Raw genomic sequence first — 288,358 nt, forward strand, 5'->3', positions numbered from 1 at the left:
CCTTCAGCTTTCTCAGAGTGAGGTTGCGACGCTATAGAGTCTTCATCGTTCCAGTTTAATCGCTCGCGTCTTCATCAGGAGAGACAGTAGAGTGTGGCCCGAGGCGCCGCTCACTGCCGATGAAGTACGCGCCCGTAGCAACGCAGCGAAGCAATGTTCACCCTTCAAACCCCCCTACAACAACTCATCGACACACTCAGCGACAAGCAGTGCTCTCGCATTTTTAACATCAGAAGAATTGCTTAGGTGCCCCCATAACTTTTTATTTAGTGCAGAAAGCTTTAACTTTTTATTTTCTACGTGCTAATTTTCTTTTTTTCGGAGGATGATATAACGTCCTTGTTCGGTCAGAAGTGAAGTAGAATTTCTTTTGTATTTTTTTAGACCCATAAGCTGATGTGGCAGTAATAAACACACAAATGACATATCTTTATAGCGAGAACTCAAGACATATCATGAGATATATATGATAGCATATCATGACATATATATCAGACATATCATATCTTATACATATGATATATATAATCACATATATCAGACATGTCATGACATATCATGAGACAAATCATGAGATAACTCATGACAACACACAAATGACATATCTTTGCAGAGAGAACTCATACAGTCGTAACACAATGTTCAAAAAATATATAAGTTAACTGTTCGCTTCATAAGAGAAAACATAAGTGGCAGCTGGTTCTAGCACTTGGTTGTCATGATTCAGTCGCATTATGCGCTGAACGAGATAACCACGCATCATATATTCTGTGTGCTAACGACAGTGATGTAACTGCCGCTTAACCATCGCGGAAGTGAAAACATTGCACTTTCCTGTCGTTTATTCATATTTTCGTACTAGCGGCTTCTTTTTATCGCACCGAAAGTTGTTTGTGGCAGCCATGCAATTGAAAAACCTATTTGACAATGTGAAGGCCCAAAGGTGTTTATAAGTCTGAGCACATAGCGCTATACAATAGTTTACAGACTTAACTAGGACATGGAACCTCTCGCTTTGCAGCGGCGTGTTTGATTTCTTCCATCAATGCCTCAAAACTCACAACCACAGTACCGAATTCGAAAGATATAGTGTCTCACTACGTTCCTGTTTCCAACAGTTCTTCAATTTCCTGCTATGGTCTACCGTCTCTGGTACTGCGTAGCCACGTAGTTGTGACATGCATGCCAGATAAACCGACCTTTTTCTGTTAAACCCGAATTTCAAAAATGGGATTCCGCGTACTTTTATCGGCGCTTTTTGGTTTAAATTGAACAAAGCCACGACAATAATGATAACCTTATATTTGGTTTAACGTATCGAAACTAAGCGTTGCCCATGAAAGACGCTCTAGGGGAGAGCTCTGGATCATTTGATCCGCTGTTGGGGTTCTGTTACTTTCACTGACATCCCACGGCCCATTAATGCGGAGATGGGCCACTCCTTATGGTATAAATACGGAATAAGCCAAAATATTTGAAACAAGGCTTGAAAGCATTGAAGATAAGCTTTCCTTGGTTTTAATGACGGTTGGCCTCCTTAATATGTTAAATGTTAACGAGCCCCCATTTTCCTACTTTTGTGTGTTTATCATCCTAATTAAGGTCTCTGTTCTGCCAGGCTTGATGCAATCTTCATATAAGTGTTCTCGTACAGCTGGCGCCCACGCCGCTGGATCACGTTTCATGGGACGCTCGCGGCAATACAGCACGTTTTACGGCCGCTGTTGCAAACAGTGGAGGGGAAGAAGGTTGTCGGTTAACGCTCCCAAAGTTTGGCTACGCGAAAAACAAGTACATCTGAAAGTAAAACATTGTATAGCCGCCGTAGCTCAGTTCATTTGGACCCTACATGGCCCATGTGGACGTCTAGGGATCATATCCTGCGTACAACGGGCTTATCTTTTCTTCCATTTCGTGTTTATCTTGAGAAGTGCTTCCCTAATTTCACGAAGAAATGAACTGCTTCCTAAATAAATTGTTAACACGAATTATTTTCGTCGTTTAAATTGCTCATGTCTTCTTCCGCATGGCCCATGGGCATTTTCTGTTTTTCATTTTTTTTGCGCATTGAAATGCGGCGCAGCGACCCACCAAAAAGAACGCTGTCAATTTAGCGAGAGTTCACTGAATTTCCGCACACTCTGAATGCGTATTTTACACATTCGACTTGCTGCTTAGCGAACAGGTAAGTAATGTTGGTAGTGGTGGTAAAACTTTATTCAGCAAAGAACTTTGCGCACCCGGAGTGCGTGAGGTGCTTAGTCCAGTGCTCCTACAACCTTGGCTGTCTACTGCGCCGTCTGAACCAGCTATTGCTGACATTTACTACCACACTAAACCCTTTCGGTAAAATCATACCCAACAATTCTGGACAAAATAATTTTGGAACGGTAAACAGTTTATGAACGCAATTTTTTCATACAATTGAGGATTTCGCTATAACAATCAATATTTCCGCAGATGAATCGACGGCAGTCTCGTATTTTGTCTCTATTGACGTTTTTGCGATCATCAAATGCGTTCCTCTTTGGTTTTCTATCGCAGACTTAAATCTTCGATGTCACACACGGAGACACTTCAGAAGAAAAATTTTGCTACATATCTGAAGAATGAATCATTCCCTTCAATATTTTCGTAAGAGCATATTACAATTTTTTAATTTAAAAAATTTTTGACTGACGTCACTGACGTCCTGCCATTCGAGGCAGTTTAGCAGCCTAAGAGCGACAGATATTTCCCGATACAGTAACTGTGAATTCTTTAATTTCTCGAGTGTTCGCAACCAATCAATCAATCAATCACTGAAATAGGCTTGTTAGGTCGTAACTTCACCGCGAAAGCAGGAGCAATGGTTGCGTCAGCGCGTATCGCATTTTAATTGGAGAAAAACTGGTTTGTGACAAACGCGTCTCAATGTGTCATAAGAGAATTCGGTTTTGCTTGAAATTTGTTGACGTGAAAGCGGCTGGTACCTCTTCGCCTGCCCAAATGTGACAAAAATTTTTTTTAATTTTCGTTACCTAGGTGTGTGGTTCTGAGCTATCCTCATTCCCATTTGCAACCGTTACTTTTTGTCTCGCAGAATGATAGGAGGAAAACGGCTAGAATTTATAGTGTCGGAGGAAGAGTTACATCAAATCTTGATGGCTGACAACAACGATGATGGCATCATGTTACAACTTGGAGGTGAAGAATTGTGCTTGCACTTGCCGGAGAAAGACGTGAATAACGTTGGGGCGGAGGTTGGCATTGATTGTACAGAAAAACAGGGGCCTTCATATCCCTCGTGTAAGCGCATCAGGAGATTCAGAGAGCTTTTTTATTTTATTGTTACATGTACACTGGGAAGAAGATCGACGACCGGAAGTAATTTCGGCAGGCTGTGGTGAGCTCCGTCATCGGCAGTTCTTCTAGTCAACACCCAGCTATTGCAGGTCTTGCGCAGACGTAGAGACGTGCCGCTACGCTGACGCGGCCTGTAGGCCCCGCACACCAAATGGCGAAAGGTGCCTGATGGTGCATTGGGTCCGGGATCGCTCGATTCTTGGTCTGCCAGGCAGAGAGTCGTGAAACTCGCCCTGTTGTTCTCTGACGCCAGACTTGAAGGAGGTCCACTGCTGTGCTGCTTCTAACGGTCGGTTCCCGATGTTGACGCGAGTCGGCCCAGCCTCGAGCAAACAGACACCGTGCACCACAAATACCGTGCTCCTTTACTTCTGCTTCCTTTCTAAATCTCCCCCTTCTACTTCCCCTTCTCCCCGCCGGCAATAGTGTCCAATCCACATCTCACATTGACCCTCTCAAGCGGTACGCTAATTGGGCGATGTGGTCGTAAAAATGTTGAAACTCGGGCGTTCAAAATTGCGCAGCTTTTGGAGTGGACTTCTGGTTTAAAGCAGCAGGGAACTCTTTTTCCGTGATTTCATAGCGCAAAAAAATGGCGGCCATGGCTGTAAATATTGTGCTCCCTTAGGTTACATAGGAACACTTGTGTCCCTACCCACAACTTTTCTCTCTTAATACCAAAAGCCTTATTCACTTTTTCCTCTTGTCTTGGAGGCCACCATAAACGAAACCTCCGTTGTTTTGATTTCGCGGTCATTCATTTTCTTGTTTGCTTAATCCAGCTTGAAGTTTGGTAATTCTTCGGTAGCAACAAGAAGTACAGGAGTAACAGTCACTGCTAAACAAAAATGCGATCGCATAAACATTAAATCAAATACGTGCGGAATTTAGCAGCAAGAAAAGAAGATGGGGTGAAGTGGTAGGGCGCGTGGGCCACGTCTCTTTCAGAGCGAGCAGCTTTATTGAGAACATCAAAATGCCAATTTTTGTTCTGCCAATTCAGTTCAAGAAATCAATAACGCTAACCCCTCTAAGATTTGGTCATAAATTCAATCCTGGCTATAATATAGTTTAAATATTAACTCATAACCAACAGTGTGAAGTGTGCTCTGCATCACTTGCGCAGGCGGCATAGGAGTCGAGGCACATCGTGGGCTTCATTCATGATTCGATTACTTTTCATCTTTCATGCGAGTTTGTGAAATCGGCGCCCAATATATTTATCGCTAACAAGATTCTTACAGCTCGTGAGTGATGCTTCTGTGTCATAAATTTGCTCAGGGCATAATTTTGATCAAGGCAGATGCTTGACCAATTTGGTACAACCCAAGGCAACAAGGGGACAAGAAAACAACACATGAAACAACGTGCTGTTAAGGCAGACACTTGTGCAAGTTGCTACACATTTCCTAAAATGTTTAGCAAATAAGCACAAACCTGGTCAAGTATCTGTCTTAACAGCACGTTGCTTCGTCTGTTCTCTTCTTGTCCCGTGTGTTGCGCTGTCGCTTCTTTCGTAACTATTTTGGTCCTTCCAGCAAGTTATATCTTAAGTCTCTAGATCCGTTACAGAGACGATTGGCGCCAGAAATATACTTATAAATATGCTTATAAGGGGCGATGTCATAGCTGTATTAAAGAAGGCATCACGTACTGACTGATACCTCAGATCACAAATGTTGAAATGTATTGCATACTTGTTCATTGATGCACTGGTAGTATTCTAATTGATGCAGTATATGGGCAATCAAGTGCTGACCTCTCTGTACTAAAATCACTGCACAATTTGATTTTAGGGCACTGCAAGCGTTACACTCATATCATCCTGTGTGGAGATTTTAATGGTCTCAAAGTCAACTGGAGCACGCTGCGAGTGTCGTCGTCCTGTCGCCATTAGGAATTAAAGCTATACATTGCATTCCCTCTTTATTTAAAGCAAGTTGTACAAACACCCACACGCATGGCCCTCAACACCAGTTCACTAAATGATCTTGTCTTAATTTCTGGAAAAATGTTGACAAACAAGGCTTCTCAATAGATACCATTGCTGGAATATCGGATGACAAAACCGTTTTTGTTTTCACTAGTCACTTGACGCACTCCCCGATCCTAAAAACCACAAAAACATTCCTAAACTTTAATAACACCGATGATGAGCATTTAGATTTTTTGGAACAGAAGTTTGACCATTTTTTGCGCAACCAAGCAGCTGGCACAACTAGTGTTATTGAATAGTGGCTACTTTTGGAGAGTATCAAACACGAGTGCATTGGCAGATGCGTACCAAAAAGCACATCAAACAGACAAGGCAAAACCCAAGGCAACAACCCATTTACTGCGCCGCGTTAACGTTCTCATGCAGTGAAAATGGTAAGAGCAATAAAACTAAGCAACTCTTGCGCAGTGAAAGGCGCTCAAAGGTTAAATTGCCTAAATATTCATTTTTTAACGTTCGCAAGAGCAATTTTCCTAAAACTGACCCAAGAAAATTTTGGAAGTACTCAGAAATAGAATCGTGTAAAAAAATTAAAAATTAACGGCTCGATTGAAACTGACAATTACTGTACATCTACAACTTTCAGTGACTACTTTTCTGCCGTATATCTTCCTTCTAGTCACCTAGTCACTCTACTTTAACAGACGAGATTTAAAATACCAAATCTCACTATCAGTGAGGAAGGCGTATTTTTGGCCCTTCCGAACGTAACACTAAGAAGGTTGCCGGTTCCAATGGCGCACCAAACATGTTCCGCTATATATGCGCAGAATAGTGCGCGAAGTATCTTTGTGTTATATATAATGAAAGTTTGCGAAAATCAGGAATTCTCACAGATTGGAAAACAGCTAGAGTAGTACCTATTCATAAATCAGGCAACAAACTTAGTGTAACAAACTATAGACCGGTACCCCTGTTGTGCTCTTGAAGCAAAGTCATGAAACATGTTTTAAGCACTCTTCTTCGTTTCTCGAAGCCAATGACTTCTTTTCGTGTGGCTCAACATAACAGTAACTCAAATTAGTCCCACGGTAAACGAATTGATAGAACTTCTATATAAAGTTAAGCAAATTGACGTGATTTTTCTTAACCTCGAAAAAGCTTTTGACATTGTATCTCAGAGTAACATATCAAAATTCGTGGTATTTGAAGGAATAAGCAACTTACAAACTGAATTGATGCATATCTTTTACAAAGCCGCCAATACGCGCAAATAGGTTACATCCCTTAGCATGTAGCATCAGTTATTTCTGGGGTTCCTCAACTTTCGGTATTCTGCCGGCTTCTCTTTCTTATTTAACTCAATGACTTGTAGTTCAATTCAACAGTCCGCTGTCGTTTTTTCGCCGATGACTACATAGCATACATGAAGATTCGAACACCCGCAGACCAACTCTGCCTGAATGATTTCTTGGCATCAGTTAATAATTGGTGTGCTTCGTGGCACATGAAACCAAATATCTCTAAATGCACCCACATGTCTGTAACGTGTAAAAAGAATCCGCTAGTCTGCCCTTAAAAAATAAACAATCTATGACTTAAAACTCTCACTAAGTTTAAATAATACCTTGGAATACATATCACTTCAACACTAAACTGGAGTATTCACGTAAACCACATTGTCTCGGCTGCTTCGCAGAAGCTCTGGCTCTTGAAACGTCGCTTAAAGTACTGCAAGCCTGAGACAAAGTCCACGGCATACGCATTACTAATAGGACCTTTACTGGAATATGCCAGTGTCGTCTGAGACCCTCACACTATATTTCACATTAACGGAATCGAAAATGTTCAGAGAAGAGCGATAAGGTTTACCTAAAACGTGTATGGCAGGCACATATTGGTTACTAATCTCAGAGAAAGGAACGGCATGCATAGAACGAAAGGTGCATAGACTGTAAATGCTCTAGAATATAATCAACAACAAAAAAGAAGAATTTATTTACAGCCTACATGCAGTTCAACAGAACGAGACAGACCAGATGGAGAAACCATAAAAGAATTGTGATGCCTCAGACTAGGACTAATGCAAAACGCTTTTCCTTCTTTCCCCGAACCATAGCTGAATGGAACGAACTACCGCCAGAGGGCGTGAACCTGTCATCGGTCGACTCCTTCTTGACTGCTGCGAACGGTCACGCGGCATAAGACTTGTAAACACTGCTCTATTACTTGTGCGGAGCGAGGCATTTTTTTCACATTCTTTTGAATGGCTGTTTCCATACGCACGTTTGCTTTTCCTAACAATTGTTAATCATTTCTGCTGTCCTCAGAAATTAACGAGCTTGCGCAGCTTGGCTCGATTTGATGTTTCTATTTTTTCTTCGTTTATTCCGGTTTTATGAAAGACTTCATTTTGTACCCCTATGTGAACGGCACTAGTGTGCTTCTTTTTTGTTGTTGCACCCGCTCATTGGCCGCTAAAGGTCAGCCAGCAGTATTTCATAAATACAAGAGAAATTATTTTTGGTTAAGCATGTTCAAAAAAAAGTACCCGCAATGCCGAATTCGCCTAAAAATTAGTGAATTTCATTCATTCACTTACACGTACTGTCATTTCCAGACTATAGTCCGCGGACTATACATGTTTAAAAGCTGGATTTTTGCGTCATGCGGACTATATATGGTTTTATTTTTACAGATGGTTTGTCAAAGCCAGAGAAGCCTACCGGTGCCTATGAAAAAAAAAAAAAACGTGCCTCGAGTGGGCGCCTACGACATGTTACCATGCTAAATAACATGGCGAAGTTAGCTTCGATATACAATCAACATAACTTCGATACGCAAGCAAAGGCTTTTGGGATAGCGAAGAGTGGCTGCTTTCCACTGCTTGTATTCGTGAGCACATGGGCAAGATATCATAAAAATTATTAAATAATAAATACACAGATGCATAAATTTAAATGTAACGCCGGAGCTGGTACATTCAGAACGGTTACGATGGCTCCGAACAGACCATGAGCGTTCTTTTTATTTAAAAAAATTATTTTCAGTCGAAATTTGTCCCTGCGGGCTATACATCAGGTGCGGACCATCTAAGGAAGAAAATTTTATTTTTAGCTGGAATTCGCCTCTGCGGACTATGCATCGGGTAACATATGGTAATTCTAAACTACAACGAGTTCGATCATATGCGCTAGGATACATCGGCGCACATTTCTCAAAATATTCTTTTTTCATTTTCTTGCAGTCATTCATGAGCAGTTTGACTTCACAAGCGTAAATAACTTTGCTATTATAAGCTTTAGCAACGTTGCTAAAGATTAAAATTTTAGTTATATCTATCACTTTCTATGTTGTTGAATATCACTCCCTGAAAAGCTAGAGTTTTAGCAGATTCTAGCTGCGTATGCTTATTACTTTTTGTCAAGATAGCTAGCTCTGGTCCCTAGACTGCAAATGACTATTATTGCAGATGTTTTCTTTATTATCTTCTAGTGAGCAACCCACTGCTTTGGACGATTCATTTCTCTAATGCCACACTTCTACTTTTGTAACCACGTACTTCACATTTTTGCACGACTTAAAGGAGCATAATAATAAAAATGTATACTTTATCAGGAACAAGATTATCTTCATTTTTGTAGAAAATGTAAGGGGCGTTAATTCACTGGTGGTGGTCGATGTCATTCGCAACGAACACTGTCACACAACTCCACCAGCCATTTTGTTCATTCCGTTTCCTATACCCGCAAGTGCTTGGCATGCAGGTAACAATAAGCACTTTCCGAAGCCGCCTTTCCTGAAGAGCTGCAGCGCTTTGGCATGTATGTTCATCGAAGCAACCATAGCAGCATCGGCAGATTGCGATTCACAACTGCCCAATAATTAAGATGGGCGGGCAAATTAACAGCACTCATCTATACCAGAAAAACCTGTATAATTTTTTTTTACATTTTCATATATACCATTTTCAATATACCTGTAACTTATTCTTCCGACTTTTCTAGCTAATGAAAGTTTTGTTTTCAGTGAAAGTAGCAGAGTGTTTGCTAGAATGCGATAGTACATCGAAGCAGGTTGACATTAATGTGTCCTCTCTGTTCCTTTAGGAGTAACAAGCCAACCAGAAACTTCCAATTCATGGCCTGGAACCTTGCGGCCTTGTAAACTGGCCCCATACCTCTCGCATTGCATGTGGAAATCTTTACACTGAAATATTTTAAAGGCACCGTGCAAAATATTTACGCCCCCCTGGAATTGCCACTACTAGCGCCGCACCTAAAATTCTGGTTTATATTTGCGCCTACATATTTTCTAAGCATTTATTCCTCTAAATATGCAGGAAGCATGGTGGAAACGTCATCACGAGTAGCAAGAAATGCCCAGGACGTACTCACCCGCAAGTACCATCACCATCTCGACAGAAAGCAACTGCCACAGGAAGCTGGCCATTGTGCCTTGTTCAACAAAACACCTGCCTATGCTCTGCTTCAGTTTTGGCGTGTACGTTGGTATTTAATGAATACGGGCCCAAAAATTACTTCGCAGGTTGTTACGCGTTCAACCTGCTCTTTCAATCTCTGTCATACAACGAAAAAAATCAACTTGCATTCCAAGCATGCGATAAGGTTCAAGAATGCAGTCAGGAAATGGCATTGACATTTTAAACAAATCTCGCTTGATATTTCTACAAGTGCCCTTCGCAAGTTGAGAATTCTTAATGGTAACGCATGCCAATTTTTCGTATATTAAACTCCTGCTGTAAAGCGGCCAACTGAATGTCGCCTTTTTGCAGAGAACAAAAACTAAGCCCAATTAGTTCCGGGAATCGAGCAGAACCTTTATTATAAATCGCGAGCAACAGTAGTCATCGACCAAGTCTAAGAGATGGAACGGTGGTTCAACATTTTGTAAACCCCACAGGTTTATTTCTAAAGAGGAGGAAAAGGGTCCGTCTCTTAGTTTAATAAGCGAAATATGGAGCATTTATTGGGAGCACACTCCTAGCAGCTTCTAAACAGCCACAATTTGGTAGTTATTAGGATTAAATTACGAGCTTATGAAATGTAACACTGGGCGGTAAAAAGAGAAAACGTGAGCGCCTAGTTGTTAGGCATAATAATCAGAGGATGTGAAGTAAAGTGCGAATAAGAGGGGGTAGGGGTTAAGTGTTTGACAGAGGGAATTTTAGAATGAGAAATTTTCTCTGTGAGCGCCCGATTGGCTGCAATTTCGTTCACCACGAATGTTTGCTTTGCAGGCAGCATCACTCCTCTCAGCCACACCTTACGAAAGCTTCCCTAAATAATCCGTCACCATACAGCAGACTAACTGTCGCCGCAAAGCACTGTACTGTTTGTTGACACTCAAATCCGCAGACATTGGGCTCATCACTTTTTTTTTTCTTGTGACGCGATACGCGACCGGGTTTATCTCGAATAATCGCAGACACGCTGCCACGCTCAGTTGCTTCTACGTTGGTCGAGATTCTCGTAGTTTCTTTTGCAGTCTTATCTCGAAATCTCCTTGTCAGCTCTAAATTGAGCGCCACCAAAAACAGTCGTGATTTTCTTCTCGACAACCACGAAGATGGTTCTTTACCCAGCAATTCTGTACAAAGGCATTCTCCAACGGGAAACCATTTATGACCGAATTTTTTTCATATAATGTAAAATTTTGTTATAACAATCAATATATCTGCACAATACCCGATGGCAGTCTTCAATTTATGTTGTATTAACGTTTTTGCCGTCGTGAAAAGCGTTCCCCATTGGTTTTCTATCGGAGTCTTAGGTCTTTGATGCGATCGATGGAAACACTTTAAAAGAAACATTTTGCTACATATCAGAAGAATGAAACATTACCTTCAATCTTACTGTAAATGTCTCTAACAATTGTAAAGTCGTCAAAATTTTTGTCCCTAATTGCTGGACATTGTTGCTATCACCATTGCCGGCTTTTCAGTTTTTTGAGGACGCAAGTCAACTGAAGAACGAATTTCTTTCGGAGCCTTTCACTGTCTTCCAGACTGCTGAGCTGCTGTCACCATTACGTGAGAGTATTCATTTCCAGCTACATTATAGCTGAGGATTAATTAGAAAAAAAAACGTCTCCAGCAAGTTTTATCGAAAGGCTGGTTCATTCGTACACCACTGGCATTTTATTAAGTCAAAGAATGCACTGTAAAAACGGTGGATTTGTCACTTTTGTCCGTTTCAAAAACAACTGCTGTGACGTTTGAAACGATTCACTTTAAAGAATCCACTAGTGATAAAGCGTGACGAAACCAAATTAATTTCATAGGTAACCTGATGTGGACGATGCAATATGGCTGTGTGCAAGAGAAGAGTTTTTGTTTTCAATTGGCACATATTACGTTTTTTTTTTTTACCAGCCGCTCTATCCTTTGCACAGTAGAAGCAGTGTGTGTCCCTTGTTGACTTCATGTCCAAGATTCTCAGACCAAAAATTTCGAATATCAGAAAACCGTAAGGTACTGTTATGGAAATAATCACGGTAATGGTCCATTCTCCCTATGTGTAGCAAAATCTTTCTTTTAAAGTTTTTTCATCACTCGCATCGAGCAGTTAACACTATCATAAAAAGGCAAGAGGGAATGCGCTTGACGATAGCAAAAACATTAACAGGAAAGAAATGCAAGTCTGCCGAAGGGAGAGCTCCGGATATATTGACTGCTATAGTGAAATCTTGCAATGTATGAAAAAATGCGTTCATAAATTCTTTCCCCTTCAAAAATAATTTTGTCCAAAATTATGGGGTATGGTCAGCCTCTTTAACGCACTTGGAAGAAATGTCCTTCCGAAAACAAAAACAGCTATGCATTATTCAAACTCTGCGACCACTTATTTAGATACTGCAAGGCCATGAACGCAAGTGCACGTGGAAGACGGCAAGGACATAGGAGTGTGACGACATGAGAAGCACTCATCCGAGTAAAATCAGAACTTTGTCTCAATCTATAATTCACTCAGTGTCAACTACGGCAGATAAAGTTTTAATTTCATTTCATTTATTTTACCCTCCGAGCTTTCTCATAACAGAGGGGGTGGGGCAGTGAAAAAACAATACCTAGATCAAAAACAGTGCTATATATACGAACAATATCGAAAAATGCTAAAGGCAGAAGACCAAAAGATTGTTTATATCTATGACAAAAACCAAGGTATTATAATTATTATAGTATGGGGAAGTGGGTTCATAAAATCACTTCAAATCATCATCAGTTATTGCAGCTGCGCCTCAACAATGACAAAGATTTCGTTACTACATGATCAGCAAAGTTGTTGCATTCAGTAATGGTTCTAAAAAATAGGAATTATTGTTGCAGTTCTTGTCAAAAGTTCTTGTCACCTAATGAGAATGTCGCATGCGTATGACATAACAACTTGAGCAACTATTTATTAGCAACGCGTCAGTGTTGTAATGACTGTTGATCAGTTGGATAAAAAATAATCTCAAACTACAAACAGCAGTTTTATTAGTAGCACTCTGAAAGCCACTTTCTACAAGAATTTCAGTAATGGAGGGCGGCCATATGAATTACAGATGAATCTGACTGCTCTTTTCTGACCACCTTCTAATTTTAAAATATTGGTCTTGGTTTCGGGGCCCCTGATTTTTGAAGAATATTCTAAGATTGCTCAGACAGTATCGTTACAAGCAAGGAAAAATATTTCAGATGTAGCGAACCCTAATGCCCGCCTTGAGAGGAATAGTTTACTAAGAACATTAGCCAACGCGGCATCATTATGTTTTCGCCAGGAAAGATTATTGTAAATCCAGGGGCCGGGATGTCTGTACTATGTTAACTATGAAAGCACACTATTGGTATTAGCGTACTGGGAGAGCAGATGTTTCTTTGCTGAGAGGATGAGAGACATGGTGTTCTTTGCGGGGTGAATGCTCTCATATCCCCTTCTGCGGACGGCGGCCTCCACATCAGCAGAGCTCTACGGCTTAAAACAATTTGTCATATGCATCCGGCATTGAACAGCTGGACGATGGCTTACAGTCACGAACTGAAAAGCAGCCCCACAAGACCTCTCGAGAATGCTTAGTAAAATCAGTCATCACACTGTGGCATTTGGGGCAATTAAAATGCAGACGAGTGATCCGCAGATGTATCCAAATCCGAAGCTTCAGGAAATTTTTTCACTAAACATGATGCGTCTCCAATGAAGAAAACATACGCTTGCGAAGGCAGGGGTCGGTTCTAGAACTTAGCCATCTGCGCATGGCAACACGTAGAAGAAACCAACAACTAATAACAATGTGATTAGGTGCCAAAATCAAAACTAGAGCAAAAATATATAAAAACATGGAGGGAGTGCCGGGAAAATATGCCAGCCCATAAAACGCAATGAGGACCAAGGAAATCATTCAGAAGAGAGAAATAGTTTTTTTAATTAAGAAGTTGAAAACCAATAGAAAGAATTTTCGTACCTCTGTGTGAAAATCTTCGATAACAAATCGTTGCCATTTGTCTTTCCTCTTTGCAAGGAATTCCCTTTGTTCAAAGTTAAACCGCATACATTTCAATGCGTTACTAGGATAACACCTTAGTTATTTATTTCCATTCAGCATTTCTTCGGGTTTGTTTTTCTAACCTTTGCGCGCCTGGTGAAGGTACAGGTTGTCTCTATTCCGAACGAGACCAGTCGGGCAAGCTGGCAGCGGGTCTCTACGGCTCCACGCTAACACACGCGACCCGCAAGTCGCGTGTGGTAGCAGGAGTGCCGGCACTGTCAACTAACTCCTTGGTCGAAAATCGCAGCCTTTCTCATGCCCTCCGCGACTTGCCTCCTGATATCTACCAAGACGAGAAAGGCTTCCTTCTGGCCTCTTTATTGCGTTATTACTTTCAAAGGTGATGACGTATTTTATCGGCGCGAAGTCATCTGTGCCAAAGAGCGCCATGGCACAAAAGTTGTTCTCGTCTACCGGTGGTATCCAGTGTTTTTATTACTGATGGTAACCGCCAGCACTAGGGGTCGAACCCCGCTCCTTCTGCAGATGTCACTTTCAAGCAGGGATTAAGGAGCAAGAAGTGAAGACAGGGTCCTTTCAGGTGTCCGCCGATATCTGAGAAAGATACTGCGCCATCCCGAGTTCCCAGGTTCGAACCCGACCGCGGCGGCTGCGTTTTTATGGAGGAAAAACGCTAAGGCGCCCGTGTGCTGTGCGATGTCAGTGCACGTTAAAGATCCCCAGGTGGTCGAAATTATTCCGGAGCCCTCCACTACGGCACTTATTCTTCCTTTCTTTCACTCCCTCCTTTATCCCTTCCCTTGCGGCGTGGTTCAGGTGTCCAAAGATATATGAAACAGATACTGCGCCATTTCCTTTCCCCAAAAACCAATTATTATTATTATTTCCTTTCCCCCAAAACCAATTTTCATTTTCAAGGAGAAGATCTTGTAGCATGTTGTTGTTGTTGTTGCCTGAAAACATGATGGCACATGCTGAGAGATTATCGCATATTTCTTTTACATCTCTTTTTGGTTTGCATAGCAATATTGAGGGACAGCAGGCAAAATGTGTATCCACACCTGACGAAGGCCTACCCATCCTGTAAAGAGACTGTTTACAGAATAAACGCAAAAAGCACCGCATGAGGACAGACATAATACAATTTGCAATACAATATACAAAACACAACCTGAAACATGCGCAAAAGTTACATTGAAAAACATCCTATGTATAATGCATATCTCTGGGAAGTCAAATGTACAGGGAACGAAAAGTAATACTATGAGAAAAATAAAATGCACAGAAAGGATACTTATATGCATACAGGGCATGAAAGGGACAAACGTCTGGACACAATAGTCTTGAGAAGGAAATATGAAACTGAGAAAGTGCAGCTGAAGGGTTGGGCTTAGGTTTCTAGAAGTTAGCTCACAATGCGCTTTTCAAATTGCGAATCGCTACAGTTTTCGACGGTTAAATCCAAGGTTTATGGAGAGGCGTGTAACAAGCTAGGTATGAGGTACTTAGTCTCTCAAAGCCGTAGTTGGTTTGGGCATTCGAATGTTGTGTTTCGTGTGACGTAGACTACATCTAGGGTGTGCTAAAAAAGTGTCTTCAAAATTTTGTCTGTTTGCTTTAATGAGCATTTGTTCATGATTTAGATATTCATGATTTCCGCAATTTCACAATTTTCATGATTTCCAAAGAGTATTTCCGTTTCAGGAAATACTCTTTCAAGCTTTTTTAATGGGTATGATTGCTAGAGCGCTTATAGCTCTCTTTTTTTGCGGTGGAAATATTTTTGTTTTCTTCTTTTGTGTTGTGGTTTCCCATACCAGTAATTCATAATGAATGTATAAGTAAACAAGTGAATAGTAAATTTGCATTTTGAATTTCACTGGTAGCAGCGTTCAAAACTTTTTATAGCACAGATAGACTTGAATATCTTACTGCTTAAACAATCTGCCTGATCGGGGCATAGCAAGTGTTCCTCAGAAAACACGTAGACGTAAAATTTTATCTATCTTTCAATATTCAGAATATTGTCCTCGAACTTAAACCGGTAGCTGCCTGATAGAGATTTGTTTTTATCTCTGAACGGTACATAATTGGTTTCCTTGACATTTACTTCAAGTCTGTTGGACTCACACCATTATGAGAGTTCTGCGAGCCAAAGATTAGCTCCTATTTGCGCATAAAGTAAGTTTTGTCCTAAAAAAGGCATTTGTGGTATCAGCGTACATGATCGCGTCCTTTGTGTAAGGAATGTTAGTTATGTCATTGATGTATATCAAAAATAAAACAAGACCTAGAACTGAGCCTTGACGAACTCCAGTCGAAACTCTCCCCATGTTCGATTGATAGCCATTTATCACTGAATACTGCAAGCTGTTATCAAGGTAACTGCTCATCATATCTAAGGGAATACCTCTTATGTCATGGTACTAAAATTTTTTACTCAGTGTATCGCGTTTTTTAGTATCTAAAGCTATAAGCAAATCTAAAAATCGTCCTATCGTAATGATTTTTTTCTATGCTTTCTATTAACTCTTTTATTTGCAATAAAGAAGTTTCTGTAGATCTATTTCTTCATCACCGATGGTTCAACCACAGGAGGGATTGTCCTTTGAATATGAACCATCGGTGATGAATTAGGATTTTGGCCTGGGCTAACTGGTTCATTGTTTAGTTGATTCATTGTGGACTGGCAGCGCCGGCCCTGTGTTGTGTGTTTTCTTTGTGTCTCAGTCGTGTAACTCTGGTTCAACATTTCTAAACAATGAGCCAACAAACTCAGACCACAATCCTCACTCATCACCGATGGTTCATATTCTAAGGACATTTCCTCCCGTGGTTTCTATCTGCCCTCTATCGCGCAAATTCCTCTAGCGGATGTTGACCTCCATTTCGGCAGAAGTGTGCGGTATCAAAGAAGCTCTCCCATAGAGCTTGCACCGAAGAGCTGGGCGATGGGTGATTTTCACAGACTCAGAAGCCTACCTGCGAAACATTTCAAACATAATGCGATACAGCGCGAATAAAGACGGGGACGAAGCGAGACTAGACACCACAGCGCTGACTTCAACTGAATTTTTATTGCGGAAAGGGGATATTTATACAGGAAATGGAAGGGAACGCATGATGCCGCTACTGCTGGAATTGATACGCGGGATAAGATATTTAAAGGCGAAAAGAAGAGGCTGCAACAGCGCACAAGGATTACTGCAAATAACAAACAACAACGCAGTGCAAGTCAATGATGAACGATAAGACAAGGCACCGGCATTTTGCAACAAAAACACAAAAACAAGAGCCAAAGGGCCTTAAACCGCAGTACAAGGCGAGGAATGAAACTAGGGAGCAAAAAGCAGGGCACTAACAATTTGCTAGGGGAAAATAAAGCCAAAAAAACGGGTAAAAAAGATCTAAAACCGTGCGAGAGAGACTAAAATTGCAGGGCCAAAAGGGGCAAATAAGAGGCTGCTCATGACATGGCGGCAAACACACCTGAAAACTACTAAGAGCCAAAAGGTTCTAAAATCGCTGAAAATCAAAACCGAATGAAGAAATCACCTAGATGACATCTGGCTCAAATAATCTACTTCTCGTTTCGTCAGGGCGATCGAGGGAGAGCTGACACAGTCTTCTCCTAGTTTCAAGATGTGCAATGCCTCCATGATTTCGCGAGTGCTTTGATGGGCATTTTTATCTAGAACAGTGCAATCTTGAAACAACGGCTTGCAAGGGCGAGACGGACACTTCAAGCAATGCACTCCCAGGTTCCTCTTTGCTGTGTTGCTGACGTCATTAGAGTGCTCCATCAGTCGCTCATTAAGGCACCGACCAGTTTGGCCTATGTAAGCCCTGCCACAACTCAAAGGAATTTTATACACGACACCGACTTTGCAGGATACAAACGGTGAACGGTGTTTGACCGGGCAGGCTGGTTTACGCTCTGCAGGGGCGTTTACTCTGTGGCAGAGCTTGGAGAGCTTGTCGGGAGCCGAAAACACCACTCTAACATCAGCCCGCTGGCCTATTCTCTTCAACCGGTGAGACACCGCGTGCAGGTAAGGAATCACAACAACCTTGTTGTGCTTGTCTGGAACCGCCACTTCGCGTATTCCTCCCTTAAGCTTCTTCAGGAGGCCTTCTGCTGCCGAGATGAGAAGTGTCTTAGGGTAGCCTGCTCTTTCCAGCCTAGAAGACTGTCTGTTAAAGCTGTCACCCATAGAGTGCAGACAAGATTTCTTTTGAGCATTAGTAAAACACAGGTTCGCGATGCCGCGCTTAACAATCTTAGAGTGGGCAGAACTATAAGGAAGCAGGGACTTGCCCCCTCTCGGCTCATACCGCCAGCATAAGTGTCTTTCTGCTAGAGAAAGCCTTAAATCAAGGAAGCGTAGTGACCCACTCTCAGGTGTCTCATGTGTCAACATGAGAGGTGACAGGCACTGCTCAAAGGAGGAGAGAACACGAGAAACAGTACATGGAAAGGAGCAAACATTGTCAGCAAGTAATACTAAGTAATCGTCTACAAATCTAAAAACTTTTGTGACAACTGAAGGGAGTATATTTCTAGTTCCTCGGGCCCTTTCATGTGTTTCTCTGCTGAACCTTCCTGCCTCATTGCCCTCTTCGCTACTGCTGTCTGTCGCGCCCGCTCTCTCGCCTTTTGCATCCGTGTCAAGCTGCTTCCTGGCGCGATTAAGACCCTCCTGGGAGGTTTCCAGCCCTCGCTCCATCATGGTATAAGAATCATGAAGATCCTACGGTCAGAGTGGCAGCGCCAAGCACGCTTCTTCCGAGAAGCGCTGTACCTTCATCGCCTGCAGCTTCATCGCCTCGACAGGTTCCCAAGGGCCAGGATGAAGTGGCGTGAGCTTTCCGCGCTTGCTGACAGAACGGCTGAAGCCTTATGGCAACATGAGCTTTGCTACCTTCGTGCCATCTCTCCGAAACAGCGCTCAAGTCACAGCCTTCGAGTGCACACCCTTGGAGATGTGGTGCTCCCGGACAAAGTGGCTCGTGTTCTCAGCCTAGGTCCGAAATTCGCCGTGGAACCCAAGAAGTCGCCACCGGATCTACTGGGCTTGGTCAGGCAAGTGGCTCATCGTGCTCAGGACTCTGATTTCGATAGCTGCCTGTCTGAAGGAGTTGACGTGTTGTCTCGCCACAAATTGAAGGACAAAACTAGGCCATTCAATCATGTCGTCTCTTACTTAAGAAGCCATGATCTTTTGTTATTAGCAGCTGACAAAGAAGATGGTTTCCTGGTCCTGCCCAAAGACATGTTTGGCACAAAAGCTGTTGATGCTTTGGAATCAGTCTTCGAGCGGCGTGAAAGGGTATCTTTGTCAAGGATAAAATCAAAAGCTAAGCAAATCTGCAGCCGCCTAAATCTAGAAAAACTTGTTACAAGCATAAATGCTGCTGGCAAGGCCAGTCTGGACATATTCTTCACAGCGAAGGCGCATAAAGCAGACTGCCCATTGAGGGTAATTGTCACTGAGAATGGCACTTGGCAGAAAGCTTTGGGGCAATTCCTTCAGTCTAGGCTCAAGGTTCTGGCGCTTGACGATCCCTTCCTTCTGAAGGACTCGAATAAAGTTCTTGACTTCCTGAAATCTAACCGCAGAGCTCTCATGCCATTCTCGGTTGACATTAAAGATCTTTATTATTCTTTGCCACATGACAAGCTTTTGTCTTGCGTTGAAAGTAGCATGGATGCGTTCGGCTCGGTTGCATTTCAAAATTCTTCCGGTATGTCGGTAGGTGGCTTCTTAGAATTGTTGACGGTCTATCTTAATTCCACTTTTGTTAAATGGGGCGAGAGCAGTTACATTCAGAAAAGCGGTGTGTGCATTGGCTCATGTATTGCTCCCATCCTCAGTGACATCTACCTTGCCCATCATGACCGGCTGCTCGCTGAACGACTCCCTTCAGTTGTCACAAAAGTTTTTAGATTTGTAGACGATTACTTAGTATTACTTGCTGACAATGTTTGCTCCTTTCCATGTACTGTTTCTCGTGTTCTCTCCTCCTTTGAGCAGGGCCTGTCACCTCTCATGTTGACACATGAGACACCTGAGAGTGGGTCACTACGCTTCCTTGATTTAAGGCTTTCTCTAGCATAAAGACACTTATGCTGGCGGTATGAGCCGAGAGGGGGCAAGTCCCTGCTTCCTTATAGTTCTGCCCACTCTAAGATTGTTAAGCGCGGCATCGCGAACCTGTGTTTTACTAATGCTCTAAAGAAATCTTGTCTGCACTCTATGGGTGACAGCTTTAACAAACAGTCTTCTAGGCTGGAAAGAGCAGGCTACCCTAAGACACTTCTCATCTCGGCAGCAGAAGGCCTCCTGAAGAAGCTTAAGGGAGGAATACGCGAAGTGGCGGTTCCAGACAAGCACAACAAGGTTGTTGTGATTCCTTACCTGCACGCGGTGTCTCACCGGTTGAAGAGAATAGGCCAGCGGGCTGATGTTAGAGTGGTGTTTTCGGCTCCCGACAAGCTCTCCAAGCTCTGCCACAGAGTAAACGCCCCTGCAGAGCGTAAACCAGCCTGCCCGGTCAAACACCGTTCACCATTTGTATCCTGCAAAGTCGGTGTCGTGTATAAAATTCCTTTTAGTTGTGGCAGGGCTTACATAGGCCAAACTGGTCGGTGCCTTAATGAGCGACTGATGGAGCACTCTAATGACGTCAGCAACACAGCAAAGAGGAACCTGGGAGTGCATTGCTTGAAGTGTCCGTCTCGCCCTTGCAAGCCGTTGTTTCAAGATTGCACTGTTCTAGATAAAAATGCCCATCAAAGCACTCGCGAAATCATGGAGGCATTGCACATCTTGAAACTAGGAGAAGACTGTGTCAGCTCTCCCTCGATCGCCCTGACGAAACGAGAAGTAGATTATTTGAGCCAGATGTCATCTAGGTGATTTCTTCATTCGGTTTTGATTTTCAGCGATTTTAGAACCTTTTGGCTCTTAGTAGTTTTCAGGTGTGTTTTCCGCCATGTCATGAGCAGCCTCTTATTTGCCCCTTTTGGCCCTGCAATTTTAGTCTCTCTCGCACGGTTTTAGATCTTTTTTACCCTTTTTTTGGCTTTATTTTCCCCTAGCAAATTGTTAGTGCCCTGCTTTTTGCTCCCTAGTTTCATTCCTCGCCTTGTACTGCGGTTTAAGGCCCTTTGGTTCTTGTTTTTGTGTTTTGTTGCAAAATGCCGGTGCCTTGTCTTATCGTTCATCATTGACTTGCACTGCGTTGTTGTTTGTTATTAGCAGTCATCCTTGTACGCTGTTGCAGCCTCTTCTTTTCGCCTTTAAATATCTTATCCCGCGTATCAATTCCAGCAGTAGCGGCATCATGCGTTCCCTTCCATTTCCTGTATAAATATCCCCTTTCCGCAATAAAAATTCAGTTGAAGTCAGCGCTGTGGTGTCTTGTCTCGCTTCGTCCCCGTCTTTATTCGCGCTGTATCGCATTATGGAAAATTACCAACTAGCCCGATCTGCCACTCTTGCATTTCAAACATGCTTAGGAAAATGACTTGCCAGCCAGTCTTCGGCGACATTCGGTGCCTACATCGCTTAGACCAGTGTAGCATGCAAATGTATACGATTCGAAAGGATAACAACACGCTGGCATTTTCGGAAACAAAAAGGCACGAGACAGGCGCAGGAAATAGAAGGCGCGAATATCAGTATCCGTGACAACCAGAAGCAGCAGGCAACGGTCATAATGTAACGACAGTGAGCAAGTAAATTCACGACACCAAAGGCTAAAGAAGTGTGTGGATAAGGAATGCGACCACTGGGTAGAAAGGACAGGAAAGGAAAAAGAGGAGAAGGACTACGCTACGACTACAGCTGCACCTCATTCCGAACGAAGTCAGAGCTCTTCTTCAGCAAAGGATGGAATCTAACTCTAGGCCATGACGTCCTGGCGAAAGCATGGAATTCCGCTCGGTGAAATGTCGGAACAACGGTCAACGTTCAAAGCTCTCCCACCGAACTAGAGTTTCAGATCTAGAGGTCACGGCTCGTCTCAGGGCGAATGTCCATCTTTTTTTTTTTTTTGCACGGTTACCTTTCTTTACAACGACTTATTTTTTTTCTCATTTTTCGCTGAAGATAATACTGAGAATGTCGGTATGTGACATGTATAACAAAGAACTCATCAGGAGAAATAAAGAAAGTTTAGTTTTACATTTCTGCGCATTACTATTTTTCTCAAGAATGAAGGCAAAGTCAATAACCGAACCAGACTCTATGTATCAATTGTGCGCACGTAGTGCAGCCTTGTAAAGTTTAATGTATGTGAAGCAGCGTTAAATTCAACCCAAGTTAACCCTAGAACACCTCAGGAATTTGCTTTGGCTAGAATTTTTTGACGGTCTTGTCTCGGTAGCGAAAACGAGTAAAAAAGGTCGCTCAACTATTAATCTTTTTTTATTGTTCCTGCGCTAACTCAGCACGAAATACCATAGCTAGCTGAGAGGCTAAAACATTCTTCTAAAAGACCCCGAGAGAACAAGACAGACACAGCTCGTTAAACGAGCTACAACCGAATACGGCCGATGGTAGGTGAATGCGTTTCTCTTTTTTGCCTGTTTTACTTCTTTACCACCACTTCTGACAATAAAGAAGTTTTCAAGCGTTCCCTCTGCTGACATGTACGCTTCCGCGTTATCGAACACAAGAGACATGACAGCTATATTTATTTATTTTATTATTTTTATTTATTGACAAGTATTGCGGTCTCAAGGGGACCAAGCAGGTGGGCATGTCGTACAACATTTTCTTCCCATTAATATAAATTGATACATATGCTCTTGTGTTTGACATATGAAGCAGGAAAGGAATGTGTCACCTGTCCTTTAAAAAATTGGACAAGTGCTCCAAATTTTAACCTTGCAATTACTGAAAGACGCTGTCATCAGGCCTACAACTAGTGGAAGTCTATGAAGAAATTTGGGCCAATCAAACTAGTTATATAAACAGTAGATGTAAAAAGGCATTATTATTCATTTTTAGCGTACTGCTCATGTAATATCTGAGGAAACTAAGACACATTAAAGCTAACAAAGTTGAACTAGTCATGCACATTAAGGTAAAGTTCAACTATGCGGTACAACTGCATAGAGTAATCATTACAAATGCGGAAGGAATCGGCGCCCGAATACATGGTGCGCATTTTGTACCATACGCGCAAGAAAAATGCATCTGTTTGCAGGAAGAGAAGCCACTTCATTACGACGCCGTAATAAGTTTCCGGAACATTGATAGCTTCACGCACTAAAGCGCAAGAAAGTCATGCAGTAATGAGACACCTGTTAAAAGATAACACGTTCGTGGCTTAACTGTAATGGTCGAGAACAGTCCTAGGTGAGCGTCTTGGCTGCTGAAATGTTTAAATCCGTATCTTTGCACACTGTATGCAGACAACCCCGAGTCAGCAACAGCCTCTTACATAAGCCTAGCATAGTGCAATAAATAAACAAGTAAAAAGTCGATTAGTATCATATACTTGTCGTTAAAAGACACGGCTGAAGACCTACAGATGCCATATTTGGCTAGTCGTGGCCCTTTTACAGGAGTAAAAGCGGGACAAAGCCTTTAGAGAACAGCTAACTATAGCATTCATACATACACTATAACAGATAATGAATTTTTGCTGCTGTTATTAGAGCCGCTATTGTTAAGAACGGTAATAAATTACTGAACTCCTAACTGTGGTGACAATAAGAGAAGTTACAATGAAAAAAATGCCAATTATTCTGGGCGCGTTTATTTTGCATTCTCGAAACGAAAATACACGAGTAAAAAACAAATCATAATCTAGTAAAAAAAAGAACAAAGTCTTCATTTCGGTCCTTTCGGTCGTCATTTCGGTCCAGCCCAGATATTAGGGCCGGGTTTTTAATTTCTTGCTGTGCGCAGCTTGAATTGCATAAAACACCGAAACGAAGTTTACGCTGTGTGAAAACTACACGAAGTCTAAACATTCCAGAGAAATAAAAGAAAAACTACGACCATCTTGTGACTGTCCTGCGAGAGCGAATTTCCAAACTATACTGTTTTCACTTAATCACTCAAAAACCAATATGAGAGAACGTTTTCTTACTCTCGGCTTGTAATTGTGATGCGCTCGCGTTGGAATCAAACTCACACGTATTCTTGAAAGCGGTAAGCTTGTCTAATGAGAGCTCTACGATTCCGTTAAAGCAGGCTCTTCGATATCAAGCCACATTGACTTTTAAGTCTGGCTACATTTACATGTGGCCATATCGAACCACATCAGGCGTGTTTCATTTCGCTTTCAATTAAATGTGTACGCCACAGCCGGGATTCAATCCCGGTACCTTCAGCCACATTGGCACCTCTGCGACCGACACAAAGTCACGTGACCTTGTGGCACAAGCACGGCACCGCGAAATTCAAATGTCACCGCACACAGAAAGTTTGACAAAATTTTCGATCTCTGCATCTCATACTCAGTGAACAGAGTTTTATTCAATGTTTCAAGTGAACATAGCCGAGACGTGCGCTAGGAATTTCATTATGAAGTTTACTTATGTTTCCTTATGAAAACAGCGCGCACTAGGTCATTTTCATTGATGCGAAACTTTGAGCATCGCTCGATATATCTGCATGCTGTTCTGGTCTTAAATTCATGCAATTACTGAAAGCTCAGAGAAACCGGAGTTAATTTTTTGGCTGTAATTACTGCACGAGAAATCTAATCTCTATGCAAATGAGCTCCTGTTTTCATGGCTGACGTTTTCACGCATTTACTTCGCCAATATGCGTCTAGCGTATTCAAGTCTAGTTTAAACGCTAACAACTTTAAGTCTTTCGTTTGGGGGGATCTGCAGACATTCACAGCATAACAGAATAGTTGTCACATATTTCTATTCAATCCCTGATCATACTTAAACGGCAGATTTTTGCACTACGGCATATATAACAGTAATGTTACCGCATAACGCGGTTATAAATGACAGCAATAAATTATGCAGCACGCATATGCTGGTGCGCTGCTCGCGAGTCGCATTCCAATTCTTGCCTTTTATTTTCTGCTGCTTTTTGACTATCATGATAAATACCGCTTATAGATTCGAGAACTACGAGAACACAAACTGGGGGGCACAGAACGTAAATTGACGATAATAAAGGCAAACGTTCACGACAGCAAAAGGTAAAAAGAGCCGAGAACCCTCTCAGGCGAAAGGGCATAAGGGGAGGAAGGGGCGAGGACTGCACACTACAGCAACAGTTCTCACTTACTTGCTTTGAAGAAAGCGAAAAGTCTCTGCAGATTTCTGATATCTCAACGCGATCAGTTATTCAATACTCAAATATTTTTTTTGAAATCACGCAGAAAAAAGAATAAACACAAGGAGGGGGGGGGGGGGGGGGGCGGTGCCCTACAGCAACAGTTCTCACTTACTTCTGAGGTGAGATGCTTGGTTAAAGGGCCTTGACCACAGTTGCCTTGGCGGATCAGAGATAAGTTTCGCCGTCAAGCAACCCTAAATCCGCCTAGTGCGGTAGAAGACCATTTGTGGCCCCCTTTTTTTTCTCACTAAGTCGGACAGCCGGAAAAACCGGACTTGCCCAGGACCACAGTGATACTCAAGTTGACGCTTCTTGTTGAAAGAGCGTACGAGCTTTGAGTCGAACTCTTCACTTTGCAGTCGAACACGAACCACCTTTGCAGGTTGAGTTGTTCGAAACTGGGTTTGCCGCCGAAGGGGCGCAGCGGGGTTTGCGGAGCCTCCTCCAAGCACACACCCCTGAAGAAGCCGGGCGCAGGGCCGGGGGTGGCTTGTACCCATTTTTACCCGTGGGTGTCCGGCGGTGGGTTTTGAACCAACGATACACCTCCCGCAGCCGAAACGGACGCCCAGACCACTAGCTCAAATGTCGATTCTACTTCAGTTGATTTTTGATAGCTCAACGCGATCAGTAATTCAATACTCGAATATTTTTGGAAATGACGCAAAAAGAAGTCATACATATTTTCACCTGCTTTCACTATACCATATCAACAGAAAATCTAATGGCTGCGTTAGCAAAACGTCTTTAGTCTTGTCAGCGAAGGAAATGTCATTGCTGCATAAAGGGTAGATTGCAAGGCAGTTACATCACGTGTGTATGGTGGCATTTTGGTGAGTGTGTATCTGATCTTCTCTGGATGACCTGGCGCGTGTGCGCCCGTGCTTGTATGTATAAATTGACTTCCTGCTTCAAATAAATCAGTTGCAAGTTCTGCGCCGTGTTTGTCTCCTCCTCTTTCTGGTCCTGTTGTCTAGCACTGTTTGAAATTGTATTGTTACCATGAAACACCAACTCGCCCAGTCTGCTACGCTTCTATACCATGGTATGGTATATGGTATGGTATATGGCATGGTATATGGTATGGTATATGGTATGGTATATCGCATTATACCCACACGCACCTTTGGGATGCTAGAACCCACACATCATACCGTACCGTACTATACCGTACGGTAGGTACATTTGGGCCCACGAGGGGCATCATGCATAGTCAAGAGCTGTGGTTTAATTTCGACCAATTGAGGTTCTTAATGCACGGAGATCACAACAGCACACGAGGGTGTTGCACATATTCCTTGCACATGGGGGTGCAGTGGTTTTTGTCCTAGACCCTTTTCCCCAAGCATTTCACCCAGAGAAAACCGTGCACTAGGCCGGGGGAAATCTTGCACCCATTAGAAAACACGTTAGCAAAAACGCGGTCAAAGCTACTTTATCGGGCGGGTGGAAAGGAGAGATTAAGTAATGTAGCCTTGAGGCACAAGCATGGTTTCACAAAGTTCAAATTTCGCCGCACACATCCAAGTTTAGCATAAAAGTTTGATTTTTGCATCTCAGTGTTCAGCATTTTATTCAATGTTTCAAGTGTATATAGCCCCGACGCTCGCGGGAGATTTCATTACGATGACATGAAGAGTGCGCATCGAGCGTATTTCTTTAGTACGAAGCATTGAACACCTGCTCAGCATATCAACGTGCTGCTCTGCTCTTCAATTCATGCAATATTTAAACGAACGGAGAAAAGCCGGACTATGCTTTGCTGCAATTGATGCCAAAAAATTCGTTATCATACAAATGGCCTCCAGTTCTTATGAAAGGCGTTTTCAGGAATTTACTTCACTGACATGATTTTAATATATTCAAGTCTAGTTAAAACGCTAACCGCTTCAAGTCCTTGGTATGAGGGCATCTGCAGATATTCGCAGCATAACGGGGTAGTTATTGCATATTTCTATTCAATCCTTTATTATGCTTTAAGAGTGGAAGTTCGTGTTGCAGCATACTATATATCAGCAATGACATCACTAACAGCGCTTGTAAATAATAGCAATAAATTATGTAGTGTGCAAATGCTGGTCCGCTGTCCGTGTTTGACCTTTCAATTCTTGCGCCTTTTTCTTGTGCTTATCTTTAAAGGGCATGATTAATACTGGTTATAGATAGCGCAAGTTGCAACACAAACTCGAGGGCAGAGGACGTAATGTAACGATAATAAAGGCAAACGTTCACGACAGAAAAGGCAAAAATGGCCGAGAACCCTCTCATGAGAAAGGGCATCAGTAGGGGTAGAGGAAGACCTTCGCACTAAGGCAACAGTCCTCACTTGCTTGACCCAAAGAAAGCGAAAGCTCTCTGAAGATTTGTGATAATTCAATGCGATCAGTAATTCAATACTGCGAGAGCTCCACGTCACACGGCTCGCCTGAAATTTCGTTCCATTAAATGTCGGAAGCTTTAGTAAAGGTCACCGATGCTTCAGAAGACTACGCTTGACTCTGGAAACAATTATTATTTTGCCATGCCCAAACACAATCCAAACTGTCTATCTCTTCTTTACCTGGACCCGATGTTACCTGGACCCGATGGAACCCTCATGTCCTACAATCATTTCGTGTAATACCTTTGTACGGGCACTGTTAAATGTTACAAAATGTTATCCGTCACATGCGGTTCTCAGATTCCACAAGAAATATTGACGTAGCAAAGATCTCCCAACAAGCAGGTGCAAGGATATCCTGTACCTCATGTGGTGCTAAGCCAACTATATATCACTCGACGTTGGAATACCCACATTCACAAGTGTACCTCCCTACCTCAAGCCCAACTCCCCTTCCTGGGAGGCTTCGCTATCCAGACGCGAACTACTGAGCAACAATGTTGTCCTCTGTTGGAGTGGCGCATATGGTTGGCCCAAAAGGCCAGCGAGATCTCAAAAACCCATGAATTCCTATACCAACGTCCCCAGCTAAGAATACAGGAAAATAACCCAAACAAATATTAGTCCTCCTGTGTCTCACCCTCATAACGGAAAAAGAAAACCTGCCTCCGCACCATTCTCTTATTTTGTTGAGAAATTCTGCTGTTGGTAGCAAGATCTCCGGGGTACCGCAAGGATGCTATTACAATTTTAGTACTTTTCAACTTCCATCATTAACAACCACCTCCTCGACGCCGCTTTTAGTGTGAAAGCACTACGTCGCTAGCATCCCTGAAGAAGCTGATGTCTGTCTACAGCATGGTACAGGGAAAAGCATCCGTAGGGGCGTAATCGGTTTTCCTCTGCACTTCAAGAATTATTCAATTGATGTGTTCCGTGCTAATGTCGGTTCTACTGTCAGTAACAATAGTAAAGCCCTATGATTTCACGTCGACGACAAAATGTGCCTATCAAGGCCCCCTCTCATCCTCCATCCCTACCCTTCTATGAACGCTAGCCTGCATGTTTGCTTGGCGGCTGTGAGGGAGAGAGCAGTTTTATTTGCGCCCTACGACGGAACATGAACTCACCAAGCAACCTCAAGCTGCCTTGGAGATCGGTACAAGCGTCTGCTCGTAGCAATCATGCATGAAGAGCTTTGGAGATTTAGGAGGGGGATGTGTGGGGGGCGTCTCTAGTCCAGGACTGCAGTGGATGCCACTGCTACTGCCGTGATCATGCTACGAGGGCCTTTTGGGCCTTTAATCCAGAATTCGACAGGGCAGCCTCTCACCCCTCAATAGCTGACATTCATCATCAACATCATCATCATCAGCCTGACTGCACCCACTGCAGGGCAAAGGCATCTCCCATTTCTCTCTAATTAACCTGGTTCTTTGCCAGCTGCGCCCCCTCCCTATGCCTGCGAACTTCTAAATCTCATCCGCCCACCTAACCTTCTGCCACCCCTGCTACGCTTGCCTTCTCTTGAAATCCACTCCGTTACCCTTAAGGACCAGCGGTTGTCTTGCCTTCGCATCACATGCCTTGCCCAAGCCCATTTCTTCTTGATTTCGACTAGGATGCCATTAACACGCGTTTGTTCCCTCAACCACTCTGCCCGCTTCCGTTCTCTTAACGTTACACCTACCATTTTTATCTCCATGGCTCGCTGCGTTGTCCTTAACGTAAGCTGAACCCTTTTCGTTAGCCTCCACGTTTCTGCCTCGTAGGTGAGTAGCGACAAGATACAGCTGTTGTACACTTTTCTCTTGAGGGATATTGGTAAACTGCTGTTCATGATTTGAGAGAACCTGACATATGCGCTCTACCCCATTCTTATCCTTCTAGTTATTTCCCTCTCATGATCCGTATCAGCTGTCAATTCCTTTACCACTTCCAGGCCCTTGCTGCCGATTGTGAACTGCTGTTCCCTTGCTCAGCTGTAGAACATTACTTTGGTTTTCTGCATTTTAATCTTTAGTCCCACCATTCTGTTCTGCCTGTCTAAATCATTGATCATGCTTTGCATGATCTGGCATTGCATTTGGGTCATAATATGAATTGTCTGGCCAGGTCCGCATCATATGATGCAGGCCCACCTTCTCCCAGCACAATTTGCATTTGGGGTCGTATGACCACGTGTCATTTCAAATGACTTGCGCTGCGTCACGGCAACTAAATGAATTAGGGTGTTCAGAGGGCTCCCATTGCGAAGCGAGCGATGTGGCTTGCAATGAAAAAAATGGAGGCGGCACTATTTGTTCAATGAGGTTTGAAGGGAATTAAGGTTCGGGTATTACCGATAGCCTTGATAGCTATTGCGAATGGTGTAGCATTCCAGTAAATAAATAAGAACATATCTTGCAATTAAACTTCTTTTGCACCAAAACGATGCTGTACTACTCAGCACAGGTGAAGGAATGTGCACATTTATCTTCGTAATTGTCAAGTCTCAACTTAATATGCTGAGCAATCACGGTGTCCAGGCATTAGAAGATATATGCGCATTAAATTTTCTGGGCTCCTTGACGTAATTAGAAAATTGACATTTTATACTAGCAGAGATTTCAGTAGCAGTGCAGTCACTGCACAAATACTCGCAGTGGCGACTAAAAAGGGGTTAAACATTGTGATGGAGTCGCTGGCAGAGGAATTGCTGCGAAGTTAACACCCTTAAGGGCGTGCAGGAACACGTTTCACCGTAATGCACAGAAAGTGTCGTTGCTGTGCCGATTGAGTGGGACGCTCGTATATCCAGCCGAATGCATGACCTACCCGGCCGCATATCCAAGCATGTCAAATTTTCGTCCACGCCTTTTTCATTTTGGGCAAGAGGCATAAAACAGCCTTCCGTACATGGTTGTGTATCAAGCGCATATCAGCGCCTTCTACTAGTTAACGCTAGCATGCGTTTGTAGCTTTCTAAGCATCCAAGAACATTTTTTGGTGGCATTATTTATCCATTCCTGAAAAAATACAAGAATTGTACAGGCAGCGATTTACGGACAGCAAAACCATGTCATCCTGAATCAGAACAGCCTCGTGTGCACGTGCGGTTAGGCTCCAATTTTGGCGCAATATTTTAGCTGGTAATCATGTGACGCGCTTCTGAAAGATGCCCAAAACTGGATCACCTTCTGATATCTCCGTCGACCATATAATTTCCTGAATAAGCAAGTTGCTCCGTGTACAACCATAATGGCAGTGTCAATGTCTTAATTAACGTATATTTTTATGGAATGTGACTTACTATGCAATAAACTGCACTAATATCATTGACCAAATAGGCAACCTCATCTACAAGAGCCGACAGTGTGTAGAAAGTTTCACTAGTGGGTGACGCATAAGCAGAGTCAAAAGGGTTTGCACGTCTCTTGCACCAGCTTGTAGGACTCGTTGCGGCATTCGAACGCCGCCACGAACTCCGGCATGCTGATGAGCGGCCAGGAGCAACGCTCTTGGGGTCTCAGCGGGTCCTGGCGCTCTGTTCCGCAGGACAGCAGGCAGAAACGCTTGAAGAACTGCCTCTGTGCCCGGGGCCAGTACTTGTCGCGCGTAAACCTGTTGCCACTGTCGTAGTGGGCGGCCTTCATGGCGTCGTGAGCTACCCTGGCTGCACGAACCCACCCAAAGGCGCTGCTCTTAAACGCCTCCGACGTCCTCGGGTGGACAGCCCGCTCCGGGTGGCGGAGCACGTCTTCGTCGGCGCGAGTGCGCAGGCAGCCCAGCCGCAGCTGGGCGTCGAACATTTTGCTGCTGGACCACCAAGTATTGTGGGAGGGGTGTGGTGTGGTAGCGTTCCACCTGAAGAAGCAAAAAAGCCTAAGTGGAAAAGCTTCGCCACATTCCACCCTCTCTCGACAGCTGCGTTGTACCCTTCGCTATCTCCCTGGCTTTCTCTATTAGTACGCAGGCTCCCAGCAGTCCCCGATTACACGACCGCATATCGGAGAGACTCTGGCGCACCCAGTCCTTCCCGCGCTTGGTCCTACGCATGTGGCTCAAAGCGACAAAGAAAACTGCCGAGTGCTTAGGTTCTGCTGCGTAATGCCATATAAATTAAGTGAAAGCCTTCACTGTGCTGCTGTCCGCCTTTTGATTATGACTAATTCCTAAGCAAAGTTTAGGACCTAGAGATACTGTGCTAACCTGAGCTGCCACATCGATTGAAACAATCGCGCGGTCAGGTCACTGGCACTGACCATGTGATAACATGGTTACAAACTGAGCTCGGGGACGCTCTGGATTTATTCTGTTTCAGATTACATCTCAGTGGCAATTGTGGACACTTGAAACCATAGGCATGCTCGTATATTGACCAGGTACGCTCAGGAAATTTTGTGTTTAACGTAGGATTGAAGAGAAACAGCATGTACTCGCAGATAATCCTGCAGCCCTGTAGACGGCTTATCAGGAAAGGGAAGATGCCTTTCCCCATCCGTCACTACACCAACAAGTCCAGCCTGTAAACGATCGTTCTATTCTTTTTGTTGCGTTCTTTTTTCGTCAGCTCGTTGCCGGTTTTAAGTTAACGTCCGAGGAGGAAAAGCCATGCGGGGTTTACTTGGAAGCTCAGAAGGTGAATCTCTCGGAAAGGCGTGGATATGGCGTGTAAGCTGCTTTCTGGTTACAATAGGCGGCCTGAGCGAGGCCGGAACCCTTTGCGACGCTCTAGGAAACTAGCCTTTGTTTGTGCGCGGGAGAGAGATGCAAAGAAAAAATAAGGGTGATAATAACACTACTCTTAGCTGGTAACATCTTGGTAACCACGTGAAGAATATGTCAAAAAGTAGCTTATAAGTTTTATTGGCCTTCAGAGCTGAAACAAAGTTGCAAAAATAAATGCTCTTCAGGACCGTACTCCGCCACGCAGTCACGCTGCCGGTTCGGTCCTATTGCTTTGGTCCCAGTGCAACAGAAAATTGTCGTCGAATAGTGTGGTTCACATTCTAGAAAAACAATTCTCAAAAAAAAATAATCTTTCTAATATGTAAGAGAAACCTTAAGGTTTCTCTTACATATTAGAAAGATTATTGCTCGCTGTGAAGAGAAATAAAAAATTTTGAAACTTAAAAGTTACGTGAGTAGACCGTGAACCTCAAAAGGACGCTTCAAGCCATTCTTGAAGAACCGAAACTGACCGCACAGTAGGTAAGCATACTAACCTTGCGTATGGACCGATTGCGTCGGACAAGGCCTTGGCCAGCGCCGCTCCAACTGTGCCGTACAGAAAAGGCGGCGCTCTGCGGTCATCGTAGAGCAGTGGGCTCGCAAGAAAGACTGGCGGAAGGAAAACTTTGTCGTACAGGACGTCGTAAACGGGCCCCTTATGAGCCCACAGGGAAATCATGCGGGCGGTCACCGCGTGCGGAGGCTCCCGCAGCATGGCCTCCTGGTGTGACGCCACGCGCAGTGCGATGTAACTTCCGGTAAAATTGCGGTCTGATCCCGCCATAGCCGCTGAAGCGCGCTGAAGGTACATCGTGTTGACGTCCCCGCTGACTGCGCTCCTTGACGGTGCCAAAGTTTCTAAAGATGTCTGGTCAATCTTCTGGTGCGCTTGCAGCGCTGTGTCGTTGTCAAGCCAATCGGGTACGGTGATCTTATGGATGTGGTAGAACATAGAGTTCAGTTCGCTGATGCCGTCATCCAGGTTTCCAACGGCCAGCTCACGCAATACGATGTGCCAGTGCAGCTGGAGGGCGCGGCTGACGGCGTCGAAACAAAGGTACGACGTCTCACGGTAGTGGGCGGACCGGAAGCGCCTGGTGAAGTCGTAGCGGAGAGCCTGTACAGTAAGTGTGCGATGGGCATCGAGGTTATGACATCCTAGAATGTCAAAGGTGGCATCGCTTACTCCATTAAAATGTCCTCATACAGATATCGCCCTAAACAGTTATCCAGCATGCAGCAGAACGGTAGATTTGCCGTCCTCTACATGACTCTCGTACTCTTGAGCCAGAAAGGCTAAAATACTGCTGGGTTATTCCTTTGGAAGCTAACCGCACTGCCACAGCCGTTAGCACTTCAAAGGACAGCCACTGCCTCCTTAATTGTGAAGCGCAAGAAGACATCAGCCTTAGCTTTTCTCCATAGACTGACCGTTCGTTAAGGGGCAAAGTTTTGCAGTCTGTTCATTTTGTGTACTTTCGCTTACAATGCAGAAGAAGCTTTTGAACCATGCTTCAACAAAGAGCACGTTCTGAAAAACAAGGACCGAAAACAATTTGCCAATTAAGTCGCCAAAATCGTCGTAAGGACTTAACATATCTAAGCAGAGTAGGCGTGCAAAAGCAAGATTTCTTTCTTCAATTTGAGGGGACACTTAAGCTCTGCCTTAAGAGTATGGTGCGACAGCTTTAATAGATTAATGTCCATATATGCAGAATTAGTTATAGTCTCCTTACCGTTTATATATCGCGGACAGTCATCATACCACTGCCAGCGCAGTGGCGCAACGGTTAAGCGACGCGCCACTGCATGTTGCTGTTCCCGAGCAACCTCTCGCGTCTAAGTTATAATTTTGCTGCCACTTGTTTGGGCAGGTTGTGATGACGCCACAATGTTACGTGACCTAGGCGGTGCGACACCCTCCTCCCATTAACCACAGCTGGCGCGATGCTCCTCCGAACTTATCCGAGCAACTCGGGTTTAGCTCGGGTTAGTTCGGAGCACAAACAAGAGGTACAAGGCAAGACAACATGACAAGATTCTTGCACGGGGTTGGCATACATCTGAACAAGTGCTTTCGCTCTAAAAAGGTAGCAAATCTATAAATCCCCGCGTCGCATTAAAATTCACACTGCCGCTCACCTGTGCAAGAAGGGTCACAGTGAGGTACCACACCGTCGTCCGAACGGGAGCAGAGGTGAGATTCTGAAAGACCCTCCGTGTTGGCTCATAGCCGGTGAAGAGGAGGACATCACTGTCTGCCGCGGTAAGACCGGCTTCGCCGAAAAGCTGGAACACACTGCTCCAGACGCCCTTCGGAAATTTGGCATCCTCCTTGATCTCGCCATACGTGAGCCACTGGTGCCGCATGTCCAGTTCAGCGAAAGATTCGACCTCGCTGTCTGCGTCCAACACGTCTCGGGCGATGGTCGCGGCGTCGCTGGTTGCTGACACGTGCCGGACGACGTCTTCGACGTATGTTTCGACGTACTTGTCCGTCGGTTCCGCTCGCAGTTCTTGGCGTATCGACGGGGCATTGAGGAGGTGGAGGTATGCGCCTCGGTCGCGCTTCCTGCGAGCTATGACGATCGCGCTGTGGAATCCGGTGGTGAATGAGATGGCCATGGCGCGCACAAAGGCAGTGCTGGATGATTCACTCGCCAGGAGAGATGACACATTCAGCACATCTAGTAGGGAGGAGATGTCTCGTTGAAGAACTGGGTTCGTCGCGTTCATGTATTCGAAGCAGTCTTCTAAGAGGCGCTTCCCAATTTGAACGACTGCGCAAAGGAAGAAAGATTGCACTCAATTCAGACACAGAACCGTATGTGCTGTACGATACGACTGCAGGCGTCAATATGCTGCAGCGCTTATTAACGTCCGCAAAGACCGAGTGCCGAAGCAAACCTTCACATCTCCTATCCTTCGGACATTTCTTCTTACTTCTACCGATAAGCAGTTAATGCACAAAAATCAAACATAAACAACAGCCGCACAATTATCAAATAAAAGTCAGTTTAGTGTAAGAAGTGAATACAGACAGCAAACGCGGCTTGAAGCTTGCCACAAAAATCTGGTAATCTGCATAGCAGCGGAGTTTTTGATACAAAATATTATTCTTTTCCAAAATTGTAACTGAAGTCTTATTCCTGTCCGCTCGAGCTCTATCAGAGTAGGAGGTAAAGAAACAAGCAAAAAAAAACTGCTCGTCCAGGCATTTAATGACTTCTCACGCATTAAAAGTCATGCATTGAAGGCTAAAAAACGTTTATTGAGATACTCAGGTGCAGATATTTTTATTTCTTGATGCCACATAATTTGTAGAAGACGCGTGAATGTTGGTCTAAATTGCGCAGGTTTTGCAAAATCAAGAGGTAAGCCTGCGTATCAGTGGTGCCTCTCTTCACACGGCGCGTTAAAATGGCTGAAATGAATCGTGCTGCAAGAATGCTATTTGCGCGGCAGTTGTTGATGGCATACTGCAAACGGGCCAGCCTCATAGTCGCGGTACACCTGTTTGGAAGCCAGTACGAGGCTGCTCGCGTAACTCCATATCCTGGAATTCTTTTCAAAAGAGGAAAGGACAATCTACGTGATAAGTTTTACAGCATACTCAAGGACACCTGTGAGAACCTTTGCAATCAAGTCAGAAGCTTCTTTAAAACGTACAGTTCAAAAAACAAAACAGAGAGAAGCGATGTCATTAGGAAAACCTCACGAAAAAAAAAAGCCGAAATGGATAGCCAACCGAATGGCATGCCAGGGAAGATACAAAGCCCGAAAAGAAGTTGGAAGGGTTCTCGTATGTTCTGAAAATTTTCAGCTCTTTGTGTAAGGGAGATGTATGCAACCCCCCTTGACCTTGATCTGTCCCCAGGCGGCGACATACTGCACGAGTAGCTGTTAAGCCTAACGCGTTCTCTTCAATATGTTTCCAGAACGCATTCGTGCCTTGGCTAGCATCATTCCGATCTCGATGGAGCGACAGAGGGTCATGCGACCTCGCTTTGCGATGATATCATTCCATGCGACCGACGACAATGAGATCGCGAGGCAGGGAGCAGAGGTGTTTGTACAAAAGGTGGCACTCATAAATTTGAGACAGGAATGGCTACTTGTGGATTTCGATGCGCTCAAAGTATAGACCTCTAAACTGTTCATAAGTGACGGAGGCCACCTGCCTGGAGTCATCCTCTCGCCCAAGGCAGCGTCATCCGCCTGGAGCAGCCTGTTCCGAAAGCGACGGAGGAACAGGCCGAACGCATCCTGCACGAAGCCGACTCCCTGTCGCCGAATGGTCCACATTCCGCACACGTGCTGGTGGATGTCCACGCAAGGGTGCAGGTCTTGCTCGACGATCGCGTTCAGATAGCGTGTCGCGCTCGCGCACTGCTCGGAGCTGCAGCTGAGGACGTCATCCGACTGCCTGGCCCGCTGGCTGATCGCCAGCGCCGCTATGGTGACCATCACGAAGCCGATGACGCTCACGCTGCAGCACAGGGTCGCGTTGGCCACCTTGCGCTGGTAGGGCGTCATCTCGTCATGGTCGGCGGGCGCTGCGACCGGATGGCGCAAGTGTCACCAAGCTGTCCGAAGGAAATCTAATTCGGCGCTCAGTGAAAGATAACGGTGGAGAGGTTCTCGTTCGATAACGGAAGAGAGATTCTCGTTCGATTCTCCCTTACATCCGTCTGTCTCGACATGTGTGCTTATTTTGACAAGATTTACAGCTAAAAAATAAAATAGTGAAAATCAATTGTAACTTATATGTGCGTTGCAACTATTCTACACAATTAGAGCAATTTTCAGCAAGTAGCAGCGCCTAAACTAGGATACAACTTCAAAAGCAGTATTAACACTGGGCCGCAGTCCACGGCGTCTTGTGTTATTCTGCTGGCCAATCACAACAGTAGACGAGAACAGCTTTTTAATGTTTGACTTAATTAAACGAGCCATTTATCATGATTTTAGAGCTTATACTTTTTGTCGTTGTGATTGGTTTCTTGTTTAGGCGACAATAACAGTTTCAACAAAGGACTATTCTTTTCGTCGTGTAGGAATTCTGTGCGGCGGCCCTAAATGTGGACGGAGCTTCACTGCAGACTTAAGGTGTAGCCGGCTATATATGCTTCTTGTTATACAATATCAAGTTGCAGAACACTGCCGATGGGCATCAGAGGGTGTCTGCCTCAAGTACAATTTGCAAGTACAGTGTCGGGTAACTCATAGGAACAGCCGCTTTTTAGGTCCCAGATGGATGAACCAAGGGTATACACTGGGCTAAACTTGCACAGTGAAAATGTAGATATGATGCATTCATTTCATATTAAACACGATGACAGTCATTCGCGTCAAGCTCTAACCTTTCCTTGCTTCCATGGCTGTGGCCGTTTACAAATGAAGTATTTTTATGCATTCTAGGACGCCGCTAATTAAATCCGCGACCGCTGTGTCAAGGAACCCATCAAGATAAAATTGCATGACGTGACTGCAGTCAAGTTGAATCATGTGCGGCCAAAAATGGCCCCAAAGGGATTAAATTAAGGTGAAGAAAAATACAAACAGAAGAACGACGAGCTCACCGATCGGAGAAGATGGGGATAGTTGGTCGGAAAAGCCTGCGGCCCGGTCATCTTTGGTGGTGACATCACGCCCGGGCTGCTTGATGTCCACTTGGTCTTCTGTGGTCAGCCGGGCTAAGCAGAGATGAGTGATTATCGTATTTCATGGCCACATACGGCACGGAAAGGGCGCTAGTGAGTCAAAGCACGCAATACTATGTCGACGAAGCTCAATTCGGAAAGTATAAGTACGCGGTATTACTTTCAACTTTCTTTTCGAAGCATTCCATTGTTTCCATGGCCGCACGCTAAAAAACAAAACTACGTATAGTACTGACGCTAGTCAGCAATGCTTGTTTTTTTTTTTTTGCTGTTTACGCCTAATCTATTAGTTCCCATTTTTTTAGGCCTTCAACGTTAAGATTTCAGATTTTTTTTAGCAGAGCGATTTGCTTCCCTGCTTGAATAGCTACGGTATTAGTGGAGCACAAGTTGCTTGCCAAGTACGAATAGTTGTCGATAAAAAGCTTTCTGTCTGCCGAGCAAGAAACCATCAGGCTGAAGCGATATGTGTGGAAAGACTCGCGAAGCTTTTGCGCTGTGACGTTTGTGATTTAACGGGATCATTGTAGTTTTTCTAAGAAAACTAGACTTTAAACTGCCGCCACCAGCTAGAGCTATTAAAAGCTGAGGTCAACCACGTGTTGTGTTAGAACCTCTGAGAACCCCTCCTCTCCCGCGTGATCTGGTTGCCGACCATCTCTTTTCTCGAACAACGCCAACCTTTCGTCCTTTTTTAAAGCGCAACCACATCACTTTTTCAGAATTCCGCTGTATTTAAGGATACAGACCTACATAGGATATAGGTAAACAATGCCATTTTTTCTGTTATTTGATATCATGATGTAACTACGAATAAATTTTAGCCTTCTACTCACAGCACAATGATAGTGCGGAGAAGCCCAGTGTTACGTTAGGGCTTTAAAGATTTCAAATTTCCACTGCAGTCAAACCCTGCCGTGCGCCTTTGAAGGCTACCAAACAACACTCAGTAGTCTTTGCTTTCCGTGATTTTGGTTTCTTCCTTCAAAGCCAGCGTTTATGCGTTTAAAATTTACTGACACAATAGATGACGTCATCATGCGCTCCCCACCAAGGCTCTGCGCTTTGCGCTGCGAAGGAGTTAGAATACCGTCACGATTTGAATTTGCGATCGCGTCATTTGAAATAATAGCCCGAAAGGACTTCGCATGCGTTATTTGCTAGATTCAAGTAATCTACCCTGTTATACTGGTCACAATTTAAAACCTCTGCTTTAACTTTTTGATGTTAATAAACGCCAGCGTTTAGAGTAAGGTTGAAGTATGATTCAAAGAAATGACCAGAGGCGGCGCGAAATTAAGAATGATCACTGCAAGACTCAGCCACCCAGAAAATTCTCTAAATGATTTGTCTAATATGCCACCAAGCAAGGGTCACGTGGTTGGAACAAGTGGGAAAAAACGCTTAATTGGAGGAGTAGAAGGACCACTCACTGCTAGCGTCCGGAGGCGTCCTATCCCTCTCCTCAGGCTGGGTCGCATCCTCAGGCGCATTGGTTGATGCCGTAGGCACCTCGGTCTCTTGCGTCACCTCTGAGAGAGCAACGTTTGCGTTACTATTCAGCTGCCCAAGCCCTCACCGGAGATAGGGCAGCTCCTGTACACGACATCCTTGGTTTTTAAGTACATACCATGGTCAGATGCAGAAGCGGCAGGGAGCTCTGATGGAGCGGCCATTGCGTAACTGCTTCTTCACTGCACGTTCTCACGCTTCAGACTGCTATTCCTCGTCGTCTTCTTTTCCAATGCTTCGTTGCAATGGTAACTGTCTATGCCACATTAAATGCATTGATGGTAGCTTTGTATTAGCGCGTGGTCGATCAGGAAGAATAGACAGCTAGGATGGGCTGGAGAATTTGTGCGCGCTGTAAAATTGTGGCAACTTGATAAATGCATATTTTTTACATAAATATAGCACGGGGAGGAGAAGGTAAAATATGTATTCCTAAAATCGCCATCATCAGTAGGAGCAGGCAATCATGCCATTCACGGCAGGTTGAGGTATATCTATCAAGGGTCCGATGCCGGATCCCACCCTTAAATTTTTATTGGCACAGGTGTGGGCTGGCGCTTAATCGCGTCTGTGTATTCTGGGGTGAGCACGAAACCATAGACCATTTTTTGTTGTTTTGTCGCCAATACACCATGATGAGAAGACGGCTTTTACTTTTAGAGAAACCACTACAACAGCTTGGCCTTTGTTTGAGCAGCCCATTCATATTGTCGTTTGGAGCCACCATACATGGGTACAGCCACAAGTCTGTTTTTACCGCCGTCCAAATTTTTTTTAATGGAATCAAGTCGGCTACCTTGTTAATTTTTTTTTTAATTTTTCAATATTATTTTTATCATTATCATTTAACTACTCGGCTATAAACATCAGTCTCGATCTCCTGTGTGCGTTATGCATTTCCCGTTTCATTTCGTTGTTCCTTTTTGTTTACTTCTTCCTTCCTTGCCATTCATTTTATTTTCGTCCAGGAAATATTTACCTGAAAAACTCTCAGTGCCCGCCAATTCTTGTCCAATCCCCCTATGTGGGCATAATAATAATAATAATAATAATAATAATAATAATAATAATAATAATAATAATAATAATTGGTTTTTTGGGGAAAGGAAATGGCGCAGTATCTGTCTCATATATCTTTGGACACCTGAACCGCGCCGTAAGGGAAGGGATAAAAGAAGGAGTGAAAGAAGAAAGGAAGAATAGGTGCCGTAGTGGAGGGCTCCGGAATAATTTCGACCACCTGGGGATCTTTAACGTGCACTGACATCGCACAGCACACGGGCGCCTTAGCGTTTTTCCTCCATAAAAACGCAGCCGCCGCGGTCGGGTTCGAACCCGGGAACTCCGGATCAGTAGTCGAGCGCCCTAACCACTGAGCCACCGCGGCGGAGCCCCCTATGTGGGCATGTGCCATAGTATGAGGATAACAACAACAGCAGCAGCAGCAGCCTAACTGAACCCACTGCAGGAGACAACGCAGGCCCCGAGCGCCAGAAATGGCTCGTAAACAGGGCCGCCGCCGCAGCTTCGACCAATGGAAGCCTGAAATACGGGCTCCAACCACGGTGTTCATAAATTATGGTCGATAAACATTTTCAACAAGAACAAAGGCCTCTCCTGTATCCGTCAAATTAAACCTGTCCTGTGTGTTGTCCGCCGAGGACAGGAGTTGTGCGGCAACGATTGTTCGTTATATCCGAAACCCAGTGCCATTGCCCTAATACATGTTTTGATGGCAGCACCGCCCTCGTTCGTAATAAGCGAGCGTTCGTTATAACTGCATGTGCTAGCTTAGTAACTTATACTAAATACTGCTCTCCTAAAGGTGGAAATAAACAATCCAAAATAGAAACACAAAATTCAGACCAGGAATGTCAGAATCTATACATGAAACATAGATGCTGGCATGGTTTAGGGTGGCTTAACTTCCCAAAGCGACTCAGGCTATGGGGGACGCCGTAGCGAAGGGGTCCTGAAATTTCAACCACCTGGGGTTCTTTTTAACGTGCACTGGCATTGCACAGTACACGTGCCTCTAGAATTTCGCCTCTCTCGAAATTCGACCGGCGCGGCCGGGATCGAACCCGCGTCTTTCGGGCCAGCAGCCAAGCGCCATAACCACCCAGCCACCTCGGCGGCATCAATGCTCACATGAGACAAATAATGCAAGAAATGCAAAGTCTCGCGGGTGGTCAGCCCGTTGGCGGCCTGAGCTCTACAACTGTCGGCATATTAACAGTACTGATTGTTGATTCCTTGGGACAGTGACAGCTGAAGTATCGCGCTCTGCACGTCACAACGGCGATGAGGCTTGCGCGAGCTGCACATTACTCCGAAGGGAATGAGAACACATAAAAGCACAACGTAGAACTGAAGGTTAACAGTGTAGACTGGGAGGCCTCGGAAGCAGACGAACTAAAGCATGCTAGTGATTGGCCCCTTAGTCTCAGCTTGTAGAAAAACCGAGGGCAGGACAGACTTGCAACTGAATGAAATAAAAAAAGACCCATCAGTGCGCAACAAATCGCGCATACGCAAACGTTAAAAGATTTCAGAAACAACCATGAATATGAAATCTGAAGCGCTGTCTTCCGGATACTCAGAAGAAAAGAGCTACTGCCTATGAAAGCATTATTAGTTGCAACTCCATACGACGGCTACAAGGCTTCGCGATAGAGCTTTGAGTACTTTTTTCACACTTTCTCAATTTTTTTTTTGCGGACATCATTGAGCATGTCTGTGTTGAGAAAGGTATACTGGCGGTCATATAGCGATATGAACAATGCTATTAAAAGCATCAACTACTTCTGCAAGCTACGAGAGCGCGGAGATACATGGACTGAGACTTGAAGGCACCGGAAAAAAGTAATTAGATGCCGCGCTGCAATGAGACATCAACGCTTTCCCGAGCTGTGCCAGTTACTGCTTTCATTTGCCCAGGTTTGTTCATTATATACAACCACCTCAGATTGTTGAAACTGTAAAATTTAGCCGGTGTGAATAAAAACCAGTTCCCTCCTTGCCATGATAAGATTGATGAGGCAGCGCCTTCAGATTCCCCATTTTGTTTTTTTTAAGCACGGGCATCAGGGTAGGGCGTGGTATTGACGGCAGCAGTTTCAGCAGCTCACGTCATACCTCAGTTTGTAACAAAACGTACGGACAACTTTCAACACTCGCCGCGAGAATGCGTTCAACTTAAAGACGAATACTACTATTACTTTCAATGCGCTCAGATAAGTCGGAGCTGGAAAAGAAAAATCAAGATCGTGATACCAGATGGCGCAATACTATAGGTGGAAGTGGAATGCTGGGAAAGGCGTTTGTAACTGGCGAGACGTATCTGTTATCTCAGACGCAAGACCTAACAGCCGCTCGAGTAGAGTCACTGCTGGAAATATATAAGGCGTGTCTCAAAACGAAGCAAGCCAAAAGAAAAACGCTAGATGGTATTAAGGCGGTCGAAATTATTCCGGAGCCCTCCACTATGGCACCTCTTTCTTCCTTTCTTCTTTCACTCCCTCCTTTATTCCTTCCCTTACGGCGCGGTTCAGGTGTCCGCCGATATGAGAGACAGATACTGCGCCATTTCCTTTCCCCATAAACCAACAAACCAATATAAGAAGCGATTTCTCATTTCAATACCAATTCATTTGACTTGTACTTAAGACAGTTCATTAGCATCTATAGTTAGTACAGACACTTGCACCATAACCCTAGAAATGCGATCCACAAAATCCGTACATGGATTTGTGTGTCTTCACCGGCGTGGCACACGAAAGCGTCCGTTGTTGTGCAAGCATAAATGCTGCTGAAATACCACAGACTGTTGGTGTTCCTTCCCACACCTCTACCCTGCACAAAAAAAAATTGTTCGGTCGATCATCAGTTCGCACTGTAAAGAGAAAACCTTAAGCATTCGGGATTCTAATCTATACTGGTAGACTCTTCACATGAAGACATACTGCCGGGGTCTTTTGATCAGTTTGGGGGATCTTTTGATCGGTTTGGGGGAGTATCAAGGGACCTTGCTGCTATTCAGCCATACTCCTCCCCAAACGACGACATGGAGGACGGTGAGGACGATGCTCTGAGCGCCTGCGCCTCTGCATCCGCTTTGAGGGACGAGGTGGCAGTCACGGGTTTCTTGATGTATTTCTTCGACAGCAGCGCCACCAGGGTCCCAGCGAGCACGACCATAGCCAAGACAACGACCGCGGCGCAGATGTAGAAGACTCGTGAAGTTCCCCCGCTGGAAACGGCGATGGCGCTCTGGCCGCTTCCGGGCGCTACCGAACTGTGCATGGCCGTGTGGGGGGCGGACATCTCGCCGGTCTTGTCGCGGACGCCGCCCTCCGCGCCCGACCGTCTGCGTTGCGCGTCGTCTGCGGCCGCCTTCTTGCCGTCCATCGCTCCGCCACCTTTGACAGCGGTGGCGGACGTAGGTCCCGGGGAAGCGTGAACAGCCAGCTTGGAAGCATTTTGTGATTGCTTGTCGATCTCAGCGGCGGCGTGTTTTTTGGGTTTGGCAGGCGCTTTCTTGGCCTGGAAAGTAGAGCACGCAAAAGGGCGGGAAAACATCATAAGCCCACCATCGTCGAGAGGGTCAAGTCCAAATTGGAATAGCACTGTTCCTACTTTGTTATTGATCAGTTCGCTCTCGCCCTACCATATGCTAATCGTCCCGGTTAGCTCAGTCTGTAGAGCGACTGCTCCGGTAAAGAGGTGGCCCCGGGTTTCAACCCCGGACCAGGAGAAATTTTTCTTTAACTATGAAGTTCACGTGGAAGCTGTATAGCTTTTCTTTGTAGCCAGCCGTATGACTGCGCTTGGGTGGATGCCAATTAGTAATTACTCCCTTATCTATCTACCTATGTGTCCATCTATTCATCTATCGATCCGTCCCTCCGTCTGTCTGTTGTCCGTACTTCTCTCTCTCTCTCTCTCTTATATATATATATATATATATATATATATATATATATATATATATATATATATATATATATATATATATATATATATATATATATATATATATATATATATATTCTTCTATGCACCTTGGTTGTGCGACATTCCGTGTGTGCTACGAGGATCCACGTTCGACGGCGCGGCGTAGACGGAGACCCGTGACAGCGGCATCATCAATTACCCAGCCATGCTCTTTGAGTGACGACCAGAAAAACCGGACCCGCCGCCGCCCCGGGGAAACAGGCTTTATCCTCCCCAATTTCCGGTTACATTCCAGGACAAGGGAGCTGTCAGCGGGCCAGAGCGCGCCGTACCACAGCCGACGCTATGCGATACCGCGAAGACGACATTCTTTCCCTCCCCCCCCCCCCCCTTTGTCGTGGGCTATCGCCGGGAAGGCACCCACAGCTTCCCAGAAGGGCCGCGACGGACACCTGTCATGGCGGACAGGCAGTACTCGCCAAGAATGTGGAAAGACAGGCGCTAGTGAATTAGCTCCGAAGAGAGAGCCTGTGTATACTCTCACTTGAGAGAGAGTGGTGGCGTTTTTGTTGTTTATTTAGTTTGTATTGTTAACAGACTCTGGGTTCGAGGCTAAGCCCAACCCAAAGGGGTGGTCCCCATCTCGCATGTTATTTTGGATTGGAGAATTGATGCTTTGGGCGGGCCACTGGAAATGACCGCCCTTAGTCCTTTGTTAATCAAGTGCTTAAAAGCACATGTAAACGGATGCAGTCCAGTCTGAGCTGGGGCTCCATGCTTAGCATGTAATGTGATGCTACTTAGGCACTAACCTGCCCGGTCGATGAGTAAAGAAGTGCAAAGTTTGTTCTGTTGTAAAATTATGCTCTGCTGTCATCATCTACAAGCTCGCCTCCTGTTCATCTTCCAAGCCGAACGACACTAGAGGAAGGGTTTGTGAACCATCCTCGAAGAAACGGACGACTATTGAAATTCTACTGCAAGCACGCTCAGGACGACATCGTTTGCCAAGAGGGCCTTCAGCGCCGAAGCCCGTCAGCGTGCAGCTTCTGCCAGCAACCGCTCGAGCCCAACTCCGGAGCCACTCCATCGCCCCCATGAAGTCGTCGGCACGTAAGCTCGGACGCCCCAGCCTCTGATGTATAATCTTAATCATGTGTAATTATTGAATATACCTGTTTGTTTAAACTGAGCCATACGGTGTCTCTTTGCCTCTCCGTCCCGTGTGGACCTGCGCATTATGGGGGTCATCACACTGGTGTCAGAAGTGGGGTCTCAAAAGCAAATGTCCTCTGAATGCTGTGACATTCATGACTTCAAAATTGTAATCAAAAGGGAATCACGGGACTGATTGTGGGACTTTTACCCCCATTTGAGAGGCTTGAGGCACTGGAGGGCTTAAAAAAAATGACTATCTGAGGGAGCTCCCACTCCACAGCCGTCGCTCGGAGCAAGCATGCTGGCATTAGGAAGCGTCATTCCGACGTTTACGGGAGATAAGACAGGGGTTCCAATCTGCGATTTCTTTTCCATGCTAGAAGAGATTGGGAAAATGGGGGGATGGTCCGATGCTCAAATGCTGGGAATGGCGAGGTGTAAGATGGCAGGAGCTGCTCATGATTTTGCATGGCGAGACGAAAAAGTAAAATCCACAAAATCATTTGCGGAATTTAAGAAGCTCGCGTTTGAGCATTTTGACACTAAACCACGTCACGTGCGAGTACAGAGGTTCCGTGACGCCGGACCGATGGTAGGGGAGGACGTGCGAACGTTTGCGTCGCGGCTTCAGCGCTTAGCGCGCGATACGTTAAGCAGGGAGGAGGAAGGAGACCAGCTTAAGAAGAAATACGCGGAGGATATACTTAAAGAGGAAATGACCGCTTTGTTCGTGGCTGGTCTGCAAGACCCCGTGCGCCGGTTCGTGCTCTCGCGCAAGCCGAGCAATTTCGACCAAGCCGTGGAGGCCGCATTGGATGAGGAACAAAATGAGGCGTTAACGACAGCCGCAGCGAGAGTACGCGTCATAGAGAGAGCGGTGCTCAACCCTGAGGTTGCTCTCTTGACAGAGCGGTTAGATCGCTTAGAACAGCTGCTATCTCAGCAGGTAGAATGCCAGGTTGAAGCGCGCGCTCAACAGCGCCCATTCGCTGGAAACCGGAGACCGCCACAAAGCTACAGGCACGGTATGCGAGATTTTGAAGAAATCGTATGCTTCGCTTGCCAGGGTCGCGGACACATCGCCAGGTTCTGCCAAAACGTGCGCCGTGGGGAGCCACAAAGAGAAGCAGGCGAGACACGCCCTAAGCAAGCCTACAGCGGGGCTCCAGATACCGAGTCAAAAAACTAGTTAGTCCTCCCCAGCCTGAGGAGCGTGGGGAGGGAGCAGTAGATGATGAGGTGGTGGTAGTCTGTGTGGCCGACGAGGCATGCCCTGTTGTGCGTTGCAAGTTAAATGGTTGTTGTATGGAATTGTTGATAGATACGGGGTCAAAGGTGACATTGCTTAAGGAGAGCAGTTTTAACACGCTTCGAAGGAAGGGGGACCGCGAGGTGTTGGAAGCGTCTGGTGGTATGGCAACCAAATTTGTAGGCATAACGGGGGATCCTCTTGGCATAAGTGGACTCTACCGGTTACACTTCTCTCTCGGCGGAATTGCATTGGAGCACCCCTGCTACGTATGCCCGGACACGGTGTCTCTGCCAAACGGAGTGTCAGGTATATTAGGGCAGGATTTTTTGAGAAAAGGGAAGGTAGTAGTCTCATTCTCTGAGGAAGAGGTTAATGCGGGCGGCTCAAAAGTTCCGTTTTTGAACAGGGGAGGGGCTGAGATTCGCATTACCGATATTGACACCCGTCAAACAGTGGGATCATTGGAGAAGGTATATTCGCGGGTTGCCGTCCGGCTGGTCGAGGAGGCGGTCGTCCTTCCTTGGTCGGAGCACATTTTGTACGCGTTTGTGCCTTCAGATGTAGAGAGCGGCGCCGTGGGAGTGCTTGAGCCGGTCGACTCTCTCAGCAATGGCCTGAAGGCAGCCGCGTGCCTCGTGACAGTTAATGACGCCCACAGAGTGCCCCTACGGGTGGTTAACTGTAGCCAGCAGCCACTGAGCCTTCCCAAGAACAAAACATTGGCTTTCTTCACCTCTGCGATAGAGCAACGTGAGCCCACCGATACGGTACTCGCAACTGTAGAGCATGCTAGTCCTTCGGCTGCTCCAAAGGTGTCGTTCGATCTTTCTCACGTAAAATCCAGGGAGAGGGAGGCTCTGGCTGGTTTGCTGAACGACTACTCGGAGGTATTCGCCGCGTCCAACCTGGATTTGGGCTGCTGTGGCGTTATAAAGCACAGGATAGAAACCGGCACTTCATCGCCCGTTTACCAGCGTGCGTACAGGATTCCTTACTCCCAACGTGAGGAGATGGAGCGGCAGGTGCAGGACCTGATTGATCGCGGCATTGTCGAACACTCAAAGTCACCCTGGGGAGCACCAGCACTATTGGTGGAAAAGCCAGATGGCTCGTATCGATTGGTAGTGGACTACCGCAAACTAAATGCCGTAACTCGCATCGATCCATACCCCATCCCCAATATACAGGAGACGCTTTCTCAGCTGGGCTCTGCCAGGTACTTCACGGTAGTGGACATGGCGGCGGGATTCTGGCAGATAGCAATGGATCCGGCAGATGCCGAGAAAACGGCATTCAACACGCCCTCAGGGCACTATGAATGGAAAAGAATGCCGATGGGTCTGGCCAACAGCCCTGCTGTTCACAATTTCACCAGCGCTGCGACTAGGAACAAGAACAGAGAAGGAAGACAAGGACAAGCGCTTCCTTCTCTGTTCTTGTTCCTAGTCGCAGCGCTGGTGAAATTGTGAACATGTACCAACTAGCTCAAACCACCATTTTGCTACAGCCCTGCTGTCTGGCAGAGAACCGCTGATGTTATCCTGGCAGGTCTTCTGGGGAGGCTGTGCTTCGTGTATATGGATGACATTATCATATACAGTGGCAGTTTTGATAACCATTTGCGCGATATTGAGCAGGTTTTGGTGCGACTAAGAGCAGCGGGTCTCAAACTGAAGCCCTCTAAGTGCCAATTCCTCAAAAACGAGGTGAAATACCTCGGGCACGTTGTTTCAGCTGACGGCGTGCGACCGGACCCTGAGAAACTAAGGTGTGTCTCGGATTTTCCATCCCCGACTAGCGTCCGCCAGGTCCGGCAGTTTCTCGGCCTGATCGGTTACTACCGAAGGCACATAGAGGAGTTCGCCAAGCTCGCTAAGCCGCTCACCGCCTTAACAGCCAAAAATGTCGCCTTTCGTTGGGACGAAAACGCGGAGAATGCTTTTGGGGCCCTGAAAAGGAAGCTAATGAGTGCACCGCTGTTACGCCACCCGGATTTTAGTTTGCCCTTCGTTATGGCCACAGATGCGTCAAAGTTCGCAGTTGGTGCCGTGCTATCTCAGGTTATCGAGGGCAAAGAACATCCCGTTGCTTTTGCTAGCCGACAGTTGAGCCCCACAGAGCAAAAGTACGGAGCTACGGAAAGGGAGTGCCTCGCCGTTGTCTGGGCAGTAAAGCACTTCAGATGCTACCTTTACGGCCGCAAATTCAAGCTAGTCACAGACTGCCATCCTCTGAAATGGGTGATGAGTGTCAGGGACCCTAGCTCGCGACTCGCTAGATGGAATCTACACCTGCAGGAATACTGCTTTGAAGTTGAGCACAAGTCAGGAAAGACACATCTGAATGCTGATGCACTCAGCCGCACAGCTGCCGTGGCAGCTATAGAAGAGTTTGTCCCCGTAGTCGACCCCGCCGAATTACGCACAGAGCAGTGCAAAGATCCTGACCTGAAGCGAATAATCGAAAGCTTAGAGGGCGCACCGTCTCATCCCGAACAGCTAGGTTATTTCATTGACAAAGACGGCACCCTGTGTCGACGCACGAGGCCAACCAGGAAAGGGAGACCAGAGAAAACCGCTTGGGAGAGAGTCGTCATACCTCGGTCGTGGACAGAAAGGGTTCTTCGCGCGTTTCACGATGCGCCATGCGCCGGTCATTTTGGCGTAGCGAAGACACGCAGGCGTGTAGAGCGTTTGTACTTTTGGAGTGGCATGCGACAGGATGTTAGAGACTACTGTGCGAAGTGTCATTCCTGTCTCGAAAGAAAAACACCCAAGGGACGAAGACCAGCTCCAATTCAGCCGTTCCCTGAGGTTTCGGCTCCCTTCGAGCGGACAGGTATGGACATAATGGGCCCATTGCCCACGACCACTTCCGGAAACAAGTACATTTTAGTATTTGTCGACCACCTTTCAAAATACGCGGAAGCGGTAGCACTCCCAGATCAGAAGGCAGACACGGTTGCAAGAGCATTTGTCGAACAGATCGTGCTCCGACATGGACCCCCGAGGCAACTCTTGACAGATCGGGGAACGAACTTCGTGTCGCAGCTAATGAGGAGAGTTTGCGAGCTGCTTAAGATCGCTAAGAAGCAGACAACACCGTACCATCCGGCTTGCAACGGCGCGGTGGAGCGACTGAACCAAACCGTGGCCGGGTTCCTGTCGCATTTTGTTTCGCGCGACCAGCGGGACTGGGACTTGTGGCTCCCGTATGCAATGTTTGCCTACAATTCCGCAGCACACGAGAGCACGGGCGAATCGCCATTCTTTCTTCTCTACGGCCGAGACCCGGACCAGCCTAGTGAAGTGCCAGAGGGCCCCCGTCGTGTCCCATACGCTTCACTGGACGACTATAAGGTTGAGCTAGAATCGCGCTTGCAAGTGGCGAGGGACATCGCAAAGGAGTCCTTAAAGAAAGCGGCGAAGCGCAGGAAGGAGGTGCACGATCGCAGTGCTAGAGACGCGCCGTTTGATGTGGGGGACAGCGTGTACATTGAAAACTGCCAAAGGCAGATTGGGCTAGCTCGTAAGTTCCAGACGAAGTGGAGAGGACCGTGCGAGGTTGTCGAGAAGCTTTCTCCGGTAAACTTCAGAGTGCGAGACGTGAACCGGCGTTTGATAAGGATACACGCAAATCGCCTCAAGTCGGCACCGGTTCAGTATTCACGAAATGAGGAAAGGGAAAGCGCGGATTTTGATGGGGACAGAAGTGAAGCGGAGCGCGCAGATAGTTCGCAAGAAACGCCCTCTCCTGCATTTGTTCGGCAGGCGCCCGAGGTGACGGCCGGAATGCCACCGGATTTACTTCATGCATTGCTAGAAGAAGAAGCGCGCGAGGTTGCCGCGCAGATAACGCCAGGAGAGGCTCCTGCCACGAGCCCTCGCGAGTCCCAAAGCAGACAAAGGGGCACAGACTTACTTAGTATGACTCATGAAGGCCGATATCCGCTGCGAAATCGGAAACCTAAGTCGGACTAATGGCGTAAACAGAGCGGAGTTGTGAACTGGTTAGAATTGTGTAATGCCGCAGCTCATAACATTGCTATGTGCTTATGTGTTAAGTTATCGGAGTTGGTAGTTAAACCTTTCTGTCATTAAGTAACACCTGCACAGGAGAGCATGCGGAGCGCATGCAGAACCTGCCCTACTTCCTTTCGTTATCTATATTTTTGTCTGTGCCGTGATCGTGCTAGAAGTGGGAGCTCCTTTATAACTGTGGTAAATTTATTTCGTCCAGTTTGGACTAGAAAAGAGAGGCTTGGGTGCTGAGTTTCATGTTTATCTGTAAAAGAAGATCAGTGCTGCCCCTGGAGACGCCAGTATTGACAGCGGAGGCATATGGTGTTGTGCAGTGGTGTTGAGTGCAGCGAAAAGTGTTTTGTCGGACGCACTGTGCGAGGCGATTCAGAAAGACAAGGGGAGCTGCGTGGACTCAAATGTTCGGAGAACATTCTTCTGGAGGGTGAGCGAGTGCGACATTCCGTGTGTGCTACGAGGATCCACGTTCGACGGCGCGGCGTAGACGGAGACCCGTGACAGCGGCATCATCAATTACCCAGCCATGCTCTTTGAGTGACGACCAGAAAAACCGGACCCGCCGCCGCCCCGGGGAAACAGGCTTTATCCTCCCCAATTTCCGGTTACATTCCAGGACAAGGGAGCTGTCAGCGGGCCAGAGCGCGCCGTACCACAGCCGACGCTATGCGATACCGCGAAGACGACATTCTTTCCCTCCCCCCCCCCCCTTTGTCGTGGGCTATCGCCGGGAAGGCACCCACAGCTTCCCAGAAGGGCCGCGACGGACACCTGTCATGGCGGACAGGCAGTACTCGCCAAGAATGTGGAAAGACAGGCGCTAGTGAATTAGCTCCGAAGAGAGAGCCTGTGTATACTCTCACTTGAGAGAGAGTGGTGGCGTTTTTGTTGTTTATTTAGTTTGTATTGTTAACAGACTCTGGGTTCGAGGCTAAGCCCAACCCAAAGGGGTGGTCCCCATCTCGCATGTTATTTTGGATTGGAGAATTGATGCTTTGGGCGGGCCACTGGAAATGACCGCCCTTAGTCCTTTGTTAATCAAGTGCTTAAAAGCACATGTAAACGGATGCAGTCCAGTCTGAGCTGGGGCTCCATGCTTAGCATGTAATGTGATGCTACTTAGGCACTAACCTGCCCGGTCGATGAGTAAAGAAGTGCAAAGTTTGTTCTGTTGTAAAATTATGCTCTGCTGTCATCATCTACAAGCTCGCCTCCTGTTCATCTTCCAAGCCGAACGACACTAGAGGAAGGGTTTGTGAACCATCCTCGAAGAAACGGACGACTATTGAAATTCTACTGCAAGCACGCTCAGGACGACATCGTTTGCCAAGAGGGCCTTCAGCGCCGAAGCCCGTCAGCGTGCAGCTTCTGCCAGCAACCGCTCGAGCCCAACTCCGGAGCCACTCCATCGCCCCCATGAAGTCGTCGGCACGTAAGCTCGGACGCCCCAGCCTCTGATGTATAATCTTAATCATGTGTAATTATTGAATATACCTGTTTGTTTAAACTGAGCCATACGGTGTCTCTTTGCCTCTCCGTCCCGTGTGGACCTGCGCATTATGGGGGTCATCACAGTTGGCTTCCTTTATATGTTTGTCAAACGAGCCCCTCATTTCATTTGCCTTGTCTGCTAATAGCTTAACGAAGGTCGCGGTTCTGGCAGTCTTCATGTCATAGGTAGCATAGGAGGGTTCTCGCACAGTTCCCGCCCTCGCCGTTAGATGACGTTCCGCGTCACACTCGCGGTATTACAGGATGTGCTACGTCCGCCGCTACGTAAGAGGGTGGCGCTGGTGAACACTCTCAAAATTCGCTTACACGCAAAACATAATAACCCACGAAAGCAGCAGATTGGACAGCCATCACCGTAGCTCAGTTGGTAAGAGCACCGGACGCGATATTCGGAGGTCGAGGGTTCGGACGAGCGCTAACTTCCAGAACCTAATGAACAAGGCTCCAGGGGGAGCAACAAGACTTGTCGGGCTAGTTGGTTGATCATAATGCAAAAAAGACGAACTGCGCAACAAGAACACGGACGAAAGGGAGGCAGACACACACTGCGTTAGTGTGTGTCTGCCTCCCTTTCGTCCGTGTTCTTGTTGCGCAGTTCGTCTTTTTTTTCTCCAGGGGGAGCCTCAGTCAGCTAGCCAAAGGAGGCTCTACAACCAGTGGCGTCCACCGATTATCATGACGTCGCCGTTAATCCCATATCACAGAGACACTTGCCAGTCACCTTTCACGCAATACTCGCGGACAATTTTCTTATGGCACTGCAGCCGAGGCTAGGCAGGAAAGGAAAAAGACAGCCCTAGTTCGAACAACGAACCACTCCCCATGGTACGGAAGCAAGGGATGGTTTCCTTCCCTTTCCTGTCCAGCCTGTGTTGCATTGAAACTCTGACGTCATAAGAACCGGTCGATGTCAGTTGGCTGGAGGGCCTCCTTTGAGAAGCATTCGCTGCTTCCCGAGTTCTTGAACTGTATCCAACTATAGAAGAAGACAAGTCCCTTTGTCCAAGCGTTGGCTACTGGACTGAGGCTAACAGTGAACCTCGTTTTGTTTTGTTTTGTTTTGTGTTGCCCCCTCACGCGCAAAGACTTCACACACTGTTTTTTTTAATTCTCGCGGAAGTAAACTTGTTCAAGTCGCACTTGACCGCAAATCCCGCATAATTGCAGAGGATTTCTTGCTGCTGACCTGTAGTTGCAGATACCCTCCACTGATGCCTTGTGTGATGACCACGTTTTATATTTATGATGTTTCATTACTTCATTATTTTTAATCACAGGCTTGCCATTAAAATTTATTCGGCTTTAGTTTTGCGTAAACTAGTTGTTTCTGCTGGTTCACTTCTGTTCTTCAAAGAGCCAGTATCCCTCGTCCTGAACAAGTGATGTGTTGTAATCATGTGTGGAAACTTACCCGGCATTCTCTTTACCGGTTTCAACGACTGGGTTCTGTCACAGCGGTGCTGATTATACCACATTTTTGTTTCTTTACCGATGTACACTATATATATATATATATATATATATATATATATATATATATATATATATATATATATAAAGGCCCCTTAAATTTTGTCAGAAATTCTAAATTTTAGCCCAGCTGGTACCTCAAAGCGGGCAGGCAGAGCAGCTATAATTTTACAGGAAACAACAAACCAGGGGTCACACAGAACAGAACGCTCGCAAAATATATATCAGGCTTGTATACAGCGTAAAATTTCAGCTCACCACGTTTGTCGTGTAGTTCCCTGCGCATACTAGCTTTATTGTTTCTTTGCTGTAAAAATACGTTTCAGTTTCTGTAAGGCCTCGCTTCACCAACGCGTACATTTTTTTTATTCCCTTAGCTTGCGGTCACTGCGGGCCTCTGGTCTACGTGGAAAGCTCTCAGTGAAGCTCCCCCCTACCCACGTGCACCCCCCCCCCCCCCCCCCCCATGCAGTGGCAAAGGCGCAGGAGGCACTGGCTGCTTGACAGCACCGCTGTGACGGCTTTGTTAAGCGCGCCGAGAAAGCATGCGAGGCGCACACAACGAGCATGTGGTGCCGCTTGGTCTTAGGCAGCATTCCCACTGCGGCAGTATGCGGACCACCTCGCATTCCGCGATGGGCCCCTTTTTTCTTCTTTTTTTGGCATTCTCGATGGCACCAAAGTGTCGCGGTTATCCACCGCCTGACATTCCTGCGGCGAGCCAGTGGATCAGTGGTCCCGCCAATTAGCTAAAAAAAACGCTTCATCCTTTGAGAGGCGACGCGCGGGTGCGGCAGAGAAAGGGAAAGCATCAAGCACTAAGGCCGAGAACTCCCCACGGGGAGAGGGTTTTCGGAATGTTTTTGTACGTGCTTTTTTCTTTTTAGCCAAGCCCTGGGCTCTAAGTTGGGCCCAACCTTCAGGTACTGTGGCTACCTCCACTGATTATCGAAGCTTAGGGCGGGCCTCGAAGTATGACCGCCCTAACTTCTTTGTTTGCAAAAGCTTTAAAATTGCATGTAAAATCATTGGAGGGTAGTCTTGTCTAGTTGAGCTAGAGGCTCCGTGCAGTGGCACGTAAATCTACGTACCTAGACCCTAACCTCGGGTCGACGAGTAAGGTCTTTTCGAGTTTCTGTGTGAAATCTTTTCTTTTAAGTTGCAGTTTGACTGTGTGTGACTCAAATTGTAACGCAGTTTGCCCTTGTACATCCTGTAAATATATTCTCTCTTTGTCTCCATCATCCGGCATCAATCATCGTCTGCTCCTTCAACATCGTCGAATTCACGTTTGGAGAGGTCCTGTTCCCCTCCGAAGAAACGTAAAGAACCATCTTTGAACTTACTGGTTCCTTTATGAGATATGAGCATTCATCTTACGACGTAGTTGCACGCGGTATACGCATGCGCTGTTTCATGCTCTCTGAGCAGCGGACAGTGGTGCGCTATTTCGACAAGTGATTCAGAGCCGCACTTCAATGAGCAGCTGTACTGTCTTCACAAGAGGCTCACCTTTTTCCTGACATCGAGTATGGAAGGTCGATGTTTCGTCAGCACCGCCGTCGTGGCTCCACCGTCGAAGAGGTTCTTAGGCTTCGGTGCATCGTGGTCTTCGCCTAAGAGCCCTTCGACGTCTGCTGTGATCTGCAAAACCCAAGAGCATGAAATGTTTCGTCCCTAAGCTGTTCCTGGACAGCCGAGACACCGCTAGCGGAGGACTCCGAAGGGCTGTCAACCGCCTTGAATTCTTTAAAGAGAGGACGACGATGACTCGAACCAATGTTTGTTCTCAATGAAGGTAGATTCCACGGCTCTCATTCGCTATGTTGCTGTTGGTCTCCATACTTCACAAAACAAATTGGAGGGGACACTTAGGCTCCGCCTTAAGGTCATGACGCGGTATCTTAATGGGTTAGTGCCCATATATATTGAATTGGTGACTCTCTATTTTACATTCACAGACCACTGAAAGTCCTCATACCACTCCTGGTGCAGTGATGCAGCGGTTAAGCTATTCGTCACTGCCCTGCGATGTAGGTGATGGATGTAGGTGATGCAACCGGTGCGCCTTGTGCGATCAGGTGACAATTCCCGAGCGACCGATCAGTAATTTAACTGCCATCTGTCACAGTGGGCAGTTTGCTCACAATCCGATGGGTAGTTTGAGTTGACGCAAGAAGGTCGCGTGACCTAGGTGGCCCGCCTGCCGACTATAGGTTGCATCTCTAGGGATTTCTCGTGAATTTTTTGCTCAAAGTAAACGATGCCGGCGCTGAGTTTACTGCAGCGGGAGCTCCTTAACGCTATCTCGTGAATATTTCAGCGACTCAAAACAAAGTGCGCAAACTAAGCAGGTATAGGGCATTGACTCAGGAAAACCTCGACTGCACGGGCATAGCCACTGCGCCGAACTAAGATGTAGAGGGGGGAAGCAGCTGAGTAGTTTCATACAGTCACAGCGATATCTGAGTGAGGGGCCTACCCGCAGTTATAATCTGTTAGCGCGATACGTGGTCAACCAACTGCGCGGTCAAGTCATATAATGTCGTCTCATATAACTCCCCACCCGCTGCTGAAACAGATTCTTCCGCCAGTAGGCCTCCGCCATAAAAGAACAAGGTCCGGATGGTGAGAAAATCTTAATGATCTGTCACCAATGTTTTTGAACCTCTGGACTCGAAGAGCTATGGCGTTACTGCGGCCGATGCAGGGCCAAAGGGCACAGCTATGAGTTTACAAACGTCTTAGGAGCTCTCCAGAAGTGAGGTTGCTTAGCCGGATTTCTTCAGTCACTACGCCAAGCCCGTTATGTCATTGGCGATATCGGCAGGGCTCATTTTTTCTTCAAAATCCAAAGAATGAGTCCACATGAAAAGGTTCTGTTTTTATGCTACAAAGTAGAAGAATCATTAACATCGCACTACGGTTTAAGATGGGACTATTGTGCCGGCAGCCGGCAAAATAGCGCGCAAGGAACTTTGCGGGCAGTTTGATCCCATTGGCTGATTGCGGTCGCATCATGGCACGCAGCCAATGAAACGCGCTGCCGGAATTCCTTTTCCATCTGCTTTGCTGAAAGAATACCCTGCAGATTTTCTGTCGGCTGCCGTTAGGGCAACCCCTCCCTTGCTTAACGGCTATAGCTACTAATGTGCGGTGGTTTGAAAACTCTGGACCTTTGGCGCTCTTGGCTACGAAACTTATCGAGGTTCACTCAGAAAAAAAAATGACCAAGACATTCATGCAATACTCAGCACAGAGCTTTCCGTGGCGCTATATATGTCCCATTCCATAACTCTCTTGGTGTATACCTTACAGGCATTTTACGAAGCCATTAAAGTTGTGCATCTCAAAATTATTATCGTTAGTAAAGCGCACAAAACGTACTGAGTCACAAAGGACATTCACTGTCAACGCTCTTATCTTTCTTAAGACAGTGCAGAAATCTGCCTATTCAAACACCCTGGAAAGGTATTCTGCCTATCCTCAAAAATTGAAAGATAAGAGATAACACACGACCCACTTGCTTGAAGCCTGGCTTCTTCTTATCGCCACCTCTGTTGGCTTCCCTCGCCGGCTTGCTCTTCTTCATTTTGCCCGGCGGTCTTCACTTGTGCCGTCTGGAAGGCCCAGTCTTCCACTGACCCTGGCGGTAGCGTGGTCGGTAGAGCCGGCGGATATACAGACGGTGCCCAGCGGTTGCCTGCCCGGCTTATGGATCCCGTATGCAGTGCGGACCGAGTGCAGAAAGGCGGCCAGAAGGCGTCCCGGGGATCTCAAACCGTGGAGTGGATGGCTAGAGCTTCTTCGCAGCGCCAGCACCTCTTCTTCTTCCTCTCACGCTCGTGTGCTTAGGTTAAGAGAAGGAAGGAAGGAAGGCCTCAGACGTTGCTGGCACATACCCACTATGGGGGAGTGGCAAAGACACAGGCGGTTAATTGAAGGAAGGAAGGAAGGAAGGAAGGAAGGAAGGAAGGAAGGAAGGAAGGAAGGAAGGAAGGAAGGAAGGAAGGAAGGAAGGAAGGAAGGAAGGAAGGAAGGAAGGAAGGAAGGAAGGAAGGAAGGAAGGAAGGAAGGAAGGAAGGAAGGAAGGAAGGAAGGAAGGCCTCAGACGTTGCTGGCACATACCCACTACGGGGGAGTGGCCAAGACACATGCGGTTAATTACTGGATACAGGAAAGTTTTGACGGGAAAAGGAGTGGTAATAGTATGTAGTCTGAGAGATTGGAAGAGGGAAGGAAAGGGGTCCAGTTAACTTGGAGATCAAAGACGGGACAATTGCTTAATGTGCATAATAGTACACAATGCCTGTAATGTTGCAATGTCGTACTGATTGAGGGCGGGAAAAAGAAATTAGAATGGGAGTCGCTGCGTTTCTTGAAGAAAATTTTGCACAGCCGAGCGCACACTCCTGTCGCTTCGTCCAAGCAAAGAAGCGCCAATGGAAAGAACAACCGCGGAAGACAGAGGCAAGCCCAGTTGATGAAATGCTAATTGCTGGATACCGGAAAGAGCCTCCTCTTCTTGGTAAACATCTTCTTCGTGAGCCAGTCTAAGCCCGCTGACAGACAAAGAATATTCAGTCGGACACCAGCAGCAGTCACTTATTTACTCGTTTACCCCAGATAAAAACTATCCTGTAGCTTCAGGGCATAATTCAGGTGGCGTATAAGTTTGTCGCTTATGTCTTCAAGCAATATTCACCGCATAGAAAAATTCATCCAGGTAAAATTTACCTCGCCTGATGACGATGATGATGAAGCGTCAACTCTGCCTGCGCACCATCCATATGCGAACCGAGGATTGCAGATGGTTTTCCCTCTATATCTTGTAGAGAGAAATGGGGCTGACGACTGTCGTCTTGCAGATTCGATATTGCTCAATCACGCTGCTCGAGCACACTTCTGGAGAGGTTAACTTTTTATTAACAATTAATAAAACAAAGAAAGATACATGTAAGGAGAAATGTTACTTACATTTGACTGCCTCGTAGTGTTAACTGAAGAAACCAGCTCTCGGTCCCGCCAAGACAGCTAGTTTTAAACCCTATGCCTCCGCCCTCAGCGGGTGAAATAACCAATTAAGTAAATTCACCAACATTCACCCAATAAATTGTTGCGGAAAGAAAAACACAACCAATCAACTATCGGGGAAAGAACAGTCATCTCGACCAACACTGTACAAGTACGTGCACTCTTCACCATCGACGCTTCAGAGTATCCCCCTTTCCACCCGCGAGCTTCGCGAACACTCTCGCTTTCCCAAGAGTGCAGGTTGTTCCAACCTCTGGTAAACAGTTTCGAAGAAAGGCAATCTTCAAGGCCCATCTCTACGGCGCGGTCCCTCACAAAATGTTTTCATGCACAGTGGACAGACGGACACAAACTCTCATACAAAGCGCGTCTCTCGTGTGCCCCTCTCTGTGTATGTGAGCTAGCGTAGCAACGTCTTGTTTCCGCTTTAGGCCATCCACGAGCGCCGCCATAGGTACCCTACGCTTGGAGCAGCGGCGCCGCAGACATGGGAAAAAAGCCACGCGTCGCGACGCGAATTATGTTGTCTCGCCGCTGCCCGCATGCGCCCCCCTCGCCGCAAGAACGTGCACAATGGGATGCGACCCGACGTACACGCTCCTGGAGGGGCTTGGCCTTCCCCGTATTTTCGAAACCCTTCGCTGTCCGGCTCCCCCGATCCCCGCTCGGTAGACTCACCTCCTTCCCAGCCTTTGTGCGGAGGGCGGAAAGAAAACTCAAAGGGCATTCTTTTTTCGCGAACTCAGACGTGGGAAACACGTGTAGCGTCGGAAACTTCACTACTGCCCTTGTAGTTTTGCATTTTTTTTTCTTAATCCGTATATGTTAACCGGTTGCCAGTTAGCACTCTAAAGCACACGATGTGCGTCAAATCCACTACACTACGTCTGGCAAGGGTCATCTGCGTGCGTAGCCGTGGTGCGACAGAAGAAGAAGAAGGCACTGCGCTTGCCCGTGCGGAGCTCCCGCCTCCGAGGTCCTCTCGGTTTCAAGCCAACATCACAACGTACTGCTTCCGTCCCGAAGTCAGCCCTTGGTAGCGAGCGGCAAGAAGTTTCACGGACCATCATCATGGCTGAGGCGAGTGAAATGGTAAGGGATTCAACACACTGTTGCGTCCGTCCCATTGTGTAAGAGACATAGGTGGAGACGCAATGATTGCCCGTTTCCGTGGAAGGATGAAGTCCTCTAGTTCTAGTAGGTGCCCCGAGATGACTCTTCTCTAAGCGGCCTATTTTCACACGTTATTTGAACCTGGAGCACGAGTAAGCTAGTGCCGGAGCCTTTTTGACAAAACAGTAACTCAAGCCTGCAGCGTCCTCTTGATATTTCTTTTGTTCACCTTATCGTTGGCTCACTCGTTTGCCACCGCCCATTGCGTTCGTCACTGCATTTCCAATCTAGTGTCCGCCTTAAAGAAAATGGTAGAGATTTAACGTAGCTAAACCGAGTCGTCATCATAAACAACCTGACTACACCAACTGCAGGGAAAAGGACTTGTCTCTCCAATTCACCCTGTCTTGTGCCGGCTGCAGCCACCCTATCCTTGCAAACTTCTTAATCTCATCCGCCCACCTAACCTTCTGCCGCCCCCTGCTACGCTTGCCTTCTCTGAGAATCCAGTCCGTCACGGTTATCTTGCCCAGGTCCCCCCCCCCCCCCGCCCCATTTTTCAGAGAGTAGGGTGCCTCGATGCCTCTACAGCGGCGATGGCATCGAGACACCCTACCAGAGAAGGCAGCGCCCCCCCCCCCCCCCCCCCCACTCTCCAATTGCTTGCACTTGGATCAGATTTCTGACAATTGAAACACTTCAGTCCTAGGACTCTTTGAATGCAAAGCACAGTGGGGCTGAGCTGCTTGGCTTCGTAGCCAGTTGTGAAGCATTTCGTATATGAGTAACCTAAACCGGTCATGTCTCAACAGAAGTCGATTGTGTAACCCGTGTACATGATCATGATAAGCAGAATTTAAACAAACTATGCAAAAACTTTTTTAATGCAACTGATGACTCCTCGTGCGTACATCTATAAAGCTGCTCATTTCAATTCGTTTTATATTACCGTGAATCTTTGCGCCTTTTGTTCCTTTGCACTCAAAACCGCCGGCACGCGGCTTTATCATCTTGTTTTGTAATGCGACATGTGACTGCACTTATCTCCATTCATCGTGGCCACGTGCAAATGCTTCCACAATCTTCCAAATTGTTGCAGTTGCTTTTGGTTTTTTATATAGAAGGTTCATTGCCAGCCGTAAATTGAGCACTGCCAAGAACCGCAGGCATTCAGTTCGATGACCACCGAGCACGCTTGTGGCTATCGCCGCCACCGAGTCATTCAGTTCCTAGTGGGCGCGAGTCAGCCCCCTTAAACAGTTTGTTTTGGAAGCCTTTTCTTTGTCTTCCTAAATGCTGGAGTGTCGTCACCACAACGTGACAGTCTGCATCAATATTTGAGGATTGAAAAAATAAAATATAAAGTTTATTATGTAAATGAGCATTAAATAAATAAATAACAAAATAAGCTCGAAGTCTTGACACTCCGCCCCGCCCCCCCCTCCCCTCAAAAATAAAGTTCCGGAGTACCTGATCTTGCCTGCTCATTACATGCTCTACGCAAGCCCATTTCTTCATCTTGATTTCGACAAGCAGTAGGACGTGCGCAAGCTTTTGCGCACAGGTGGAAGTTGATGGAGACGACGACGTTTCTTCGCGCCGCCGCGGGGTCGAAACACAGTCACGGCAATGTTTATTTCTGCAGGTTGGCCAGGTCAACCTGAAGGTCATACAAACCACAATATTATTGGTTGGGTTTGACAGTGTCCATTAGAGCTTTCGCACTAAAATACACTTGCCGCATGAGTATGGCGTGGTTGCGCTGAACGGAGGCCGGCTGGGCAAACGCCAACTAACAAGTACCACAAGATAGCATTCGGTTTCTATGCTAACGAGATAGTTAATGTACTTTTTTAATGTACTCCACGGATAGCAGATGCTGCGACCAAAGGCTCAATTTGGAGATGTGTGAGTGGTACTTTAACTGGCCGCTGGCGTCCGGTGAGTTTCGCGTGCCGTGCCCCTGCATTTATTACACCGTAGTCCACGCGCGGTGAACAGGACAAGCTGTAGCACAAGCCAAGTCCCTGAGGCGATGTTAACCATTGTTCCAATAACGATGGAAAAATAGATTGCTGAACATGACTTCTAAATCGTTGACGCCAGGCGTATATCTAGATTCTTCCATCAAGTATACCCAATAATTCTGAACAAAAGCAGTTTTGAAAGCGGGAAAGAGTTTATGAAAGCAATTTTTCATATGTTGTAAGATTTCACTATAACAATCAATATATCCGCAGACTTCCCCTCAGCTGGCTTGTATCATTTGTTTGCTATTACCGTTTTTGCTATCGTCAGAACCGTTTCTATTGGTTTTCTATGGCCGTTTTAACTTCTCGATGCGAGTGATAGAAACACTCTAAAAGAAAGATTTTGCTGCACATCGGAAGCATGGACCATTACGTTCAATAGTTCCATAACAGTACCTTACAATTTTCAAATATTCAAATTTTTTTTCAAAGAATGTTGGACGTGTGCACTGTATTTGCAAGACAACCCGCGTCGTGAGCACAACCGAGAGGTACGACCTCCGCAAGATGCGACTGCGATCTGCCTCCGTTCATGGAAGCTAAGTTCCTAGTGCAGTATAGTCTTGCCACAAGAGACGCGATCAGACCGATCCAAAATGAACGCGATCGAGCGCTGTAGATTCTACGTGATCCAGCATCATTCACGGCTTTGCATGCGCTTCATCTCGTAAGTTCCCAGTCATCTTTAAATTAAGTGACCGGCCGCCGCGGTGGCTCAGTGGTTATGGCGCTCGGCTGCTAACCTGAAAGACGCGGTTTCGATCCCGGCCGGAGCGGTTGAATTTCAATGGAGGTAAAATTCTAGAGGCCCGTGTACTGTGCGATGTCAGTGCGCGTTAAAGAACCCCAGGTGGTCGAAACTTTAGGAGATCTTAACTACGGCGTCCCTCATAGACTGAGTCGCTTTGGCACGTTAAGCCCCTATAAACCAAACCAAATTGAGTGACTGGTCTTCCGATTCCGCCATCCGCCGAGAGCACTTAATGCTATCGCCGCCACCGAGTAGTTTCCTTCATCAGAGCGAGTTCACTCCAATAAACAGTCCCTTTAACTCGAGTTGTAGCCGGGATGGTTAGTGATCGTCTGTTCTATGTGTCAAGCTTCCCTTGAGTGTAGCGTTTTTTAGCGTAATTTTCCATGGCTTCTACAGTTCCTCTAAATTCTGCGCCAGCCTGCCCTGCGGTCATGCCTGTTGGCATAGCATCGTGACGCTGTTAACTGACACCCATTGTTAAGTGACAGCCTCTACTCGAGATACGGGCCTGTTGTTTTTTTTAATTTTTTCCAGTTGATGTTGACGCAATCTCTGTGGTCCACATCACTTCTCTTTACCCCATCGCTTCCTTTATCGCCCAGCCCACGTGTATGCCAGCCAACTGAGCGTTACACTGTTCATTCAAGGCCAGTTTTCTACTGAAAGAGAAAGGAAACGGAAAGGAAAGCGTCGACACTGTTTTCCTCACACCTCGTCCTCACACCGTCCACACGCAAAGGAGAAATCTTGCGCGAAAAAACCGCATCCGCTCGATTTTCTGACGAAAAAAGGTCAAAGAACGCAATGTCCGAATGACGCCGCCCACTCCCAGAGCTGTCCATAAATACGCCCCTGCATCATGGCTATTGTTGTGAGCTCAACGATAAAAAAAACCTTTCCTCGGCAACGCGCAGGCATCGTCGATGGCGTCCACGACCACCGGCGGCGGCGGCGGCGACCGCATGGCCACGCGCCAGAACAAGCAGATGATCATCAGGGTTGGCACCGTCACCCTAATACTGCTCCTCATCATCGACTGCGTCCTCCTCTACATGTGGCTGTCGTACGGGACCAGGACCATCACCAAGACGGTCACCAAAAAGACCATCGGCCGCCGGCTCGTGCCGCACCACTACCGCCGCGAAGACGAGGACTCGTACCTGCTCCTGGTGATGATAACACTTACTGTGATCATAGTGGTGGTGCAAAATCAGATATAGATTAAGTAGAGAGCAGGCAAGTGCGTCCTATGACCCACTTATCCGCTGTTGTGGCTTCGAGAAAAAAAAATTGAGGTAGTGATATTAACGCTGAATTCAAGGGGACAAAGTGGTTTTGAACAGCGAAGAACAGGCAACCGGTGGTGCCTCAGGGTCACAGAGTAGTTTTCAAGGAAATGGCAAACTTAAAACGTGTCGACGATGTCAGGTGAGCAGATTACATCAGGAAGTTTGCAGCAATACAGTGGCCTAGGAGTGGGTTCCAAGAGAAGATAAGCGTAGCAGGGAGCGGCAGATGGTTAGGTGGGCGGATGCATGAGATTAAGAAGTTCGCATGCACAGGGTGGTCGCAGCTGGCAAAGGACCGGGTTAATTAGAGAGACATGGGAGACGCCTTTGCCCTGCAGTGGGTGTAGTCAGGCTGATGATGATGATGATGAGTGGCCAAGGAGATCGATGGAAGAGGCCTAGCTTTCTCCAGTAGTGGAGGCAAGTAGGCTGATAACAATGACGTGCGCTCTGAGCGTAGTACGCTGCAACTTAAAATTCACTCACGTCACCACTGCCAGCTAAATGTGATTTAGACCACTTCTCTGCCCATGTGAATTGTAAGCCGCTCAGAATTTGGCATTATGTGGTCGTGCATGTTGTCAAGGTGTGCCTATACATATGAGCAGGGGTGCTGGAAGCGGGATCTTTCCGTTATGATAACATGACTACACTGGCGGTTATGCCGTTGCACCTAAGAGGTAACAGACGTCATTTTTACTTTATTTCGCTTTCTGAGTGTCTGCGTCCTTCGACGTTAATGCAACGCAGGAAGAGATCTCACCCATCGGCCTGGGCCACAGGGATCGGCGTATTCCGCAGCACATGTGCAACACCTCGGGTTGTCTCTGGCTTAAGGGCTACCTCCGCCAAGGGGGCGATGTCTCAAGCCGCATTTACGGCCAGAGCCAGCGGGCAAGCCGATCGACTCCCTGTGACGACTTCTACGATCATGTCTGCGGCGACCGGCAGCGCTCCATCTACGAGGACGCTGCTGTCCGCCTAATGAGCGCTGTGACGCCCCGACTCTTGGGGAAACGCGGCGGCACCTCCGACAGAACGAGGGACGTCCAGGAAATACTCGGCAACGAGGAACCAGAGGTGGACGATGATGGAGTCATGGAGCGATGCTTGAGGGGTGACGCCGTACTCAGCAAAGGCGACATCGTGCGGTATGTTCCGGAAAAGTTTGTCATGGTGGGCAAGGGCTAATGGCCATCAAGCCACGATGCAGGAGCAACTAGCTAAACAGAAAGGAGTAAAAAGGGAGTGAACTGTTCTCTAGCGCACTTGGTTTCATGGTGTGCGCTAGAGAACCGTTTACTCCTTTTTTATTCCCATATAGGCATACTCGTGTTTAAGAGTGACATAAGATGACTTCATGACTTGTCTGCGCCTCGCAAATAGTATCGATGGCTGAGGTAATCTGCCGGTGCAATGGCGAATGTTTTGCTTCGTACATCCAACATTCTTCGCAGCCACGTGATATTCCGTTCAATCAATTACATCGATGAATTGAGATGAATTTAACAAGCAGCCGCTGTGTCCAAAGCAAGCAGGATATTCAACACAGCCATGAAAACTCGCTGGGAAAATTATTAAACTTGACCGAACATTTCCTAATCAAAGCAGGACGCATTCCCAGTCGTCGTTGAAGGAACTCACGCGAAGATGGCAGGTTTAAACCTTTACAAATGCTATCAGGATCTTATCAAGGCAGGAATAGCCGATGCGTTTGGAGAAAAGTGCCAGCACCATGCGGTACCGACTGACGTACCATGCCTAGTATCTCCTCCACGACGCGGCTGTATCATGTTTATGATTACAGGTGCCTTGAGCCTTATGGCCGACATTTCTGGCCAGCAGTGTGCGCACTTAATGCATGCGCACAAAAATGCTTGACAATAGCAAGTTCTTCTAGGGCATGCCGAGACGACCACAGCGAGGAAGCCTGTCCAATCTGGGTACCGGACGGGCCTCTTCGCACTTCTGAGGACTACTTCAGGGACAACCCCGATACCAGCATCGAGGACTTCGCAGCGTTCGTGCAGAGGTAACCTTTACTGCACTCTATTTGCCACCAGATACCGCAAGACCACCACCATTATCGGTTACCGCCCGGTCACTGGGGGCCACAGCCAGGTCGCTGCTGTTGAAGGTCGAGGCTTGTGTAAGGCATCGGAGGCTAGGGACTAAAAGGCTGCCAGAGAATGGCGTTCACTGCCAGGTACTACAGTCGTATACAACTCAAGAACAAAAGCGGCGGACACCCCTTTAAAAGAGACCCTCCAGCCAATGACGTCGAGCGATTGCCATGACATCGCAGTTAATTCCATTTCGGCAATCCACTGCCAGCCACCTGCGATTTCACGCTAGGCGATTAACCACGGCGTCACGACTGTCGACACCATTGGCTTGATGGGCCTCTCTTGAGGGGTGTTTGCCACTGCGTTATTGAGCTGTATCCGACTATAGCTACCCAGCATTTAGAATCAACTCTTGTCCAGGGCTCGTTGACATTTGAATGGTTCTTCCGACACCCTTCGCCATACGCTATAGTGACAAATTTTGGCGGTTATGTTGCATTCGATATAGCCCCACTGACAAATATCAGCTAGTTTTAGCAACGAACTGGCAGACAATGTCCTGGGTGCGCCAGCAGAGCCCTGCCGTGACCTCACGTCTTGCATTATTCCAGTGACGACCACCATTGTGTGGTATTGGCGCTCGGCTGCTGACCCGAAAGACGCGGTTTCGATTCCTGCCGTGGCGGTCGGTTTTCAATGGAGGCGATATTCTAGAGGTCCGTGTACTGTGCTATGTCAGTGCACGTTAAAGGACCCCAGGCGGCGGAAATTTCGGGAGCCCTTCACTACGGCGTCTCTCATAGCCTCAGTCGCTTTGGGGCGTTAAACCCCCATAAACTAAACCGCCGTTACGACCGCATACAGGTGTAAAATTATCATGCTAAAGCTTTAGCTGAACCGCGGTAATGGCTTTAGCTGAACTCTCCAGCGGTGACAAGGAAATAATTTCCGCATCGTAGAGACAGGTATATACGGCAATTATTTTCCTTCTGTTCACTATTTCCGGCTGGCGCGGCTACAGGCAACTGTCGGCAATGGTGGTTTCGTTGCTTGCCTTGATCCAGTTGCAAAAAAGCCCTGAAAGAATTAATAAAGATGGAATAGAACTGGCATAGGGTCGTTATGTTACCGCTAGCCTTTGATTTGAAGTCAGGACAAGAGTGCTTCGGAAATTTCTTGGAAGAAAGACGTGTGCCGAACTAAACATAGAGATGTTCCTACAGCCTGGCGCCCAGCCTGAACCGAAAGCGCCACGCACGGCAGCAGAAGGCGGACTCGACGCGGCCGTTCTCCAAGCACTGGATCACCCGCGTCTGCCGCTGGGTGGCGCTCTCTGCACGCTGCCATCTGGAGCGCATTCGTCCGCAGACCAGAAGTCCGCAAAAGTTGGCGCTGTACCAGCGGACCTGGGAGGTGATCTACTTCGCGCCCTTCATGGGGGGAAAGGTAAATGCTGCGGAATGAACTCAGTGCTAATTCATTGATCAGAAAGAAACCGTTTTCTTAAGCAACTACAGTTGAGTCTCGTTATAACGAATTTGAAAGGGACCGACGACTGCTTCGTTACAGCCACAGCTTCGTTATAGCCCGTGTTGGCCGAGCTTCCAAGGGAAATCGTATTTACTTCGTTATATCCATTATTTCGTTATAAACCGTTTCGTTATAACGAGGTTCGATTGTAACTTCTTCCGCCCCGGAGTTGGGGGACTCTGCCGGCTTGCCGATACAAAGACTGCATATCATATGCAGCCTTTCGACTCTTTGCAAAGCTTTGACTTGAAGGCGTAGAGACAGCAAAATTTTCAGAATATATTTTTGCTTTGGAATGTTGTGTACGAGATCGGTAAGCATGAATCACCGCGTGAAATTCGCCTCTGCTCAGTACCTAATTACGTACACCGCATTCACTCTTTCATGCAGTTTCGGTTTCTCTTTCAGCACTCGAGAGGCGGTTGTGACGTCACAATTGAGCACGAGATCACCTGAGGCATACAAAAACATCAAAATAATGGCTTTCTGTTCACTTGCTGCCATTCTGGCTTGTGAAGCAGTTAGCGTAAGAGCCTGGGTGAATAAAACAAGGATAAGCGGTTTCCTTTCAGCTTTTGCATGCTGCACGTGATCTGACACTCGCTTGTGAAATTGCAACCATCGTCTGGCAACTGAAACCGAAACTATGGACAATTAATTACAAATTCTTTATTGAGCACTGACGAATTCCACGTGGTGATCCATGCATATTGTAATGTCGTACGCATCATTGCAGAGCAAAAACAGACTGCAAAAAAATTTTGTGTCCCCACTCCTGCATTGGGAATAGAATCCGAAATATTGAAATACAAGAGAACCTGAAGTGAGCTGCACTGGCAACTTGAAATGAATTTGAAATAAACTGTGACCTTACTACCCGCGCACGCAGGCCCGCCCGCTGGTACAGAACGCCTACCGGACACCCACGGAGGCGTGCCTACGCATCGCCGAGGATCTGTCCCGCCGCAGGACAGCGCAGGCCGCTCGGGAGGTGATCTCCGAAGCTATGCAGCAAGGTCTGGACGACATGCTAGCCCATTTCGCGTGGGAAGCTGGACAGGCGAGTCTGACTTATACCTGATTTTTAACGAGACAGCGTTAGAGCGGGCGTTCGGAGGAAAAGCCGCGCGCGTTGTCACACTAACTCAGGAATGGTCAAGAGGGCTGTGACGTCACACTGATCTGTGGAATGAAAATGATTAAAACTCTATTTAAGTTGTTACTGAGGTCGTAGCATTTCATTGAAATGTCGTTCTGGCATACAAGGATGTAAAGCAAGTTAATTACGCTGAAAAGAAAAGTGCGGTAATCAGTTGAGAATCAAACCCATGACCCTTGGGTTGCGAGTAAGACGCGTGGCCCGTATAGGCCACTGAGGCGCATTCGTTCGACCATGTGTCTTGTGGTGTATCACGTGGTCTAGTGTGAGTGTGCGTAATTATAAAGAGGTTCTAATTCAGACCAAAATTACCAAATAACCATTAACGCAGCCGCGTCATACCCTTAAGTCGGAGCTAAAGTGTACCCCTAATATTGTATAGAAGCATCAATGTCTTTCGCGCCCCGTGAACAAGACCATGTGCATCGCATCACAAAGTCAAAGTTGAACCTGATTAGAAGCACTCAGAGGGTCACAGCACTTTCCTGAAGTCTGGTGTAATCTAGATAGGATAAGTTATCATCCAGGTTAACCTTTGCAGTCATTTGCAACGCTGTGAATGTGAAGGCTGCGGCGATCTGAGCCAATCAGATCGGCAAAGCGTGTTCCTCGACGCTATCTACCCGCGGCTGGTGGCGCCATCACTTGTAAGAAAATAGCACCAGAGTCCAGCTGCTCAGTGCAGCAGCTGGACACTGGTGCTGGATTCCTGGAGACTGCCGACATCATGTTTGCGATTGGCACAGCACCACTTTACTGCAGGCCTCCAGTGCTGTGATCGCGTGGACTTTCTCTGCCAATTTAGCCAGTGAATGAAATGCTCGCTGTACTTTCAAAACACCATCCTGAACTCTTCTCAATTACTGCAATAACTTTGAAAAAGTCGCAACAATGGAAGATGAAAATGGTGACGCGGCAGACTTCTGTCAGGGGTACCCATTTCAGCTCGAAAAGCTCTTTTCCAGCTCAATTTCCATCTGGAAGTGGAAGAAATTTAGTAAAAGGTTATAGCGCAAACGCAGGCAACCAGAGGGAGACGGCACACATACGCATGCGCTGCGTGCCGTCTCCCTGTGGTTGTATGCGTTCGCGCTATAACTTTTTACTAAATCACTACGCACCAACTCGCCCATAAAAAAGTTATAATGAAGTGGAAGATCAGCTGCAATAGCTACAGCTGCGAATTTTCGAGCTGGAGCAAACTAGAAGTGTAAATTTTCCAGCCGGAAGCAAGAACGTTCCAACACAATTTGCGGTTCAGTAATCCAGCTGGAAATACATGTCATTCCAGTTGGTATGAAAGGACTCCAGCTGAAAAAGTGTGGGTACCGGTTCAATAATCCAGCTGGAAATGTGTTTTTTTTTCAACTTGAGGGACTAGTATTGTTCTCTTCCTTGGCCTTGAATGGAGGAGAGATCTCAACATTCCACAGCCCTGCAGATGACTTGTGAGATGACGTGTAGAAATAGAGAACGAAAGTCCTTCGTGCGAGTCTTGAAACTTCACGATGCGAGCTCCGTTCAGCTACGTCCTTCAAGTGGTATATGTGAGGTTTAATGCCCCGATGCTGCACGTAGGCTATGCGGGACGCCCTAATGGAGGGCTCCGGATTTATTGCGACCAGCAGGGGCTCTTTAGTGCGCGGTAGCATCGCACAGCACACGGGCACATTCGCACCCATCGGCACGCGGCCGCCGTAGCCGAAACTCGGTCCCTTGGCTTGGGGGCGCAGCAGCCGAAAGTCATAGCCAATGACCCACTCTACCGGGTGACGCCTTACAGGTCATGCGCATGCTCGTTCCGAAGTGGTTGGCCCCCCAGACCAGCAACGCTACCAGCGGCGACGAGGACGACTCTGCGGAGAGGCTCGACGACCGCGAGGCCGCTTCCCAGCGGCTTGGCGCCATTGAGGTCCACCTCATGGACCCCAGCATGGCGAAGGACAATGTCAGCGTCTACTCCTGGAAGGCAAGCACACCACCTTTTTTGCTTTACTGCAGGAGTTTCTGGGGTACTACTTTTGGGGACTATACGCCTCATACGAGAACTTATAGTTGGTAGTTCTTGCTGGCATGTAACCAGCGCGCAAGCAAAATTGACAAAGGAACACGTAGACTGCACTGGCTGTGTCTAGTACGTGTTCTTTTGTTGCTCGATGCTTTCTTGATGGCCACCGAGGGCAGCCCGTCAGAGTGCATGCTGCACCCTGCAGTGGATGCAAGCCGGATGATTATGATAATTATGATTAAGCTGCGCGTACTGAGATGTCGTTTTTGTTGGGCCTTCAGGCGCGATACTCGGAAGACCGCAAGACCGTCCTGGTGCCACCGGGCTTGTTTGCAATCCTGCTCAACGCCTCGACCATCATCGAGCCTGTCCTGGTGCCCATGCTAGGAAGGGAACTTCTGCGTGCTTTGATGCCGACCAGCCAAGGGCCCTACGCCTGGCGGCCGCGCAACCAGCGACGCCTCGAAGCGCTCGTCGACTGCGTCGCTTCAGGCCTCGATGTGGTCAGCGTTGAAAAAGGTACAGCTAGGCAGTTCAGACCTAAGCTTGTTTCTATAGCATACAGTACAAAATACAAAGACGCAACTTCAGGGACCAAAAAAAAATTTTGACGGGGCTCTCTATAAAGGTGCGGTATTCCTGGGATGTTACACGACGCCGCTTCCAGAATGTCCTCCAGCAAGAAGTTTTTAAATATGTTTTGTAGAAGCTGACTTACCTGTAGTCAAAAATTGGATGTCAGCGTCTTCGCGCCTTTCCCTCTTCACTCGTCTCTTTTTGTACTCTCAAAGGTCGGCGCTCCTCCGCCAGCCCCACCGCTGACGCGCAGGGGGGGGGGGGGTGGGGGGGGGGGGGGAGCTTCCTGACTCGCTGGAGCGACGCTGCTGCATGGAGGAAAGAAAACTAGGAGGGAGCGTGAGGTCATAATCTTGAAGCCGTAATAAATAATATATTTGAAAGCATCATGTGAAATAGGCCCTCACGTGACAGGGCAGCGGTAGCTTTTAGCCAGATTTCGGTTTCGCTGTCTTGTGTCAAACTAAAAAGCACCACAATCCAAGCTCTGGTTGGCAGTCTGGCAACAATGGAGGACCTATTTCCCAAGAGTCAGTGCGCAAAAGGGCCCTCGGCAGCGGCGTCAGAGGATGGCTTGCCGAGGCTGAGCGCGTGACGTCGTGCTTCCTCCTAGTTTTTTCTTCCTCCATCTGCTCAGTGGCCGCGGTCATGGTAGCTACGTGACGCCCGAAAGAATCTAACCAATAGCCATCTCTGAATAGAAATACGCAGGAGCGTGCGATGAAGGAAGGCGCGAGCACGGAAAGTCGCCCGAAAGGACTCGCCAACTTCCGCGCGCGACTGTAGGTTCTCTGTTGTGTGTAGAAATGCATTATTTCGCTCACGTGTTACTGACGACAGAACGTAGTAATTGAGCGAGTCTATAAACTCTTCTCGGAAGGTGTTTCAAAGCCCCTTTAAAGGAGTATAGACACCTAAATTTTGGGTGCGTGTTTTCTTGTTTGTAATGATGCATAAGGCATAATTATACCTGCTTTTCTCCTATGACCTATAAGTAATTTATAATCGATTTTCTTTCTCGTGCTGTTTCGGTTTCAAGAGCAGAACAATGGCTGTGAGGTCAGAGTGGTTTTATGTCACGTGTATCATGGAAAAACTGCAATATAATCGCTGCTTCCAGATTCGTCGTCATTCTGGCTCTTTAGAAAGGCTGCCTTCAACACTGTAGTGAATTAAAACGATGAAGAAGCGACTATATCGCAGTTTTTCCACGCCTTACGTGACCTAAAACCAGTCTTTTACGTCACAGCCATCGTTAAGCGTTGAAACCTAAACAGCATGACAAGAAAAGTACGATTATAAGTTATTTAGCGGTTGTACGTGAATACTACGTGGCGATTCATATGTAGTAATGTTTTCTGCATCATAGTAGAGAAGAAAAAAATACCGCCAAAATTAGGCGTCTGTAGTACTTTGAGAGTCCCAACCAATGTAAACTAGGCTTCCACTCAGCTTACTCTGCAGTTGCGCTGAATCCGAGCAGTGCCCGGTAATGTAGTACACTGCCACCGCAGGAGCCCGTGAGCTCGCTACGGAGACCGCCTTGGAGATTGGCGTGCTTGAGCCGCTCATGGTGCTCTACAAGCGACGCCTGCTCGAAGAACTGGGCCGAGGCGTTCGCCTGCACCGCGACTACAGCAACGCCGAACTGTTCTTCGTACTGTGGACCCTCGGACACTGCGGCGGACGCGACGCCGAGTACCTGGTGAACGGGGCGCTGAGGAACACTCCGCTCTTCGCCAGATCCTTCCAGTGCTCTGTGAACCAGGCCATGTGGAGCGCCCACAGGTGCCCCTTCTGGCACTAGAGCCTCTCGATTTGTTTTTCTCACCCCTATACTCTGTCCCTTATATTCCTCGATTTTCTTATTCCGAGTCCTTAATTCCCCCTCCACCTGTAGATAGATCCATCCCTTACAATTCCCTATTTTCCTTCGTAGAATATGGCGTAAGATATCTTGAAACTGTTGGAGAATTTTCCAACCATTTATATGTACAGAACGAAGACACACTGAAAACAATGTGTTTTCAAAGTAAATATTACTTTTGTGAATCCTGCGTACTGTTTTTGCGAAACATCACATGAAAGTGCACTAAACTGCTTTTTCAGTTGGAGTGTAGTTGTTTCTTGCTGCCTTGTGTTAGACATGTGGCCTTCGTTCTTAAAAACGCACTTGGCCTTCGGCAAATGGGCACAAATTTGCTGGGCATATTCTGCTATCAGAGCACAATGTAACCTTAAACTAAACCCTGCTCCATTTTTTACAGTAGCTTCTACATATGCTTTATGGTGTTATAGTCGCCCAGGTGACATCCCACCCACAGGCGATGACATATGAGCAGGGTTGCCAATGGGTGAGGACAGCTGACACTATACAGCACAGGGCACACGGAGCGCTGCTTTCAAAACCACAAGTCAAACAGAAAATGAAGGATGGAATCTCGAGTTTAGGTGAACAGCTAAAGTCGGAAGCTGCACATCTCAAATCAACTGCTCGTGTTGCAAATTTAAGCAAAAACTTTGCTTCGATGACATCACTTGTAAGGTGTCTTTACTGCCACAGGGCGTTTTTCATACAAGCAAATTTAAGCAAGGGCAGGGCGACGCCAGGCTAAGCGCATACAGTTCGAGCTCAAGCCACTCCAGCGATCAGAGATGAAAGTGCAGCTTTAATGATGCTTCGTCTTCTAATAAATCATCTTAAATTAGTGACAATGGACACCTGCAATTTCATTTTGCACCTGACCTACAGTCCAAGAGCTCAGAAAAAAAAAACTCTGCAGGCAGTACTATGGCCAATGACAGCTGGAAATGAGCCCTGCAAAACTAATGTCTATCCTTACTTTGCCGTATCCTCATCTAGCCGTGCCCATTGCAAGTGGCATGCTATCTTGCTGCGCCAAAACCCAGCAAAGCATAGTTAGAAATTGCGACTAGTACACGTATTGCCTTGCAGGATGAACGGCTTTTTTTTAATATAAAATTGCCTTCAAACAAAATTAATGCAGCATTCTTTTCCAAGTGCGCAGCCCTACATTCGTACCAATAGAAGACTTTCAATGTGTTCCATAGCACTTTAACACAACGTGCTCCCTGAAATCTACTCCCTCTAGATTCTATGCACTAACCTAACAAGATACCGAATACAGAAACTTCACCAAAATCAGGATCTTATTACGAGAACAATGTACATGCCTGGTGACCATAGAACCGCTGAATATATACTTTTCGACACTTGATTTCAAACATTTCTACAAAACATTCAAAGATTTCTGCAAAACAGTAACAAGGGTGAAGCCCAGTCCCTGTGCCCGTAACCGCAGATTGTTACCCTTTTGGTTGGCGGCACGGTAACCCCAAGCGGGGTGGTGGGCATTGAAATCTCCTACAATGAGGAGACCTGAATGGCGCGCGAACAGGACAACAAGTGCGCAATAACGAAGTGTTTTCGAGTGCCATTTTTTGGAGGGTAATATTCGAAAAATAGCACAATACACGTAACTACCTAGTTCTTTCAACAACACGGCCTCATGGCCCTGACCCAGTCATAGCCTACTTGCGTCTGACATCTCAAGTTCTTCAAGAGTATCATAAAAGGCAAACTTGCATCAACAGCCAACTCGTCGGCTAAAACACACGAAAAATGTATTTATAATGTGGTAGAAAGAAAGATTTCTTCTAAACATAAAAAGAAAACGCTTGGTATTCAAGTTTAACAGCTATTTAGAAGCTTTTCCTCCAACGTTAAGAAATCAACTAATGATAATGTCATGATATACCATCTCAGAATAAAAAAATTAATCGCATTTCATCACAAATGTTACCCCAGCAAAAAATAATAGTGCAAGCAGCAGGCAATGCTCAGGCAGTAATGAACTAAGATTATCAGAGGCTACAGGTCAAAGTGCAAACACACTACCAATGACAAGGCAATTTATTGTCTGACAAAGTAATAATTTGACCTAACCACAATGCCCATCTTCGATATTTGTGGCAGGTGCTCGTAATTACATTGAATCTGAAGATCTAGCATGTTCATGGTGCAGGACATGAAGAACAACGTGCATTATTAGCGCAGTAAAAAACCCATGTACAACAAAATAAACGCAGATGACAGTCAAAAAATCCTTTAACAGTGCTCCACAAATACACTGGGAAACACAGCCATATCGTTGCTTAGCAAGCGGAAACCTCATCAGCCATTAATCAAGTCCGACGCTTTGTTGAGCACTGGTCAAACCCACAACATATGTCAAATCTTGCTCACCACAAAAAAAACTTGACCAAATGGCCCAGCCATGACCAACCTTACAGCACAGCAACATCATCACATACCATACAACTTGTAAGACTGTATGCTCTCATCACAATTTTGAACCATGTAATTGCACAGTATTTATGGCCCTTTGTAAACAATAAACCTACCTCATTTCTTTCCTCATTAATGTTGTACAAGCACGTGAGCACTATGAAAAAGCTTCATCAAGCATCAGCGCATGGGAACTGCACAACATGTGCACTAAATAGATATATATAAATATGCAGCACTAATAAAATTCAAAAATACAACGTTTCTGCACTCTGAATACCACTGAGAGGACCCTACACCACCTGTAAACATATACCGCACTTGTGAGAGTGATCCTCTCTAACATGACTGGAAAACCAAGGGTCACAGATCCTAAGGTGCCGCAAATAGAATCCTCATGACTTATGCCAAGGAGAATGCAGGAGGGGCTCAAATAATCGGAAGAATGAACTGGTAGGTGTAGCACTGAGCCTCTCTGAGCAGAAATTCAGCCTCTCACCAAGCCCTCGAAGTGATCTGATACCTGCGTCACACAGGCACTTTGAAAGGCTACTGAGCCGAGAGCCTGCGAGATTCTCAATCAGTGTTGACCTCGGACGGGTTGTGTTGCTGCTATATGGTAAACGAAATAGTTAGAGATTCCATCATCTCGCACCAAGGTGTGGCACCACCATCGCCAATAATTTTGCAAGGATCGAAGCAATTAGCCTTAAGGTTAAACTGAGAAGGTTAAAATGAAATTTTTTATTTATTACAGAAATACTGAGTACCCTTGAAATCAAGTAAGCTGCCCTAGACAAACTGTACAGCATTCAAGCTCTTTTCAGTAAACTAGTGCTGGTCAGTTTGAAAGCTTTCAAGATGCCTGTGTGACATGAATATTTTCATTTTAGCAGCAGACATACAGGATCCAAGCACAAGAACGTTAATTTATCAATGCACAACTGTGTTGCCAACATATACAATGTCATACATGCCTCACCACGTATGCTCATGACGCACATATATGATGCGTCTTTCAACTGTAATAGCTACGTCGTCCATTTTACGTTGTACTCTGCTCACATTATTTGCTATTCAGGGACCATAAAATGGCTCAATGGCAAGCACTACACAATAAAATGTGCCTTAACTGTATGACTCATACATTAAAATATAACGCAGAAAATAATTCAATGTTGTGGTGACCACCGAGAGAGAATGTAAATCGATTTCATCTCGCATGACCCAGAAACATCCCTAAATTCCCTAAAGCAGATTCTGCCACAAGAACTTCAAGGCATTCAATCAAGCCTCCCTATGTGCGCAAGATAAAACACGGCTGATTAACATGGATAGATTAGACTTGGATATACCCTACAATGCAATCAAAATGTACTATGGACAAGACTAAATAATGTAAACCTGGCTCAACACATTTATCCCAAGGAAACACCACCACAACAAACAGTCCTCAGCAAACAATACCTCAAAGCACAAAAATTTTTTACAGGCGATTCTGCTACAGGAACACAGTGTTAACGCTGTCATCCTTATGAATGGCAGCAGCCCACAGATAAAACAAACAAATGCAAAAGCTACAAGCAGCACATAATACGCTACATGTAAATAAACGCAATACTATAGTAGGTGCAGGCACTGTCCCAAGAAGGCAACCTTGCATTAAATCAGTGTACAAAACTCTTCTAGCAGCGCAAGCTCTCCACTGGACATTTTTTAGCAAAACTGCAGTCCTAACACAGCAAGTCGTGAACAGTGGCTGCTATTATGTGGCAGTTCATAAATGTGCAAGAAAAAAAACGAGAGTATAATCCCATGGGTGCCAACATTCAGTGCAGTTTCATAAGTTGCTGTAGTGCCAAAGCACCCTGTAAACTATAAATGCTCAGCACAAGGCCTTGCTGTGACGCAGACCAGAAACATGACAGCCAGTGTCTTACTGCTGCACCTGCACCGAGTGAGACAATTAGAAGCAGATTAGAATGGCAGGGACCAGTAGATGACTTCAACACTGACATTTAATCACCTTGCCCGCTTCAGCGGAGCAACCGCCTTGTTCCAAAACTCTTTCTGCGTCTCGTCCACCAGCGGGAATTCTGCAGCACAGGTTGTGCACTGGCACCACTCTAGGGTCACCCAGGGCATGTAGTTCTGAAAGAAGAGCCGCAAGTCGTAGCTGTCCGTGGCAGCATACTGTAGTGCTGGTAGTGCCTTCACGAGGTACCGCACATCGTCGCCGGTCAGCACCAGTGCTGGAAGCGGCTGCTTGGTGCCCAGTGTCAGCCGCTCCAGACGCGGCAGCGAGCCTAGTGAGCACCGAACTACAAACGATGTGCACAGCAGGTCCCCGTCAAGTCGAAGCGTCACCAACCGCCGTGTCGCACCCAGCAGCATCTCAGTGGTGGGGATTGAGATGTCTGAGCCCACGCGGAGCTTGACCAGGCCTGCGAACGATCCTGGTGCAATCTCTTCGAAGTCGTCGTCTACGGAGCACTCGGCAAGCGACAGGCTCTGTAGATGTGGCCAGTTCTGTGCGATTGCAAGGAGGCTGATGCCCTTGATGAATTTGAGTGACAGGTGCTTGAGCTGCAGCCGCTTTAGCGTGTCCTCCACTAAGCCCCGGAATGGACACAATGTGCCCTGGGCTATGAACATCAGTGAAACCTCGGTGAGCTGCTCAAAGATGCCAATTGCAGCAATGGTTTGGTTGTAGGTTGTAGTCACCTGGGTTGAAGAAAAAGATGTTATGACGTTCAGGCCTCAGTAGATTGAAGCACTTTGATATGCTGGCTTTGCAGAAAAAAAAATAAAAGGAGAGAAACTGTAGAGTTCAGGCCTTTCGCAAACTGATGGACAAGCATTCTACAGTGACCACTATCATAGAATACAGGAATGGCCCAAACGTATACAGTAAAAGCTCGGCAATTCGAACTTCACGGGACCGGGAAAAAAGTTTGCATTATCCGATGTTCGAATTATTGAATGGCCTCGAAAAAACTGACAAGAACCATTTGCATTACGGTATATGTACCGTATTTACTCGCGTAACGAACCCACTCGCATAATGAACCCACCCACCCCTGATTTTTGCCTAAGAATTTGCAAAAAAGAAACCGTTAATGCTTCCCTTTGTTTCGCACCGTCACGGTCCACAACGCATTTCTTGGCAGTGCGCCAAGATGCTGCGCAGTGATAACATAACGGTGTGTTTACCTTTTGACGTTAGCTCTAGCAAGGGGGGAAGCGAACTTAGCAGAGTGCCAGCGCTTGTCCAGTTGTGCAAGATTTTTTTAGTGGCGCAGCGGAACGCCGACGCACCGCAGCAGTGCAGCACCACAAGCGGCGGAAAACGGGCAGCTGCCGCCAGACCGCTGCCGCCAGGATTTAGAAACGGCATGATTCCATATGCTTAGTAAAATGCTGAAAATAACAGCTGTGCAATTACAATTAAGTTTTTATTTATGTGATGACGACAAAGAGAACGAATTATTCTTCGTGGCCCCTTTCTGAACCAAAATAGTTAACCTGTTTGAACCTCCTGCGCTTCTTGATGTCAACCGACACGTAGTGGCTAGGCCTAGCAGCCTTGAAATTCTAAAAGCATTCTGAAAATATGGCGCATTTCATCGCTAAAACTTTGTACCTAAAGCTTCGTGCGACTTTTGCTTGCCGTGGACATGAGGCACAGTATAGCGGCAACGACAAGTTCGTGGTGAAGCGAGAGGCCGCTTCGGCAGGCGCGGCCATGTTTTAGAAGCGGGCGGAAGTCAGATGCGGTCGCGCCCTGATTGGTCCGTGCTGATAGCCCATGTTGGCTGCTTCCACGGTTTTATCTGGTTCCATCTTCTGTCCCCATTTAGGACGTGCGCAACCTCTAACTTTGCAGAGGTGCTTTTTTTCTTTTTAGGCCACGTGTTGTGTGCCAGGCCGCCCAGACGCGGCGGCGCGTAGCTCGAATTATCCGTAGTGGAATCAACTCGCTTTCCAATTGACGGGCTTTTTCATACACGGATCTCTATGGAGCTTGGCCGGACCAAGTAGTGTAGCTCGAATTATCCGAAAATTCGAATTACCGAGGTTCGAATTAACGAGCTTTCAGTTTACTAGTTGCAGCTTGTTAATATGCCAAAAAGTGCAAAGTGCATGATGAGCTTTTCAGTAAAGTGCAGTACTGTATTGCAATAAAGTTTCATGCTGTGGAGCTAATAGTGCACTGAAGAAAGATTTGGTCCATTAGTTTGAGACTACTTCTAGTTAACGGTGCACTAAAGAGAAATCTGAACTCGTCTCTTTACCGCGGGAACTCGATCTACATGTTCCGAGCATTCTTAAAAACTTCGAATTATTGTTCTATGCGGCTGATTTCCCTAATTTAAAACAGATTAAACGTCCCGGCTCCCGCCATTTTTTAAATTTAACGCTGAAGGTCGGAGGAGGCAACCAACGCGTGGTGTGCCTTTCAGCCAGTCCTTTGGTGGCTTCGCTTTGGTTTTATTTTGTTTTTCAGGTTTCAGTCGCAGACAACACAGCCGCAAATTAGCCCCATGGAAATAAAAACGCACTTGGACTCTTTGATTTACATATCACTCTGCCGATGGCACAGCGGCAAGCTGCCACGGGACTGGCTGAAAGGCACTCCATGTGTTGGTTGACTCCCACCTTTAGCGTTTAATTAAATAAAAGGCGGGAGCCGGGACGTTTAATCCGATTTAAATTAGGGAAATCAGCCGCACAGGACAATAATGTGAAGTTTCTAAGAATGCTCATAACATGCAGATTGAGTTCCCAACGTAAAAAGAAAAGCTCAGATTCCTCTTCAGTGCACCTTTAAGGTATTTTGGTGCATAAGCAGCCAGAGCATTCATGCACCAAACACAGGGTGCGAAAAGCTTTTCATGGTCAAGAAGCTGAAGGCTCTAAAATGTTACAAACATGTAACTACTCAACATAATAGCATGAACACTATCTCTTGCATTCAATAAACCTGAATTTCACTTTAGCTAGCTCAGGTTTATACAACTGAAATGAGAAGGCAAAACATTATGAACTTCTAAATTTATAATTGTGCCTGCAGATATGACAACCAAGATTTGTGACACATCTGGCTGAAGCACAATCTTTAACTAAAGGGCTAGGCATGCCTGTTTGAGGCCAGCTGCAAAGGGGATAAAGAAGTTTGATGCCTTTATTTTGTAATGAGGTGGGCTGCTGGGCAAGCCAGTTAAATACCAACAGCGATGACTAATTACAATGGAGGTGCAATGTAATAACACTACTGCGCCAGTATTTCAGTGCATATTAAAGAGAACCCCAAGTGGTGGTTACACAGATTTTTTCAGAAGCCGTGTACACAAATGTGAACATTGTGATAACTTCAGCTCCATGTATTCATATTGTTTTTTTTTTTTTTATGTCACCTACCAAACAGGGCACAACAGTGCCCCAAACAACAGTGAACCTGACAGCATATGCTTAAATATATTTGCACAGCCTGATTTTATCATTATTTGCTTTGGGTTTCTCACTTATTAGTTTACAGGGGCTTAACGTCCCAAAGAGACTCAGGCTATGAGAGACACCGTAGTGAAGGGCTCCGGGAATTTCGACCACCTGGGGTTCTTTAACGTACACTGACATCGCATAGCACACGGGCCTCTAGAATTTCACCTCCATAGAAATTCGGCTGCTGTGGCCGGAATCGAACCCGCGTCTTTCGGGTCAGCAGCTGAGCGCCATAACCACTCAGTCACCGTGGCAGCTAGTTTCTCACTTATCTGCAGCTTTAAAAAAGTAAGTGATTGCATCCGTGGAACTTTCTACACAACTGTGTACGTACCAATTAAAATCAACAGTGAATGCTTCATGACTGAAAACAAAATGATTGGTTTCCTTCATCCCAGCACAGGCTAGTTGGGTAGAAAATCTTTGACCCAATGCAGATAATGAGTGGGTTATGAAAGTCTTACTATAGAGTGGACCACTACTGTATGCCTTATGGCAACTCCCTTGTCTTCGGCACTTGAAAATTTATTGAAGGACCAATAGATTGCCGCATCCCAATGAAAAATACACTGCTTTCACTGCAAAACAGAGGTTTCATATGCTATAAAAGACCACAAAATGAACAACAAGCGCCTTGTTTACTTGCTTAATGAACCTATCCCCCATATTTGTCATTGAGAATATTTAACCTCTCGTAAAAAACGCGCACCGAACCTTCAGGGCCGGTGTCTAGCATGTTCGCTGTATTTCACTCAGATTCGCTACGCTTGCGGCTATCACAAAATTATCAGGTTGCGCCATGATAACAGCAAACACCTTTCAAAACAAACTGCGATAAACATCAGCAACATGAATGTGGGTGACGCAAGGACATAACCTATCGAACACACACTTTTGTTGTTGATGATGATGATGGACAGACGGGCAGACAGATATAAACTTCCAACTCTTACAAAAAAATCTGTCGAGACTTTTCTTCCTCTCACGTAATGAACCCCCCCATTGATGTCCACTTTTCAGTAAGAACACTGCAAGAAAAGTGGCCTCATTACGTGAGTAAATGTGGCATCTCCAGCACCAGACATTGTCACAAAATTCGGCGCATATTCGAAAAAAAAACCGGCCCTGCAGGTAAGCAATCGCGCCATCGTGCTGTAAAATAAAACAAAAAAACAGCAGGGAAGGAACCCCGGAGAGCGCGTATTTTGTGTGTGCTGCTGCCCTTTCCACTCAGCTTGCCGACACGGCGCCAAAGTAAACATAGCCACGCGCGGCGTCAATTTCTCTAGAATGTCCGAGTAGTTCCTACTCATTGTCGACGGAGAGGGCGCGACCTTGACCGCACTAAAGTGATACCCTCTCCCCTTCGCTCTCGCGCCGGCGTCTTCGCATGCGAGAACGACCCAGAAAATTCTCGAAGGCTATCTCCGCACTCGACCAATGGGGTTGCGCCCGACGCGAGAAGGAGAAGGAGCTTGTGCAGTTGATACTGCGTGTATGTGCATGCCTGCCTTGGCGCGAAGAACAAATAGACGCAGACTGCGCCTATAAATGAGGGGCTTCAACCGCTGTCTGTTAGCCCGAGCCGCCGTTTAAGCTTCCGAGAAGCACAGCCGCTCGACTCCTGGGAGAACACCATCGCCCAGCCACGGACTAGCGAGGTAACGAGCGCCAGTCTGCGGATCGGCCCCGTTGTGCTCCTCAGGTCGTCGGACTGTCGCAGTGCCCGGTGAACAAATTGTGTTTTGTTTGTTTGTCTCTCTCTGTGTTAGTGCACTTTAGGTGCAAAGATTTTGTTGAATTGTAATCTCTCGATTGTTACTTAGCACGAATTGCATTGTATTTGTAAATCACTGTTTGTGCTCGTACGAGTGATTGTGAAATCCTCTGTACCGTCTCTTAGCTGTATAGACTGTTTTGTTTGGTGAACCTTTGGCTCTGACCCATTCTCTGGCTTACGACTGGCAAAAGCTGGGCACCAAACGATCAACCCCCTTCTCACTCGGTAGCTGGTCTCCGGCTGAGCTTGCCACGCTGAGTCGAGACCCCTACCCCCACACGCTCTAAGGGTGTCTGGGAGCGCAAGCAAAAGAGCGCAAAGTGGTGACAGACATTTCTGGAAGCAATCCGCAGTGCTTGAAAATGTCTTTTGCACAGATCCCTGAGGCTAGGCTCTATCGCTATTTGCTTTCCAACAGTGATCGCAGAGTCCTTTTCACTTTTGACATCACGAGTTTGAACCAAGTGGCAGGAAAACTTCACAGCGTTAGTTCTTAGTTCACTCTTAAGTTTCCCGCCGTCGTCCCCAGTGCCAGCGCCCACTAATGCCGTCCCAGCCCACAATGTAATGAAAATGATGAAGACAAAGCAGCAGCCGCAATTATCATTGCTGCTCACCCACGCATGAGCCTCCTGCTTGAGCTGTCCACCAGCATTAGTGGTTCCTGCCCAACCATCCTTAGCTGCTCCATATGCTCATGGTCTCTTCATCATCACCGAATCATTTCTCCAAATAAAATTACGTTTTCAATGCCTTAGCTCCTCAGTTGTAGCGCTGTTGGCATCGGCACCGCCTGCAGCAAAGATCTTAGCATCCCGCTAAAATGGCACCTTGCAAGAACTACACTGTTGTTTACATTGTGACAGGAGCACCGGCAGCGGTGGCTCGATCGGCGAACTTTGCAGCACACTGGAATGCTGCCGCTGTCAGCTGTGCTAGCTAAGTATGATAAGAAAGCCGGCGAGACTACGCTGACAGGGCATGGTGCAGAAGGCAATGCGTGTTGCATCACATGCACTCAAGCATGAGAGGAAAGCCTAGCAGCTTAGGACAGAACACTACAAAAATTCTTTCTAGCAAGGATTTTTAAGTAATTTTCGCAGCAATATGTGCGTTTTTTCCTGCCAATCTTTCCAGCAAAGCCAAAATGAGCAACAGAATCAAGTTGTAATCAGAATTGCTCTGATCATATTACGCAACAGTGGGTGAGCGCACCTCCAGCCGCCTGAGACTACGGAAGAACATGTTCGCCTGCACCATGTGGCCCGGCGTGATGTCCCAGACAACGCCCGTGGTGCCGTCAAGGCGCTCAACATCCGCGCCCAGCACGAGGTTCCAGGTGGTCAGGAGCGAGGGCCGTGCTGCGAGCAGCACGCTCACGAGCGGATTGGATGGGCTCAGGATCTCATGCATAGATGTCTGCAGTTCGCACAGCTGCGAGGCAAAAAAGGAGTGTGAGAAGCTAGATCGTTACGTCAAGTCTAATTAATGGTCCACCTATCGTCTATCATCTACCAAGCATCTACGCATATATCTATAGCATCTATCATTTATCACCAACTAATGACTAATTGTTTATAATTTATCCATTATCAATCAATCTATTTATTTATTTATAAACACTGAATGCCCAGGCAGGCATTTAGCAGGGTGGGAAAACTTGGCACATATAACAATGCTAACCTGACAAACAAAAGAAAAGTGTTAAGCATGTAAAATGCTACGCACCGCAAGGAATGAAACAATTTTCCAGCATGAAAAAAAAAGAACAGGACATAAAACACGTACAAAAGACATTACAGATCAAGGCTCAGTGGTTAGGCGTTTGGCTACCAAGCCAGAGGATGCAAATTCAATCTCAGCTGAGGAGGATGTGTTTCAATTAAGGTAAAACATAAAAGGCATAAACATGAAAATGAGGGTAAGGTGTTGGTTGGGACTTCATACATACTACAACAGATTACATTTATAGAGATTGAAAGGTTCTGCAAGGTCGCCTCAATAATACATGCAGCAAACTTTGTCCATTTCATTTGTAGTTTTGCAACTCTTGAAATCATTGAACATCACTCCATTGGTTCACTGTTAACTTTGCAAGAGACACTTCAGTGTTATTACAGTCAAGCCTCAATGAACATGGAATATGCGAAGTTTGACTATCCTTCGGCTTATTTACTAAAGCACTCTGGCTTTAGTACTAGTGCTAGCTACACTGACCCACATACTCCTATAACAAAGCAGGTCCCAAACTTAATGCTAGGTTGGTAAGTAGGGTGACACATGGGCTATGAGAGATGGCGAAGAGGATGGCTCTAGATTAATTGAGACCATCTGGGGTTCTTTAACATGCGGTGACATTGCACAGCACGCAGGCATTTTTGCATTTCGCCTCCATCGAAATGCAGCCGACACGGCCAAGATTCGATCCCACAACCTTGGGATCTGCTTCCACAGCCAAAGCCACACAGCCACCATAGTAGGTAAATCTTAATGGATTCTTTTCAGAACTGTTCAGCCGGCTTCATCTCAATCCTGCATGCCTGAACTGCAGAACAGCAAATTTTCTAAAACAAAACACACAGCCATTTTGTGTGTTTTATGAAGCGGATTATGTGAATATGGTTTTTAGAACGGCACAATGTGTACCTGTGAAATAGCAGCATGTGTGTTCAGCACTTATCCTCATTTTGCTAGTGGTCACTGATACCCTTATGAGAGCAACCTGCAGCATGGAGGAAGCCAATTTAACAAAATAAGAAAGGGGTTCATACATACTACGTCAGTAACACAAACAGACAAAGGAGGAGCATGCTCCAAGCACAGCAAAACTCACATAGGGGCAATCGCCGAGCAACCCACAGATAGTGGCCGCACTCAGGAACAAGTTATGCGTTCCAAGCGCCGGCGCACTGCCGATGAGCCTCTTCAGCTGCGGCGCGGCGCCCCCAATGTCACCCCACTCTTCCTCGGGCATCTGCAACTTCATGTCATGGTGGAGAACAAGAACCTCGACCGAACGAAACCAGTCAACCAGGTCCCTGACGTAGTCCCTGTTGTGAACAATCACGAGTGTCCGGGCATCGAGCAGCACTTCGCGAGCAGCGGCACCAAGTAGCTTATACGAGTCAAATGACGCGCAGCCGGCAAAGAGGGCAGCAATCACCCGCCGTTTGGCGAGAAGGCCCACATTCTCCACGAAGGCGTCAGCAGTGGTGGTGATACGAAGGCCATCGGTATCGAGAGACAGGCCCTTCGGGAGTTTATCTGCGGACGTCGAAGATGGCTCCCACGGTTTGTCGAGCTTGAGGACAACGTGGTCCTCACACCCGCAGACTTTGTCGGGGTCGCCGAGGTCCCGGATGATGTTTGTCGCGTTCATCGTAAAACCTGCAGTGAAGTACAATGACGTTAACTGTCGCTGCCTATAAACAAGTTTAAGGTGATGCCCATCGTACAATGTGGGTCAAAGTGAAATGAGATCAGGCAGGCTAGAACAACATCACTGCTGGAGCCTGTGATGCAGCACAAGTTCAGAGAGGGTTAAACACATGTCCATGCTTAGTGATGTGAATAAACTAAATTGACATGCACGTCTTGGCCCAACAGTCCTTCAAGAAATGTTTTCAGTAGTGCTCAACAAAAAGCATGCACTAAAAATAGGAATGCAGAGTTTTTTTTTCAGAACCTGACAGGTTCAAGATGTAACAATCTCAGTGCAATGACCTTAATAGCTTCCACGATACATGCTGCAGTGTTACAAAACATAATGCATTATGGCTGATGAATCAGTTAACTGGAGCAGATTCCTAGCAATAGCAATATGCCTACAACAGGCTTCTACGTCACGAAGGGCCTAATCCCTCTAGCAGTGCAATTACAATTTCAACTTCACCTTGACAACATCAAACAAGCTTTGAACAGCCATCTCATACTAATGTAATTTTTTTCTTCACTCTACCGAGCACTATGGAACACACTGTTGGAATGGTGCACATAAGAGAAGGAGGAATTTCTGAGAGCCCCGCAGTTCCATTTAGTGGACCATTGAAGCCGTACTATTCACTTGTAGAAAGGCAGCATTGTTGCCAGCAGCATATAAAGCACCGCAAGCCAATCACAATAAAACAAGCAACACTGTGGGGACTCTACAGGGCCAGAGAGGTATGCTGTTTGACTGCTCAAAAGTAAACTCAAAAGCAAATTCTTTTCCGGAGTCCTTGCAAAACACACTCGGCATATGTGTGATGGCAAACTTCAGTGCACATCAGGTTCATCACCCTACAGGTCTTCGCACTATTGACTTTTGCCACCACAGCCTATTACTTTACAATGAATATTGCACTGCTGAAGCATAACTGACTAGGTTCGAGGTCTGTGCTCACAAGCCTCCTGACCAGTTCACTGACAGGGAGCGTCGGTGCAATCACAAGATGAGCCGGCTTGCTGAACTTCAAGCAGCAATCCTACAAGCCCTATCAAGACAGGCATTCAAAAATAGTGAGAAATAACGCTGAACTATACCAGTTTCCATAGATTAGACACTAAAGCTTCACATTTTTCTCAGCCTCTGTAGAGCAAAAACTAGGGCTGCATGCCTTTTATGTTTACACTGCTGTGGGATTCATGCAGCGCGAGTTCCTCTTAGAATCACATTAGCCTCCGGATATCCACGCCTCCTGGCTGGTCATGGCTGGAATGCATTGGCATGCCGTAAAAAAAAAACTTTTTCACTTGTACCTGCTTAACACAAAGCAGACATAAAAACACCAGCACAGACAAAGATGTCTACAATGCAATATAATTGCACCATGGAGGACATACATTGCACTAAAAGCTTTGCATAGGGAAATTCACAGGGGTGATAATAAGCTTTTCGTGTGACAATAAATAGTTACACCATGCATTTTAGATGAAAAACTCAGCCATGCATTTTCTGTTTCCCAGCATGCCCGCAATGCTGAAAACGGCGGAGAGCTCCCTTAGCCTGCCCCATAATTAGTCATTCTTCACCAATGCATTCGTGGTATATATTTATGCACCCCAGGTCACTGAAATTAATGTGGAGTTTTTAGCTACAGAATGTCTCGTAGAATACAGCAGAGCCTTAGTATGTAAAAACATAATCAACCAACTGATCGATCAATCTGATTAAACCTCAACATCATCAACAGCCTGACTGCGCCCACTGCACGGGAAAGGCCTCTCCCATGCCTCTCCAATTAAAACAGAAACCAGCACGCACGGACAAAGGACAGCGCTTGTAGTGTCTACCCTTCTCCTTTGTCCTTCGTCCATGCACGCTAGTTTCTGTTTTCAAGATGAACTACATCCAACTAACTCAAATCACCCTTCTCCAATTAACCCTGATTTTTGCCAGCTGCGGCCACCGTATCCCCACAAATTTCTTAACCTCATCTGCCCACCTAACTTTCTGCTGCTCCCTGCTGCGCTTGCCTATTCTTGGAATCCACTCCGTTACCCTTAAGGACCAGCAGTTATCTTGCTTCACATTACACACCCTGCTCAAGCTCATTCCTTCCTCTTGATTTAGAATAGGATGTCATTAACCCGAGCTTGTTCCTTCACCCACTCTGCACGTTTTGGGACTTTTAATGTCACACGTTAATGTTACCTATTTTTCTTTCCATAGCTCGCTGCATTGTCCATAAGTTGAACCTTTTTCATTAGCCTCCACGTTTCTGCCCCATAGGTGAGTACCGGTAAGATACAGCTGTTGTATACTTTTCACTTGAGGGATATTGGTAAATTGCCATTCATGATCAGAGAGAACCTGCCACATGCGCTCCACCCTATTCTTATTCTTCTAGTTATTTCCCTCTCATAATCCAGATAAGCCGCAACTACCTGTCCTAAGTAGACGTATTCCCTTACCCCTTCCATCACCTAGCTACCAATTGTGCGCTGCTGTTCCCTTGCGAGACTGTTGAACATTGCTTTGGTTTTCTGCATGTTAATTTTTAGACCCGGCGTTCTGCTCTGCCTAACTCATTGATCACGCTTTGCAGTTCATCTCCTGAGTGACCTAGCAAGGTAATATCGTCAGCAAATCGCAGATTACTTAGGTATTCTCCATTAACTCTAATCCCCAACTGTTCCCAAACCAGGCCTCTCTGCCTCACTGAATTGCTGTCTAAGCACAAGGTTCACAGTCTCAATCGTTGGAGAATCATCCCCATTGCGGCGTATTTTAAGACAAAGCTGTGCCTGAACACAACGAACTTATGCTGGATTCAATGCAAGTACGGCTAATCTGCTATGCCAAATCATCAAACAATCAGTAAGGATTATTTGCTTAGCCGCGCTGGCAACCAGAAACCAAGAAAAAGCAAACGATACAGCAACGAAGTAGAAGGCGCGTGCTGATTCGCAAAACAAGCACTGCAATAAACACGGGCTAGTCGCAAGAAAAACGCAGGGTGCACCAGACGGAGTAAAATGCGAGTTGGCCTTGTACAAGCAGTTTGAAATTCACCTTCTTCAAAGCGTGAGTGTGTACACTGTCAGTTAAACAGTGGCCGCCCATCTCGCTTAACTTAAAGATAAATTTGCTTTACTTCTTTTTTCATATACATGTAAGTACGCGCGCATTTGAACTACCCGGTGCGCTCCGTGGCGGTTGCCGTTAATGCCACGCGCACAAGTAGGCAATTCCACGGCTTCACCGCATATGAAATGCAAGCAGCAGTCAAGCATACAAAAAGCTGTACGCTTGCAAAGTCAATTTGACAAACAGCTCGCTGCTCCGGTGAGGAGGTAACTTACAATTCCGTCCACGGGACAACAGCTCATTCGGGCGCCTTGAAGAACGGGCTACGGCACTGACACGAAAGTCCTATCCTCGTGCTTTTTAACAGCAGGACGGCTTATTCGTGTTATAAAACGCGAGCTTAAGCAGCGTTACTTTGTTACAAATGTCAAAGCAGACCCCTTGTTCCAACGCAAAACTCGAGCCGCATGAGCTGCCTGGGCCACAACGCCGGCCGCACAATCGTCCGCGCGATGGTCCGTGCAAAACACGCGGAAACAGCGCTCCTGCTACGGATTGGATGTGGCTCGTGCATAGGAAGCCAGATAAGTGCCTGCATTTAGCCTATTTCTCTTTCGTTCTAGCAGTTCTGCTTTTTTTCAGTCAAATAAATAAATAAATGTTCACTTCTGCTGTTCACAATGCCTGCAGGACAGGCTGCAAGTTGTTTATATAACACCATGCTCTCGGTACAGCTCCTACAAGCTAGTACTGGCCCACTAGCAGTGAGCTGTGAGCGCGAAATTCAGATGGTATTTCGAGACCCATTTCAGCTCTCGTATTAATATGACTGTATTCGACGGTATTTATGCACTTACAGCTTATGGACACTCCACAGGCGAAGATTAATAAGCGATCACCATTTTTTTTTCATTTATTCGGCATGTCACGACAGACGCTGGTTAGCACACAGACAGAAATAACAGTTTATGGTATTGATATCAGTTGAATTGAGAAGGGGTTTTTAAGTTTTCTTCTTTATTTTTCAGTCTGCTGCATTATCCGGCTTGTTTCCACACAGCAATCTCCTCCTGCAAACACACTACTTGCTTAACGGTAGCTAACTACTTCAAAGGGCCGTGATCTTATTTTTAAAGTCAACATGCCGCACTATAAACATGTTTACACGCATTCTACAATCAGACCTAAGTAACGATTGGAATTACCTGCCTTCGCCTTGTATGCACACCAAAGATGAAATATATTTCAAAAAGGCGATAACTAACTTATTTACCTCCCGCCGCTTTGCGTTTATGAGTTTTTTGAAGTTATTGCCTGGCGTCGCTCCTTTATATAGTATGAATTTTTTGTGTCACTCATTTGCGAAAAAGTTGGCATCATGAGATAGCTCATAATGAGATGGCTCATAATTATATAGATCATCATGAGACAGCTCAGCATTAGATGAGCAACAACGGAGACAGCCAATCATATGCCAATCTATGCCAATCATATTTGCTCTTCACTCGCATTACAGTAAATTTTGCCCCTGCCCTCTAAAATGTGTATGTACAGTACTCACGGATTGAAATAGGACATTCGGAGCGCGTGGCCGTCGCTTCATGGAGCGCCGCCCGTAGACGCTCATGGAACCAAGGTGGTGCATTGTGGTATGGCGTGAGAGGGAGAACATCTACAAAGCAGAATTGTTCCTTCCAGTAGCCAATCAGCCGGCCTGTGGTTTACCACATGCCTGCGTGGCACTGCAAGGCTAGCGCTCCGAATGTCCTATTTCAATCCGTGAGTACTGTACATATACCATGAGGGTGAAATAAATTATGTAATTACTGTGTTGCTTCATTACAAGGCGAAGTCCACTGTGTACGTGAAAGAACTTCCAATAATATTGCGTCATGCGCAGGCTTGCACAATGCGTGTGTTAACGCACTATTCCGTTACTTATTCCATGCACATCTGATAACTTGAAAGCAGGAAAAGCATGAGCATTCAATAAAAATTCCTGCAAAACTTAATGCTAGCACTTTCATTTCCACGGAGGTAAGACCGTAGAAATTCGCATCTAAGGTGTACTGGCATATCTATGGCATGCGTCTTGTATTCAGTTAGCTATTTATGCAAATCGGGAACAATCGCAGATAGTGCAAGAATAAAATGGTTTATGCCAAACGGCACTATTTACAAAGAAGAAACAAGCGATTCACAAGAAACAGAAAGTGTTCAGTAACAAAGACTCCATCATCATTACAGCCTTTAACGAGATGTGTTCACCTTAAACAGCGAGGCTGTACTATTTCACCTGTTTCAGGGCTACACGACTCTTGATTGGCAAGCTTGGATGCAACTAGAAGGTCGGACATAGTTCTGAGAGTGAAGCTGTAGACCTGCAAGCGTAGACTCATTTGAGATAAAATAAGCATCATGAAACGGCGTGCCACAGCAACGGAGAAAGTCAGGTCCCAGCCAGTTAATGCTCGCTGCAACGTCAATCACAGGATCCTGGGCATCCACGGATGTTCACATTGCACCATACTTAAGAGACACATTTTCCTCAGTTCCAGGCCGGATCGGTGGGATGAACTTAACGGCAAGTCGACGGAAGACACGGCGGAACGTCCAATGACAGTGCTTGCACTTCAGTGAAGAGTCTGTCTTCTCCAGCAGATCAAGGAGTCGAGGATGGCGCTCAAAACGACGTGGCAGAGGCGATCATGGAACGCTGTTCTTCGGGCACCTTGCTCACCCAGCTCTGGTCCTTCCACGCAGCCGTTGGAGGAAGTCGTTTGACCGGTCGAAGATGAGAAGCACTGTGACGAGGCTGATAGCCCAGACGAGGATGCCAATCACGACGCCGTAGATGATGAGGCGAGTCTTCATCGTGGCAGAGCTGCTCCTGATGATGATGAGGATGATCTCGGCGAGCCCAAGGCATGCTGCACGAGCCTTCTTCGAGTGAGATCACGCTTCGTTTTCTTCTTTCCCAGTTCGCGCTGTGGACACATTATTATTATTATTCATCGTACTCGCAGCGGAGCCGAACTACATACTACAGTTGCACTTGCAGCTGGACGGAGTCGGTAAACGCGCGTGAATTGTCTGTTGAGGCGAGGGACAGTGCATTTTATACGCGTAAAACCACTGTTTTTCTGTTGGGGCTTTCCAAATTTTCTTTTCGCTTCTATCTGGCGCTGCTCAGTTTTATATATATATATATATATATATATATATATATATATATATATATATATATATATATATATATATATATATTCATATGGACATAAAAGGGGATAGATGTTGGTGCCTGATTTTGGCTCCGGCTACTCCTTTGCACAAAGGAAAAGGAACACTTGAACTGGCGACATAACGCTCAACAAAGCAGAGCTACAACACACACAATCCACAAGACAAATAATCAATGGACAAGCCAGAAATGCTAACATAAAATTTAAAAATAAACTGTAGGTAATGACATTACCTAGTCACATAAAATGATGATATAATATAGGCAATAGTATCTACTAATCACAGTAAATGGTATAAAAACCGCAAATTCAAGGAACTGAAAGGGAACAATGAGTTTCAGCAATAACGATCACACACATCAGATACATGACATAAACACATATAAATTATTGCCAGGACATTAGAAAGCATCCACAATAACGGTATTACATACATCACATTAGTAATAAAAACATATGATTGCCAGGACATTATACAGCAGCTCATTGCTTTTTTTTTATACCGGTTGTTTAAGCGAAAGTTATCGAGATTTTTTGTATATAGGCGTTTTGAGATATTTTGAAGGCTTCTGCGAAGCTATAATACCGGTCTTTGCGGACATCGGGACACATGATCATTTTCACGAGTAAGAGCGGCTTCACTGCAATTAGATATTAATAGCCGGCCGTTAATAAAAGCGATATAACTTTTTAGGATTTCGAAAGTGCGATTTCCCTCGGCGCTGTACCTCAACCAGATTCCGGCCACCGAGAGCCTTTTTCGAAAAGCGCGCGTCTTCGGCGACTGCGAAGCGTCGCTGAGGAGCGCAAGCGCCACGTTACCTTCTGTGTCCCATCCACTCTACAGTTTTGCGTAGTGGGTTGTTGCTATGAAGGGGGGGGGGATACTGGTCCCGACGTATGTTTTGCGTAGTTTTGCGGTGCTCGCCGCTCGTCTCTGCTTCAGCCCACAGGGGAGAGAAGGTCACGTGACAAGTGCTTCGCGCTCGCCGAAGACGCGCGTTTTTCAAAATAGGGATGCGACGACAAAAATCTGTTGCGCCATAGCGCCAAAGGCAATTGCATTTTCGAAATTATTAAGTGGTATGGCGATCACCAACGGCCGTCTACAAATTTCCAGTCACAGCTAAGCGCATAAACTGCATTAGTTAAATAGTTTACTATTGAAAATTAGTTCAGAATTTTTCTGATTCTCGCCAAGGCGGATAAACAACGCCGCAGAAAACCTCTCGAAATCTCAAAAAGCCTATTTTTAACAATTTCATGAGCTCCGTGATTGAAACCGCCCCAATGATGAACGCTCCAGCATAACGCACATGTAATAGTAGTATAATCATTAGTACTGTTCTCGTTTACAATATTAGTGGGTCACGGCAAACACGAAGTATCACAAAAACAAAAAACACATTGCAACAAAGAAAAGCCGAAAGAGCCCACAAAACACACTGTATATTAGTATCGGAGTACAACGTTGTGATACAGGCGCCGAAGCATTTTCCTGTTACTTGAAAATAAAAATAGCTAAAATTAGGAACTGCAAAAGTGAATTCGCCCAGAAGGTGGAATCGAACCACTCTGACGTCAATCAGCTACGGGTTTGAAGCCCGCACCCCGGACCACCGAGGCTCGTCTGGGCAGTGCGAGCACCGCCGTTGGGGTATATATACTCAAATCCCCAGGAGTACACCAGGAGCCGGTGGCATGCCCAAGCTGATGTCACTTCTTAACTACGCTGACAAATATAACTTAAAATTCTATAAGCTCTAAGGTGTAATGACACACGAAACATTTGGCTGTATATTAAAAAGCAAGAAACACTGCATGTTTACTAGTTGAAAAACAAAAGTTTTGGCCCGCAAAGAGTTTCTTCAGGGTTCAGAGCGCCCCCTCGTGTTTGATGTTGGATTTGGGCGGCGGTTACGGTGTTAGAACAAGTGCGGAACGCTTTCACTACCATCTGATCCGTGCTCCACGCACACGCCCTCAATTTTTTTTTCAAGCGATGTTTATTGCCTCAGGGCGTAAACGTTATGAAATGAGAGGTGAGGAGGATGCTTATATAAATGAAAAAAGGTGGGCTGATCTAATGAAATCAAGTAGTGAATGATGATATGGACCCTGAAATGGCGCCCTCCATTCAGTGACGCACTGGGAGCGGTCTTTGTAAAGGTGTACATAGAAATATTTGTTCGGTTAAGTTTTTATAAAGGGTGTAAAAAGCCCACCTTGACAACAAAAGAGCAGTAGAAAGAAGAAAAAAACATCATGGATTTTAAAAACAATTGCGGTCTCCAGTGCTGAAGCGGTACAAGATAAGCTTACAAGTTTAGATAAGATATATATGTGCAATAAGCCCTCAAGACCGTATCAAGGGAGAGATATGGACAGTTTACTGCGTTTGTCTGGCGGTCGTCCAGTGTACATGGGCCCGTTTGCGCGGGCGCGTTTGAAGTGTTGCCCGAAACATGGACTGCGCGTGCAAAGACAGGCATAGGGGGAAAAAGAGAGCCCCGAAACCCGTCACCAACCAAACGCTTTCTACAAGGTGGAACCGTGTACTGTAGGCCGCAGTTGTTTTGAATAAGCAATTTAGTAAAATCAGTTAGGGCGTAAAAGATTGAAAATCAACTGGCCCCTTTGCATTTCGCCTCCAGCGAAACATGGCCGCCACGGCCGGGTTCTAACCTGAGAACTCTGGCTGAGTAGCCGAGCGCTCTAACCAATGAGCCACCGCCAGTTCATTCTTTCTTTTTTTTAGAGCGAAAGCTCCACTTCACGATCAAAGCTGCAAAAGCCGGGCCATCGCTGAAGCCTTGACCTTGACCTTGAATGTATAAAATAAATATATATATTTCCGCGACTGAGATTCGAAGGTGGAACGAACAGATCAGCTTCGCTGGCCACTGCACGAGGGCACTATGCTCTCGGCGCTTTTTTTCTTCTTTATTGCCGATTTTGACACGCAAACAAAATTACAAAAAGGGTAAGAACACCTCAGCCCAATTCGGCCGATACACGTGGGTTTAAAATCTTTTCAATACAGCCAAGTCATCTAGTACAGAGAGCCATTAAGGCTGTTCGGCTGGTGCCCGGTACACTCCGCTCAGGCACACGACACTCGCAATGAAGTTTTCTCGCACAGAATGCACGTTTGCATCGGCATGCCGCACCTGCATTCTGGTTTTCCACAAGCTGTTGAGGCTTAGCAGCATGATTAAGTCATAGGGCACTCCTGTTTCATTTTGAATTGGCAAAAATCTAATACCGCAGGGGTCCAGGGGAAGATCTTTTTTAATAGTTCTTTGGAGGACGTCCCAGTGAAAGATGGGGTCCCAACACTCCAGCAATATGTGCTCTATCGTCTCGGACTTCTTGCATAGTATACAGTTAGTTGTCCAGGGGACGAAAATCCCCTTTTCGTTCAGCCATGTTTTAACAGGGAGCGTATTTGGATGTAGTTTGTAGAAAAAACGTTTTCATAGATGGATTAACTGGCATTCTTTTGACTCGTTTTAAAACATCCTGCCCTAGACCCCCACGACGGTGCAGGTTTCGGTAAAGAGGAATTGGCATCATTACATCCACTAAGGCCGTATACAACTTTTTCTTTGAAACTTTACACAAGTAGTCAAGAGAAAACCGCACTTGGAGAAGCCTGAACGAGGGCAACCTCTCTATGTATACCCACGACGATTTTTTTGGATATTGAGAATGCTTCTGCGGAGTTGTAATACCAGTGTTGGCGGACATCAGGAAACATAAAAATCATGATCACTATTAATTTGATTAATTAAATTCTCATTGTTAACTTCTTAACTATTACAGTTAAGCGCTTGATTGGGATTTGAGCTCTGTAGCCGGCCGCTAGTAATTGTGACGTTGCTTTTCAGAATTTCGAAAACACGAGTTCCCTCAGCACTTAGGCTTAATTTCGGCCGCCGAGAGCCCTTTTCGGAAAGCGTGCGTCTTCGCCGCCACATAGCAACAAGGAAATCGCCAAAGAAAATATCTACGATAATTCTTGGGGAAGCTCTGCTCGAGGCTAGCTCGGGAGTATTGAGGACATACCGAGTAAATTACTACGATATAGACACGTCAGGCACGCTATGCAGTGCGTGTTATGCAGTGCGTGTTATAACTATATCGCAGTTTTTTTTTGTGCCTCACGGGACATAAAACCACTCTTGACGTCACAATCCACATTCGACTGTTGAAGCCCAAACCGACACAACACAAAAAAGAAATTCGATTATTAGTTATTAAGCGGTCATAGGAGAATGCCAGGTATAAATCCGTGTATAATAATGCCTTACGCATTTTTACAAACAAGAAAAGGAGCATCCAAAAGTTAGGTGCCTATGCTCCTTTAAAGCAGTATAGACACCTAATATTGGAGCATTTTTTTTTCTCTATAATGATGCGGACGACACTGCTACGCATGAATCACCATGTGATATTCGCCTACGACCGCTAAACAATTTATTATCGAATTTTTTCTGTCATGCTTTTTCGGTTTCGGTTCCAACAGCCGAAAGATGGCTGTGACGTCAGAGTGTGCTTTTATGTCACGTGAGGCATGAAAAAAACGTTCATAAAATAGCTGCTCCATCATTTTAATTTACTGCAGTGCTGAAGCCAGCCTCACTTAACAGCCGGAATCATAGTCAATGAGGAAGCAGATATTATATTGCAGTTTATTTTGTGTCTCACGTGACCTTTAAGTACACTTGACGTCTCAGTCTTCATTCGGCTGTTGAAACCGTAACCGAAACAGCACAAAAAAAGAAATGCGATTTACCAGTCGTAGGAGAATACCATTTGGTAATCCATGTATAATAATGTCTTAGGCATTATTACAAACAAGAAAACACGCAGCCAAAGTTTAGGTGTCTATAGTCTTTTAAGAAACTCTGAGGTGGAAGAACTTTTCTTTCCTCCATGACTACGCAGCGACCTATTGTCATAAACACCCCTTCACGCGCACCTAACACGCGCTCTTTTCAAAACGGTGGCGCGATGACAAAAATTTGTTGCGCCATAGCGGCAAGAGTAATCGCATTTCCAGAATTCTTGAATCATAGGGCCAATACAAACGGTCGGCTAAAAATTTCCAATTACAACCAAGCGCCCATTGCTGCAGCAATAAAAACGTATTGTATTTAAAATTACTTTACAAGCCTACTAGTCAACACAACTAGCATATGTTTATTGATGTACGCCAACACAGGTATTACAACGCCGCAGAAACCCTATCCAAACCTTAAAAACCCCATTTTTAAAAATTCTGCTTCACCTGAAGTACCTTCGCGTGCACCCGAGCACAATACAACTGCCACCTATGAATGACGTGTCAACCGGCCATTTCTGATCTACATCGCTGGAGACTCATATAGGCCTACATGATAAGAGCTCTGGTAACAATAGAAAACAAAGAACAGATGGACTGGTTAGGGTGGATGTTCACTTGGGTCCCATGATCAGAACAGCACCAATCATAGAGCACTTCAGTATAACGCGGTATGATCATTACGGCATATTGGTACCGTTGTGTCACGTTTGAACATCACCCCCGGAGCAAACTTTAAAATAGCAAACTTTCCATGAGCCCTGATCCATTTATTAAACTCAGCACAACGCGACTAACAAGAAATCATCACCTGGACTCACTAACCTCACCAAATCCTGCTCTGGTGAGAGCAGGATTTGGCCACCCTGGTGTAGTACTTGGCCACAACCTTCTATGATCAAACCAATGAACCCTCGGCCCTCAGTCCCCAGCGGCTGCAGAGCAACTGACCACGGCGGCGGTCAGACCTGTGACGCAGCGGAGGGTGCTAGGAATCTCTGGCTCCGGACAGGCCGCCATTGGAATCTCAACCTGGCAACGTTTAACGCTAGAACTTTAGCTAGTGAGGCTAGCCTAGCAGTGCTGTTCGAGGAACTAGCGGGAATTAAATGGGATGTGATAGGGCTTAGCGAGGTTAGGAGGACAGGTGAGGCGTATACAGTACTAAAGGACGGACACATACTGTGCTATCGCGGGTTAGAGAATAGGCGAGAACTAGGTGTGGGTTTACTCATTAATAAGGATATAGCTGGCAACGTAGAGGAGTTCTACAGTATTAACGAGAGGGTAGCAGCTATAGTAATTAGGCTGAATAGGAGGTATAAGCTGAAAGTGGTGCAGGCCTACGCACCCACATCCAGCCATGATGACCAGACCGTTGAAAGCTTCTATGAGGACGTAGAATCAGCAATGAATAGAGTAAAATCGCAGTACACTGTACTGATGGGCGACTTCAATGCGAAGGTGGGCAAGAAGCAGGCTGACGACCACGTGGTAGGTGACTATGGGATAGGCTCTAGAAATAGCAGGAGAGAGTTATTAGTCGAATTCGCGGATAGAAATAATTTACGGATCATGAATACCTTCTTCCGCAAACGAGAAAACAGGAAGTGGACCTGGAAGAGCCCCAATGGTGAGATTAAAAATGAAATCGACTTCATACTATGCGCTAAACCTGGCATCATTCAGGATGTGGCCGTCCTCGGAAAGGTGCGTTGTAGCACCCACAGAATGGCAAGGTCTCGAATTAGCTTAGACTCGAAGAGGGAACGGAAGACTCTAGTGAAGAGGAAGTCCATTAACGAGTTAGCCGTAAGAGAGAAAGCACAGGAGTTTAGGATAGCGCTGCAAAACAGATATTTGGCTTTAACTGAGGAAGACGATCCTGATGTTCATTCAATGCACGATAATCTGACAACAATAATTACGGAGTAAGCAGTAGAAGTAGGCGGTAGGACAGTTCCACAAAATGCCGGAAAGCTATCTCAGGTGACAAAAGGTCTGATTAATAAGCGCCAAAGCATGAAGGCGTTTAACCCTACCGACAGAATTGAACTGACAGAGCCTTCGAAGTTAATAAATAAGCGCAAGGTAGCCGAGATAAGGAAGTTTAATATTGAGAGAATCGAGCATTCTATAAAGAACGGAGGTAGCCTAAAAACAGTGAAGAGGAAACTAGGCATAGGTAAAAACCAGATGTATGCATTAAGAGACAAGCAGGGCAATGTCATTAGCAATATGGATAAGATAGTTAACGTAGCCGAAGAGTTCTACACAGACCTGTACGGTAGCCAATGTAATCAGAGCGCTAATGAGAAAGACAGCAGTGCACAGCAATGCGTCATCCCGCCAGTAACGAAAGATGAAGTAAAGAAAGCCTTAGAAGCAATGAAAAGGGGAAAAGCAGCTGGGGAGGATCAGGTAACAGCAGATCTGTTGAAGGACGGAGGGGACATCGTGCTAGAAAAACTAGCCACCCTGTATACGCAATGCTTTATGACCTCGACTTTACCAGAAGCTTGGAAGAATGCAAACATTATCTTAATTCATAAGAAGGGAGGCGCCAAGGACTTGAAAAATTACAGGCCGATCAGCTTACTATCCGTTGCCTACAAAGTATTTACTAAGGTAATCGCTAATAGAGTCAGGGCAACGTTAGACTTTGATCAACCAAATGATCAGGCAGGCTTTCGTAAAGGATATTCCACAATAGATGATATTCACACTATCAATCAGGTGATAGAGAAATGCGCAGAATATAACCAACCTCTATATATAGCTTTCATTGATTACGAGAAAGCATTCGACTCAGTGGAAACCTCAGCAGTCATACAGGCATTGCGTAATCAGGGGGTAGAAGAACCTTATGTCAAAATACTGGAAGATATATATAGCAACTGCACAGCTACTATAGTCCTCCATAAAGTCAGCAATAAAATTCCAATAAGGAAGGGTGTCAGGCAAGGAGACACGATCTCGCCAATGCTGTTCACCGCATGTTTGCAGGAGGTATTTCGAGGCCTGAATTGGGAACAGTTGGGAATAAGAATAAATGGAGAATACCTAAATAATCTGAGATTTGCTGATGACATTGCCTTGCTGAGTCACTCAGGAGGTGAACTGCAAATCATGATCAACAAGTTAGACAGGCAGAGCAGATCGATGGGTCTAAAAAAATTAACATGCAGAAAACCAAGGTAATGTTCAACAGCCTAGCAAGGGAACAACAGTTCACAATTGGCAGCGAGAGCCTAGAAATTGTGCCGGAATACGTCTACTTAGGGCAGGTAGTGACAGCTGATCCGGATCATGAGAGGGAGATAACTAGAAGGATAAGAATGGGGTGGAGCGCATATGGCAAATTCTCGCAGATCATGAGTGGCAGTTTACCAATTTCCCTCAAGAGGAAAGTGTACAACAGCATAATCTTACCGGTACTCACCTACGGGGCAGAAACGTGGAGGCTAACGAAAAGAGTTCAGCTTAAGTTAAGGACAACGCAGCGAGCCATGGAAAGAAAAATGATAGGTGTAACGTTAAGAGATCGGAAGCGGGCAGAGTGGGTGAGGGAACAAACACGGGTTAATGACATCCTAGTCGAAATCAAGAGAAAGAAATGGGCTTGGGCAGGGCATGTAACGCGAAGGCAAGATAACCCCTTAAGGGTAACGGAGTGGATTCCAAGAGAAAGTAAGCGTAGCAGGGGGCGGCAGAAGGTTATGTGGGGGGATGAGATTAAGAAGTTTGCAGGCAAAGGGTGGATGCAGCTGGCAAAGGATAGGGTTAATTGGAGAGACATGGGAGAGGCCTTTGCCCTGCAGTGGGTGTAGTAAGGCTGATGATGATGATGAATCACTAACACTGTACAAAGCTAGGGTCGATGTCTTTAAATACTCATTCCTTCCGCGCACAAAAACACAATGGAATGAACTCTTGCGCCTGATCTACTAAACAACATCAATGCCTTTGACTAAATTGCTTGTTGACAGTGTCTGAGTGCTTGTTTCTTGTTCTGTGCCATTATTTTCGTGCTGTATTTCTTTCACACCTTTTTGCCCCTCCTGCCAGGACCCATTTAGGGTCTGCAGTATACTGCAAAGAATACAGATAAATGTTAACTCATAAAACGATGGAAACGCCGCCCAGAAGGTGGAATCGAACCACTCTGACGTCAATCAGCTACGGGTTTGAAGCCCGCACCCCGGACCACCGAGGCTCGTCTGGGCAGTGCGCGCACTGCCTTTGGGGTATATATACTCAAATCCCTAGGAGTACACTAGAAGCCGGTGGCATGCCCAAGCTGATATAACTTCTTAACTATGCTTACGAATCTAACATGAAGCTTTATAATCCCAAAAGTGCAGTGCCACATGGAGCATTTCGCTGTATATTCAAAAGCAGGAAATGTAGCGTTTTTACTAGGTTAAAAATAAAAGCTATGGGCCACAGAGAGTTTTTTTAGTGTTCAGAGCGCCCCCTCATGTCTGAAGTTGGAGTTTGGCGGCGGATTTGGTGATAAAACAAGTGCGGAACGCTTTCACTACCATCTGTTCGTGCTCCCCGCACGCGCCCACAATCCAGCGACTCGCTGGGAGTGGTCGTTGTAAAGGTGCATGCAAAATCTTCCGTTGCGTTTTCATTACGAGTTTAAAAGCCCACAACAACAAAGGAGTAGTAGGAAGAAAAAACGCAACTGCACTGATTTTAAAAAGCAATTGCAGTCTCGATTGCTGAGCGGCACGAGTGCAGGATAACCTTACGCAATGTTTAGATAAGATATATATGAGCAATCATTCCCCAGGACAGTATCAAGGGGTGAAATACGGCCACTTTACTGCGCTTATCTGGCAGTCGTACGGTGTAGGTGGGCCCATTCACACGGGCGCATTTTAAGCCTTCCTTAAAATAGTCTGCACGTGGCAGGCTTACGAGGGAAAAGAAAGAATTGCATTGAATTGAGAGAGAGAGAGAGAAACTTTATTGGCGCCAAAAATTAGTCGATTCAGCGGGACCCAGGTGTCTTCATGTTGAAGTTCCGAGTCTTCCAGGGGTGGTGCCCTTATTCCAGGGCCCCACTGAGTCATGTACCTAATACGCATATGCTGGACCAGTCCTTTTTGGACTGCCAGCACGCTGCTGGTGAGCAGGCTCTCCCGCACTGTTCCGCATTGGGCTCTTTTAGTTTATGGAATGAATAATTGTTTTTACACTCCCATGTAATATGGTATAAAGTGGGGGTGGCTCCACACCACTTGTGTCTGCGTACTGGTTCGGAAACATTTTGTGAAGCATGTGTAAGCTATGAAAGCTTCCTGTTTGCAGTATACGCCAACCGACTGCCACATATTGTGTTAATAGCTGGTGTAATGGAGGGTATGCTATATCCTCTGTAGTGATTGAGGATTTCCGCGTACGATTGTCCCACCGTTGTTGGAGAAAGGAAATGGCGCAGTGTCTGTCTCGTATATCAGCGGCCACCTGAACCGCGATGTAAGGTAAGGGTAAAGGAGGGACTGAGAGAAGAAAGAGGTGCAGTAGTGAAGGGCTCCGGAAAAATTTCGACCACCTGGGGATCTTAACGTGCATTGACATCGCACAGCACACGGGCGCCTTAGCGTCTTGCCTCCATAAAAAACGCAGCCGCCGCGGTCGGGTTCGAACCAGGGAACACCGGATCAGTAGCCGACCGCAACCATTTCCTTTCCCCGATAACCAATTCTCTCCTCTTCCACGGGCCCTACTGCCAGCTCCTTCTGAGGAACGCTAGGACGAACTCCTCGCCCAGCCAGACAAGACCACTCAACTCCCGCTCATTTCGTGGGCCCAGTAGTGAAGGGCTCCGGAATAATTTCGACCACGTGGGGATCTTTAACAAGCACTGACATCGCACAGCACAAGGGCGCCTCAGCGTTTCACTTCCATGGAAACGCAGCCGCCGCGGTCGGGTTCGAACCCGGGAGCTCCGGATCAGTAGCCGAGCGCTCTAACCACTGTGCTACCGCGGCGGGTGACACCTGGTATTCTAATCACATTTCTTTCTCGTGCTGTTTGAGTTTTAACGGCCGAATGAGGACTGCGACATCAACTCATGCTTACAGGTACGTGAGACATAAAAAAACTGCAATATAATCGTTGCTCCCACCATTCAGTCTTTCCTCTCATATGATTTTTAACTCTCCTGTGTGCACGTGGCAGCGACTGCGGCTCAGCTTGAGCCAATGGGCAGGCCCGTGTACTTCTCGTCATTCTTCTTTCAGTCACAACATTCGTTGTCATTCCGGCACTTGAGCAAGGCTGGCTTTAGCACTGCAGTAAATTAAAACGATGAAGCAACGGTTATGCAGAGGTTTTTCCATCCCTCACGGGACACGAAAACTGCCGCGGTGGCCTAGTGGTTACAACGCTCAGCTACTAATCCGGAGTGCCCGGATTCCAACCCGACCGCGTTTCGATGGAGGCGAAGCGCAAAAGGCGCCCGTGTGCTGCGCGATGTCAGTGCAGGTTAAAGATCCCCAGGTGGTCGAAATTATTCCGGAGCCCTCCACTACGGCACCTCATTCTTCTTTCACTCCCTCCTTTATCCCTTCCCTTACGACGCGGTTCAGGTGTCCAACGATATATGAGACAGATACTGCGCCATTTCCTTTCCCCCAAAAACCAATTATTTTTTTTCACAGCCATCGTTCGGCTGTTGAAACCGAAACAGCATGACAGAAAAAGTTAGACTAAATTATTTAGGGGTCGTAGGCGAAGATAATATGGTGATTCATGAGTGGTAGCGTCTTCCGCATCATTGTAGAGAAGAAAGCATGCCACCAAAATTAGGTGTCTATACTCCTTTAAGGCGCTAGTCTACCGAGCCGGAGTACCCGGGTTTGAACCCGACCGCGGCGGCCGCGTTTCTACGAAGGCGAAGTGTAAAAGGCGCCCATGTGCTGTGCGATGTCCGTGCACGTTAAAGATCCCCAGGTGGTCTAAATTTCCGGAGGCCTCCACTACATGTCATCTGAAATGAATAGTATAGGGAGGACCACTACATGTTGTCATTTGAAATGAATAGTATATGGGAGCAAGAATTCTAAATTTTCATGCGGGCAATAGTTTGACATTGGCTTCATTGACAAAATGCAAGCCTATCATTGAGATCACGAAAATCGCAATCTACCATGTAGGGTCTTAAAAGAAGTCAGGCAAATAAATTGACGATCTGCAATTTATTGAACAAAATAACCCATAACACATCTCTCACTGGATGCTTTGAACACAATAGAGCCCATACAATTCATGGCTGAAGATCACAATATCCAAATCTCCTGCAAGTCTGTGTAAAGCCAATGCCGTTTGCATCCTTGAAACAACGACGCATGTATTTTATAACTGTTACCTCTTTGCCAAAGAAGTATTCGGTGCTCGAAAATATCTGTTGCACCAATCTCGGTCACAGCATGCGAACCTGACTGACTGCACGTGACCAAAGTAAATGCAAAAATACTTTTTTCTATGCATTTCAACCCGAGGCAACAATAGAAAAAGGTCACCAGTGAATGTCCACATCCATGTCGCAGCACATGACAAAAATTGTCTGCAGGGTGTCTGAAAAGAGACTGCAAATTTTCAGTTTCCTGACAATCTAAATAGTACGAGACGACGATCCTTACTGTAGTATAATATTTGAATTGTTTTACATCTGTATTTTGTTCGCCTGGCTGCATCTCCAGATATATATGTGCTCCCATTATAATGTGCATTATGTTGACATTGGAAAACCATGAGCACATTAACGAACATCCAAAGCACGGGAAATGGTATGCGTGGCAAGTGGATCTACTCGGTTCAACCAATTGCTAAACCTTGAACGGGATTGCTACACGAGGGCGGTGGTTCGGGCTAGCTGGCGCAAGTACGTCATTCCGGAAGTACGGACACCAAGAGACAAGGACAAGTGCTGGTCGTTGTCTGTCCCTGTGCCGGTGACAGATTTAGCAGTTCCGAAATGACGGATCAGCACACAAGGAGCACGTGTGATGGTGGATTGTCATGAGGATGATGAACACAGACAGGAGGGACTGTTAAAAAGTTGCCAGGATGAGCAAAGCCATAGATATTCATTTGTCGCCCACAGGATGCATATGTCAACTGGCTGCTAAAACCTCCGCCCACACATAGTAGCCACTTTGGAACAAGGTTTGACAGGTGGTATGAATAGAGAGTTGCTGTAGTGTGCGTGCTCGTGTTTTGAATCTAGATCCGTTACAAGAGTTTGCAAGTTTGAGAGGCCTGTACAGGAAAGTTCGAGCTCAAAAGATACCGTTGAAATGTTTGTTGTAAGCAAAGGGAATGGCAGTGCTCCAAATGCTTTTCCCCAAATCACATCTCATTCCAAGAAGCTGGAAGTTGACTGCATTGAGCAGCTGCTGTTCCCTAAAGGGACGCTGAAATGATTTCGACGGGCATTATCTTGTGCAACAGATTTGTAGTGGTGGTCTTTGTGGGCATTTGAGTCAAATTTGAAAGCTCTGCATGGGCCCTATAATTAAGAATCATTTTTAAAACATTTGGGGGGGGGGGACACTGAAGCTCTGCCTTGAGGGTATGATGAGATGGCGTAATGGTTTAATTCCCATATATACAGAAGGTCATTCTCTGCATTCATAAATCCCTACATTTGATTCCCTACCTAGACCAACTTGCTACTATTTTTTTATTTATTAATCCTTCCGGGATTTTTCGCTCACGGCTAACACCTTCGACGCCGCGTGAACCTGATGCTGCTGTTGCTACGCACGATGAAAGAGACGCGCAGAGCGGCAAACCACGTAGAAGCGCTGCCAGGCGCCTTGACGAAACGCGCTGGACTCAAGCTGAAGTCATATTCCGTCGGCACATCGTTCTCGACAAACCCGATGCCACAAACACCAGCATAGCTTCCGCGCTGAACGAACGGGCAGCAAGCCGCAAGCTTCGTGGTGAACGGGCCTTAGATGTGTGCTGCGTTGTTCGCCGCTCACTGCGTGATTCCTGCATCCCCGCACGGCCCCACTGCGCCTGAACGAGATGAGCAGGAGGTGCTGCCATCGCACGCTTTCTGTTGGGGCAGTGGCGTAAATTGCGAGGAGGAGGAGGGAGTGGTTTTAGTGGGCATCGCCTGATGGCGCTATGTGTGTGCCAAGCGAAGAGGAAAAGTAGCGGAAAAAGTTTGCTACTCGCTTAACCGTGACTTCTGAAATCTTCATGCTCATAATTACTAATGTACACCACAGTACATGTCTTTAAAGCACCCTTCTAAGACAACACCAAATACACTGGACACACCTTTGTTCATTCCCAACCATCAAGCTGGCGTGGCAAAGTGGTTAGCGCGTTCGTCTCACACTCTGGACGCCCTGGTTCGATTCCCACCCTCGACCAATTTCCTACTCAGGTTTATTTATTAAAGCTTCTGGAATTTTTCGCTCACGGCCAACGCTGCCGACGACACTGGCTTTTCTGTGACATGGGGCGCTTAACGCTATCGCGTTAAAATTGCTGCTCACAGTAGCTCGCAACAGACTGGGGTGACACACCTCACTGCATGGCCCCTGCCCCGATACCGTCAGTGGGCAGAGAAGGCGAGCTACTGCAAGCAGCTAGTTTTAAAAATTATTTCTAAATTATAGGGTCCCATGTAGAGCTTTCAAATCTGACTCGAATGCCCAGAAAGACCACATCTACAGATCCATTGCACTACAATATGCCCATCGAAATCATTTCAGGGTCCCTTTTATGCACAGCGGTTTTCCAATGCAGTCACGTCAGCACACAGAGAATAAACCTTTTACTGTTACAGCACACGTTTAGTCATTTCAACGCACACAGTAACTCCAGATGAGCACTAGACAATTTCAAACTGTCGTTACCAGCCACATGTGAGACTGGATAATCGACAACTAGACCCTTATTCTAACTTCAGTACCTCGATGGACTCAAAGCGCTCATCAACTCACAGAAGTAGTGAGAGCAGATTTTGTACTCAGTATCATGCAAAGCATTGTTGGACTGGCCTTGAAGATAGTGAGGTGTGCATTGCTGTTGAAACATGCAGGTAAGATGGCATTATCAGAAGCACTGAAAGTAGCAGTTTTTGAACAACTGCTTGTGGCATCAAAGCAACTTGCAGTCCCTGCTGTTGACCAAAGCAGTGACCAAAACATTGCGTCTTTATAGAAGTAACCCAAATACTTTCAGAAGCATGTTACCAACATGTTGTGAATTTTAATAGTGTGCATAACTGTTTTTAAGCGTGTTGCGATTTTAGTTTGAAAAGCAATTTATGCAGCTGCAGTGGGCTTCAGGTTCTCTACATCGCGAGTCCAGATGACACGACTGCACAGCTCTAATTTTTGTAGCAACACACAGCCACAGCAGCTTTGACTGCTTAAGCCAATTGGTCACAGCATCTAGTTTCACAAGGGTTCAAAGTTAGAACATGGGTCCTAGTGACAGCCACCAGTGCCAGTGTTCGAATGCCTTGGCCCTTGACTTCCTTGATGCTGTCCGCAGGGCACGGCTTCTGCACCCATCAGCGATTGTCCGCATTGACTGCAAAAAAGCAACCTTACAGATGCCGTTGAAAAGTGCAGGCCACACTAGCCAAGCAGGCGTGACACCGCTCAGATTTCGAATTAGAGAGATAGAGAGAGAGAGAACGTCAACCATCAGCTCTCTTCCTTGCCGCTTCCATATACTATGCGCCAGATCTCGTCCTGCGTCGCATCAACTTTCGGGAACTCCGCGGCACATGTCGTGCACGACGTCCATGCCAGCGTCACGTGTGGGAAGTAGTTCTGCGCGCACAACCTGATGTCGTAACTGTCGGTACTGAGCCGCTTAAGTTCGGGCATGGCTGCTATGGCTGACCGCACCTCCTCTGGCACTATGTAGAGCTTCTGCAGAGGCAACTCCGTGGCGAGCGTGAGCCGCTGCATCGCGCGGTGCAGCGGCCGCGGGGAGCGGACTGGACCACCCAGGTAGGCCGAGACTACCCATTCTCCGTCGAGGTACAGCTCAGTGAGACCAGCGACCGTTTCGAGGAAGGTGAAGAAGGTGTCGTCCGACACCGAGTCGCCCAGGCAGAGGGAGGTCAGCTTTGGGAACATGCCAGCGCTGACTTTTTCCTCGGAGACGTTGCAGCCGGACAGGGAGAGGCTCTCGAGGTTCGGACACGTCTCGGTGATGAGGGAGAGGCGCACGCCCTCGAAGTACTTCAGAGACAGGTGCGTCAGTGAGAGGGTGCGCAGAGCCCGGCTGATGTGCGGGTCAAAGGGGCACAGCTGGCCCTGGGCAGCGTACATCAGGGACAGGCGCGTCAGGTGCGAGAACTGGGGAATGCGCGCCAACACCTTCTTGAACGTCGTCGTCACCTGCAGGAAGAGGGAGTGAGAATTTTGCAAACTCAGCACCATTCGTGAAGTGTTGCATGCAGCGAGGCCTTCTCACAGCGCAGTTGTTAAAGGGATGCCGAGGACCAAATTAAGTTGGCTTGCACTGATAGATTACCACATTTTAATGCCAAGGAGGCTACTTAAACTGAAAATAGGGCTCTTGGAGTCGCCACTACTGGCCACTTCTGCAAGCAAACTGAGGGTGTCAAGACAGTTCTGACACGAAAGCATTGTGTGGCTCGCCGGCAATGAAACTCGGCGGCGTTGACCAGCAGCCCCCGTCCGAAGACGCCCCAGTGATATCACCATTGTTTCACATGACGTCAGCAGTTGGCTATAAAATAGAGTCGTGTACAGCAAAGAAAAATAAATATTTGAACCAACAACGTCCAGATTGCGAGGAGAGTACCCAACCCATGGGCCACAAAACCTTTTTTTTGTCTTTATTGCCTGTTTCGACAGTTTACAACAGATCAAAAGCACGTCCTGCATTACATTCTCAAACATCAAGAGCGGACATGCGTTTCACTTACGTTAGAAATTCAAAACTATTTCAAAGAATACAACTCTCCCATCAACTCGATAACTTCATCTCCAAAACAACATAGCTCCTTGTACACTTCACGCACCTTAAAAATGTTTTCTTTGAAGTTATCTTAGACAGACCGCGCATCTTCATCGCAGTGTCGTACAGTCATCCTGCTTCGCCAAATGCTGTGCAGGCCAAGAAGGAAAATTACATCGTATTTATAAAGATCCGGCTCAACGCCCAGGAATCGTATCCCATACGGCGTCAAGGGTAAGACTTTCTTTATTGTACGCTGGAGCACATCCCAAAAGAGCAGCGCATCCCAGCAATCAATAAAGATGTGTTCTATTGACTCTGGTTTGTGACATAAAAAGCAGTCAGCACCCAATGGTAGAAACAATCCCTTCTCCTCCATCCATGTTTTAACCGGCAACATACCAGTGTGCAACTTGAAGAAAAACATCTAACATCTTCATACCCGCTGGCACCACTATTTTCCTCACTCTATTTTAAAACATTTCCTCCTTGGTCTCCAATATACAGAGATCAATATATTGGCTCAGGGAAGAAACAGTCAAGCAAATCTTTTAGCAATTCCTTACGCATGACATTTGAAAGGTATTCCAAACTGAACCGATCATTTAGAAACCGGAAAGCAAAGACCGCTTCTTTAAAAAATCTACTTGCACTGTATCGTATCCCGTCTACAGTGTAAATAACATTGTTTGGCCAAGCCGAAGAAAGCTTCACTTGAATGCAAGTCCTCAGGAAAGTGTCGCGTTGATCTCGAAGAAACATCAATCTTAACACCACTTGCCTAAGGTACAAGTGTGGCACCCCGTTTCTCAAACGCAGAAATAAATTATTACGTTTAGTCCTCTCCGATGAGGACTGCCAAACAAAAACAGCGAAGGGACAATCAAACTTTTGAATGTTAAGGCAAGAGCATGAAAGGACCTGCAACAAACAGCAATGTTTTGCCACCAGGTACCGTATTTACTCGAATGTAACGTGAGCTTTCTACAGAAAGTAGAAAGGAAATGTCACCTCCCGCGTTACAATCGAATACTAGGTTTAAAAACGCTATGAAGAACACCAAACACACTATTAAAATCATTTCATGTGTCAAACGTGTGCATTGATCGTACTGGTCATTCGAAATCAAGCACTCCAACTCGCCGGTCAACCAGTACGCGAACCACAGGTCACAACTAGGACAAAGCGGCAACCTAATCGCAAATGCAAAAAAAAACAAAAAACAACGAGAACAAGCCAACAAGAGTCGACGCCAGCTAGAGTCACTGGCGCTATGAGAGGGCGCCACCTCTTGACGAATGCTCGCAACCTGTAACAAGGTTGTGTGGCCTCTGTGACCGCAAAATGAAACAGCCATGTTGGAGGCACTGAGCGCTCGCAATCGCCGCCAAGACGCCAGCAAAGGAGCGAGCAATCCCGCTGCCATCTGTCTGTTAATCCTTGCAACTGATGCAAAAATGTGGCCATGTGACTAGCAGGCAGCAGGGCATGGAGCAGCGCGTTTTGTTCGCTCTTTCTCGTGTTAGGTGCCAGTGCGTGTAGTTGTGCATTCTGTGCTTCGAGCCTTAGGCCTATCCCCATCAAACGGTCGAGTTGTCTTCGAACGGAATGGCGTGCTCACGCGCTCAGTATACAGCTGGCTTCAAGCGCAACGCTAATCTGCTTGCTGAGAAAGTGGGAAATTCAGCGGCTGCAAGACGTCTGGACGTCAACAAATCGACGATCAGGGGATGGAAGAAACATCGCGAGGAATCGTTTAACTGCAACAGCCTGCGAAAAGGCTTTCGGGGGCCCAAGAAAGGCCGCTTCCCGGAGTTGGAGCGTCGCCTTGTAGAGTCCATTAGCGAGCAACGTTCCCGACTACTTGGAGTAAGCATTGAAATGCTTCAGTGCGAAGCACAGGAGCTTGCGCGGGACACCGTTTTGACCCAAAACCAGTTTAATGCATCACGAGGCTGGGGGCAGAAGTTTATGCGAAGGGCCGAGTTCTCCCTTCGATGCACAACTTCTATTTGCCAGAAGCTGCCCGGGGACTTCTAATCAAAACTTCGAGAGTTCCAGCGCTACGTCATCGATCTTCGTCGCTCTACCAACATGCCACTTGGGCATATCGGCAATGCCGACCAGACCCCCGTGTATCTGGACATGCCTATGTCCAGAACAGTGCACAAGTCTGGTAAGCATGAAGTTCGCCTTACAAGCACAAGCAACGAAAAAAATCAGATTGCCGTTATGCTGGCATGTTTGGCTGAAGGCCGCAAGCTCCCTCCATTCATCATTTTTCGCCGGAAGACGATCCCGAAGGAAACTTTCCCGAAAGACGTTATCGTGCGCTGTCACGAAAAAGGTTGGATTGACTCGAATCTTGTCATAGATTAGATTCAAAGCGTGTGGGACCGAAGGCCGGGCGCATTGCTGCATCCGGAAGCAATATTGGTTCTGGACTCTTTCCGAGGTCACCCGACACCTGGCGTCAAACAAAAGCTACAGTGTGACCGAACACATCTCGTTATACCGGGTGGCATGACCTCCATTCTGCAGCCTCTGGACGTTTGCATGAACAAGCCCTTCAAGGATCGATTGCAACAATTATACTGGGAGTGGATTGAAAGCGGATCAACAACAACAGCTGCAGGTAGGCTGAAATGCCCAAGCGCGTCTACCATTGCTCATTGGGTTTCAGCAGCCTGGTACAGGCTACCTCATGATTTGGGCTACCGCGCATTTAAGAAACGCTCAATTTCAAATGCTCTAGACGGAAGCGAGGACAACCTGCTGTGGGAGGCAGCCAGTGACAAAGAAGAGTCAAGCTGTGATGATGACAGTGACGGCGACAACTGCCGTGAGGATGAGGGTGTATAGGAATGCCTGTTTGGCCTGTATTTCAATAAAGTTGTCTTTGACCCTCAGAACTGTGCGATCTCGGTTTCTCACGTCACATTCGGGTTCTTTCGGTTTTTCTGTCGCATGCCCGAAGTCTACCCTCGCGTTACAAACGTAGTTTTTTTTCCCCCCTTTTCACATCCGAAAAGTCGACCCTTACGTTACAATCGGGGTCGCGTTACATTCGAGTAAATACGGTATGTATGCGCTTCTATGGGGTGACTGACGGTGCCTTATCGAGGTGCGAAATATCCTAAAAGTCCGAATTACAGTAGAACCCCGCTGTTACGTTCCTCACTGCTGCGTTTTCCCGGCTGTTACGTCGTTTTCGTCCGGTCCCGGCATAGCTCCCATAGGATCCAATGTATTGGGTACCCCGCTGTTACGCTGTAGCTGTGAAAACGTTCCCGCATGGTACGTCGCAACCTGGCACCCCGAACCCGGCCGGGCAACACGTGCCAACCGCCATTTTGACGAGCCTTGGCCAGGCTTGGCTACGGAATTAGCTATAAGACCATGGCCTCCGAGATCACCCCCTTGCACTCGTGTGGGTAATCTCGGAGGCCATAAAAAGCTGCACGCGAGTTGGAGAGATTGCCACTAGATGGCCACTGCCTCGTCAGCCGAAGCGAGTAAAACCCGCGGGCCCGCAGCAATCCAGTCTTTCTTGTTTGTGCGGTTCAACCCATCCGAGTCGTCCGTGTCCTCCCGTCAACACCTACGCTGCCTACGCCTCGTCGGGCCTCGCTAACACCGCGAGCGATTTGTCGTCCTTTGATGGCGCCGCGCAAGTGCAAGGCGCTTTCCCTCGAGGAAAAGCTGGATGTTCTCAACGCAGTCGACAGGCAGCCAGCGTGGAAAAGAGTCGACATCGCCAAGGATCTTGGTCTGCCACCCTCGAAGCTTAACAGCATCATCTCGAAGCGTGCCGAGATACAAGGGAATGCCGCGCTCTTCGGCCCGAAAGCTAAGCAGGCTCGTGGCGCCAAGTATGGAAACCTCGACGAGTCGCTTCTTACTTGGTTTAAACAAGCCCGCGCTGCCGGTGTTAACTTTGACGGCAGCATTTTGCGCGAGAAGGCGATGGAAATAGCCGACCGACTGGGCATCAGTGACTTTGCGGCGTCAAATGGCTGGATCGACCGTTTCCGGAAGAGGCACGGCATCACGTATAAGACGGTATCCGGGGAAGCAGCAAGTGTAAACTTGGAAACAGTCGACGATAGGAAGGCCACACTATCTGCCATAATTGAGGGGTATGAGCCTCGTGACATTTGCAATGTCGACGAAACGGGTCTTTTCTTTCGGGTGCAGCCATCCAAGTCGTTAAGCCTGAAGGGCGAAGCATGCCACGGAGGCAAATGCAGCAAAGAACGATAGACGGTGCTCCTTTGCTGCAACATGGATGGCTCGGACAAGCTGAAGCCATGGGTAATCGGAAAATACCGAAACCCAGGGTGCTTAAAGAACATTCGCCTGCTGCCATGTCACTATAGAAGCAACAGTCGTGCATGGATGACGGGTTCTTTGTTCGAAGAATTTCTTCGTTACTTCGACAACAAGATGGGCTCCCAGTGCAGGAGTGTTGTCCTTTTTCTGGACAATTGTGCTGCCCACCTGAGAGACCCGTCGTTTCTTTGGAACGTTAAGCTTGTTTTTTTTCCTGCAAACACTACAAGCCACTTGCAGCCGATGGATGCCGGCGTCATAAAGAACTTAAAGCACTCGTACAGGAAGTCCATCGTAAAGCGCAGTCTGGCGCATATTGATTGCGGACAGCAGCCTACGATCGTTTCAATACTGGACGCTATGCACTACGTCGCTTCAGCGTGGACTGCAGTAAGCGCGTCAACTGCACAGCACTGCTTCGCGCGGTCTGCCTTTCGCATGGACGGCGGAGAGGAAACTGCCACGGAAGTTGAAGAGACAGAAGCAGCCTCTCATGACCAAGAGCTGAGTGAAGCTTTGAATGCGCTGGGTGCCACGGGAGTCACGTATGACGACTACGTCGCCGTGGATGCTGCTGTCGTGACATCCGAGTGTCAGAGTATCGCCGAGATCGTTGCAGACTCGGTCGCAAGTGAAGCCTCAGACTGTGATGACGACGAGAAGCACGAGCCGCATGATTCCCGAGCTTTGGAGAAGCCGCCGCGGCTCTGGACCTCCTCCGCAGGTACGTCGCACCTCAAAGCGACGCTGAGAGCAATGCGGCTTTCCAGGCCATCGAGAAACGCGTGGTGTTTTCCAGCGAGCGGAAAAAACGGCAATCGACCATTCTCGATTTTTTTAAGACCTAAGCTCACTTGATGTCGAAATAAATTGTTTCAAGGCAAAGCTGCACTGTTTTGATTAATTTTCGGACCTTTCCTCACTGTTGCGTTTTCCCGGCTGTTACGTTTTTTTTTGCGGTCCGGTGAAAAACATATGAACGGGGTTCCACTGTATTGGGTCTGAATTACCTGTCGGCTACTGTACAAGGATTACTATGTGGTATCTTCCTATGACCGCTAAATAATTTATAATTGAATTTCTTTTTTGTGCTGCTTCGGCTTCAACAGCCGAATGATGACTGTGGCTTCAAAGCAAGGTTGGCGGTCACGTGAGGCATAAAAAACTGACAAAACTGTTGTTTTGTTGTTTTAACTCACTACAATGCTAAAGCCAGCCTGGCTCAAGAGCCAGAATGACAATGAATATAGAAGCAGCAATTATATTGCCATTTTTTCGTGCCTCACACGACCTATAAGCACACTTTGATATCACCGTCATCGTTCGGTTGTTCAAACCAAACAGAAACAGCATGGTGGCAGAAAAATTCAGTTATAAATTATTTTGCATCTGTAGGTGAATACCACATGGTGATACATGCGTAGTAGTAGTGTCTTCCGAATCACTGTAGAGAAGAAAACACGAAACCAAAATTAGGTGTTATATTTCTTAAACGCTACATCTATAATTTTCTTTTCCATAGCCTACTGTGCCTGTACACCTCCTGAATCCAACAAGGTCATGTGACTGTATCTCGATCTTAGAAATGCATTCCGTCCACTTCTAATTCTGCTTGCCAAACTGCCGTTTAGGGTGACGGACTGACCTGCAGTTGCTCGAGGTCTGGATATTGCTCGAGGGCCTTTTCCATGCAGGCGAGGTTGACGTTGCCAATCATGGTGGCATTGCCATTTCGCCGCCGCACGTTGCAGCCGAGCGTTAGCTCCCGGCAGTTGCCGAGCAAGGGTGGGGGCACGGGTGACTGCTGCCGGAACTGCTCTGCCAACGTTACTATCTCATCCATCGGAGCCTGAACTGCCGACAGCTGTGGGGAGAAAAGGGAAGTGGAAAAGAGGGGATCACAAGAACAGCACGGTGGAATGGCATCAATACAAAGGCATCACATTTGAATTTATGGTGATTGAAAAGTTTACTGGGGCAAAGCCATCTAGGACCACAGAGCACCGGAAAATGACCTGAAAAAGAGTTCAGGATGACGAGAAGTTTGTGGTAAGTGATGAAGACTATATGACCATAAGTGAGAGCAATAAAAACTAAGAGCAAATGAATAAATTGTTACAAAACAGACATAAAAGAACTGCTTATGGGGAAAATATAAAAATACTGGACTTGTTTCAAATGTTCACTTGACTCCTTCGTTACCACGTCACTGGGCCGGTGATTGAAAAATTCAAACTGCTACGACAGCGTGACCGCGGCCACTACAGACTTGCTGAGCCACCTGGTTTGTTGTTCACACACTGAACTTTCATTTCCTGCATAACTTGTATTTTTGCCGCAAGGTGGTAATTTTTTAAATGCGCTTGAAGTTGCGGCGTCGAATGCTCAAAGCAAGGCGTCAACATCGGGAACTGTGCGCGCTCGAAACAACCCAGTTGCATGCAATTCTGCTGAGCACATATTTTTGATGCATTGAGCCTTTGACAACGATGTTGCATCATCAGATTTTGTTTCTGAAGCTCAAACTGAGGAAACAGAGCTTGGAACGTTGGCCTGTTAGTTTCGGTTTCGGTTTCCGGTGCGGTTGTGCAAGTCGAGCGTTGCTATAAGTCTCTATGATGATGCGATGCCATCTGGTTTGTTGTTCAGAAACTTCAGCTTCATTAAGCTACATAAGCCTTCATCGCAGAAGAAAGCTTTGAAGGCACTTTTCAAGTTCTTAAAGGACTCAGGACTGAGTGCAAGGTTGTGATCTATCAGTGTGTGCCCTGTGTACCGAGCAAGTACTGGCCAACGAACATGTGCATAAGTGATCTCCCTTTACAGTCTCCCCTTTCTATCTCTCCCTCCGTTCCCCTTCCCATGTGTAGGGTAGCACCGGGAGTCACCTAGTTAAGGGAGGACACTGGTCTTTGGGACCAAAAAATGACCCAAAAATCAATTTGTTAAAAATTGCATTTTTGAAGCCTATAACTATTATTCTTAAACTCTACCAGTTTTCCCCTCCAGGAAATCGGTATTTTGACCATAATATTAAATTTAGAGCACTGTGTGGGCTCAATTAGTGTAGGAGCAGGCAATTTAACACCATGAAAATTTTGGACACCCATCTGTCTTAGTACGTCAATATCTTAACGTCTAGGACAGACAGATATGTCATATTGTTTACTAAGGGAAGCTGAAGGCACAATGTATGCAATAACTGAAGCACAATTGTTCAATCACGCTTCAAAATTTATAATTTTGAAAAGTTTATCTATGCATGATATTCACACTTTGAATGCTGCTATTCTAAGTGCTGTAAAATTACTAATGAGGCTAAAATGAAAAAAAAAAATGCTTTGATTATTGCACTCTTCACTCACCATGCTATGTAGCCACGTGTTAGAAATTGTTTTTATTGAGCCATTTTTTTTGTGCCGAGGTACTAATAAATGACTAATTAAATTATTTATCTTAGGAACGAACAAATTAATCTAAAAAGCAATTTCATATTTGAAATCAGTATAAAAGAACTGAGCAAGTTGATACAGTTTCATTAGGATTGGACTAAAAGTAAAAAAAATAGGTCTAAGACCAGTGTTCCCCCTTAACCTCCCTGCCTTTCCGTTCGTCTTTCTCTCTCTCTCAGCTTCATTTTTTTGTGTACATCGGAATTTCATCACACCACCGACGCGACGTGAATTTTTGCAATGCCCTTGAAGCGGAGGTTACGGCATAGGCCGCTCCAAGCATGGCATCGAGCGTGGGAACGGAGCGCACTCGAAAAAACCAAAGCCAAGTCATGCTTCTTCTAAACATTTACTTATCTAGATCAACAATCTTTCACTGACGATGAAGCATATGCACGTGCCATGTAAGGGACTAAGAATTTTCACTGCTAACAGCAGCTGGTGATGTGCTTGCCCAGCACCTGTGTGCTGTGCTGTTCAAGGCAAGCGCTCCTCTAGACTTGGGAATGACTTGCAGCAGAGGCTATGCAAGATAGGGAAGGAGACAGGCCTTTATCCCTTTGCCACAGGGAATGGGGTCCTGAGTCCTACAACCCTTCACCGTCTTTGCAACCCCGCACCACCTTTCCAACTCCCCCTTTCACTGCTCCACACACCTGGCCCAGACAATGAAAAACCAAACCCTTATGGCATAGGAGACAAAGGCCCGTCTCTCACCCTTTCCTGCCTAGCCTCTGCTGAACTGCCAAAAAAAGTTGTCCCCAAGTATAGTCTGTTTTTGTTCCTGTGAGGTGAGTGGACCTATTCAGTTTTTCACTTCACTCGTTCCTTTGTTTCTTTGGTCACAGCTTTACTGCGTGCAGTGCGTACAGTGCGATACCATTTTTTATTTAATGTGCAGCACGTAAACTACTGCTTCCATGTTTTACTGGCCACGATCCATTCGTCCTTTAAATAAACAAATTCTTGATTTTTCCAGTGAAATTGGTGTCCATTCTTTTTCGCCATTTTTCAACAAATGTCGATGACTGTCCGTTTCCGTGCTCTTAGATAGTGGCTTGACCACTCATTTGTTATTATGCTGTATTTTAAACTCATTCTTATGGCCTTTATTATTAATAGCACAACATAACTGCATTTACTACCTCATGTTTAATGCATTATGGCAACAGCTGTTACTATGCCATTAAACACCAGTAACGGCAACAACTGCTGTTGCTGCAGCAATGAACTCATTATGCATCTGATAGAGACCTCTGAAAAATCGTTTCCTTGCTCGTAGTCAGGTTGAAAAAGGAAAAATATTTTTGCCCAGGTTTATCAACGCCCAACATCCAAATGAAACTGAGTAAAACATGCAAGTGAAAAGCTACAGCGGTGCTTTCTTCCCCACACCAAGCTAACTTTGCTCAGGTCCATTTCCAGCAATGAGAAATCTTGACAATTTTGTACCCCAGAAAAAAACAAAAAAAACTAAAAAACTCAGCGAAGCAAGATTCTCTCACCCCGGGGCAATTGGCCAGAAGCGTTGTGAGCGTCAACGGGCACAGGAACAACTCGTCGGCACCCACGCCCGGTGTGGTGCCACAGAGCTTCTGGAGGTGCGAGATCTGTGCCATCTCCTGTAAACGTGCCGCGTCCTCTGTCTGCAGCTTCAGGTCATGGAAGAGCACCAGCGTGGTCACGTAGGGAAACCAGGCTGCCAGGTCTGCTACTCGGTCCCTGCGAGGTGTTTTGGTCAGTGTCGTGCACTTGTGTGGTGGAAGTCGTGGTGACCATTAACTACCCAATCCAAATGCACCTCATGAAGAGGGCATATTATGTAAAGGCAAGATAAAATGATTTTTCCGTTTCCTTATATATGATTGCATGACGGTGCTCCTTGCTGTCTTACTAAATGCTTATTTACAACTAACAGGAGGTCCCAATAAAGTCACCGACTTTCCTCCTCCTTCTTAATATTGATTTTTGTAATGACCGGTACTTCGTCATCATGAATCCTAACGGTGACAAAGTTGATTCTCAAAAAAGAAGGGTAAATGCTACGATAAGTGGCAGAGTCAGGAGGGTGGGGGGCCCACAAGATTCGGAAGTTTGTGGGGATAAGGCGGCACAGAACAGAAAAGATTGGAGGTAAATGGGAGAGGCATTTAAATGCTCTACAATGGATGTAACTGGGCTGATGACCACCCCGATGATTAATATGCCCTGGATTCTAACAAGCATCTGGTTGTTATGTTCACAAGAACAATAATGCAAGGTTTGTGCAGAACCTTGAAGTAACATTCTTTTCCATTTTCGTGAAAGTCATTCTCACTCGTGCAGAATTCTTATTAGCTGTCTACACATGGCAGCATCTTGTTCACCACGTCGTTAGAGGTACAATAAGGCTGAAGGCTCACAAAGACCAACTGCGTTTCTGACCTTTTAGCTTTTGCCACAATGCTGACATCTTCAATACCATGGACTTTCGTACAAACAATGTTGAAAAATTTAATCAAAAGGAGGGTGTGCTTTTTTGTTCAACAACAGAAAACAAGACACGATGTGTAAATGGGTTTCTGCTATCAGTTTCACAATGAAAAGGAGGCTTTTACAGCAGTGGCTAACTGGAACTCACATTTTTATAAAATAACGGTTTCATCCATTTCAAACGCTGCGGAGTGGAAAACGGGCAGTAACCACAGTTTCTATGTCCTTCTCCACCCATTTGCCAATAGAATAGTTTAAGAACTAAATTCTTAGCCTATTGAATCAATGCACACACAATGATAGCGGCCTTGTGGATAAACTATTCTGTGCCACCTTAAAATGCTCTCACTCCACAACTCTGAGCGTCCCAGTAGCAAAAAAGCAATTCAGTTTGCCCCTGACAGCATGACATCAGTTATGAAGCCCTTATTACGAAACTCTTGAAATACAGCAATACACTGCGCACGCTTGTAGGTGGGCACAAAGTGCAGAGGGTCACAACACTGGGATGCAAACACTCAGAAATAATTCTACACAGTGAAATCTTGTTAATTCAGAACTGCTGATAATTTGCACTGCCAATGTGGTCCCGGCCAATGCCGATATAAGTTTATAGCACCTGATGCTCGTTAATTTGAACAATGCTGGGCCTACACCGGTTAATTTGGATGTTCTGCCGACTGGAGGCCCTGTCATTGTATGAATCACAGAGCGAGCGATCATGATAACATCCCGCATCATGTCAAACACTGCACCCCAGAAATGCCCGTGCACCTCTTACGTCAGGCAAAGGCAGGCATGAGAACATTCGGAGGGCCTGGCGACGAACTATGTGGCCGCATAGTTTCAGTTTTCCTTTTCAGAGTCTTGCTCCAGACTATGGCGATGGAAGAATGGTTGCGCACTGGCTAGCCAGTCGAGTACAATTTTGGTCAGTTTCGGACGCTGATTGGTGCGTCACTGGGGCTTTCATTTGCTTGCCAGAAGGCATCTCGCAATTCCGGCACTGACGCGTTTCCCTCGGTTCTGTCTGCGCTTTTCTTCCGTTCTTCACTTGTCATGCGCCTCTTCGCATGCAACGCCACCAATTGTACGGAAGGTCTACTGCTACAGCATCACGCCGTGAAAGGAGGACGCGGAGGCCTTTGCCATTATGGAGCTGTCCTGCTTTAAAATCCCGAGAGTGTGCATGCAGTATGCATCTGACATAACTAAGAAAGATCGTCGCTGCCGCATAGTTCTCATCCCAAAAGCCGACGACCGCCATCCTGGTTTTCGCCAAATAAATTTACCATTATGCAAATGGTTTCTGGCAATTTTGGGGGAGGGGAGGGGGAGGAATTCGTTAGTATGGACCTGCGAATACTTAGGACATTTTTCCCAGTCTCTCGAAGTCTGAATTAGCGAGGTTTTACTGTACTCGCCAATACCTCCATTTTTTTTTGGCAGTATAGAGAACGCTACAATGGCGGAGCGTTTGCAACATGTCACTCCAACAATATTTCGGCAGCAATATTTCATTACGTCACTGATGCAGCTAGTGCGATCTATGGAAGCTTCTTCTCATCGGAAGTGCCTCAACAGTTTGCTGAAATGAAACCAAATGCATCTGCCGCGATGCTCTAACATATAAAATTTGCAGCCAAGTTAGACATATGTCTTAAATAACGAGCACTGCTCATATGTCATGTCTGAAGATAAAACTATCAACTGCAATTGGAAACTATATTTCGCTGCACGGAAAGGGAAGTGTTTTGGCTGCATTGCCAAGCAAAGTTGGTGCACAGTATACCAAGGTCTTAAAAATATACCAAGCAGTGAATCCAAGGCATGTAACTGCAGATCAGCACTAAAAGCACATTTCTAACAAACACCCCAGAAACAAGATGGTTTTGAAGTGAAAAGCTTCACTATGCGGGCCAGAGCCGAGCTTCGCGTGAGCCAAACTGGTGAGTTATGCACATGCGCGAAAACGAGTGACGACACGTGCCGCGCAGGTGGTCGCTCCTTGCCCCTGCCGCAGCCACCGCCGACTCCGTCGCCTGACCTTTCGGCGCAGCCGCGCGCTACTGCACATGTGCGTCATGTGCATGCGCAAGGAGGCTATATAATGCGCTTGCCAGAGAATGGGCGTGCGCACTCGACATGGAAGGGAAGGAGAGCTACATTCAACACACTCTGTAACAACCATAGAGACAGCCGCTTGCTACTACTCGGATCACCGGGCTGTCATTATGGCTGTAGAGAAACTGCAAGACAACGCGTCCAACAATAATAAATAAAGAAGTTTAATACTGTCATTTCTGTGCCTAATTCGTAAACATAAGCCATTGAGTAGCCAAGTCTACGCCTAGAGATAAACAATGTATACAATACCAGCTAAGCTACGAAGCATAACCATGACGTCAAACCAAGCAAAACTGAAGCTTTTCGCTTGTATATCCAGGCTTAACCAGACCTAAGCCACTGCCTAATTTTTTTGTCTTTGTGATTTGAGAGTTTGACTTGATGACATTTTAACTGCTATGCGTCATCTCATCATGTTATCCTTGACTCATGTGCACAAAATCTCAGAGGGCACCTCTGACATTAAAAACAAAACAGCTCAACAAAAAGGCTTGCCTGTTGTGGACAATGATGAGAGCCTGAGTCTTGTACATGACGTCCCTGGCGACGCTAAGGAATGATTTGGTTGACCGCAGTTCGCTCATGCCGGCAAAAAGCACTGCGGAGAAGGTGTGCTTGATGAGAAAGCTGCGGCACACTGTGAACCCCTCGCGGTCTGTTGTGAGCCTCGAATTGGTGGAGTCAACCATCAGTTGCCGAGGGATGGTGCGACCCGCTGGTGACAGTGGCTTGTCCAGCTTCAGGATGACCAGGTCTTCACTGTTGGCGAGTTCGTCAGGGTCCCCCATCTCGCCGAGAGCATCTGCCATCGCCTCTGCGCAGTTCATGTTCGAAGGGACAGTTGACACACCAGCACAGAGCTCAGCCTCCTCTTGATTTCCTGAAAAAAAAAAAAAAAGAAATCATAAATTGCCGTCAATCCTGTAATGTGAAAAGGCCAGACTGCGTAGTAAATGAGTGCAAATGAATTCTGTCGTCTTTTGTCGGTGGCGTGCAAGTCTGCAATTTTTTTCCTCAAATTTTCATCATGCACACATTTCTTTGCACTGGTTATCTGAGTTCATGCCGGCGCTCTTGAACCTGTGAGCACCAGCAGATTAAAAAGAAATAAATGACGCCGGAACATGCAACACTTGGTTCCAGCCATTAGAAGAAAATACAGAGTGCTGCACATCTTATTAATAAGAGAGCTGCTCAGTCTAGTAAAAAGCTAGTGAGCTTGCTAAGTGGATGTACCATGTTTGATAAGCTGCCTGCCTTGAGGGTGGTGTGCAATGGCATGTAAAGTAGGTGAAGTGCAACGTCAACCTATTGATCAGTTGCACCTCCATTAAACATGTATCTGCCACTGTATTCTTATGTTTTCATGCCCGCATTTTCAGCCCATAGAACAATTTACAGTAGGTTAAATCACAAAGCTCCAGAATCACTGCATACGGATCATGTAATCTAGCAAGCTGACCAAGGTTTCATCGTGTAATAATGCTAAAAGTGATAATGAGGCTTGATGCTCTGGTGGAAGCACGCCAACTGAGGAATCAAGAGGTCCGTCAAATTGTTCAGGGTGATCTCTCTCACGGTACATGAAATTAAAAAAAAGAAAGGGGAATAATTACCATCAGTAACCTCTCCAGTGCAGCCATTCGACTAGTAAGAAAAGCTGCAAAGCCTGATCAAATGTTAGCAGTTTAAAAAAATCCCGGACTCCCAAGCTATACACAGGATTCTCAACAGTGACAGCTGTGGGAAGTCCATTGGATTTCCTTGGTTGCTACGGAAGTTCCACTGACAGAGAATGAAAAATGTGGTAGCTGTCACGCAAACCATAGTCTTCTTGCAGCACCTACCCTCTGCCCCAAAGCCTGGCGATGTATATGTATGCATATGAGGTTTTAGCATCCCCACAGTTTTTTTTCTTTTACAATGCCATAATTCTCTCCGTGCTACCTATTTCAGATGGATATGGCTGCTGCCTAAAGTGTTATGGACTTCCTACTTTACATCTGTAAACAAAAAAAAATAACATAACAATAGCAAAACATTGTTGGGCAGAGCAACGTGGTGACCGTTTTGCATATCATTCGCGTTTGTTACCCATTTTCAACTCCAAAAGGTTCGAAATCGGCCACGGTGACTGCGTTTTTAGTCGAAGTGCAAAATGCGTCTGTGTGCTGTGCAATGTCAGTGCACGTTAAGGAGAACCCTGATGGCCGAAATTCTTCCAAAGCCCACCACTATTGTTTTTACCCGCTGTGGTGGCTCAGCGGTTAGGGCACTCGGCTACTGTAGCCGCGGTGGCCGCATTTCGATGGAGGCGAAATGCAAAAGGCGCCACTGTGCTCCGTGATGTTGAGGATAAAGACGAACGACGAATGGGAGACCTTACCACTGAGCTCCGACCCAGCGACTCAGCTACAACTCGTCCGACTGGCCAAAGTCGCCGCCGAGTCAAGACCTTTCGGCCATCGTCTAGGCGGGTAGCCCTCTGGCTACCCTCTTTATGTTGGACATTAAATGTTTTCCTATCATACCCTATCAGCGCGTTACAGATCCCCAGGTGGTCGAAATTATTCCGAAGCCCTCCTCTAAAGCACCTCTTCTTTCTTTCACTCCCACCTTCCTTCCTTCCCTAACAGCGCGGCTCGGGTGTCCACCGAGATGCCAGACAATTACTGCGCCATTTCCTTCCCTCACGGCGCGGTTGAGCTGCCCACCGGGAAAGTGCACTACTGCGCCTTTCATTTCCTTAAAAAACAAAACAAAAAACGAACAAACGAACCAAAGGTTGCATGCAAGCATGTGCCGGTAGGCACGCCGCAGACATCACCACTGTCACCTTTGCGATGTCTGGGACCGCGGCGGCTGCGTTTTTATGGAGGAAAAACGCTAAGGCGCCCGTGTGCTGTGCGATGTCAGTGCACGTTAAAGATCCCCAGGTGGTCGAAATTATACCGGAGACCTCCACTACGGCACCTCTCTCTTCCTTTCTTCTTTCACTCCCTCCTTTATCCCTTCCCTTACGGCGCGGTTCAGGTGTCCAACGATATATGAGACAGATACTGCGCCATTTCCTTTCCCCAAAAAACCAATTATAATTACATATGGCTGGAAATGAAGGATCCCCCATCATTAGCAGATTGACGCGAAGCACTTAGACTAGTGTAGGAAGTTGAGTGAAATTCAGTGTCATGCATGAACGTCCAAAAGAAAAGATTTTTGCACATCGTTCAGCGATGAATTTGTGCATCGATGCGCGTTCTACATGAGAGCATTTCCGCACCGATACCTGATATTTGATTTTGTTGGGATACCTGATTTAATATCTGCTGCTGGTCCTTGGACCCAAGGCATTAAACTTATTTTTGGAATATGGCGGAGTGCTAGACGCACTCTCACCGTCGGCCCGGTATTGCACTGCCTCCGGGATTGGCCCCGGGCCTATTAGCGCGCGGCGCCTTTCTTTCTATCTTTCCTCTCCTACTTTCAGCACGCGGCAGCGAGCGTAGCTCGGCTTGAGCCAGTAGGCAGGCCCGTGAACTTTCTTTCTTTCTTCCTGCCAGCAACAGCAGCAGCAGCGCCTTACGATTCGGAAAGCTACGCTCATTGCTTAGGGCATGTGGTTGTCATGTTGCTAGAAGCTGCACTATTGGAGTAGCGCTGTTGAGAGCTGACAAATTCTTACTGCGACAAACTTCGCGCGCGCGGGCGCGCACTCAGGCTCGGAACCACTCAGGTGTGCGAGCGGCCAGTTGTCACCGCGTTCGTAAGTGGTTGTGTAGATTATGTAAAAAGCAAATTAAGGTTGAACCACTGAGCACGTTTTGTGGCACTGAGGTCAAGTTGTGCAAGCAACAAAGGTTCGGTGGATAAATAAAAGGTCCATTTGTTACCGTTGCCTGCGACTAATTTCCCTCGACCAGCATTACTCACCTCAACACGACTTGTGCCACTTCTGCGACCAACGGAATAGTGCTGTAATTCGGCTCTTATATGAACGCTACATCGATTGTGCATTAGTGGCACATTAACTAACATTACCCGGGCACCATAACGCACGCGCCGACAACTGCCATGCTCATTGGATTGACTTGACTGCTAGTGCGGCTTGAATTGGCCGCTAGAGTCTCTAGAGGCAGAAATCCTTTTTTTATAGCCGAATCGTTGAATCTGAATTAAATGACTTTATTGACTTCAAAACATTAAAACGTGTGCTTATATTTTGAAAAACTTGAGTATTTTAGTTTGTTTTATATTCTCAATTATTTTTTTGGAGCACTAACATACAGTATTGTGCGTTTTTATCGCTGACAATTTCAAAAATTTCCCCGCCTCAACCGCTGGCTCGTTTGCGGTGAAACTGCACACAGAGCTTGCGTATTATGGTAACTTTTGTATCGTAGCAAGTTTGACAACGGTACTTACTTAGTTGAGCCGTGCATGATGCGAAAACATAATCGTCTACGTAGAGATCGGCAACCAAAACCCGCAGACGACGCTTTTTCGCTGAAAGGCGGCAGTGGCGCCATCTGTTTGCGGTAGCGCAAAGCGTCACGTCAAGGCCGTCGAGGAGAGCGTTGCAAGCAGCGCGGGCCGTTTGAATATGCCGGTCCTGTCGTTTCGTCTGCTTCTACTGAAGCGCTTACAACATTTTCGACTAATTAAGCGGAAAATATCAGAACAAATGATTTAACGAGGCTTTACCTTTTAAAGAATATTGTTTGCAATGCTCGCCTCGGCGGCCTTGTCGTGACGGTTTCCACTGCCCAAAACAGATGGCGCCACTGCCGCCCTTCAGCGAAAAAGCGTCGTCTGCGGGTTTTGGTTGCCGATCTCTACGTAGTCGATTATGTTTTCGCATCATGCACGGCTCAACTAAGTAAGTACCGTTGTCAAACTTGCTACGATACAAAAGTTACCATAATACGCAAGCTCTGTGTGCAGTTTCACCGCAAACGAGCCAGCGGTTGAGGCGGGGAAATTTTTGAAAGTGTCAGCGATAAAAACGCACAATACTGTATGCGGAAAAGACGAAGAGAAGTAGCGAGCTGTGTGGGGGCGCTTAACATCTTAGCGTACGCTTAGAGAGGCCTCTGAGAGAGTGCATGTGACCATATGCACAATCCCAGAGGTCCAGAGGCAGGCTCGCGAAACGGAAAGGAGTGTCGTTGAGACTCATCGGGTAATTAGGCTATTGAGTCGACGACTAAGATACGAGGTGATGGAGGTCAACAGGGAAGTGTACGAGGTTAGGCCCCACCCTTTTGCACAGGATGGCATCCACTACGGTGGTGCCACTGGCAAGAAGGTGGGTAGTAGGATAGGTCGCCAGGCAACAGCTTTTTTGGAGGGACCCAGAGCTCTGAAGGAACCAGTGTAGAGAAGGAAGAATTAAGATCAAACGGACAATGGAACCATAGGGGAAGAAAGAGACGCAAGCGCCAGGGCCAAGTTAATTCAGATATAGGTTTCATTAACATGCAAGGTGGCAGGAATAGACTGAAATGGGAGGAAATAGAAGAACAATTAAGACAGGAGGAATTAATGGTATATGGTTTAGTGGAAACACATCTTAGAGACATGGAGCAACCACCCTGTAAACCCAGACTACGCATGGTAATATTGCAATAGAACAGAGGGCAGCAGAAAGGGAGGTGGAATTGGGGCATTCATTCATAAAGGTATGAATTTTCAAAGGGTTAGACTGGGATGCAGGGAACATTTATGGCTAAAAGGAACAGTGGCAGGCAAGCAAACACTCCTTGGCTTTGTATACCTGTGGACAGGGGTTAATGCCAAAGAGGAAAACAGGAAAATGTTAGAATGTATTGCAAGCGACATTGATGAGCTAGGAGGACAGGGCGAGATGATTATATTAGGCGACATGAATGCACACATAGAAGACCTGGATGGGTACACGGATTCGACAGGAAGCATGCTGCAGGACATGTGTGACAGACATGATTTAGTTGTATGCAACAGCACCGAGAAGTGTGAAGGGCTCATAACATGGGAGGCGGGGAGTCTGCACTCGACGATAGATTATGCACTAATGTCACAGAGGATGTATAATAGATTAGGGGTAATGAGCATAGATGAAGATGGTTCCAGAAGTCTAGGTAGTGACCACAAGCGTATCAAGTTGAGTTTCAGAAGAAAAAGCAATGTAGGACTGAAGCAAGATGAACAATCAGGGGGAAATTTTTACTCAGAAAAGCAATTGGAAGCAGCAGCCAAACAAATCGAGAAAGTAATTTCTGAGGATAGTGAAACAGAATGGACTTATACCAAATTAACTCGATTACTGGAGCTAGAGCTAGCTAAGGTGCGAGTAAAGCTAAAAGGGAAAAGATGCAAACCCAAGAGTTGGTGGGATGAGGAGGTCAAGAGGGCAATAGAAAAGCGCCAGGAAGCGTCCAGGGAACACAGAGATTCCAAGAAGAGGGGGGAACCAAAACCCGAAGTAGACAGAAAATGGGATACCTTCATAAAGTGTAGAAGGGACGCATCCTATTTGATTAATGAGAAAATTAGAAGAAAGGGTGCCCAATGGATGTCAAAAGTAAATAAAAAGGATAGAAAAGCAGCCCAAAAATTCTGGAAACATCTAAATGCAATGAGTAATAAAACTAGGCTAGAACAAAGGTTTATTGTTACAGATGAGGGTATTCGACTAGAAGGGGATGAAGCAATAAAACACATAGGAACAAGGATGACGGAAAAATTTTCAGCAAAGCACGTGGTACATAATTTATTGAAGGAGGATAGACCGGTTACAGCAATAGCTTCACTTGAGCAAGGAGAGTGGGAAAGGGCAGAGAAGAAGGTTCCTAGTGGCACATCAACAGGACCAGATGGTATACCCCGATTATGTTGATAAAGAAGTTAGGACCAAAATCCAAGCAAACATTAATACAGGTAGTGAACAAAATGATAGTGGATGAGAAAGTCCCCAATGAATGGCGATTAAGTAGAATGAACATGATATATAAGGGAAAAGGGGACAAAGCAGACGTAAGTAACTATCGCCCCATAACAGTGACATCTGTAGTTTACAGGGTGGTGATGCAAATTATAAAGGATAAACTGCAGGCTTGGGTGGAGAACGAGGGGGTGCTAGGGGAACTACAGAATGGGTTCCGGAAACAAAGGAGGTTGGAGGACAATCTATTTTCATTGACACAGTGTATAGAAATTGCGGAAAAGGAACATAGGCCCTTATTGCTAGCATTTCTGGATATTAGGGGAGCCTATGACAACGTTACTCAGGAGCATTTGTGGGACATACTGGGCACATTGGATGTGGAAAATGGAGTAATTAATCTTTTAAAAGATATATATAGAGGTAACAGAGTGCTCATAAAATGGGAAAAAAAATGTATCAGGGCCTGTAGAGATACAGCGGGGGCTTAGGCAAGGATGTCCTCTGTCCCCTTTGTTGTTCATGTTGTACCTGCAAGGGTTGGAGACCAAGCTAGAGGGGAGCGGACTAGGCTTCAACCTATCTTTTTTCAAGCAAGGGGAATTGATTAAACAGACATTACCGGGACTAATATACGCGGACGATATAGCGATAATGGCTGACAACAAGGAAGACCTGCAGAAGTTGTTAGACATATGCAGTACAGAGGGAGATAGATTAGGCTTCAAGTATAGTAAGGAAAAATCTGCAGTCATGATATTTAATGAAAACGCAAAGGGGATGAGACGGACCAGGAGATAGACACTTTGTGCATTGCGTGCGGTGAGGAGGAGGAAACGGCTGAACACTTGATACTTTTCTGTAAAGGGCTTCACCCTACAGTGGAAGGCAGCGGGGCTGACTTACCCAAGGCATTGGGGTTTAGGGATAGTGAAGGGAAAGTGGGCTTTAAGAGGTTAGAAGTAACCAAGCGAAGGTTATCTGATTGGTGGCTAAAAGCAAGACAAGAGTAAAATTTCACAAGACATGGCTAGGTGGCTTGAGCCACCGCCCGATGTAAAGGGTTCAGCCGTATCCATCCATCCATCCATCTACAAGGAAAACGTACACTGCAGCCCAGCACTAGTATTGGTACATCCAGTACAACAGTGAATACCTTCGTGAGCGCGCGTAGTTTTCCGTGCCTTGTGTTGGTGTATGACAGTTTTCTGGGATATTAACCACAGTTTCGGCGATTCTTGAGCTCAGTTAGAAAAACGCAACATGGCTCCCTCGCTTCGCAGGGGAGGTAAGCGATGTACTGCGCTTCGTTTTGTGCGAAAGCCGATGTTTGTGGAAGGAAGTTTTGCGTTCGAAACGTACACGCGCGGACAAAAGTAAACGGAGCACGCTATTGGCTTCTAATATTTTTCACGCGTTGTCTAATTTAAATTGCAAACTATGGTATATGCATGCTGTTTGTGGACGCTAGTGCGTTTCATCGTGGATATACAATGTTTCTTTATCTCCGACAGGGAAGGCGCGATTGCTCACAAAACGGAATAGCGTGCTCCGCTTACTTGTGGCCGCACCTGTACACTGTTTATTTTCAACGATCGAGGTGGCTGACGGCATGTCTCATAAACCGTGATGTAGTAGGAGCATCGACGTTTTAACGGCGGTTAAAGCTAATGACGGAATACCAGCAACAACAACTATAGCACTGTTGGCACTGTTCTCAGTTCAGAGAAGCTTGGTAGAATAGAGTCTGCTCTTTGTTCTGGAGCGAACAAAAAACCGCTGCTGGTTGTTTCTTGCCAAAAGAAACTTGTCCTGACTTGAAAATTTGTGTGTACGTGCCCGTGTGAGGCATCTGTTGTTCTGCCGTGGGACTGCATGTTGTGCCTAATAACTTGTGTGTGCACTTTCATCTTCTGGGTTTTCACTGCACTCTGAGTACACATGAAACAGTTGAAATCGGAAAGACCATATCGAACGGTTACTGCTTTCTAATGACAAATCAGTGAACTTCACTGAATACAGTGCTTTTATGAGCTAGGGAAAGTCCAACACAATGAAACACAAGTATCATTGGTACAGTCTTTTTTTTGCAAGCCGACTACAATCGCATGCAGTACTCCTTTGTTTGGGGACCTTTGAGGCTAGAAAACATTGCCATTTGCTTCCCGTCAGCAATCGCAGCATCCATAATTTTCTCGTCGTCATGAAGTCATCATTATGAGCATTAGAGGTGCTGAGGCCTCATCAGGTCTTTAAACCTTTAGCCTCAGTCATATGGTTTAGGGGAAATCCCAAGGTGGAGTAGAATTTGTAATAAAGGAGTAATTCCCATTTCGAGTTACTGATCAATTCACTCTCGTCCTACCATGTGCTAGCTATTCCGGTTAGCTCAGCTGGTAGAGCCACTGCTCCGGTGAAGCGGTGGTCCTGGGTTTGAACCTTGGAACAGGATGAATTTTTCTTTAACTACGAATTTTCTGTGGAAGCTCTACACCTTTCCTTTGTAGCCATATGGCTGTGCTAACAAAACGTGGAGGATAACGAAATGGGTTCAGTTGTAGTTAAGGACAACGCAGCGAGCTATGGAGAGAAAAATGTTAGGTGTAATGTTAAGAGACCGGAAGCGGGCAGAGTGGGTCAGAGAAGAAACGCTGGTTAATGACATTCTAGGCGAAATCAAGAGGAAGAAATGGGCTTGGGCAGGGCATGTAATGCGAAGGCAAGATAACCGCTGGTCCTTAAGGGTGACGGACTGGATTCCAAGAGAAGGCAAGCGTAGCAGGGGCAGCAAAAAGTTAGGTGATGATTTTATTTAACCTAGTTCGTTGCATGCCCCTATGTGATACTATAGAAATAAGTACAGAAAATTTTGTTTTAAAATATTAATTCCTAGAAAAGTTACCAATGCCCGCACAGCACAGTGTTGAGCAAAAACTTGTTTTGAGAAAAACGGAGATGAAGTTTTCAAACAATCTCAGAGATATAAAAATAATTATGTAGAAGCATGAAATGCACCAAGCCGAGCTGAGGCACGCCTAAGACATAGTGTGGTCTTCCTTGCTTGCGCTACCGCTCGTCTCTTCTTTCTTATTAGGCCACGTGATCAACACTTAACCCTTTGTATCAATTAGTTACCTTTTCTGATGCAAGCCATCTTGATTAATACAGTGGTTCTATGCCAGCGGGTGTCCTTACGCTTTCCGTACTGTGCCTGCTTCCAATACTGAAGTGACTTAAAGCATCGTTCAAGTTGGCAGCCTCCTACATGATAAGCCCATTGAAGCACTTATTTTCGTGTCGTATTTTGCCGTGTAAACACTTAGACGAGTTCATCTCAGCACGAATCACTGAGTAGAACTTTGACATTGTTGTTTGTCTCATTTCGGAAGGCCTCTTTTGTGCGCATAGCTCCCTCGACCCGGTGCTTCAGATCTCTCCAATCTGCATGAGCCATTTGAACCAGGTGGTGCAAGCCGCTCCTTTGATTTTTGTGTGTATGATTGCTGGAACTTGATTGCTTCTTCCAATGTCTCCCACGTTAGTTCATATGGTGATGCAGTAGCAGATCTATGGCTGGCCAACCATCGCATCAGTCAATTTTCCTTTTCCACTGACTTCTCATACTGTCTTCAAGCTTCGCGTATTCCTTTTGTGGCCGTTCTTAGGCAATGTATGTGCCTGACCAAGCATAAGGATAGTAGGTAACATAAAAAGCGTTGGAATATAATATTAAGAGAAATATTTATTATAGCAAAGCTAAGCAGTCAATACTTGAGGCAAAAACAACTAAGTTTTGTTTTTAAATACAGGCCTAAGGCTTGTACAACTGGCTGTAACATCCGAATGAATTGAGGTGCGGATCCCATATAATTTCTTTTGCAACATACTTCAAAATGCTTAGGGATGTTTAAAACAAAAAATAAAAATCATTACTTTGAAAAGAAAAAAAGATTGTGATTTGAATGTGACCTCCTTTAAATGAGTACAGACATCAAATTTTGGTCGTATATCACCATGTGGTATCTGTCTATGACCACTAAATAATTTACAATTGAATTCCTTCTCTCGTGCTGTTTCGATTTCAACAGCGGAATGATGACTATGATGTCAAAAGTTCAGTACAGGTCACCTGAGGCATGAAAGCTACGATATAACCATGATTTTTTCATTCGTTGTCATTCCACCTCTTCAGGGAGGCTGGCTTAAGTGTTGCAGTAAGTTCAAAATGATGTAGCAGCAATTCTATTGCAGTTTTTTCATGCCTCACATCACCTATACTGAACCATGACACCACAGCCATTGTTCTGCGGTTGAAACGGAAACCAAAACAGCATATGAGAAAAGAAATGCAATTATAAGTTATTTGGTAGTCGTAGACGAACACCACATGGAGATTGATTTGTTCTCATGTTTTGGGAATCCATGCACAGAACACACGCAACCAAATATTTTTAGAGAATCTATGGGCCCACATGCTCTTTTCCTTTTCGGTGCAGTTTAGGCAGGATGGAGTGGAAGCTAAGACATGTAGGGTTCCTTGGCACATTCTGAAATCCGTTCCGGTTCCCCGACGCTAGAACTGTTGAGAACCACATAATTATACTGTAGTTATTTACCCTTGCTGCATGGCAAACGTGCATACCTGCACAGAGGTAGTGCAGGGCAGTCAGCCAAAACCCTCTTCTGGCTAACCTCCTCTCCTGTTTTCCCCTCTTCCTCTACAGCAGTGTCAGCAAATAGGGGGCAACCTGTGAGGTAAGCGGTGTCGGTGTTGTACTGTGTCATAATCGAAAACTGCGGTGTTGCCTGCTTGTCGTTCAGAATTTTATACAAGTCAGCTTGGGCTGCAAGTACCCTGTGGGTCACGCAGTTTTGAAAACTTAAACATAAGGGAAAGAGGTGCTATGGTCGTTCATCCACCAAGGGTAGGCCTGCACAAAAATTCCTGGAAATGGACACTTCATATTTGGTTTGCCTAGTGTTTGGACTAAGATGTGGAATCAGGTAATGTAGCAATGCAACTTTTCTCGAAGCAAACCTCTTAAGGAATGCCTCGCTAATTCCCGGGCAAGCCTAATACTAAATGTTCAGTTTCGTTATGTTTAGTGAAATAAATTAAAAAAACTCCATTAAAAGAACTGAATCTCTGTGCGATGGAGAGCCATCGTGGTACGGCTATGGTTCTGCCACAGAATCTATGTTTTAAGCCTAACACTAGTGAAGCAAAGTACAAAGTGTCCGCTTCGCTGCATTGCCATGGTTAATAAAGAGGTCCTTAAAAAACTTGCATGGACAGTGGGGAGGAACTTATGTGGGTCTTATGTACTTCCGTAGGGAGTGTGGTACAAATATTGCCCTCAGTTCCTTGCCTCAAAAGATGTTGAAATATCAGGAAACGAAATATCAGGAAACATTTTTTTCTTTGGTGTGTATAGGAACTTTCGTGCCCCCCATCCTCCAATTTTTAAAAATTTCTTTTCTCTCTCCCCATCTAGTGGAGCCTTCCAAGCGAGCAGCCAGTCAGCGTGCCAGTTCTGAAACAAGGAAAACTATTCTGAAGGCCAAGCCATCGTCACTCAAACGTAAGGTTCAGACCGGAACCGTGACCTTGTCTGAGCGGGAAAGAGTTCCTCACTTCACGATAAGCCAGCAACGTTCCTCGCGAAAGGAATCAAGGCTCACTGGCGAAGCTAGTCTGGCCACTGGCTCCAAAGCTGCCAGCACCTCTTCAAACAGGTCGAACAGAGTTGACAAAGCGGCATGTAGCAAAGATGAGGCAGGATACAAACCAAGCAAACACGGCCGAGACTGCGCGACCTCAACCAAACAGGCGGGTGCGATGTCTCGGTCCACGAAAACTCTGCGACGCCCATCTCCGGAGCATGTGACAAGGCTAAAAGCAAGCTTATCGAAATGCAGTAAGGAAGAGTTCTTTGTATCGGATGACTCGACTGACGTTGATGACCCTGACTGCACTAGGGTTGCGAATGACCTGGAGTCTGAACCGTCGCCTAGTGTTGCGGCAGCTGGCAGTGGGACAGTCGGGAAGGATGTTCCTATACGGCGTGACAGAAGTCGCAGCGAAAAGGGTGCCCCTCGGTCTTCTGGGAGGACCGGCGTCAAAAGGCTTGGGAGTGTCGTAAAAGATCTGAGGAAAGACAGGAAGAAGTTAAAGCTGCAGGACACATCTGGAGGGCACCGAAAAGATGACATGTGCAAGAAGGCCTCCACCAACAAGGGTCAGCAGGAAGTGAACGTGCCTTCCACTAGCAGTTTAGTCGCAGGCACGGCAACACAGAGAGGACAACAAACTGCTGCATCCGCCGCCAACAAATTGAGCCACATAATAGCAGATCCCCATAAGAGCTTTAGGGAACCTGTGTAAGTCACTCTTAGAGTTATTTAGTTTTTGTCAATGCTTTATATGCTTGTTGTAGCACCCACTGTGCAGAGAGAACTGGAAGGTTAGTCAAGCAGTTCTACAATATTCAGCTGCTTCTCTCATTGATTGCACTGGGGATTAGTCACTTGCAGTTCCTTCAGGTAGTCGGTGGACCAGTGCCTCCAGGACCCTGTTCTACACCCAGCTGTGGCAAATGATCTTCACCCGTAGTGAGGCATTGGCAGGGTTATCAAGCTGTTTGTCGTATAATATTGTTTGTACTGGCTCAGTGGTTATGGTACTTGGCTGCTGAGCTGAAAGACGTGGGTTTGATCCCAGCCATAGCAGTCACATTTCAATGTGGAGGCAAAGTGCTAGAGGCCCGTGTACCGTGCAATGGCAGTGCACATTAAGGAACCCCGGGTGAATGAAATTATCCACAGCTGTCCACTACGGCGTCCTTCATAGCCTGAGTCACTTTGGAATGTTAAAGCCCCATAAACCATAAAGTTGTTCAAACAAAGATGTTTAGTTCGTTTTAGGTCGACGAAAAATCTTGGTAAACTTTAGCAACTGATTTCATTAGCACGAATTGGAAAAATGAGAAAACTGTCCAAAGAGAAATGCTAAGCTTGACTGTTTATTAGGGCGTCTTGCAGGTTACTGATTTCCATAGGGGCGCGGCCAATTCTCTGTCTCCGCTTTTTAGGGGGAGCTTTGTCTATTGCCCGGATGTCGAGGCCGTTGAGATCGGAAGTAACCACACAGCTCTCGATCTGGGCAGTGAGAGGAAGTGTTGTCCAGATGAGTGCGCATCTCTCGCATCCTTGGCTCAGTGTTGATGCCTGCACTGCTGAGCCTTTTTTTTTTTGCTTTCCCTCTTGGGGACAGTCTCATGTTTGCCATTGTCTCCTAGTGACATTGCCATGTTTTCTCTCTCTTGCCGGCACCCACTCCTTTGAAAGAGAGGCCTTCGCATGTATAGTCTAGCTTAATTTGCAGTGATTACTTTTTGTTTCAGTCAGAATGAAATCATAAAAAGTTGACAGAAACTTAAGACTGCTTATGGGTGAGAAGAGGCTGCGGCGTGATGTAACCCTATGCCACGCAGCCGGCAGTTCTACCTCTGCATGGCTATACATAGGTGCTGCCCTGCCACTGCACCCTTTATGATCTGCGTGCTAACTTGGTGAAGGCATTCGCTGCCCTACAGTGGTCCGTACCCCTATCTTCTATCAGCTGCCGTATCAGGTTGCATTTGGATGTGCCGACCGTCTGCACGAGGTCATTCTCAACTTTACATTCATAGATCCCTGGGAGTCCTCATACTGTTCCTGGCACAGTCATGGAGCGGTTAAGTGGTGCACCACTGCCTTGGGATGGCAGGTGCTGCCACCGGTGGGACTTGTGCGATACAGGTTTGCTCTTCCCGAGCACCCTTGTGTGACCAATCATTAACTGCTGCCTGCCAGGTTACATGAGGATGCCATCTTTTGGGGGTGCCATCCAGTGTTACATACACATACACAGAGAGAGAGAGACAGGTTTTTGCTCAATGGGTCAAGTAAGGTTTACGCCGTAATAAACCTTTTCTGGTGTCATGATCTGTTGCTGTCCAATAAAAATATGGGGTAGGATAGAATAACTAAGCATTCAGCTATCATGTGTTTTATCCGGCTTTCATGAATAAGCATACTGCCTTAGGTTAAGCCCAAAGAGATTTTCTTCAAATCATGTGAGAAGGCATCATCCCTCTCTGTCCCTCTCTCTATGCATGTGTATTTTGTGACTCACATTGTTTAGTGGCCCAGATGAAACTTAAAAACGAAGGGTTTCACAACATTTCCATTCTCTCTGTCTTGGCGTAAGGCTAAGACACAAAAAACAGGTATATGTTCCGTACAGGTTTGGTGTAGAGATTGACTTTCTTTAGCGCAGGGGTGGTGGGTGGGCACAGCAATGCCTTGAAGAAGGCTGGTCCACCACACAGTTTTTGGCTATGAGATCAAAGGTAACTGCGAAGATGGGAGCTCTTTTGCTGCGGCATACACAGGCTATTTAAAATTAGGCTTTCAGTTGTAGTAGGATATGGGCCAATTGGTTTGTCACGGCAAGGACGTAAGTTGCGCTCAAAAAGATGCTAAACATGGCTAGACAGACACATTCAGGATTTTTTTAAGAACAAATCGTGAGCAGCGCATGAAAGCTGCTTTTCACAGGTTGGTTATGCGGCAAGGCGGACATAAAGTGAGAGGACACTTGCCATCATCAGTCCCCTAATTGCCTCCAATCATAAAGTTTTAAGTCGTGGCAGTTAGCATGCATGTTTGTATTGAAAACTCGGTGGCGGTTGTGTTTCTAGACAACTCCATTTGGGAGGATTCTCGCTGCATGTTTGAGTTCCAAGGCATTCATGTCGAAATTTACAGCTCGACCCTCATAAATACGCATGCAACGTGGTGACAATCGACACAGAACACCTTCTTTCGAGTGATGTGGCTGTTTTGTATCGTGCTTTTTTTTTCTTTTCATTTGACTCACCAAAAGGGAAAATGAAAGTTTAGCTGTACTTGCCGCTGTATGCTGTTGACAGAGGGAACTCAGTTTGCAAAAACCGCATCGCATCAAGATGTGTTTTTTGCTGGTTGTCAACCACCTTGTATGCATAATTAAGCAGATCAAATTGGAGATCTGGAAGTGAATGCCTTGAAAAATGGACGGCTGCGACAGTTCTACTAAATGTAATAGCCTAGAAATATGACTGCCTCTAGTTTCGAATAATATCAAGAACGCTAACTATACCGACAAAAAAATTTGAATATTTAGTAATAAATAATTTAGGAACTTCGATGGCAACTATCCTCTTTGTCTTTGCTTGATTGCAAAACCTACATACAGGTATGGCTTTCGTGTAGTCTTATACCCCTGTCACACAGACACTGTAAAAGTACTTTGAACTAATGCTCCATTACTTTAAGGACGAACGCGCGCTGCCACACGGACGGGCCAAAGGACACCTAGCTCAAAGGAGCTTCGAAACAAGGCAGCTCGAGTTCGTCCTTTCAGGCTTCAAGGGAGTACTCTCTCCCAGCGAGTTAACAGCATAAATAAATTGAGAAAAGAAACGTTCAATTTTCATTTTATAAATTCACTTCATAAGATTAGTGGTGTTTTAAAATATAAGACCATTTGTTTTGTGGCAGTCTCACCACGCCATACTCTCGTTCCAGATGTACGAGCGTCACGGTAGCCACGGCAAATATGCCGCCATGTCGGCCATGTTGTTTTCTCTCGTCGCGTGGATCGTCACTCATTTTGATGGAGACCGCCGAACACAAGGCACACCAGAAAAATGTGACCACAAAAACAACGATCGCAGGGGCAAAAGAACCGAAGGGAACAACCGAAGAACGAAGCTGAACCTGAGCCAGACTTAGTGAGTTTGGCTCAGTGTGGCCAGCACTGTGATGTTATGCTTTGTACTTGGAAAATCATGTTATTATTGCAGTTAAAATTGCGTTGCTTTAACATAATGCGATTATAAAACTAATTTACTAAAAAAATGTGATATTTCTGTATTTACATGTGCAGTGAGGTTTGCAATTTTAATAACGCTTTTCGCCGATGAGGGCGCTAAAAACTCCTTGCGAAGGTCATTCCGCGACCGTGTAGCACGGACGAACTCCCTTGAAGTAGTGCTCCTTTGGGAGCGTAAAGGAGCATTAGTTCAAAGTGCCTTTAGAGTGCCCGCGTGACAGGGGTATTAGTTTGTTTCTGAAAAGTCCTAAAAGCCCAAATTTTGAACACCATGCATATACTATGTAAATAAATTCATTTCTCTCCCTCTGCAGTGCCAAGGAAGAAGGGAGCTCCTACAAATGCTGCGTTGTGGGGTGCCCTGTGGCAGCCGGAACTGGCCAGGAAGAGGTTGGCGTCTGGCTTTTTGCACTTCCTTCCAAAGAGGAGGAGCCATCTCTGCACTCCGCCTGGCTGAAAGGCGTTCGCATTAACCTCAAGGCCAACAGGCCACAGAGTCCGCGCGTGTGCTTTCGACACTTCGATTCAGCCAAGGACTTTGTTACACTCCGGCATCGCGTCAGGGGACTTGAGGTCAATGCTGTGCCGTCTATACAAATTCCGATGCTTAAATTCGTGAATAAGCTTAATCAAAACCCCTTTGGCCGCAAGAGCTTGCAACCGCAGAATACAAACAATAGGTTGAACACTAGCTTTGGGCAAGATGCAAATTCTGCCGCAGGAAAAAACACACCGCGACAGGAAACACGATCAACAGTTGTTGCCAGCCCCGCATTGGGTTCAGTTGCATGTGGCAGCCTACTGGCAGCAGCCAAGTTCACCAGAAGTGTGACTAGCACTGTGACGGAAATGACGGAAGAGAGCTTGCGCGTTGCACCGCAGCCTGTAGGTGCAGTTGGTCCCAGTTCAAGTTCGATGACTGAAACTTTGCACAAACTGACAGCTGAGCACCCTGAGGTCAGTGATAGGAACACAGTAACAGAAACAGCAGGGGAGGGCCTCCATGCTGCACCAGAGCCCAAAGATGCTGGTAGGCCCAGCATGGCTTTGATATCAGAGGCTCCTAAGCAAACAACAGTGGAGTTGGCTGATGTCAGTGCTCAGGCTGTGATGGAAACGGCGGCGGAGAGTCTCTATACTGCACCAGAGCCCAAAGATGCCGGTAGCACTAGTGCGGCTTTGATGTCAGAGGCCCCTAAGCAAGGAAGAGTTGAATCTGTTGAGGTCAGTGTTCAGATTGTGACAGAAACAATGCAGAAGAGCCTGCATGCTGCACCGGAGCCCAAAGATGCTGGTAGGCCCAGCATGACATTGATGTCAGAGGCTCCAAAGCAAGAAGCAGTGTGGTCAACTCATATCAGTGCTCAGACTGTGATGGAAACGACGGCTGAGAGTCTGTATGCTGCACCAGAGCCCAAAGATGGTGGTAGCACTAGTGTGGCTTTGATGCCAGACGCTCGGAAACAAACGGTGGAGTCTAGTGATGTTGGTGCTCAGACTGTGACGGAAACGACGACGGAGAGTCTGTATACTGCACAAGAGCCCAAAGATGCTGTTAGCACTACTATGGCTTTGATGCCAGACGCTCGGAAACAAGAAACGGTGGAGTCTAGTGATGTTGGTGCTCAGACTGTGACGGAAACGACGACGGAGAGTCTGTATACTGCACAAGAGCCCAAAGATGCTGTTAGCACTACTATGGCTTTGATGTCAGACACTCGAAAGCAGGAAACAGTGGAGTCTGCTGATGTCGGTGCTCAGACTGTGACGGAAACCACAGCAGAGAATCTGTATACTGCACCAGAGCTCAAAGATGCTGGTAGCCCCAGTGTGGCTTTGATGTCAGGGAACCCAAAGCAAGGAAGAGTTGAATCTGTTGAGGTCAGTGCTAAGACTGTGACAGAAACAACGCAGAAGAGCCTGCATGCAGCACCACAGCCTGAAGGTGCTGGTAGCCCCCGTGTGGCTTTGATGTCAGAAACCCCAAAGCAAGCATCAGTTGAGTCTGCTGATGACAGTGCTCAGACTGTGACAGACACAACTGGGGAGAGCTTGCATGCTGCACTGCAGCCGGTAGGTGCAGTCAACCCTAGTTCAGACTTCACAATGGAAGCTCCAAAGAAAGAAACAGTCCAACCCATTAAAGACAGTGCATCCACTCTGGCAGGTGCAACAAAGGATGGTATAAGCAGTACAGCACAGCCTAAAGCTATCAGCACTGGTTCAAGCTCAACAGCACATACTCTGAATGAAGCAACAAGTGAACCCACTGAGGTCAATGTTTGCACTGCGGCAAGAGAGACAGGGGGGACCTTGAACATTGCACAAGAGTTTGAAGATGACGTTAACCTCAGTAAGAGTGTGAATTTGATGGCAGATACACCAAAGGAAGCACCGGCTGAACCCACCAAGGACGATGCTCTGCCACCAGTAACTATGGAGAGCTCAGACATTGCAGCACAGCCCAAGGAAGCCACTGACTGCTCTCGGAGCTCGGCAACAGAAACCCATAAAGCCTCGGATGCACCCAAGCTGGCAGCTGATGCCTATTCCATGGTTCAGCCGCCAGAAAAGGACTTGGATAAGGAGCCACTGGCACAAGACACCGGAGACACTGATGCAGGCTCAGAGATGGAAGACAGCCCAAGCTCACCAATCGAGTGCATTACTACCTTTGGATATGTTTCAGCGGAGAGCAAGAACCTGGAGGCATTAAGCAGCAGTGCCGAGCAGCCTTCTTCTGACAGCAAATCTAGCATATTTGACTGCATGATTGTGGAAATGTCACCCGCTTCTACAATTACATTGTCCAGCGACGAAGATGAATGCAGCCTAGATGCCGAGCCCATCTCAAATGAAGGCACTGTTGAAACACGAGTCTCAAATGTGGTGACAGCACAGGACTCGACTCCTCCACCTGCGCCGGCCCATTAATTCGTTTGCAAGCTTGAAAGTGCTTCGAATGACGTGTCTGGTGACGTGCAGACTGCCGCATCGTCTCGGAACTCTGCTTTCAGTTCTGTTTTGTGCGTTGATCCCGATGCCCAAATATCAACTGAATGCAGCGTTACTGGTACTCCTGTCACAGTAAGCTTTAACAGCTGCGACAAAAGGTCGAGTCCATCACTCGGCTCAGGTCTAGTCATGAAAGCAACTAGGACAGGGTCTGGTGGCCATGACCTGCTTCTTCCAAAGAGGCAGTCCGGAAAAATTGCTACTGTGCGTGTTGCTGAGCCACCTGTCACTATCTTAACTAGAGTAAAGGATCGGAAACAGAAGGCTCCCATAACCTTGGAATCACAGAGGCACGTCAGTGGTGTGAGCAGTAACACTTTTGGTTGTTTGGCGAGTGCAAGAGAAGGCTACAATTCCGCTGCTGGTGTGGTCCTGAAGGAAGAAACACGATGTCCACCTTCTGGTGGATGTGACGTTTCAAGCCGTGCTGTGATCCAGAAGACTGTAACCATACCCAGTAGAGTGATATCATATGATGGACACCGACTGCAGGTTACTAGAGGAACAGTAGCCACTCGCTGTAAAAGTGCTCAGAGGCATTCTCCTGAAGCTTCTGTCAATGCAGACATTCATGGAACAGACAGCAGTTGGCCAGAGGGAGACGGTCAAGTCACGCTGTTTCATCCATCCCAGGGAAGGTACATCATTGAGAGGGAGGTTGTGGGGGATGAAGAGGAATTCGGCATGCATGCCACCTCCTTCAGGGTGGACTGGATTTTCACAGGTAGCGCCCCCAACATGCCCCGCAGCACCAGCTCTCTACACCAGCCTTTCTAGTAGATGATGGTTTAGAAGACAGTGGGCCCTTGTCATTTATGAAGCATGCTTTGTTTATCAAGGGGTGCGTGTGTGAGCACAAGCCATTTATTTAGAGGTGCTGATCGTTTTGCACTCTCTGCTCATTGTTCCATTTCATTTGCCCTGTCCAGTTGGAGGACCTGTAAGCCTTGTTTGCTGGTTTTGTGGGGTACTTCACACTCAAGAATCAATTGCCGGCCATGTTGTATGTGTAAGGTGTCAGTTCGAATTTTTTGTGCGTTTGGGAATTTGTGCATTTGGGCAAAACAAATAGCATACAGTGGAGCATGCACGCTAAATATGTAAAGAGAGGGGAAAAAACAGATCTGTAGCTAGTGTGTTGCTTCTCCTGCAGTGCCTTGCAAAAGTGGATGGACCATGGTACTTGCAGCTATGATTGTTACCATGTGTTCACACTTCCCTTTGTACCTGTCTTATAGAATTACTAGGCAGGGAGCAGGGACTCGTTACTGTAGTAACCTGAAGAGTGTTGGCAGCGTCACAAGAACCTCAATCTCCGCGCATGGCCCAGCAGACCATTTCAGAGCAAAATGGCTTGTGTCTAAGCTGGCCGGATTATAGCTTTGCAGTAATAATGACATGCAAGATAGAACAGGACAGCATATATATTCCGTCCAATTTCTCCCATAGGCGTAGTCCTAGAGGGCATGCTATACTTGTTTCAATTATTTTGGTTTGCGCAGTACACCATGGTATACATCCTGATTTCAGAACTAGTTAAAGAAAAGAAGTAGAACTAATGGTAAATGGTGGTATATACGGCCTTGGTCAAAAGTCTTTGGGTCACATGGCTTGCTTCTGAGCCCTACAGTGGAGCACTTGTGGGACCCTTGGCAATCGTGTTGAAAGGGGAGGACAACGTTTCTCATCCGACAGATTCAAAGGTTTAGGCTGTGGCAGCTGTCTTGTTACACGTCGTAAGAGCAAGCAGTGTGGCCTGAAGACTTGTGACAAAGGCTGCATAATGTTTTGGTACTGAGATCAGCACTTTCAGTGACCTTAAAGAATTGAGGCAGTTTTCTGTAGATCATAGGTTGTCACATCTGATATCCATTTTAGAACTTGCTCTAGTCAGTTCAGCCGTTTTCTTATCATGCTCACTTCTTAATGTTCATTCATCCTTGCACTGCATGTGCTATTAGTGTTTATTGTTTAACATATTTTGCTACCATTGCCTCCATAGCAGTTACACAATGCTTAGCTGTACACGGAACAGCTTCTGGACAGGCAGCCATATGCAGAATATACTGCTGTAAACTTCATTGTATATCGTGCTGATAATGTAATACATAACACCATTTCTTGTCCTTTAATATGAGTTTAAAAAACGACAGCAAGTATTTGCTGTGGAGTTTCAACATTCACTAATCCAACATTGGTACAAACTACAGGTCATTCTTATTTTCATTTGTAGCTCCACAGTTATGGAATGAGTTGCCAAGCAGTGCTGCATTAGCACTGCCCACTCATACGTAAGCATCAATTATGCATATTTGAATACTTTTAGTATTGCCTGCTATGATTGTCTAGTCCGGAGACCACACTCACAACTCGCATCAAAGTTCTACTACTTGTATCTAAATCCTTATGTATATGTTACCTGCAAATAAATACTGTTTATTTCTTTTATGCTGGTGCATCACTCATGCAAATAGGATGGAGGGGTGCCCATTTTGCATAAACCCAAAGTTCTGTGCATTTTTTTTTGCCTGAGGCAGTCATCTGAGCTAAATATGTCTAAGAGCATGATTGTCCATCATTTTGCGAAGTAGCTAGTGCTTAATAACAGCAATAATTAAGATGCCTGTTTTAGCTATTAACTTTTCGTACTCCTAACCATTTCACTGCAGACAAATACTGTATGCATAATGTGTGCTTTAGCTTTTTCCATTCGGCATTAATTCTTGGTTAAAAACAAAGTAGGAACCTGCACCGAGTGGTTGTTTTCATCTCTGACACCCGACAGCAGTTGTTGATTGGGAGCACTTGTCAACATGGTCGAAAATTTGGTCGGTATGTATGCCGGACCATATAGCTTTAGAATACCATGCGCCGGGCTTTGTTCTGCAGTCCTGAACATGGGCGGAGCTTCACTAGAGACTTGCATCCGACTATATATACAGCATCACTAAATACACCATTGGGCAGGGCATGTGATGCGAAGGCAAGATAACCGGTGGTCTTTAAGGGTAATGGAGTGGATTTCAAGAGAAGGCAAGCGTAGCAGGGGGTGGCAGAAGGCTACGTGGGCGGATGAGATTTAGAAGTTCGCAGCCATAAAGGGGGTGCAGCTGGCAAAAGACAGCATTAATTGATGAGACATGGGAGTGGCCTTTGCCCTGCAGTGGGTGTAGTCAGGCTGATGATGATGATATACACTCGCTCGCAACAAGTGGTTGGCAGCACTATACTCGGATGCAACTCAAGAAGGCAGTTGCAAATAGACGATATGCAAAACTGCTTGGAGGTCTGGCAACACCACGCTCACAGCTTCCGGTTTCCATCTTGGTTCGGTCGAGGCCGTCGAGCTCGTGCGTCGTTTGCTACCCTATTGAAAAATGTGTACAGGTTTGAATAGGAGACAAATAGGATTATGGCACATTTCGTTTAACATTAGAGGATGAAGCTTCCAAAGCGATTCAGCCTTTGAGTGACTCCTTAGCGGAGGGCTCCATATAACTACCATTACCCGTGGTTAATTACCGTGCACTTGCATCACACAGTGCATGCAAGCCGCGGGTTCGAACCCGCCCACTACGATAGCACTTCGATGGAGGAAAAATGTGAAAATTCCGTGTACTGTGCATTGTTAGTGCCCGTTAAGACCCCCAGGTGATCGAAATTATCTGGAGCCCTCCACTACGGCGTCCCTCATAGACTGAGCCGCTTTGGGACGTCCATCCTATAAAGCCAAACCAATGTGCCATAATCCTATTTGCTGATCCATTCAAACCTATGTACATTTTTCAGTAAAGTATGCATACTTTCTTGACACCGGTGCAGCTATCATGAACCTCGCGAGCGGAATTTCAAAAGCCATCCTTCACCCACTGCATTGCTTGCGCTGCTAATCTTTTACCAGGTGTAGGTTTTTTCAGGCAACGCCAGCATGCTCCTACCACGTCCTCAGCTTCGCTTGAAGTTTGGTGCTGGCGATGGCGAGAATCGGCACTGTAAAGTGGATTGAAAAGAAATGCTGTGCCGTTGTCGTTTTAATGCGCGTATTAGAGCACTGGTTCAAGCGTCCCGCATTATCATCGCAATTTTATTTTCAAGTGGACGCAAATTTATCTGCAAATTCACCTTGTAGGGTAGCGAGCGGTTATTTTGCGCTGAGTGCACAGATGTGCTAACCAAACACTGTGGCAGGGCGAACTATCATGCGCGCTGACACTAATAGCGGCGTGGATTGCACTATGATCACAATACCCTCGGCCAGTTTCGCAATGTCATTCCTTTAAGTGCAGTGTACAATGCATATCCGCGGTTTTTAGTGTCACCGTTTCAGTGCCCGGCGCCGTCGATAGTGTTTATTCAACGAGGCATACACATCGCTGAAAGACGCAGAGTGTGCATTGCGCTGTGAGCAGTCGATTTTAACACGAAGACGCTATACGCGTATATAATTCAAAATATTGTAGGCAAAGATGCAGGTATCCGTGGCAACAAACTTGTAGGCGCGGGTATCGATTGCAGGATTCCTGAAAAAAAAAAACGTTTAAACCCTACTTTTTATCAACAGCGTGTATTACATCACAAATGCACATTAACGCGCATAACACGCGGGCGCGATCGCTCGACATTTGAACAAAAATTGATGATGGCTTAGCTCTGTTAAGCCAGGATATACGTAGCGTAAGCGCTGCGACATCTGGTTCGGAAGCGTTAATATATGAAAGGCACGCTTTCACTACATGCGCCTTTATTCACGGTTAAACCTTGAGCCGTCGCGGCGGAGTGGCAGCGTCTCTGCCTCAAACGCCAAAGGCCCTGGCTCGATTCCCAGCCTCGACGCAGGGTTTTGTTATTCAGTGAGTGTGCGGCGGGGTTCACCACGTTTGGTCACCTGGTGCGGAGCACCTGCCGACGGCGCGGCGCCGTGGCTGGTCACGTGGTTCAACACGCGACCAGTCACGTGGTGCGGCTTCCAGAGGAAGCGCGCCAGCTTTGCGCCGTATGACGTCACTGCTCCTCGCGCATGTGCATCACGACTCTCCAGGAGCCACGCGAAACTGCTGAACCTCGGCCAGTGTAGCTTACGCTACAGAAACGGCGTATGGGACCTTACAACAGCTCAACGGTCGAGAGGGCCTTCTAGCCGTTCTAAAAGTAAGTGATCACGAGAAAAGCTCGACAGAACACGTAGAAAACTAAGCAGTAAGCGGCATATTATTCCGTGAGTGCACTTAGCTCGCCGCGGCATGAGCGATTGAGTGCCCATGGGCGCGATCTGCCGGCAAATAATGAATGCGCTTCAGCAACACAGGCCTACGCCGGCTGAAAAAATTTGCCTGCTTTCTTACGTTGTACAATTCGACGTCAATATGTTCATGTCCGAACGCTATGCGCTCTCAGAAAGTAAATGCTCGAAACCGGCTTCAAATTTTGTCCAGAGAGAACAAAGATCGTGATCCGTATCTTAATTTAAACGCAAATCACCTATACACCTTTGCGAAAAATGAGCGCAGAAAGCGATAGCTACGCACTGGTTGGCGTTCTGACACACGTTATCTCGCATGGCATATGGTGTTCTGAAACTGGCACAGAGTAAAAAAAAAAAAATAAGCGAGAAGCTGAAACGCATCTGGTTCCCGCAGACATGGCAGCGTCCTTGCAAATTGCACAACGTAGCGCAACAGTGCATCGGCATTTCACATTTCAAACAAAGCGCAGCCATTTTAACCCAACGCGGGCAGCGGTTTCGTTTTCTCTACCGAACCAACATGGCGGCCTAGTTCTCGGAGCGCCAAAAGATGGCGCTGCGCATTTCGCATATCGTTTATTCCCCTTTTAACGAGCCCCTCCAGCCGATGACGTTGACCGGTTCTCACGGTGCCACGATCAATCCTCACAGGTGACTGGCAAGTGCCTCCGTGAAACGGGATTAACCGTGACGTCATGACAATCGGTCTACACCATTGGCTGGATTCAGGGCCTCCTTTGAGAGGCATTTGCCACTGGATTCTTGGCATGTATCCTACTATAGCACCCTATCTATAGCAGCACTGTGCATGCCTAGGCGCTCTCGGCCATGATTTCGGCTAATCAGAGCGGCGCGCGCTACAAATTGTGATCATGCTCCCGTCCTGCCAGAACTGGTGGCTCCATCACTGGGAAGGAAAGAGCACCAGTGCATAGCTGCTGCACGGAGCCCACTCAGATAACTGGGAGAGGTTTTAAAGTAGTAGAGCTACTACCGGAATTCTTGCAAAAACCCGATGTTTGAAGCGACCTTTGCGCGCGGTGACGGGGGAGAGGAGGTGGAGGAACACAGCTCAGCTGAGGCAGGGAGTAGCCAATTAGAGGCGCGCGCCATTGTCAGCCTGTAGTGGCGTTGCTATTCGCCTAAGTACTAGCGCCCGCTCCTGCGCAAGCCCTTTGTTTCTAACAGGTAAACCTTTAAAGAAGGATGGGATTAACATATGCGATATATCATTCTGTGGAATTGAGTATAAGTTGTACAATAGCACTGAAAATCATACGCGCTTAACTAGCTCGCTTTCCTTCTTGCATGGCGAGGAGAATCTTGATAGTCTCATGAATGCGAAGACATTGCATTTCTTTCGAAACTGCAGTAGTAAGGAAGTTTTTATTACCAGTGCCTTTTTGCGAACATCGCTCAAGTTATGCTTTTCACAAGACTGAAACCACTGCCCGATAATTACAATGCTAAAGAAATATTCACTCCGTTAAAACTCTTTGCGCAAGTGCAACCGCACTCATGCGCAGTCATATGAATTATCTTCGCTGCGACTAATTCGTAGCTTGCACCGTCAAAGTAAAAAAAAATTTATTGCCGTAGCTCGTAAATTTTGGTGATTGTATAATACGTACTCCTGCCGCACGGCTAAATTTACTTCATTCTAGTTGAAAGAATGACACCTGCGTTAGGAGGCACAGCGTCACAAGACTTACTTCTATGACACTGTATGAAAAAGCACTCGCCTCGTAGTGAGTTCGACGCACTCACTCCGCTCGGCTGAAACACTCATCAGACTGTACGCGGGGGCAGACAGCTTTTTTCTGCGCCGAGAACTCCTGTAAAACGTCGGGGTAACAGTTCCGTTAAGTGCCAGAGTCGCCTAGCCGGAGTAGACGTGTGTTCATCGTCTGTTACCTACGCGTGCCTGCCGGTACACTGTGACTGCTGCATTTGTTCCTCCTAGCCCTCGACTCAAGGACGTTATCTCACGAGACCGTGTCTTCTTTCTCGAAGCAGGTAAGCACAGAAAGTATGTGCGCATCTGCGAGGGCTTAGTAGATTCTAGCAAAGCACCCAGTATATCAACCGCAGTTCGCCTTGTCTTTGACCAAGGAAACGCCTGTCGTGGAAGACAGGCGCAGCAGCTTCGCCTTACAAACATAGTATGATTTTGAAAAAAAAAGGTCCTTCCAAAGCGGTACTTTATGACCTTTATAAAATTATAGTGAGTTCTTAAAGCGAAGACACACTAATTAAAATTTATGGCCATGAAGTAACGGCAAAGTAACGTGCGGTACTTTTTTTTGGTAACGGTAACTGTTACCTTTTTTGTGGGTAACGTGGCGTGGTAAAGCGTTCCTTTTTGTTTAACTTAAGGAGCAACGTATTTAGTTACTTTTTTCGGTAACGCCTACAACACTGCTTGCTACACACCCGCGTCCAGTGGCCTGCAGCTGGCTAGTGGCTTGCTCGATATTGAATGATCAGGGCAACTACCCTCTCATCGAGAGGGTTATTAGATGACTTCATTCGATCAATATCGAGCAAGCCATGAGCCAGCTGCAGGCTACTGGACATGGGTGTGTAGCAACTGCTTAATATTCCACAGGAAGCTATGCCGCTTGCTTCAGTCCATAAGTTCTGCGAGAAGAACAAAACAATCACGCAGGGCGAAGGTCTACGTAACCATAAAACGCCTTTAATGCGAAATCATTATTTGTCCCAATAGCACAAAAGCGGGCGTCCGTCATCGTCTATGGTACGAAATTCCTCAGTGACGTCACCATGCCGTCGCATGACGTCTGCAGTAGATCATAAGACAGTGACGTCTACAGCAAAGAAGAAACAAATAATTTTTTACGTAGGTGCGGGGAATTGAACGAAGGACCTTCAGACTGCGAGGAGAGCAAGCAACCTATAGCCCATGAAACCGCTTTTTCTTTAACACGGTATTTATTTCAATAATGCGATGTTTTACGTACATGAGCTATGTACAAACATTAAGAAAAAAGTGGAAAATCAACACACCGAAGCAATCAAGCACAAGAAGAGTCAGTGGAGAGCACATGGCTAATATATTATGCTACGACACATCCAAGCAACAAAGAGCTAGAAAAAAAGGCAGGGAAGAGCATAGCACTAGAAGTGAGTGCCACTCGGTTTAAACTCGGTCCGGGCATGCAATTCTCTTAGGAGTGCAGTGTTTCCCCTGAAATGGCATTTTGCAGTAAGAACATATTGAAAATGTCGGTACATCATGCATGTTTTCTCTAGGCTTTGTAATTCAATTAAAAATACCACATCTCATGATTCATACAAATGGCAGTGCAGTGCAGTACGCTCAAAATGCGGCGTCAAATTGCCTTTTTTTTAACGTCCTTTGCATGATGTCCGTTGACACTAAAGAGTTTCTGCGCACTGCTAATTTCTGCACTGTGTTTCGACTGTCGAGCCATTTTTGAGAAAAAGATACAAACGGGTAAAAATAACATAAACATTTTAAACAAGCTGTAAAACTTTCAAAGGCAAATTTTGAAGCTTATTGCAGCTAGGGCTTTCGTGCAATATTTCGTGCCTAGTTTCATTAACGTAGCTTTACTTATACCGTTGCAACAAAATAATTAAAGTTACTTTAAAGTCCCACCCTATTTTGTATGTTTATGATGTTCGTTCTTTGTATTGCATGAAGTTGATAAACACAAAATTTAACTTGCGTCCATTCAAGGCCACCATTTAAGAGGAGAAAGGCAGTCTTGAGGCGCATGATCTTAGCGCGAGCGCGTATCGCTGGAAGGCCAGCTGGATGCCGAAGATCGGTTGGAGAATCATTCCGTCTTCATCAGTTGCAAACAGAACTTATTGGTTCGCGTTGGGCGCCATATTACCCAAGTGGTGTCCTTACATGAGCTTAGGCCTCCGTGCATCGTATAATATCCGTCAGAACAATGCAGCGTTGCTGCGGCTCCTGTACTGTACAATGGAACAGCTGGTGACAAGCCACAAACCAATTTATTCGAAATTCCTCGCCGCTTTCGCTCGCTTTGCAGTCCGATGACCTCATCTCATCAGCTTGCTCTCATAGTCATCTTCCGTTCGTCCATTGCGTGAGTGATGCCGGCCACTAAAAAGCTCTTCGAGACCATGTCGGTCGACAACAAACACCACGCGATCAAAATCCACGTGCCGACTTGTGGAAGTGCGGTCTTCAGTAGTCCAGTCGGCGTAATTTGATTGCAGCCTTCGGCCATCGACTTGGCTTAAGAGCATCGAAACTTTGAATGAGTTGTTGACGCACACGTCGGTGGCTACAGCATGCTCATAACGCTTCCAGGAAGTATAGCAAAGTCCGTCCAAGCACCAGCAAATCGGGCCTTGACCTGATCGGTCACGACGGAAGGGGCCTTGAGTCTCTGTAGACCTCCCGGTCGGTTCTGCCACAATAGACACCTTTAGCATACCGTGTATACCGCGTACCGTGTTACCGTTGCCTGCAGTGGAGTACCGGGAGCTTGCGCGCAGCCAATGCGCATGCGCGAATCTCCTTGACGGCGCCAGATGGCGCCTGGCACCCGGCAGCTGTAGGGAGCCTACATGTCGCGCCCCCTCCCGGCGGCGGCGGCATGTATGTAGGCTCCCTAGGCAGCTGCGCGCGCGCCTGACCACCAGCGGTGAGCGCGCTCTGATTGGTCCCGATGCTTCAGGCGCTTGCGCAGCTGTCGGGTATACCGGGCGCCATCTGGCGCCGTCAAGATGATTTGCCGCATTGGCTGCGCGCGGGCTACTGGTAATCCGGTACCGCTACCGCTAACACGGTAAACGGTTTGCTAAAGGTATGTAATGTCTTCACCCAGTCAAGAATGAGTTCGTCCGAAATCCAGCCTTGTTTAAACGCGGACCACGATGATTTCGGGAAACTTCTCCATAGGGAGAGTCGTCCACCTGAACACCACGTATGGTGGAAGTTTCCCTGCCGTTAGCGGGGATACAGAACATCATCGCAAAAAAATCCCCGTTTGGCGCTTGTCATGCGCACCTTGAAGTCCACAGTGGAATTCCCTGGCACATCGAACCAGAAAGGGGTCTGATCGATATTTGCGATCTGTGACAGATCGTACCCGCGTTTTCTCCGGCGCGCGTTGACGATACGATCGAACTTCAACAGCTTGTCGTCGTATTCAGCTGGTGACCTCTGGCACAACTTCGCGCGATGAAGTATGGGTATTATGGACAGGAAAAGGGAATAGAGATGTAGTCAATACAATTAAGACCATTTCGACAGGAATGGGGACAGCGTGTGATTGAAATTGATCATGGAAGAATCGAGCTCCTTCTCAGGCCTCCGTAAAGGGCGAGCACTCTCTTTTCCTGAAAACTGGCGCTCGGTCCTCGAGTGTACTTCCATATTGCGGAAATTCTGTGCCTCCGACCCTCCGGGACAAGTTACCCTACAGGGTTGCAGAGCAGCAGTTTGAGCTAGCTGGTGGATATTCATGATGAAAAACAATGCAAACTAGAGGAATATATAAGACAAAGGAAACATCACAGCGAAAGGATCCTTCTTTGTGTTGAGTTCACAGTCTAGCTTGCGCTGCTTTTCGCCATGAATACCCTACAGGGGTAGGGATCTGGTGTCTCCCTCCCCAAGCCACATTTCCGCACCGCGACTTTCCTTGGCTGCTTAGAGACCCATATTTTCAATCGCCTAGGGAGTGTTTCGTCTCTGGCTCCAAGATACTTGTTCCCGTGCGGGAACCGTTTTACGGTGTTCAGACCCGGAGTAGACTAGAACTGCCTAAAGCAGAGGTTAACCTTGCCCTCTGCTAGTATTCACTTTTATGTCACCAGTCACTTCTTTCTCTCTTCTACTCAGGTGCACGCTTCCCAGGGCTTCCTTTTGGACTAGCGTCAAAAACCGCCTGTGACAATCATGTAGAGGAGGGAGAGAACATTGTTTCCCGGTGGCAAGAATGAATGTTCCCGAGTTTTTGCTTTCGCATTTTTGCACCCCATGCTTATGTGAATGACGGCACTACTCGGTGACGTCGGCTATTAATTCAGGCCAGCAATACGGCAAAGATATCAGTCCAACTGTTTTAATCAACTTCACGTGTCTAAAACATTGGAGGGCTTTTTTTTTTAGGACGATCATGCCTCAACGCATGAGGTGACGCACAAGTTGCCAGTTTCACTGTGCCACTTTTCAGGTCGTTGAAAATGGTATACAAGCATAGTGGTTGGTCTTCATGATGTCGTTCTAGCTTTCTGAGGGCCCTGTCACACTAGCCCGACACGCCGCCGACGCCGACCCGACAGACACCAAAGATCGGCCAACCCTGTCGGCCGACCTTGTCTGTGGCAGACCAAGCTGTCACACTAGGCCGACAACGACACCAACTCGTCCGACGACCAGATGTCTTCGTAGTGTGACATGCTTTGACGCCCGCGACACCGACAAAACCGGTCTGCCGACCGTGTCGTCGCGGGATCGGTCGCTGAGCAAAAACATTCACGAGACACGAACACGATTTCGCTATGGTACTGTTTGTTTATGTTCATAACAAGCTCTGGGATAGATGAATGTACAAAAAGGTATCATTACTGAGGATCGTTGGCCAATGCCAAGGTGCTGGTTGAAGTGATAACTACGATACAAGCAAATTTCATCCTATAGCCGCCTGCTGCTGCTGCTGCTGCTGCTGCTTCGTGCGGCTCGCCTGACGTCTGCTAGATCCGCTGCTGAAGTCGTCGCGGAAATCGAGCATAACTTTATTTTATTATCGGACAGGTTGATGTGACTAGAGGAGTTCCTTTATTACTGCGCTGGCTAGTTACAAAGCTCCCTGAGCTGCGGCATCGATGCGAAACCAGCTAGGCTTAGCGACGAGTACGGCAGCCGGGAAGCAGCGCAGTTCGTCGCCCTGGCGCTCCCGCAGGCGTCGTCGTTGCCGAAAGCGCGGCTGTTGCGCAGGCATGGTGTCGTTGCTCGAATATAGCATGCGGCCTTTCTGATAGCATGGCTGTTTCGTTTTTTTTTTCTTGTGCGAACGTGGAAGTAAACCGAGCCTGCTCGCCGGCAGGCCAGCATGGATCCCGTCCGCCGCCGTTATAAAAATCAGCTTAAGATTGTTTTTGACGTAAGAAATAAACGCTGAGACTGAAAAATGTGCCAAATGTATCATTCCTGAGGATCGTTGATCAACACTGAGTTGCTGGTAAAAGCAACAACTTTGATAAGAGCAAAATTTTTCGCCAGAATCGCCCAGCAAGCTGCCGCTGGCCCGCCGTTGTGGTCCGGCTCGCCTGTCGCCCGCAGCGGTCCGCTAGCTCCGCAGCCGAAGGTGTCGCGGAAATTGACCGTAATTTTAGTTCATGGTGCGATTATACTGTTAACAGCCAAGCGATATTAAGAGATATAGCGCAGGCTACTTGCGAAGCGGCGTCCGCTGCGCCGGGCAGCAGCACAGTTCGTCGCCTGGCGGGACCGCGGGCGGTGCCGTTGCCGAAAGCTCGCTACTAGCGCAAGCATGCTTTGTCGCTGCTCGTGTATAGCAGGCGGTCTTTCTGATAATATGGCTATTTCGTCTTTTCTGGTGCGAACTTCAACACGCAGTAATCAGACCGCTGCGGGTGGCAAAGCGTACACTTTGAGCTCGAGTGCTTGAGTCGAGCGGCGCAACGATGCTTGCTGCTCCGTGTGTCCCTGCTTGCAGTGGGGCTGCAATGCGCAAGCAGCGACCGGTGCATCGCGCCGGTCGAGTTTTCGCACATGGGTCGCCGGCTTTACTTCTGTCGCGAGTGCAACACTGCGGAGTGCTTCTTATCAGCACCTCTGAAGGACGAAAACCGCTCAGCTCTCCATGGCGTCGTGGGTATGGCAGTAGCTTCGCATTCCAGAGATTCATAGTTCGAATCCGCGTCAACGATAATTTTTTTCTTTTTATTATTTTAGCCTTAAATAATCTCTCCCGTCCTGTTTACCCGCGAGCGACTGGATTTTTTTTTTTTCGAGCCATGCCTTTCTGACCCAGAAATAAGTGCCGCTCAGTACTGGGCTGCCCTCAGCCTAGGTTCATAATCACGATTGTTAAAGAGTGTTTTACTATGGTGGGATTTATTTAAAAGAGTTAAAAATGAAGCGTCCCGGCCCATGAATTTCGCATAGCAGGAAATGACAAAAGAGTGAGAACGAGAAAGGGCCAAGTCGGCGGGAGGTCTCGCACGCTGTCTCGCTAGTGTGACATGGGAGTTGGCGGACCATCGGCCAACTGCCGTCTTGTGGGAGACATGGCACTGACGCCGACAGTCGGCCGACTGTTTTAGTCGGCGCAGTGTGACATAGAGCCAGACATCACGACGACATGGTTTTGGCAGACCAAGTCGGCCGACTGTTGGCCTAGTGTGACAGGCCCTTAAGGCAAGCAGCTTAGTTAGTGGGCTCCTAGAAAATGCATCGGTTTCATTATCAATACTCCCGCGCAGGTGTATTATGTGGACTTCATGCATGGAAAGTCTGAGGCATGACATGAAAGGGTGATCTTGCCCGTTCCTGATGTTCAAACCATTGTACGGTAGCATGATCAATGACTACGGTGAAAGGCCTCTTGCAAACATAGCAATGCTGCTGAAAGACAGTGGGGCGCTAAGTCATGTTAAACTTGCTCGTGTTCGTATTGACTTTCTGTTGCCTCTTTTTTGTGTCAGTGTCCATCTTATCTTGAACGTGTTGTAAGCCCTGAGGGCAAAAAAATGTTTGAATTAAACACGTTAATAAATAATTAACCACATATATAAACCATTATAAAATAAATTTCTGGTCTGAGCAGTGTGCGCGTTAGCAGGGCACTTCCCCTGTCAGAGGACGTTTACACGAGATAGCACTACTGGGGGGGGGGGGGGGCGTATTTACAAACTCCGGTGGCGGCCGGACGCTTTGCAACACCGTCTCGGCAATATGCAACATCCGTCCCGCGGTTTAGCCATCAGCCCATATAAGGCTGCATGGACGGATGGCTGAAGCAACAAGACTCACTGCACTGGTGAGGGGCTCGCACTCGCTGTTGCTTGCAGTTACGCTAACCAATCTTAGCACTGAGTTGCTGGGCGCCCTTAGTCAAGTTCGTATTGGAAGAAGTTGACTCGGTAAGAGAGACATTTCAGAGCGTATCGGCGGTATCGCCCACGGAGTCCTGCGTGGGTACGTTGTATACGATCGCAACCACTGCTATCTTCTGGGCCAAATGCTTGCTGGGCTGCTCTATCGTTACCTGTAGGGTGTAGTTGATCCTTATAAAGTAACAATATCGCTTTCACGCATGCACTTGGTCACAATGGTAGTGGCAAGGAGTAAGTCCAAGCTGGTGTTTTCTTGAGGCGATGATAGACAACTCTTGCAAGATAAATTTGGTGAGCGCCTTCTTTTGTTCTATTTCCGTGCAGCACTACTCACGATGGCGACAGCGTTACCCGGAACAGACTTCCAGGGATCAATTCTTCATAACAAGTCGTGGGAGTTCAGGGACCACGAAGACAAAAACAACGCCGTTCACCTGTCCGCTGGACAGTACTCGAGAAGCAACAAGCTCCAGGGAAGGTACAACAGCTCCGTGCTCGACACTTACCAGAGGGCGTTCCGGAACCAACCCCAACCGTCGCATCAGTTCCTGGACGTAGGCTGCGGGACGGGCGACTTCACGAGGGAAGGTCTGCTGCCACGATGTCTTCCATGCCGAAGGATCGTGGGCGTCGACAGTTCTCCGGAAATGATCGAGTACGCTCGGAAGCACTCGGCGCACGCGAAGTTGGACTTCAGGGTGCTTGACATCTGCGCCGATGTCACCGGTATCCTGGACGAGTTCGGTCACTTTGACAGGGTATACTCTTTTTACTGCTTGCACTGGGCCGACGACCTGGGAGTGGCGCTGAAGAACGTGGCCAAGTTGCTGACTCCAACGGGCGAGTGTCTTCTCGTCTTCTACGCCTCCCACGAGTCGGCGCCGGTTTGGAGAGCGCTTGCGAGAATGGAGCGCTGGAAGAACTACTCGGAGGTAGGTGTAGTGGCAGCTTGACTCGTCCGCTTCTCATAACTTTATGCATAAACTGAGGACGGTAGAGAGGAAACCGCTGCTTTCCATTGCTTGACTGGCCGGCCGCCCGTGTATTCCGACTGACGCTGTGGGCGCATATCTTGTAGGAGTACGGACGCCAAGTTTTATTTATGTGTTTTTGTGGCTGGAATGATATAATAATAATAATAATAATAATAATAATAATAATAATAATAATAATAATAATAATAATAATAATAATAATAATAATAATAATAATAGTTATTTTGCCACCGTCAGTAGCAAATACAGGAGAGACAGGCACGTCTAAGCCTTAAGATGGCTTGTAGGACCGTGCCTAAAAAAATATACATAGTGACAGAAAAGTATGAGCCATGCGTATATAGACGAAGAAAGCAAAATAACAACAAACATGAAAAAGAGCACACTGAAAATTAGTAAGTTCATTCGAAACACAACAAAAAAGATCATAAAGGCGCAAAGTCTAATGAGGTGAGACAGATTGGACTAATCTAAAACTAAGTTTGCCATTCGTTCTTCGATTATTCTCTCAGCTTGCCTCTAGAGCTAGCCATAAAAATTTCAGCGGGCAGTTTGTTGAGAGTAACCGGAACATAAGCGCAACGCCTGGCTTCACCATACCTCGTGTTTGACCGAGGAACAATGTAACAGTTATGCTTTCTAAGTTGTCTCGTCGGGGTATTTTCCTGTTTAAATTCACTATACCAATAGTGCTTAAGGACAACAGCATCAATGAATAAGGATTTGAAGTCTGGGAGCCCTAGTTCACGGAAGATATTTTCAGCTGACAAAATGGCTACAGAGCCAGGTCGACGGCACCGAACGACACTCGATACCCTGCTAGACGCTCGCCTATCTTATCATACTGCTGCCAACGGTCGATGGTTTGCGCGCTCAGCTGTTTCCTGCGATCCTGTTTCCAGACGAAGCGCCGCGCAGCGTCACCGATGTTCGCTGTAATCTTTTTTCGTCGGCTCATGTCTCAGAACAAACGCACGCAGCAGATATTGTGCATCGTAAGCTCGCGATAATATTTCCAGCATGACAGACGCCCACAAACAATTCGAATTCACTCTGACGTAGGGAGACGCACACAGCTGATGCGACTCGGCCCAGTTCGAAGTGCGGGCGGCCATGTTAGGCATGTTCTCCGTCGGCGGGGTCACCGGCCGTCCGGCTCATGACGTCACCTGAAGTGCGCGCCTATTGGCGGAGGCTCGTGTGCATCCGCCTTTGAGGGGCAAATGCCGCTGCCTTCTAAAGTTGTACCCGACTATAGTCGCTTCAGACACGCCGACGGCCGTTCCCAGTGTTCAGCAGAATACAAAGTGGCTGCAGCTGTCACTGCAGTGAATACTCCTAATGGCCCATGTCCAGCCCCTCCTTTTGCGTGCCAGAGGGCAGTTTACAAAGAAAATGGATGTTCATTGTTCGAATTCCTTTCAGAAATGTGTCTCTCAGGAACAACAGACAACGTTGCCTTCTATTTATCTGCAAAGTTTGCTTCCAGGACAGTAGGTTTCCCGATTTAGGAGCTGTGTACAGCCCTAATGTTCCCCAGCTGTCAAGCCACATGGGGCTCTTAGGTAGAATTCCTAGAATCTTTATAGGGGTGAGGACTGCCTCCAAGAAGCGGTTATTTCTCGCCACAGTGAAAGTTACATTTTGCCATTAAACTCTAAATAAGCCTACACAGACATATATGGAGATTCGGAAAAGGAGTGGTTAAGGTGGGAAGCCCTTCAGAGGGACGAAGTGCTAGGACCGAATTGGAGAGAATGACTGGGAAGGAGATATTGAGAAGGAAACGGAAATACAGAGAAAGATGCTAGGAACTATTTATGGACAGCCTTCTTTTTACTGTTAATTATTTCGCGCTCATTGTTAGAACTTTGTCTTGGGCTGTTTTTGGGCTACAAATCTTTTTACGTCTGGCTACATTTGGGCTACTTTTTGAATCTTTTTTGGAAGTTGGTGCTCGGACCAGTGTTGCCAGATGGCGCAGACTGGCATAGCCAAAAAAAGATAGAAAAATCGTAGCCCAAAAATTACCAACCATATTATCAGGCCGAGGGAGTTAGCAGCCGAAAAGTAGCCAATGTTGTGGTTACGAAATTGCCGACACATCAGCGATACGGCCATCTTTATTTATTTCAAATTTGAACTCCAAACAATAAACCAAACAGATCAGGTGACACTGCAGAAAGTCAAACATATCACTTATGTTCCAGTTGATCCCCTTCAATAACATCACTACTTGTACATAAATGCACTGTTAAATGTTTCCAAGCAGCACGTGCTTGGCTCAGAATTTCTCCTTTAAACCGCATCGCATATGGAGTACCAGTTGTAGAGTTCACGTGCTCAATTTCTTGCACTGGTCATTTTTTCTTGCGGTGAGCTGCCCGAGAACCTTCCCTATATACTGCGGCGTTTGACAATGGGAAGCGCAAAAGTGTCAAGACCACAACCGAGAATTGAGGACAGACCTTTGGTGCAGCACTGGTGGCGTACGTGCATCCGCGTCAGTTGGCCGGAAACACAAGACAGTTGTGGTTTCCTACCACGCGCTCTACACTCTTGTATTCAGAACAGGGTTGCGGACGCGAGGAGTAAGTCAAGGCAGGTACTGGCGAAGAGAAGGCACTATTGTCCCCTTTCGACAACCCTCTAAGCGCGATCGCTAATGGTGTCTTCGACTCGTTGCTTTAGATCGCTCTAGAGCGCTCTGAGAGGCGGCCGCACATTCGGCTGGTCGAAACCGGCCGCTCTGACTACATTCGGCTGGTTCTTTCTGAGCGCTCGCTTCCAGCTCAGAGCGCTCTGACGCGCTCCGAGAGAAAGTCGGAGCGGCTCCGAGATGAGTCCACGTGACAGAGCCACTTCCGCCATTTCGCGAAAGCAGTGCGAGGCCTCGGCTTTCCCCGCGCGTAGGCAGAAGCAAGTGTAGGCTTTTGACGCAGTAGTAGCGTCTTTGCTGCGTTGTGCTTTGCGGGTGCCGCGCTGTGTGAGGCAAAATGTCAAAGAGACGCCGGATAACTACGCTAGGAACGCGGTCTTTGTTGCTGTCACATGACAACAGCGATTCCAGCAGCAGCTCAGACGAGGACGACAGTGCTATCTACAAGGCTATGTTCGAAAAATGAGCGTCCCGTGGGACGGAAACCCGGGGTAGCGATCGATGCAGGCCAAGCGGCGACCGCGATGCAAACTGTGTGCGGCCACGTGCGGCTAAAGGTAATCAAGGGACCTTACGTGCGGCTACCGTTGACATCAGCAGCGGTGCCGCGTAGTGGTTCCGGAAGTTACGTCCGCCTTCTGCCTCCTGCGCTTAAGCTCTAAAAACTCGCTGACCATTCGGCTTGACTAGTCTCGCTATGCGCTCAGAGCGAGAGAGGCTCCCACTCTGCCAGATCCTAACCGGATCGCGGGAGCGACCAGTCGAAGTCACCATAATGCTCATGGCAACTGCACAAAGTTTCGGTTCACGCAAAGTAAGGGGCACCCCCATTTCCTTCCCGGAAAAGAATACAGTCGTAGGCGACCGACCAATCTCCTCTCGCGTTAGCATTTTTTGTGGGCAGAGCATGAAGTGAAAATGCAGTCTGTGAAGCAGGATTGTTGAGTGTGATCGTCTTCAGCTTGTCATGAATGGAAGCAGAGAGAGAGAAAGCAAAAAAAGCTGCATCAACAGCTAGCCAAACGTAGCGCATTTCTTGAAACACGTTTCTTTAACAGCACACGGGCGCCTTAGCGTTTTTCCTCCATAAAAACGCTAAGGCGCCCGTGTGCTGTGCGATGTCAGTGCACGTTAAAGATCCTCAGGTGGTGGAAATTATTCCGGAGCCCTCCACTACGGCACCTCTTCTTCCTTTATTCTTTCACTCCCTCCTTTATCCCTTCCCTTACGGCATGGTTCAGGTGTCCAACGATATATGAGACAGATACTGCGCCATTTCCTTTCCCCCCAAAACCAATTATTATTATTATTATTCAGATATTTAGCTAGGGAGCCCAAAAGATAGGCACAACGCCAAACCGTTAAAAAGCAGCCAGGAAATATTTCCATTATCTAAACTTGGCCGCAAATAGCCCAGTCTGGCAACGCTGGTTCGGACCGATCTGGTAACCGTTGACAACGCCTCCTTATAGCTACAGTGCACTAGAAGTAACTGAAGATATTTCTAGTTCACTGTACTTATAACGGAGACGCTGCCGTGGACACAGCTCTCGCGCTGCGGGTCCTTGAACCCAAGATATTAAACTTTTTTTTTAATATGGCGGAGTGCTCGGCTTGAAGCACTCTGGCACGAGTCGGCCCGGTATTGCACTGCCTCCGGGATCGGCCTGGTCTTATTAAATAAGCGCGCGCCTTTTCTTTCTATCTTTGCTCTCCTATCCTTTATCTCTCCTTCTTTAAGCACGCGCCAGCGAGCGTGGCTCGGCTTGAGCCAGTAGGCTGGCCCGTGATCTTTTCTTTTCCTTTCTTCCTATCAGCAACAGCAGCAGCACAGCTCTCGCATTTTCGGCTCCAGAGCTCGTCGCGTGCAGACGTTTCGGCTTTGCGCTCCGTTCTATGCCTTCGGCCTCAGAGCTTCTCTTCTGCCTTAGCGTGGGTGAACTTTCGACGTAACCCTGCTGGTGAGTAGGACGACCTCGATTCTCTACCGTATTTTATTGCTAGCTGCCGTTATTGTTGTTTTAGCAACAAATGCCGTTTTGTTAGTCTCGTTCGTGTGTACCCAAAGTGGTTTGGACTATCAGCCGTGGTTCAGCGGGGAAGACGTATTTACCCCCTTTATTACAACCCCACATCTGACAGCCCAGCTTGGGGCCCACTCTTGGAACATTCGACGGATGTATGTTCGGTTCGAGGAACGCTCTTTGTACGGCATAGCGTGAATTTCGATCGCTAGGACCTGTGGCAAGCTTTCCTGAGTAAGAGGTGGATTCTGCTTAAGCATGTTTAAAAGTTTCGACATGCTGAGCCCATTTTACTTGAAGTTTTTCCTGGAGGGTCTTCAGTACGAGAACCACGTACGAGAACCAGTACGAGAACCATCGAGGAAGCGCGAGGGCCAGAGCCCTGCGTAGTTGCACGCCATTTCACATGCAAGCGAAAGCGCTGTCGAATTCCGCCGCCACGGCGCAAAAACCCGCGTTTAGTCATCGCCGCTGGAGCCACCGGGACAGGTTTTTGTGCAGCAGCGGCAGGTTTCGACAGCACTTTCACTTGCATGCGAAGAAGGCTGTAATCGGCGTGTGCGATCACGCGTTGGTGTCACCGGTTTCAGACTGTGAGCACCGGTTAAGCAAGAAAGGTGTACTTACCCCCATCATTTGAAGGCGGGCTTATTTTTTTATATACTACTACTACCACGGCGGCCACCCCGCGCCTTACAGAATAACCAGTACCTCTAGCAGGGCGTTCACTTGAGCTGGTTGGTTGTAGCATGACATGGTTTACGCAAAAGTATACTGGCGCCAATTTACAACTGAGTTTATTCATGGAAAAACTACTTAATATCCACACGAGCAGGCAAACACAGAGGGTGACATCCAAAGCAATGATTACAACATTGACACTGACCCACTGAAGAAACTAATCTCTTCTTCTGACAGCGACACAGATTGCGTGCTTAAGCAGATATGGCCCCTCTACCTGATGTAATGTGCTTCGATTATTTCACGTTCTAATCTGTTTTTAGACCTTGCAATGTGTCTTGTGTTTTCAAAACAGGGACAGCATTTGCAGTGAGGGGCCATGCGGCTTGGACAAAGGCAGTCTGGTTAGGCAGTGAAAAAAGATTAAACAAATCTGGGCCACTGAATGCACGGATGATGTTTTGTACATTGTGACTCTAAGCTGTGGCCAGAAATATATCGGCCAGACAGGTCAGCGCTTTAACGAAAGATTGAGACAGCCGAAGAATGCTAAAAAAGAAAATGGTTATGGCAGCCACATGGCCACTCACTGCAAAAGCTGCAAGTGATGTCCGTATTTTGAAAACACAAAACTCATTGCAAGCTCTATAGACAGATTAGAAGGTTAAATAATCGAAGCAATTACACCAAGCAGAGGGGGCATATCTGCATAAGCAAGCCATCTGTGGCGCTGCTAGAAGAAGAGATATGTTTCCTTACTGGGTCATTGTCAACGTTGTAATCATTGCTTTGGATCTTTTTGGCACGTGTGCGTTTTTTACTTCACCGTCTGTTTTTGCTTGTATCATTTTGCCTGCTCGTGTGGTTATCAAGTGGCTTTTCCATGAATAAACTCAGTTGGCAACAGTCCTGTCTTTTGTGTGTTGTGCCAGTCTTTTCGCGCAGGTAGGTTTTTGCACAAACCACGTCAAGCGCCTGTACAATTTTCCAACCAAAAAGCCTGGTTCGCAGGCGACAATATCGCAATTCTTGTTCGAAAAGGGAGAGGGCAGGCGCCCCTTTATCTGTACGCGAGATAAGTTGTTGAACTCACACAATAAAGCAGGAACGCGAACGAAAGAAGCCGCAGGTGGAGGCAAGCACCTGTCAAGGGAATGCATCACTGTAACCTGTGGACAACTTGCCTTTACACTATATCGCGACCGCTGGAGCTTCAGCCTCACGCAGATTAGTGGGCAGCCCGCCCTCACTTTTCCGAAGAAGAGTACAGTGGAAGGCGACTGACTCCTCTCCCCTCACGCTACCTTCCAGTCAGAGGTGCAGGAAGAGAAACCCTGTCCGGTCCGTGAACGAGGATTTTTGGTTGGAAAACAAATTCCTGTAAGTCAGCTTTCCAGCAATTTTGCGAGTGTCTCTTGTTCGCGAGGTGAACAAAACGCGCCCCGAGGCGGTCGGTGCTGCCTCCTTCTCCACACTACTACCTCTTTCTATCGTTCTCACGTCGCCGCCTGAACTGGGTGATTAGTCATGGAGGGGTGTACTCCTCCCAACAGTGACGACCAATGAGCTGTCTCGCTCCTACTGCTTCTGTCCTTCGGAAATTTGTGTTTGCGATTCTGATGGTAGTTTTATGATCGGTGTTTGTACATAGTGTACATTACCCCCTACTCCTATCCTTGCTTACTATCGTTCCCCCTTTTCTTCCCCTTTCCTTGTGGTTTTATTCCCGCCAGCCGCAGTTCAGGTGCTTCGGGTCTCGATGGCAGATGCCGCGGCAAGCGACATCTTTTCCTTGCATTGTTATTTTGTTAATAAATAGGGACTAACTCGGAGGCTAGGCGATCATGCTAAGCATGCGTTCGCAAACCAGGATTCCTGTTCACACTGTGATATAATAATAATAGTTTTTTTGGTGGGGAAAGGAAATGGCGCAGTATGTCTCATATATCGTTGGACACCTGAACCGCGCCGTAAGGGAAGGTATGAAGGAGGGAGTGAAAGAAGAAAGAGAGAATTAGGTGCCGTAGTGGAGGGCTCCGGCATAATTTCGACCAGCGGGGGATCTTTAACGTGCACTGACATCGCACAGCACACGGGCGCCTTAGCGTTTTGCCTCCATAAAAGAAAGCGCAGCCGCCGCGGTAGGGAACTGTGCACAAATCCCCGACTGTGATATCCGCAGAGTGGGAATTTGTGCACCCCTCTGGCGCTTGGCCCTTACAGTTTCACCACGATGATGCATACGTGAATGAACGTTCAGGGTAGTTTTCACAATGAGCCGTAAACGTGAAAAAAAATACAGTAACAAAGTCGCCTAGGCTGCGCACTACTGCGTAATAACAGGTAATTTGGTAAATCAACAAATCATCGTGGGGGACCGCGCGGTCCTATAAAGGAAGGCAGCCATTTTGCTGCCGCAGTCTGATTTTTCTTTTGCGGCCGTCTTATGGCACTGGCTCTGAGCTTGTGACAAGACGAATGTCCGTATTCTGATCTACACGACCACCTGATGCAGAGGTCCGCTTGAGTAATCTTACTAACTGAAGGCGCAGCGCACGAAGGACGGTATTAAGAAAGAGACAAACACAGCGCTGACTTACGACTGAAAGGCTTTATTGCTGGCACGCAATAAATAGGCGAAAAGGAGCACAATCAACAGCTATAGAAGAGCATCAGTGAGGATTGTCAAAAAGCACACAACAACAAAAGCACACAATCGCACTCTGGACTTAGCGAACTTAACTGTTAAGATAGTCAATTTCTTTTCTGACAACTGCGTCAGCAAACCTTCCGGCGCGCTAACACAAAAAGAAATTGACTATCTTAACAGTTAAGTTCGCTTGTGTAGTTTGCGATTGTGTGCTTCTGTTGTTTTTTTTTGACAATCATCACTGATGCTGTTCTAGCTGTTGATTGTGCTCCTTTTCGACTATTTATTGCGTGCGAGCAATAAAGCCTTTCAGTCGTAAGTCAGCGCTGTGTTTGTCTCTTTCTATGCCGCGTTCTTCGTGCGCTGCGCCTTCTGTTTGTACCATGTACCGACTAGCCCAGACAAACACCTTACTGAGTAATCTTGCTCAATCAGCTTCGCAACTAACCACGTATCATAAAAGACCGCGAAAACGTTTCCGGGGTATTACAGAAATCAAATGAAAAAAAAAAACTGGTTTTGAAACATCAACCGCTGACCTTGAGGCGTAACGAACAACTCTGAAGTGCTTAAAACTTTACAAATTTAGCAATGCGGATAGGTACTATAGCGTAGGCGTTTGACCGATCGCCGTTCACAGGCTACGCACGCGCAGAGACCCTGCCTAACACGGTCCCCGCCTCTGCGGTAAGGCGTCATGAAGGATAGCGTCTGGAGTCGCCTCCAAGTGGTCTCCTGCTCCTTATTAAAGGCTTTGTCTAGAGGAGGGAATATCCTCCTTTCAAGTTTAAAATGATTAGTAATATCGTGAAAAGATGATAGGCCATCCTTCGAAAAACTCTCAGCGACGACAGCGTCCCCTGCTCGGCTGACGAATCCTCGAGCAGTTATGTGTGCCGCTTCGTTACCAGGGTTCCCCGAGTGAGCCGGGACCCATATCAATTCAATAATTCTAAGTCTTTGGTTTGACCCAATATGCTCATTGCTGCCTGAGAAATTCTTCCCCTCGCATAATTGCGTATGGCAAATTTAGAGTCGCTGAGTATGGTAGTAGCTTCTGTGTTAATGATAGCAAGGGCAATTGTCGCCTCTTCTGCCGTTTCCGAGGATTTCGTTATGGTAGTGCCGGAGACTATCAGTCTACCTTGCGTATCCACTGCCGTTAGTGCGAACGCTTGTTTCTGGGGATATTCTGCGGCATCTACATATACTGCATGTTCATCTTGGTTGTATATGTTGTGTAGAGCTTTTGCCCTAGCCCTTCTCCTCCCCTCGTGGTGAGCAGGATGCATATTATTAGCTAGTGGCTTAACTCTTATTACCTTAGCGATGCGTTTAGGTATCTGTGTTTTGGTATCCTGGGGTGGCAACTGTATGCCTAGTCCTAAACGATCAAGTATGGTTCTTCCTGCTTTGGTGCGGGAAAGCCGGCCTCTCTGCATTGTTAAGTGTGCCTCTGTAAGCTCGTCTAAGGTGTTGTGTACTCCCAAGCCCAGAAACCTTTCGGTGGAGGTACAGTTCGGTAGCCCTAATGCTGCCTTGTATGCTGTTCTAATCATAGACTCTACTTTGGCTTTTTCACTACTGTCTAATTTTAAGTATGGGAGTGCGTAGACAAGCCTGCTTATTACAAATGCTTGTACTATTTTGCAAAGTTCTGTCTCCTTCACTCCCTTCCTTTTGCTTGCAATTCGTCTAATTAGTCTTAACGTCATATTGACGGTTGTTTGGAGTTTTTCTAGTGTTTCCTTGTTCTTCCGGTTCGACTGAAGGAAGAGTCCTAGGATTCTTATAGTTTGAACTTCCTTTACACGGAGCCCTTCCACCCAGATTTTCAGTTGAGGCGGAGGTTTGTAATTTTTTGCTCGAGGGCACCTGGGTTTGTATCTGATTAGAAATAATTCGGACTTGGAGGGCTACCTACCATAAGTGCTTGGCTATACGGCTATGAGACAAACCACGTGTGCCCGGTTACTTTTGACAAAGGGGGTCATGTAGTTTCCTACTACTTTTCGTCACTCCGAGTCAAAGCTGTTTCCGGGGAAGTATTTAAATACTTTCACGGCTCATATACTATCGTCCAATTTCCTCTGGCGTTCATTATATAATATTTTGCCCTGAGCTTCCCGTGTCCTTATCCACTGCTTCGCCGCAATGCCTCTAGCGGCCGTTTCTGTCCTTGTGTCAGACTTGCTCGGAAGCTTCATGACTAGTAAAAAGACAGTGAATGGTTATAGGTTTGCTTTGGTTTATGGGGATTTAACGTCACAAAGCAACTCAGGCTATGAGACACGCTGTAGTGGAGGGCTCCGGAAATTTCGACCACCTGGGGTTCTTTAACCTGCACTGACATCGCACAGTACACGGTCCTCTAGAATTTCGCCTCCATCGATGAATGGTTATTGTTCGTGCTCGAACAGTGCGTGGGTTGTAACGTTTGCACGTGAAAAATTACTAAAGACGCTTACAATTCTCCCTAATGAGCCGCCGCGGTGGCTGAGTGGTTATGGCGCTCGGCTGCCGGCCCGAAAGACGCGGGTTCAATCCCGGCCGCTGCGGTCGAATTTCGATGGAGGCGAAATTCTAGAGGCCTGTGGGCTGTGCGATGTCAGTGCACGTAAAAGAACCCTAGGTGGTCGAAATTTCCGGAGCCCTTCACTACGGCGTCCCTCATAGCCTGAGTCGCTTTGGGACGTTAAACCCCCATAAACAATAAAAACCATAAACGGTTCTCCCTAATGCTCAACTTGAGCGCAGCTCTGACGGTGTCTTGCGCTTTGTAGGCTCATTGTTTTTCTTTGCTGGGACATCGGCGCGTCTGGCGACGATATTAGTTGCTCGGCCCGTGAGAATGTGTGTATTAGTTCGATAGCAGTAATAGCAGAAGAAGACGGGGACTTCCAATGCACGGTGCAAGAATGTGTTGCAGTTTAACACGAGGCTTGATCGGTTGCGGCGTTAGCGTAGTGCTCTCAGCCTCTGTAGGCTTTTTTTGCTTTGCTGGGTCGTCTGCAAGTCTGGCGACGATACTAGTTTGATAGTAATACTAGTTGGTGAAGACGACGGTGTGAAATGCACAGCACACGAGACTGCATATATTAGTCCAAGAAGAGGACAATGTGCAGTGCACAGCGCGAGATTGTTGCTGTTTAGCACGAGGCGTGATCGGCTGCGGCGATGACGTAGTGATCTCGCGCACTGGCCAGCGAAGATGATCTGCTGGGGGCGCCGTGGGTTTGAATCCCAGTCGAAGCAATGCTCATTTTTATTTATTTATGGTGTGGCTCGGTTACGCTAAAGGCAGCGAAGCGGCTCAACCCACGAACGAGCGCTGAAGAGCTGCACTCTAAGAATATGGTAAAAACGACGCAGGGGCTGCGAACCCTAGAATTTAAACATGTGGGTTTAAGAAGCAGTTCACTATCATAAAGAAATGAAGCCAGCAGAAATTCAGTTCATTTTTGAAACTCGGAAAGAATCCACCTTGGCGCAAGTAAAACCACACACACAAAGGAAAGACAAGGAGACAACGGACATGCGCCAACCAAAAACTTTGGTTGGCGCCTGTCCGTTGTCTCCCTGTCTTTCCTTTGTGTGTGTGGTTTTACTTGCGCCAAGGTGGATTCTTTCCAAGTTTCAAAAATGCTTAACCAACTTGCCCAGCAACATGAGCAACTGAGAAATTCAGTTCATATTCAATCTAAACAAAATGAAGGACACATCAGCCAAAAGAGACAGGTGCACGCGGCTGTCGGCTACCTGGCTGCCGTTGTCAGGCTATCTGCCACTCACCAGTCTTTATTGTTGTATCCACATTACTAACGATAATACTTTGTTGGTTAATGGGGCGAGTTGACTTGAATTTGAATATTTTGTCTAATGTAACGCCCATCTCGCTTCCTCACTTCAAATAGCTGGCGAACTGCTGCTAGCGATGTGGACGCTCAAGGTATTGTCGCGGACACCAAAGCCCAGCCAGCTAAAGAAGCTGTCCCGAAGCATAAAAATGTCTGGTAAGAATGTCAACATTTCTTCGAATCCATGAGAAAGGTTGTCGCTCTTCGTATCTTCGTGGTCATTCGAGTTGAAAAACTTGTCTGCCAGTGTCCGTAAAACGAAACGAACATTTGTCAGCCTGTCGCAGTGACAGGTTTATGTCCCAACCTGCAAGAAGTTTGCTATTATAACGAGTAAAAAGTGCCTTTTTCGGGATGGGTACCTGCTCTTGTAAGCATTGTTATAATGCGTTTATCTTGTGGTTACCTCGCCTTCACATTACATGCGCTGCCCAAGCCCATTTCTTTCTTTTGAAGCCACCGACTTGCGCTCTCCTAAAGCGTTCTGCGTGTTTCTGGCCGCTTTCCACCCATATCTAGTATTGCTGCAGCACATTTGACGCAACGAAGGGCGTACAATAACCAGTCTGGCAATCAGCTTCTGCGTCTTCTAAGCTTGGAACCCAGGAAGATAGATCAGACCGATCGGAGAGATGAAGACGCAACACTGGGTCATTCAGAAAAGGTGACTATATGACTAAACCCTTTCGTCTCCCTTTATTTTTATTCTCCTTGTTACTTTTCAGCCTCGGTGAAGCATGCTTTCACCGAGAAGAAAGAAGATCCCTGCTCAATCGGCGCCCTGAAAAATCCACCGTGCCTCCGCGCCGAACAATACACCAGGAACAATAGACTACAACGCAAGAACAGCAACGCCGTGCTCGACTTCTGCCAGCCTCTATTCGACCCCGAGTGTGACAGTTCCATGCAGTTCCTGGACGTCGGCTGCGGGACTGGCGACTTCACGAGGGATTGCCTGCTGGCCCGCTGCCATCCTTGCCGGAGGATAGTCGCCACCGACTGGTCACCGGACATGATAGAGTACGCCAGGAGTCACTCTAGCCACGAGAAGATCGAATATCAGCAGCTGGACATTGCAGGCGACGGCGTGGCTGACTTGCTCCGACGGTACGGCCGCTTCCACAGGGTTTATTCCTTTTACTGCCTCCACTGGGTCAAGAACCAGGACGTTGCGTTGAAGAACATCTCTGAGCTTCTGAGGCCGGACGGGGAATGTCTTCTGCTGTTCCCCGCTTCCAACCAGCCGACCGCATCTTGGCAGATTCTGGCTGGCACGGAGCGCTGGGCCAAGTATTCGGAGGTATTCTGTCTCGCGGTCATTTTGTTGCTCTGTTAAATTGCTATGTACATTTGTTCGCTCATAATGTTTCGCAGATGGGCGGTGTCGAGGCACGGACGTTAATCGGTTTTGAACGTCCCTGATTCGGCGTGTTACCAAGAAAAGGATCACTAAATCACGCACTTAATGAGCTGCCTATATAAAACTCTTGCAGAAACACCTGTAATAAACATCGCGTGCTCAATGGGGACGAAAGGGAAGATACACAAGGAAGGGCGCCCGTCCTTGGGTGTCTTCCTTTTTGTCCCCGTTTAGTACGCGCTGTCTATCACAAAATCACGTATTCAGCAGACAAGGGAATCGGAAGAGGTGCTCGTTGCGGCACAAATGACAGAAGCCAACAGTCACCGAAACCGAGGAGCATAAGTGATCTGTTATTTGTTTTTAATAAGTCGCGTGGTTTTTAGCAATGGGAGATTAATAAAAGCAGAATAAAAACAATCTCATGCCACTAATGGCATCCGAACCCACGACTTCCGAATATCGCGCCCGGTGCTCCAACAACTGAGCTACGGCGGCGGGTGTCCAATCTTCCGCTTTCGGGGGTATTTATGGGTAGTGTAACCGAACCTTGAGAGTGTTCACCAGCTCTATCCTCTTCCATAGCGGCAACTGCCACGTTTGAACGTGGTCGACATGTGGTGGCAGAAGCTGTGCGAGAACACTATTATGGACCTACTGCATCAAGACTGCCATATTCGAGACCCTCGATGAACTGTTCAGCAGACAAGGGAATGGAAAGAGGTGCTCCTTATAGCATAAATGACAGAAGCAAACAATCATCGAAACCGAGGAGCATAGAGATGTGTGTTTACTTTTAAAATTAATTTGTGTATTTTTTTATCAATGATAGATTGGCATACCAACTCGCCCCAAGCATATGATGTGACGACTACAATAAGACGTTAGCTCGTGGCTTCCTTTTTCACGCCGTGCATTACCAGTCCTTGTTTCGTAATTCGAAGTGGAGCGAATACTGGAGGTGAATAATATATGCACTCCCCTAACTTTGTTTTAGCCTCTTTAGCATCAAAGCAACGTGACAGTGCTTTGCTGATGTCGAATTCCTCATGCAGTACCTGCTGTCTTTCGTTCCGGAAAGCCAAAACATGACCGATGACCAGGAGCAGATGGACTACATGTTGTCGCTGCTTCATGGCGCTGGGCTCTCTCCGAAATGCTGTGGTGTGCGCAGGTTGGAGACATTCGACGGCTGCTCGGAAGAGGATATGATCGGTAAGTCACACTTGGATCACTCACAAAGGGTTAACATTGTTTGTATTTCTATCCATGGATTCTTGTTAGGCCCATGCCTAACAAGAACACTACTTGGGGGGGTGGGGGGTGGTGCGTGGCCGGACCCCCTCGGGCTCCCCCCCCCCCCCCCCCCCTTGGATACGTCCCTGGCACTAGGCAAGAAGGCGCTCTAAATATTTTCTTTTATAGCCGTAACTTTGGAAAGAGAGCAGCAGTTGTGGAGAAGAGAATTATTAGATATCCGCTAGATGTTTTCTAAAAGAAAGCTGTTGATAGTGGAGTCTCCTGCAGATAGCTCGGTGCCCAACTGGTTCAAAAAGCTTCGTAATGTCATGAGCTCCATGCTAAGCACAAAACATCGACAGACCTGCCCCATAAAGCAGAGTGCATCATCACGCAGCCCTGAGTAGCTGTATACGGCAAAGATTATTTTACGTCTTTTATTTGAGTGCACCACAACATGCGTTTATGTTTATGGTTTTGATTTTATATTACTCTGGAAGCAGCGCTACATTGTGATGTTTGTTGAAGAGAAGCCTTTACAGCTTAAGCGAGGACCTCTTCGGCTTCATATTCACACGGTGCCCAACCTCGACTCCCCCCCCCCCCCCCCCCTCCCTCCATCTCGACATTCGAAAAGCGCCAACTACCCACTTTCACCCTGCAGAGAAAATTCTGCCGCATGTCTGAAGCCTCCGCTTTAAGCAAAAGCACAGATAAAATCACCAACGCAGTTGTCGAGGGTCAATCCAACTGTTTTCGTAGAATAGGATGAGATGCCTGATTGTCAGGTAAATTTTTACAAAAAAAGGCCTGAATGCATGCATACATGCGTGCATGTAATCGACACGTATTTTTTAGCAATCCTGCAAAAGGTGGTGTTTGCCTGAATCCTCCGAGATAGCTTCCGAGATAAAATTAGTACTGTCGCAACTGAGCTTCGAACTCGTGGTGGCGCGAACAGATGAACTTCTCTGGCCACTGCACGAAAGTACTGTGCTAGACGACGCCTCGTGTTAAACTGCCACACTCTCGCACTGTGCATTGCACGTCGTCATCTTAACCAACTTCCAACTGTGCGCTGAAGTCACTAGAAGAAAGGAAACGTGCATAACTGGCTCCCTGGGTCAGCCGACACTTCAATCGCTCTTTTAGGTTCGTGGCGGTTGTGTCTACTTGCAAAAAAACTGCTTTCGTACTTCCGAGATAAAATTAGTACTGTCGCAACTGAGCTTCGAACTCGTGGTGGCGCGAACAGATGAACTTCTCTGGCCACTGCACGAAAGTACTGTGCTAGACGACGCCTCGTGTTAAACTGCCACACTCTCGCACTGTGCATTGCACGTCGTCATCTTAACCAACTTCCAACTGTGCGCTGAAGTCACTAGAAGAAAGGAAACGTGCATAACTGGCTCCCTGGGTCAGCCGACACTTCAATCGCTCTTTTAGGTTCGTGGCGGTTGTGTCTACTTGCAAAAAAACTGCTTTCGTACTATACTTCGTGCTTAGAAATGCTATACCGCCAACAGTTTTTTTCTTGTACATCATCGTGTACTTTTGTATGCAGATATGCTGTACCATGTGCGTTTTTGTTCTTCAGTTACATTTTTATAATCAGAAATTTTCTTCAACATTACATGGTACACGTGGAATGAACAGTGTTCACAAAAAAAAAAAAATTCCGGAGGCTTTTAGTCGACAATCGCCGCTCGTGCTATGTACTTTTTGGATTTATCTGGAAGACGCTGTTGTTTATGCTGCGGAACTTTAACCGTCGACCAATCAGCTATTCTTATCAAAACACACCACGATATCAGCTCAGACCTGAAATGCAATTAGTGAGCCGCTTTCAACGAGGTCTGTATACTTCTACGCTGTTTAGAACTGCAATGTGGCAGCACAGTTTCGTTCACTTGTTTCGCAGGGCTGCACATGGGCATCCTCCCCATCGCCGGTCTGGTTTCTGACGAGGAAAGACAGCAGCTGTTCAATGACCTCAGGGCGCTCGTCCAGAAACTGCATAGTCCCGAGACGGGCCAATCGCGCTTTCGAATGTACGTCATCATGGCGACCAAAAGGCCGACGGACTAGCACCACGCTCTACGTACCACCACTGCAAAGCGGAAGGCTGCTGCGTTGCCTGCTGTTGACCAGGCATGCGAATTCTCTGTTCTTAGAGCATTTTTTACGACTGTACAAAGTTATTTAAGCTTGGGTAATAATAATAATTGGTTTTTGGGGAAAGGGAATGACGCAGTATCTGTCTCATATATCGTTGGACACCTGAACCGCGCCGTAAGGGAAGGGATAAAGGAGGGAGTGAAAGAAGAAAGGAAGAAAGGGGTGCCGCAGTGGAGGTCTCCAGAATAATTTCGACCACCTGGGGATCTTTAATGTGCACTGACATCGCATAGCACACGGGCGCCGTAGCATTTTTCCTCCATAAAAACGCAGCCGCCGCGGTCGGGTTCGAACCCGGGAACTCCGGATCAGTAGCCGAGCGCCCTAACCACTTCTAACCACTTCGCCACCGCGGCGGGTCGTTTAGCTTGGGTAGCTTCTAATAAAAGCCGGCATCAGCTTTCAATAATTTTTCTTCCCATTACTATGCATAAAGCGCCTTACAAAAGTCTGGGGGTGGCGAGAGGCACAGTGGCCAAGAAATTACAGCGTAGTGCTACCGAGTTCGAAGTCGCAGGTTCGACTCTGATGCCCCACAAAGGTGAAAAAGAAATGGAATTTCACTGAGAGGTCAGTGGACGTTACACATTAGCTTGGTTTTTGGTTTATGGGGCTTTTAACGTTCCAAAGCGACTCAGGATATGAGGGTGGGCGTAGGGAAACGCTCCGGAAATTTCGACCAGCTGAGTTTCTTTAACGTGCACTCGCATCACACAATATACACGAGCGTCTAGAATGTCGCCTGCATCGAAATGCGACCGCCGCGGCCGGGATCGAAGCCGAAGCGCCATAACCATTGAGCCACCGCGGTGGCTGTTGCACCTTGGGTGATGCCTATTGATTAGCTCTCTACAACGAAGTTTCTGAGTCCTTACAGCTCACACCATTGCTTTAATTCGTTAAACTTTGAAGACTTGAGTGGCTGTGTGAAATTCCTTACTGCGGCCAACACCTTGGAGAGATCCAAGTTAATTCTCCTTGCCCGCAGTTATGGAAACTTTACTCAAATTTGAATACACCGGTTGATCTTGCATTCTGCCTCCATCAAAATGTGGCTGGCACGGTCGTACATTGAACATGTGCTCATCAGCAAAATGCAGCAGTCACTGAGCCACCATGGGCGGTGTCAAAATTTAACCATTAACCTCAGTATTGGTCCGATATTGAGGCGAGTCCCCGAAGGTAAAGGGTGTTTGTAATAAGAGTAATTACTCATTAGCATAAGTGCACCAATATGACTACAGTGAAGGGCTTTATCTCTTTAATAGAAACTTCGCCGCTGAATTATCATTTGTCCGGGTCCGAGGTTCAAGCCCAGAAACAGCGCCTGTGCCTGTCATTCGCTCTAGCAACTAAGCAAACCAGGTGGTTACTAGATCAGATGGTAGGGCGAGAGTGAATTGTTCAGCAACTTCTAATGGGAATGGCAGTGGTCCAACATTTCGTGGAATCCGCCAGGTGGAGTAGATATACCAAGAGCAAGCAATCTCCCCTCAGCAAGTAGGAGTCGTTGGAGAGTCCAGCCGTTTACCAGCGTCAGGGATGCTACCGCTTCCGATTGCTTCGATGTCGTCCCGCTGGTGCACTTGGAGCAGCTCCATTCATGTAACCACATGTTCCCACTTGTTCCCCGTTATAAATGGGAGATGTTCGTATAACGCTGTTCCTTCAACGCCGCTGTCACCGAGCCTAAGGCGAAATGTTTGCGCTGATTCAGATATTTGCGCCCAACATGATTCAGCTGACCAGTACTTTTCAACGCGCGCCGCGTTTGGCCAACGGGTACGGAGCGAAATCTAAGAGCTCTGGTGAGATGCGAGGGTAGATAATGGCCGCGAGATCGAGCAGAGTCGCCACCTTGCGGCGGAATGGCGAAACATACTTAGTGTGGACTCCCGCAAGTGTCTGCTGCCAGCAGTGTTTACGTCGGCGGTTATGGCACACATTCCCAGTGATTGCTGTTCGTTTCGCTGCTTCACTGCACTCCTATTTACTTTCTGCCTCTTGCGAAATAAATGTGAACTCGCTATCATCCTACGCTACCTGCGATATCATCCTATAATTGTTCATGTCGAGTATGTCATGCTGGATCATGACATCCTCCGTCAGTATTCGGTGTTTCCGATTCTCTGCCATGCGGCTTCTTAAACACAAGGAAACTGCCGTTAGGTTCCATGACAAAACAAAACGAAGAGGGCACTGCCGTCCATACAACTGAATACAGCCGCCCAGCGATTGTATATCCATGTAAGTATGGTTTCAGATCAGTCAGCGTACTCAGACACGAGTCGGCTTGAAGGCTGCTGCCAAGCAGAAAACAATTTGAACGGTCAACTTTGTGCCCTCTGTCTGCATTATCAATTTGCGTAAGTATTGTCTTTCTCCTATGTTTTTCGCTTTTGAAGGGCATATGCAAGGCGCTTATATATTCTTTATTGCTATTAGACTTGCTGGCTATTGCGTAGAGACGCCCCATCTAAGCAGTGAGCAAATTTCCCCTCAGACATCTGCGAAAACATTTGAAGAGTAGCTCACATCATGCCCTGCATTAAACGAAAGCCAATATAGATTGTTAATAATAGGCTTAACATGATATTGAAGCAATTCTCTGGTTAGGGGACGCAAAGCGGCGCAAACTATGCCGCTCTAAATGGACGGTCAGCAGCCGTTGACTAAAGGTATTCGAGGGCAACATTGTTTGAGACGGTTTTCCACACTTCAATAGATTAAGGCTTTCCTCTAGCTATAGTTCTGTTATCCATGTTACTTTTGAGCCTCGGCGAAGCATGCTCTCAGCGAGAGGCCCGAAAATCTCCGGTAAACGCGGGCACAAATTAAAGCACCCTGTTTCAGCCCCGAGCTCTGCTTAAAGGACAATTGGTTAGAACAAAAGCACGGCAACGCCATGTTCGACTTCTGCCAGCCTCTGTTCTCCGCCAAGTGCTCCAGTTCCAAGCAGTTCCTGGACGTCGGTTGAGGAACTGGCGACTTCACGAGGGATTGCCTGCTGCCCCGCTGCTATCCTTGCCAGAGGATAGTCGGCATCGACTGGTCATCGGACACGATAGATTACGCCAGGCGTCACTCTGGGCACGAGAAGATCGAATACCAGAAGCTGGACATTGCAGGCGATGGCGTTGCTGAGTTCCTCCAACGCTACAGCCACATCTAAAAGGTTTACTCCTACTACCTCCACGGGGCCAAGAACCAGGACGTTGCGCTGCAAACCATCTCCAAGCTCCTGAGTCTGGGTGGGGAATGTCTCCTGCGGTTCCCCACTTCAAACCAGGTGACCGCATCTTAGAAGATGGCTGGCATGGAGCGCTGGGCGAAGTATTTGGAGGTATGCGGGCTTGCGGTTGTTTCGCTGCCTTATGTGCAGTTGCTCGCTGGAAAATGCTTTACAAAGCGGAGGTGTCGGGGCTTCAATATTGAGTGTACTTGAATGTCATAAATTTGGCGCATTATGAAGAAAAGGATCACTAGAGCGCACACTTAATGACAAAAATATACAGAACTCTTCCAGAGTCATTTATAATAAACATCGCGCACTCAGTGGCGACAAAAGGGAAGATACAAAACGACGGGTGCCCGTCCTTGAGTGCCTTCTTTCCAGTCTCCACTGAATACGCGCAGTTTAATGTCATACCAACTCGCCAAAGCATTTGCTCCATGGAGGAAGCAAAACTCAGGAGAGGTCCTCGCTACCCGAGCTGCAAGGCAAAAAGTGTGCCGGAAGCCACGCGCTTTTGCAAGGACTATCGGGTGTCAACAGCCAACAATAACGCTGGACACAGCGGCGTCGTCTGCTGCATTGTCTACTGCGCATGCGCAAGCGCGCTGACACTGCGGCCAAGTAAGGGGTACGCAGGAGTGAGCCCACTCCAAAAAAGTGTGACGTAGCGGCTTCTGAGTTCTTTTGTTCCTCCATGATCTGCTGTAACGACTAAAATGGCTAGTTAGCTCCCGCCTTTCTTTTTCACGCCGTGTATTGCCAGTCATTGCTCTGTAACTCTGAACTGGTACAAATATTGAAGATGAATACCATCTGTCTTCTTTCCTCTTTGTTTTAACCTGATTAGCATCAAGGGCAACGTGACAGTGCTTTGCTGATGTCGAATTCCTCATGCAGGACCTGCTGTCTTTCGTTCCGGAAAGCAAAAACATGACCCATAAGCACGAGCAGATTGAGTACATGTTGTCGCTGCTGCACGACGCTGGGCTCTCGCCGACCAACTTTGATCTGCGCTGGTCAGAGACAATCTACGGCTGCTCGGAAGAAGACATAACCAGTAAGTCACACTTGGATGACTCACAAAGGGTTCACGCTGTTTGCAATTCTGTCCACAGGATCTTTCCTTTTCACACTGCCATGCCTACCGTTGGGTTCTCGGCAAGGATAGGGATAGTAACTTCGTCTGGACACGTGTTTGACTGACTGCGGCGGCGCACGGACTTCGTTGACGTACTTCTCATATAGTAACGGACGCCCGATGTCCTCATGTTTTGATATCCGTGAAAGACTTGCGTGGCATTTTGGCTGGTACTTTGTCTTGATGACGGTAGCAGCTAGAAGCACAACAATTGGCGGTACCCTAAAGAACCCAGTGTCAAAGGTTATAAATTGTAGCCGCCTGTAGGCTAGCGCATTCCAAACGCCGAGTGCAGATTTTGATTGTATGCAGAGTGGCGCTTTGTCGCTTCGAGGGCAGCTAACAAGGTGCGCTTTTTGAATTTATTGCGAGATAAAATTATTGCTGTGGTAGAGCAAAGCCTATTTGGTAATTTTAGCTTTAGACTAGGAGTTGTAAATATTTTGTTTCTACAGAGGTAACTTTGGAGAAGAAAGCTGAAGTTGTGGAGAAGAAGAAAGAGTGCGCTCCGCTAGAGGTTTTCTAAGACGAAGCTGTTGATAGTCCAGTCTGCTGCAGCTAGCTAGGAGCCCCACAGGTTCAAAGAGCTTCGCAATGCCATGAACACCCTGCAAAGCACAAAACTCCGACAGGCCTGTCTAGCTGAGTGCATCACTACGTCCCCTTGATTTGCTCTACATGAAAATTTTTACGTCATGTATTTGAGCCCACCACTACGTGCGTTTCGGTTTAGGGTTTAATTTCATTTTACTCTGAAAGCAGTCCTACATTGTGATATCTGTTGAAGTGAAGCCTTCAGCTCCAGCGAGGACCACGTCGGCTTGAGCATCAGGCAGCGCCTACCCTTCGACCCACCTCCCCAACCCACCTCGACCTCGGAAAAGCGCCACCAACCCATTCTCACCCTTTAGATCAAATTCTGTCGCGTGTGTGAAGCCCCCGCTTTAAGTAAAAGCCCATATTACAAAAATATCGTCAACCCAGTTGTCGAGGGTAAATCAACTGCTTCCGCAGAATAGCGTGATATGTCTGATTGTCCAGTAAATTTTTTTCAAAATCGGCCTGTATACATGCATGTGGTCGACGCCTATTTTTTTTTTTTTTAGTACCAAAGAATTTTTTGACTAGCAATCCTGAAAAAGACGGTGTTTGCTGAAGCCTCTGAAATACCTCCCGAGACAAAATAAATATTTCCGCCACTGGTTTTCGAACTCGCGGCGGCGCGAACAGATGATCTTCGCTGGCCACTGCGCGAAAGCACTATACTATATATTGCCGCGGCCAATGACGCCTCGTTTTAAACTACCACACACTCGCACTGTGCATTGCACTGTGCATTGCACTTTGTGTAGTCAGTAAAACAGGATACGATGACCATATTATATGGTTATTCCGCGCGAACACTAACATCTCAAGCAGAATTTGTAAAAATGAATTTCCATTATGAAGGCTTTGATGATGTCGCACGATAAAATTAAATAAAAATTAAGCCATTTAAGTATGTTACAGGCATACATGCGTAGGTTCTCTGATGCTACTTTAAAGCAACGTATAAGAGCTATTTTCACTCACCAGTAAAATGTAGCATGACTGAATGTAAAGGTGACCAGTTCCCAAGCTGCCAGCAAAACTGAGCAATGCTAACTGTTAACTGGTGTTTATACCACTCAACATATGTTGAATTTTAGAGGGTGCTATTAGTTGCTGACTATCAACATCTTCAGTCGAAATATACCTATTTCACTGCCAGTCTGGTTTTCAAAGGAAGAAATTAACCGAGGCATAGATAGGCATCAGAAATTTTAAAACGCTAATTTGAAGTTAGGCCGTAGAATTCCGAAAAACCATTAAAGCGGTGATGGCTTTTGTCTTTACTGGTATCTCTTTGCTGCAACTTGAAGTTGACGGCTTTCATGTTTAAGATGAACCAACAGCCCTGTTAACACTATCCTGAATACATGAGAGTCACACGCATAAATATGCATTTGTGGATTTCTCACTGAGCCACGTTATAATGAGCCACGTAATGAAGTCGGTGTGTTGCTTAGCTGAAGAGACGATAAGAGAGAAGCACCAAGGAAAATCTGACAAAGATAGGCACAACAATGCATGCTTAGCTTTTCACTGCACGAGTTCAGCTGGCTAGAGCTAGCTTGTGCACAGTGTGCGTTAGCCTAAATGCAACTGTATACCGTCCGGCAAAACTATGGTGTAAATCGGCCTCACTATTACTTGGAATAGACTGCGAGGAAAGTTCTTACGAATAAGAGAGCATTGTATTGGCTTGCCGAGCTGAGCAAGGGACTAAGAACTTCGTTAGAACAATTTAGTTTAACATTTACTATACCTAAACAGTACTGAATCACAATGAGTGGTGAGCATTGACATGATGTGCCAAGTGGGGACTTGAGTATGTAAGTTACTAATAACAAGTAATTAACCATTAGCATCCAGGCATAGTCATGCGGCTACAAAGTAAAGCTTTGTAGCTCTTCTTTGTGGCTTTATGACAGCACTTAGGTGGATGCCAATGAGTAATTACGCCATTATTACAAATATTCTCCGCCTTGGGGAACTACCTAAATCAGTGGACGAACATTATCATTCACTACGAGGTTTTCTGCAGTGACCAACTACAAGGACAAGAGGTTAGTAAGCGCTGTGAGGTGGAAGGCCAATCCAGGCTTTCGAGGCAAAAACAAAAATGAATCGTGAAATGCAGTGGCATGAGCTAACAGAGGCACAACGGTACTTGCACGGCTAGTGCAGAAGGAACCATGGGATGGAACAGATTAGTTGGTTATGTGATGGTAAAGAGTTGAAAAACGCTGCAGTTTCTGCACGACATGAAGAAATTCGAGGATTCACCTTTAGTGCCGGGACACTGGAGCTTCAACAATAGTCTGAGAAAATGAAACGGCTCAGGTCTTAACTTATTTCAGGATTAGAGTTGAGTTAGGTTTGTGCCCTGTGCCATTAGAATACCCGAGGGGATTCCACATATGGGATTTGAACACAATTAACTTGGAAGACGGCGGTGCTAAGTACATGTTATGGTGTAAACTTTCTAGGTTGTGGGTGGGCGTATAAGCATTATGAGGTGAGACCATGGTACGTTGTGAGCCATGTTAATGGCTGAGTGTTTGAACCAGTATACAGTATTATAAGTAGGCGAAATATAGTTATGCTGACAATAAAAAATATTAGTGCATTCTTAGTAACATTAGTAAACAGGTCATTCTAGAGCATGCAAATTGTTGTCTTGGAGAACTGAAACACTGGTATTTATTACAAGATTGCAGACGCCATATACCCATCAGTGAAGGAATGTAACAAAACAATAAATGAAAAGTCATAATGTGGGTAATAAAAACCTGAGGCCCAAGGGCTATGCCTTGGGTGACGTCCAAGATTGCAGGAAAAAGCAGGATGCATAAGAACTGGCAAGGAAAATCTGCCGATCGCTGGCTGTTTAAACTTGGATACAGTTTAGAGCTATTGGATACAAGGTAAGGCACGAGAAAACCAGCCATACATAAATAAGCGAATCACATGCTTTTTCAAAGACAAGAAAAAAAAAGCATCGAGGGGGATGTTACAGTCAAGGTGCATGTCGTGAAAAACAAGAGCAAGTTAGCTATTGCAGGAATATTTTCTAACAGCTTGCCAATTTGAATGAAGCAGCTTAATGGGTCAAAACAATCTAGGAGGGCAAGAATACAAAATGTGTTTGGTCATTTGCAGCACATGGCAATGACATAAAAAGGGCCATAGGTGCCGAGTAATGATGGGCCAGAAAATTCAAGAAACATAGAGGGGCCAAGCTATGATGAGGCAGGAAGCTATCTGCACAGCATGGACTAGTTATGCTTACATCTTGTTTCCTATCCTTTTGATGCATTATGCAAAATTCACAAAACTTGGTCCGAGTGTACTTTCGGTTGAACCGATGGTAAGTTGGCATGCTGAAACTGAGTTAAGGAACGAGGACAACTGAGCAAGAATTGCTAACCTGTGCGGTGATATTCTTTGCCGTTGTCATTGTTCCTAAGGTAGCTTTACCAGCTCCACAGGGCTCATTTTGCGGTCTGTTGTTTAAAATTGCTGTCAGATAAAACCAATCGCTATTCTTCAACTAGCAAACTGCTGTGCTATACAACACATCCTTCTAATTATGTTCATAATTGCAAGACAAATGTATTTCTTTAAAAAACATAGTTACATAACACGTATTCATTGCTTGTGTCATAATCAGAACTAAAAAATGAACCATAATTTCATATATACATCCATGTCTTACTAATACGGGTCTGATTAATATGGACTCAAAGTATTAACATTATTTCCGGGGAAAGAACTTTTTTTAATGCACTTACGCCAAGTTAACATGAAAACATCCTGGTCAGAGTGGACAGATTGAAAATGCGTACAGCCCATTGTCCCATGTGTTCTTGTAACATTATTGTGCAAAGCGAAAAGACTTAAAACTTTGGATTTGAGCAGATAAATCAAACGCTGCCTGAATCATCTACCTTTCTTACACATTAAAATTGCCATCTCACTGCTTGTCCCGCTGTCAGCACAGAATTTTATGCTAACCTGCGGACTGTCAGGCACACCGACATCTCCAGTTCATGCAATTTCTGGTAGCCAAAGCACTTCTTTTTCTAATGTAAAAATCACTGTCAGGGCTCGGTGACTCGCATTGTAGCGTAGATTTTTCATTGCACAAAATGAATCAGGCTGCTTGAAAATAAAACAACAGAACCGCTTCGTTATATTATAACCTCACAGATGCCTACCCACAGCTCACATTGCTAGGTTAGCACTTTTTATGCCGAGTACACCGAAGAAGAAAAGAAAAATGCAATGCCAATGTTTCACGTATGCGTGGCGGGCAAGACCAGAACTAAGCGCCGGTGAAAAACGGAGCATCAGCTAATGCAAGCAGCAACAGCCATTTCATTCAATCCGAGGAGTAAGAGAATGGGTTCCAATTAAATGCGGCCTCTTCCCCGACAGGTGAACGGTTCCATTGATAATACAGAACTTATAAATGGGACAATGTCGGCATTGCAGAGCCAACCACAATAAGACACTGCTTGGTACATTTCAAAGAACTGAATTAAGCCTTGCTATTGTAGCTTTGAATGTCTGCAGGCATGGTACTGTTGTGACCACACAAATGTGAACGGATAAGTGCACCAGGAAACCTTTACAATACTGCCTCTCTCAGCCGCAAGCCTAGCAGAAGGGCATGGACAATGATTTCTTGTTCGCGTACAAGTATACATGTGAGTGACACAAATAACGAAGAAACAGCACAATTCATCAAAAATACAAGCGATAAGGTAATACAAAAATACAATAGAAAACAACGTAGAATACAATGAACACCAAATGTGCGCGTCCTAGAGATAAGCAAAAACGAAACATTTTAACGAAGCTACAGCATTTGATATCTACTTATGAGAGTGCTACTTAAGAATCGGGAACAAACACTAGAATATCTTAATAATCTTTTGTGATAAGCTCTAACTGCGAAACAAACCTGGATAATGAATTTGTCGTTGTTAATGATGAGCGAAGTCTATTTCATTCTCTGATTGCGCGTGGAAAAAATGAGTAACTGAATGTGTCGTTAGAAAAAGAATACTCTGTTAGCGCATGTTCGTGTTGATGCCATGTTTTTCTAGCTTGCGAATATGAAATGTACTGCGTGGTATCCACTTTATACTGACGATGCAGCATTTGAAAAAGGAACTTTAGTCGAGCTTGTTTTGCTCTCGTCGATAGTGTGTTAAGGCCTGAACAGGCTAAGAGACGTGAGGGTGAGTCTGTAGGACGGTATTTGCGGTGAATGAACCTTGCGGATGGGAAGCGTTCTACACTGCCGACACACAGCTGATTGTGCTCTCCATCGCCTTCACTCAGCAGAAAAGTAATCATGTCCGTAGCAAGCAGTCACAAGCAAATGAAGGTAGCGGATAGACGTGTGAATGTGCATCGATGATCACTCCTTCTCAAGGCTTCGAAAATGTATTGTTAAACAAACTGGTGCAGCTGAACCAGGCAATGCTGCTGAACAACCGCTTAACACCAGTAAAGCTCATTTCACGAGCAAAATCAACAAACACTGTCATGGCTCATGGGACACTTCAAGATCACCGAATTTTTTTTATTACAATCGTAAGCAAGATTCCCCTCAACTATAGGTTGCCAAGCATTTGTTAAAGCAAAAAAAAAGGAATGGAAAAGGTCCTATTGATATATATATATATATATATATATATATATATATATATATATATATATATATATATATATATATATATATATATATATATATATATATATATATATATATATATATATATATATATATATATTTGTTTTCCATCAAGACTCGTTGTGCCCAACTTGCTCTGTGGATATTTTTGATCGCATAAGCTGCTGCCACAGTTTTTTTTGTTTTTGCGTAACATCGTGTGAAATGCTCATTGAAAAACAGACTTATGAGTTGACACATGTTGGAGATTCTACACTGTGAACCAGACGCGATTTAAATGCGGCATTGACTCTTGTTCGTAATTGCTTATACAATGTTGTCACAACCTAAACCGAAATGGCTAGAGGAAGTGTCCAGACACCCATTCATCATGAAGATACTATTGCAGACAAATGTCCGCACATACAGCAGGAAATAACAAAAATTACGCTACCGAAGATACATCTGCGTTGCACACCGATGTTTTCACACATACTTCACAGTGCCGCCGGCCAGTCGTAACCCGAGCACCCATCATCATAAAATGTGTTGAATGCAGCACCAAGGCAGAGAATAATGGCGTGGCTGCTTTTGTCGCCGCAGAAAACACTCCGACGGCCGTGTAGCCAAAATCGTGTCACGTCGCACACATGGCAGTTCTCGAGCACAGTGCCCGCACGAATCGCGAACAAAATGGTAATGGATACGTAGCAGAAACAACGTCATGTGATCGCTTCGGTTGAAATCACTGAAACCATCGCAACAAATGCGACTACCTGCACAACGCCACGATGATTTCAGCATTCGGAAAACACGGCTTCCGTAGTGAGCATTGGCACATGCACATTTAGCTGCCTTCACGTAAAATCCCTCGCTCCGATCGCAATCACGTTCACTACGCGGACACTTGCCACTGTGTTATGCAGCTCATACACGCACCAGAAATTCACCGTGAGCAGTTTATACTCGCCACTGTCAGTGATGATCTTCGCAGAAATTGGGAACGCTTGCAACAACCACAAACAGCTCCATATATACACTTCGTGACATCACCAACCCGTAAGTTTTGCGTTGGTTTCAAGAGGCGCTCTCTCAACTATATCAGCGTAGATGATTACAGAATTCAACTAGGGAAACTGTCGCTCGCCACTGCTGAACGCGGCGAAGTTTGCAGTCACTCTGAACACTCGTAATATCAACATGTGGCCAAAATAATATGCTTCGCGACATAGCTGCCACCGCCTAGGCCTCACTCCCCAGTTCGACGAAAGGCCATCTTGCCCCGGCAGAAGCAAGGTGGAGGGGCTCGAGACGTCACTGACGTCACGCAAAATGCAGCCAATAACTGCAATTCGGTCAACGGCCGGACCCGCTCATCCGCCCAGAAGTTGAAGTCCAACTTTCCATCCGCTCGCTGGACGCGGCGGACGCCTATTGTCTTGACTGAGCGATCCGTCGTCCGCTCGCCGAGCGGAAGCTGCAAAAAAGCGATCGTACCATGGCCCTTAGCAATGCTACACTACCAGAATTTTTTTTCCTTTACACCTTCTTGTACTTCTGCACGCAGATGTGCTTTACGATGTCCATTTTTGTTTCCCAGTTACATTTTTAGTATCAGAAATTCATTTCGACATTACATGATGCATATGGAATGCAGCAGGTGCACGCGAACCGGCTTTCCGATACTTTTAGTCCGCAATCACCACTTAAGCTACGTCCTTTTTAGCTTTATCTATGACATGTTGTTATTTACTACGCGGATCTTGAACTCAACCAGTTAGCTACTATAAAAACACGCCACATCAGCTCGGACGTCAAGGGCCATTAGTGGATCACTTGTAACGACGTGTTTATGCCTATTTTCTTTAGCACACTTGTCATAAAGGCATAATTGCTCGCTGTTTAGAATTGCAATGTGGCACTCCAGTTTCGTTCCCTTGTTTCGCAGGGCTGCACAAGGACATGGTCCCCATCGCCGGTCTGGTTTCTGTCGAGGAAGAAGCGCAGCTGTTCGACGACGTCAGGATGCTCGTCCAGAAACTGCGCGGTCACGAGACGGACCAATCGCGCTTTCGCATGTACAGCATCATGGCGACCAGGACGCTGAAGCGCTAGCATCACACCATACCTACCACCACTGCAGAGCGGAAGGCTTGCTGCGTTGCCTGCCGTTGACCAAAAATGAGAATCCTCTATCTTTTGTACATCCATAAAGAAATGCTCTCAGTTCTTTTAGCTTGGGTAGCTTTTAATAAAAACTGGTATTGGCTTTCAATAACTTTTATTTCCATTACTCTGCATAAAGCGCGTTATACAAATCAGGGGGTGGCGAGAGGCACAGTGACCAAGAAATTGCAGCGTAGAGTTACAGGGCTCGAGGTAGCATGTTCGATTCCCAGCCTCACCTGCCGCTTTGACTCTGAGAGGTCCGTGGACGTTGCACCTTGGGTGATGTCTATTAATCAGCTCTCTACAAGGAAGTCTTTTAATCCAGTTAACTCACACCGCTGCGTAAAGCTCCGAAGTTTTGAGTGGCTCCGCGAAATTGCAGGCTGCGGCCAACACATTTAAGGGATGCATATTAATTCGCCTTTGCCCGCGGTTATAGGAACTCCAGTCAAATTTGAACACGCTGGCGTATCCTGCATTTTGCCTCGATAACAATGTGGCTGGCAGGGTCGAGAATTGAGCACGTGCTCATCAGCTAAATGCGGCAGTCACTAAGCCACCGCGGGCGGTGTCACAATTTAACCATTAACCTCAGATTTGGTCCAATGTTTGCAGGAATAACCAAAGGTAAAGGGTATTTGTAATTAGAGAGTATTTGCTCATTAGCATCTACTCAAGTGCACCATTACGACTACATTACACTTTTATTAGAAACTTCGCTCTTGAAGTAAAATTTGTCTTGGTCCGGGTTTACAGCCCAGAGCCGCCGCCACTGCATGTCAGTAGCTATACCAACTAAGCAAACCAGTTGGCTATGAAAAGAGATGGTAAGACGAGAGTGAATTCTTCAACAACTCGAAATGACAATGGCATTGGTTCAATATTTAGTGGAATCCGCCAGGTGGAGTAGATTTGCAGTAAACGAGTAAATGCCCATTAGTCCATACGGCTACACAGGAAATCTATATAACTGCCACAAAAACTTTAAAGACAAAGAAGTAGACCCAAGCTTACCGGCTCATCGCATTAATCAGCCAAAGCTGATTGGCATCAGCAGTCGAGCGGGTCGTAGTGGGAGGCCCGTCTTCACGTTTATCAGCCGACTGCTAGGCTGGGCGTCTCGCAGGCCCTCTTTGGCGTCTATACGCTCACGTGCATACTGAGTTTGTTTTCATTTGCGTTATTCAGTTTTATCGACCCGCCGCGGTGGCTCAGTGGTTAGGGCGCTCGACTACTGATCCGGAGTTCCCGGATTCGAACCCGACCGCGGCGGCTGCGTTTTCATGGAGGAAAAACGCTAAGGCGCCCGTGTGCTGTGCGATGTCAGTGCACGTTAAAGATCCCCAGGTGGTCGAAATTATTCCGGAGCCCTCCACTACGGCACCTCTTCCTTTCTTCTTTCACTCCCTCCTTTATCCCTTCCCTTACGGCGCGGTTCAGGTGTCCAACGATATATGAGACAGATACTGCGCCATTTCCTTTCCCCCAAAACCAATTATTATTATTATCAGTTTTATCGCGTTCTCGACACACTTCAGGGACTCCAGGGCTGGTTTCCCGAAGCAAGTAGTTTGGTTCACAGTGTTGCCTTATTCGCAGTTTAATAAATGAAAATTGGTTGCTAAGGAAAGAAAATGGCGCAGTAATTGTCTCACATATGTCGGTGGACACCAGAACCGCGCCGAAAGGAAAGGAACAAAGGAGGGGGTTAATGAACAAAGGAAGAAATAGGTGCGATTGTTTTCATTTACGTTCTTGAGTTTGATCGCGTTCCCGGCACACTTCACGGACACCAGGGCCTGTTTCCCAAAGCAAATAGTCTAGTTCCAAGTGTTGTCTTACTCACAGTTTAAAAAATTAATATTGGTCTTGGATGAAAGAAAATAGAAGGGTCTGAGAGAAGAAAGTAAGAAAAAGGTGCCGCAGTGTAGTTCTCCGCAATAATTTTGACCACCTGGGGATCTTTACCGTGCACTGACATCGCACAGCACACAGGCAGCTTTGTGTTTCAATGGAGGAGTACACCCAGGTACACCGGGAAAATGTTATGAGCTGTTGTTGTAAAGTATAACCCGCACAGCTGTTCGCGATTAAGTAATCACAAGGCACCCGTAAACAGTATCCGACAACATGCAAAAACAAAGCGCGCAAATATCAGACGTAGGAGAATAAAGCTTTATGGATGTGATCTGTCGCCAGCTCGCTATTTTAGCACAGTTTCATTGTCATTCCTTACTCTGGGCTGTAATAGACGCTTTCAAACAATTAGTCACTGAAATTCGAAGGTAATCATAAACCCGTGGTCAGTTATTTATTTAAATTTGTAATGCATGTCCTGACACAATATATGGGCCATATATGTTCAATATATATGTGAAAATATCTATAAACACACAAAATGATACAACAGCTATCTCCTCAATAACGAACATGACAGAAAGCTGAAATAGAAAGGAAAGGGGCCTTTTTGTTGCTTGTTTCATCGCGCCATGACGATTTCTATACAATGTACAATTTCTCTTGTAGCCACAACCTCTTTTGGCTTCCAGGAGATGGAATTGAGTAGAAAGGCTCGTCGTTCGAAACGCCCTGGAAAATTGAAAATCATCCAAAAAAACTGACAAGAAGATCCCTTCGTTGCTGTCTCTCGATGTCATTCAAATTGAATCTGCGAATTGTCTCTTTGCGTTTTAGAATTATTTCCTGTTTTTGTGTCAAGGCACGTCGATGCAAAACGCAATTGAGAGATGTCCCCATCGCTTCCATAAAATATTTTTGAATCGAATAAGTAAATAGTTGCACCTCTTCAGTGCCACACAGTTTTTGCAAGTTGCTTTATTTTCTGTCAGTCCATAGACGATCACCTGGGCACTTTGGTTTTGTCCACTTATGTTATAAGAGTTCGCCAAGCCGAAGGCTGCGTCACATAACATCGAATCCAAAGATATCATTCAGAGACGGGCTCCCGGCGAAATGAACGTTGTAGAGGTGTCAGTTTTCTATTTCGGAACCATGCCGACGCGCTGTGGTCAAAACTGCTACCATCCCAAAAAGCTGCCTGGACGTTCAGCAGCGATAGATCCAGGAATTTCTTGAACGACAATGCACAACAGGGACGAAATACCTTGTCGCCATTGTGCCGAGTCTCAAGATAAAGGTGTGGTTATTCTGCCGGATTGTTTCGCTTTTCACGCCGCTGTCCATTGGGTTCTCATTCGGGGAAACTCCGTACTTGTCACCGAAAGAGCAAGGTACGAAAAATATCGCCTTCATTAAAATTATCTGTGCTGGGCCACTGCGTTCACGGAGCGCAGTGGTTAAGGCGCTCGTCTACTGAGCCGGTTTACCCGGGGTCGAACCCTACCGCGGGAGCAGCGTTTCGATAGAGGCAAAACGCAAAAGGCGCACGTGAGCTGTGCAATATCAGTGCATGTTAAAGATCCCCAGGTGATCGAAATTATTCAAGCGAAAGCTTTACTGGCCGCGAAGTTGAGATTTCGCTGTGGCGATGCTTCGAGGAGGCACATGACGTCACAACGCGCGCCTCGCTACGGGTATTTTTCTCTCGCTCCCTAGTCACTACTGCGCATGCGCCACTAGTTGCACCGAGCCACAGGTGTTCGGCCGTGGCGCAGCGCCGCGCCTTTCTTCAAAAATAATAATAATAATAATAATAATTGGTTTTTGGGGGAAAGGAAATGGCGCAGTATCTGTCTCATATATCGTTGGACACCTGAACCGCGCCGTCAAGGAAGGGATAAAGGAGGGAGTGAAAGAAGAAAGAAAGAAGAGGTGCCGTAGTGGCGGGCTCCGGAATAATTTCGACCATCTGGGGATCTTTAACGTGCACTGACATCGCACAGCACACGGGCGCCTTCACGTTTTTCCTCCACAAAAACGCAGCCGCCGCGGTCGGGTTCGAACCCGGGAACTCCGGATCAGTAGTCGAGCGCCCTAACCACTGAGCCACCACGGCGGGTGAAAAAAATCCAACTTTCAATTTCCAGTTTTCTCTTCTTTCCCCACCTCCTTTATCCCTTCGTTTAAGGCGTGGTTCGGGTGTCCACCGAGATATGTGAGACGGTTACTGTGCAATTTCCTTTCCTCAAACAGCACCTTACAATTTTATGCAGTTTCCTCCAAATTATGGGCAGAAAAACATTGAATTGGTTTTCAATGGCAGCATTAACCACTGGGTGCAAATGCAGGACACACTTTAAAAGCAACATTTTGTTAGTGATGGTCAGACTATTCTCACCAATATGTTCATAAGAGTATGTTGCAAATAATCTACAGTTGCCTAAAAATTGAAACAAATGTCCATGAAAGCTGGACTTGTATCACTGAGGCTGCCGGTAGCTGCACTTTTAGAGAAAGCTATAAAGTGGGTAAAATTGATTTTAAGCTCTGTACGTTAGCCTTTGATGACGCATCCTAGGCCCGGATAGCCTAGAGCTATTATCAAACATGGCGAGCGGGACATACCATTTGTTGCAGTAGTAGTACTAGTAGTAGATATACCAGCAGTAGTCCGTAGTAGTAAGAGCATGATGGTACTTAGTACCAGTAGTAATAGTAACTTGACACAAGGAAACTGGGAGGTGCATGGGGCCTGGCGATTGCAAGCAGGTGGACCCCGTTTACCGGTGCCGCTATTTCCTCTGGTAGCTTCGGGTAATTAAGCTCAGTCCATTCAACAAGACTGACCGAAAGAGTAGCAATTGTGGCAGTAAAACAGAAAAAAATGTGTTAAAGGCCGAAAATTCAAAAACATCGCGCGGCCTGGAGGCAGAACTATGCAGCCGGTAGTGGCCCACGGAACAAAACAGTTGTGGATTGGGTCTTAGTTAAGCTTTGCCTGTCATTCAAATTGACTCAGAAATTGTCGAAGCATCCATGCAGCCAACTTCGTTTGCATTCATTTTAAGGATTAATAGTATGGTGATTTTGGAAGTGCATCTCATTTTGCCCCTGAAATTTTTTAAAAATTTTTAGTTGGTTTTTGGGGAAAGCAAAATGGCGCAGCATCTGTGTCATATCTCGTTGGACACCTGAACCGCGCCGTAAGGGAAGGGATAAAGGAGGCAGTGAAAGAAGAAAGGAAGAAGAGGTGCCGTAGTGGAGGTCTCCGGTATTAATTTCGACCACCTGGGGATCTTTACCGTGCACTGACATCGCACAGAACACGGGCGCCTTAGCGTTTCGCCTCTATCGAAACGCAACCGCCGCGGTCAGGTTCGAACCTGGGAATTCCGGATCAGTAGCCGAGCACCTTAACCACTGAGCCACCGCGGCGGGGTTTTCCCCTGTTCATTCTCATTTTCCCCCATGGAATGGGAGAAAATTAAGAAAACAAATTTAAAGCTTTATTACATCGTACTGTTTTCCTCTCCAGCTGGACTTTTCATATTTGGTGAGTGCGATGCCAGGATGGTAAAGAATATTTTGGCAGTATTTATTTTTTTACATCTGTGAACAAAAATACTGGCGACGATCTAGAAATTTGTGCCGCGTTTTGCTCCACTGTTTAAGCTCAAAGCTGGGCTACTTGTTGTTTATATAGCAGATGGGACATAGCACTAGCGTTAAACCACTGGGACGAATGTAGAGCAGGCAACACAAAGGCTGGAGGTAAACTGAGTTTATTCACAGAAAACCATACATTTATGTAAGCAACAACCACGTCCCTGAAAACTACCATCCATTGAACCGCATGCGCAAAGGCCCTTTCCGATTCAAGAAGTTAACTTTCTCGATAGAAACATAAATATTAGGCTTGCTCATGCACGACTGCTATTCCACGTGTATAATAAAGGCTTATAGTATATCTGGCTCCTTCTGGTCTACGAGCACACACGTTATTTTTGTATATGCGGACCAGAGAGAGCGAGATGTGCTGGTAGCCTTTGTTGTAGACGTGGAAAAACAGTCGTGCGGGAGAAAGGCGAATGTTTATCTTCCTACCTAGGAAGCGAGCTTCTGGAACTGAAAGGTGCCGTCAAGAAGATATCTTAACAAGGGCCGCTGCCTCAATGCTCGACTGGTGGGGCCATCATTTGTTGGCTCTGTAAATGGTAAACAGGCTAAAGGTCAATAATAACATACGCTTGAAAAACTTTAAAGCGATTTATGTTTCTTGGGGTTTAACGTCCCAAAGCGACTAAGGTTATGAGGGACGGCGCAGTGAAGGGTTCCGGAAATTTCGACCACCTGGGGTCTCTAACGTGCGCTGACATCGCATAGTACGCGGGCGTCTAGAATTTCGCCTAAAAATACTGTAAAGCGCTGGAGACAAGGAACATGAGCACTGGAAGATTATAATGTCACGGAGTTCTCACAGAGAGACGCTTCAACAGCTGGAGTCGGCAAGAGGAGACGGTAATGGCGGCCGATCCGCGAAAGCACGATCGCAACCTCATCGTCTTCGCGGACAGCTTGCGCCACCTGGCAACACTCCTCTAGGCTAAAGTAGACGTTTCTTAGTTTCGCGGCGTCGTCCCACTGGTTATAAGCAGCCACACGCTCGAAGTGAAGGAACCAGTCCTCCACGTCTTCGAAAAGGTCCCCGTGGAAGGCCTTGGGAACCCGCGGGGTCTGCAAGGTATAGTGGGCAGGTGTAGCACCGGCAGCTTGCGTGAGAATACCGGTGGCTGGTATCATGACTGTCGCGAGTGGTCCAAGCTCCGGTGAAAGTCCCTGCAGCCTCCGGCTGAAGCGGTGTACCGGGGTGTCAATCGGCGCAGGGCTGGCGGCACGGCTCCCTGGAGGGGTTTCTTGCATGGGATACTCGTACCCCGCACCTCCACCAAATTGTCACGGAGTTCTCACAGAGAGACGCTTCAACAGCTGGAGTCGGCAAGAGGAGACGGTAATGGCGGCCGATCCGCGAAAGCACGATCGCAACCTCATCGTCTTCGCGGACAGCTTGCGCCACCTGGCAACACTAGGTGGCAATAAGCACAACTACGCGGCCTGTTATGAAGCCCATCTTCTTATCTTGCGCTTTATTTTCCACGCTTCACCACCCTATATACAACTGGGAAACTTAGTTAAGAAATATTAAACACCGCCAGACTTTCCGGAGTCTAAAAATAGATGAAGCCTACTCTGTGCATGCTCCGCACACCAGGAGTTCTCTGCAATGGCCCATCTTTTCATAAGGCCGCATTTTTCATATAGTCTTTCGTATTTGTTTTCCTTTACTGTCATTGGAAAACCCCGCTTTAGACCGTACTTGTTCTGCATAGTTGCATTCTCTTGCGGCTATTCTTCGCTATCTAATTATTGCGATCAGAATGGCATCTGCGAGCAAATACTGTAGTCGAGTGTTGATGTGCTGCAGTGACCACTCTTCCCCATCGCCACCGTGCGAGAGCATCCGTGCAAAGGATCTCCCGGTACCCACCATGACGACCGTGGCTGACGTCAAAAACGCGTGGAACGAAGCTCATTTCTACCAATTTGCACGCTGCCATGATTTCTGCGTTTCTCAGCTATCCCATGATGCTCCCCGGCACATCCTGCATGATGTATTAAGGACGTTATTTTGGGCCTTTCCGCAAATGCTCATCGCTCCCGGGAAAATAAACAGAATGATGGGTTTATTTTGTTTCTTTGCATCTTTAAGCCATAACCAAGTTGTGAGGTAGCCAGGACGATTAGTGGCTGTTATTCAATGTTTGTTGTGACGGGCGACAGTTAAGGGGACAGTCTTATCTTTAGCTCTGTACTCTACGAAAAAAAAAACCCTCGCCGTTTAGCATTTTCTTACCTTTGTTTAGAAGATCTCACAATGCCTTCTTTCAGACTGCTTGAAAATGAATATCTGTGTAAAGATATCTGTGAATTTTGAGTTTAGAGGACTGAACGTAAAAAGCTTCATAAAAACCAGTGCAGGGCAGATCAACAGCAGCACCGCAAAATAGCGCATGAGCATTAGCGGCCACTAGAATGTTTTTCAGATCAGACGTCAAATCCTTTTTATTCACTCAGATGGAAAGTTCAGAACTGCAGACATCTTAGCCGCGGCTACCACCCGTGATCAGTTATAATGACCCGAAGTCGCAGTAACACGCCCCTGATTATTTGAATGACTCAGTAACAACTTTTCTATTTTTTGGGAGTGGTCAGATATTTGTGAAAATGTTTCTTTTAAGCAAATATTTATAGATAAGCACATCTGAAGTTAGAGTATGACGCGAAACTTCTTTACAAGCAGAAGACGGAGAAACAGTCTTAAGACCTAATTTTGTCTCTTTAGCATGCAGGTATTTGGAGTCTGAGCAACCCCACGAGGGTTTCCTGGTTCGAATTGGTGTGTTAATGACGCCCTTCTGTGAGGATTTCACCGATGTGAATAATACGATTATCTTTTGTAGCGAGAGCTACACTACGCTAGCTCTTCGAGCCCTCAGCGTGGCATCCCTTGAGCTCCGTGGCTCGTCACGTGGTGCGGAGCAGCTGCTTCCGCCGGCGGCGCGCCGGCGCAACCGAGTGGGGTGGGGATTGAGTGGAGAGGGGGAGAGTGAATCTACGTCCAGAGACGAAGATGAAGAAGGAGCGCCCAGCGAAACGGAGCGCCGAAAGGCTTACTTTGTAATTCGGCTGAGCGAGTTCCACTCGGCCAGATGTAGCTCTCGCGTCACTCCAGGCTTAACCACAGCTAAACCATAGCCATTTTAAATTGACGTTAAAGCATCGCGCTGGTGAGATAGACCCGGAAGGGTAAACGGCTGTTAAGAAGTGCCGATCTTTATTGTAGTCAAGTTGGTGGTCTTAAGCAGCCTAATATTTAAGCATTGAAAGGCTGTTAACTAGGCGCACTGTCAGGCACGACTATTGGTGCACACTGTTAATACGTCTTGGATCAAAAGTGCGATGTGGGCTGGTTGAAAGATGTCTTCGGGCTGGAAGTGAACCCGTTTTTTAGTGACCAACAGACCAGCCATGGCACTTTTTACCCAAGCATTTTCTTATTCCCCAATTCAACACCATTTTTCATCATCACCATTATCGTCTTTTATTCGCCAAGAAAGGCAAAGAATTGAACCTTTTGTACGCGAAACAACTGCACGTGTTCCCAAAGAGCAGTACCCTGCGTCAGCGGCCGTAAGCGGAGAAAAGTAATGTGTGCTCTTTTTTTTGTCGAGTTACCACAAGCTTGTGAAACGCTTGTATGTGAAAAAAAGTTATTTATATCTGAGTCTGAAGTAGGAACATAACGGGGAACTATTCCGCACAGAAACCGAAGATGCCTTATCAAAACTGCCCATTTTTTTTCGACCGCAAGTGAACATCTTTAGACGAGTGAAAATAAGGGAGAGGTGTGATTGTATTTCTTCTGTTGTGAACACATTAGGAACGCACGTAAACACACATTTTCAATAACACGTTTGGAACACATGTAAATATCAATTATGGAGAGAATTAATAGAGGCGTTTCCCATATTTTACTATAAATACACGACTGTGGTGCAGTCGTACGTTACTTTGATTGCAGCTGAAGAATCTTGGTTCCCTTTTGCTCTAATGTTCTTAGTTTAGATTCTGCGCTAATAGATGCCTTGTGTTGAGCTGCCTATGATCGTGTTTTCGTTAAATGCTATTACAACGTATGCTTCTCCCTGCGGTAAAGTTTTAACGAACTTTTTTCTCAACAGCTCCTACCTAAACCTTTGGCTCGATTCGAAGAAGGGACATAAATGGGGAAGAAGTAAAGTGCTGAAACGATAATGGTTGCCGGAAATTTCTCCTGTAGAACTAGTTCCCTTCGGCTGTGGCACTTCTGGCTTCATTGCATAGACATATTGTTTTGTTATTTGTTATATTAATTTAATATTTACTTTTTCTGTTTCTTTGTTTATATATCTCCTTCTCTCTTCAATACTTCCTGCGGGCGCTGCAGCTTCGTATGTACGGTAAATGAAAGGCGTAACTTGGTGTCGATCTCCACTCCTCTGATACGCTTATTGGAGTGTATTGACTACGAGAGCGCACTGTGTTATCGAACCAAAAGCGTTTGCAAATAAGGTCAGGACACACGACCGGAACTAAATAATGTGAATGTAGCTGTAAACTTTCCTAAAAAATACGGGAGGCTGCACGCCGTCGAGCTACAGTGGTTGATATACTCATTTCTGACGAAGAAGTCGGTTGGTTGTCAGATATGTTTCTGAAATAAAATTCAAAAGTAAAGTTTATTTTAATTTAAAGCGCGTGCCTAGTATCTTCTTGCAACAGTCTAAGTGCTTGACGTGAAAAAAAAATATACCGAGAAAAAGTGCGTCGGTAGTCGAGTGCCCTATTATTTGCTTAGAACCGTTTATGCGCTTGCCGTTGAAACAAAATTCTGCTTATTCGGCAGAATTAACTGGTTAAATTTCTGTTTCTAAAAGAAAGTACGCGATGCTATAAAGCAGGCATCATCGTCATCATTAGCCTGACCACGCCCACTGCAAGGCAAATGCCTCTCCCATATCTTACCTATTAACCCTGTACTGGGTCAGCCGTGGCCGCCTTGAAATAGAAATATGCTTAAGCTAAAGAAACCGACTCTTGGGTGCATATCAAAGTTTGATTACTCTGTTAGTTAATTACGGCATTGGAAAGCCGAACGCATAACTGGAGGGTAAAAATCAAGAATATGCACTCAACTGGAAAGTTGGGCGAGTTGAATCAGATTCTTGGTGAAAGTGACGCGAAAGACGTGGACGGAAGGAGGAAGCAAGACATGACATGAGCGTTGTTTCGCAACTATATATTTATTGGAAGCAGTTATCGGAAGATATCAATAAAGGCTTCCAAAAATATTTTGTTGCGCAATAGCGCTTGTTTTGGGTCTTGATTCTTCCTTTCGTCCACGTTTTCTGTGCTTTTACGACGAAGCAATATGCCCGGAGTAGTTTCAACATCGGTCATGAAATTTTGGTGGCGCGAACTTTACGAAAACTAAGAAGGCACAGGACACACGCCGTTATTATGACGGTTTTATTGGAAAGGAAGTTGACACCTGAATACGGTGCAAACATGACAATAAGTAAACCTGAGATTTATAAACTGAAGCTCAACTAACCAAGAAAACAAAATTTCAATCTTCGAAGACGGCATATTTTCTTCCTTTCACACACACTTCACAACCGCCGGGTCCTACCCCGTGGTCCACTACGCTACCGAGCGCACGCCGGCCACGTCGGGCTTTGCTCTGAGGGAGTAAAGGAACGACACTCTGGCCGACACAAACATGAATTTATCTCTACAACAACAATAACGCCAGCTGGCAACAAAACAAGCTAAGGAATCGAGGTCGCCCGACTAGCCAGCAAAGTTAAGAGCGAATGATCGCCCACGCTGGGGCAGGGGATACTCTACGGCTGGACGAGACGAGATGCGGGAGAACGTTCTTGCCCATGAGGCCTCGTCCCGCTGGCGGAGAGTGGAGCGCCGCGGGCGACACGTCCACTCGCGACGACGTCCCAGCCAAGAAAGTGTGTCGTCTTCCTCGGGCCATCTGTGGCGCTCGTGTCGCTGCTACGCCGGCGCCCTCTCTTGTTAATTAGGGTAACTACAGGGATAGTCACGGGACGCGCCCCTCCTCGAGTTGAGGCTGTTGCTGCAGGGTGTATCGCGGGAAAGCAAACAAAAAGGGGACGGCGGGGCGAGTTTGTGACTCACAATCTAGGTGACACAAAATGTTTCAAACGGAGAACATGACACGTGGTAATTTGGGTGGAAAGCTGTCACTACAGACAAGCAACAGAGCAGAAAATGCAGACAGAAAAGAAGCACCAATATAGAAACCGGGTAAAGAGCAAGCGAAGTGACTTACATGTGTTTTCTTTTTAATTGTGATTGTGTGCCCCACCTGAGAAACCCGTTCGAGCTCGTTTAAAGAGTTCGCATTCCCGAGAAAATGTTTCTTATTGAAAAAAAGGCAGAAACAGGTCTTTTGACCCAAGACACGTATATCGTTTCTTGAATTGATCTTAACTATAAACCTGATGTGCTAATTGGATGCGCTGCGCCACGTATAATTTTAATTCACTTGATCATGGCTATAAACCCGACGTTCCAATCAGACGCACTAACGCAAACCCGCCGGCCAAAGTAAGTGGAAGGTGACTCCGTAAAAATAAAATATTTTTCTTCAAATCCTAAGCGTTAGGTCGAGATTTATCGATTTACTTTGTAATCCGCACAATCACAATTAGGTGGCATATATAGGTTTAATAATGCAACGAATGAGGACGATGAAATTAAATTTTTTCGCTAACATTGCCTTCTATTTACTATTGACAGCATCTGTGAAGCCTTTGTCAAAGTATACAGCCCATGGGGTCTGCTGCTGAACCGTGCAATGCGGCTGCCATTCTCATGAAGGCGGGAGGAACTTAAAGGGACTCTGAAATCCCTTCCGAAGAGAGAACATTAACTCACTTAATCACTGCACTGTGTTCCCATGAAAACCAGAGCCAAATAATACTCTTCTACACGCAGCAGACGACCCACAATTACGCGTCAAAGTTGGCGAGCCCTTCCCGGCGACTTTTTCATGCTCGCACCCTCCTCCGTCCCACGCATCTGCGTAGACATGGTGAGAGGTGGCCATTGGTTAGATTCTTACAGACCTCAGGCAGCTACCGTGGCCGCGGCCAATAAGCCGCTTATCTCCGGCGGGTCGGGAAGCTCCGCTCCCAGAGGGGGGTCGGCGAAGGAGCGCTTACCTTCCAGCGTGCAAAAATTGACGAGAGGAGAGAAAAATGCGCGAAGGCGCTGAAATTCAAATTTTAACTACAGATAACTGATCTTCTACAACGCGCATTTAAAAAATCCTTGCTGGACACTATTCGTGAAGCGGCGTGCTTCAATATCCCAGGCATGCCGCAACTTTATTAGATCCCCCTTCACAGCCCCTTTAAGTCCTCAACCCTATATATCAAGCTTACGACTGTCAAATGGGCTTAAGAACCCCGCTACTCGGGTTGGAAGCAAATCTCTTGGGCTGTATATTTGTGAGGAAGAGTGTACATACAAAACGTTTATTGCATGTCCACGGGCCCCGCCGCGGTGGCTCAGTGGTTAGGGCGCTCGACTACTGATCCGGAGTTCCCGGGTTCGAACCCGACCGCGGCGGCTGCGTTTTTATGGAGGAAAAACGCTAAGGCGCCCGTGTGCTGTGCGATGTCAGTGCACGCTAAAGATCCCCAGGAGGTCGAAATTATTCCGGAGCCCTCCACTACGGCACCTCTCTCTTCCTTTCTTCTTTCACTCCCTCCTTTACCCTTCCCTTACGGCGCGGTTCAGGTGTCCTACGATATATGAGACAGATACTGCGCCATTTCCTTTCCCCCAAAACCAATTATTATTATTATTATGTCCACGGCTAACATCGAATTCAACCACCTTGCTGCCTCCACAATCCACACACATTAAGCCGCTATCGCAGGAAACGAAGATTGTAGGGGTTTCTAAGGTAGTCAAATTCTTTGCGAGTACATTTGTCTCCTATGCCTCCGCAATGTTTCGCCATTTCGTGCATTTTACTGTCTCGCGGTTCACAATAAACTGTTTGAAGTTAGCACTCATGTGTGTTGTTTTGCTACTCTTATGTCATGCGCTACCAACAAGCCCAAACTGCCACCTTCTTAATGCAAACTAGGTCAACCTGATTGCCATGCGGCGAGAGGGTGGGAACGTTTGCGGTCTGCTGGGCAACGAGTGCGCAAACACATCAGCTCTTAGAGCCGCCGCGGTGGCACAGTGGTTATGCCGCTCGGCTGCTGACCCGAAAGATGCGGGCTGTATCCCGGCCGCGGCGGTCGAATTTCGACGGAGGCGAAATTCCAGAGGCCCGTGTACTGTGCGATGTCAGTGCACGTTAAAGAACCACAGCTGGTCGAAATTTCCGGAGACCTTCACTACTGCGTCCTTCATAGCCTGCGTCGCTTTTGAACGTTAAACCCAAAAAACAAACAAACAAGCAAACAAACAAGCAAAGAAACAAGCAAACAAACAAACGAACAATCTAAGCTCTTAGAAAAAAAAAATGGAGGACGCTTAACCTTCGCCTTTAAGAGTGGAACGCAACAGTGTGTTGCAGCACTGCCAGGCAGTCCACGGAACGCCATCGCCCGTTCGGCGCAACGCCTTGCCCGTTAGACAAATTGCTCTGCTACGTACGGTGAAACGGACGCGCGCAGCGGCAAACCACGTAGAAGCGCTGCCAGGCGCCTTGCCGTAACGCGCGAGACTCAAGTTGCAGTCGTAGTTCGTCCGCACATCGTTCTCGACAAACCCGATGCCACGAACGCCAGCATCGCTTCCGCGCTGAACGAACAGGTCTGTCTGTCTCTTGTTGCGAGGAAGAAATAAAAGGAAAGTGCACAGGCCTGCCCACTGGCTCAAGCCGAGCCTCAATCGCTACCACGTGCAGATAGTAGGAGAGTTGAAAGATGTGATAGAAAGACAGGATAGTAAATACGCGCTAAAGACAAGGCCGATCCCGGAGGTAGTGCAATACCGGGCCAACCGGTGGCGGGAGTGAAGCAACCTTCAAACTCTCCGCCACATTTCCAAAAATAAGTCCAATTGGACCCGTAACAGATACTCTACGGGGTCCGGACATTCTGAACGAACGGGCAGCAAGCCGCAAGCTTCGTGGTGAACGCGCTTTCGATATGCGCTGCGTTGTTCGCCGCTCACCGCGTGATTCCTGCGTGTACGCACGGCCCCACTGCGCCCAAACGAAAGATATGTCAGACGTGCCACTTCCTTTCCTTAAACTCAATTTTCATTTCATTTTCCTTTCCTTATGGCGCGGTTCGTGTGTTCACAAAGATACATGAGACAGGCCTCACTTCCTTTCCTTAAAACCAATTTTCATTTCATTTACCTTCCCTCCGGGTCCGGGTTGCCCACCGTCCTGGTTGCCCACCGAAATATCTGACAGGCGTCCCTTCCTTTCCTTGCGCTGCCGTCGCGCGCTATTTGTTGGGGCAGTGGCATACATTGCAAGGAGGAGGAGGAGGAATTTTCTGGTCACAGCCGGCGCCGACGACACCGGCTTTTCTGCGACAAGAGCTCCTTAACGCTGCCGCGTTAATCACTTTAATTCATGTGCAAATATTACGCGTAAACAATGCGCCCAGGAACACTCATGCTTTCGAATTCCCACACGTAAGCACTCTTTTAAATGTCTCTGCGAAATTATTTAGTGCGAAAGCACTACTTCGCTTGCAATCCTGAAAAAGCCGGTGTGTCTCCACAGCCTGGATTTTTGAGCTTTGAGATGACTTGAATACAACGTGGCTAGGGGAAGGTCACATGGTACGAAAGCCTAGAAGAAATTCGCTTGGAGGGCAATGTAATTCAATGTCGAGGAAAGAGTCAAACGAATTCGAAAGACAAGGCAGTGTTTTGGCTGTAGGGAAGCTAATTCGAAACCAAGTGCTTTCGTTCCTCATACACGATTTCACGGTGTTAAAACTCTGTCATTATTTTTGTTACGTTGCTGCGAGTTTCTTGTGAGAGGACGTTTGTGCCGGGTGCAAGAGGGTGGATGTCTTCAGTAAGATAGAGGTGGGCTGAGGGTGGTTACTAATGGGCTTCTAGTTGCGGAAGCTATATGCTTGAGGATGAAAAATCGGGCTACTCCTAGAGGGCCAAGGTGAATGCGTTCTTCTTATCGGTTTAAGATGTGTGGTGGGTGGCGCTTCTGTAGGGGGAAGGTGGAACTGGGTGGAAGGTGGTGCTTCACGTCGTTGCTCTGAGACCATACCGTAGGTTTCATTCATTTGCTCTCACACGTGGTGGTGGTAGTGGTTTTATTAAAAATAATAGTAAAAAGGAAGGAAAAGATTTTTGCTAGCCCCGGCATCTGCCATCGATACTGAAGCACCTGAGCTGGGGCAGCCATTTTGCAGAATGGCCTTATCTCTGAGGTCTCAGTGAAAACACCTCATTGGCTGTAACAGCAGTCCTTTATTTGTCTTAAATAAAGAAATCTCAGCTACTTGCAGCATACTCTGCAACGAAAAGCCGCCAATTCGTAATGTACACAAATAAGCACAAAGTATTTCAAAGAGGCGACCGAGCTATTCATAAGTAGGCAAGAAAAAATTGCATTGTTGGCGCGTCATTCAACACATAATTTGGGCCGCTCATGGCCGCCCATCAATGGTGTCTCTTTTTAGTGTGAACTGCAAGGATAGCTTTGTTTTTGCAGAGACAGCTATGTAGAGGCATCCTTTCGTATTACACGTGGCTGTGAGTGAAATGGACTGTGTTAGAAAAGCCCCATAACAATTTGCTATACTGAAATTAGTCGTGCGCTGAGATTACATAAGCGGCATGCATACCTATCTGCTAGTAGTGCCGTGTGCATAACTGAGAGAGTATTCAGTATTCTGAACGACATTTGGTACATTAGTTCTGCGGCAAACATCACGAGAGACACCGTCGTGCGTGTTTACACGAAGAACACTGCAGAGCGCAGAGGGTGCAAGTGCGACATTTCTTTCGCAATGCCGAACTGCTTTAGAGGGCTGGATTATTCTCCATATTTAGGCGGGTGCATATCAGTTTACTGTAAATAAAAAAGGAAAAATATATCGTTCTTAGCATAACGTGGGATACCGACGTCATTGATCAAACAGAAAATAAAGAATGTTTTGCATTAGTTAAAACATACATGCAAAGTAAAAAGAGCGATTTGATTTTCATGACGGCACAATCCGTCGTAATCTGTTTATTCGAGCAGCCAAAGGAGAAATTTCAAGAGGAGGCAAATCAGGCATTCTACTACAAACCTGTGGCTGCCACAGCCTGCAGAAGCCAGCAATGTTTAGGGAAATCTATCAACTCGATGCTCAGCTCACTCGGCACGATGATTTCATCACTGCAATTTTAAAGAGTAAACTCTTCAAGGACGCTTCTCACACTGCTAACAGTACCTTGCTCAGGGCTGGTAGGTGAGAGAAATTATGCCTAACTGGAATGCCGTCCAGCAACATGAAGGGCTCGCGGAACGGACAGATTCCTTGGTTCCGTTCCTGTATGACGCATCTTGGCTCAAGCGGACAGCCCTGTCGTGCTTGGCAGCCATACGCAAGCAGTCTCGTATTGTCGGCGTGGTTAACTCGTCCTTGGAGTATCCTCTGTAGATGACGCTTGACTGGGTTGAGCCTTCTTCCAGGACACCCGATGTTGCAGACGCCTTGGCGTCGCAGGCTGCGACCCTCCCAGCGTCCAAGTGCTGCAGTTTAAAGCTCGTTCAGGGTGTCTGGGTGATTGGCTCGTCGCGTTGCCGTCACCATGGCGGTCATTTCGCTGTAGACAGCAAGGGACAGGATGCCTATCAAGCAAGCATAGACAATTCGACGGTATCCGGTGCGCTGGCGGTGCTGTGACCCGGATGCCGAAGTAGCGAGGAGTGATGCCAGCACAAACATTGCTTCCCGAGCCACGTCGTGGGCGAAATTTGCCGCTGCACAGAGTGAGCTGAGTGATGCCCCATGCAGACCAAGGTGATGGCCCCTCCCCAGTCGGAGTATGAAAGGACTGCGAACACGGACCGAGAACGGGTATCATTGGCTCGGGCGTAAAAGGTGTCGTAGTTGACGTCAACTTCGGCGAATGAAAAGAAATTCGGTGCGTTGCCGTCGAGACATGTTTGACTGATCGAAATGTCGATTTACCCGCCAATTATGAAAGACATCGATTGGGGGACGCTGAAATAAACGGAATAAGTCAGCGACACGTTCTTGTTGCACAACACGTTACCCAGGAACCTGTAGCGGAGTTCATCGCACAGTGATGGCTTCTCAGTCGGCGGACCAGGTGCCTTCTTCGCATTCTTGTATCGGGGTAGATACAAACAACCAACACTGATCTCAGTTACGGAGAAACGGTCCTTTTGCGGAACCCAGGTCAACTGAGACAAGGCGCGTAAGCTCAGATGTTCCCTTGCAGTGTAGAATACTGGCTTTCATGACTTCTCTGAGTAAATGAAAGCGCTGCCCCGTCCGCAAGCGGAGAGGCCCAGCACGGATAACTATATTGGAGGCGAGATTTCTTCGTGCCTTTCTCTTTCGGTGAGAAGCATGGAGTTTTCTCACATGAGAACCCAGTGAACCGCAGCGTGAAAAGCATATCTCGAATCAAAGAGCCGGTAGAATAGCCACCATTTTATCCTGAGACTCGGCACAATGGCTAAGTTCTTTCGTCCCGGTTGTGCATTGTCGTTCAAGAAATTCCTGAATCCATCTTTGATGCACATCCAGGCAGTTTTTTTGGATTGTAGCAGTTGTGACCACAGCACGTCGGCTTGGTTCCTAAATAGAAAGGTCGACACCACTGCAACGTACATTTCGCTGGGAGCCAGTCTCTGAAGGATGTCTTTGGATTCGATGTACGTGTCGCAGCCTTCGGCTTGGCGAACTCTAATGACATAAACGGACAAAACCAAAGTGCCCAACGCGGGAGACGTCGAGGAAACGTGTTGCTCTGTGTCCTGTCTAGCGGGGTCTTAAATCGTTGTGGACTTATGACGTGAACAGGAATCCTTCTGTATCTTGTAGCTCTGCTTGGTGGTCTCCTTTCACGTCGCACCAGGTGATCGCGTATGGACTGAGAGAAAATAAAGAAACGTGCAATAACTGTGTCGCACTGAAGAGGTGCAGCTATTTACTTATTCGATTCAAACATATTTTATGGAAGCGAAGGGGACCACATCTCTCAATTGCGTTTTTCATGGACATCTCTTGACACAAAAACAGTAAATAATTCTAAAACACAGAGACAATACGCAAATACAATTTGAATGAGTACGAAAGACGACAACGAAAGGATCTCCTTGCCAGTTTTTTTTGTATGATTTTCAATTATCTAGGGCATTCCAAACGACGAGCCTTTCTACTCAATTTCATGTCCTGGAAGCCAAAAGAGGTTGTGGTTACAAGAAAAATAGTACATTGTATAGAAATCGTCATGGCGCGATGAAATAAGGAATAAAAAGGCCCCTTTCATTTCTATTCAAACTTTCTGTCCTGTTCGTTCTTGAGGAGATAGCTGTTGTATCATTTTGTGGCTTTAGAGATATTTTCATATATATAGAACACATACGGCAGGTATTTTGTGTATGGACATATATTACGGATTGAAATAAATAACTGACCACGGGTTTATGATTACCCCGGAATTTCAGTGACTAATTATTTGAAAGCGTCTATGCCAGCCGAGAGTAAGGAATGCAATGAAACTGCGCTAGGATAGCGAGCTGGCTACAGGTCACATCCGTAAAGCTTTCTTCTCCTACGTAAGATATTTGCGGGCTTTGTCTTTGCATGGTGTTGCATGCTGTTTATGGGCGCCTTCTGATTACTTAACTTAATCGCGAACAGCTGTGCGGGTTATACTTTACAACAACAGCTCATAAATTTTTCCCGGTGTACCTGGGTGTACGCCTCCATCGAAACGCAAAGGCGCCCGTGTGCTGTGCAATGTCTGTGCACGCTTAAGATCACCAGATGGTCGAAATTATTCCGGAGCCCTACACTGCGGCACCTCTTTCTTACTTTCTTCTCTCAGGTCCTTCTATTTCCTTTCCTCCAAGACCAATATTAATTTTGTAGACTGGGAACTAGACAATTTGCTTCGGGAAACCGTCCCTGGGGTCTGTGCAGTGTGCCGGGGCAACACCTCCTAGTATATAGGGGGGTGTTGGCCTTGAACGCGATCAAATTAAAGAACGCAAATGAAAACAATCACACCTCTTTCCTCCTTTCTTCTTTCACCCCTTCCTTTATCTCTTTCCTTACGGTGCGGTTCCGGTGTCCACCGACATATGTGAGTAGTAGTAGAAAACATTTATTCCAAAAAGGTAGGATAGAGAGGCGAAAATACAGATTTTGGGTGGAGTCCTTATTTCAGGACCCCAATGTCCACCGCAGTTGCTCTTGCTTGTGATATCAGCTTTCGCTGCGTCGCCAAGTCAGAGCTGAGCAGGGCAGACTCCCACTGTTCCTCGGAGTGATGTTTGTCTAGTTCGCGGGGCTTGGGACCGGAGCAGCCCCATGTTACATGATATGTTGTTGGAATTCCACCACACCAGGGGCAGATGCTTTCATATCTGTCGGGGAAGATGATGTAAAACTTGTGTAGGTTAGGAAAGGTGTTCGTCTGTAGTTGTCGCCATTCCCTCGCCTCTGCCGCCGTTAGCTTACGCTGTGGTGGGGTATAGACTTGTCTTTGGAGAAGGAGGAGGCGCTCGCCGTACGTAGAGGGGAGAGGGGTGAGGTCGGGGAGGTTAGTCGCTCGGTTAGTATATCCTCGAGCTAGACTGTCCGCGGCCTCGTTTCCCTCGAGCCCCTCGTGCCCAGGAGTCCAAGAGACAATTACTGCGCCATTTTCTTTCCTTAGCAACCAATTTCCATTTATTAAAGTGCGAATAAGGCAACACTGTAAACTAAACTACTTGGTTCGGGAAAACAGCCCTGGGGTCCCTGAAGTGTGCCGAGAACGCGATCAAACTGAATAACGTAAATGAAAACAAACTGAGTATGCACGTGAGCATATAGACGCCAAAGAGGCCTGCGAGACGCCCAACCTAGCAATCGGCGGAGAATAGTCAAGACGGGCCTGCTACTACGAACCGCTAATGCCAATCATCTTTGGCTGATTAATGCGCTGAGTTGGTTAGCTTTGGTAAACTTGTCTTTAGCTGTACAGTTTTTGTGGCAGCTATATAGGTTTCCTTTGTAGCCATAGGGGCTAATGGGCATTTTACTCGTTTACTGCAAATCTACTTCACCTGGCGGATTCCACTAAATATTGAACCAATGCCATGCCCATTTCGAGTTGTTGAATTCACTCTCTTCCTACCATCTGATCCGGAAGCCAACTGGTTTGCTCAGTTGGTATAGCTACTGACAGGCACAGGCGGTTCTGGGCTGGAATCCCGGAGCAGGACAAACTTTACTTCTAGGGCGAGGATTGTAATAAAGCTATACAGCGCTTCATTGGAGTCGTATTGGTGTACTTGATTGGATGCTGATGAGTAAATACCCTATAGTTACAAATACCCTTTACCATTGGGTATTAATCTAAACATCGGAGCAAAACTGAAGTTAATGGTTAAATATTCTCAGCGCCCGCAGTGCCCCACTGGCTGCTGCATTTAGCTGATGAGCACGTGTTCAATTCTCGACCCTGCCAGCCACATTGTTATAGAGGAAAAATTCAAGAAACGCCGTTGTATTTAAATCTGAGTGAAGTTTCTATAACCGCGGGTTAAGTGAATTAATCTGGATCCCTCAACTGTGTTGGCCGCAGCCTGCAATTTCGCACAGCAACTCAAAACTTCCGAGTTTTACGCAGCGGTGTGAGTTAACAGGATTAAGAAACTTCCTTGTAGAGAGCTTATTAATGGAGATCACCCAAGATGTATCGTCCACTTTTCTCTCAGAGTCAAAGCGGCAGGTGAAGCTGGGAATCGAACCTGCAACTTCAAGGTCTGTAGCACTACGCTGCAATTTCTTGGTCCCTGTGCCATCTCGCCACCCCAGATTTGTATAACGCGCTTTATGCAGAGTAATGGAAAGAAAAGTTATTGAAAGCCAATACCAGTTTTTATTAAAAGCTATCCAAGCTAAAAGAACCGAGAGCATTTCTTTATGACCGTACAAAAGATAGAGGATTCGCATGTTTGGTCAACGCAGCAAGCCTTCCGCTCTGCAGTGGTGGTAGGTAGTGTGTGATGCTAGAGGTTCCGAGTCCTGGTCGCCATGATGCTGTACATGCGAAAGCGCGATTGGTCCATCTCATGGCCGCGCAGTTTCTTGACGAGCATCCTGACGTCCTCGAACAGCTGCGCTTTTTCCTCGACAGAAACCAGACCGGCGATGGGGACCATGTCCTTGTGCTGCCCTGCGAAACAAGGGAACGAAACTGGAGTGCCACATTGCAATTCTAAACAACGTAGAATTATGCCTTTATGACAAGTGTGCTAAGGAAAATAGGCATAATAAACACGTCGTTATAAGTGACCCACTAATAGCCCTTGATGTCAGAGCTGATGTGGCGTGTTTTTATAGCTAACTGGGCGAGTTCAAGATCAGCGTAGTACATAACAACATGTCATAGATAAAGCTAAAAAGGATGTAGCTTAAGTGGTGATTGCGGACTAAAAGTATCTAAAAGCCGGTTCGCGTGCTTGCTGCATTCATATGCATCATGTAATGTCGAAATGAATTTCTGATACTAAAAATGAAACTGGGAAACAAAAATGGACATCGTAAACACATCTGCGTGCAGAACTACAAGAAGGTGTAAAGGAAAAAAAATTGCTGGTGGAATAGCATTGCTTAGGGCCGTTGCACGATCACTATTTTGCGGCTTCCGCTCGGTGAGCGGACGACGGATCGCTCAGTGCACACAATAGGCGTGCGCCCCGTCCGGCGGCCGGGTGGAAAGATGGTCAATTTCAACTTTCGAGCGGATGAGCGGGTCCGGTCGTCGAGCGGATTGCAGCTATTGGCTGCTTTTTACGTGACGTCAGTGACGTCTCATGCCCGTCCACCTCGCTTCAGCGGGGCCAGATGGCCGTTCGTCGAACTGGGGAGTGAGGCCTAGGCGGTGGCAGCTATGCAGCGAAGTATACATAGCTCTACACTGTGGAGTTGAGAGAGCGCCTCTTCAAACCGACGCGAGGCCTACGCGTTGGCGGTGTCCCGAAATGTTTGTATGAAGCTGTATGTCGTTGCTGCAGGCGTTCCTAATTCCTGCGAGGATCATCACGGACAGTGGCGAGTAACACCTGCCACGGTGAATTTCTTGTGTGTTCATGAGCTGCATAACACAGTGGCAAGTGTCCGCGTAGTGAACGTGATTGCGATCGGAGCGAGTGATTTTACGTCAAGGCAGCTAAATGTGCATGTGCCAATGCTCACTACGGAAGCCGTGTTTTCCGAATGCTGAAATCATCTTGGCGTTGTGCAGGTAGTCGCATTTGTTGCGATGGTTTCAGTGATTTCAACCGAAGTGACCACATGACGTTGTTTCTGCTACGTATTCATTACCATTTTGTTCGCGATTCGTGCGGGCACTGTGCTCGAGAACTGCCATGTGTGCGACGTGACACGATTTTGGCTACACGGCCATCGGAGTGTTTTCTGCGGCGACAAAAGCAGCCACGCCATTATTCTCTGCCTTGGTGCTGCATTCAACACATTTTATGATGATGGGTGCTCGGGTTACGACTTGCCGGCGGCACTGTGTATTACGTGTGAAAACATCGGTGTGCAGTGAAGATGCATCTTCGGTAGTGTCACTTCTTGTTATTCCTGTCGGCTCTGCGGACAGTTGTCTGCAATAAATATGTGCGTGCTGAATGGGTGACTGAACACTTCATGTAGCCATTTCGGTTTAGGTTGTGACAACATGGTATAAGCAATTACGAACAAGAATCAATGCCGCATTGAAATGCGTCTGGTTCACAGTGTAGAATCTCCAACATGTGCCAACTGATAAGTATGTTTTTCAATGAGCATTTCACACGATGTTACGCAAGAAAAAAACTGTGGCAGCAGCTTATACGATCAAAAGTATCCACAGCGCAAGTTGGGCATAATGAGTCTTGAAGAAAAACAAAATTATAAATTAATAAGACCTTTCTCATTGATGTTTTTTCTTTTTTCTTTGACAAATGCTCGGCAATCTGAAGTTGAGTGGGATCTTGGTTTTCGTTGTAGTCAGAAAAATGCGGTGATCTTGAAGTGTCCCATGAGCCATGACAGTGTTTGTTGATTTTGCTCGTGAACTGAGCTTTACTGGTGTTAAGCGGTTGTTCAGCAGCATTGCCTGGTTCAGCTGCACCAGTTTGTTTAACAATACATTTTCGAAGCCTTGAGAAGAAGTGATCATCGATGCACATTCAAACGTCCACCTGCTGCCTTCATTTGCCTGTGACTGCTTGCTACAGACATGATTACTTGTCTGCTGAGTGACGGCTATGGAGAGCACAATCAGCTGTGTGTCGGCAGTGTAGAACGCTTCCCAGATTTCCTTAATCCTCCTTGTATTTTATACATGCAAGAATTTATGTTCTCACATATAGATGCATATTTGCACCTTCCTCAGTGATTGGCTAGGTTTCCTGGCACACTTGTCCATCCACATTTGTGTGGTCACAACAGTACCATTCCTGCAGACATTCAAAGCTACAAAGGCAAGGCTTATTTCAGTTCTTTGAAGTGTGCTAAGCACAGTTTCATTGTGGTTTGCTCTGTAATGCCGACTTTGCCCCATTTCTGGGTCCTGTAGTATCAATGAAACCATGCACCGGTCGAGGTGGAGACCGCGTTTAATTGAATCCCATTGCCTTACTCCTCGGATTGAATGAAATGGCTGTTGCTGCTCGCACTACCAGATGCCCCGCTTTTCACCGGCGCCTAGGTCTGTTCTTGCCTGCCTTGCATGCATGAAACGGTAGCACTGCATTATTCTTATCGTTTTTGGTGTGTTCTGTATAAAAATTGCTGACCTAGCATTGTGGGCTGCGGGTAGGCATCTGTGAGGTTATAAGTGAGCGGTTCTGTTGTTTTATTTTTAAGCAGCTTAAATCTACGCCAGGATGGGAGTCGCCGAGGCGCGACAGTGATTTTTACACTAGACAAATAATTGCTTTGGCTACCAGAAACTGCACGAGCTGAAGTCGGTGTGCGTGACAGTTTACAGGTTAGCATAAAATTCTGTGCAGACAGTGCGGCAAGCAGTGTGATGGCAATTCCAGTGTGTAAGAAAGGTATATGATTCAGACAGCGGTTGATTTGTCTGCTCAAATCCAATGTTTTAAGTCTTTCCACTCTACACATTAATGTGACAAGAACACATGGGACAACGGGCTATACGCATTCTTGTTCTGTCCACTCTGATCAGCAAGTTTTCATGTTATAAAAGCGTAAGTGCATTAAAAAAGGTTTTTTCCCCTGAAATACTGTCAGTACTTTGAGTCCATACTAATGAGGCCTCTACTAACCAGGCCTGGCTGTATATATAAAGATATGGTTAGTTTTTTTAGTTCTGGTGATGACGCAAGCCATTAATACGCGTTATTTAGCTATGGGACAAAGCAAGCACATTTGTCTTGCAAAAAGGATTGGCGTTATCTGACACCACTTTTAAACAGCAGACTGCAAAATGAGCAATGTGGAGCTGGCAAAGCTACCTCAGAGGCTTCAGGCAAACACCGGCTTTTTCTGGCTTGCTAGTCAAATAATACTTTGGTACTAAACAATTGGGCGTCAATTACATTGCACGCATGCAATTATACAAGCGGATTTTGCAAAAATTTACTGGACAATCAAACATATCACGATATTCTGCGGAAGCAGTTGATTCACCCTCGAGGTCTGCGTCAACGATATTTTTGTAATATGTGCTTTTACTTAATGCGAAGGCTTCACACAAGCGACAGAATTTCATCTGAAGAGCGAGAGTGGGTCGGCGGTTCGAAATGGGTTGGAGAGGTGGGTCGAGGGAAAGCGCCGTGTGATGTTCAAGCCGAAGTGGTCCTCGCTTGGCCTGAAGGCTTCACTTCAACAGACATCACAATGTAGGATTGCTTTCAGGAAAAAATGAAATCAGACCCTAAACCGAAACGCACGTTGTGGTGAGCTCAGATACATGACGTAAAAATTGTTTTCATGTAGAGCAACTCAAGGGGAGGTAGTGATGCACTCAGCTAGACAGACCTGTCGGCGTTTTGTGCTTCGCAGGGAGATCAAGGCATTGCGAAGCTCTTTGAACCTGTGGGGCGTCTACCTGGCGGCGGGTGACCCGACTATCAACAGCTTTGTTTTAGAAAACATGCAGCGGAGCGCACTTTTTCTTCTTCTGCACAACTTCTGCTTTCTTCTCCGAAGTTACAGCTATAGAAACAAAATATTTAGAATGCCTAGTCTAGATCTAAACCTACTAAATAGGCTTTGCTCTACACGACAATAATTTTATCTCGCAATAATTTCTAAAAGCTCACTTTCTTGGCGTAGGGCGCCCTGGAAGCAACAAAGCGACATAAGACATACAATCAAAATGTGCACTCGGCGTTTGGAACGCGCTAGCCAACAGGCGGCTACAACTTATAACCTTTGCCACTTGGTTCATTAGGGTAGCCTCCCATTGCTGTGATTCTAGCTGCTGCTACCGACATTAAGACAAACTACCAGGCCAAATGCCCAGCAAGTCGTATCAAAACATGAGGACATCGACCGTCCGTGGTTATAGGAGAAGTAAGTCAATGAAGCCCGTGCGCCGCAACAGCCAGTCAAACATATGTCCGCACGAAGTTACTATCTCTATCCTTGCCGAGAACACAACGGTAGGCAAGGCAGTGTGAAAAGGAAAGATCCTGTGGACAGAATTGAAAACAGCGTGAACCCTTTGTAAGTCATCCAAGTGTGACTTACTGGTTATGTCCTCTTCCGAGCACCGGTACATTGTCCCTGACCTGCGCAGATCAAAGCTGGTCGGCGTGAGCCCAGCGTCGTGCAGCAGCGACAACATGTACTCAACCTGCTCATGCTCCTCGGTCATGTTTTCGCTTTCCGGAACGAAAGACAGCAGGTCCTGCATGAGGAATTCGACATTAGCAAAGCACTGTCACACTGCCCTTGATGCTAATCAGGCTAAAACAAAAAGGAAAGAGGGCAGATGATATTCATCTTCAATATTCGCACCACTTCCGAGTTACGAAGCAAGGACTGGCAATGCACGGCGTTAAAAGGGAAGGCGCGAGCTAACAACTAGTCGTTACAGCAGATCATGGAGGAAACAAAGAACTCAGAAGTCGTTACGTCACATTTTTTGAACCCGGCTCCCTCCTGCGTCCTCCCTACTTGGCCGCAGATTCAGCGCGCTTGGGCATGAACATTTGGCAATGCAGCAGACGACGCCGCTGCGTCCAGCGTTACTGTTGGCTGTTGACACCCGATAGTCCTTGCGAAATCGCGTGACTTCCGGCACACTTTTTGGCGTGCAGCTCAGATAACAAGGGCATTTCCCGAGGTTTGCTTCCTCCATGGAGCAGATGCTTTGGTGAGTTGGTATGCCATTAAACTGCGCGTACTCAGCGGGGACGGAAAAGAAGGCACTCAAGGGCGGGCACCCTTCGCTTTCTGTCTTCGCTTTTGTCTCCATTGAGTACGAGATGTGTATTATGGGTGCCTCTGAAAGAGTTATGTATATATTTGTCACTAATTGGGCGCTTTAGTGAACCTTTTCTTAATAATAATAATAATAATAATAATAATAATAATAATAATAATAATAATAATAATAATAATAATAATAATTGGTTTTTGGGGAAAGGGTTTGCCGCAGTATCTGTCTCATATATCGTTGGACACCTGAACCGCGCCGTAAGGGATGGGATAAAGGAGGGAGTCAAAGAAGGAAGAAAGAGGTGCCGTAGTGGAGGGCTCCGGAATAATATCGACCACCTGGGGTCTTTAACGTGCACTGACATCGCATAGAACACGGGCGCCTTAGCGTTCTTCCTCCACAAAAACACAGCTGCCGCGGTCGGGTTTGAACTCGGGAATCAGTAGCCGAGCGCCCTAACCACTGAGCCACCGCGGCGGATATACGCCGAATTTATGACGTACTAGGACACTTGACTTTGATGCCTCGATACCGCCGCTTTGTGAAGCATTTGACAGCGAGAAACAGCACATAAGACAGTGAAACGACCGCAAGCCCGCATACCTCAGAATACTTCGCCCAGCGCTCCATGCCAGCCAGGATCCTCCAACATGCGGTCGCCAGGTTAGAAGCGGGGAACAGCAGGAGACATTGTCCGCCCGGCATCAGAAGCTCGGAGATGTTTTGCAGAGCAATGTCCTGGTCCCTGACCCCCTGGAGGTAGTAGAAGGAGTACACCCTTTGGAAGCGGCCGTAGCGTTGGAGGAAGTCGGCCACGCCATCGCCTGCAATGTCCTGCTTCTGGTATTCGATCTTCTCGTGGCCAGAGTGACGCCTGGCGTAATCTATCGTGTCCGATGACCTGTCGATGCCGATTATCCTCCGGCAAGGAAAGCAACCGGGCAGCAGGCAGTGCCGCGTGAAGTCGCCGGTCCCGCAACCGACATCCAGGAACTGCGTAACGTTCCACTCGGGGGAGAACAGAGGCCAGCAACATTCGAGCACGGGGTGGGAGAACAGAGTCTCGCAGTCGTGGAGCACGGCCTTGCTGCGCTTTCGTTGTACTTCATTTTGCATGGCGTATATTGCTTCGAAGAGGCGCGGTGATTTTTTCCGGGCGCCCTTTGATCCGGGAACTTCTGTCGTCTCTTCGAAATTATCCTTAACCGAGGCTGAAAAGTAAGAAGGGTAATAAAAAAGGAAAGGGTTTAATCATATGGCTGCCTCATTGTTCTTTGCCTTAACCTCTCTGCCTCGGTGTTTTCTTCGTTCTGAATGACCCCGTGTTTTGTTTCCATGTCTTTCCGAATGATTTGGTTTGGTTTATGAGGGTTTAACGTCCCAAAGCGACTCAGGCTATGAGGGACGCCGTAGTGAAGGGCTCCGGAAATTTCGACCACCGGGGGTTCTTTAACGTGCACTGACATCGCACAGTACACGGGCCTCTGGAATTTCGCCTCCATCGAAATTCGACCGCCGCGGCCGGGATCGAACCCGCGTCTTCCGGGCCAGCAGCCGAGCGCCATAACCACTATGCCACCCGGGCGGCTTTTCCGACTGGTTTCATTATACAAGGTGTTCCAGTTAGCTTTAGCCACGGTTTAAAGATATGCTGCGGTACTCTAAAACGATGTGGCCCGATGCATGTTGCTGGCTATTGTGTGGGGCAAGTCACACTATTCTCGTACTGTAGTTAACTGTATAAATAGTCGAGATTAATAAACTGACTTCACAAGCAAAGAACGTAGGTGAAAGTTGCGATGAGAGAGTTGTAGAACGGTCCACTAAACGTCTGAATGAACAGTTTCTAAATTTCCATCTACTCTGCATTACCTTTTTTTTCGCTCACTGCAGATGCCCGCAAAATAAAAAAAAATACCACGCGACATGCCCGCTTGTGTGCCGCGTTTACTGTACTCTCAAACGTTCCACGTAGGTATGAACAGATCATTTTGACGGGTGTGCTGCCGCTGAACCGCTGACAGGGCTGTGAGGCAGGCACTTGATGTGCGATTTACGCCAGCACAATCGATAACGGCTGCGTCTGCTTATCGCTATCACGAAACGCGGCGAGGGAAGCATACCGCTGGAGTAATATGCTGCTGCGCTGCTGCATCACTGCCCTGCAGCCTTTTAAGCCATAGCTCACCGGGATGAATGGTCTATTCGCTTCTACGCGGAACGTTTGAGAGCCCTGTAATCGCGGCGTGCAAGCAGGAATGTCACGTAGTATTTGTTTGCATCTCGCGGGCATCTGTAGTGCGCGACAAAAAGCTAATAGGCAATAGATGGAAAGTTAGAAACCTTTCATAAGGGCGTTCTTCGGACCGTTCTACAAATTTCTCATTAGAACTTTTCGCCTATCTTGATTGCGTGTGAAGTTGGTTAATTATTCAAATCAAATCAAATCAGTTTATTCAAACATCCTGAGATGCTTAGGGGCACGGACAGAAAGCCAAAGGTGGCTTGACGAGGTCCGTGCTCCTTACTGGGCATACAGGGGAAAACGCGGAATGCATGAAATACAGGCAATGAATTAGCAGAAAACGCAGCTGCCCACAAGGCAGAAAGGCGTACAAAATAAACGAAAAATGTAGGTAACAAAAGGCAAACGAGCCTGAGGTTTCCGGAGCATGAAAAAATGTAGTGTACAGAAGTGGCTGAGAATAAAAAATGCAACAGCAAGAAAGTGAAGTGAAGAAAGAGTTATGCATTTAAACAAATACAGAAAATAGTTCGGCTTGCTCCATACATTCATCAGTGACATGCATCTGGTCGCGCTGCCCTAGAGTGGAGCGGCATATTTTTAAACCCTGGCTAACGTTAGCTTGGACGCCCTGTATATGTGTTGTGTTGTGTTTTATGGCACATAGGCAACTAAGGCCATCATGCGCCAAGCACAACCCTGTATATCCTGGGTCAGTCGAAGCTTGGAATACGCAGAAGCTAATCGCCAGGCTCGCTGACTGTTTGCCCTTCTTGGGGAAAATGCGTTGCAAAATGCCTGAAATGGGTGGAACGCAGTCAGAAAGACGCAATACGCTTTAGGAGAGCGCACGCCAATGGCTTCAATAATAATAATAATAATAATAATAATAATAATAATAATAATAATAATAATAATAATAATAATAATAATAATAATAATAATAATAATAATAATAATAATAATAATAATAATAATAATAATAATAATAATAATAATAATAATAATAATAATAATAATTGAGGAAGGAATGAATTTGGGCAGCGCATGTAATGCGATGGCAAGATAACCAACCCCTAGTCCTTGAAGGACTATAGGCAGCAAATTTTTGCTTGCGTGCTTTCTTGTTTCAAGTCAGGTGTTAGACATTCGTATACATGGAGCACCCTGCGGTATTCGTGTAAAACCGCTAAACAATTTATAATTGCATTACTTCTTGACGCTGTTTCGGTTTCGTTTTCATCTACCGAACGGAGACTGTGAAGTCAAGTTGATGTTTTGGTGCCGTGATTCACAAGAAAATCTCTAATATAATCGCTGACAGGTCTTTTTTTGTCATTCCATGTCTTGGAATGGGCTGAATTAAATGTCGTAGCGAATTAATACTATATATCAGTGATTAAATTACTGATTTTTCTAGTACATCACGTGACCACATAAACTTGACGTAACAGCCGTCGTTCGGTCGATGAAATCGAAAATGAAACAGTATGAGAGAATTGATTAATAAATTATTTAGCGGATGTAGGCTGATACCACCGGGTAATCCATTTATTCTAATGCCTAGCGCGCCACTTGAGAGAAGAAAGCGAGCAACTATATTAGGTGTCGGTTGTTCTTTAATCGTAATGAATTGGATTCCAAGAGAAGGCAAGCGTAGCAGTGGGCGGCAGAAGGGTTGGAGGGCGGATGAGATTAGGAATATTACGGGCATACGGTAGGCGCAGCTGGCAAAGGACAGGGTTAATCGGAGACACGTGGAAGAGGCCTTTGCCCTGCAGTGGACGCAGTCAAAGTAATGATGAGGACGTCAATGGCTAGGCTAAGGCTTAACTGAAAATTTTATTTAAACCGAGTCGCCAAATAACGGAGCCCCGCATACGTCAGCGCCAGACCAAATATTGAAGGTTCAAGCTGGAGATTACAAAAAGCAATTTTTAGTTTTCAGTTCCTTCAATGGTGCACTTATACTGTACTTTACGTGCTTTACTCCTATTCTGTTTGCTGCATGCGCTGTTCTATTTCTTGGCGCCTAAAGTCCCTCAATAATTTAATAGCTTAGATTGAGCTTATGGCGGCCTGACTTTGGGCGACATCTGCCAGGTGCTGCGTCGACGACTCGTCGGTCAGTGGGCGGATCGGCAGATATGCCTTCTCTGACGCACCAGCCGACACCAGCACTGGAGACCTTGCGAAACCTTCAGAATAGACGACGACCTGACTATTCGCTTTTGTCTATACGTTATCCGTATCAGAAACAAGCGAATCGAGCGACTACATTTCATATGTTACACCCATCGACATGCAATCACCAGCGGTACGAGTAGGCCTAGCCAGTCCGCGGTGCTTGATGTGCAATTTTGGCGATTGTGGAGAGCGAGTTCTCAAGTTTTCACGAATACCAATGGTCATCAAGCACAGTTTTGACAAACAGTGACCAGAAATCGGCGATTTTTGTTCATCTTCGGACGTGCATACATGAATCGGAATGAGCCACAGTTAGGCGCTCTGACCCAGTCTGCACACTGCAGGCGCCCGGCCGCAGTCGTCGGCGTCGCTCGTGGACAACAAATTAAGCCGCTTTAATTATTGCAAATGGGCGCCGAGCAAACTTCTAAAAAATCAATTTGAAGTCAAGTTGGACACATTGGAAAAAAGAAGTTACAGCGAGCGAGACGCCGAACCTACGTGGTGTCAAGAACCTCGCTATGAAGCTTTCTCCAGACTGGCGCTCGCAATCATCGAGGATTCTTGCAGAGTTATCGCACTGCGTTAGCACTGCAGTGCGCAAAACAGACGAGATTGCTCATCCTAAGTAGAATGTAGCTTACATTTCAGGCCGAACGAACACACCATTGCTACCTGTACACATGCAGATATATGTAAACAAAATTAACGCTGAGGTACAGAATTCTTCATTGGCGCATTCCTGGGGGAATTACGTCTCGCGCGGTAAATGCCGAAACCTCAAGAATTATCTTGAAGTATTCATTTATCGAAAGCAAGGACTGTTTGCTAAACAAGCAGCAGACAAAAAGCGAGCGTCAGGTACCGACATCAGCAGCCACGGGACCCGGAACAGTCTCTGGACGCGGCTGTGCGCTCTAAGCGATGTGAACACATGCATCGTGCCGTAATGCGACCGGGAGATCGGCCAAGTGACGCGTGTTCAGCTACGGGCCGCCGCCACAGACGTCCGCCGACCATCGGCGTATTGCGGCAAAGCTAAATACAACGCATAAAATGGGTTGGCATACCGGTGTCCCTTGCTTGCTTTGGTTCTCTCAACATATCGCCGTACGGACAAAGTTTTTCGACACTTCGAAAGGTACTGTTATGCACAGCGTGTCTATGAGATTAGACGACGCAACGGTCCATGTGTTACAACTTTTGGGGCCCACGTGACCAGGGTTGCTGCTCTTCTCTGGGTGTTGCGTCATAGCACTCTCCGCGCTCAGAAACCGATACCGCTCAGTATAAATATAATAAAACATTATTCACCGCGCATAGCTGAATCGCGGAGCGTCTATCACGCGTCTGGGGGCAATACCAAACGTTTGAAACAAAGAACGTAAAAACAAAACATTTGGGGCTCCCACCCCTTCAAGATTACCCTTTTAATTTGCAACGTATTATAACAATGCCTAAAAGAGCAGGTACCCATTAGAAAAAGACACTTTTTACTCGTTAGAACAGCAAACTTCTTTCTTCAGGCTGACATATTTTTGTTGCGTTTTAGGGACACTGCCCGTGAAGTTTGTCAAATCGGATGACCACGAAGTTATGGAGAGCGACAGCCTCTCTCTGGGATTCGAAGAAATGTTGATATCCTTACCAGACGTCCTTATGCTTCGGGACAGCTTCTGTAGCTGGTTGGGCTTTGGTGTCCGCGACAACACCTTGAGCGTCCACATCGCTAGCAGCAGTTCGTCAGCTGTTTGAAGTGAGGAAACGAGATGGACGCCACATTAGACGAAATTTTTCCCCCGACTCAACTCGCCGCATTCACCAACAATGTGTTGTCGTTAGCAATGTGCATAGAACAACAAAGAATGGTGTGTGGCAGCTAGCCGCATAGACCTGTTTATCAGGCTGCTGTGTCCTTCATTGTGTTTGAATTGAATGTGCACTGAACTTCTTTAATGACAGTGATCTGTTTCTTCAACCCCCATGATTACATTCTAGTGTCTGCAGCCACTACATCATTTTTGTGCTAATTTTAGAGTGCAACTCTTATGCACTCGTTCGTGGGTTGAGGCGCTTCGCCGCCGTTGGTTTAACCCAGCCAAACCATAAAGAAGAACAAGTGCCGCGACTGGGATTCGAACCTACGGCGGCAGGGGCAAATCAGCTTCGCTGGCCACTGCATGAGAGCACTATAGGCTATCGCCAAGCCGATCACACCTCGCGTTAATCTAGACGCAGTCGCGCGCTGTGCATTGCACATTGTCCCCTTCTTCAACAAGTACTACTATCGAACTATGGAACTAGTATCGTCGGGAGAAGTGCCGACGACCCTGAAAAGCAAAAATAATGAGCCTACATAGAGAGTATTACGCTAATGTCGCAGCCAATCACGCCTTGTGTTACACTGCAACACATACTCCTATTGTGCATTGCACATCGTCGTCGTCTGCTACTAATATTGCTATCGAACCAATATACACATTCTCGCGCGCTGTGCAACATTGTCTCCAGACGTGCTGACGACTCCGCAAAGCAAAACAATGAGCCTACAAAGCCGAAGACACCGACAGAGCTACGCTCAAAGTTAGCTTTAGAGAGAATGGTAATCGGCCTCAGATTTTTTTCGTATTTAAACATTACAAACCACGTTGGACTCGAGCGCGAACAACAATCATTCAATACATAGCTTGCACAGGCGTCACATCCAGTGGCCGTGGCAGGCCAGTCGGCCATGTTGCCGAACCACCGGCAGACCGCCTCTAGCTTACCGCCGCCTCTGTTATCTCGCATCGTGTGGGTTCTCGTGCATCTGTATCTTCAATATCGTTCTGTGTACAACCCTTGTCTGCTGCAAACGCAGCGACAGCTCCATGCGAAAGAAGCTTGTTCATGACTAAGATGTGACACTGATACGTGTTTTCCCTCTTTTTTTTTACCCATTACTAGCTAAGGAGTGTTAAGATAACAAAAAATAACAGGATGGAAATACAGAAAGAGAGACAGTCATTTCCATGGGGTCTACTACCAGCCGGTTGTTTGCGAACAGATGCGGCAGGGCGTGTGTCCTCGTGTTTATTCAGGTGCCTACAGCGGCCTGAAACTGGTGTTATTGTAGGGGGGAAACATAGAAAAATGGTACAGTTACACCGGAACATCATAGCAGACGACGTTCTTTCTTCGTACGAATGTGGGAACTCTCGCCGTGTTGCACGCTTATCGCCGTTATAAGGCGCTGAGCAGCAGTTTCGTCCACGCTCACGCTATATTATTAAAAATCAGGAAGACTGTAGATAGTGTTGTGGGCGTGTGCTTTTCTTTCTCTATTATATACCTAACACGCGTCCAACCTTTATATATATTATTTGGTCAGTAGAATATTTATGTATAGTACCTCTCCTTCTATTCTTTCTACATGTCCCTCTGACTTCTTTCATTTCTCTATTATGCTTGCTATCCTTTATTTTCGATGCCCCAGCTGAGGTGCTTCCGCAGCCATGGCAGATGCCGGGGCTAGCAAAAATTTTATTTGCTTTTTATAATACTTTTATTAATAAACCACCACAAAAATTAAAAAACAGCGCAAGATCTATTTTCCTCGCGAGATACTTCGCAGGGTCACCTGTGCAATACGGAATCGCAATGGAAGTAAAAGATCGACGCGTTGTGGAATGTAAAGGACTTTTCCGTGTGCCTCTTCGCTCGGTTAGCTGTAGGTAAAACTTGGTCCCAGGTGAAATCCCGTAAGTGCTGCTGCAGCAAACAGCACAATAGTTTCTTTTGCTCTTTACAAAGTTCATTGGTGCCTGAAATAAATAACCACACCCGCGTACCGCAAAATTCTGCTTCGATGACTACCGCTCCGGCGATTTCGCGTCGCAGTCTCACGCCGCCCCAAGCGGCGCTCGTGTCGCTCCGGAGTTAGATGCGTAAGGTGCCTAACAACAGGTGTGTCATACCGCTACTCATCTACGGCGCAGAAATGGTAAGGCTAACGAAAAGTGTTGAGCTCAAGTTAAGGACAGAGCAGCGACCGTAAGCGTGCAGTGTGGGCCAGGAAAGAAACGCGGGTTAATGACAACCTACTCGAAATCAAGAGAAAGAAATGGGCTCGGGCAAGGCATGTAATGGGAAGGCAAGATAGCCGCTGGCCCTTAAGGGTAACGCAGTGAATTCGAAGACAAGGCAAGCGTAGCAGGGGGCAGCAGAGAGCTAGGTGGGCGGATGAGATTAAGAAGTTTGCGGGCATACGGTGGGTGCAGCTGGCAAAGGACAGGATTAGTTGAGAGGCCTCTGCCCTGCAGTGGACGTAGTCAGGCTGATGATGATGACTGAATGCACTCCTCGTAATGCAGCACAGGAAGCCTTCTATTCTAACAACACCGTTCAACAGTAGCAGTGCCACAGGGCAATAGAGAGTTTTAGCACAGCGCGATTCCGCTACCGCGGGGCACCGCTGGGTACACGTTGATTGGTCCCCATGCGGCTGGCGCGCACGCAGCTGACGGGCACGTGGCGCCATCTGGCGTTGCCAGGGTGATCTGCGCATGCACAATAGCACCTCTCGGAAGCGGATCGCGCATTGCTATAACTCTGTAATATGCACACTTCATTCAACCGCTTCTTTCTCGCGGTTGTACGCTTACGACAGTGCGGAGAGTCCAGATAATCTGAACATAAAGTAGATGCGTCCTAAAGAAGGAAGGACTCCCCGCTCCACTAAAGCACCGCGGGTAGCAGATAGATAATCTGAACAGTCAGAATAATTTCTTCTCTATTGTGATTTGATTACTCACGACACTGAACTTGCATTTTCAAGCCCACAAAAGCGGGAACGTTCGCCGTACTACACCATGTTAGAATGAATAATGGTTTGTGAAGAAAGGAAATGACGCAGTTACTGTCTAACATATCTCGGTGGACACCAGAACTACGCCATATTCGAAGGGATAAAGAAGGGAGGTAGAAAGAGGCGGCGTAGTGCAGGTCTCTGGAATAGATTCCGCCACCAGAGAATCATTAACGAGCACTGACATCGCACAGCAGACGGGCACCTTTTGCGTTTTGCCTCCATCGAAACACGACCGCCATGGTCGGGTTCGAACCCGGGTACTACGGCTTAGTAGGCGAGCGCCTTAACCACTGAGCTATCGCGTCGGGTCCATGTTAGGAACGATAGCAGGATTAGTTTCAACATAGCACAGGGAAATGCGAAGCGCAAACAACAGCTGGGAGCAGTTCAGTGCAATAATAGAGAAATTCAGCATAGAGGAGACACACTCGCGTAGATGTAAACCGGATTACCGACGCCCCCGCATTGGCAAGGACGGGGCTAGGCAGGGCCACTACGTGTGCATGACCAGCGAACGGTAATCGGACAAACGCCTACGCTATAGTACCAATCCGCTACGCTAATTGTTTTAAGTAGTAAGCACTTTAGAGTTCCTCGTTATGCCTCAAAGTCGTTGGTTCGTTTCTTAAAACCATTGTTTTTTATTCGATTTTTGAAATACGCCGGAAATGCTTTCGCAGCCTTTTATTAAACGTGGCTAGTTGGCAACGCTGATGGAACAAAATTACTCCAGCGGACCTCTGCATCAGGAGGACGTATAGATCGGAATATTTATATCCGTTTCGTCATCTGCTCAGAGCCACTGTCTTTATACGGCTGCAAATGAAAAATCAGACTGCGGTAGCATAATGGCTGCCTTTTTTTATGGGACCACGCGGTCATCTACGATGATTTCTTGATTTACCAAATTACCTTTTATTACGCAGTAGTCCGCGAAGTATGCGACTGTACTACTGGATTTTTTTTCTCGTTTACTGTTCATTGTGAAAAGTAGCCTCAACGTGCATGCAGGTATGCATCATCGCGGTGAAAGTTTGCAATGGCCAAGCGCCAGAGATGTGCACGAATCCCCACCATCCGGATAGCACGTCTCAACAGGAACACTAGTTTGCGAACGCACGCTTAGCAGGTTTGCCTCCCACCAGAGTCGTAAACAGAAAATTCCGAAGGACAGACCCACTAGGACCGAGCCAGCGGGTTGTTCGTCATTGCTGGGTTGAATAGCCCCTCCAAGACTAATTACCCTACTCAGCCGGCGACGCGAAGCCCGAACGATAGAAAGGGGTAGTGGCGCGGAGAGGGGGCCCTGACCACCTCGTAGCTCGTTTTTTTTCACCCCTCGGACAAGGGACAACTTGCAAAAGAACAGGAAAGCTGACTTACGGGAATATGTTTTGCAACCAAAAACCCTCGTTCACAGACCGCATATTCGCTTCCTGCTCCGCTGGCTGAAGAGTAGCGCGAGGGGAGATGAGTCAGTCGCTCTACACTGCATCATTCTTCGAAAAGGTGATGGGGGCTGCCCCCTGATCTGCGTGAAGCTGGAGCCATGCCGGTCAACAAAAGCTTTCGCGATGGAGTGTAAAGGAAAGTTGTGGTAAGGTTATAATTATAATGATGCGTGCCCTTGACGAATACCTGCCTCGACCCTCTCCTCGCGTTCGCCCCCTTGCTCTATTGTTTCCTTTCAACAACTTCCCGGATAAAGGGGCATCTCCCCTCTCCCTTTTCCAACAAGAATGCGAGATTTCCGTCTGCGAACGACGGCCTTTGGTTGGGAAACTTTAAAGGGCGCGCATTATCGTGGAAGTTGTCAAGAGGAGCCGCGATGGTGGTTGAATACTGCCTTGTAAAAGATGGCCGCCGTGGTATTAGTAGTGGCTTATTTATTTAAAAAAACTCCTTAAATTGAAGGGGAGTAAATACGTCTTTCCTGCTTAACCGGTGCTGAAAGTCGAAAATCTTCGACCCCAAAACATGATCGCGCACGGCTCATTTCACATGCAAGTGAAAACGCTGTCGAATCCTGCCGCCGCGCCGCAAGAACCTGTCGCTGCGGCTCCAGCAGCCATATATATAATTTGTTTTTGGGGAAAGGAAATGGCGCAGTATCTGTTTCATATATGGCTGGACACCTGAACCGCGCCATAAGGGAAGGGATAAAGGAGGGAGTGAAAGAAGAAAGGAAGAAGAGGTGCCGTAGTGGAGGGCTCCGGAATAATTTCGACCACCTGGGGATCTTTAACGTGCACTGACATCGCACAGCACACGGGCGCCTTAGCGTTTTTCCTCCATAAAAACGCAGCCGCCGCGGTCTGCGTTTTTATGGAGGAAAAACGCTAAGGCGACCGTGTGCTGTGCGATGTCAGTGCACGTTAAAGATCCCCAGGTGGTCGAACTAAAAACAGGTTTTTGCGACACGGCTGAAGAATTCACCAGCGTTTACCCTTGCATGTGAGAGGGCGGGCAACTGCACGGGACTCAAGTCCTCGCGCTCCCTCGATGCGGGCCTCTTGGTTCTACTGATGAACTTCCAGGGAAAACTTCCAAGAAAAATGGGCTCAGCATGTGTAAACATTCAAACTAGCTTAAGCGGAATTCACCTCCCACTCAGAAAAGCATGGCACAGGTGCTACCGATCGAAATTCATACTAGGCCAGGCAACGAGCGTTCCTTGAACATAGCACACATCCGTCCAATGTCCCATGAGCGGGCCCCATGCTGGGCTGTCTGATGTGGGATTGTAATAGAGGGGATAAATACGCCTTCCCCAATTAACCACGGCTTACAGTCCGGACCTCTGCAGGAACAAAGGAACGACACTAACAGAATGGCACTTCTTACTTAACCAACAATAACGACAGCTAGCAACGAAATACGGCGGGGAATCGAGGTCGTCCTACTCACCCGCAAGGTTACGTCGAATGTTCACCCAGTCTAAGGCACAGGAGAAGCACTCAGGCCGGACGGCAAAGAACGGAGCGCCGATCCGAAACGTCTGCACGCGACGAGCTCTGGAGCCGAAGTGCGAGCGCTGTCTGCCCAGGGTTGCCAGATGGGACCGTGCTAGTGTTGCCAGACTGGGTTATTTGTAGCCAAATTTGGCGGCAGAAAAATTTTCTCACTGCTTTTTAGAGGGTTTGGGGTTGTGGCTATTTTTGGCCTGTGTTTTTCTTCCTATCGCTCCCCTCTATACTTCTCTTCGCTATTTTTTCCCTTTCACCTCCTCCAGCTGCAGCTCGGGTGCTGAAGCTATGAGACAGCAATTGCTGCGGCCGGCAACATTTTTTTCCTTTATTTTTTAAAACTTAACTACTACTACTACTACTATTTTTGGGCTCCCTGCAACTATGAAGCGAAGTGGAAGAAACAACAGACGAGACGGGCGCTGCCTAAAAACTGATTTTTTATATCTGCAAGGGTTAGTTATAAGGCACTAAACGCTACATCCAGACCAGAAAAACACATCATAAAACCGCGACAGCCCCTAAAACCGTACGCGCGCTCAGAGGGAGGTTAATCGCATCATCTTAACTAAGCGAACCAGCAATCCTAATACATGACAAGCATGTGCTATCACCCGGTCGTCACACATTCCCCGAGAGCGCGCGCATCTCTTTTTCCACGAGATTCAGAGAAAGCGAAGCGACACATGTGTCTGACTCCTGTCTTATCAGAGACGCCTCAACTATCTCCCTTCAGATCCGATCTGGGTGGCTGAACACCATATTTGCCTTGTCCATCTTGGGGAAACAATCTTTACACTTCTGGCAAAGCACAGCAAGGATAGACGAAACCACACCTTTCACTGATCTGTGCTGTTCAAAGAGCCGCTAATTTATACAGCGGACTGTCTGGCCGATGTACGTCTAACCGCAGGAAAGCGGGATGGAATAAACAACTCCGGTGTCGTACTGCGGTAAGAAGTACATTGGCCGAACAGGCCGCAGTATAAACGAGCGGCTCTTTCAACAGCACGGATAAATGAAAGGTGCGCTTTCGACTATCCTTGCTGTGCTTTGCCTGAAGTGTAAAGATTGTTTCCCCAAGATGGACAAGGCAAATATGTTGTTCAGCCACCCAGATCGGATCTGAAGGCAGATAGTTGAGGCGTCTCTGATAAGACAGGAGTCAGACACATGCGTCGCTTCGCCTTCTCTGAATCTCGTGGAAAAAGAGATTCGCGCTCTCGGGGAATGTGTGGCGACCGGGTGATAGCAGATGCTTGTCATGTATAAGGATTGCTGGTTCCCTTAGTTAAGATGATGCGATTAACCTCCCTCTGAGCGCGCGGGCGGTTTTAGGGGCTGTCACGATTTTATGATGTGTTTTTCGGGTTTGGCTGTTGCGTTTAGTTCCTATATAACTAACCCTTGTGGAAATAAAAATTCAGTTATTAGACAGCACTCGTCTCGTCTCCCTTTTCTTCTCTTCTACATAGTCCTGTGTATCGCGCTGCTATGCGATGAATCCTTTACAACTTGCCCAGTTTTCTGTTCTCACGGTAAAAGAAACGTGTTTCAATGCGCTATGTTGGGCTAGCTATTATTGCAGCTTTTTTATTTTGCTTGCTCTTTTTGGTTCAATTCATGAGAACATGAAAAAAAAAATTTACAATCAAAAACTTTTGTTCACAGATTGCGTTTTCACTTCCTGCTCTGCCCACAAAAGATGCTTGTGGGAGAGGACCGAGATTGGCCGGTCGCACACCACTGTATTCTTTTCCGGGAAGAAAAGAGGGGGGGGGGGTTGCTCCTTAGTTTGCGCTAACCTGAACTGGGGGCAGTTGCCTCGAACATTAGGGATTGCGAAAGGGGTCAATCTGGCTCGATATTTTTGCACTTTCCCTCAAAAAGTGGGCTGGAGTCGACTTCTATCCCATTCATGTAAACGCGGCTAATGGTCCATTAGGTCGGTCCCCATCCTTTAATCAGCGCAGAGTAAAAAGTAAAAATGGAATATAGACTTCCTTCAGCCCGCGACGCCACGAAGATGCGGTGAAGCTGATGTCAGTAGCTTAGGAAGCGGGGTCAGGTTTACAACATTCGGACGACCGCGGGGCTCTCGGAGACCTTTTTTTTTCATGGCTTGAAGTTCTTTCAGCTTCACCCCCACTTTTTTTTCGCGGTTTAAGTTGTCCTTTCAGCCCCCCCCCCCCCCCCCTAACCCATTTTGTTCATGCCTTGAAATTCTTTTTGTCGGCTCGAGAGGGGGAACGAGCAAGCACCAGGAATAGGGTGCCTCGATGGGCCAGCGCCGCTTCCAGGGTGAAGACACTGCCCTCGGCGGGGACATTTTGGGTCCCACTCTCCAGTTCGGCTGCACTGAGCGCAATGCGGCGGCGCGCTGTTTCGAAGAGAAAACTGAAGCTACCGCTTGGAATTCAGGAAATTTGGTATTCTGCCGAGACAGAGCGGTACCAGAGATTGTTTGAACAGTGCATCAGAGGTTGTTACTCTGAAGTATACTATCTTTCGCAGCTAATCTGCCGAGAAAGTCGGCGCCTCATGAACAGTCGGTGCACTCATGCATGTTGGTCCTCTTCTGTAGCGCTCATTTTGCGCTGTGTTCTTTCATGATAGCATGCTTATAACTTGCGCAGCATATTCCAGTGCAATCTCTTGACCCGGATACTCTACATTTCAGTTACTTTTCCAACAATCAGGGTTACTTGTTTCGAGCTGCAGTTGCATATTGGCCAAAGACTGTCATTGAAGCAGCTTCTCGTTCGGCATGAAATCAATGCCAGGAGCGACGTTTTATGGCTGATAATTTAAATACTTATGAGGATGAAAAGATAAATTATGCATTATTCATCCGTTCCAGCAGAAATTGTCTGGAAAACAAGCGTTTCGCATGCATTACCTCTACTTTGGGGTTAACTGTTGGTCAGACCATCTGGGTTGACCTGCGACTGGCAATTCTTTCTGCACGCACTGCCACGAGCAAAGCCAAATAGCCGGTGCACTTCAATAGTATGGGCAGAACACCAGGGAACACAACAGTCCCTCATAACTTCGTCTCTGACTGCTGCATCACACACACTACGAGCTCACTTCAAGAAAACTGTTGCGTGGCCCGTTTTCTCCTCGGTTTCGCAAGTTTTTGTGCCTTCACCGCCGCGTTTCTTCTTCCGATTTGAGACATCTCGTTGTCGTTATGCGTCGCGGCCTTTCTTCTCCCAATTACAACCGCCTCGGTACCCATCGCGCTTTCTGCACCGCGCTGTCAGATGTCGCAAGTTTAGTCCACCAGACCTTGCACTGATGACGTAGGCAAAGAAAGCTGAAAGGCGAGTGTTAAAACCTGCCAGGCCAAATCAAAATTTTCCGAGCGGCGTCTTCACGACATGATCACAAAGACATTTCCCAATAAGGCAGCCGTATTATTTAGGCGCTCTTGGGGGTAAGCGGGTATGTGAAGCTCTCGTCGCAGCGTTTTGTTCAGTTTATTGTATGTTCTATCTTAATGCCACGAAGGCATTAATACCCCTTCTCCTCTCTCTACTTCTTTGCGCCAGGCCACTACGAATATACTGGCGCCAAACCTATCTTCTGTGCGTTAGTAAGCATAGAGGCCATGGTTGAGTGACGCGAACGAAAGGCGGCTTTTCGCTCAAGTAATGGTTTATTTCCCTTTCTTTTCGTATCGCTTTTAAAGAGACCACAACTGGGGAAAAAAGGCCCTTTTCATTGCCGTCACGTAGCCACGTCAGTAAAATTCGTCAGGCGTGTTTCTGGGTAACCGTGTCCTTTAGATTACTTTTTTTGCCTCTTTCGATGACAGAAAAGCAGGGATAAAAGCTTGTCAGTCGTGCTCACTAGCCCGCGTCTTCCTGAGTGCTTTACCTGAAACGTGGTTTTACTACTAGCCCAGACCCGCCGTGGTGGCTCAGTGGTTAGAGCGCTCGACTCCTGATCCGGAGTTCCCGGGTTCGAACCCGACCGCGGCGGCTGCGTTTTTATGGAGGAAAAATGCTAAGGCGCTCGTGTGCTGTGCGATGTCAGTGCACGTTAAAGATCCCCAGGTGGTCGAAATTATTCTGGAGCCCTCCACTACGGCACCTCATTCTTACTCTCTTCTTTCACTCCCTCCTTTATTCCTTCCCTTACGGCGCGGTTCAGGTGTCCAACGATATATGAGATAGATACTGCGCCATTTCCTTTCCCCAAAAACCAATTATTATTATTATTACTAGCCCAGACTCATTCCTTAACGAGAGAACTATTGCCTTGCCCGACAACTATCGAGTGACACAGCAAGCAAGCGTCGCTTAGCAGCTGGAGCAGATGGTTCCGCAGAAGCGAGTAAGGGGTTCGATCCCGACCGCGGTGGCCGCGTTTCGATGGAGGCGAAACAAAAAGGCGCCTGTGTGGGGCCGTGCGATGTCTGTGCACGTTAAATATCCCCAGGTGGTCGATAGAATAGGATAGGATAACTTTATTGAGCTCTAGCGCAAGTTCTGTTATGCAATTCAGATGAGTCCATCTCCGCAACGGTCAGTTCCCCCATTCCAGGGCTCCGCTGGATGCTGTCGTCAGCTGAGCTCGCCGTATAAGACCGATCTGGTCATCGCGGCAGTCGCTGGAGAGCATAGCCTCCCATTGCTCCGCACTTAGGTTTGGAATAATTGGAACAACGTCGACTTTTTGACATGGCCATGTTATGTGATATAGTGTAGGTTTTTTATGGCACTACGGACACTTGTTTTCGTAAAGTGTGGGGTGGATTTTACTTAGTGTGTTTAGGTTTGGATATGACCCCGTTTGTAGTTGTCTCCATGTGAGAGCCTCTTCTTTGTTTAAGGATTTGTGCGGTGATGAGTGCCAAATCCTGCTGCCTTTGTAGTTGTTTAGTATGGCCGAGTACTCCTGAGGTACTGGCAGGGATCCCTCAATGTCGTTTACGTTGGATGCTCGGTAGTTAGTACATCCTCGAGCTATCCTGTCCGCCTCTTGGTTTCCTGCCACCCCCGTGTGCTCCGGTACCCAGATGATCTTATGTTTGATCGAAATTATTCCTTAGTCCTCCACTATGGCACGTCTTTCTCTATTCCACTTTTACTTCAACCTTCCTCCCTTCACTTACCGCGCGGTTCAGGTGTCCATAGAGACTTGCGAGACAATTACTCCGCCATTTTCTTTCCTCAAAAAGATATTTTCAAGTTTTTCCTGTGTCGCTCCGGCTCCTCCATGATATGGCTCCGGTTGCACTAGCATCCTCGGAACCGAAAAAAAAAAGAAAAAAAGAAGTCTCCTACTGGAGTCCTGGCACATCCAAACTACCTCGAACAAAATCAACTGCTCAAAAGGAAACTTGCCCGCAGTATATGCCCGGGGGCTTCGCTCTGCAACTTTAAGAAGAAAAGTCACCATTGACCGCCGCCCTACAGTCGGACAACGTGACTCACAGCCTTAACGCCATTTCGCCGGGAGCCAGACTCTGAATGATTTCTTTGGATTCGATGTTATGGGACGCAGCCTTCGGCTTGTTGAAATGTAATAACATAAACGGACAAAACCAAAGTGGCCAATGCGGGAGACGCCGAGGAAACGCGTTGCTCTCTGTCATGTCTAGCGGGGTCTTAAATCGTTGTGGACTTTTGACGTGAACAGAAATCCTTCTGTATCTTGCAGCTCTGCTTGGTGATCTCCTTCTACGTCGCACCAGGTGATCGCGTATGGACTGACGGAAAATAAAGCGACTTGCAAAAATTGTGTCACACTGAACATGTGCACCTATTTACTTATTCGATTCAAACAAATTTCGTGGAAGGAATGAGGACAATCTCTCTCTCAATCGCGTTTTTCATCGACCTCTACTGACACAAAGACAGTAAATAATTCTAAAACACAAACAGACGATTCGAAAATTCAATTTAGAATGAGAACACTACACAACAACGAAAGGAACTCCTTGCCCTTTTCTTCAGCTGATTGTCAATTTTCTACGACATTTCGAACGACGATCCCTTCTACTCAATTTATTTTCCTGCAAGCCAAAAGATAAAGAGGTTGAGGTTGCAAGCAAACATGTATATGGCATTAAAGTATTCATGACGCAATGAAATAAACACCAAAGAGACCCTTTTGTATTTTATTATCCAAAACTCTTTCTTTCCTGTTAGATCTTGAAGAAATAGCTGTTGTGTCATTTTGTGTCTGTAGAGATATTTTCACATATATTGAACATATGTGGCAAATATATTGTGTCTGGACATAAGTTAAGGATTGAAATAAATAACCGATCATGGGTTTATGATTAACCCCGAATTTCAGTGACGCTGAATTGTTAGAAAGTGTTTATTCTATCAGGACGTAAAGAATGGCAATGACATTGTACCAGAATAGCGAGTTCGCGACAGGCCACTCCCATAAAGCATCACTCTCCTACGTCTGATTTTTGCGGACTTTGTCTTCGCATATTGTTGGCTACTGTTTACAGCCTCCATCTGATTACTTAACTTAATCGCGAATAGCTGTATTGTGTAACAACCACCAATAACTTTCTTCCGGGATACTTAAAAGATTGAAGATGCTCGTAAAAAGGACAAATAATAAAGAAATAAGAAAATAATTAAAAAAGCTATTCAGCATTAAACGCTTTTAGCCCCTATTTTCGGCAAAGTCGCAGGCAGATCGCCCGAAGCTGAAGAGAGCAATGAGTCGAACCAGAATAAGAACATGAACTCGAACCTGGATGAGAACACGACGCCGAACATTTTGGAAGCATCCCAAGCATTTATTTTGGAATGGGAGGAAGCAGAAAAAAACACACACCATATTTAGAGCCCTACAGCGACTTTTAACGGCTGGCGAAGCAAGCAGACAAGCTCCACTTCTCGCTGCATGAGACGAGAGTGCTGAAACATTTAGGGAAGTCTGCCAGAAGATTACTTAACTAGTGAAGGTTCTGGTATGGTAGTTGACCATCAAGCCCAGATACTTATGCAAATGTAAATTACACGGGCATCTCAGAACAGCGTTTGGGTGTCCACTTAGACTGTCACAAGAATGACGATTTTTGGCGTCATCAAGCGCAAGAAACACGCAAAAATGCTGAGAAGTCGAAAGTTGTTTGTCTCTCGCTCTGACAATGGGCCACCGTGTGTAATCTGTTTATGTTAGTAAGCTGTGGTATCTGATTCAAGTGCTGCACTGTCCGCAGAGCTTTATCCCCAGAGACCCATCGAAAGGGGCTCAGAGGATTGAGCACCTGGGGTTTGAAGACCACTCGGCTGTCGCCGCCGCCAATAGCGCTGCGCTTTGATAGCGCCGTCTTTATCATCAGTGTTAGTTCTGTAGCTCTAATTATTGCGAAAGCCGCTAAGAAAACAATAGTTGGGAGGAAAGAAAAAGCGTTTCACACCTCAGTAGACATCTGAGACTCCTCTGTTTTTAAGCAGCACGTAGCAAAACATGGACGAAACTCAGAGGGACACGATGGCACACGAGCTCTGAGCTTGAACGATATGTAAAACAAAAATCGTCGAACCCCTGCATAATTAGCCGTAAAAATTAGCAGGACACAGAAGCTTAGCCTTAATAGTCGACCGGATAGCGCATCCTCTTTTTTTCGCCTTTTATTCCTTTTCTTTCTCATTTACCACCGATTACCAATCAACAATCACATTAAGGATCTCGGTAATCGATTACAATAAAAATTGCTTATCATATACGGATTGTAATCATAACTTTTGATTACAAACCACCAGTCACTTTCTAGGTTATATTGCGCTATATACTACGCTACAACGTACTCATACAGATGCACACCATTTCTTTCACTACAGTGAAACACTAGAACGCCGCATTCTCAATCCGCTCAATTTCAGATTCCAGATTAGCACATATATGGATGGTTTCATTTTTTACAAAATTACTATAACATCAGTACACATCCCAAACACACGTTACCAAGTCGTACACACTACAACGCGTTCACTAGGTTCCCTTCTACCACGCGTGTACCGGCGACCTTTTGTCGCCTATTCTTTGCGTGCCGGCCTGCCTGACACGCAGAGGGCCTGGGTTCGAACCCATATGGCGGCTATTTTCTGTTATAAAATTATTTTTATATCCCTATTTTTCTATATTATGGGATTATTACTATTTCAGGACGACGGCCGACGCCGGGTTCCCAGAAGAATGAGCTCCTTACGCTTTCTCGCAAAGTGGGCCTACCTGGCGTACAAAAAATATAGTGACGTGGTGAACGAGGGTGACATAAACAAAAGCGAAAAAATGCATGAAATAGAACTATAGTAGTCCTGCCAGAATCCTATGTAGATAGACCCAGCGCGTAATGGCACCATCTCCTCTTTTTCTTCACTAGGACGGCTCTGCTGACATGTATGTCACTACACACCAAAAGGGGGCCGAGAAAGCTGTGTGGGCTGCCCAGTTAAGCGGTGGGAGGGCCTGCGGTCAATCTCAAGCCTAATAAATCAGAGAAAGCTGTCTCACCGGAAGCAGCAAGCAGCTAAGGCCGCAGGAGCTCTGGACTATGAGCCCACTCCATACTCGAGGTGAGCAAAGGTTTCAACGTGACAGCGTTGAGAAGCTCGTTTGGCAAAAATTCCACAGAGAAGCAGCCACGGAGGCAGGTGGGCCGCCTAGTTCACGTGACCTTGCGACGCCATCACAACCTTCCCACAGTGGCAGGTGGAAGTTTAATTAGCGATTAGTCACTCGGGAAGAGCGACCTGGGTCGCACAAAGCCCACCTGCGGCAGCACCTGTCATCGCAGGGCAGTGGGTTATCGCTTAGCCGCTGCACCACTGGCCAGGGGTGGTATCACGGCTCCCAAGGATCTATGAATGTAGAGTATGACCAATTCTGAATACATGGGATTTAACGCAATTATGCTATCACGTCATGCCCCTAAGGCGCAGCTTAATTTCCAATTTTTTATTCAACAAAATGTTCATCACCACCACCAGCTAAGCTTAAACGCGAAAAATAGCTAGCTCAGACTTCTCATGACACAAGTGCACACATCATAGAACGTGTTACGACTTGCATGCAGTGTATTACACGCTTACATCTACTCACGTCGACAAGATACACTGTGAACTTTGCAGCGAATAGTTGTTATAGTGAGCTTAACCGTGGTTACCTTCCGCGATCCTTTCTATAGAGCCGCGTTGAAGATGAAGAAAAGAAGAATGAAAAGTCGGATATAAAGCGGGCTTGCGAAGTCGAATATCAGCGGAAGGAAAATTTGTTGCTCTCGGACGCTTGAAGTATCACTGACGAGGCTGCGCTGCCGCATCCCCCCTCGAAATTTCTATTTACACAAGTCGGGTTTGGCGCTCTCTCCCCTTTGTGCATTTTGCCGTGAGCCTGAATCTATAGAACATTTTTGGCTGTATTGTCGCCGATTCAACTGTCTGAGAAAAAGGTTGCTGGAGGAGCCCTTGCAGCATCTTGGCCTTAGTTTGAGCAGCCCGCTCTTGCTATCATTTGGCGCCGCTACATTTGGGTTCAGCCACAGATCTGTTTGTACCGCTGTTCTAAATTTACTGATACAATCTCTCCGACTGCATTGCTAAGTGTTCCAAACTTTTCTTTTCTATCAATTATTACATTTTGACTTAATCATTATTATTTAATCCCTCTCTTTATTATTATTCTTATAATTTTGAAATCAAAACTCTCATCCCTTTTCTGTTCACCGGTGTTGCCCTCCCACGTGCTTTTCCTTTTTATTACCTGCGTTCAGGTGAACAACCACCCGATTCTTGGCCGATCCCCTAGTGTGGGTATGTGCCATCTTTTGATAGGCTAACAACAACAACAACAGCGGGAACGCCGCCGCGAGGACAGCCTCTTACTGAATTTAGTACTAGAGTTAAGCAGTAGCTTAGCCGTTGAATATTTTGTGGTTACGAATACACTGCGACCATTCATAGATAATAACGCAAATGGAACAACAGAGATGTAAAAAGCAAATTCAACATAAGAGTATGTATACTTTGAAGACTATTCTGTCTTTGTTTTAAATATTTCTCATTCACAAAAGGGGCATCAAATTCATAAAACGAGTCCTATTTCGTTAGAGGACAGCAGGGAAAGTCCCAGACCACTTGGACATGGGGGCCGCTGCGGTTGCTTAGTGGTTATGGTTTTTCTACCGGTCATAAGAGGCAACAAATTCATAAAACAAGTCCCATTTCGTTAGAGGACAGCAGGAAAAGTCTCAGACCACTTGGACATGGGGGTCGCTGCGGTTGCTTAGTAGTTATGGTTTTTCTACCGGTCATAAGAGGCAACAAATTCATAAAACAAGTCCCATTTCGTTAGAGGACAGCAGGAAAAGTCTCAGACCACTTTGACATGGGATACCGCTGCGGTTGCTAAGTCGTTATGGTTTTTCTACCGGCCATAAGAGGCAACAAATTCATAAAACAAGTCCCATTTCGTTAGAGGACAGCAGGAAAAGTCTCAGACCACTTGGACATGGGGGCCGCTGCGGTTGCTTAGTGGTTATGGTTTTTCTACCGGCCATAAGAGGCAACAAATTCATAAAACAAGTCCCATTTCGTTAGAGGAAAGCAGGAAAAGTCTAAGACCACTTGGACATGGGGGCCGCTGCGGTTGCTTAGTGGTTATGGTTTTTCTACCGGTCATAAGTGGCAACAAATTCATAAAACAAGTCCCATTTCATTAGAGGACAGCAGGAAAAGTCTCAGACCACTTGGACATGGGGGCCGCTGCGGTTGCTTAGTGGTTATGGTTTTTCTACCGGTCCTAAGAGGCAACAAATTCATAAAACAAGTCCCATTTCGTTAGAGGACAGCAGGAAAAGTCTCAGAACACTTGGACATGGGGGCCGCTGCACTTGCTTAGTGGTTATGGTTTTTCTACCGGTCATAAGAGGCAACAAATTCATAAAACAAGTCCCATTTCGTTAGAGGACAGCAGGAAAAGTCTCAGACCACTTGGACATGGGGGCCGCTGCGGTTGCTTAGTGGTTATGGTTTTTCTACCGGTCCTAAGAGGCAACAAATTCATAAAACAAGTCCCATTTCGTTAGAGGACAGCAGGAAAAGTCTCAGACCACTTGGACATGGGGGCCGCTGCGGTTGCTTAGTGGTTATGGTTTTTCTACCGGTCCTAAGAGGCAACAAATTCATAAAACAAGTCCCATTTCGTTAGAGGACAGCAGGAAAAGTCTCAGACCACTTGGACATGTGGGCCGCTGCACTTGCTTAGTGGTTATGGTTTTTCTACCGGTCATAAGAGGCAACAAATTCATAAAACAAGTCCCATTTCGTTAGAGGACAGCAGGAAAAGTCTCAGACCACTTGGACATGGGGGCCGCTGCGGTTGCTTAGTGGTTATGGTTTTTCTACCGGTCCTAAGAGGCAACAAATTCATAAAACAAGTCCCATTTCGTTAGAGGACAGCAGGAAAAGTCTCAGACCACTTGGACATGGGGGCCGCTGCGGTTGCTTAGTGGTTATGGTTTTTCTACCGGTCCTAAGAGGCAACAAATTCATAAAACAAGTCCCATTTCGTTAGAGGACAGCAGGAAAAGTCTCAGACCACTTGGACATGGGGGCCGCTGCGGTTGCTTAGTGGTTATGGTTTTTCTACCGGTCCTAAGAGGCAACAAATTCATAAAACAAGTCCCATTTCGTTAGAGGACAGCAGGAAAAGTCTCAGACCACTTGGACATGTGGGCCGCTGCACTTGCTTAGTGGTTATGGTTTTTCTACCGGTCCTAAGAGGCAACAAATTCATAAAACAAGTCCCATTTCGTTAGAGGACAGCAGGAAAAGTCTCAGACCACTTGGACATGTGGGCCGCTGCACTTGCTTAGTGGTTATGGTTTTTCTACCGGTCCTAAGAGGCAACAAATTCATAAAACAAGTCCCATTTCGTTAGAGGACAGCAGGAAAAGTCTCAGACCACTTGGACATGGGGGCCGCTGCGGTTGCTTAGTGGTTATGGTTTTTCTACCGGTCCTAAGAGGCAACAAATTCATAAAACAAGTCCCATTTCGTTAGAGGACAGCAGGAAAAGTCTCAGACCACTTGGACATGGGGGCCGCTGCGGTTGCTTAGTAGTTATGGTTTTTCTACCGGTCATAAGAGGCAACAAATTCATAAAACAAGTCCCATTTCGTTAGAGGACAGCAGGAAAAGTCTCAGACCACTTGGACATGGGATACCGCTGCGGTTGCTTAGTGGTTATGGTTTTTCTACCGGTCATAAGAGGCAACAAATTCATAAAACAAGTCCCATTTCGTTAGAGGAAAACAGGAAAAGTCTCAGACCACTTGGACATGGGGGCCGCTGCGGTTGCTTAGTGGTTATGGTTTTTCTACCGGTCCTAAGAGGCAACAAATTCATAAAACAAGTCCCATTTCGTTAGAGGACAGCAGGAAAAGTCTCAGACCACTTGGACATGGGGGCCGCTGCGCTTGCTTAGTGGTTATGGTTTTTCTACCGGTCATAAGAGGCAACAAATTCATAAAACAAGTCCCATTTCGTTAGAGGACAGCAGGAAAAGTCTCAGACCACTTGGACATGGGGGCCGCTGCGGTTGCTTAGTGGTTACGGTTTTTCTACCGGTCATAAGAGGCAACAAATTCATAAAACAAGTCCCATTTCGTTAGAGGACAACAGGAAAAGTCTCAGACCACTTGGACATGGGGGCCGCTGCGCTTGCTTAGTGGTTATGGTTTTTCTACCGGTCCTAAGAGGCAACAAATTCATAAAACAAGTCCCATTTCGTTAGAGGACAGCAGGAAAAGTCTCAGACCACTTGGACATGGGGGCCGCTGCGGTTGCTTAGTGGTTATGGTTTTTCTACCGGTCATAAGAGGCAACAAATTCATAAAACAAGTCCCATTTCGTTAGAGGACAGCAGGAAAAGTCTCAGACCACTTGGACATGGGGGCCGCTGCGCTTGCTTAGTGGTTATGGTTTTTCTACCGGTCCTAAGAGGCAACAAATTCATAAAACAAGTCCCATTTCGTTAGAGGACAACAGGAAAAGTCTCAGACCACTTGGACATGGGGGCCGCTGCGCTTGCTTAGTGGTTATGGTTTTTCTACCGGTCATAAGAGGCAACAAATTCATAAAACAAGTCCCATTTCGTTAGAGGACAGCAGGAAAAGTCTCAGACCACTTGGACATGGGGGCCGCTGCGGTTGCTTAGTGGTTATGGTTTTTCTACCGGTCATAAGAGGCAACAAATTCATAAAACAAGTCCCATTTCGTTAGAGGACAACAGGAAAAGTCTCAGACCACTTGGACATGGGGGCCGCTGCGGTTGCTTAGTGGTTATGGTTTTTCTACCGGTCATAAGAGGCAACAAATTCATAAAACAAGTCCCATTTCGTTAGAGGACAGCAGGAAAAGTCTCAGACCACTTGGACATGGGGGCCGCTGCGGTTGCTTAGTGGTTATGGTTTTTCTACCGGTCATAAGAGGCAACAAATTCATAAAACAAGTCCCATTTCGTTAGAGGACAGCAGGAAAAGTCTCAGACCACTTGGACATGGGGGCCGCTGCGGTTGCTTAGTGGTTATGGTTTTTCTACCGGTCATAAGAGGCAACAAATTCATAAAACAAGTCCCATTTCGTTAGAGGACAACAGGAAAAGTCTCAGACCACTTGGACATGGGGGCCGCTGCGCTTGCTTAGTGGTTATGGTTTTTCTACCGGTCATAAGAGGCAACAAATTCATAAAACAAGTCCCATTTCGTTAGAGGACAGCAGGAAAAGTCTCAGACCACTTGGACATGGGGGCCGCTGCGGTTGCTTAGTGGTTATGGTTTTTCTACCGGTCATAAGAGGCAACAAATTCATAAAACAAGTCCCATTTCGTTAGAGGACAACAGGAAAAGTCTCAGACCACTTGGACATGGGGGCCGCTGCGGTTGCTTAGTGGTTATGGTTTTTCTACCGGTCATAAGAGGCAACAAATTCATAAAACAAGTCCCATTTCGTTAGAGGACAGCAGGAAAAGTCTCAGACCACTTGGACATGGGGGCCGCTGCGGTTGCTTAGTGGTTATGGTTTTTCTACCGGTCATAAGAGGCAACAAATTCATAAAACAAGTCCCATTTCGTTAGAGGACAGCAGGAAAAGTCTCAGACCACTTGGACATGGGGGCCGCTGCGCTTGCTTAGTGGTTATGGTTTTTCTACCGGTCATAAGAGGCAACAAATTCATAAAACAAGTCCCATTTCGTTAGAGGACAGCAGGAAAAGTCTCAGACCACTTGGACATGGGGGCCGCTGCGGTTGCTTAGTAGTTATGGTTTTTCTACCAGTCATAAGAGGCAACAAATTCATAAAACAAGTCCCAATTCGTTAGAGGACAGCAGGAAAAGTCTCAGACCGCTTGGACATGGGATACCGCTGCGGTTGCTTAGGGGTTATGGTTTTTCTACCGGTCATAAGAGGCAACAAATTCATAAAACAAGTCCCATTTCGTTAGAGGACAACAGGAAAAGTCTCAGACCACTTGGACATGGGGGCCGCTGCGGTTGCTTAGTGGTTATGGTTTTTCTACCGGTCCTAAGAGACAACAAATTCATAAAACAAGTCCCATTTCGTTAGAGGACAGCAGGAAAAGTCTCAGACCACTTGGACATGGGGGCCGCTGCGCTTGCTTAGTGGTTATGGTTTTTCTACCGGTCCTAAGAGGCAACAAATTCATAAAACAAGTCCCATTTCGTTAGAGGACAACAGGAAAAGTCTCAGACCACTTGGACATGGGGGCCGCTGCGGTTGCTTAGGGGTTATGGTTTTTCTACCGGTCATAAGAGGCAACAAATTCATAAAACAAGTCCCATTTCGTTAGAGGACAACAGGAAAAGTCTCAGACCACTTGGACATGGGGGCCGCTGCGGTTGCTTAGTGGTTATGGTTTTTCTACCGGTCATAAGAGGCAACAAATTCATAAAACAAGTCCCATTTCGTTAGAGGACAACAGGAAAAGTCTCAGACCACTTGGACATGGGGGCCGCTGCGGTTGCTTAGTGGTTATGGTTTTTCTACCGGTCCTAAGAGGCAACAAATTCATAAAACAAGTCCCATTTCGTTAGAGGACAGCAGGAAAAGTCTCAGACCACTTGGACATGGGGGCCGCTGCGCTTGCTTAGTGGTTATGGTTTTTCTACCGGTCATAAGAGGCAACAAATTCATAAAACAAGTCCCATTTCGTTAGAGGACAGCAGGAAAAGTCTCAGACCGCTTGGACATGGGATACCGCTGCGGTTGCTTAGTTGTTATGGTTTTTCTACCGGTCATAAGAGGCAACAAATTCATAAAACAAGTCCCATTTCGTTAGAGGACAGCAGGAAAAGTCTCAGACCACTTGGACATGGGGGCCGCTGCAGTTGCTTAGTAGTTATGGTTTTTCTACCGGTCATAAGAGGCAACAAATTCATAAAACAAGTCCCATTTCGTTAGAGGACAGCAGGAAAAGTCTCAGACCACTTGGACATGGGGGCCGCTGCGGTTGCTTAGTAGTTATGGTTTTTCTACCAGTCATAAGAGGCAACAAATTCATAAAACAAGTCTCAATTCGTTAGAGGACAGCAGGAAAAGTCTCAGACCGCTTGGACATGGGATACCGCTGCGGTTGCTTAGTGGTTATGGTTTTTCTACCGGTCATAAGAGGCAACAAATTCATAAAACAAGTCCCATTTCGTTAGAGGACAGCAGGAAAAGTCTCAGACCACTTGGACATGGGGGCCGCTGCGGTTGCTTAGTAGTTATGGTTTTTCTACCAATCATAAGAAGCAACAAATTTATAAAACAAGTCCATTTCGTTAGAGGACAGCAGGAAAAGTCTCAGACCACTTGGACATGGGATACCGCTGCGGTTGCTTAGTGGTTATGGTTTTTCTACCGGTCATAAGAGGCAACAAATTCATAAAACAAGTCCCATTTCGTTAGAGGAAAACAGGAAAAGTCTCAGACCACTTGGACATGGGGGCCGCTGCGGTTGCTTAGTGGTTATGGTTTTTCTACCGGTCCTAAGAGGCAACAAATTCATAAAACAAGTCCCATTTCGTTAGAGGACAGCAGGAAAAGTCTCAGACCACTTGGACATGGGGGCCGCTGCGCTTGCTTAGTGGTTATGGTTTTTCTACCGGTCATAAGAGGCAACAAATTCATAAAACAAGTCCCATTTCGTTAGAGGACAGCAGGAAAAGTCTCAGACCACTTGGACATGGGGGCCGCTGCGGTTGCTTAGTAGTTATGGTTTTTCTACCGGTCATAAGAGGCAACAAATTCATAAAACAAGTCCCATTTCGTTAGAGGACAGCAGGAAAAGTCTCAGACCGCTTGGACATGGGATACCGCTGCGGTTGCTTAGTGGTTATGGTTTTTCTACCGGTCATAAGAGGCAACAAATTCATAAAACAAGTCCCATTTCGTTAGAGGACAACAGGAAAAGTCTCAGACCACTTGGACATGGGGGCCGCTGCGGTTGCTTAGTGGTTATGGTTTTTCTACCGGTCCTAAGAGGCAACAAATTCATAAAACAAGTCCCATTTCGTTAGAGGACAGCAGGAAAAGTCTCAGACCACTTGGACATGGGGGCCGCTGCGGTTGCTTAGTGGTTATGGTTTTTCTACCGGTCATAAGAGGCAACAAATTCATAAAACAAGTCCCATTTCGTTAGAGGACAGCAGGAAAAGTCTCAGACCACTTGGACATGGGGGCCGCTGCGCTTGCTTAGTGGTTATGGTTTTTCTACCGGTCCTAAGAGGCAACAAATTCATAAAACAAGTCCCATTTCGTTAGAGGACAACAGGAAAAGTCTCAGACCACTTGGACATGGGGGCCGCTGCGCTTGCTTAGTGGTTATGGTTTTTCTACCGGTCATAAGAGGCAACAAATTCATAAAACAAGTCCCATTTCGTTAGAGGACAGCAGGAAAAGTCTCAGACCACTTGGACATGGGGGCCGCTGCGGTTGCTTAGTGGTTATGGTTTTTCTACCGGTCATAAGAGGCAACAAATTCATAAAACAAGTCCCATTTCGTTAGAGGACAACAGGAAAAGTCTCAGACCACTTGGACATGGGGGCCGCTGCGGTTGCTTAGTGGTTATGGTTTTTCTACCGGTCATAAGAGGCAACAAATTCATAAAACAAGTCCCATTTCGTTAGAGGACAGCAGGAAAAGTCTCAGACCACTTGGACATGGGGGCCGCTGCGGTTGCTTAGTGGTTATGGTTTTTCTACCGGTCATAAGAGGCAACAAATTCATAAAACAAGTCCCATTTCGTTAGAGGACAGCAGGAAAAGTCTCAGACCACTTGGACATGGGGGCCGCTGCGGTTGCTTAGTGGTTATGGTTTTTCTACCGGTCATAAGAGGCAACAAATTCATAAAACAAGTCCCATTTCGTTAGAGGACAACAGGAAAAGTCTCAGACCACTTGGACATGGGGGCCGCTGCGCTTGCTTAGTGGTTATGGTTTTTCTACCGGTCATAAGAGGCAACAAATTCATAAAACAAGTCCCATTTCGTTAGAGGACAGCAGGAAAAGTCTCAGACCACTTGGACATGGGGGCCGCTGCGGTTGCTTAGTGGTTATGGTTTTTCTACCGGTCATAAGAGGCAACAAATTCATAAAACAAGTCCCATTTCGTTAGAGGACAACAGGAAAAGTCTCAGACCACTTGGACATGGGGGCCGCTGCGGTTGCTTAGTGGTTATGGTTTTTCTACCGGTCATAAGAGGCAACAAATTCATAAAACAAGTCCCATTTCGTTAGAGGACAGCAGGAAAAGTCTCAGACCACTTGGACATGGGGGCCGCTGCGGTTGCTTAGTGGTTATGGTTTTTCTACCGGTCATAAGAGGCAACAAATTCATAAAACAAGTCCCATTTCGTTAGAGGACAGCAGGAAAAGTCTCAGACCACTTGGACATGGGGGCCGCTGCGCTTGCTTAGTGGTTATGGTTTTTCTACCGGTCATAAGAGGCAACAAATTCATAAAACAAGTCCCATTTCGTTAGAGGACAGCAGGAAAAGTCTCAGACCACTTGGACATGGGGGCCGCTGCGGTTGCTTAGTAGTTATGGTTTTTCTACCAGTCATAAGAGGCAACAAATTCATAAAACAAGTCCCAATTCGTTAGAGGACAGCAGGAAAAGTCTCAGACCGCTTGGACATGGGATACCGCTGCGGTTGCTTAGGGGTTATGGTTTTTCTACCGGTCATAAGAGGCAACAAATTCATAAAACAAGTCCCATTTCGTTAGAGGACAACAGGAAAAGTCTCAGACCACTTGGACATGGGGGCCGCTGCGGTTGCTTAGTGGTTATGGTTTTTCTACCGGTCCTAAGAGACAACAAATTCATAAAACAAGTCCCATTTCGTTAGAGGACAGCAGGAAAAGTCTCAGACCACTTGGACATGGGGGCCGCTGCGCTTGCTTAGTGGTTATGGTTTTTCTACCGGTCCTAAGAGGCAACAAATTCATAAAACAAGTCCCATTTCGTTAGAGGACAACAGGAAAAGTCTCAGACCACTTGGACATGGGGGCCGCTGCGGTTGCTTAGGGGTTATGGTTTTTCTACCGGTCATAAGAGGCAACAAATTCATAAAACAAGTCCCATTTCGTTAGAGGACAACAGGAAAAGTCTCAGACCACTTGGACATGGGGGCCGCTGCGGTTGCTTAGTGGTTATGGTTTTTCTACCGGTCATAAGAGGCAACAAATTCATAAAACAAGTCCCATTTCGTTAGAGGACAACAGGAAAAGTCTCAGACCACTTGGACATGGGGGCCGCTGCGGTTGCTTAGTGGTTATGGTTTTTCTACCGGTCCTAAGAGGCAACAAATTCATAAAACAAGTCCCATTTCGTTAGAGGACAGCAGGAAAAGTCTCAGACCACTTGGACATGGGGGCCGCTGCGCTTGCTTAGTGGTTATGGTTTTTCTACCGGTCATAAGAGGCAACAAATTCATAAAACAAGTCCCATTTCGTTAGAGGACAGCAGGAAAAGTCTCAGACCGCTTGGACATGGGATACCGCTGCGGTTGCTTAGTGGTTATGGTTTTTCTACCGGTCATAAGAGGCAACAAATTCATAAAACAAGTCCCATTTCGTTAGAGGACAGCAGGAAAAGTCTCAGACCACTTGGACATGGGGGCCGCTGCAGTTGCTTAGTAGTTATGGTTTTTCTACCGGTCATAAGAGGCAACAAATTCATAAAACAAGTCCCATTTCGTTAGAGGACAGCAGGAAAAGTCTCAGACCACTTGGACATGGGGGCCGCTGCGGTTGCTTAGTAGTTATGGTTTTTCTACCAGTCATAAGAGGCAACAAATTCATAAAACAAGTCCCAATTCGTTAGAGGACAGCAGGAAAAGTCTCAGACCGCTTGGACATGGGATACCGCTGCGGTTGCTTAGTGGTTATGGTTTTTCTACCGGTCATAAGAGGCAACAAATTCATAAAACAAGTCCCATTTCGTTAGAGGACAGCAGGAAAAGTCTCAGACCACTTGGACATGGGGGCCGCTGCGGTTGCTTAGTAGTTATGGTTTTTCTACCAATCATAAGAAGCAACAAATTTATAAAACAAGTCCATTTCGTTAGAGGACAGCAGGAAAAGTCTCAGACCACTTGGACATGGGATACCGCTGCGGTTGCTTAGTGGTTATGGTTTTTCTACCGGTCATAAGAGGCAACAAATTCATAAAACAAGTCCCATTTCGTTAGAGGAAAACAGGAAAAGTCTCAGACCACTTGGACATGGGGGCCGCTGCGGTTGCTTAGTGGTTATGGTTTTTCTACCGGTCCTAAGAGGCAACAAATTCATAAAACAAGTCCCATTTCGTTAGAGGACAGCAGGAAAAGTCTCAGACCACTTGGACATGGGGGCCGCTGCGCTTGCTTAGTGGTTATGGTTTTTCTACCGGTCATAAGAGGCAACAAATTCATAAAACAAGTCCCATTTCGTTAGAGGACAGCAGGAAAAGTCTCAGACCACTTGGACATGGGGGCCGCTGCGGTTGCTTAGTAGTTATGGTTTTTCTACCGGTCATAAGAGGCAACAAATTCATAAAACAAGTCCCATTTCGTTAGAGGACAGCAGGAAAAGTCTCAGACCGCTTGGACATGGGATACCGCTGCGGTTGCTTAGTGGTTATGGTTTTTCTACCGGTCATAAGAGGCAACAAATTCATAAAACAAGTCCCATTTCGTTAGAGGACAACAGGAAAAGTCTCAGACCACTTGGACATGGGGGCCGCTGCGGTTGCTTAGTGGTTATGGTTTTTCTACCGGTCCTAAGAGGCAACAAATTCATAAAACAAGTCCCATTTCGTTAGAGGACAGCAGGAAAAGTCTCAGACCACTTGGACATGGGGGCCGCTGCGCTTGCTTAGTGGTTATGGTTTTTCTACCGGTCATAAGAGGCAACAAATTCATAAAACAAGTCCCATTTCGTTAGAGGACAGCAGGAAAAGTCTCAGACCACTTGGACATGGGGGCCGCTGCGGTTGCTTAGTAGTTATGGTTTTTCTACCGGTCATAAGAGGCAACAAATTCATAAAACAAGTCCCATTTCGTTAGAGGACAGCAGGAAAAGTCTCAGACCACTTGGACATAGGATACCGCTGCGGTTGCTTAGTGGTTATGGTTTTTCTACCGGTCATAAGAGGCAACAAATTCATAAAACAAGTCCCATTTCGTTAGAGGACAACAGGAAAAGTCTCAGACCACTTGGACATGGGGGCCGCTGCGGTTGCTTAGTGGTTATGGTTTTTCTACCGGTCCTAAGAGGCAACAAATTCATAAAACAAGTCCCATTTCGTTAGAGGACAGCAGGAAAAGTCTCAGACCACTTGGACATGGGGGCCGCTGCGGTTGCTTAGTGGTTATGGTTTTTCTACCGGTCATAAGAGGCAACAAATTCATAAAACAAGTCCCATTTCGTTAGAGGACAGCAGGAAAAGTCTCAGACCACTTGGACATAGGATACCGCTGCGGTTGCTTAGTGGTTATGGTTTTTCTACCGGTCCTAAGAGGCAACAAATTCATAAAACAAGTCCCATTTCGTTAGAGGACAGCAGGAAAAGTCTCAGACCACTTGGACATGGGGGCCGCTGCGGTTGCTTAGTGGTTATGGTTTTTCTACCGGTCATAAGAGGCAACAAATTCATAACACAAGTCCCATTTCGTTAGAGGACAGCAGGAAAAGTCTCAGACCACTTGGACATGGGGGCCGCTGCGGTTGCTTAGTAGTTATGGTTTTTCTACCGGTCATAAGAGGCAACAAATTCATAAAACAAGTCCCATTTTGTTAGAGGACAGCAGGAAAAGTCTCAGACCACTTGGACATGGGGGCCGCTGCGGTTGCTTAGTGGTTATGGTTTTTCTACCGGCCATAAGAGGCAACAAAATCATAAAACAAGTCCCATTTCGTTAGAGGACAGCAGGAAAAGTCTCAGACCACTTGGTCATGGGGGCCGCTGCGGTTGCTTAGTGGTTATGGTTTTTCTACCGGCCATAAGAGGCAACAAATTCATAAAACAAGTCCCATTTCGTTAGAGGACAGCAGGAAAAGTCCACTTGGACATGGGGGCCGCTGCGGTTGCTTAGTGGTTATGGTTTTTCTACCGGTCATAAGTGGCAACAAATTCATAAAACAAGTCCCATTTCGTTAGAGGACAGCAGGAAAAGTCTCAGACCACTTGGACATGGGGGCCGCTGCGGTTGCTTAGTGGTTATGGTTTTTCTACCGGTCCTAAGAGGCAACAAATTCATAAAACAAGTCCCATTTCGTTAGAGGACAGCAGGAAAAGTCTCAGACCACTTGGACATGGGGGCCGCTGCGGTTGCTTAGTGGTTATGGTTTTTCTACCGGTCATAAGAGGCAACAAATTCATAAAACAAGTCCCATTTCGTTAGAGGACAGCAGGAAAAGTCTCAGACCACTTGGACATGGGGGCGGCTGCGGTTGCTTAGTGGTTACGGTGCTGGCATGCTGACCTCAATGAAGCGGATTCGCTCCCGGCCGCATCAATCGCATTTCGATGGCGACCAAATTATGGAGGCCCATGTACTGTGCGACGTCAGCGAACGTTAAAGAACCCCAGGTGGGCGAAATTATCAGAAACCTTCCACTATGGCGTCCCTCATAGCCTCAGTCGCTTTGGGACGTTAAATTCTATAAACCATAAACTATTTGGACATGGAGATTATTGAAGAAAGACTTGTTTTCCTTGTACCATCACTAGACATTGTGACAGTAGATTCAAAATACTGAAGATGAAGCAGGGCAACGCTGAACATCACTAAAATGGCAGTTCGTTATTACCAACTTGCTGCGCATAATGCTATGGGATGGAGTCCACTGCTCACATGTAGCTCGGTTTCGTATCGACAAAACCTGATAGCTTTTGCCTCCTGCAAATCACCTCATAATAGATGGTGCTTTCAGTTACTTTATTAACGACGTTCCTGTGAAATTCAAGCGTTAGAACGGTTCTGCGTTGCATCGGGAAACGCCAAGCCTACAGTTAAGGTTCGTTACTTCTTCGGGCTCCACAACAGGTGCCCCACCGTCCGAGACGGTATAACAGACGAGATCCGGCAACACTTTACTGAAGGAAGGAAAACAAACTTTATACAGGAATTTACATACTGACAACATAATAAACAACATTATTACATGGAACTGGCTAAGGGAAAATCTTCCCTCCTTGGCATCGCCGAAGGTGCAAGGGATCTAGACCTAGCTCAGAACCCTTTTTCCAGGCTCCGGGGCCAGTTTTAAAGACCTAGAAGCCTGGCCCATCCCTTCCACCCCCCAATCACAACAAACTAACACATGATTGCTTTACAAACTGCATGGCACGCCTTCCAGTTTCGGCAAGATTCTAAACCCTCTCCCTAAAATACAAATCACGAAAAGAACATCAAAATTGCTATAAAAAAATGGAATTCCGGGAATGGACCCGCGAAATGATTGGCCCACCAGGTTTACGTGCCACGCCCCATACATCTACATTATTACTACGACTCTCTCCCTTAGAAGGAGAAAAGCAAAAACAACTACACAACCGTGCCCGCACGTGCAATCGGTTGCGTCGAAGCTCGTCAACCCTAGCGTCGTTCCGCAATTAGAGCTGTCATCGGACTCCGGCGGGCTGCTTCCGCTGTGTGCGACTGTCCGCTCGGTACCGACTTCTCAGGGGGATTAGCGTTCTCGTGAGCACACGCGGCTTAGCTTCAACACCGATACTCGCTCGATGGGGTTTCAAATCTGGCCGCCGCTGTCCATCCGTCATTCCCGCTGCTCCCTCCTTGACAATACTCCTACTTTTCAAGATCTTCCCACGAGATGCCCTTCGCAATGTCGCGTAGCGTCCGGTGTCTGCCAAGACCAGGGGGCTTCCAGCGTGAAACAGTGCGAGGACAAAAGCGCGCGGCTGTCGCAGTCAGGGGTGCTTGACCCTAAGACGGGAGCTCCTTTTCAGCGCGCCCCGCCGCCGCCCGTCACCGAAGGGGAAGGGAGTGAGGGGGTCAAAGGGGGGGGGGGGGGGGGCTGCCGCGGGTAGGCGCCGAGACCGGGCAACTGGTTCTAATGACCCCGCGGATCATCCGATTTCTTACACCTACAGCCTATAGACCGTTTACAGCGCGCAGTTCTTCCGTTTGAGACCAGATGGCGCCACAGACGCGCTCGGAACACGGCGCCATTACGGACCTCGTAAGTCGCCGGAGTGTACGCCTCGATGCAGTAATGGAAATATCGCGGGTGGCTGCCGAAGTGTTCTTTCTGCGAAGATGGGGAAAGGCAGAGGAAATACGTGCTTTATTGTGGATTGCAAGAATTGCGACAGTGAGTTAAAGGTGCAGGATGCGATCGTTTGCGAGCCTCACGGAACCGAACTGCACAAGGAAGTACTGCCCCTGTTTGCGCCCGTTTGCCATGCATCATTTCCGAACGGGCGAACGCGACAAACACGTCCGCCACTTCATGATCAAAGTGTTCCGCCACCGAAACCGTCACTTCGTGCTTTCAGTTGCTGTGCAGTTGCGCCTACGTGTGTAGTGAGGCCGCATTGCTCGTAAGTTAAGGTGTTCGGCAATTGTAGTAACAGCAGCGCCGGAGGCCAGATCAGGTACGGAAAAGAAGGACGACTTATGCTCCTACATGCCGCTACTGTAGATCGTGCGCTGCACAGCCGTATGAACGGACAGCGCTTACCGTCCGTGTATTGTATGCCGTCTTGGTGCTACTCTTGAACTTCGCTCCAAGTAGAGCGCTTTTCGTGGACCAGATTCGGAATACAGAATTTGCGTTACGGCTGCTGGGCTGGATGATTGCCACTTCCTCGCGGTCCATGCGAGACAGCCACTAAAAGTTACCCCGCAGGCCAGCGCTCAGAGAGAAGCTGATTACTTACCACCAACGAGACCTCGAGCATTTTCATGTCCGCATATCGAGAGTGGAGCGTACCGCAATTTCATATGTGAGACTGACATAATTATGAACTTCGTGTAGTGTGAATGCGTTGCTGTGCGCGTTATAACAATTATATCGCGGAATCCTTCGAAACGATTGCGCGCCAGATTGTGAAGGCTGCTTGATGAATGGTACTGCTATACATGGTAGTGAACATTTGTGTGTCTATTTATTTTTGTCACCTTTGTGTGCTTAACAAACCAATAGAAAATATTTTCGGTTTCCTAAGCACCGTTAACAGGTTGCAAACAAATGCGTACGATGTGCATGCGAGCGTTTTAGAGCGGTGTATGCGTGCATGTACAGAATACTACAACGACCTGCGCTGCCGCAGAAGCATTAAACCTTGCCGTTTAAGATAATAACAATAAAAAAACATTCAGCAAAGCCTTCTGCGGACGCAAAGACAAGTGTCAGGAAATCCATGCATTGGCTGGCTATGAAACCGGACACCGTTTTCAAGGCCACAAGAGATCAAATTAGAGTTCTCACGTGTCCTTCGAATCTTTGGCCAAACCATACTGTCTCCTTCCCACTATTTTACAACCGTATCAGCCGAAACACAGCCTGTTGGAACCGAACCATCAGACGCGGCAGCCGTCGCGACGAGGCGCGCTCGGAGCAGTCAGGAGGCGTGCAATGGCGGCGTGCTCACGTGACCAAAGATGGCAGCCCCCATGATACGGCGCTGTAAAGCGTCTATAAAAGACGATTTGCATTATCTGTGCAAGGTGCTCTAGACGCGGAGCATAAGGAAGCTATACATCGTAATTCTCAGCTGCAGCTCCTTATGACCGTTAGAAAAAAAATATGCGGGTAAAAGTTTTCTAAAACGTGAGTTATTTTGAACCGCTACTGTTGTAATCGTTCCGCCTTTTCACTTTGGCAAACGATCAAAGCGCATGACTCTCACGCATTTCCTCGAATGTTCTTCCCTCACCCTCCAACAGTCGTGCTACATCAGTTGGCTGATCGGCACGAATGAACGATGTCCTGGGGGCGCTGCAAGCAGCCGTCTCGACCAGAGGCACGTTCGCATCGCTCCGACTTTTGAAGCTTTTGGATTGGACGTTTTTGGGCTATGCTCCCGAAAAAAGACGGGCCCCCACCACTCGGTTCCCCGTCACTTCTGCAATGGTTTCAGCGCTTCCGCTTCGAAGACTGCCCCAGAAAAGCATCCTGAGGCGTCGAATACGCTTACCGCCGATGCGGCCAACAGGGCTCCCGAGCAGCCTCGTCATGACACCGCGGCAACATCTTTCCGCAGCGACACAGATAACGCGGCGCAATCTATCGGTGTGCTTGACGCCGACGCAAGCACGACAGATGAAGATTCCAGCCAAGTGACTGCGGTAATACCTGTCCCTCCAATCCCTTCTCCGTTCTTTCCACGGAAAACATGCATGGAAGTAACCCTTCTCAGGTAGGATCTTTTACTTTTTCGTTTTAGAAATGTGCCAAGCAACCTAGGATGGGGTTAGACACTGCCCAGATAGCTCAAGAAAATGCTAGCTTTGTGAACAAACGACACGGCGTAAAACTTGGCCGCTCGCGGGCAGCTGTAAATGTTCGCTTCGCGGATGAGCATTTCCGATCGCGGGGTTCTGCCTCTCGGCGGCCATAGTCGCCACACTGACCACAATTGATCACTTTGCTTATAACGAACATTCTGATGAGGATGATCGGCAACCTGTTAGCCGAAAGATCAAAGCTACAGCTGCCGATCCAATCTGTGTAATACACACTCCCCGCACTCTGGCTGCACGGAGCCATTGCCGATGAGCTTCAAAAACTTCATTTTCACTTAGGCTTTCAAGTACGGTCTCTTGAAAGAGTAAATAAGTTTGCAGTCGACCTACTGCATACACATGCCAGAGATCATCTTCTCGGAACACACCCTCTCTTAACTTCTGTAAAGGCGACACCTATACAGGCTTATGAATCCATTCGTTCCGGCCATATTCGCGGAGTCATATATCGTGTGAACGGGTTAACAAGCCTACAACTCATGGCCAATCTAACGTGCTACTCGCGCAAGATAATTAGTGCCAGGTTCATGAGGAACGCCGCAGCTCTCATTGCGTTTGAGGGCTCCAGACTTCCCCGCAAAATACATATATACAACATACTCCTACCGGTAACACCTTATCACCCAAAATCTGTCATCTGTGAGACCGGTTACAAAATCGGGCACAGTACAAATTCGTGTCCACTGGTCGACCAACGTCGATGATCGTTCTGCGGTCGTCACGCACATGGCAACCGCGAGGTTTGTCCGATAGAGCCACTATGTCGAAATTGCAAAGGTCGCCACGTAGTCACAGACCCGAAGTGCCCTGCTCAGCAACAGGCTACTGAAACCGTGTCGGCCGTAGAATCCGAGCTTCTACGGGGCAACCAAACGTTGTCAATGACTGGGCACAAGAGCCTTGCCAGTACACAGCAATCTGCCCCGGAGGCAATTGTGCTTGCTAATGAGGAGTTCCCTCCAATGCAAAGTCAGCCGTTACTGAAGAGAGGAGGCAGAGGACATAAAACAAGAGGGCAAAATGCACACAAATGCTCCACACATTCTGAGGGCATTAGTCGAAGGAATGCCGCTCCTTCATACATAACAACAAATTTTGAGCATCCTGCGCCGCATCAAAGAAAGCATGCGTACATCGGGCTTATGCTGAAACTCTCCGTTCTACACAACACGGTAAATAAACGCATCTTGCGAAAGATCTCTCGTGCACGGTAAACTTAGATGAAGACCAGCTCAAGTACGTTATCGAACTGGTCACTGCCGAGGTGATGAAGTGCATGATTCCACTCTCAGGAATGCCACAGGTTTCTCCGAATCAAGAGCCCGAAATCGGGCACACATCGTCTTCACTTCCGCGCACCTTCCAGTTTATTAATGGCAGCCATTAGCGCAAAACCTCATGATATTTTTGCTTCGGACCCTCCCATATGGTTCTTGCAATGGAACTGTCGCGGAATCCGTCGCCAACAAGGAGAGCTTGAGAGGAGACTGTCTATCACGCCGACGCTTCCTCTAGCTGTCCTACTTCTGGAGAATGGCACTAATAGGCTCAATCTAATAGGTGCAAATCTTACTGCCCTCCTTCCATAGGGCACCGACGTCCTGGGCCAGGATCGCTATCTACAGATATAGTACCCAATGGGCAGGCATGCGTTCTTGTTCTGTCGCGAGCTGCCCACACCAAGCTTGATATTTCCGCGTGATGCACGCAGGCGCAGGAGGTAGCAGAGATGTGCCTTACCTTTGATGGTGACCAACAATTTTTCGGTTTATGCCAGATCGTTCGGTAGTTCGACATATCGAGTGGATATATCTTTTTCGGAACTTTTCTCAAAGATCTATCCCCAGCATCGCGTTAATATTGGGGTAGGTTTTAACGCCATGCATACCAGCTGGAGATACCTTCTCTCAAATGATAGAAAAAGGTGCCTATGGCAGCACATTGTCAAAGCCAAACTGACCATCGCCAACGAACTCAGGCTACCCACTCGCTTTGGCCAGCACAGAGGTCAACAAGACACTTCTCCAGACCTCACACTTGTTTCCTATCCAAGTGAGATCCTATGGTCACGGGCTGATGTCATGGGTTGTGATCAGTATCCCGTGGTGGTGTCATGGGCCCCTCGAGGATGAAAGTCACTACAGCGGGAACAACGCCATCTAAATAGAGGAGCATGTATCATGGGACGATTTGCGTAGGATGCATGGTGAGGTGAACGTTCACACAGGATTAGACGAGCTCATTTCTCAGACCAACGATGCTGAGAAGAAAGCTACATCGAAGCTTTCAGTCAAATCCGATGCCCCGAAGCTGGACTCCCACCTATTGAGTTTGTGGAATCGTAGGCGTCGTGTTCTCAAGGCGTACCGCCGATTTGACCGACCATCCCATCGTAGGTGCGCTGTCACTCACCACACGCCTGTGCCACTCGCTCAATGGAGCAGTTAACTTGTCGAAGGCCTGGCAAATATTTCGAGCTATGCTTGGACGCAAAAGGCCTATTTATCCTTCCCAGGGCATGACTCTGAAATTGAACGTCTCCCCGGATGAGCTAGCTATACAAGCAGCGAAGGTCTTTTTTACCCAACCTGAAAATGCAGATGCCATGCCCGCGGACCCCTTATCAGTTAAATCGAAACACTACGACGTACTCTTCACATTAGACGAATTGGAGACAGCCTTGTATCACTCCAACCATAATAGGGCCCCGGAACTGGATGGTGTACGCTATTCAACACTCTGAACCTTCCCAGGTCTCATAAACTTGCCCTGTTGAAAGAAATCAACGAATACTGGAGCAACGGTGATCTTCCGCTAATATTGAAGGAATAAGGGATGATACCAATTCCAAAACCTGGCAAGCCAAGTCGGACACTACAAGACCCCAGGGTGATATCGCTGAGGTCGAACCTTTGTAAGGTCAATAAAGAATGGCTCTAAGACTGGAATGGTACTTAGACAAGTACAACGTCCTGTTCCCCATGAAACTTCGCTTTCGTCGAGGACTCTGCGCGCAAGATATTCTCAGGAGGCTTCATAACGATATTCTCGCTTGCTTGAATGAAGTACATGATAATAATGAAAAATAAAAAAATCTTTTGAGTTCTTCCGGCGCCTCAAGCGTTCAGAGCTGGTCTGCTTGTTCTTAGGTAGAGAAAGATTGGTTTATGGGGGTTTAACTTTCGAAAGCGACTCAGGCTATGCTCAGAGTATGAGGGACGCCGCAGTGAAGGAAGTCGGAAATTTCAACCACCTGGGGATCTTTAACGTGCACTGACATCGCACAGTACACGGGCCTCTAGAATTTCGCCTCCATCGGAATTCCGCCGCCGCGGCCGGGATCGAACCTGCGCCTTTCGGGTCAGTAGCCGAGCACCATAACCACTTAGCCACCGTTGTGGATTCAGCTAGAGAAAGAGGGAAACTACTCGATTTATGGTTCTTAGCTGGTTTTCTATCTGGTTGGGCACCTCAAAGGCATAAATTACTGACGTAAACATTAATAAAGGAGTGTTCTTAGTTGCTTCGCTGGGCATTTTAGTGCGATAGGATTATAAAGTCCGTGTCGCATAAAAGCCGGCGTCGTCGTCAGCGTTAGCGCCGTCGTCCATGAGCTAAAAATTGACGAAAAAATTTTCAGAGAAGCAAGCTACGTGGCGCGTTTGAAGCCATGAGTTACAAACGCGCTTTTAACGGAAGTACGAAAGTGCGATGCACAAGTGTGAACTTAAAAATTGAAGGGGACATTTAAGCTCCACCTTAAGGGTTTGACGCGATTGCTTCAATGGGTTAATAGCAATTTAATGAGTAATTAATCATTCTCGACTTTCTCATTCCCATTCTCCGTCATTAGGTCATGTGGCTTATGTGGTCAACATAGGTTGCTTCTCCGGAGGTCTTTCGCTCACAACGCCGATGACGATGCCGATGGCGACGATGGCACCGGATTTTCTGCAGAGCGGGGGCATTAACGCTTTGAAGTTAAAAGACACCAATTTTAACGCGAGAATGATGAGATTCCTGTTCTGCAGAAAATACGGTGTCGTCGTGATATATTTTGAGGAAAAAAACCCTGGAGAAGCAGCCTAGGTGTGCCACCTATGTCACAGGTTCCAGGAGATCCAAGGGATGGCCATTTGCTCATATGCGCCAGATGTAAAGTTTGCACGTGGGGCTCATCTGACAGCTCGTTGCCGGCAATTCCGACATGACCCCTCTATTCTAGCAAGACATTCTTCGCTTCGTCTGCGCCCTCTTCACCCTTTTTGTCTACTCTTTATTTCCTTGTATTCTTCCAGCCATGTTTGCAGTGTACACTTTAGGTAACCATGTACACAATGTGCTATTGGGGACAGCAGTTTGCGGGACACGTGTTCTTGGAAAAACGTTTATTGCAGCTCCACCTCACTACACCGTCGCCTGATATTTTTACCTGAGGAAGGAGCATTTAGGCCTTTAACGCCTTCATGCAATACCCGACGAGTTGCGTATAGGAGAGGTGGAGCTACAATAAACGTTTGTGATTATCACGAAACAACTAACAAACCTCCCTCTCTGCCATAGGCTACTTGCTCTGCATTGTGTTATGGCTAGCTACTCTCTTGAATAAACGCTGAATTAAATAGAGAAGAGATGCACAGTAAAAAAAATATTCAGCGAGAAAAAGCTCGCTGCTTATATCAACAGACCCTCTTCGCATCGTTATAGCATAAGCTCGAAACGAATAATCAGTAGTTATAACGACAGGAACGCTGTTTCGTATCAATAAATAAAAATAACATTAATCCTTAACGAAATAATTCAGGAAAAGCGGCAACATAACATAACACGAAACTTGTTTGCACGCATACCCAACACTACCCTTTGCCAGAAAGAAGGAACCGTCATGACCAGGTTACCAACAACGGGGAGATCATTTTTACTACAGGCCTAGTTATATTAGAGCGAATAATCAGATTTTGGAAGTCTTCTATTACAGGCCATTCTTTTACGGCCTTGCGTATTGCGGGAAGAAAGCTTGCGAAAGTGTTCTGGTCAGTGGAAGACCTCTGCGTGCCTTATGACTCCGAGAAGGAGGAGGAGGAGATGGAGAAGGAGGAGGAAAAGGAGGAAAAGGAGGAGGAGGAACTTTATTGGCACAGGAGAGGTCTGCCTTAAATAAGTTTAATATATTGGGTCCAAATGGGACCCATATCAGATATTAAGCTGATAAGAACAGATACTCTCTTAGAAAGAGCGTTGAATTGTCGCAGGAAGCAGTACATGCTACGCTGCACCGCTCTTGTAGGCTCTTGCAGGACTGCCTAGTGTCATGTTTCGTAAGTTGCAACGGGAATGGCGGCCGACACAAGGCGACAGTTTGGTTGCCCATCGAAGTGACATCTGCCGTCTGGAACGGTGTTTATTTCTTCCAGGATGACTTTAATATCCCGACTACAAGCTTCATAAGGCGGAAGCGTGTGCAAGTGCTGCTGCACAGTCTCGCAATCCTCACGGCAGAAAAAAGTCGCAGACGGCATCGTGGTAAATACTAGAGGACGTTGCGAAGGGTCATCGCTGATCCACGCTTATCCACATAGGAAGACAGACTCAGAGTTCCAAGTTATTGGGTGGCAAAAATGGGTCTCGTCAACGCGACGTCAACGCCCTCACCCTGAGACGACACTACGCGTGTAGTGTTTTACTCATGGAATCACACAGCACAGCACGACGTCAATGGCGCCTTCGCTAAAAGCAATATAGGCGCGAAACGCAACTCGGGACTGGCAGTAAATATGGTGTGTTCGGAGTCGTAACGGAGCAAAGTGGGATGGTCACATGAGCTTTGCTGATCGTAGAGCATGTTATCTGAGCAATCGTGGGGTAGGAGGCACTTATTGTGAAGAATTGAATGCCGCACAGAAAAAAAAAAGCCCAAAGACGAACATAACTTGAGTAGGGCTCATATTGAACAGGGACAAGTGGAGAACTTGGCAGCAGAAATCAGCAGTGTCTGGAGAAAACTTCCGTTCATTGCGTGATGGGCTACCATGTCGTCATTACGTAGAGCCACCCGAGAATATGCCCCTAAAGCTCGCGTTCTACGATGGTCTTTTCCCACACACACACAAAAAAAAAAAAACGTCGAGTGTTTATCTGTACAGATGGGTTTATTAAACGTTGGAAGAGACATTTGTATTTTCTATTACGCACGAAGCACCCACAAAAAATAGTCTTTCTTTGCTTGAGTCTATGAACGCGACTGCATGCAGAACCTTTTTACAGGTGGTACGTTTTTCATGTAGATTCAACGCATGCTTTAAGAAGCTTTCTTCCAGTCACAAGAGCACAATAAGCAAGAGGCTTGGAAGTGCGCTAGATTTCGACATCAGCAGCAGCGGCATCCGTAAAGACGAGATTCTGTGAGCGTCTGCAAACAAAATGGAAGTAATGAGGAACAGCGCTACGGGGTTTTTATTAAAAGAAATATTGAAAACAAGACACGACGGATGTTAATAAGAAAGGCGTATTAATACCATTATTGAGTCCTGGTATCCTTGGTCACTTTGAAAGCCCCGTTCGGTTCCTGAATAGATCAGACGAACCGTGCAAGCTCTCCAAAGTTCGATAAAACGAGGTTTTGTTGAGGAGTGGAAACATGTATCTGTCCTTGTCCCGTTATTCTGGGGTATTCGTCGCGATGTTAATGCGTTTAGCACGAAGTTAGAGGGGATTTTTTTGATTGTGTCGAAAGCACGTTATATTTATATATGTTATAATTCTGAAAGAAGTGGCCCAACCTGGCATTGTGCAGGTATGTAAAGGCGGCCGTACAGCCGAGTAGGGTCCTGATAACTGCGCAACTAGCGCAGGCTGGAAGCATGGCTGCGCCAGTGTGTTCAATAACGCACTAATTGGTGCATCACATATTGTAAAATTGGTGGTTCTAACGACAAATTGGGCGCCACCGCGGTGGCTGAGTGGTTATGGCGCTTGGCTGCTGGCCCGAAAGGCGCGGGCTCGATCCCGGTCGCGGCGGTAAAATTTCGATGGAGGCGAAATTCTAGAGGCCCGTGTGCTGCGCGATGTCAGTGCACGTAAAAGAACCCCAGGTGATCGAAATTTCCGGAGCCCTTCATTACGGCGTCCCACATAGCCTGAGTTGCTTTGGGACGTTAAAGCTCCATATATAATAAACAATAACGACAGATTGGGTTCAATAATAATATGCTGTGGTCTTTTTCTGAAAACTGGGTCAAATAGTAATGATGGCTCTTGTGTGTTCAGAGATCCTGTCACGATGTTATTAAGAAGATTGTGCCTTTCAAGTTTGCATTAACGTGGGTTGCAAATACTAGATCGCAAATCAGAAATAAAGGCGTTATGCCGGTCTCTAAGTCTCCCACATGGATGCCGGCAGGTTCCTAATACCAGCTCGATGCGTAAAATTCGTGAGGAGGTCGAACTGATGAGTTAGTATAAAAAAAAGGCAACTTTGACAGCCCCCCCCCCCCCCCCCCCCCCCCACTAGTAACAGTAGTGGGATAACGTAGACACGCGCACGCGCACGCGCCACTGTTGTGTCCTGTGTCAAAATATGCTGCATGTTATTGCGCTAAAAATAAAGTGTGAAACGAATGAACCTCTTTGTTTACATAACACAAAAACCTTCGTCAAGCCGTGTACCAGCACGATTATGAAGTCACGTAGAAATTGTCTTATTTTTAAGCGCAATTTTGAGAGCGTTTACCGAAAACAATGTACAGGCCGACCATTCCCATCATAGAAGGTGAGCAGAACGAAACGAATCATTTACCTTTTTGTGATGTACACCTGTTGCACGACACACCGTCGAGGTGGTACTGCTTACGCTTAGGGTTCCCTGTCAGAGATCTCGTCACGAAGCGTTTCTTTATCCGATATAATTATATTACATCCTGAATAGTTTAGCCTGAAAGAAATGAAGTTTAGATTCTTATACTTTTAGAAGAAAAGAAGCTGCCGTGATTGTTTGAGTAGTGAACACCAGTCTTATTTCATGTATTTTGCTTTAGCAGAACGTTCGAGATTTGAAGAAAGATATCGCTTTATAAACGAAACTGAGAAGAATTATGGAACGTCTGTAAGCCAGATCCATGGTAAGGATTCTTCTATACTTCAGCTGAAATTGTGAACCAAAATACGAATGTCTCCGACACTTTCTTGTAAGTGCCGTGCAGTTTACAGCAACAGCAATGAACTAAACGCATTTACTGCCTCAGTCGGTTGCAAGAGCTAAATATTGATTTGTATTCGTGGTGTACGTAGATTACTGTTTTCTGCCCAAATAGTGTTAGATAAGATGAGTAGACCTTATATTACAAATAAAACAGGCTGAGGCCTCCACCATGCCAGAAGTTGCGAAAAGATAGTTTTTGGAAATAATAAAACTAATAAACATAGGCTGCTGTTGTTTGCATGCTTTATTTCGTGTCTAAAGCTTTTGGACTAAACTTGTTCATGCTAACTGCGACTGAGGTTTTATTTTGTAGTGGATAACTTTCGTGTTCATTGGCTCCAGTGTGGTAAGCTGCCTACGGCACTTTTTATCGCGCCCAATATATGGCAGAAGTGGAGAAAATTCATCCTATGTAATTGGACGCGCCTTTGTTTATAATATGGCTGTTTTGTAACAAGCGATAAAGAGAAAAATGCGCAAAGAATAAACGTGAAACGAACAGCAATTTAAAGCACATTTTAGATTGACGTTGAGTGCGCCACAGGTTCTTTTTTGGGGAAGTCGCGTCAGTGCAAATTACTTCCGCACGCTTCCATGCACATGCATGAGGCAAGTGGAGACTTCGAGCCCTTCGTGTTCCGGAAAGGGTGCTTTAGCTATTACAAAACCGGTAAGCTGAGTGATGGCCCGTGCGTCTTGCGGCATTGATTCGCTGTAGCATTAAGGAAGGAATATTAGGACAGAGGTGATCACAAAAACAAAAAAAAAACAACATAATTGGGGAAATTCTATTGCTTTCAGGAGTGCAGTGCCAGCAAAAAAAAAAAAAAAACCGCACCATTCGCAAATGTAGTGGAGGAATTGTGAAGCGAGGTGCCTTTCTAAATGCCTTACTCATCAATAAAGGGCTGTCACGTTTAATTGCGTTCCTAGTCCATTGTCTGACAGAATGCACGAAAATTCTAAACAGAATTCAAAAAAGAAGACAGAACTCTTGATAATTAAAACAACAATCAAAACTGTGCAAGAAAAGTTGCTTGATGGATGTTCACTTTTTGTGCCAAAGGCAGCGCAAAGTAATTTCGATCTGGTAGCGCTTTCATGTCGAGGTAACAAAACAAACAAGCAACGTAGATGACACAGCGCAAAGGTTGCAGATGCTAAAGTTCTACTATTACAATCGAATTAGGTGGGGTAGCCTCTTGTTAGAGAGAACAGCACAAACAGGAGAAAAGGAAGGCGCATTAAGCTAACTGACGGGACCACAAGGCGAGAGCTGGAGATGCGAATGCTTACATCTCAAGCTATAAAGTACACCGGCTTAGTGCAACCCATCGTTCAATGTCAGGGCGTGGCTAAAAGAAACGCTGGCTCTGCCGGAACAAGAATAGGGTAAATTTATTTGTTTGCAAAGTAAAAACACCTGGCTCTCGTTGTTCGATTGTTGCTCAATAAACGGAGAAAAGAGAAAACCTTATGCAAAAGTGCGAGAATAAGCTTGCGAAGCTTAAGCTTCTTTTGCGACCCTTTCGCAAGCTGGAATCGAAGCAGGCTGGGGACGGCGGTAAAGTTTCGCAGGAAATAATTATCAGGAAGAGTACTAACAAGCGGCCCAACTAAAATATCAGGCTGTGGAAGGCAATTTTGATTCACAAAAGGAAATTGGAGGCTACCATGAGCTGTGAATTTTTGAATGGATAGTAAACCGAAGGCAGTGAAGGACGCCTTCAAAATGGAGCTTCGGTGACGACCGGGACTATTTCTTCCTTATAAGTTAACCCTGTTATTTTTGAATGTTTGCAATGCTCAACCGGAGCAAGATGGCGGTTCGCCGTACTCTCACTTTGCTTTCAGTCTCAGTCAACTGTTCCAGAGGGTGTACTTACCTGCGATGAGTACAGTCCGCATAGTACAGAGTTTAAGGTCGCGGCATGTATCACACTTAAAGTAGTCATAAAGCTACACGCCGTTCTCGTCAAGGCAGGTATTGAATGGACTCGATGAATAATTCAGATAATTCATCTACTTTAAGACGTGCGCTTTCTCGCATAAGTTTCACATAAGTGCTTTCTCGCAAACGGCTCATGTCGGTAGACACCAGATTGAATCGAGCGGAAAGAAATTTTTAAATTCATTTCTCTCAGCCGCATATGCGCTATCATGCGACCGGAAAAGCGTGAACTTCTCAAAAATGAGCCGAAGAATCAAGTTCTATTGAGAACAGTATCTAGATGAAGCTGTGGTCAATGACCCTTTAATATGAATTAATTTATTTGCATGGCTTTTTTTAAGCTGGGCCACAAGACAGGCTTCAGTGTTGTTCGTGTTGACGCCAGCAAGATACTCCAATCGCATATTATTTGCAGTTCAATGTACAAATATCCAAACGTTCACATTTCTTATTGTGTAAATAGTTTGTACATATTACTTCTCCCCCTAACCTCTCTTCCTGTCCCCTCACCTCTTTAATTTCATTTCTCCATTCTGCCTGCTGTCCTTTATTTCCGCTGCCCCAGCTCAGGTGCTTCAGTATCGATGGCAGATGCCGGGGCTAGCAAAAATCTTTTCCTTCCTTTTTACTATTATTTTTAATAAAACCACTACCACCACCACCAACACCAGTCACCTTAGTCATTGAGCACTTAAAGTAACATATTTAATGGCAACACAAAATAAATGAGATCAAGAAGAACGGATTGCATTTTGAGGTAGAGAATTCGAAGTATAGAACTTCTCGCGGAAATCACTAAAGGCGGCGTCATCCCCGCTACTTTCTGAAAAATCCGTCTAGTTTCCCGACTTTATTTAGCACCGTATTTTATTGGAGATTTTAACTATTTCTCGCAGCATCGGAATTCTCATGCCATTCACGACATTTCACGACATGCCCTTGAAGCCTGGGGTCGGGGGCAGTCTTGAACAAGAATAACACCTATAACCATTCTACCAAGCATTCATTATGCGCTACGGGTGGTTTCCTTAGAACTGTTGCACAAAGCGAGTTTATAGGGACCAGCTTCACGAATCACCGTCTAGGAGCGTTGAATTTTCCTGCAGTACTAGCCATGAAATGTTCATAATTACACGGCCATCGGCAATTAGTGAAAGCTGCCTCCCTTCACAGCTAGTGGGCTGTTTAAATTTCGGCTTCTTACGGCGTTCTTCTGGTGTAACCATTACAGAAACGCATTGTGCTTGAAGATTCTATTATAATGTGCCACACTGGCGACATGTCGCTTTCTGTCACGTGATAAAATTTTAGAAGGGTCAATGCGCTAAAGGCGAAGGGTACCTTTGTTAGCTTGCGACAACCCAGGTACCATCGTTCTTACACGTTACAAAATGAAGTCTTCACGCTTTGTTGGTTTTATGCATTACGTTTCTGAGCCACAATGCTTTTACCGATTGTGTTGGGCTGTGCTCGATGTCTACTTTATGCTAGGGCATAAAACCTAAGACAAGTCAATGTTTTGCAGGTGCATGAACGCGTGACTCTTTCGAGTATGAGTTTTCAGGACAATGCCAAAGTAACGTGAGGTGTATAGAAACAAAGCATTCTCACTTTGTGGCGTGTTTGATTGTTCCTCACATATGTGGTAAATTCCGCGTAATACTATTTACACAGCCCTGCTTTGCGTATAGCGCCAGCATGATGCAGATTCACCATCTTTGCACTATTCTGCGACCACAGCCCCACTGGTACGAAGTGAACATGCACATACAACTTTATTCAGAAGTTTTGAGCCGAAAAGGATTTGTTTTTAAACCGTGGAGGGGGACTGTCGCAGTAGCCGTGGAAGTCCTCACTTTCGGGGGTGGGAGGGCCGCAGTTCCTTTTACCTTGAAAAGATTTTGAACGCCCGGGGCGCACATTAAGGCACACGACGTGGCCCTGAAGGAAGCTGCTATGGTTTCTGAACTTTTGGCAGTGGGTGTACATCTATATGCAGGATGGAAAAACGGCGAAAGAAGAAATTAAAGGTAGAGTTTTTAGACGTTGTAGGGTACTTTTTTTGTTTGAGGCATGGCTCTAGCTTTGTAGGGCATGTTGCAGCCGCAAAAAAACTTTTCGCTACTCGCCGTGCGGGATGCAAAACGCATGTTCGGACCCCACTGCGTTTCATTACCCCCTTAACTGTCACAGGAAACAAGTACTGAGTAGCAGTAAGTGGTTTGTTAAAATAATAGTATAAAAGGAATGAAAAGATTTTTCCAGCACCGGCATCTGCCATCGATACTGAAGGACCTGAGCTGGGGCAGCTGAAATAAACGACGCAGGCAGAAAAGAGAAATGAAATGAAAGAGGTGAGGGGAATGGAAGAGAAGATGGAGGAGAGGTAATAACCATAAAAAAACTACTTGAACAATAAAAATATGTACAGGTTGCTCGCGTGATTAGTTCATGATGAAGCGTCGCGCGAAACAAAACATTCAAATTCGCACCCGGTATTGCTGTGCCTTCGGGATCGACCCAGGACATATTAACGCGCACGCATCGTCTTTCCTTATCTTTCCTCTCCTCTCTTTCGACTCTCCTACTTTCAGCACGTGGCAGCGGTTGTGGCTCAGCTTGAGCCAGTGGGCAGGCCCGTGCACTTTCCTTTTCATTCTTTCTGACAGCAATAGCGGCAGCAGCAGCACCCCTTACGGCATGTGAAAATCTCTCTCGGAAGTAAAGTTACCATGGCAACGAATTTGTCTCCCACTGGAAAGCATCTTCTCCTTCGACTGAAAAGTCTTATCCTAGGCACTATCCCTGTTCAGATGATCAAATTTGTACGCACAGTTTTCGAGACCTATTCGCCGCCCTGCTGTAGTAGTGCGGGGAGGAAAGTGTTTGATGAAGAGCGGTCGGAGGGATTCAAATGGGAGGACGGGTGGGAAATAATGATGCCGGTGTGAATGCGGTTCGCTTCTGCCACTTCAGAGTCAAGCGCTGCAAAGTCAGCCGAGACGAGGTGGAATGGAACGCCACTGCGATGCAGCTGAGCAATATTAATAGTGCTTAATAGTGCAGGTACCCAACGGCTGTGGTCGGCATCTACATTAAGTCCACCTGTGCGGGATGTTGCAGGTCTAACGAAAAAAAAAAAAACGGTTGCCCGTGACTGCAGCAGTTTTGGGAAGGACGGGAAGTAACTTGAGACTTCATGCGTCTCGAGAATCAGATTCAGAATAAGTTTATTTAAACAAACAAACAGTGCATACACCTGTTTTTTAAATGAAGGAGGAGGTCCCAAAGCCAATGGCTGCACAGGGGACCTCCTGTTACAAAGTCACAAAAAATCAATATGTGCGAACAACAGCGGATGCAATTGAAACAGATTACATAAAATAATTAGTAAAAAAGCAAAATCCAATCAGATGCGACTGGAAACGTAGTATGAGCAGGGTAAATACACAAAAAATGCATAAATAAAGGAGACGAATTCAAGTGAGTGCTCCGTATGCTCTATGGAAAGGAAAAAAAAGGTTATGAATTCCACAGAAATGAGGCTGAGAAATTAACTGTGAATTTGCCGTAGTTAGTGCTAGGCTTTGTTAGTAAGAAATCAAGTAGTAAGAAAGTAGTAAGAAACGATTACTCTGGCTCTTTCCTGCAGGAGACATCCTTTAACAGTGAGAGGTGCGACCACAGAAGGCTGTAAAGCGTGGCGAATAATCACATAAGCTTTTAACAAGTGTCTGGTTTATAACAGCAAAAGCGCTCGACGTCGGGAGTTATACCGACAACGAATGTTCCTTTCATTTATACGTGCTTTTGGGTGTCGCCTTAGAATCGAAGGCGCCCAAGATTCGATTGAATACGGTATTTTGAAAATGTAGGTTTTCATTGGAGGCACAGTTTGCATTAGGGACAAAGTAGGGGCTGCGTTTATTATACGAGCGCTTTAATTACGCGAGGAAATACGAAAACTGCGCGCGCAGACCATTCGGCAACATAAGGTTTGAGGCTGGGCTCGGAACATGCAGTGTTGGGGAAAAAGGCGCCAGTGGCACAGATAGGATATAAAGGTAAGACCTCGAGGCTCCTTCCGGAGGCCTGCCGTATACAAAAGCTAAGTTAGGTAACACTTGTATCAGCAGCCCGTCGAAAAATCTATTACCTAAGTAACGCGCGCATCTTAATCAGTGACGCGGCTTGTTTTCAATCGTGTTGAATGGTTGTGCGGTACCTTTTTCTGATGTCCTTCTTGAGTTTTACGCATGCCATTTCTTTTATATGCGGCCTCACCTGTAGCAATAAACCATTTGGTTGTTATTCAGCGCTGGCGTTTGTCCTTCTCTTGTCTCGTCTTCCGTAGCGCTGTTTTATCCAGTTCTTCAAAAATATACCAATCAGATCTTGTTTGCCGTCTCCTGGAGCACAAATAGCAATCTTCGGGATTGCAGCTCACCGAGACGTAGCTAAAATACGAAAGCCAGCCTCACCTGCGTACTTAGAGGCTAACTTAAACTAGTCTTACAATGTGGCCCACTTTATCTATGTGGCCCCTAGAAACTACGCAAGCCAGTGAAAAAAAAAGAGCTTGGACTTGCACCGCAAAGAGTTTTTCGTAAGCACCTGACTTCCATCTGCTTTTATTGAAGTTTTTCTTAGACCTCCAACAACAAAAACTGCAGTACCTTGCGCGTAAGCCCCTCTCCTACTAAACTAATCGAGAAGAGCAGCTACAGTTTGTGCCTTTAATAGACCCTGGAGGAAGAGCGGCGTGAGTAATCAAGTTAAGACGGGTGTCCAGGCTTGAAGGCGGTTCATGGTCGCATAAATAGGGCAGAAAAGCCACGGAAAAAGAAATTACACGCTAGCAGAGTTCGTGAACGCATCACGAAACAATAAAAAACTGCCACCAATGTCACTTCCGTACGTATCTTTAAAGGCGTTCCACCCTTAACGTATCGTCTCTGCAAGAACATGTAATGGTAACGCGGAAGAGAAAAGCGGCCCGCGTCAAAAACAGCAAACATATCAAGGCCGTAAAGCCTGCTGCACCGCAGTCATACAAGGCATTTCATCAGCAAGAAATCGCCGACGCTTTGTCACCGTACACTCACAGGTGGCTTCATTAATAACAGACTTACTTGCGCGACGGCTTAATGCGGCCAGTCTTTGTAAAGAAGGGTGGCTTGTAGGTGATCGCTGTTTTGCGCGTGGGAGGACAGTGAAGAATTTTGTGAGAAAAAAAAAGGAAACTAAAACCACATTTTTCAGAATAAGGAAAACATAGGACAAATAAAGGTCGACTGAGTTTCGTCCTGAGGTTTCCCGTTCGCTTTGCAAGAGGCCCTGTTTCCCTGAAAGGTTACGTGAAGGAAGAAAAACGGTAAGGAAATCGGCAAGAAAAAGAGGCCAGAAACGTGATGATAGCTACTCTGAGTAATTTATCATAGTCAAGATAAATTGTTGCTGGGGTACTATACACACGAGCCGACGAGTGGAACGTGCAGTGAGAACTGGAACCTGAGCGCTCACTTTTTTTTTGCGCCGATTTTGCCTGTTTTCATTGCGAAACTCCAGATGGCAGCATTGTTCACACGTCATACTCCCACGAGAACATAGCTCCCACAATATTTCCGAGACTCTGCTTCAGCAGTTAAGGAAAACTCGACTAGGGTCTACACAACAGCTTGCCTTACAGCGAGCTAGTTAAAAAGTTATCAATTCAAAGGTGGAAAGTTGTTTCTTTAGAACAGCCGTTTAGAACTTGTTTAGAACAACTTAGAGCTAGAAAAGAACAGGTCGAAGGAAGACAGACATAGAACATTAAGAGGCGCTGCTACCGATTCTTTTATCGAGAACATGTATTAGTGTGGGCAGAGAAAAAGAAAGAAAAATAATTTTGCCCATCCCGCACCGGTTTATCGACGACCGAGAGAATGCATATTTTTATACCGAAGGTCCGCGCTTTCGGAGTGATGGTAAAAAAAAATGAAAAGCCATACACGTATCAGACAGCCGCTTTATCAGCAAGAATTAAGGAAGCCAAGCTCTTCTGAATGGATGTGTAACAAGGGCTTATGCGGTGAGCAGATAGCTTTTTATCCGATATGTTTCGAATAGGAGTGTTATGAAATCATCATAATAATAAATAAAAAAGTGTATTATTTAGAAACGAAACAACAAGTCCGGAATTCTCTGCCGCTTCTCAAATTACAAATGACAAACTTTTTTAACGGGGTTTCGGTAAGCCGCCAGACGGTAATTTTCTTATGCGCTGTCTACTCTTTCAACTGGGAGATGAGCTTTACATTCTCCTTTTGTTTTTAGCTTCGCTCTAACAAGAAAAGTCATGAAAAAGTCAATAAAGGTCTCTGCGTTCTGGGGAGCCATTGTTTCTAAACGCAAATTTCATGCTTCGGAAAGGAACGGCTCAGCATAGGAGGTATTGAAGTCACGTCACCTGGCACCCTAGTATGTCATGGCGGGAGTTGCTTGGAAGGCGCCATTTGCACAGAAATCACTGAAGAATTTGCATGATTATGAGGTTTCGATTAAGGTCACGTGAGGATTTATCAGGAATTACGCCGTTATTTGTCGATTCAAGAACTTTTTCTAGCACAGAAAGGTCTGCCTTAGACTCTATCAGATATCCCACTTAAATAATAAGCGCATAATTATTCAACTGTTAAATAAATCAAGAAAGATCTGTTAAAGGAACACTCCTGCCACATAAGCTTAGAACCGAGTAATAAAGACATCAGAATGTTATGCACCTCAGGAGACACAGGACAGAAGGAGGTGGCGACACAGGGCGCTACTTGCAACTAGGATTCTTAGTTGCAAGTAGCTCCCTGTGCAACTCTAGAAAGAAATTACGAATTTGAAATAAGTGAAAAAGTAAAACGGAAGTATTTTTCAATACATTCCATCTGGCCGTGCTCCTCTAAATTATTGGAGCGGTCTTTACAAGCAGCTGTAGTTACAGATAGGTTCGTTGTAGTGCCAAGGTGAGCTGCCTCTTAGAAATATTGCGGAAAGCACAACAAATCGGCATTACTTTCTCAGCGGAACAAAATTAAAATGTTGACAACTGGTTTCGAACCAGACGAGCGTAGTAAGACTTCATTCTGCTCAATTTCTGAGGAAAGCGAATTAGATGGTGGTGGTGGTAGTGGTTTTATTAAAAATAATAGTAAAAAGGAAGGAAAATATTTTTGCTAGCCCCGGGATCTGCCATCGATACTGAAGCACCTGAGCTGGGGCAGCGGAAATAAAGGATAGCAGGCAGAATGGAGAAATGAAATGAAAGAGGTGAGAGGACAGGAAGAGAGGATAGGGGGAGAAGTATTATGTACAAACTATTTACACAATAAGAAATGTGTCCAGGTTGTGCGCGTGATTAGTTCATTTTAGAGGACGATGCGGTATTTAGGCAAGGAGAGCCCGGAAACTAGCTTCGCATAACTATAGACATGCTTGTGTTCAGAAACGTGAAAAATATTCAAAAGAAACCATTCGACAGAGGTCTGTCTGGTTTCGAAAGGAATTTGATCTAAGATATATTTTCTGGCTGTTCGACTGGCGTTACTTCTAAATTCAATTAAACCCCGAAATAAAAAATCGAGAATTCTTAAGAGTATCTTCAGAATAAGTTTGCTCGAGATTGTGGACTGTGCGATTCTCTCTGTTATTCGAGGCATATCGGAGCCGTACGCCTTTTGCTAAAGAGCTTGGAGGAAGAACGCTTACGAAACTACTCGAGTGCATAATTGCTAGCCTTTCACTGTGAGGTTGAAAAAGGTTATGAGGGGGGGGGGGGGGGGGGGTCTGACAGCAGGTAAAGGAGCTCGGAGTGGTGGTACGTCGACTTTCATCTTGCTTTGTTTAGAGTGCGACTGAGTGCACGCAGTAGTGTAGATACATATAAGAACGCATTTGAGGTTTTCTCGAACACACGGGCTTGACGTCCCGTCTGTTCTCCGTCAGGTAGTTACACGCAGTGACCGAACGCTCCGCGAGTTCTACCTTGAACGATTAATAACTGGACGCCCCACTCCAGTTGTAACCTACACAGTGCTGTGCGCGTGTTTGATTTAATTCCTCTAAAATGAACTAATCACGCGCACAACCTGGACACATTTCTTATTGTGTAAATAGTTTGTACATATTACTTCTCCCCCTGTCCTCTATTCCTGTCCCCTCACCTCTTTCATTTCATTTCTCCATTCTGCCTGCTGTCCTTTATTTCCGCTGCCCCAGCTCAGGTGCTTCAGTATCGATGGCAGATGCCGGGGCTAGCAAAAATCTTTTCCTTCCTTTTTACTATTATTTTTAATAAAACCACTACCACCACCACCACCACCACCACAACCACCACAAAACACAGTGATTTGCGGCATTCGACCATTCCCACAGTAACGTCCGCCTAGGCCACTTTCGTAACGCAGTGGATTGGTATGACAGAACAGATGCCCCGATCAACACTGAAGTTAAAGCCATGAACACCTGTCTGCATTTCCATTCTCAGCAGTTCCCTTCTCCAGAAAAGTTTTACCACATTTTCGAGCATACGTACTGTACCCTGCTTTTTCAAAGGGGCTTTGGGGCCACTAACACAAGCAACGCCAATAAAACAAGGAGTTTGGTGAGCATTACAATGCTTCCTGCTTACTAAAAGCGACGTCTACTATCGATTGTCAACTATCTTTCCATTTCCATACTAGCGTCTCCTTTGAGAAGTGCCCAGCGCATAACCTATCGTTACGACTTTCGTCCTGAACGCGAAAGCCGGATGACACGGAAAGCTATATCAACAAAATTTTTTGCCAGGAATTCAGATTGAACGTGATTCAAGTACACAGAAAGCAATAAGATTGTATGGCATGTCCTATGCTCTGCTATGCACGACACAAAAATAGTGAAGCGAAATACCTGCAGAGAGCGCACTTATGGATGGGAAACAAGGTTTTCTGAAAGTGCAAGCTTTCCCTCATGTCTTCACTCACAGGCGAATTCTTATAGCAAAAAAAAAAAGAAGGAAAGTGAGAACGTTGGCACATATTTTGCATTGCTCTCACATTGCCGCCAGCTGTCTTTGTTCCCCTCGTTGTTCACTCTAGAAACTTCGCATCCATTCTTTCCAGAAATATAAAACGCACAATAAACGCTGCATGCACTGCGGAGAGCAAGCAAAGCGATAACCGTAACCTATCTTTGCGACCCGAAAGTTCACCCACGTTGTGAAACGAAAGGCTGCAGAGCGCAAGTTGCAGTAACTGAATCTTTTACTGCAAGGTTTCTCCTCGACAGTTTTATGATGCAAATAAAAAAAAAAGGGGGGTCTGGCAATGCATGGTATTCCGATGCCTGCGTACCAAGACGCGTGTGACACGGCATCTGGAGCCCAATGGCAGGTTTCCGGATACTGTGTTAGGATTGAATGTTTGAAACGTGGTTTAACCTTTTTTTTGGAAACCATTGCGCTCTTCCATTTTCAACCTGGCATTCTAGTCGGGTTAGGCATGTCGCTCACATGACAGCCTAAATGTGTTTCCAGGAAGAATAAGGGTATAAAAGTTGCCCAGATTTTTGGAATATCTGAACTGGCACAACGGCCGGCGAGACTGCTGCTCTTTACAAAGCCAGTATTCTCGTTGTTGCTTAGATGCCTGCTTCTAACTTTACAAACGCTTCAAAGCGCTTAAAAGTGCTTTATTTTTTTTTCACGACGAAGCTCATGGCCAAATCTTACCGGATTATTTTTCAGTAAAGCATAAGCCCACAATATGCGACATTTCTTTTATCAAAGTTCAGAATTTGGTGCTCGAATTCACTTGTGTAGATCAGTGACGTGTTTTAAAGCACGCACTACCAGTGATCTAAAGCGCGAGCACAAAGCTATTGAGCGCACTTAAAGAGATAGTGAGTTGTAGAATTTTCTGAAGCGCAGATTAGAAGCCTCAGCGCGTTCCTTTATAAGTATGAAGTACTCGGGAAGTATAGAAAGCAGTTCATGTACTGTTTTTCCGAGTCATCCGTAGTGGCATTACTGAACGGATTAGGCCATTTAACGCCGAGAAAACACCGAGCAGTTTAGTTCGTATATACAAAGTTGTTTCATAGTTACCACTCGCGTGCTTAGCGATTCCGTGATGGCACCACTTCTTTTGCCCTGCACATTTGATGCTGTATTAGGCCATGAACCAGTCTATTTGGCCGTGACCCGTCTCGGTATCTGGGAGTCTCATATGACGGATTACTTCCTCCCTCTCTCCTTATGTAGAGAGATTTATCATCTCTCCACTTTTTAATCCGTTTCCTCTCACCTTTGTCCAGTGGTGTGCTTCAAACCAACAATATGCCGCAGCCGAGGTGGAGATCCAAGCCTTGGGCTATCCGTTGTCTTGCTCCCTCTCTCTCTCTCTTCCCTCTCTGCGACCTTCCGTCTCTCCACTTGGACACATGCCTAGCAAGGCAGGTGGCGCTGCGGACGATGATGTTGCGAAACTGAGGAAGGAGCTGATGAGGGCTAACGCTGTAAAAAGAATCAGTTGGCTTTCACGGGAATGCCGGTGTCTAGACGGTGGCGTAGAACTATTGGTGGATTGACTCCGCGTCAGGGTCACTTTTTTTTTCGCACGGTTTTCTTAGGTTAGACCAGCGAAACCGAAGTACTGAAAACTGAAGTGAATTCATTAACATTGTTAGTAGATTGCCTTTAAGATTTAATATCACAGAACAACTTGCGCAATAAATATGACCACACTGAAGTAGAGACAGGCAGGCGCCGAACCAATATCACAAAACAAATAGCACGATAAATATGACCTTACTGAGGCAGACACAGGCAAGCGCCGAACCAATATCACAAAACAACTAGTACGATAAATATGACCATACTGAGGTAGAAACTGGCAAGGCGCTGATTACAATTGGTTTCCTTCAGGCAAGAAACATCTCTTTAATTATGCGACGAAAGACCTAAAAAAATAGCCGAGGAGAAAATTATATGTATATATTACTGCTCATAAAAGATCAAAAGTTCTTCTGTTGTTGCCAGGAAGGATGAAAAGGAAAGTGCACAGGCCTGCCCACTGGCTCAAGCTGAGCCACAATCGCTGCCATGTGCAGAAAGTAGGAGAGTTTAAGGATAGAAAGACAGGTTAGAAAAGACGCGCGCTTCAGACGGCGCGGTTCAGGTGTCCAACGATAAACGAGACAGATACTGCGCCATTTCCTTTCCCAGAAAAAAAACAATAATTATTATTATTTTCAGTAATTTCGACCACATGGGGATCTTCAACGTGCTCTGAAATCGCAGAGCACAGGTAAGCCATTTGCGTTTCGCCTCCATCGAAAGGCGGCCGCTGCGATCGGGGGCGAACCCCGGGCACATCGGCGCAGGATGAGCGCCCTAAGCACTGTGCCACCCGCGGCGGGGTATAAATTTAATACGAAAATTGGTTTTTGAGGAAAGAAAAAGGGCGTAGTAGCTCTCACATCTCGACATCTTGGTGGACATATGGTGGTGGTGGTAGTGGCTTTATTAAAAATAATAGTAAAAAGGAAGGAAAAGATTTTTGCTAGCCCCGGCATTTGCCATCGATACTGAAGCACCTGAGCTGGGGCAGCGGAAATAAAGGATAGAAGGCAGAATGGAGAAATGAAATGAAAGAGGTGAGGGGACAGGAATAGAGGACAGGGGGAGAAGTAATAAGTACAAACTATTTACACAATAAGAAATGTGTCCAGGTTGTGCGCGTGATTAGTTCATTTTAGAGGAATTAAATCACACAACGCGCACAGCCCTGTGTTGGTTACAACTGGAGTGGGGCGTCCAGTTATTAATCGTTCAAGGTAGAACTCGCGGAGCGTTCGGTCACTGCGTGTAACTACCTGACGGAGAACAGACGGGACGTCAAGCCCGTGTGTTCGAGGAATGCACAGAGGCTCACCAAAGTTCGCTCACGAGTGCGCGCACTGCCCTGCGGCCACAATAGCGTCTTGATGGAGTCTGGTAGTATGCCCTGCGCCCTATAGGCCGCGAGCATATCGCGACGAGCATCGGCGAACGCGGAGCAGCGAAGGAGCAGATGTTCTAGTGTTTCCACTGCACCGCATCCGTCACACACATCACTCGTCGCGATTCCGTGACGCACCCGTCGTTCCCCGGGCCACACGCAGCCAATGCGCGCGCGGAGGATCATTGCACGTTGTGACCGTGTAAGTGCGCGACAGCCGGTGACACTGTCGATGCGCTCACCTCCCGCGATGCGTGGGTCGGGGTGCTGCTTTCGGAGATGGTCGTGAATGGCCGCACGCACGTCCTCCAGCGCAAGGGGCAGATCGCTGGCAGGTAGTTGGTGTGCAGCGGTCGCGAGGTCGTCAGCTTCTTCGTTGCCGGCGATGCCGCAGTGACCGGGCACCCACTGTGCACGCACGGCACAACCTCTCTGCGCGAGGCGCTCGATGCGCGAGCGAATTTCCCGCACTAGTGGGGTACCGCGGCCATTAGATTGCAGGCGGCTGAGGGCGGCGCGGGATTCGCACAGCAGAGCACTCCTGGGCGGCAGAGGGCCGAGGGTGAGCAGCAGGTACAGCCCGAGCCGGATCCCCATCAACTCCGCCGTGGTGGAGGAGCCCAGGAAGGCTGCGTGTTGCTGGCTGTGCAGTCGCAGGGCGGGGATGGTGGCCGCCGCAGCAAGGGAGCAGCTGTCGCGGGCCACTGAGCCGTCGGTGTACACGAGGAGATGGTCCTGGAGCTCCTTGTGTATGACGGCTCTGGCCAGCTGCTGCACAGCGCAGAGGGGTGTGCTCCGCTTTCCCGCGATGCCGACGATCTCTCGCTGTACCTCCGAGGCAGCAGGCCAGGGCGCGCAGGAGCCGTAGGGGGGTGGGCCTTGGGTCAATTGCTCATACTCAAGCAGCGCCGCGCCCATTCGTGAGCGCGGGTGCGAGCGCATACGCTGCAGAAGCGAGCCGCCGTCCGGTGCTTGGTGAAGCCGGTCGATGTGATTCAGATATGAACCGCGCCTTATGAGAAAGTCTCAAAATGCATGCCATTGAAAGTGCCTATGTCATCTGTCCGAACCCCGGTCGCAAGCGAGCCTCCAAGTCGACTAAAGCTTGTAAGCTATATGCAAAGATAAATGCTATGACATCACCCGGAACGCTGTTTAATGAACGGTTGCTCAAAATTTTGGTGCGAATTTAGTCGGAAATGCTGCCACCACATTGAGAAATGAAATAGAAATTGGTTTTTGAGGAAAGGAAATGGATTCGCGCGGTGGCTCAGTGGTTAGGGTGCTCGGCTACTGATCCGGAGTTCCCGGATTCGAACCCGTCCGCGGCGGCTGCGTTTTTATGGAGGAAAAACGCTAAGGCGCCCGTGTGCTGTGCGATGTCAGTGCACGCTAAAGATCCCCAGGCGGTCGAAATTATTCCAGAGCCATCCACTACGGCACCTCTTTCTTCTTTTCTTCTTACACTCTCTCCTTTATCCCTTCCCTTTCGGCGCGGTTCAGGTGTCCAACGATATATGAGACGGATACTGTGCCATTTCCTTTCCGCGAAAACCAATTATATTTTATATAGGAAAGGAAATGGCGGGGTAACTGTCTTACATATCTCGGTGGAGACCCGAATCACGCCGTAAGGGAAAACCCCGCCGCGGTGGCTCAGTGGTTAGAGCGCTCGACTACTGATCCGGAGTTCCCGGGTTCGAACCCGACCGCGGTGGCTGCGTTTTTATGGAGGAAAAACGCTAAGGCGCCCGTGTGCTGTGCGATGTCAGTGCACGTTAAAGATCCCCAGGTGGTCGAAATTATTCCGGAGCCCTCCACTACGGACCTATTTGTTCCTCTCTTCTTTCACTCCCTCCTTTATCCCTTCCCTTACGGCGCGGTTCAGGTGTCCAATGATATATGAGACAGATACTGCGCCATTTCCTTTCCACCAAAAACCAATTATTATTATTATTTATTAAGGGAAAGAATAAACGAGGGAGTGAAAGAAGAAAGGGAGAAAGAGGTACCGTACTGAAGGTCTGCGGGATAATTTTGACGACCTGATGATCTTTAACGTGCACTGACCGCAAAGCACACGGGCGCCTTTTGCGTTTCATTGAGGTCAGCAAGTGATTCCATCGCTTGGACTTCATCTACACCTTTATCGACGGGGGTATCTGTTGCGGAAACCGGCGTTGTCGCTTAATAATAATAATAATAATAATAATAATAATAATAATAATAATAATAATAATAATAATAATAATAATAATAATAATAATAATAATAATAATAATAATAATAATAATAATAATAATAATAATAATAATAATAATAATAATAATATTAATAATAATAATAATAATAATAATAATAATAATAATAATAATAATAATAATTGGTTTTGGGGGAAAGGAAATGACGCAGTATCTGTCTCATATATCGTTGGACACCTGAACCGCGCCGTAAGGGAAGGGATAAAGGAGGGAGTGAAAAACGAAAGGAAGAAGAGGTGCCGTAGTGGAGGGCTCCGGAATAATTTCGACCACCTGGGGATCCTTAACGTGTACTGACATCGCACAGCACACAGGTACACGGTTTCACGACGCGCGGCTCCTCATTCAATCTTTCCTCTCGGGTCTCTCTAAACTCTCCTAGCTCGAGCCAGTGGGCAGGCCCGTGCAGTTTCCTTTCCATTTTTCGTTCAGTCACGAGAGCAGCACCTTCGTCAACTTTGAGCCCCATTGAGTCAATTAAATCTGACTGGGACGTATGAGTTCACGTGAGAGGTACCACCTCCTGCTGATACGCTCTGTGGACAACTCCCGGTGGCAGCTTTTCGGTCGCATGAGCCAGATAATGTTTTAGTATTAATAGTAGGCTCACGAGTGCGATTCAGCAATCCCTTGAATTACCTTAATTGTCTCTTATCCCATAATTTGATCTCTGCTTGTGGCACAAGAAAGGCGCGATGATGATGGTTCAACGTGCTTAACTTTTTACAGAACGAGAAGACACAACAACAAAGAGCGCGCACGTCTCGTGTATAAAAGATCACCTGTTTCCACCATTAAAACCATGTTGTAAATTCGCGCTCTGTCCTGTTGTTGTGTCTTCTCGTTCTGTAAAAAGTTGAGCGCGTTGAACCATCATGAACAACCTACTGTGCCCAATTCTCGCCATTGTAACAAGTGCACGCAAAAAACTGAAAGCGGCACTGTGGCGCTACCAGACGGCGGCTCAAGATGTCTGCAGTTTATGCTTCACCGGCGCAGCTTCTCTCACCTCACTACCCATATTTAGTTCACTATAAGTGAAACAGAGAATTGCGTGCTTGAGAGACCAGCTAACAAATCTGCTCCTCCGATTAGGCGGATCGCTTTAACAGAGTACGCCCACTGTCCGAGCTCAAACGCGTTACTTGGCTGGACCCTTTTTTATTTTGTAAATAATATCGGCAACAAATATTGGTTTTATTTACTCACTCGGCGACCATCCTTCATACGCCCGAGACTGCATCTGCCTTGCAAAGTGATCACTGAACCGAACAACTGTTTTCCGTGATCTCCGCTTTGCTCAGATGTGCATAACAGCGTGCGTTTCTCGCTCGAGCTATCCCAGTTTTATTTAGACAAGGACTGGAGTTCCGAGAGCTTTGAGGGACATAGCTGTTCGAGATATAGACAGTCCGCGATGGTGTTGAAATTTTTCCGCACCCGTGGAGATTCATTCAGGCGTAAGACCCGGTTTCCAAACGCTCCTACTTAACTCGTTTTGGTTGACAGCTCTGAGACACATCGACAGAGGATAGAAGCAGAAAAGACGACTGCACAGGGTCTTTTCTGTTTCTGTCCCTTCTGTGTGTCTAAGCGCTGTCAACTGCAATAGGTTAGCACCAACTAGCCAGACAGCTTGTCCTACTTAACTCGTGCTCGTGTATTGCTTGGATAAGGTTTTCGCTCTGAGCCAGTGACCAGTCTGTGGAGGTAGTGACTTACACCGAGTTGGACGAAAGCTCTGAAAGGCTTGGTGCCTCTGACGAACGTCGCAAGCGGCGCGCCTGCATATGTGGTATGTGGTATTTGCGTAGACGCTGCACGTGTAGTAATGAGATGCGTGCAACGAGCAATGAGTACTGATGCGTAAAGAAGGATAATGAATAGTTCTTCGCACCCCGAAGAGGAATGTGGGTGAAAACTGCACCAGTTTCTTCTCAATGCATGCGTTCTTCCTTAGCCTTTCATTCGTAAATAGACCAAGTTAACCTTGGTCGTGTCTAACACGATGTCTAAAGCAGTTTGTAGGTGACTACACTAAGCGTAAGTTAACATAACCTTAGTCTCCAGAACAGCTCGGTTTTGGTTTAGAATGCCAAACAGACATCTCTGTAAATAATTGTCGGCATTAATATCCTGCATGGTTCTGTTTTTGAGGAAGTAAATCTACCAGCATAGTAAAGAAAGAAGCCTATAGTTGCGGTTCCGAAAACAGCGGAAGTGACTATGTTGACGTTACCTCCAACCACATAACAACCTGATGTTGCTTAGCACCACGTCCGGCGGTTTGCTGACACGCCCACAGTATTATGCAGTAGCCAGTAATAAGCCACCATTAATTAACACCTAATGCGTTACACATTGCTTTATTAACAACACAGTGATGATGAAAATAGGCGTCAGCATAAAGGCCCTAATTGATAAAAGAGTTTACTTTTTGGAGCGCCTTTATAATGGACGACTTTAACTGAGCTTAAGAGCAAGTGCCTTCGGTAACACGGCCGTCAAGCCAGTCTCCAACCACTGCCCGTTGTTGCGTCGAGAAAATTGTGCATATTTTGTTGCTAATTGCTAAACAACAGCCACAGCGTCTACAGTTCACAGCAACTATGCTAACATGTGGATGCAGTGTCCAGTAACAGTTGATCCGAACGCTGAGCAGAATTGTTTTCTTTGTTCTATCTTGTGTTGCGAGACGCTATACTATGAATGGGGATTCATGCGCTGTGATGTGGACTGTGTGGATTGATTGTGTGCATAGATGGTGACTACGGGAGAGAACGTGTGCTATTTTAAGAGACTGTGCGCAGAGCGGTGCAGATGCGAGAGGCTTCAGGACATTGTTAATATAGAAGGTACGCTACGGTGGAGCAATTTCCGGCAGATAAAGCAAGGCTAACCCCACCTGTAGCATTCAACACCTCAACTCAACTCATGCGCAGTAGGTAATTCCGTCGTTCTGCATCACGATAATTAATTTCACTATATCATTACTTTTTACTATTTCGTGAATCCAACAAATTATATGCAAACGCTTCAGAAGCTGTCAGTTTAAGTACCATTGTGTTCCTAGTCAGAATTAGGTACGCACAAGCCAAGTGTAGAGATGATTTGGCGAGTTGTTAAGCGAGGAGATATCCCAATTGTGCAGGAGAAAGTGATACAGACGGCATTCTATGTTAAGCCGCCTCATTCCTTATGCTACCGTAGTATATATGTGATAGATCTTTAACATCCTCGTACGAGCAAAAACTCCGTATTCACTTCGTTTTTATGCAAGTGGCAAAGGGGTCGCTTTTTTATATCACATGAATGCTCGTTTTTCTCACTAGAAGCAATGTTTGCGACGCGTTTAGCCATAAAGCAGTGACTCCAGGAACAGCGTCCAAAGTGCAATCGCAAGGTCAGATACGACAAGGCTTCAAAAGTCGAGGTGGTCTGGCCTAGCCTTTTGGAATTTATTGTTGCAACTTCAGTCCCTTCAACAAAGCGTCACGGAGGCTAACCTGTGTCTCTTTTTTTCCGGAACAAAAATACCCCACCACCCTTCATTCGTCGTCATCTACCTTCAACCTTCATCTACCTTCTATATTTGTTTAGCATAATTAAATATGAACGTTTATTCGTTGAAAAAACATAAACAGTACTGAGCCATTACCTTGAATTTTTTAAACTTTCTTATTTTGGAAGTGTCCCGCCTGAACCTTTCTGTTCTCTCTTTGCAATAATTGTTCCCGCTGCAAACTTTTTCAAGAAATAAACTGTTCGCAAAAATTAACTCCTTAGCCGGGCTTCTGAGTTTTTTGTTTTCTTAACATTCTTGCAATCATCACAGGATAGCGGAAATGCTACAGTAACGAACTGCACTGCACTAACACAATTTTAGTACACTACTGCTAAGCTCAGTGGTGTGCTGCCTTTTAAAACAAGTGAATAAATTTATATTCTGAGTTTTGGTGTTCTTATTGGCGTGCCATCTTGGCTTTAGAATGGCACAAGCTGGTATAGTCTGCGTTTTCTCAACAATAAGCCAAATGACTGCAGCTTTCGAATTTTGTGGAAGGCCTCTTTCATGATATTTAAACAAAGCATGAGATTAACCATTCAGCCTATTCATTCTGCCAGCAGCATATTTACAGAGGTAAACAATTTTTTTTTCAGAAAAGAAACCACCTACTTGCACTGCAGGACTAAGATCTTTCCTTTATATCTCTTATATCTGTATACCTTAAGCTTGTTCTGTGCCAGCTTCGGCCAAACTCTCCCGCAAACTTCAAATCTCATCCGTTCATCTGACTTCCTGCCGCCCCCTGCTACGCTTGCCTTCTCTTGGAATTCAGCCTGTTACCATTAATGACCGTCAGTTACCTTGCCTCGTAATTACATGCACTGCCCTAGGTTATTTCTTCTCGATTTCGACTAAGATGTCATTATTCCGCGTTTTTTCGCTGACCAACACTGCGCTCTTCCTGTCCCTTAACGTTACACTTATTCTGTTTCTGTCTATGGCTGGCTGCGTTGTCCTTAACTTAATTTGAACCCTTTTCGTTAGCCTCCACGTTTCCTCTTCACATGTGAGTACCGGTAACATCCAACTGTTATACACATTTCTGTTAAGAAACGGAGGTAAACTGCAGTTCATGATCTCAGGGTACCTGCCAAATGAGCTCCAACTCATTCTCATTCTCCCAGTTATTTCACTAACTTGTCCAGATGTGGGATCACTACATGCCCTAAGAAGTCCTATCTTTTTCCTTCCGCTGCATATATATATATATATATATATATATATATATATATATATATATATATATATATATATATATATATATATATATATATATATATATATATATATATATATCAAATAGCAGAACTAAAAGCAAAGCCGTGTAGCTAACGCCGTCAGGCAAAGTAGTAACAAATCTGAACGGGAAAAACGTGTCTATTTGAGCGCCGTAGCAGCTACGTTTCCAGGGTGGAGCTGGTTTTCACTTTATTATTTTCTTTTATCCCCCTTCTTTCTGTGACTCTTTATTCAAGCCGCTATCTTCAAAAGAGAGGCCTGACATTTTCTTGAAAGTACAAACATACAACTGAGGATTTGATGCTGCAGACGTCTTTAAACCTGTCAGTTCCATGCAAGATGTCCCCAGTCGCGACAGGCCTAATTATTCTGCGGAAGTTTCTGGGGCGTAAATGCTCCAGCCTGCCAATTATAGCGACGGAAGACATCGTAGAACTCGCCTCGCTCGCTGCATAAATAGCACGTGTTCCGGTGCCGTTTCTAAACCGAGCATGCAAAAGAAAACGCGGTAAGGCGTGTGAAACGATAAGGAACTACGTGAACATAGGAAAACGGCTGTGGCGACTAATTATTCGTGCTGTTATATTTGTTTGTATTGCTCTTCTACTAGCAAATTATGCAGCCCTACCTGTTTAATGGTATGTTCTCCCACACAGCCTCTTAACAAGCTTCCTTAATAATGTAGACAGTCGGCATCAAGATCGAAAATCAGAAAAGCGTTTAAACTTCGCGCTTTGTTCAGAGCACCTGCGCCTGAGGCATATTTCCTTCTGCTTTCTGATCGTTGGATCCCTGTTTTGAGAGATTACTCAACTAATCAAAGAAACAGCAAAGGAAAAAAGTTACCGCCTTATCGGTCCCTCTGTATTTCTCTGTCTTCAAATGACTTGTTTGTTTTCCGCCTTCTTCATTTCATGTGTTGCAGGTGACGCTAAAAGAGTATTTGCGACCGGTGAAAATTAGTACAAAATACAGAGGCAACATGTTATATCTGGTGCTATGTAGTGCCATTCCGTTAGAAATTGGACCGTCTCGCCATCTATCCGTCTTTGCTTTTTCCATCATCCAGTGTCGGAGGTTGGATGCTGGGTGCTTGCGCAGGCTACTATATTTTAGAATGAAGAGGTCCTTGTTACTATGAGGATGCATTTTTGACGTCTATAGAGTATGAGGCGTTAACAATGTATACATTGGCGGTTCATAAAAAGGGGAAAGGCTCCACGGTAGGAGTTTACGCCTTGTCTTGCTTTTTTGGCTATGAAATCTTCTTATGGCGACGAGTACGAACGGCTAGAAAAAGATCAGTAGGTGGAGCCAATGTTTAATAATTTTACCTGTTCAGGAAGCATACTTTTTGTGATGCCCACAGTCTACGTACTCCGGTGGAGAACACTGTTGTCAGTCACATTTTCTCTTGCGGTAACACATTCTAAATATGAAGATAAATAACAAACACCTGTGAAGAGTTGAAAATACTTCCGAGAAATGTTTTCTACTATGACACGACGCGAATTAGCGTCATTTTCAATGTGCAGGCTGCCGATTATTCATGTTTAAACACGGTATTTCTTGCTCGGCAGCCTTGCCATATTTGCGGAATAATAGTATTTTATTTCATTATCGCCGAAAGTGTTATGAAATTAACTATTACAGTTATGCACCTGGTTGCAATTAGAGATTGACAGCTGGCTCTTAGTGATAGCTGAATAAGTTTTTAGAATTTCGGGACCGTGACTACTCTAGGCGCTGGGGCTAAACAATTTGTTGCCATCTGGCGTCAAAAGGCACCTGCAAAGTGACCCCCAACGGACGTTACTCGAAGCCGCATGTGTCCTTTGCCGCTTGGGCTGAAGAGCAGTGGCAAGCGCCTCAGCGCAGATGGGACTAAGAAGCTCACATGGCACTTGCTCCATGGATTCGCATTCGCTGGGGGCGTTGTCTGGGGGCCGGGCTTTTGTGAAGCGCACGTATTTTGGTGCGAGAGGAGAGAAACATGTTAAACAGCTGTGCTGCACCCGCCGTGGTGGCTCAGTTGTTAGGGGGCTCGCTACTGAGCCGGATCCGAGTACCCGGGTTTGAACCCGAACGCGGTGGCTACGTCTCTATAGAAGCGAAAATCAAAAGCCGCCCCTGTGCTGTGCGATGTAAGTGCACGTCAAAGATCCGCAGGTGGTCGAAATGATTCCGCAGTCTTCCACTACGGGGTCTCTTTCTCTCTTTCTTCTTTCACTCGCTCCTTCCTCCAATCCCTTACGGCACGGTGGAGGCTTCCGAAGAGTAATGAGAGAGTTATTGCTCCATTTCCTTTAAAAAAAAAAAACAAACAAATTTTGTTGCAGCGCACCGGTGAAAGGCAGAGGGAAGCGGAAGAAGAGAAAAAAAAATTGAGAATACATAATTTGTGCGTGGAAGACAGAGCAAAAAATTAATGTGGATTAGCTCAACTAACCCAGGACATACAAAGCGAAAGATGTCGCCGTACCCCGTGTTCATTGGCGTAGGCGTTGACAATGTTCTAGGCGGTGATGGTTTTGAGGAAAGGAAGGGCGCATAGCTGGCTCCCTGGATATGCGGACGCCTCATTCGTGCTTTGATACATGTGGCGGAGGTGAGAGAGACGTGCCGCCTGAATGCATCAGCCCTGACAGCGTTGTGGCTGACATGCGGCACTGCAGCAATATCTCGGTGCCCACCCGAACCGCGCCGTAAAGGAAGGGATAAAGAAGGGACAGAAGGAAGAGAAAATTGAAAGTTGGATTTTTAAGAAAGGTGCGGCGCTGCGCAGCGGCGGAGCACCTGTGGCTCGCTGCTACTAGTGGCGCATGCGCAGTAGTGACTAGGGAGCGAGAGAGAGAGAGAAATATTCGCGGCGAGGCGCGCGTTGTGACGTCATGTGCCTCCTCGGAGTACCGCCACGGGGAAATAGCAAGTTCGCGGCCAGTAAAGCTTTCGCTTTAAAAAAGCAGACGGAACACGGATCATCTGCGACATATCTCAATACAATGCTATGAAGCGCGATGAATTCCTGAAAATAAAAGAAGGGTTTATCTTGGAAATGGCTGAGTTAAGAAAATGTGTCAGCCGGAGGCTGCAGCGGCGGCGGCAGCTTGGCGCCGACGCTTAGCTCAGCGCGACACTCCTAACACGAACCTCGTACGAGACTGCAGTGTTCCGGAAGCTGAAGGTCCACCCTCTACGCGTTTTCACTGGAGCCTCTGTCGCTCCTGGGAGATCTTCGTCACCCTCCGTTCCTTGGTCTGGCTACGCCTCCGATCGGTTTCTCGCTCGGCGGTGAGCGCAGATGAATCTCGTCAACGACGAGGTTCGTGAACGCAGCGATCGTCCTTCGCATCACCCATAGCAATACTGCACGGCAGATGCTGCGCCATCCGCGTGGACTGCCTTGTTATTTGGTTTTTCCGGCCTCCCGCATAGGGAATCGTGACTGAGCTTCCCTCTCAGCGAGCACTTCCCTTCTGCGCTTCCGCACTCCAGCCGCTCGCGGGGAGAGACGAACACAGAACCGGTTAGACCGGCTCCCGTGGTCGATGGTATTCAGTGCTCCGATAGGGAGCGGCGGGTGGAATCGCTGTGTGATTGAGATTCAGATAATTCTATTTCTCTCTACGAAACAACGTCTCTCATTTCTCCCGCCCTGGACACATTTCTTATTGTGTAAATAGTTTGTACATATTACTTCTCCCCCTATCCTATCTTCCTGTCCCCTCACATATTTCATTAAATTTCTTCATTCTGCCTGCTATCCTTTATTTCCGCTGCCCCAGCTCAGGTGCTTCAGTATCGATGGCCGATGCCGGGGCTAGCAAAAATCTTTTCCTTCCTTTTTACTATTATTTTAATAAACAACCACTACCACCACCATTTCTCCCGCTTCTTGCTTTCCTTTCCTTTGGCCGCCCTTCCTGCTTCTCTCTCCTTCTTTCTCAGCTGGGCCGCGTTTTATTTTATCTCTTCTTTCAGGCTCTCTTTCGGCAACAGCGTGCCTGCCTTTTATCCACCCTTTTGTTTCCTTTTTTCACCCACCGCCGTGCCTCCATTCATTTACTAATATTTCTCTCCTAGCTGCTCCCATCAGTGACCTTGGACGGGCTTCATCCACGGTCACTGATTATTTTCAGGCAGATTATCTGCCCATAGGAGCGCCTGTTTAACCTTGGTATGTAATTATACGAACCCATAAATATGAATACCAGCCATTTATTCGCTCTTCAGTCTTATTTAATAAATTCTCTTCAAACAAGGGTTGCATTTCTAATAGCCTTATATTAATAAAAGTGTGAACCATTTATGCAAAAATACTTCATTTTTCTGAACTTTTCTTCTGTAAAACATTAGGACCTCAATTTAAAAAAAAATAACCCAACATCTTTACCTAACTTTAAAACATACCCAGGTTTCGTGATTTCACCATATTCCCCTGTTGTTCTTAATCAGATACTTAGTTTCTTCCTTTCTAGAAGAAACTGAGTGATATAACATTTTGTATGCATTATGGTGTTGGATCATAATCTTATTTTGAAAATTTTTTTAGTTTGATGAAATTTCGTATTCGTATCCTGGTTTTCATGTTTATTTTGTATATGAAAACGCTGCTACCTTCTTTTGTAACCTTACTGACCTTCTTACTGATCTATTTCAACTCCGCGTGCTTTCATTTCTATCTCCTTTTCCATGCCAATTCTCTAATGGTGGAAACAACGAAATCAATGTTATTGTTAATACGGCAAGACGTACCATAGCAGTCTGGAGACCTGGGGATCATCTCTTGCATAACCCATGAGATATTTAAGCATACTGCGGCAGTAAATTGAACTGACTGATTGACTAATCGTACACGTTGAATGAAGTGCTACAGTGTAGGCACTTGTCTGCTGTTTGCAGCTGCTTGTCACATCACAATGACTGACAGATGAAGTCAGACCCGTGCCTTGCCGAATATGGCGCACAGATACTTCCTCATTCTAAGCAAAGCTACGAGGGACGAGGGGGGCGTTCAAGGACGATTTAGTGCGCATGTTACCTTGCGCAGGACACAAGGAAATTCTGGGATTCATGTGATGCGAATAAGAACATTACTGGCGGCCATGGCAACTAAGAACACGCAGTTATAAACTTTGTCTTTAAAAGCCACGATCATTATTAATGTAAATTTGGTTATATAAATTCGGTGCAACTCAATGCGTATTTCTAAAACCAGAACTATAAGGTGCATGGTGTATTTATTTTTTGACCTCAGAGAAATGGTGTTGCCGCTTTGCAACCTTAAGCTTCTTGAGCTGCATGGTTGTTTGGTTGATGAAGATTACACAATAAAACGTCATATCTTCGGAAGCCGCTTTATGTTTCTCCGTTTCATATAGAGCAGCTGCCTGAAATTAGTACAGGCTTCTATAACAGAGCCTAGAAAAAGTTTTTCCCAAAATTTTCTTTTCATGCGCTGGTACAGGTATAGCAGTATCAATAGCTTGCACAGGTCATATCTTTGAACGAATTGTTTTCTTCAGAAAAAAATTAATTGGAACTGCGGTCCTTCCAATGCTTCAAACCTAACCCTTATCGCTTACTACAAACGAAGTCCGCGTAACATTCAGGGCAGTGGCAGTTCCCGTTTGTGGAAGTTACAGTCTGCGGCAGATCCAGTCTTCAACAGTTCCATTACCGGGCCAATAAATCGCTTCTTTAATATGGGAATTTCATGTTTAAGGCTCGCTGGGCACTCAGGCAAAGACGCAGCCGTTGCCCAAACCGGCGTAGTCTGGTCGCTGGTGCCAATGCTGCTTCCTCCTGGGACGGACCTGTCACAGCAGATAGCCTCCGTGAATTTTTGCCCACGAATAGCGCGAGATCGAGCGTTAAAGCACGACACTTTTTAGAGCGCTGCTCTTAAAGGGACACTGAGGAGAACTCTATCATTTTTTTTTTGTTAGCAAAATCTGATAATTCGGCATTTCATGGCTTTGTTGCCGCTTGTCCGGGCGCGAAAGATGCATTTATTTCAAAGAAATTTGGATTCAAAGATGAAAAAGTTTTTCCCGCCGCTCTGATTCAAACTCAGGGAACTCTTGTGACGCCATGGCAACTCTTATGACTTCTCAGAACGGAGTGACGTGATACGTGACGTAAACGCAGACTCCGTGATTTCTGACGGCTAGCGGTGCGGTGCGCAACCTTCCTTTGCCAGCCTCAGAGATTCGTGGCGTCCATGAAGTAAGGAAAATTTCTTCAAGGTGGCGCCTCTTGTCCTAGGAAGTCATCACGCTTGTACTTGCGAGATTGGCCTGTGGCGGCGAAACCTGTATTTTGGTTCTTGTTATTTTCTACATTACAAGAGCTTTGTTTGCAGTAAGAGTGGCGTTTTTGTGATCAGGAGCTGCTATTCTATCGATACAAGCCAATTCCTCCTCAGTGTCCCTTTAAGCATCAGTTCGTGTGTTGAGCGGCGTCACCTCTGTCAGTGTAACCGAGCCCAACAACAAATGATAAATAAAAATAAGCATTGCCATGACTGAGATCCAGAGATCAGCCTCGCTGGATATTGCGTGAGAGCACTCAGCTATCGCCGCAACCGATCAAGCCTCGTGTTGATGATGATGATGATGGCCTCAGTCTTAGTGGCACATACCCACGGCGGGGGGATTGGCCAGGAAGCATTGCTGATAGAAAAGCACTCATGGACAAGGAGTGGAGTAACTGGTTAATTTTCTGCCTTGAATCGAATTTGAATTGAAAAATGAAAAAAAAAAACAGCGCGAAGAAGAAGATGACAGACAATGCAAATGACTCATGACAAAGAAGAAGATGGCCCTACGCCTCAGCTGTATTGCTATTGCCACGAATGTCTGTTTATTGCGCTGTCAACTTACCTTAACCCTCTTTGTCAACCTGGTCCTACCGGCTGGGTTAACAACGCTACTTCTGTGCTACAATACTAGCTCCGTGCTTTGCTTTTCTAATTGAGTACCTTTGAGGTTTTGTAAAAAAAAATTGGCGGTGGTTTAGCTCTGGTTAAACCTGGAGTGACGCGATAGCTACAGCTGGCTGAGTGGAACTTCATCACGTGACCAACCACGTGACGAACCACGTGATCAGCCGCGCCGCCAGCAGCTGCTCCGCACCATGTGACCAACCACGTGACAGCGTGGCGGCTCAGC

General features: G+C 46.5%; 8 protein-coding genes, 1 long non-coding RNA gene, 3 other non-coding genes and 2 pseudogenes across 18 annotated transcripts; 7 read left to right on the plus strand and 7 right to left on the minus strand.

Annotated features, from left to right (window-relative positions):
* Nucleotides 1-43,167: 43,167 nt before the first annotated feature.
* On the minus strand, nucleotides 43,168-57,563 carry LOC144105423 (uncharacterized). The gene is made up of 3 exons (XM_077638539.1): nucleotides 57,287-57,563; nucleotides 55,276-55,407; nucleotides 43,168-43,923 (listed from the first exon to the last, which is right to left on the minus strand). The coding sequence occupies exons 1-3, from the start codon at nucleotides 57,353-57,355 to the stop codon at nucleotides 43,417-43,419; spliced, it is 708 nt and encodes a 235-aa protein (XP_077494665.1). The 5' UTR covers nucleotides 57,356-57,563; the 3' UTR covers nucleotides 43,168-43,416.
* A 6,054-nt stretch (nucleotides 57,564-63,617) lies between these two features.
* On the plus strand, nucleotides 63,618-71,985 carry LOC144103628 (uncharacterized). Its single transcript, XM_077636295.1, has 8 exons — nucleotides 63,618-63,863; nucleotides 64,734-65,134; nucleotides 65,884-66,015; nucleotides 67,273-67,495; nucleotides 68,469-68,639; nucleotides 70,522-70,707; nucleotides 71,028-71,265; nucleotides 71,960-71,985. Exons 1-8 carry the CDS (start codon nucleotides 63,618-63,620, stop codon nucleotides 71,983-71,985), a joined length of 1,623 nt encoding a protein of 540 aa, XP_077492421.1.
* Nucleotides 71,895-73,281, plus strand: LOC144105424 (uncharacterized). Its single transcript, XR_013308789.1, has 2 exons — nucleotides 71,895-72,104; nucleotides 72,837-73,281. It is a non-coding gene; the product is annotated as an uncharacterized LOC144105424 (long non-coding RNA).
* Nucleotides 73,282-75,238: 1,957 nt separating this feature from the next.
* On the minus strand, nucleotides 75,239-125,973 carry LOC144103629 (uncharacterized). The gene is made up of 8 exons (XM_077636296.1): nucleotides 125,808-125,973; nucleotides 122,373-122,757; nucleotides 118,784-119,000; nucleotides 115,472-115,690; nucleotides 108,206-108,908; nucleotides 85,747-86,300; nucleotides 84,129-84,347; nucleotides 75,239-78,355 (listed from the first exon to the last, which is right to left on the minus strand). Exons 2-8 carry the CDS (start codon nucleotides 122,702-122,704, stop codon nucleotides 77,654-77,656), a joined length of 2,946 nt encoding a protein of 981 aa, XP_077492422.1. The 5' UTR covers nucleotides 122,705-122,757; nucleotides 125,808-125,973; the 3' UTR covers nucleotides 75,239-77,653.
* TRNASTOP-UCA (transfer RNA opal suppressor (anticodon UCA)) lies at nucleotides 94,213-94,299 on the minus strand. Its single transcript has one exon. It is a non-coding gene; the product is annotated as a tRNA-Sec (tRNA).
* On the minus strand, nucleotides 101,649-101,735 carry TRNASTOP-UCA (transfer RNA opal suppressor (anticodon UCA)). Its single transcript has one exon. It is a non-coding gene; the product is annotated as a tRNA-Sec (tRNA).
* A 720-nt stretch (nucleotides 125,974-126,693) lies between the features above and the next one.
* Nucleotides 126,694-144,178, plus strand: LOC144104210 (uncharacterized). 4 transcript variants are annotated; one of them, XM_077637085.1, is made up of 4 exons: nucleotides 126,694-126,753; nucleotides 133,521-133,551; nucleotides 134,292-135,177; nucleotides 139,030-144,178. In XM_077637085.1, the coding sequence occupies exons 3-4, from the start codon at nucleotides 134,636-134,638 to the stop codon at nucleotides 141,647-141,649; spliced, it is 3,162 nt and encodes a 1,053-aa protein (XP_077493211.1). In that variant the 5' UTR covers nucleotides 126,694-126,753; nucleotides 133,521-133,551; nucleotides 134,292-134,635; the 3' UTR covers nucleotides 141,650-144,178. The 4 variants fall into 4 exon arrangements, with proteins under 4 accessions (XP_077493211.1, XP_077493209.1, XP_077493210.1 ...); XM_077637084.1 differs by lacking the exon at nucleotides 126,694-126,753 and adding an exon at nucleotides 129,936-130,084; XM_077637083.1 differs by lacking the exons at nucleotides 126,694-126,753; nucleotides 133,521-133,551 and adding an exon at nucleotides 129,901-130,084.
* Nucleotides 144,179-156,413: 12,235 nt separating this feature from the next.
* LOC144103630 (juvenile hormone acid O-methyltransferase-like) lies at nucleotides 156,414-157,036 on the plus strand. The gene has a single exon (XM_077636297.1). It carries the CDS (start codon nucleotides 156,419-156,421, stop codon nucleotides 157,034-157,036), a length of 618 nt encoding a protein of 205 aa, XP_077492423.1. The 5' UTR covers nucleotides 156,414-156,418.
* Nucleotides 157,037-161,540: 4,504 nt separating this feature from the next.
* LOC144104211 (juvenile hormone acid O-methyltransferase-like) lies at nucleotides 161,541-173,874 on the plus strand. Of its 3 annotated transcripts, XM_077637088.1 has the most exons (6): nucleotides 161,569-161,698; nucleotides 163,754-163,822; nucleotides 169,007-169,105; nucleotides 169,675-170,249; nucleotides 171,365-171,524; nucleotides 173,470-173,874. In XM_077637088.1, the coding sequence occupies exons 3-6, from the start codon at nucleotides 169,027-169,029 to the stop codon at nucleotides 173,634-173,636; spliced, it is 981 nt and encodes a 326-aa protein (XP_077493214.1). In that variant the 5' UTR covers nucleotides 161,569-161,698; nucleotides 163,754-163,822; nucleotides 169,007-169,026; the 3' UTR covers nucleotides 173,637-173,874. The 3 variants fall into 3 exon arrangements, with proteins under 3 accessions (XP_077493215.1, XP_077493214.1, XP_077493213.1); XM_077637089.1 differs by lacking the exon at nucleotides 163,754-163,822 and having other exon boundaries at nucleotides 161,541-161,698; nucleotides 173,470-173,873; XM_077637087.1 differs by lacking the exon at nucleotides 161,569-161,698 and having other exon boundaries at nucleotides 163,585-163,822.
* Nucleotides 173,875-174,061: 187 nt separating this feature from the next.
* Nucleotides 174,062-186,629, plus strand: LOC144104212 (uncharacterized). Of its 2 annotated transcripts, none has more exons than XM_077637091.1 (3): nucleotides 174,062-177,015; nucleotides 177,859-178,018; nucleotides 186,316-186,629. In XM_077637091.1, exons 2-3 carry the CDS (start codon nucleotides 177,892-177,894, stop codon nucleotides 186,480-186,482), a joined length of 294 nt encoding a protein of 97 aa, XP_077493217.1. In that variant the 5' UTR covers nucleotides 174,062-177,015; nucleotides 177,859-177,891; the 3' UTR covers nucleotides 186,483-186,629. The 2 variants fall into 2 exon arrangements, with proteins under 2 accessions (XP_077493217.1, XP_077493216.1); XM_077637090.1 differs by having other exon boundaries at nucleotides 175,945-177,069.
* A 14,388-nt stretch (nucleotides 186,630-201,017) lies between these two features.
* Nucleotides 201,018-201,156, minus strand: LOC144105820 (U2 spliceosomal RNA; annotated as a pseudogene).
* Nucleotides 201,157-208,182: 7,026 nt separating this feature from the next.
* Nucleotides 208,183-219,860, minus strand: LOC144105425 (juvenile hormone acid O-methyltransferase-like). Its single transcript, XM_077638540.1, has 4 exons — nucleotides 219,767-219,860; nucleotides 214,290-214,897; nucleotides 212,993-213,152; nucleotides 208,183-208,454 (listed from the first exon to the last, which is right to left on the minus strand). Exons 1-4 carry the CDS (start codon nucleotides 219,843-219,845, stop codon nucleotides 208,288-208,290), a joined length of 1,014 nt encoding a protein of 337 aa, XP_077494666.1. The 5' UTR covers nucleotides 219,846-219,860; the 3' UTR covers nucleotides 208,183-208,287.
* Nucleotides 219,861-229,847: 9,987 nt separating this feature from the next.
* TRNAR-CCU (transfer RNA arginine (anticodon CCU)) lies at nucleotides 229,848-229,919 on the plus strand. The gene has a single exon. It is a non-coding gene; the product is annotated as a tRNA-Arg (tRNA).
* A 27,181-nt stretch (nucleotides 229,920-257,100) lies between these two features.
* LOC144105800 (U2 spliceosomal RNA) lies at nucleotides 257,101-257,199 on the minus strand (annotated as a pseudogene).
* Between the last annotated feature and the right edge of the window lie 31,159 nt (nucleotides 257,200-288,358).

This window comes from Amblyomma americanum, chromosome 9 (genome assembly GCF_052857255.1).
Source record: "Amblyomma americanum isolate KBUSLIRL-KWMA chromosome 9, ASM5285725v1, whole genome shotgun sequence".
NCBI lineage: Eukaryota > Metazoa > Arthropoda > Arachnida > Ixodida > Ixodidae > Amblyomma > Amblyomma americanum.

Bases quoted from the DNA above. Each gene is read 5' to 3' on its own strand.
- LOC144105423 (XM_077638539.1), bottom strand. From the start codon at position 57,355: ATGAAGAAGAGCAAGCCGGCGAGGGAAGCCAACAGAGGTGGCGATAAG. The intron at 55,408-57,286 runs GTGGGTCGTGTG...TGGGTTTTGCAG, and splicing joins AGAAGCCAGGCTTCAAGCAA to ATCACAGCAGACGTCGAAGG. The intron at 43,924-55,275 runs GTGAGCCTCTTG...TCTACTTTCCAG, and splicing joins TACTCGATGTCAGGAAAAAG to GCCAAGAAAGCGCCTGCCAA.
- LOC144103628 (XM_077636295.1), top strand. From the start codon at position 63,618: ATGGCGTCCACGACCACCGGCGGCGGCGGCGGCGACCGCATGGCCACG. The intron at 66,016-67,272 runs GTAACCTTTACT...ATGTTCCTACAG, and splicing joins TTCGCAGCGTTCGTGCAGAG to CCTGGCGCCCAGCCTGAACC. The intron at 67,496-68,468 runs GTAAATGCTGCG...CCGCGCACGCAG, and splicing joins CGCCCTTCATGGGGGGAAAG to GCCCGCCCGCTGGTACAGAA.
- LOC144103629 (XM_077636296.1), bottom strand. From the start codon at position 122,704: ATGAACTGCGCAGAGGCGATGGCAGATGCTCTCGGCGAGATGGGGGAC. The intron at 119,001-122,372 runs GCAAGCCTTTTT...AACACCTCGCAG, and splicing joins CTCATCATTGTCCACAACAG to GGACCGAGTAGCAGACCTGG. The intron at 115,691-118,783 runs GTGAGAGAATCT...TTCTCCCCACAG, and splicing joins TTCTGGCCAATTGCCCCGGG to CTGTCGGCAGTTCAGGCTCC.
- LOC144104210 (XM_077637083.1), top strand. From the start codon at position 130,060: ATGGCTCCCTCGCTTCGCAGGGGAG. The intron at 130,085-134,291 runs GTAAGCGATGTA...CTCCCCATCTAG, and splicing joins TCCCTCGCTTCGCAGGGGAG to TGGAGCCTTCCAAGCGAGCA. The intron at 135,178-139,029 runs GTAAGTCACTCT...CTCCCTCTGCAG, and splicing joins AAGAGCTTTAGGGAACCTGT to TGCCAAGGAAGAAGGGAGCT.
- LOC144103630 (XM_077636297.1), top strand. From the start codon at position 156,419: ATGGCGACAGCGTTACCCGGAACAGACTTCCAGGGATCAATTCTTCAT.
- LOC144104211 (XM_077637089.1), top strand. From the start codon at position 169,027: ATGTGGACGCTCAAGGTATTGTCGCGGACACCAAAGCCCAGCCAGCTA. The intron at 170,250-171,364 runs GTATTCTGTCTC...TTCCTCATGCAG, and splicing joins GCTGGGCCAAGTATTCGGAG to TACCTGCTGTCTTTCGTTCC. The intron at 171,525-173,469 runs GTAAGTCACACT...CTTGTTTCGCAG, and splicing joins CTCGGAAGAGGATATGATCG to GGCTGCACATGGGCATCCTC.
- LOC144104212 (XM_077637090.1), top strand. From the start codon at position 177,034: ATGGCTGGCATGGAGCGCTGGGCGAAGTATTTGGAG. The intron at 177,070-177,858 runs GTATGCGGGCTT...TTCCTCATGCAG, and splicing joins GCTGGGCGAAGTATTTGGAG to GACCTGCTGTCTTTCGTTCC. The intron at 178,019-186,315 runs GTAAGTCACACT...CTTGTTTCGCAG, and splicing joins CTCGGAAGAAGACATAACCA to GGCTGCACAAGGACATGGTC.
- LOC144105425 (XM_077638540.1), bottom strand. From the start codon at position 219,845: ATGTGGACGCTCAAGGTGTTGTCGCGGACACCAAAGCCCAACCAGCTA. The intron at 214,898-219,766 runs GTAAGGATATCA...CTTACTTTTCAG, and splicing joins CCGAAGCATAAGGACGTCTG to CCTCGGTTAAGGATAATTTC. The intron at 213,153-214,289 runs GTATGCGGGCTT...TTCCTCATGCAG, and splicing joins GCTGGGCGAAGTATTCTGAG to GACCTGCTGTCTTTCGTTCC.